This window comes from Oryctolagus cuniculus, chromosome 15 (genome assembly GCF_051225735.1).
Source record: "Oryctolagus cuniculus isolate XC-2025 breed Fujian yellow rabbit chromosome 15, ASM5122573v1, whole genome shotgun sequence".
NCBI classification, from domain to species: domain Eukaryota; kingdom Metazoa; phylum Chordata; class Mammalia; order Lagomorpha; family Leporidae; genus Oryctolagus; species Oryctolagus cuniculus.
The window spans coordinates 27,694,955-27,935,848 of record NC_142881.1 but is presented as its reverse complement, the minus strand read 5'-3'; the positions used below and the strand labels follow the sequence as shown (position 1 = coordinate 27,935,848).

The following is a 240,894-nucleotide window of genomic DNA, read 5'->3' as shown; positions in this document are numbered from 1 at the left end:
CATCAGGCCAGTTTCTCTGGACTTCTTGCTCTCTTGTTCCTTTCAGCCTCCCACTCCCTACTCCTTCAATTTTTCTGCCCTTCCATATCCTGTCACCTGCCCTGTACTGGACTCCCTGTTTTCTAGACTTGGGAAGCTACTGAAGTTTGGGGTCCCATGAGGGGCGCAGAGCGAAAGCAATGCCCTGCTGAGGCCCTCTGCTTAGGATCAGCTCCTTCTCTGAAGGCAGGGGCTGGCGCAGGCCTGGGCACCCCGATCTCAGGAATGGCTGCTGACCCAAGGCACCCAGCGCCCGTGCCTTGCCCTTCCCAGGGTGCTTTCTGGGCTCCTAGCCCACCAGCAAGGGTGGGGGATGGTGTTTGCTGAGTCTGGAGGAGTGGCCTGCTGAGGCCACAGCTTCAGCTAAAATGACCCCAGCACATTTAATCTCTTCCACTGGACTTAATTTCCAACCACTTGATTCAATCAACCAAGCAGGAATTGTGGCAGGAGCTTCCACATCAAAGAGGGACTAGCAGTGGAGGAAGAACTGTTTCTGGGAGGGAGAAAGTCCACTCCTCGCTCTGCCAGGCACCAGAAGAGTCCTCACAGTCCTGGCATAAAGGCCAGGGGCACAGACAGAGCATGGCAGCCCCTTTTGAGGACGATTTCCAGGAGAGGACGGGGACTGCAGTTTGGAGATTGGAACAGCAATGTTGAGGGTCTTGACAATGGAGGGTAAAGATTCCTCTGCTTAGTGCCCGTGCCCTTGACCTGCCCTTGCTCACCATATAGGAAAGACTGGCTGGAACCCAGAAGCAGTCAACAGGGCTGGCCAGCCCCAGCACTACCCAGCTTAGAGACAAGGGAACTCCCATCTCCCTCCTCCCACCTGGAGGGCAAGCGACGCCAGACAGCCTCTGCTGGGCCAAGACTCAGAGGAGAATCGCTAGACAGGCAGGAGTCCTCGAGCCAGATGGGACCAGTACCTGCAGATTATCCTAACTCTGTCTCTGATAAATGAGTCTGGGCAACAGAAGTTAAGGGGGAAAAAAAGACACTAAAAAGACTGTCCCACACAAATCAACTTTTAATAACTGCAACTTGCCACCAGCCCCAGATCCAGCCGCTCTGGGGTTTATCACTGGGATGCATGCCCCAAACCGAGCTATCCATCTGCAGTAGAAGTTAAGCCAGGCCATGAACCTGCTCTCTACATGGCAGCCTGTGGCTGGATTCTCTGGAACTACACACAACTGCTTGCTTAATGCTGGAGCCAGAACTCCCAGGTTCTTGGGAGGGTAAGGATCCCAAGGAGACCCGAGGCTTAAATGGACAGCAGCGGGGAGGCCCCAGAGCTGCCCTGACTGCTGGGTTCCTGCACTGCTGCCTGCCCTCGAGGGGCTTCAGAAAGCACTCTAGGAAGGGAGGATCCTGGAGTAGCAGCTATGGAGTAGGGGGGGCCTGCAGGGGTCCTGTGGAGGCTACCCGAGGGAGGACCCACAGGCCAGCTCCTCAGAGGTCGCATCTGCCTGTGGCCCCACTCAAGAGTATGGACACACGGGATGCGGGTCCCATGTAGGGTGCTCACCCGGGCCTCTTTCCGATGGAGGGCACCCTGCCTCCAGCAGGTGCTCTCCCTTCCAGGCACCAGACCACAGCAGGAACAGATTCCTCCCCAGAGGAAACGCTCAGGCAGGCTGGATGTAAACAACAGCAGGGGAGGGGGCGGGACGCGAGGAGGAGGGAGCTCAGCAGGGGCAGAAGCTCCCAGTGGAGGGGGAGGCCGAGGCAAGGGGGAAGCTTCTGGGAAGGGAACCAGCAAAGTGGGCACCTTGAGGGCTCCAGAAGACCTGTCAGTGCTGATTTCACACACACCCTAAAGACGTCTGAATCCGAGTAGAAACGAAGAGCTAAGGTTGTGAGCCTATTGTGCCGATGAGTCAATGGACTGGAAGGCAGGGAGAGCCAACAGGAACTCCTGGTGCCAAAACTGAAATTCAGAAGGCGGTGGCTGGACAGCCGAGCACCGGGCAGATTCTAATCATCAGTTTCCCAGGAGTCAACTCTGAATTTGGAACAGGAAAGGATGTACCCCGTTCCTACACGCCCCTAGGCCTGAGCTAAGGATCCTGGTGACTGCACAGCCTGGGGCAGGGGACAGCTCAGGCTCAGCTCAGCCTCAGGCCTAAACGAAACAGAAGGAGGCTCCGGCCATCTTTGAGAGTTGATCTGTTTTCAGAAGCCGAGGAAAGCAACTGGCCTCCAGGATGTTGGCATCACCCTGAGGCCTGCCCAGCTCTTGAAAATAAAGTAGCCACAACTTGAATCTCAACAGGAAATGTGAGGGAGTGTCCAGGGAGCCCTCCCTGGAAGACCCCCGTTCTTGAGGCCTCTCCCTTGCCCACCCATTCCTCCCCAAATAAGATTATCCCTGGCTTGCCCCTCTTGGCCCCTGCTGTCCAAGCTCCACTGAAGTGTGGCCTTCACCAAGAGAACTTGGTATCTGTGTTTTTCTCCAACCTTGGAGGCAGCCCCCTCTTCCCTCGTGCCCCCTCCAGCCCAGGGGCATCATGGGTAAGGGCAGTCAGTGGCTGCTCAGGTTGGTATGCTCTCAGGAGATAGTGGAGAATTCCTTGAGCAGGACTTCCTGGCTGAGTGTGTGGAAGGCCAGGTTTCTCCGGACGTTGGTGCTAATGGATCGAACCTGGGAAAAAGGAGAGAGTCAGTTACAAATAGCAGAGGGCAGGGATGGAAACAGAGGGTCAAGACTGAGTGCCAGGAGACTCTCCTTTGGCAAATGAGCCCTTAGCAGCTATTATTCCCGCAGGCACATGAGCAAGTGGTTCCCTAACAGTGAGAAGAGAGGCTGAGACAAACTCTAGCGCATAGAGAAAAGCATCTGCGTCCTGGAGAGGGAGAAGCAGACACTAGGGAAGGCGGGGGGGGGCGGGGGGGTAGTCTGGCTCCTGTCCTTGCCTCAGCCTTGCAGAAGGGCGACAGAGCTGGTCAGTGGTCTAGTGGAGGAGAACTCCTCACTCTTCTTTGGATTTCTCTACTTTTTCTGGTTGGAAGGAGAACTTAGAGGTGTGGCCCATGTCTGGCACAGATGGCAGGAGAACAACGACCAGGAGTAAGTCACAGGCTCGTGAGTTCCAGCTTGCGGGCAGCACCTAGGTCTTTTCTTTTTCCCATACATATTTTTTAAATGATCATTTTCATTTTATTTGAATGGCAGCGGGGGTGGGGAGAGTGAGAGAAGAAGAGAGAGATATCTTCCATCTGCTGGTTCACTCCTCAAATGCCTGCAATAGCCAGGGCTGGGCCAGGCCAAAGTCAGGAGCAGGGAACTCCATCCAAGGTCTCCAACGTGGGTGGCAGGGGCCCATGTACCTGAGCATCATGGCTGCCTCCCGTAGTGCACAATAACAGGAAGTTGGATTGGAAACAGAGGAACCAGGCATATCCCAAGTGGGCCAGGCTCGAACCAGGGCATAGCAAGTGGTGACCTAGCTGCTATGCCAAACACCCACCCCAGCATCTGGATTTCTAATTCCTGGTCTGGCATCCCTTCCACACCAAAGATGCCTGCTCACCTGAGAGGAAAGTCCAGGGTGCAGCCTTGCTGTATCCCTGGTGTTCAACTTATACTCTTACTACTCACAGACCAAAATCCTTGCAGAAGTGTGGTCTGTGTTGTGTGTGGCATGTGTGTGTGTGATCTGTGAGGAAGAGATCTGAGGGACAAACTCCCTACTCTGGAAGGGTTCCAAGAGGAACCAGCACACTCTGCAAGCAGATCCATCCAAGAGAAATCGGTGTGTACAGTGTACAAAAGAACAGGGGTGGGAAGCATGCGTGTCTGACCAGGGTCCCAAGTCCAGGGAGCTTTCATTCAGTTTCTGCTTTGCTACAGGAACCTTACTTAATGAAGTCATCAGGTAGGAAGCAGAAGAAAGGGCAGCATGGAAAACAGCAGGGAAGTCAAGCTCATTAGCTCCAAACTGGACCAAATCCTCTTTGCTCCCCTGAGTCTAAGGAACAAATATAAGCAGAACTCAGTAAGGCAGAGCTAAGTGCCAAAAAGTCAAAGCATAGTTCCTCTAATTGTCTCCCTCACAACATCCTCATCTCCCAATACCTATTTTCTTTGTTACTGGCTTTTGGGAATACCCCCACATCAATGCCAAGACTTCCCAGCTAGGGACAGCATTGTGGCGTAGCAGGTAAGGTCACCACCTGTGATGCCGGCATCCCATATGGGCACCAGTTCATATCCCAGCTGCTCCACTTCCGATCTAGCTCTCTGCTAATAGCCTAGGAAAAAGCAGTGGAAGATGGTCCAAATGCTTGGGCCCCTGCACTCACTAGGGAGACCTGGAAGAAGCTCCTGGCTCCTGGCTTTAGCCTGGCCCAGTGCTGGCTATCCCAGCCATCTGGGGAGTAAACCAGGGGAAGGAAGATCTTTCTGTCTTTCCTTCTCTCTCTCTCTCTCTCTAACTCTTTCAAGATAAATAAATACATCTTTAAACAAACAAGAAAACGACTTGCCAACCATCCCATAAAAATGCTGGGCTATGCTATGTCCTCCTCACGCTAATGATTTCCTTGTTCCCAACCAACTCAGCGCAGAGCCTATCATCCTTACCTGAAATCTTCAGAAATGCCATGTCAGGGTCAGGGGCAGCTGTGCTGTGGACTTGGCACAGAGAAGTAGGAAATGGCCTACTGCAAGTTCTGTCCCAGTGGAAGGAGGTTGGGGGACTTGGGAAGTGGGTACCAAGGCCTGTGCGTCCTGCTCTCAGGCCCTGACCAAGCAGGCAGGGCCATAGGGAGCCGAGCTTTTCCGGAGGCAGAACTGAGCACAGAGCAGGAAAGGGACACTGAGTAGGGATGGAGCAGTTCTGCAGCGATGCTGACTGGGCGGTGGAGGAGGCAGGGCAAATGCTCACTGGTGGGGTGGGTGGCTGAGAGCGGGGTCTGTAGGAAGCTGCCTGACTGGAAAGTGGGAGTGGGGGCAGGGAGTGAAGACCAGAGAATCAGACTAGGTGGCTACTGACTAGGAACCAGTTAGGAATTGAGGAAGAAGTGATTACGTAAGGAGGCAAAGAATCAATTACTCTCATTAGTGGCTCTGAGGACAGGACAAGGAGTAATGAGCCTGAGCTGCCACAGGGAACGCACATCAAACTCCAGGCCTAGCTGGGGCTGCGCAAGGACCGTCTCCATGGCTGCAGAGGAGCGGTGGGCACTGCTGTCTCAGGAATTGTGGGGAGCAACTGGGAGCAACTCGGACTAGACTAAGTTACTGGAATTAAGACTTATTCTATGCATCTGCTTTCCCACAATATGGCGCTGAGAAGGGAAACAGCTTCTACACAGCTGCCTCCAGTTCAACCAATAAACTGTGGGACCTGCTCCTGATTGGAGGAGAGCAGCGTACTCGGCGTGTGGGTAGCAGAGTTGGGATTGGTGGAAGAGGACTATAAAGGAGGAGAGAGACGGCATGCACCAGGAACATCTAAGGGGAACACCTGTGCAGCCCCCGAGAGAGCCGGCCGGCGGTGTGCCGCTCCCCCCGCGGAAGTGGGGAATGTGGCAGGGGGAACCGCCCTTCCACGGAGGTGGAAGGGATGGTAGCCAACCCGGGAAGGACCAGCAGCAAACCCGGGGAGGGCCGAGCAGACGAAAGAACAGCGCAGGGTCCTGTGTCGTTCCTCCACGAAGACGGGGAGCGACAAGGAATATCTTCTTCTCTCACTGCCTGGCTCGGGTCTGCTTTGGTAGAGAACTTGCATGTCTGATCCCGGAAGACTCTTTAGTAGTTTTAGCAGCCTTTGGCACACCACAGCTGCTCCCCAGATGCCCACCTGCATGGTGGAAGGCAACGGCTGGGAATGGGCCCCTGAGAGACACAGGCAGGGATGGGGCACTCACCAGCTCTTTGAAGAAAGCAGCCTCTTTGTGCTGCTCCGAGTAGCGCTCATACTGGTCCAGGCCGTCCTGCAGCTTCAGTGTAAGTGTGTCGTAGTTGGCTCGCACCACCTCCAGCACCTGAGAGAGGTCAAGGGCCAGGTGGGGCCTAGGTCATGCAAATCCCAGGCCACCCGGCCCCACACTGCTGCCCTGTTTGGTTGAATTCAGTCTGCTGCAGCCCCCTCTGGAGCGCTTGCTCCTACTTATCACCTGGAAAGAGACCTGGCCGCAGAGAACACTTCCTCAGCTCCCTCTGGGGCCGTTTTCTAATCTCTCCCATTCCTCACCTGTCCTGACAGCCCTGCTGTCCACCAAACCTGTTTACCGTGGGCACGGTTAAAAAACAACAAAAGCACACACAAGAAGAGGTGACAGCTGAGTGAGCTCAGCAGTGTCCCCGACCCCACCAGTGCTCTCAGCCCCACCCAGAGGCTTTCTCCGGCCAGGCGGTCACAGTTCCTGCGGAGGACTTTGCCAACGTCTCCTTCCTTCTCTCTTTCTGGGAGCCATATTTCTTCAGTTCTTGGATGTTCCTCAGCACCATCTGCAATCGTTTCCATCTCTCACTGCCAAGTCAGTTTTCCTACCCCAGTGTCTAGACTGAACTTTCTGGAATCCCAGCCTTGGGTTGTAGCGGCACTTTCAAGACTAAGCTACAGCCTTTTGTTCCGACTTTTGATAGATGAAGGGTTTGGACTTCCACTGATTCCAGGAGCCTTGGATATCTGTGGCTAGAGAAAGAAGTGACTGCCACAGCCAGGCCGATGGGACTTCAGCTTGTAAGACCATGAGTCAAAGGCCAGGACAGCTGGGAGACAGGCACTCCATCAAGTTAGAAGTGAGCTGGGCAGCCAGGAGAGACTGAGAGAGAGAAGGACTCTGGTAATCTGGGTGAAGTCGAACTCACTGGAAGGGAAGTCTGACACTATGGCGAGCTCCTTGCTCAGAAGGGAGCTTGGGGGAAATAAATGAGTGATGAAGGACACTTAACTTTGGCAGAAGGCAGAGGGATGAAGGGACAAAGCCAGAGCCAGGACAGCTCAGAGCAATGGAGGACAGACTCCCCAAGGGTAGAAAAGTAACTATCTGTCCCCTTCACCAGTCTAAACTTGGACCTGGGCAGATGTGGTAGCCATCACTTTACCTACCAAGAATTCCGGAGGACAGAGAAGAGTGGAAGAGCTTGGAAGGCTTGGTCCTGACGGGACAGTCTCCACATGTGAGTTCAGAGGGAAGGAACAGAGGGCAAAGGGCTGGCCCAGCTTTCTTCCCTCCAGACCCCCAGCTCCTCAAGACCGTTAGTCCTAGCTGTGCCCACAGACCCTAGTGTGGGCTGGCACCTCTGCTTCTGGTTCCATCAGCTCTGTAGGCAGGAGGACTGGAACTCAGCAATGACAGTCACCCACAGTAAACCACAAAGTAATCACGCACATGGGTTGCAGGTGTGCCTAGAGTAGCTACAGCCATGGCCTTGGCTCCAAAGTGAATAGCTCAGGTGCCAGTTCGTGTCCCGGCTACTCCTCTTCCCATCCAGCTCTCTGCTGATGGCCTGGGAAGGCAGTAGAAGATGGCCCAAGTGCTTGGGCCCCTGCACCCACATGGGAGACCAGGAGAAGCACCCGGCTCCTGGCTTCGGATCAGCGTGGTGCACCGGCCGCAGCGGCCATTGGGGGGTGAACCAATGGAAAAAAGGAAGACCTTTCTCTCTCTCTCTCACTGTCCACTCTGCCTGTCCAAAAAAAAAAAAAAAAAAAAAAAGTGTCAGGTACCAAAAGATAGAAACTATCCTAAAGCCAACGTCTGAGAAAAAGGCACAGCAGCTGAAGAGTTGGCTGTACCTTCTTCTGCTTCTTTTTAGGATTTATTTATTTGAAAGAGTTACAGTTACAGAGAGAGAGACAGACAGACAGACACAGATCCATCTGCTGGTTCACTCCCAAGATGTCCGCAATGGCCAGGGCCAGATGGAAGCCAGGAGCCAGGAGCTTCATCTGGGTCTCCCACATGGATGGCAGGGGCCCAAACACTTGGCCCATCTTCCACTGCTTTCCTAGCCCACTAGTAGGTCAGAAGTGGAGCAGCAGGGACAAGAACTGGCACCCATACGGGATGCTGGTGCTGTGGGCAGCAGCTTTACCCTCCACGGCACAGCGCTGGCCTCAGCTGCACCTTTTGCCCGTATCTAGAGAGCCTCAGGCTTCAGGAAAGTCTGCTTTGATCACCTGGGCTCTCTGCTCTTGCCACAGTAAAGTGGAAAGTCTAAGGTCTTGCTGAGAATGCAGATTTTTCCTTTCCCAGTAAAGTTTGCTTTGGCCAGGATAGCCCAGCTTCATTTGCCACAGGGAGGTGAAAGCAGAGAAGGCCCCCTGGAAGGAAACCAGGGGCCAGGGCTGAATCATGTACTTAAGAGAGAGCATGACCTCTGCTCTCCTCTTGTCCAGATACTGCCCATTGCCATTTCTGCCTCCTTGGCCTTTCCTTGCAGGTTAACCTCCTTTCCTCTTGTGCCCGGAGGAAAGTTGCTTGACAGTTCATTGAGCATCTGCTGTCTCCTGCCCTCATCACTTCTCTCTTACTCCCATGGGAAGAAAACCTTCTAAGCTCAGGTCTGGGCCCCAGCCCATTCTGGACTTCAGAGCACTATGGGTACTTGCCGGGTCTGGTACTTGACTTTGACCTCTGTAGCTTCAGACATTAAGAAAATGTCCTATTTGAGCCTCAACATAGGCCTTGTGCTTTTTACCTCAATTTGCAGCCTTGGTATCTTGTTTCCTGGAACTCCAACTCCCCTGCACTCCATTGAGATCCCTTTCCAATCCACCAGGTAGAATGTTCCCCGAGCACAAGGCCACCTGCTTTCACTTGGGCTTGTGGGCTTCCTATGCCTACCTGAGGTCAATGTAGCTTCAAAATCAGTAAAGCGTCTAAAGTCACAGGCTCTTTAAAGAATCCTTCCATGTCTACCCACGACCTCAGAAAGCAGGTCCTGGCAAGAGCCTGGCATACAGAACTCCAGTAGGAGCTCCGTTCCTTGTTACAGGACTTCACACCACTCCTGCAACTTCTTTGAGCCTCAGCCCTTCTCTACAAAATGGAACTTGAATTCGTTTTCCTAAAATGATACATGAATAAAAGCTTTGAGCTTTTCTTAAGAGCTGATGAATCCTAATGGCTAGAGTAACCTGCACAGCTCTTAGGACCCATCAGTGACTACCTTCATGGTACAAGAAAGACTCGCCTACTTCAAACTGTCCCAAATATCCTATGTGCATAAATTATTCTTTACCACAGGGGAGTATTTTTTGGATTTAAGTGGATGGCAGGGAGTATACAAATGGCCTCAGTCTCAAGGAGCTCATGCTCTTTTCTTTGCCTTAAAACACTTTGCTGAAGCTGGCACTGTGGTACAGTAGTAAAGCCACCACTAGTGATTCTGGCATCTGATATCAGAGTGCCAGTTGGAGTCCCAGCTGCTCTGCTCCAGAACCACCTCCCTGTTAATGTGCCTGGAAAAGCTGCAAAAGATGGTTCAAGTATGTGGGCCCCTGCCACTCACAAAGGAGATCGAGATGGAGTTCCAGTCTCCAGGCTTTGGCCTGGACCAACCTTGGCCATTGTGGCCATTCGGGGAGTGAATAGGCAGAGAAAGATATCTGTCTCTCCCCCTCTTTCTCTGGGTTTCAAATAAAGAAATAAAAAATCTTAAGAAAAAAAATACCACTTTACTTCAACTTAGGTGAGGGAAAAGCAAACTGAATGGAGCAGTGGGGGGGTGGGGCATGAAAATGTCACCAGAGGGTCAGAACCACAGACATAATCATTCTGGAAACAACCTCTGAAACCACCTACTCACTTCATGACCTTCATTTCACAGACAAGAAAACAGAAGCCCAGAAAGATTATCAACTGCCCAAAGCCATAAACCCGGGATTAGACACAAGAATTTTTTTCACTCCTAATCTAATGCTCTTCCCGTACTGCATGCTAGTTTAACCTGGTGCATGTTCTTGGGTTTACAGGCCAAACTTGTCTTCAGAGACCAAAGTTTCAAGGAATTCAAACTAACTTCTCCTGAGAAGTGAGCAGCCTGACGTGAGGAACCGGGGAGGAGACCTGCTGAAGGGCGGCTCTCGTTGTCTGAGCCTCCGTGACCGCCAGGCTCCGCAGGGCTCCAGGGCTGCCGATCCCCACAGCAGCAGGGGAGGCCTGGCTCAACCCTGCTGACAGTTGGTACAAACCACCTTGACTCTGCAGACCACTCCAAACTCACCGTCAGCAAATCTGTTTCTGGCTGCTATTCTGATTGCTAAGAACTCACTGAAGAAGCTTGAATTCAAAGGTCGTTAGTCTTCAGTCAGGCTTTTTAGGCCTCAGCCAGCCTGCGGTCCACAGGCAGAGAGACGGATGCCTGTGCACAATAAATGCACACAGAGCAAGGCCAATCTTCCACTTTTCCCAAGAAACTAATCATCCTGTTCCACTTCCATATATGCTTCTGTTTTAACCCTAACAAGCCCTGATGATAGAAAAATTAATCTCTGGATGGTCTGAAGCAGTTTATAGGAGTTAAAAGGGAATCAGAAGAGAAAAAGGCTTTTTTAGAGGACTGGAATGATCATCTCCATCTATCTCTTCCACTGAACTTTGACCATTTTTTTTTAAAGATTTATTTATTTATTTGAAAGTCAGAGTTACATAGAAAGAAGGAGAGAGGCAGAGACAGAGAGAGAGGTCTTCCATCCACTGGTTCACTCCCCAGATGACTGCAACAGCCAGAGCTGTGCCAGTCTGAAGCCAGGAGCCAGGAGCTTCTTCTGGCTCTTCCACGCAGGTGCAGGGGCCCAAGTATTTGGGCCATCTTCTACTGCTTTCCCAGACCATAGCAGAGAGATGGATCAGAAGTGGAGCAGCCAGGACTTGAACTGGCGTCCATATGGGATGCCAGCACTGCAGGCGGTGGCTTCACCCACTATGCCATAGCGCCACCCCCTGACCATTTGTTCTATTTCAGGTATTTACTCACTAGAGAATAGGGATTTATTTATTTATCTATCTATTATTTTTACCTCATTCATTTATCAGGCAGGAAAGGACAGTCTGAGGAACCAAGTTCTGAAACCCCAAACCCCACCACCAGGCCTGTGTCTGGATGCTGCCCTTGCTTTTCTTTTCCATCAGGGGTACCTGAGCACGTACTACATATTTACTTATTTATTCCTTCCTTTCTTCCTTCCTCCTCTCTCTCTTTCTTTTTAAGATTTTTATTTATTTATTTGAGAGGTAGAGTTACAGACAGAGAGAGGGAGAGACAGAGATCGAGATCTTCCATCCATTGGTTCACTCCCCAAATGGCCACAACAGTCGGAGCTGGGCCAGTCCAAAGCCAGGAGCCAGGAGCTTCTTCTGGGTCTTCATGCAGGTGCAGGGGCTCAAACATGTGCGCCATCTTCCACTGCTTTCCCAGGCCACAGCAAAGAGCTGGATTAGAAGAGGAACAGCTGGGACATGAACTGGTGTCCATATGGGATGCTGGCACCTCAGGCATAGGCTTAACCCACTGTGCCACGGCGCTGGTCCCTTTTTTTGTTTTTAAGATTTATTTATTTATTTGAAAGGCAGAGTTACAGACAAAGAGAGGGAGAGACAGAAAGACAGAGAGAGGTCTTCCATCTGCTGGTTCACTCCTTTGGCCACAACGGCCAGAGCTGGGCCAGGCTGAAGCCAGGAACCTAGAACTTCTTCTGGGTCTCCTCCATGGGTGCAGGGAACCAAGCACTTGGGCCATCCTCCACTGCTCTCCCATGCATTAGCAGGGGGTTAAATCAGAAGTGGAACAGCTGGGATTCGAATCAGTGCCCAAATGGGATGCCAGCATTGCAGGTGGAGGCTTAATGCGTTAACACAACACCAGCCCCAGGTACTACTTATTCTAAAAGCTGATGACGGAGGAAGAATGAACTCATGACAAAATGAGTAAGAGTTCATCCCTCACAATAGCTTAGGGACATGCTTCTCCTGGTGCCCCAAGAACCAAGAAGGTCTGAATAATAAGGCTTGCTCCCTGGTCCACATCTCTAAACTACTCACTGCCTCACTTTACTGGTCTGAGCATGTCCTATCCCTGAAAGAAACAGTGCTGGGCACACGTAGGCTTTCAGAAATGGTCAGTGGCAAATGAACTGCTGAGTAAAAGAGAAGGTCCAAGGGGTTGTAGGCAGCTTTTATGGTAAATAAGACCGAGGTCTCCCTCTCATAATCCAGGCAGGATGACATGACAAGTCAAATATACTATTTCTCAGGCACGGAGGCTGAAGCCTTTTCCCTCCTAATACCAATACACGTCCCTGCACTCAAAGGGAGATACTCAGGGCCTTGCTAACTCCCTCTTCTGGATTTGCTGCAGGGCTGAAATGCTCTTCTCTGTGAAAGGACCTAATCCAGCCTCCCACCCTTCCTGTACCTTCCTAAAACCAGATCTTTCCTAGGACTGGCTATGTGTCTCCCAATGAAGAACATCAGCCACAAGCACTAGATGTCTATCTCTAACTTTGCAATTTCACCAGGCTACGGACATCCTCTCAGTGGTATTCTCATATTAAGTGGAAGTCAAGTGTTGGTCAACTTGGAAGAGGAATTCTGATGAGAGAAAAGCAAAAAGTCAATTCTTCCACCACATCCACACTCATTCTTCCAAATTCAGGGTTAATTCAAGACAAACAAGAAGCATTACAAAGATGTTCTCTTAAGTACAGACTCCGGAGGGTCACCGTCGGGCCAGCTGCACCTGGGTACCGAAACAGTTTCAACCAATCTGAGTCATTTGTAAGCCAGCACAGTGCTTAAGAGTACGGCTCTCGAGTCAGCCTGCCTGGACTCGTACCCCAGCTTTAGTCGTTATATTCAGGGTAGAGGTGGGGGAACCTCAGCTTTCTCATCTTTAAAAATGGGATTAATAATAATTGTATCATTTAGGGCTTACTCTGAAGACTAAATAAAGCAGCATATATGTAAGTGCCAGGCATAGTGCTTGACAGATAGAAAGTGGTAATAAGTGTAGCTGTCATTATTATTTATTGCACCCTGCTAGGACCTGTTAACTGTTTAATGACCTGAAATTGGGAAAACTGACCTATTTCCATAGCTTTCCTTCCAACCTCTGCCATCAACAAGAAAATTCCCCCAGTTCGCCAACCTTTCTGGAAGATATCTGTATTCCACAGGCTTTCCAGTGAGGCATTTCCTGGGGAGGGGGGAATATAACTGCTTTAGGGATTGAGCATTAGCAGGTACAGGCAGGCAGAGTGGCAGGTCCTCTCCTGGAGAAGCAAACATGCTGCTATTACTGACTTCCAAACCGAACTGTCAGAGCTTGAAGCTCAGTACCCAGAAGGAAGGGACCCAATGTCCCATCAGGATCTTTCACAAAGCCAAACACAGTCCTAGAAACAGTCAACACTCAACATGCTTGTGCACTAATTTAGTGACATAGGCCCACCCAAAAAGGAAAGGAATCTCTCACCAAGGTCACATGGTAAGATTAGCGTTAGATCCTGACAGTCCCCTCTGCATTGTTCTTAACACTCTGACAAGCTTCTAAAGCCCTCAGAGCCAAGTCCTGCCTTCATGGAACTAAGAGACAAACTGGGGAATCAAGACCAACCAGCACAGACATGCACACCTCCAGATGGAAGCGCATACGGGGGTCAAGCCGTTAGCATGAAATGTGCAGTCAGCAACATAACTGACTAGTGGCTGCTTGGCTGAGATAGTGCCACAACTTTTAAGAAAAAGATAATTAGGGGCCAGTGCTGTGGCATACTGGGTAAGGCCACCGCCTGCAGTGCCCGCATCCATACGGGTGCCTGTTCGAGTCCTGGCTGCTCCACTTCTGATCCAGCTCCCTGCTAATATGCCTGGGAAAGCAGTGGAAGATGATCCAAGTGCTTGTGTCCCTGCTCCCACGTGGGAGACCCAGAAGAAGCTCCTGGCTCCTGGCCTTGGATCGGCTCAGCTAAGCTCCAGCTGTTGAGGCCATTTGCAGAGTGAGCCAGTGGATGGAGGACCTCCCCTGCCTCCCCTCTCTGTAACTCTGCGTTTCAAATAAATAAATAAATCTTTTTTTTTTTTTTTTTTTTTTTTTAAGAAAAGGATACTTAAAGAATCTAGGGTCTTGGCCGGTGCCACGGCTCAACAGACTAATCCGCCTTGCGGCGCCGGCACACCGGGTTCTAGTCCCGGTCGGGGCACCGGATTCTGTCCCGGTTGCCCCTCTTCCAGGCCAGCTCTCTGCTGTGGCCCAGGAGTACAGTGGAGGATGGCTCAAGTGTTGGGCCCTGCACCCCATGGGAGACCAGGAGAAGCACCTGGCTCTTGCCTTTGGATCAGCGTGGTGTGCTGGCCGCAGCGCGCCGGCCACAGCAGCCATTGGAGGGTGAACCAACAGCAAAGGAAGACCTTTCTCTCTGTCTCTCTCTCTCACTGTCCACTCTGCCTGTCAAAAAAAAAAAAAACTAGGGTCTCTTCTTTTTTATCACTTCTACTTAAAAAAAATTTATTTAGGCTGAATCACACAGAGAGAGAGAGAGAGAGAGAGAGAGAGAGAGAGAGGCACAGAGATCCTCTACCCACTGGTTCACTCCTTAAATGCCTACAACAGCCAGGGCTGGGTCTCCATGTGGGCAGCAGGGGCCCAAGCACTTGAGCCATCATTTACTGCCTCCCGGATGTGTTAGTAGGGAGTTGGATTGGAAGTGGAGTAGCTGGGACTCAAACTGATACTCTACACAGGCACCCTGAGAAGCAGCTTAACCTGCTGTGTCCAAGCACTGGCCCTCACCTCCTCCATTTTATATCACTGTGGTAGTTAATTCTGAGTGCAGCTGCAGGAAAGACCGTTAGCTTGCACAGGTCTGGGAGTCTGGCCTGACAGCTAGGCTCCAGCAGGGGAGTCACTGAATGGCAGACTGCTTAGGCTCAGCTCTGACACTGGGAAATAAGTCCGGTACCAAGAACGAGCAAAGATGGAAAAGGTCAAAAAGAACGTCATTTTTACCCCTAAAGCACACAAAACTAGAGTTTCAGCTTCTCAGAAATCAGCTTTGATCCATTCTGAAATGCCTTCAGAGATGTGTTCAATTTAGCAACAAATTTCAGCTGCAAATATTCAGCTCAACTGTGCGGTGTACTCATTAGATAACTGTCCAAAACAATCTGAGTAGCCACACACAGTGATCTTTGAGCAGCCAGGTTCAAAATCTTGCTGAGCTATTTTTAGTACCTGCTTACATACAGCATCCAAAAGATTCACATCTCAGAAGACAAGGAGAGAAGACAATTAGACTCATGAGCTCCAAGGCCAACTAGCATGCAGAGGACTACTAGCCCCCGCGATGCTGCTGCTCACGCTTCTCTCAGGACAAAGCCTGACCTGATGACACGGCCCAGGAGAAGCAGAGGGACCAAGCAGACAGCTAGAAAGTACAAAAATGTCTGAAACCCAACAGCTTGACTTTTCAATTCCCCTTTAAGCCTTTGTAAGTGATCAATGTTAGGCCTGGCACCTGGGCACAACAACAGAATGGAAAAATGGGGGAAAGGAAGAGGTAACTTTAGTGAATCACCTTTAAATAAATAAAAACAATATAAAAACGCTCATTATATATGAGTATGCCATTTCCAACATCCATTCAAGACCTTCCACTGCAGTAACTGAAGACGGAGGAAAGAAGAGAGAGAATGAAGTAGGACAACACAATATATATGAACGGGGAAGGTTCTCTGAAAAAGTGTACAACATTTTAAAATTTCAGCTGGCTAACTCAGGGTATATTACAATATTTTAATGTAGTTCAGGACTTCCACATGCAGTCATGACTGAATAACTAGGAACTGGGAAGGAAACAATTTATTTCAGGCATTGGACTATAGGCAGCGTAGGACAGGAATCCTGATAAAAGGAAGACACCGTGAACATGGAAGTTTTATTGTACTAAGGAGACCAATTGGATTTGGGGAGGCAGGAGTAGCTGGAATTTATGAGGCGATATCCAGAGAGGAGGGAGGCAGGCAAAGGACATTCAGGAAGCTGCACAGTGTTCCACTGATTGTAAGGATTACAACCAGGCCAGACAAAAAAACAAACAAACAAACAAACAAACAAACCTGATGGAAAATCTGTAAGCTGAACAATTCTCATAGTTCACCTGAGACTGGGAGGTGTCTGAAGAGAGTACTTGCTGAACACATGGACATTCAAGAGGAACACCAGAACAGTCACGCCTTAGTAGTGGCTCTAAACTACATGGAGATTTGTAAGAAGTTTCAAAGGGATCAGACATAACTTAACTGCCTTCCTAAATATCTTTCCAACACTATTTGAAGACAATAAAATTAAGCACTCAACCACATGACAATCACAATGCCCAGTATCCAATCAAAAAATTGAGAAACGTGTCAAGAAACAGAAAAATCTGGTCCATAACCAAGAGAAATATCAGCCAATAGAAAAAGACCCCTAACTGGGAGAGGTGATGGAATTAGAAGAGATATTTAAAGAGCTATCATAAACGTGTTTAAGTATTTAAAGAAGTCTATTAACATAATAAATAGCAAAATGATAGATACAAAGTACTTTATAATAAAATCACTGCAAACCAGTGGTAAGAGACTATTAAAAATTGAAAAAAGACACATTAAGTACAGAGGAACAAGAAATTAACATTACTTGTCAGAAACCATGCAAACCAGAAGACAAAGGAATGATATCTGTGCTGACAGAAAAAAAAAATACTGTTAACCTAGAATTCTAGATCCAGCAAAAAAAATCCTTCAGAAATGAAGGTGAAATAAAGAAACAGTCTGAGAGAATGTGTTGCTAACAGTCCTGCATGACAAGATATTAAAAGTTTTCTGACAGAAGGAAAATTACATCACCTGAATCTATAAATAGGAATGAAAACCACTGACTAGGAAAGGTAAATATATAAATAAACAGAAATTGCTCTTTTACATACATTTTAAAATGAGGAAACAGGTAAGACTTTTCAAACAAGAAATAAGAACAATATATTCTGAAATTTAAAACAATCCTTGAAGAAAATAAATGTATGGGGGCCGGCAATGTGGCGTGCTGGGTAAAGCCACTGCCTGCAGTGCTGGCATCCAATATGGGCACCAGTTGGAGTCCCGGCTGCTCCACTTCAGATCCAGCTCTGTGCTGTGGCCTGGGAAAGCAGCAGAAGATGGCCCAAGTCTTTGGGCCCCTGCACCTGCATAGGAGACCCAGAAAAGGCTCCTGGCTTCGGATGAGTTCAACTTCGGCCATTGCAGCCATTTGGGGAGTGAACCAGCGGATGGAAGACCTCTCTCTCTCTCTCTGCCTCTGCCTCTCTGTAACCCTGCCTTTCAAATAAATAAATAAATCTTTAAAAAAGAGAAAAAAAATGTATGACAACAAAAAGACAGGAGGAGACAAATGGAGATACTCTTTTTTTTTTTTTACAGATTGAAACTGTGGTGTCTTTTATTCATATAGATCTCTGCTCATCTACTTTGTAAGAAAAAAGAAAAGCTGTTTCATCCCTTTAAAAGATCATCTTTTCCCTGAGAATATTCCTTCATGTAACAGTGGAATGATTGGGGAAAAAACCATCACATTGTCTTTTACCACAAATGGCCATTTTCTACCTGGTCACTGGGCAGAATTCGCACTGAAGCTGTCCGCCTGCATACCATCGCCCGTTAAACAGAGACAGGGCTGCTTGGCATTCTTCTTCTGACTGATACTGAACATACACATTGCCCTTCAGATGAGGTTCCAAGTTTCAGCTGACCTTAAACTGAACCACTTTGCCCACATTCTTGAACTCAGGGAGCACATCATCATAGAACTCTAGGAACTGTTGGTAGGTTTCTTCCTCGCTGTACTTGAGGCTTACATCAGGGTCACAGTCATTCCTCCTGCACTGCTCTATTTCAAATGTGGTAAACATGCTTTTAATCAGAAGGGTAGGACTAGACGCTGGGAAATTATGCTTACGTGAACACCTACTCCAAATCTGCAAGCTCCTGTTTTATTGTAGAGTGGACAGTTAGCTTGATCTTTCTCCATTATTCTTAAATCCATGGGTGGAGTTTCTGACTCTTGGTTTGACCTGCAGAGTTAACTAGCAGATGGAATATATCTCTGTCCCTGCCACCTTTTCTCTGTTACTCTGCTTCTAAAACAAGGAAATAATTTTTAAAAATTTATTTATTTTATTTGAAAGGCAGAGTTAGAGGTGGGGGGGAACACACACACAGAGAGAGAGAGAGAGAGAGAGAGAGAGAGAGAGAGATCTTCCATTTGCTGGCTTACTCCCCAAATGGCCTCAACAGTTAGGTCTTGGGCAGGGCTGAAGCCAAGAACAGGATCTCCATCCTGTTTTCTCACATGAGTGGCAGAGGCCCAAGCACTTGGGCCATCCTCTGCTGCCCTCCCAGACACACCAGCAGGGAGCTGGAGTGGAAGCAGAGCAGCTGGGACCTTTTTTTTTTTTTTTTTTTTTGGTGACAGGCAGAGTGGACAGTGAGAGAGAGAGACAGAGAGAAAGGTCTTCCTTTTGCCGTTGGCTCACCCTCCAATGGCTGCCAAGGCTGGCGCGCTGCGGCTGGCGCACCTCGCTGATCCGATGGCAGGAGCCAGGTACTTATCCTGGTCTCCCATGGGGTGCAGGGCCCAAGCACTTGGGCCATCCTCCACTGCACTCCCTGGCCACAGCAGAGAGCTGGCCTGGAAAAGGGGCAACCGGGACAGAATCTGGCGCCCCGACTGGGACTAGAACCCGGTATGCCGGAGCCGCAAGGCGGAGGATTAGCCTAGTGAGCCGCGGCGCCGGCCTGCAGCTAGGACTTGAACCAATACTCTGATACATGATGCTGGCATCCCAGGCAGGGGCCTAATCCACTGCACCACAACACTGGCCCCCCCTGCCTTTTAAGTAAATAAAAATTTAAAAAGAAAATAAGAAAGCTCTAAAATTAATGACCTAAGTTTCTACCTTTAGAAATTTGAAAATGAGCAAATTAAATCAAAGTGAGCAGAAGGAAGGAAATTATAAAGATAACTATGTAAGGAGTGATGAAATAGAAAAACAGGGCCGCCGCCGCAGCTCACTAGGCTAATCCTCTGCCTGCGGCGCCGGCATCCCGGGTTCTAGTCCTGGTTGGGGCGCCAGATTCTGTCCCGATGGCTCCTCTTCCAGTCCAGCTCTCTGCTGTGACCCGGGAGTGCAGTGGAGGATGGCCCAGGTCCTTGGGCCTTGCACCCACATGGGAGACCAGGAGGAAGCGCCTGGCTCCAGGCTTTGGATTGGTGCAGCACACTGGCTGCAACGCACCGGCCTTAGTTGCCACTTGGGAGGTGAACCAACGGAAAAGGAAAACCTTTCTCTCTGTCTCTCTCTTTCTCACTGTCTAACTCTGTCAAAAAAAAAAAAAAAAAAAAAAAAAAGAAAAACAGAAGATCAATGAGACTAAAAGCTGATTAACAAACTGATAAAATGAGAGAGACCAATAAGGAACAAGAAAAAAGGCACACACTGCCCATGTAATAGGAGACATCACACTAAATCCTACATGCATTTCAAGAAAAATAAAGACTATTTTTATCATAATAAAATTTATTTTATTTATTTATAAAGCAATTTATCATAATAGTATCAATAACCTATACAAATGAATAACTTTCTTGAAGACATAAACTATTAAAACTGGCTCAAGAATATGTAGAAACTATACCTAATGGTCCCTAAATCTATTAAATAAACTGAACTAATAATCAAAATGCTTCCCCAAAAGTATACTAATACGTGCAAGTTACTTTGAAATGTATAAAAAAATAAGATGATGTGATGGGTGGGGCTCCATCCTGTAGCCTAGATATGTGATAAAGCAAGTACAGTAAAGTGTAAATGGCAGAATCTCCTAAGAGCTGTATTGATACTCACTATACAATTTTATTTTTCAACTTTATTGTATGTTTGAAAAGCTTTCCTAACAAAATACTGGGTATAAAATTTTGTCCTACAAAGAAAGTTCCAAGCCCAGATGGCATCACGGGTGAAGTCTACTTAACATTAAGCAAGAAATAAGGCCAACTCTACATAAATTCTAAAACCAGAGAAGAAATATTCTCCACCTCAAAAGGCCAGCATTGGGGCCGGCGCTGTGGCGTAGCGGGTAAAGCCGCCGCCTGCAATGCCGCCATCCCATATAGGCGCCGCTTTGAGACCCGGCTGTTCCACTTCAGATCCAGCTCTCTGCTATGGCCTGGGAAAGCAGTAGAAGTTGGCCCAAGTCCTTAGGCCCCTGCACCCACGTGGGAGACCCGGAAGAAGCTCCTGGCTCCTGGCTGTGGACTGGCGCAGCTCTGGCCATTGCGGCCATCTGAGGAGTGAACCAGAGGATTCTCCTTCTTTCTCTGTGTAACTTTTCAAGTAAATAAATAAATCTTTTTTAAAAAAAGCTATGAACTAATATCCCTCAAAAACACTGAAATAAAAATAATTAACAAATATTAGCAGCTCCAATTCAATAAAATATAAATATGATACCACGAGGGATTTAGCCCAGAAACTTAAGGCTGGCTTAATATTAAAAAAATCACACACTTTATAAAGGAGGAAATCCATATGATCATCCAAAAATGCAGAAAGGACATTTACAAGGTATAATTTTTATTTATAATAAAACCTCTCAGCAAATTCAGAATAGAAGGGAACCTCAATGAAATAAAAGGACTTTAAGAAGATCTACAGCTTACTTATTAATGGTGAACGACCAAATGCTTTCCCCTTAAGAAATGGCAAGGATGTCATCTTGCCATTTCAGTATTTTTTAAAATATTGACTTATTTATTTGAAAGGCAGAGCTGGTTCGAGTCCAGGCTGCTTCACTTTTGATCCAGTTCCCTGTTGATGGCCTGGGAAGGCAGCAGAAGATGGCCCAAGTCCTTGGGCCCCTGTACCCTCATGGGAGACCTAGAAGAAGCTCCTGGCTCCTGGCTTTGCATCAGCTCAGATCTGGCCATTGCAGCTATTTGGGGAGTGAAACAGCAGATGGAAGAACTTTCTATGTCTCTGCCTCTCAAATAAATAAATTAAAAAAAAAAAGATTTATATGCCACACCACCATCCCCCCACTTCAATGTTGTATTGGTGGGGGCTGACATTGTGATCTAGAGGGTAAAACTACCATCTGTGATGCCAGTATTCTACCCGGGCTCCAATTCAAGTTCCAGCTGCTCCACTTCTTATCCAGCTCTCTGCAAATGTGCCTGGGAAAGCAGCAGAAGATGACCTAAATCCCCGGGACCCTGCCACCCACGTGGGAGATGCAGAAGAAGTTCTTGGCTTTGGCCTGGCCCAACCTGTCATTGCAGCCATTTGGAGAATGATGCAGCTGATAGAAAATCTCTGTCTCTCGTTCTAAGTCAGCCTTTCAAATAAATTAAAATATATATATATTTTATTGGCAGTCCCAGTCAGTGCAATAAGGCAAAGAAATCAAGGGCATAGGCCGGCGCCGCGGCTCACTAGGTTAATCCTCCGCCTAGCGGCACCGGCACACCGGGTTCTAGTCCCGGTCGGGGCGCCGGATTCTGTCCTGGCTGCCCCCCTTCCAGGCCAGCTCTCTGCTGTGGCCAGGGAGTGCAGTGGAGGATGGCCCAAGTGCTTGGGTCCTGCACCCCATGGGAGACCAGGAGAAGCACCTGGCTCCTGCCTAAGGATCAGTGTGGTGCGCCGGCCGCAGCGCGCTGGCCGCGGCGGCCACTGGAGGGTGAACCAACGGCAAAAAGGAAGACCTTTCTCTCTGTCTCTCTCTCTCTCTCTCTCTTTTTTTGACAGGCAGAGTGGACAGTGAGAGAGAGAGAGTCTTCCTTTGCCGTTGGTTCACCCTCCAATGGCCGCTGTGGCCGGCGCGCTGCAGCCGGTGCACCGCGCTGATCCAATGGCAGGAGCCAGGAGCCAGGTGCTTTTCCTGGTCTCCCATGGGGTGCAGGGCCCAAGCACTTGGGCCATCCTCCACTGCCTTCCCGGGCCATAGCAGAGAGCTGGCCTGGAAGAGGGGCAACCAGGACAGAAGCCGGTGCCCTGACCGGGACTAGAACCCGGTGTGCCGGTGCCGCAGGTGAAGGATTAGCCTATTGAGTCGTGGCGCTGGCCATAATCTAGGTCTCTCACATGGATGGCAGGAACCCAATTACTTCAGCTATCACCACTGTCTACCCTGGTCTGCAGTGGCAAGAGAGGGATTCAGGAGCCTGAACTAGGAAATCAAACCCAGGCGGTCCAATGTGGGATGTGGGCATTTAAACCCTATGCTAAACTAACTACTCCCACTGTATCCTTTTTTTAACCGCTACATAATATTTCATTGTATATATGGATTAACTGTTTATTCATTAAGTTGTTGATGGGCATTTAGGTTGCCTCTAGTTTTTGCTATCATGAATAATGCTGCTATGAACATTTGTGTTCAAGTATGTGGATGGACATGGACATGTATTTTCATTTCTCTTGGATAAATACCTAGTAGTATCACACATATATGAATTTCACAAAGGAGCCAGACACAAAGGAGCACATAGTACATAAGTTTATTTATATGAAATTCTATAAAAGGCAAACTGAATATATAGAAATCATTTCAGTGCTTGCCTAGTGCCCAAATTCAGGTTGAAGATCGACTACAGGGTAGTAATAAGAGAGGTGTTTTTTTTTTTTTTTTTTTTTTTTTGGATGATGGAAATGTTCTACCTCTTGATTGTGGTAGTTGTTACATAAATATTTAATAATATATTTATGATATATGCTAATCATAATACAAAATTATAATTAAAAATAAGTACAATAAATCATGACTAGTCAAAGAAGAGGTGTATGGCAGTGGACAGTAAGCTTATGTCTTTTTTGGTTTTATTATTATTCTATCTTGTGTTGGGCTAGAATGATTCAGGCTGACACATCAGCTGGCTCAAGACTAGGAATTCTTAGCTATTTCAACAGTACCAAAGATTCATCTATTGTACTCTTCTCCTCAACCTGTGCACAGCTCCACACTCCTTTCTGACAAATTAAATGGACTCCCAGTGGCAATGAATAATGTTTAGAATAATTTTCAGCTGGGCATAAGCCACTTAAGGGTTTTTGCTTCTTCTTCTTTTTTAAGATTTATTTATTTATTTGAAAGTTGGAGTTACACAGAGAGAGAAGGAGAGGCACAGAGAGAAAGAGAGAAACAGGACTTCCATTCCACTGGTTCACTCCCCAATTGGCCGCAACAGCCAGAGCTGGGCCAATCCAAATCCAGGAGCCTGGAGCTTCTTCCAGGTTTCCCATGTGGGTGCAGGGGCTCAAGGACTTGGGCCATCTTCTACTGCTTTCCCAGGCCATAGCAGAGAGCTGGATTGGAAGTGGCGCAGCCAGGACTCAAACCAGTGCCCATATGGGATGTCAGCACTTCAGGCAGCGGCTTTACCCACGTACACCACAGCACCAGCCCCAACTTGTGTTTTTTAGGGTGTGTACTTACAAACTCAATCAATCCCCAGCTCAGGGACTTACAAGGTCCTCCTGCCTTTATTAATTTATTTATTTTGAAGTTTAGATCTAACTTAATCCCCAATTTACTTGCTTAAAAAAAATCTTAATTCCACCAAACTGAATCAACCCTTGATGTACCAGTTGGTTCCTTTCAAAAGCCTGGCTCCAGAATGCTTAGCTGGAGACAGTCCAAACGAATGCTGTTGTACTGAGATGACAGAAGGCGTGTTCGGAGTTTCTGGGACATATGGTAAACCCCGGGGCCCTGAGGAAGAGGAGCCCGAGGGGAGCCTGTGCATCAGGATGAAAGGCGGGTGAAGATGGTGCAGGGGATGCAAGAAAGTATGAGTTTCACCAGTTAATGATGGAGACATCTCAAAGGAAACCCCAGCATCAGTAGGATAGGGCACCCCTCTTGCCTTATCAAAGACACCTAATAAGGGTTCTGCTTTTGCACTGGGGAAAAAAAACTATTCAAGAGGCAGAGAGAGAGAGAGAGAGAGAGACAGAGACAGACAGACAGACAGACACACACACACACACACACAGAGAGAGAGAGAGAGAGAGAGAGAGAGAGAGAGAAGACGAACACGAGTGTACCAGCTCCCTCTCTGATTCACTCCCCAGATGCCCACAGTAGCCAGGCCTGAGCCAAAGCTGGGGGCCAGGAACTCAATTCAGGTCTCCCAAATGGATGGCAAGGACCCCAACCCCTTGAACATTACTTGCTGGCAGGAAGCTGGAATCAGGAACAGAGCCAGAAGTCAACCCAGGCACTCAATGTGGGATGTAGGCATCCCAACTGGTGTTGTAACTGCTAGGCCAAAGGCCCACCTCTGCTTTTGCCTTTTCCATGGAACTGAGGCAAGGATGAAAGGGATTCGATGATAATGACTCTTTGGAAACGCATTCATATACAGGTCACCAGTCAACTGTGTATAGATTTGTAATGAGACAGTAATTCACAGAGTGGTGGGCTGAAGAACAGGGTCCTTTTCAGGGTTATAAAAGACCAGACAGGGCTGCTACAAGCACTCTAATTTATTTTATTTATTTATTTATTTGACAGGTAGAGTTATAGACAGTGAGAGAGAGACAGAGAGAAAGGTCTTTCTTCTGTTGGTTCACTCCCCAAATGGCCGCTACAGCCGGTGCTGCGCCAATCTGAAGCCAGGAGCCAGGTGCTTCTTCTTGGTCTCCCATGTGGGTGCAAGGGCCCAAGCACTTGGACCATCCTCCACTGCCCTCCTGGGCCACAGCAGAGAGCTGGACTGAAGAGGGGCAGATGGGACTAGAACCCGGCACTCATATGGGATGATGGCGCCGCAGACGGAGGATTAACCAAGTGAGCCGCGGCGCCGGCCCCCACAACCACTCTAAATATGTCAGCTGAGAGATGTCTACATTAAATATGTACAAAGAAAGTAGTGCTCTTGATTCTTATACTGTTAAGTCCTCAAGGGCGTTTTACTGCCTCTAGTTCAGCACAGAGAAGAAATCTGGAGAATTTAGCCAGAGCTCCCATTCCCTATCTTATGGCACTGAGGACACTCAGAATCAAGAGAATTCTTAGATCAAATCAGGTCCTTAGAGCTTCCTTTAGAGGCAAAAATTGATTCTTTTTCAGAACACTTTAGCTCAAAGTGGCTGAAAGCAGAATAAAACAGCCAATAGCATAGAAACTAGAACAAACAGCAACCAGAAACAAAACCACAGACCCACTGAGAGAGCATCATTCCTTCCACTGGTTGCTATACTATAGTGACTTTCCAAGCAGGATAATCAGAATCTCTCGCTAGGGCACAATCACCTAACATAATGGTCTGGATGTTCCACAAGGTAGACACAAATCTCTTACACTACGGAGAAAGGACTTGCCTTTTATAAGGTCTCATCTATACCGCCACCCTGTACATGCAGAAGTTTATCTCTCACTGCCTCCCACCTCTCCCTGTACCGCCCCCCTGCCTCGCCTTTCTATTTTCATTTCCTATACTACAGGACCAAACCCAATTTCAGTACCAATTTGAGCTGGCCAGTTCTCCCAGTCCATCCATGCCTTCGAAGGCTACTACCAAAGGTCTCTCTCCTGCCTGGAGATTTATTGATCTGACAGGCTGGCTCTGCCCTTCGGTACGATGGACCAGATAATGAACCTCACAGTGGGTGATTAGTAAGGGGCCATCAGTCAGTTAAAGGAGCAGTGACAGCGACTTCCTTTAATTTCCCTGGGCAGTCACCCAGACCTCCCTGACTTTATTTGACTGGAGCCCTAGACACTCCTTGTGAAGCTTTTCTTTGCACTAATTACAGATCCAACAAACCCAAGGTATTACCCTGCACAAGCAAGGCATCCAATCACACCAAGAAGCAGCCAGTGTAATGAGGGTGGGGGACGCAATACCCTGGTATCACATCAGGCCTTCACCTTTTCCACAGCTGAGAGCAGGTGGGACACTCTGCCCGGCTCCAACCAAGAGGCAGATGTCTCTGCACTCCTCATCTGATGTTTCTCTCCTTGGAAATTTATCACAGTTCCAGGAGAGAGACAGAAAACACTGTCTCTCCTCTTAACTCACTGGCAATTCAACATGGGGTCTGTTTCCTCACCAGGACTCATTTACCTCATTGACAGAATTCTTTAAAGGAAATCCCATTTGTGGCCTAATACACAGCTTCCTTTCCAGCTGGGTGGATCATTTTTAAGACTGTAACATCCTTTGAGTAAGATGATTGTGAGGGGCCAGTGCTGTGGCACAGCGGAGTAAGCTGCCGCCTGCAGCACTGGCATCCTATTTGGGTGCTGGTTCAAGATCCGGCTGCTCCACTTCTGATCCAGCTCCCTGCTAATGTATCTGGAAAGCAGTGGAAGATGACTCAGGTGCTTGGGCCTCTGTTCCCGTGTGGGAGACATCTGGAAGAATCTCCTGGCTCCTGCCTTTGGGCTGGCCCAGCTCCAGCTGTCGCAGCCATTTGGGGAGTGAACCAATGGATGAAGATCTCTTTCTCTCTGCCTCTCCTTCTGTGTCTATCTTTCAAGTGAATAAATAAATCTTAAGAAAAAATTCACAATGAAAAGTCAAACTCCTGTTAAAGTAACTGGCAAAAAAATTCCAATTAATACAGCTTATAACAGAGAAAAAAGTTTGCATAGTGATACTTCTAGCCTCTGATATAAGAGGGTGCAGTGGAAACAAAATCTCCAAAAGATCTACTATAAGGAAGGAGGTGCCTAAACAACAAACTGAACAGAGAAGTCTTACCTGAATACTCTCATTTAACCAGGATAAAGGATCCTTCTTAGATTACCATGAAGGCAAGGACTGTCTCCTATAACCCCTTCAAAAGCTGACAACTACGCGCTGTAATTCCTACAAGCTCCAACACTGTTTCTACTAATGAAGTTTCACAGTTGCCTGAAGAAAACCAGAAATCCATGTGATGGGGCTGGCACTGTGGTATAGCAGATAAAGCCACTGCCTACAGTGCTAGCATTCTAAATGGGCACTGGTCTGAGTCCCGACCGCTCCACTTCCTATCCAGCTCTCTGCTGTGGCTTAGAAAAGCAGCAGAAGATGGCCCAACTGCTTGTGTCCCTGCACCAGTGTTGGAAACCTGGAAAAAGTTTCAGGTTCCTGGCTTTGGATCGGCCCAGCTCCGGCTGTTGCAGCCATTTGGGGAGTAAAACAATGAATTGAAGATCTCTCTCTCACTCTCGCTCTCTCTCTCTGCCTCTGCAACTCTGCCTTTCAAATAAAAATAAATAAATCTTTTTTTAAAAAGAAAGAAATCTATGTGATGGTCCTTTCAAAATTGATACCTAATTGCAGAAAATGCTCACAGTGGCAGAGATGGATAATACATTGAGCTTTCCACAAATCTGCTGTGGGACATTAATTTTGAGTCTCTATTTAAAGGTTTGTTTATTTATCTATTTGAAAGGCAGAGCATCAGAGAGAAAAGGAGAGAGAGACAGAGATCTTTTGTCTATTTGTTCACTCTCCAAATGGCCATAATAGCCAGTGCTGGCCTAGCCTGTAACCAGGAACTTCAAAAAACGTGGTTTCATACATGGACATCAGGGACCCAGGTACTCAGGCCACCTTCCGCTACTTTCCCAGGTGCATTAGCAGGGAGCTGGGACTGGAAGGGTAGCAGCCGGTGCTCTAATGTGGGATGTAGGCATTGCTAGCAGAGGCTTGACCCATTATGCCAGAACACCAGCCTCTCTCTCTTTTCTAAAATGAAGTGAAACTACTACTTTAAAAACATTTAAGAGGTCAGCTGCTCTGCTTCCAATCCAACTCTCTGGTAATGTGCCTGGGGAAGCAGCAGAAGATGGTCAAAGTGTTTGGGCCTCTGCCACCTATGTGGGAGACCTAGATGGAGTTCCTGAACCAGCAGATGGAAGATCTCTCTCTCTCTCTCTCTCTCTAGCATGCGCGTGCGCACTTGGTTTTGCCCTCCCTCTCTCTCTGTAACTGATTTTTCAAATAAACCTTAAACAGTGTCAGCTCAATAGCTACTAATTATTTCTTTCCTTTTCTCTATTTGTCTCTTTCATATCTAAAACACTTTCTCCCCTAACCTAGGTCCCTGGTGATTTTGCTTACCTTTGGTCCTAGTAAGACAGCAGTCATCCCAGCTGAACATAATCAATCAGCTTATCCTCCTATGTGGACCTCCTCGAGATGCCCTCCCTATACAACATGCTATTGGGCATTGAGGACAGGAGTTTGTAGAAAACCCTCTGCCTCTGTCTTTCCTGCCTTAGTGACACCACTGAACAAACAGCTCACACCAAACCACTTTCCTGCCAAACAGGTCAAATGAAATGTCAGAACATAAATACAGGCCACGAGGAAGACAGGTCAAATGGCCAGGGCTTGTGTCACATGCTTGCTCAGTAAGAGTCCCCACAGCAACCATCCCTCATGGCTAGAGGCAGTGCAAGACCACAAGCTGTTGTAGAAATACACCATGCCAAGTACAGGAAACTCAGTTACGGCTCTCATGGGAGCCTTAAATCTCAGCTGTCAGCACATGCCTCTGCCCATGCTGCCTTGCAGGTGCTTAGCCCGTGTTCTGGGACGGGGTTCTCAGAGGGGGCTGTCCACAGGCCTCAACTGCCCTTCTCGAGATCCAGGGTTGCCCTGGGGAGAACTTTTATATGGTTGCTCCCACAGGAAAATGAACCACGATTATCTCCTGTTCAGAAACCTGTCATAAAACTGTCAAAGGTAGGTCATGTAATACACAAGATTATATAGACCTCCTTGGAATCCAAAATCCTACAGAAAGCAGAAACTGAAATAATAAGTGAGCCTCCTCAAAAATTCCCAATATAAAAAACTTGGGAATTAGATTACACTGTACTATGGTCCCACGACACATGGGGGTGGGGGTGGGGTGTACCTGCAGAACCTTTCTTATCTTCACAGAAAATCCGTAATTGTAAGTAGAGAAATTTTTAGCAAGCTCCTAAGCCACTTGTTTGAAAGACAGGTTTGCCCACTCTTAGAAATATAAAGTAGAGGGGCTGGTGCTGTGGTGTAGCAGGTACAGCCGCCACCTGCAGTGCTGGCATCCATATGTGTGCCGGTTCGAGTTCAGGCTGCTCCACTTCCAATACAGCTCTCTGCTATGGCCTGGGATAGCAGTAGAAGATGGCCCAAGTCCTTGGGCCACTGCACCCACGTGGGAGACCCAGAAGAAGCTCCAGGCTCCTGGCTTTGGATCAGCACAGCTCCACCATTGCTGCCAACTGGGGAGTGAACCAGTGGATGGAAGACCTCTCTCTCTCTCCCTGCCCCTCCTTCTCTCTCTGTGTAACTCTGGCTTTCAAATAAATAGGTAAATCTTTAAAAAAAGAAATATGAAGTAAAATGATGGCTGCTGGGGCAGCGGTGGGGGGAGGGACACAGAGCTATTACACAGTGAAGGTAGAGTTTCAACACAGAAAAATTCTAGAGATTTTGTGGCACAACAATATGCATATTGTGAAATACTCTGTACTGTTTACCTAAAAATGGCTAAAGCGATGTGTTTTTTAAAAATTTTTTTTATTTATTTAATTTTATTTTTTGACAGGCAGAGTTAGACAGTGAGAGAGAGAGAGAAAGAGAGAAAGGTCTTCCTTCCACTGGTTCACCCCCCAAATGCCCGCCATGGCCAGCACTACGCCGATCCAAAGCCAGGAGCCAGGCGCTTCCTCCTATTCTCCCACGTGGGTGCAGGGCCCAAGCACTTGGGCCATCCTCCACTGCCTTCCCGGGCCACAGCAGAGAGCTGGACTGGAAGAGGAGCAACCGGGACAGAATCTGGCGCCCCAACCGGGACTAGAACCCAGAGTATTGGCGCTGCAGGCGGAGGTTTAGCCTAGTGAGCCGCAGTGCCGGCCCATGTTTTTTTTTTAATACCATAACTGGAATAAAAAAGATAGGTTCCCTATTAGGCCTCACCACATGCCTAACACTGAGGTTGGTTCACACTAGGCCCTTAATAAACGTTTCTGAACTGAATCAAAGGTAGCACAGTTAAAACAGCGGTGAGAGTTAGTGCATCAGGGATCATGGAGGCTGACTCGTATTTCTAAATCATCAGCCTCTGGGTGTTCTATGACCCAAGCACGTGACTGGCAGGAACTCTGGAATCATCCTCCGTTCTTTCTGTCCTTTTCAGGTCCTGGTTTTGAATAGATTTTACAATTTGTGTTTCTTCTTTTATCTGTACTATCCTTCCTCTTTCAAGGCCAAACCTGATTATTTTCTCCTCCAAACAGCCTTTTCTGAGCACTACAACCTGCTAAACTATGACAGCCAGATGAAGGCCGAAGAAACAAGAGTGGGCCAGTAATTTAGTTGCTTTCCAGTGGGATATTTCAAAGGCACAAAACTGGTCATGAGTGTGACTAAAAGTTAAAAAGAATCAGGTGCTCAAAGAAGGTTCTGCTACTGTACACTCTAGATATGCAGGGCTCTGAAGAGCCTTCTGTCTGCTAAGAAGCCCTCTCCCACCTATAAGGATATAACAGCTGATATAAATCAATGTCACTACATTTGTAAACCAAATCAAATAGTGATATCCTAAAAGGAACTCAGACCTTCAATGAGCATCTTTAAAGGTCTGATGGCTTTGGAGCAAAGGAAGTATGAGGTACCATTCAGAGCAGCTAAGCTGGTGATTGTTAAAATGCTGGAGGGGGAGTCAAAGACTCACTGAAAATCTTAGAAAAGATGGACCCTCTTGAAGGAATAGAAAAGGACATATGCATAACTTTGTACATAATTTAGGGTGTGCACTAATGTTCTATAACCTATCTATTCTCAGAGGTTAAGAAGGATCTATGAGTTAATATTATTCTAGGAAATTTCATGGTACACCTCTTGTGTGTGAACTCATCTCTAGGACAATGAAGCCAATGAAAACAAAAAGTCTTCCTCCTAATTGGGAGAGCCAGAAGAAAAGTGTCTAGGAGTTTCAGGTAGGCCAGGGTAGGGGGGAGCGCCTCCCCAGATGGCTGTTCCAGCTCAGCATACTTCCGCGAAGGCAGCCTCGCCTCATCGAGAGAGGTTGTCCTCAAACATCTGAATCCAAGATTTAGCTGAGCGTCAAGAGTTTCTCTTAAGCACCTTCCACCCACCTTTATTCAGGACTGACAAAATGACTGTTGAGATTTACCTATGAAACTGGGCTGTGTGCCTCAACTATCCTCCTAGCAGAATGTAAAGCAAGGTAAAATGGGAGACTAGGATTGGGAAGGCTTACAAAAGTGAGGTGCTGAGTTTGTGCTATTTGTGGTCCCCACCAAAGAGGACAGAGCTGGAGGGGATGAACACAACTGGAGACAGAGAGAAAGTAGTCCTGGTAAGGAAGAGGATCAAGGTAGTCTCAAGGCTCCTTCAGGCTAACTGCATTCTAAATCTCCCAGTCTGGCTCTTTGGCTTCAATTTTTAAGAATCCTTATTCCTTGATGATCAAGTTTGCTGGGGCCTATTCAAATGGATGTTTAACAACAAGCCATCCTGGGGATGTAAAGAAGCAAAATCTCAGTTGAGGGTGGGCAAGAGTCTTGAAGAACTTTTTTTTTTTTTTTTAAGATTTTATTTATTTATTTGAGAGGCAGAGTTACTGACAGAGGGAGAGAGAGATAGGGAGAAAGGTCTTTCATCCACTGGTGCACTCCCCAAATGCCCTTAATGGCAGAGCTGGGCTGATCTGAAGCCAGGAGCTTCTTCCAGGTTTCCTATGTGGGTGCAGGGGGCTAAGAACTTGGGCTATCTTTCACGGCTTTCCCAGGCCATGGTAGAGAGCTGGATTGGAAGAGGAACAGCTGGGACATGAACCGTCACCAACATGGGATGCCGGTGCCACAGGTGAAGGCTTAGCCTACTGTCGTTCCTCCGCGAATAGGGGAGCGACATAATGGTGCCGTGACTCGGATAGGAAACCTAGGAGGGAAGAAGCGAGAAGAAGTGGGAAAATACCGGAGAGAGAGACTAGGGAAGAGCCTAGGGAAAAGCTGGACGGAAAAAGTGCTGAAAGAAATTTAAGATTGAAAGTGAAAGCTAGAAGAAACTTACACTCGGATACGGACTGTGGGGAGAAGCCAGGAGAAATGAGAGAGAAATATTGTTGGAAGAAGAGTTAGGAAACATACCGGGTAGAGAAAAATATGTTAGGGAAAGTGAAGCTGCGGGGGCAGGCTGAAGCAGAGACGTAAGCTAGGTTGGAATTCGTCAAGTCAGCCTGGGGAGCAAAAGGCGAAAAACTAAAACCAGAAGCGGAGATGTAAGCTAGGTTGGAATCCGTCAGATTAGCCCGGGGAGCAAAAGACGGGAAGCCAAACCGAAAAGCGGAGACGTAAGCTAGGTTGGATTTTGTCAGGTTAGCCCGGGGGACTGAAAACTAAACCAACCGATGGCGGAAACGTGAGCTAGGCTGTGATTCGCGGAAGCCGCGGAGCGCAGAGAAAGCACGCGGGGCACAAGCGGAGAGAGCGCACGGGGCGCGAGTAGATAGGAAGTGCCGGGCTGGCGCGGAGACCGCGGAGCGCGCGTGAAGCCAGGAAGCCGCACAGATGAGAGAAGCGCGGGCTGAAGCCGCGCAGAGCCGGGAAGCCGCCGCGGGGCGAGGCGCCAAGAAGCCGCCTCGGGGCGGGCGCCGGGAAGCCGCAGGGGTAAGAGAAACAGAAGTTTAGAAGTAAAATGAGAGAAATAGGAATGCTGGCAGATAGAAGTAAAATAGGAGAGATAGGAATGCCCGGAGATAGAGAAATAGAGAAAAATAAGGCCTCCCCACAACACGGCAATGAGAGGGCTTGGATTCGGTCTGCCTGATTAAGACGATAAGCACTTGCAGGCAGCTCGAGCAGAGCATGCACTGCAGGGCACCGAACACAAGCACACATCAGCGCCTAAAAACCTCCTCACAACATGGTGAAGAGAGGACCCGGATTCAGTTTGCCTGATTGGTAGGGCTTGTAAGCACCTGTGGGCAACTCTAGCAAGCAGAGCAGAGTGTGCACCGCGGGGCACCGAAGACAGGCGCGTATCAACGCCAAAGAATAAAAAGAAAGGGGGAATTGTGGGGAGCAATTCGGACTAGACTAAGTTACTGGAATTAAGACTTATTCTATGCATCTGCTTTCCCACAATATGGCACTGGGAGAGGAGTAAACAACTTCTACACAGCTGCCTCCAGTTCGACCAATAACCTGCAGGAGCTGATCCTGCTCCTGATTGGAGGAGAACAGCATACTCGGCGTGTGGGTAGCAGAGTTGGGATTGGTGGAAGAGGACTATAAAGGAGGAGAGAGACAACATGCACCAGGAACATCTAAGGGGAACATCCGGATAACATCTGAGCAGCCCCCAAGAGAGCCGGCCGGCGGTGTGCTGCTCCCCCGTGGAAGTGGGGAAAGTGGCAGGGGGAGCCGCCCTTCCACGGAGGTGGAGGATCCGCAGCCAACCCAGGAAGGACCAGCAGCAAACCCGGGAAGGGCCGAGCAGACGAAAGAACAGCGCAGGGTTTAGTGTCGTTCCTCCATGAAGAGGGGGAGCGACAGCCTACTATGCTACAGCACCGGCCCCGAACCAATTTTTTTTTTCTTTTTAAAGATTTATTTATTTAATTGAAAGGCAGAGTTACAGAAAGAGAAGGAGAGACAGAGAGAGATGTTCCATCTGTTGGTTTGCTCCCCAAATGGCTTCAACATCCAGGGTTAGGCCAGGATGAAGCCAGAAGCCAGGAGCTTCTTTGGTCTCCCACATGGGTTGCAGGGGTTCAAGCACATGGGGGCCTGTCATCTACTCCCTTCCTAGATGCAACAGCAGGAGGCTGGTTTGCAAGTAGAGCAGCATGAAACCAAACCCGTACTCTGATATGGGATACAAATGTCACGAGTAGCAGCTTAATCCACTGTGCCCTTCTCCCTAATCTTTATTCATAAAGGTACATCAAGTATAAAAGAGGTCAAATGGCCTTATCTAATATCATGTATACAAATTAACTCAAAATGGATTAAATATCTAAACATAAGAGCTGAAACTAACTTCTTAGAAGAAAACATGGGGTAAAGCTTCATAGACATTGGATTTGGCAATGAATTTTAGATATGATACCAAAAGCAAAGTCCACAAAAGAAAAAAAGACAAGCTGGGTTTCATCAAAATTTAAGTTTTGTGCATAAAGGACTCTATTAACAGAGTAAAAAAGTAACCCACAAATGAAATAAAATATTTGTAATGTACATAGCTAATGAGGAATTAATATTCAGAATATATAAAGAGTTCATGAAACTCAAAAACAAATAAACAAACCACTCAATTTAGAACTGGGCAATGGGTTTGAATAGATAATTTGGCAAAGAAGAAATATAAATGGCCAATAAGCAATGAAATGATGCTTAACATATTAGGGAAATGCAAATCAGTATCACACAAGGTATCACTTCATATCCATTAGGATGAGAACAGATGAAAACAAATGTTGGTAAGGAAAGGAGGCAACAATGGGAAGTAAAATTGTACAGCCACCTTTAGAAAAATCCAGCAGCTCCTCAAAAAAAATTTTTTTAGCTTTTATTTATTTGAAAGGCAGAGAGATAGATAGACAGAGAGACATGGACAAAGAGATCTTTCATCTGCTGGTTTACTCCCTCAAATACCCACAATAGCCAGAGCCGGGCTGGGCTGAAGCCAGGAGCCTGGAACCTAATCTGGGTCTCCCACATTGGTGGCAGGGGCCCAAGCACATGAGCTATCCCTGTTTCCTCCCAGGGTGCACATCAGCAGGAAGCTGTAACAGAGAATGGAGTCACAGCTCTAACTCAGGCACTCCAATGCAACATGCGGGTGTCTGTCCCAAGCAGCAGCTTAACTATTGCACCAAAAGCCCACCCTCCTCAAAATGTTAAACACAGGATTATCATAAGAAACAGCAATTCATTTCTGGGTCTACACGCAAAAGAATGGAAAGCAAAGTCTCAAATACTTATCTGTACACCAATGTTCACAGCAGCTTTTTTTTTTTTTTTGGACAGGCAGAGAGAGAGAGAGAGAGAGAAAGGTGTTCCTTCCATTGGTTCACCCCCTAAATGGCCACTACGGCCGTCACGCTGCACCGATCCGAAGCCAGGAGCCAGGTGCTTCCTCCTGGTCTCCCACACAGGTGCAGGGCCCAAGCACTTGGGCCCTCCAACTGTCTTCCCAGGCATTTTTTTTTTAACAGCCAATAGGTGCAAACAACATAAAAGGCCTATCAATGTATGAAAGGATACACAAAATGTGGTATACCTATACAATGGAATATTAATCCTTATTATTAGACAGACACCTGCATGTTGCACTGGAGTGCCTAAGTTAGAGTCATGGCTCCATTCTCTGTTACAGTTTCCTGCTGATGTACACCCTGGGAGGAAACAAGTGATAGTTCATTAATATTAATAATGTCATCCTTAAGGAATGACATTTTGACACATGCTACAACATGGGTGAACCCTGAATACCTTACACTAAATTAAATGAGCCAGTCACAAAAGTCTATGAGTCCACTAAGGCACCTAGAGAAGCTCAATTCATAGAGACAGAGAGTAGAAGAGCGATTAGCAGGGGTTGAGAGCAAGGGAAATGAGGAGCTATTGCTTAATGTGTTCAGAACCTCAATATGGAATGATGAAAAAGTTCTGGAGAGGGGCCAGAGCAGTTGTATAGTGGGTAAGGCTGCTACCTGTGAAACCTACATCCCAAAAGGGCATTGATTCCTGTCCTGGCTGCTCTACTTCTGAACCTGCTCCCTGTTAGTGTGCCTGGGAAAGCAACAGAGGATGGCCCAGGTACTTGGGCCCCTGTACCCATGTGGGAAACCCAGAAGCACCTCTGGGCTCCTGGCTTCGGCCTGGCCCAGCCCTGGCCGTTGTGGCCATTTGTGCAGTGAACTAGCAGATGGAGGACCTGTCTCTTCTCCCCTCCATCTTCCCCTGCCCTGTGTAACTCTGCCTTTCAAAAAATAAATAAATCTTAAAAAGAAAAAGAAAAAAAAAAAGTTCTGGGCCGGTGCTGTGGTGCACTGGGTTAAAGCCCTGGCCCGCAGGGCCAGCATCCATATGGGTGCTGTTCGAGTCCCAGCTACTCCACTTCTGATCCCGCTCCCTGGATGCACCTGGGGAAGCAGTGGAGGATGGCCCAAGTGCGTGGGCCCTGCACCCATGTGGAAGATCCAGAAGAAGCTCCTGTTCCTGGCTTCAGACTTGCTCAGCTCTGGTCATTGCAGCCATTTGGGAAGTGAACCAGCAGATGAAGACTCCTCTCTCTCTGTCCCTACCTCTTTCTCTAACTCTTTCAAATAAATAAAATAAATCTTTTTTTTAATTTTTATTTTTATTTATTCGAAAGTCATAGAGTTACACAGAGAGAAGAGAGGCAGAGAGAGAGAGGTCTTCCATCCGCTGGCTCACTCCCCAATTGGCCGCAACGGCCAGAGCTGCGCTGATCAGGAGCCAGGAGCCAGGAGCCAGGAGCCAGGAGCCAGGAGCTTCCTCCAGGTCTCCCATGTGGGTGCAGGGGCCCAAGGACTTGGGCCATCTTGTACTGCTTTCCCAGGCCACAGCAGAGAGCTGGATCGGAAAAGGAGCAGCCAGGACTAGAACTGACACCCATATGGGATGTCGGCACTTCAGGCCAGGGCATTAACCTGCTGCGCCATAGTGCCGGCCTCATAAAATAAATCTTTAAAAAAAAAAAAAAAGTTCTAGAGATGGATGGTGGTGGTGATGGTTACACAAAATGTGACTTAATGCCACTGAACTATACATGTAAAAATGATTAAATGGTAAATTTTATATCATATATATTTTACCACACACACAAAGTGAAAATGAATAAGCTTCACAATTAACTTCAGATACAACACCTGCATATACATTATAAAAATGCAATCAGTTTCTTAATCTAGAAAAATGTATGACCACTCAATCATGCTGAGGGTTATTAACTGATTAAAAAGCTTTGCCTTCCATGAAGCTAATGAGAATTAATAGAAAAATGTCATCTATTTTCTGGATGTCTCAAAAGAAATTCCAGTGTAAGAAACTGGTCTTTGTTGAAAGAGTAAAATGCATCACCTTGAAATGCCTCAAATAGAGCAGACATATATATGTGGGTTGTCAGAATTCAAGAATTTACAAATCTATTGCCAGAAAAAAATGGCAGGCTGGGCAGGCAGATCGAGCAAAAAGCTCTGTCTGTCTGCTGACTTACTATGTGCTGTAAATCCCAGTTAACGCCTAGCAGTGGTCTTCACATTTTATTTTAGGAGTACTTCAGAATCTGCTGAGGATTAAGTTGCTGCTGTTTTTTTTTTTTTTTTCCCCTACTCAGTCTACTGCTAACAACTGTAGGGCTCTACTGCATCCCAAAGCCAGCTCTCTGGGAGGCTGTGAATACCCTTAACATTAAGTGACATTAGCATTAGTGTTCATAAGTGAAGGGAGAGAAGTGCTCCAACACATGCAGGAGATTAGCAAGGCAGTCAGACACCTCTAATCTGATAGCGCTGAGGATACAACCAAGTGCACTGTAATGCCATCATTTGGCACCCCTCCAGGTCAGTAAGGGAAGAGAGGCAATGACTATTTTGAGGGTGGTTTTGAAAAGGGTCCCAGAACAGCATCACCCTCCCCAAACCGCGGAGTGACAAGGATTAAGAGAGAAGTAATGAGTACACAAAATCTTATGACAGCAACAGCTGGGATTATTCACTGACCCCCACTGCAGCACCACCTCTGGGGTTACAGCAGGGTTCTAACTACTTACTGACTAGGTTGACAACTGCTTGAGAGTTGCTGCCCCTTCCCCATTTCTCCCTCTCTGTGGAAATCGCCTCATCTCTGGCTCGTGGACTCTCTGAGAAGCACTTTCATCATTTCATTTAACTTTGAGAGGAGTTGGAGGAGGCTGAGGACACGTGCCTGCTCATCATCCTTGCCCAGGCTGCCTCATGCCAGAATGGGTTCCTATTATTGGTCTGTGGCTGCCACTGCTCGAGAAAGATTTCAGCCTGACCTTCCCGAGCTGCTGGGGGCTGAGCACTGCACATGCTGACAGTGAAAATGTGTCATCTTTTTTTTTTTTTTTTTTTTAAGCTTTTTGACTAAACAGAGCTCACTGTGGTTGGAAAGTCACCTCTTCTCTCATTGCACAAAACTCAAGATGCTGGGTTCTTCTGAATAAAACTTATATAGTAAAATTGATCTGAACTGGTCCAACAGGAATAAGGCGGCACCACAAAGCACTCACAGAGAGCCCCACCATCAAAGAATAGGACTCAGGACTGCTCCACAGGCAGAGAGGAAAAAAAGAATGAAAGTCTTTTATAAACGCAGTTTTAAATGTGCGAATGGATTCTCACAGCTGGCCTCACAAAAGAGAACAAATATGTCAAAGGGAACAACTGACAGACTAATAGAGTCCTATCCATCTGGCGGAGGGAAGAGCCACTGGGGGGAATACTGAGAAGCTTCACTGTTAGGGAAATGCTTGCTTGGTAGCCCACTGGGTGGACTGAATAGCTGTTAGGGAAGGGGAACACACAGTCATACCATAGCTGGCTGGCTGGCCCTACCAGAAAGAAGCTCAGGGAAGGGTCACCATGCTGCACTGGCCAAAAGAGGGACAGCAGAGAACATGTGGGCTCCTGACTGGTTTGGAGTCCATATCCTGGCCCCTTCAAGTGGAAAACAGCATGGGAAGGAAGGAAACCATGGGAATAGGATGCCTTATTTTATGCTCTTAAAAATGGCACTTGAGTCTCAGCTTGAAACCTCAAGTTCAACCCCACGCCATGCTAAAGGCCCATCTGTACTTTTATGTAATGCAGTGCTGAGTGCAGGCGCTCTGGGAGAAAGGAAAATCAGGCCAGCCTCGAGGAAAACAAACTTGAGGCTATCTGCATCTCCAGCTCAGTCCATACCGCACAGACACTTGCTCCGGCAGAACTGCTCAAGGCAAAGGGAGCTCAGTCACTAAGGAAAATGCGTCGCCATGAGGGCTCATGCTTTAACGAGCCAAGCAGGTTCAAATTAAGCTGAACTCACGGTTTTAATAACTGGCATTTTCACCCATTTCAGAACCCTCAGTTTTTATTTCCAAAAATCAAAGTGGCTCTCTGACTAATGTTTAAAAAAGAAACATCTTACCACTCATTTTACACAATTCACCGAAGTTTCACCTAGGCATCTTCTAATCTATACAAGTAGGCAAACCCTTCAGATGGCACAAATGTGGACAGCATTGCTCTCTATTTAAAGGATGCATGCTAATTCCTCTCAGCAGCTTGGTTCTTGCCACCCCCGCTTAAAGCTCAGGCACAAGCTATCCCTGCCATCAGAGAAGAAGCAACTGCTTGATCCTTGGCATCACCTGGTCACTCTGGAGAGAGTGGAAGCTTACCTGCTCCTCTGACAGTTGGGATATGTGATTCACAGCAGCGTATGACTCAATTTTGGGGTTAAAGTGGTTGATGATGGCTCTGAAACAAAGAATTAACATTAATATAGAATCAGTTGGAAGAAGATGATAAATCAGTTCAAAGTAAAGATCGAGTACCCTCTAGGTTAGAGTAGAGGAGCATGGGGTGATTGTCGGAGGGGAAATGTCCTCTTACTGAACACAAAGGGGTCATGAATTGATCACTATGAAATGAGAGGGGCTTAAGAATTCTTTACAGAAGACAGTCAACCACCTCCGCTCTGCACATGAACTAAGGAGGAAATACCACAACCAAGGCAAATAAATAAAGGAATGAATAATTAAAAAATCCCGAGTCCTTCAGACAAGAAACAGGCCACAGGAACAAGTATTTGGCCTAGTGATTAGGACACCCACATCCCATATTAGTGTCTGGGTTGGATGTCCAGCTCCCGAGGCAGCAGGTGATGGCTCAAGTAATTGGGTCCCTGCCACCAACATGAGACCGTGATTGAATTTTTAGGTCCCACCTTTGGCTTGGCCTAGATTCGGCTGTCATGGGCATTTGGAGAGTGAATGGGAACTCTCACTCTCTTTCTGTCTCTGCCTCTTATCTCTCTAATAAAAAAGTAAAATAGGACGATGTGTGTGTGGAGGGGTGGCTGTCCACTAGGGGGCCCTAGTGTTCCAATCAGAAAGAAAAGTCTCTGACTTGGAAGAACAGGGAGGGCACTCAGGAAAGCTGGGCCAACATGTGGACTGAACAGTCTGAAGCACCTCAGCCTCATCAAGCCTAGAAGCAATCATCCTGTTTAGTAGTAGTTTTATGATGAAATTTTATTTCCAGACTTTCATACCAAAATCTGTGTCCTATTCAAACACTCCCTCTCACTCATTCCCATCCAAGGTCACTGTATCTTATCAACTCTACTCTTAAAAAAATCTCTAACATTTGGTCTAGTGCTTAAGACAACCAGCATCCCATATTAGAGTACCTGGGTTCAAGTCCTTCCTCTGCTACTGATTCCAGCTCCCTGCTAATGAGCTTGGGAGGCAGCAGGCAATGGCTTAAGTACTTGGGTCCAGCCACCCACCTGGGGGGCCCAGATTGAGTTCCTGGCTCCTAGTTATGGTCCTGCCCAGCCCTGGCTGTTACAGGCACTCGGAAAATGAATCAGAGGATGAGATCTCTCTCTCCTAATAAATACATACATAAATAAAATCTTTAAAAATAAGAAAAAACTTACAAAAAAAATCTCTGAAATCTGAAATCAACAAATTCCCCTGAAATCAGCATCTTGTTACAGGTCTTTGTCATTTCCTGCCTAGTATAGCAGAAAGAGTACAGGCCCTAGATAAGGTGCTCATGTAAATCCATACCAATACAAATAAATGATTCAATAAATGGGAAGAAGAGAAAAGGTTTTCTTTTTTAAAAAAGATTTATTTATTTATTTGCAAGTCAGAATTACATAGAGAGAGAGGAGAGAGAGAGAGGTCTTCTATCCGCTGGTTCACTCCCCAACTGGCTGCAACTGTCAGAGCTGTGCCAATCCGGAGCTAGGAGCCAGGAGATTTTTCTGGGTCTCCCACGTGGTGCAGGGGCCCAAGGACTTGGGCCATCTTCCACTGCTTTCCCAGGCCATAGCAGAGAGCTGGATTGGAAGTGGAGCAGCAGGGACTTGAATCGGCACCCATACAGGATGCTGGCATTGCAGGAGGCAATAGTTTTACCAGCTACACCACAGTGCCAGTCCCAAAAAACTTTTCTTATAAAACAACTTCAAATATGTGTGGGGAGAAGGGGTTTAATTCCTGCCCTTATTGAAAGTGGGCTAGATTTAGTGCCTTATTTAGAGTCAAAAAAGGAAAAAAACAGTACCTACAGTAAAAAAAAACCTGTCATACTCTATCACACCTGAGTAATTAAGATTAGTATCACCAGTACTGTCATGTGGATACCATGTAATTCCTAGAATAATCTGATGAGAAGGGCACTTCACCTCTGTTGTATTTTTCCAAAAACTATATCCCCAGTCTAATATAAGAAAACTATTGGATGGGGACAGGCATTGTGTTGCAGTGTTACAATTGGTTAACCTGCAGCTTGGGATGCCAGCATCCCCATATCTGAGTGCCTGGGATCAAGCCCTATCTCAGCTTCTGATCCAGCTTCTTGCTAATGCTCCTGGGAGGCAGCAGATAATGGTTCAAGTACTTGGGGTCTTGATACCCACATGGGAGACCCAGATGGAATTCTTGGCTCCTGGCTTCAATCTGAACCAGGCTTGGCTATTGCAGGCATTTGGAGAGTGAACCAGGGGATAAAAGATCTTTCTCCTTTCTCTGTCATTCTGCCTTTCAAATAAATAAATCTTAAAAAAGAAAAATATCAGATCACCTGAGGCTACGAACATTCTACAGCATACCTAGACAAGATTCCTTAAGACTGTAAAGAGCATAAAAAACAAGACAAGATCACAACAGATCAGAGGACGCTGGGGAGACATGACAATTAAATACAGTATGGTACTCTGTATTGGATCCTGAACAGAAGAAGACATTAACAGGGAGCTGGCACTGTGGCATAGCAGGTTAAGCTACCACCTGAGACATGGCATCCCATATGGGCACTGGTTTGAGTCCTGGCTGCTTCACTTCCGATCCAATTCTCTGCTAATATGCCTGGGAAAGCAGAGGAAGATGGCCCAAGTACTTGGGCTCCTATACCCACATAGTAGACCCAGATGAAGCTCCAGGTGCCTGACTTTGGCCCGGCCCAGCCCTGGCTATTGCAACTACTTGGGGAATAAATTGGCAGATAGAAGGCCTCTCTCTGTAACTCTGCTTTTCAAATGAACAAATAAATCTTCAATAAATAAATAGAACATTAGGGACCAGAGTTGTGCTACAATAGGTTACGCCTCTGCCTACAGTGCCAGAATCCCATTTGGGCAACAGTTTGAGTCCTGGCAAAACAGTGCATGATGGCCCTAGTGCTTGGGCCCCTGCACCCACATGGGAGACGCAGAAGCTCCTGGCTGTTGGCTTTGGATTGGCCCAGCTCTGGCCATTGAGGCCATTTGGGGAGTGAACCAGCGGATGGGAAGATCTTTCTCTGTCTCTCCCTCTCTGTCTGTAATTCTACTTCTCAAATAAATGATCTTTTTTTTTTTTTTAAAGAAGACATTAACAAACAAACTGGTGAAATCTAAATTAAATACAGAATTTGGTTTGTAATAACCTATCAGTGTCTTCGTGTCGATGAATGTACCATGTAAATGTCCAAAGGGGAAGACTAGGCCAAGGATACAGGAGCTCTTTGTATTACCTTTGTACTATTTCTGTATGTCTAAAATCATTCCAAAATAAAAAGCTCATTCAAATATGTGTGTATAACACAGCATTACAGAAATCAGTTTTATTTTAATATAGCTCACTGACAGGATGGTACAGTAGCATTATTTAATCTAAACCAAGCAATAAAAACATACACTAGAAACTTAAAAAAGAAAATACTGTTTTAGAATCCTCATTTGACTACTTGTTGTTCTGACTTGCTTTGGTAAGCTATGTATCTCCTTAGAGAAAAAGTAATACCTACTTTAGCACTTAGCACGGTACCTGGGAACACTACATTAAGGTACAGAATAATTTTTTTTTTTTTTTTGACAGGCAGAGTGGACAGTGAGAGAGAGAGACAGAGAAAGGTCTTCCTTTTGCTGTTGGTTCACCCTCCAATGGCCGCCGCGGCCTGCGTGCTGCGGCCGGTGCACCGCGCTGATCCAATGGCAGGAGCCAGGTGCTTTTCCTGGTCTCCCATGGGGTGCAGGGCCCAAGCACCTGGGCCATCCTCCACTGCACTCCCTGGCCACAGCAGAGAGCTGGCCTGGAAGAGGGGCAACCGGGACAGAATCCGGCGCCCCGACCGGGACTAGAACCCGGTGTGCTGGCGCCGCAAGGCGGAGGATTAGCCTAGTGAGCCGTGGCGCCAGCCAGAATAAATATTAAAAGAATAACTAAATCTTGGGGCTGGTGATGTGGCATAGTAGGTAAAGCCACCACCTGCAGTGCTGGCATTCTTATGTGCACCAGTTCAGGTCCCGGCTGCTCCACTTCCAATCCAGCTCTCTGCTATAGCCTGGGAAAGCAGAAGAAGATGGCTCAAGTGCTTGGGTCCCTGCACTCATGTGGGAGATCCAGAAGGAGCTCCTGGCTCCTGGCTCCTGGCTTCAGATCAGCCCAGCTCTGGCCACTGCAGGCATCTGGAGAGTGAGCCAGCTGATGGAAGACCTCTCTCTCTCTCTCTCTCTCTGCCTCTGCCTCTGCCTCTCTGTAACTCGGCCTTTCAAATAAATAAATCTTAAAAAATATAAAGAATAACTTAATCTCAGAAATTTCTTACAAATTTATACAACTTATATAATATCAATACATAGATTTATATAAATACTATATATATATTAAATAATAAAATTCTGGAAAAGCAATGTCAAACATCCAGAAGAATGCTTTGTACACACTTGGTACTCAATAAATATTCAATGAATTAATAAATCAAAGAGGATAGAATTGAGAGCAAGGGGAGGGTTCTGATAACATTTTTCCACACATTACCCAGAGGGGTACAGATAATATCTGCAAGTTAAGGTCGTGGCTTGGTCTAAATCCAAAGTCGGAAAGAATTTGTGGCCAAGTAGAGGTCAAATATTTTTCTCACTCAGAGGGTAAAGTTCAAGAATATTGGCAGGGATGACCACAGTGCAGAAACAGAAAAGAAAAATCCAGTATGTTAGCAAAAGCAGGTGTAGAGAGGAACTGAGAACCCCATCAAGCCAAACAGCAGTACCAACCTAGAGCTAACTCAGGGTAGAATCTGAGTCATAGCGACTAGCATTCAAGAGCCACAGAACTGAAGGGAATCATGGCTGCCAAATCAATCTACTTCAAAATCTGCACTCTGTAAAGGCATCTGCTTCATGGTTTTATGGTTTTTGTTTTCAAAGTTTCCTTAAATTTCTTAGTAAAAGTGTTTTTGGGGGAAATCCTGGCTGAAGTGAAGTAGGGCTTGAAGTTTTGGCCTAGATTTGGAAAACAGAGGTTTAAGAATCCTAGTGTTTGCCAGGGTGCAATGGAAGCAGCTACTGGGATCCAGACGGAGACACAAGGGTGCTGCTGAAACAATCCCTGGGAATGGAAGAGCTGGGGATGTTGTAGTTTTGTTCTCTTTTCACCCGAGTAATCCTTCCACAGGGAAAGAGAGCAAGAAAGAAAGAAAAGGGAGAGAAAGGACAAAGGGAGAAGCTGGAAGGGAGCAAGGGAGAGACAGAGAGGAAGTAAACCCGGGAAGGGATGCTTCAAAAGGTACTTATTTCTGTCCCTTCTCATCATTATGCTTCATCAAGTGTAGGCTGGACCCATAGATGATGTGTTGTTGAATGCACTCAGGGAATACACGCTGAGACTTTCTGGGCAATCTCAAGCGGAGGATAAGACAGACTTGCCACTCTGGGGAGACATAGTTGGAATGACGATAAAATCATCTTCCAGCTGCCCTGTGACATTCTCACTTCAGAGCTTCAGATCTGAGCAGGGCTGGTTAAGGTTTCCCTCCAGGCAGGCTGAGGGATTGTTTAGAAACCTGAGGAAAGTGGAACACTCTAAATCCAGTTAGTAGTCTATAACTCAGTACTTATAAAGACAGTACAATACCTCTGGCCTTATTTTTCTGGTTCTTTCTGTGGGAGAGTATTTACCAAATCTGAGTACTAACCTGATGTACTAGAGAGGACAGGTACTAAAAGCCAGAAGCTTTCATGCTAGAGTAATCTGAGAAAGGAGATTTGAAAGAAAAGGAGGAATAAGAAGAGGAGGAAGGGTTGAGTGAAAAATGAATGAGAAAACACAGACATTATAAAAAGAAGGCTTTCCTTCGACAAAGGTGACAAGGCAATTAAATGGGAGAAAGAACAGTCTTCAACAGCAGCCGGTGCTGGGGCATAGCAGGTTAAGCCACAGTCTGCAGTGCTGGAGGCTCCTATGAGTGCCGGTTTGAGTCCTGGCTGCTCCACTTCTGATCCAGCTCCCTTATAATGCATCTGGGAAAGCAGCAGAAGATGGCCAAGTGCTTGGGCCCCTGCCACCCATGTTGGAGACCTGGATGGAGTTCCAGCTGCTGGCTTCCACCTGGCTCTGTGGCAGAGGCCTTTATCTTTTAATTAAACTTGTTTCTAATTGACATGATTAAGGTTGTGGTAGAGGTCTCCCCAAGGTCAGAAGAAGAAAAAGGGAGGACTCTCCTGGGAATGAAATGTAGTTGTTAGCTACTTGCCTATGTAAAGTAACCATTTCAGGTTCTGCTTGTTAGTACAGAGCAATGATGTTAACCCTTGCCAGACAGCTTACACCTCAGTATATAAGAAACAAACAAAAACAAACAAAGAAAAAACCCATCTTCAGTAACTGTATCAATCCTGTGGCCGCCATGTAACATTAGAATATGCAGGTAACTATATAAGGAAGACAAAGAGGCTAAAACCATATATTTCTTTGTTCAGGGTTGAGGATTTTGGTTAAGAAATTCCACCTAGGCCTTATGCCGGCATAATAAAAGACTACTTCCTGTTAAGAAGCCTTGGTGTCTTGTCTCGGTACGTAAATCCTGCTACAGCTCAACCCCTGCCATTGCAGCCATTTGTAGAGTGAACCAGCAAATGAAAGATCTCTGTCTCTCCCACTTTATCTGTAATTCTGACTTTCAAATAAGTAAATAAATAATTTTTTTAAAAAAGAATAATAAATAAATCTTTTAAAAAAGAATAAATACTTAAAAAAACAGTCTTCAACAAATCTTCCTGGGGGAAGGGAAAGAGCACATGCAGAAGAATGAAGTTGAAGCTCCCGTCCTCACATGATACACAAGAGTTAACTCAAATGGATCACGGTTCTAAATGTAAGACTTAAAAACTATGAAAATTCTTAGAAGATACAGGAGATAAATCTTCAGAACTGGGTGAGGCAATGATATATTTTTTTAAAGATTTATTTACTGAGGCTGGCGCTGCAGTGCCAGCATCCTATATGGGTGCCAGTTCACTGCTCCACTTCTGATCCAGCTTTCTGCTACTTTGGCCTGGGAAAGCAGTAGAAGATGGCCCAAGTCCTTGGGTTCCTGCTGTGGCAGTTGCAGCCATTTGGGGAGTGATCCAGTGGATGGAAGACCTCTCTCTTTCTGCCTCTATTTATTTGAAAGGCAGAGTTATAGAGAGACAGACAGAGACAGAGACAGAGATCTTCCACCCACTGGTTTGTTCCCCAAATGGCTGCAATGGCAGGGCTTGAACCAAGTCAAAGCCAGGAGCCTAGAGTTCCATCTGGATCTCCTATGTGGGTGCAGGGGCCCAAGCACTTATGCCACTTTCCATTGCTTTCCCAGGTGCATTAGTAGAGAGCTGAATTGGAGGTTGAGCAGCCGGGACTGGAACCAGCACTCACATGGGATGTTGGCATCATAGGTGGCGGCGTAACCTGCTGCATCACATTGCTAGCCCCAAGGCAATAGTTTCTTAGATATGACACTATAAGCATAAATGACAAAAGAAAAAGAATATCAATTTGGACTTCCTTCATGTTTTAAAACTTTTATGCTATCAACAGTACCATGAAAAAAAAGAAGACAGTCTGCAGAAAGGGTGAAAATATTTGCAAAACATATATCTGATAAATAACTCATATCTACAATATGTAAAGAACTCTTACAATTCAACAATAGAAATAAAACCCAATTTTGCAGCTGGTGCCACGGCTCAATAGGCTAATCCTCAGCCTGCGACGCCGGCACACTGGGTTCTAGTCCTAGTCCTGGTCGGGGCGCCGGATTCTGTCCCCGTTGCTCCTCTTCCTGTCCAGTTCTCTGCTGTGGCCCAGGAAGGCAGTGGAGGATGGCCCAAGTCCTTGGGTCCTGCACCCACATGAGAGACCAGGAGAAGCACCTGTCTCCTGGCTTCGGATCAGCACGGTGTGCCGGTCGCAGCACACCGGCCGCAGTGGTCATTGGAGGGTAAACCAATGGAAAAAAGGAAGACCTTTCTCTCTCTGTCTCTCTCTCTCACTGTCCACTCTGCCTGTCAAAAAAAAAAAATTAAAAAAAAAAATTTTGAAAAGAGCAAAGGAATGGAACAGAAATAAGATGTTGAACAGCATTAGTAGTAAGGTAAATCCAACCAAAACTACAATAGATACTACTTCACACCCACCAGGACTCCAATAATCAGAAAGACAGTAATAAATGTTTTGACAAAGATGTGGAGAAACTAGAACCCTCACATATTGCTGGTGAGATTATAAAATGGTTCAGCTAGTTTGGCAAGTGGCTTGACAGTTCCACAAATGTTAAACACAGAGTTACATGACCCAGAAATGCTTCTCTTAGGTATATACCCAAAAGAATAAAAACATATGCCCACATAAAAACTTAAATGTGAGTGTCTTCAGGAACATAATCACATGATGGCAAAATGTAGAAACCACCTAAATGTTCACATTCACTGAGGAATAGATAAACAAAATGTGCAACAGTTGTAAGGGAGCATTTTCAGCATACTAAGGAATGATGTACCAACACATGTTACAACATGAATGGACCTTGAAAACATTATGTTAACTGAAAGAAGCCAGATTTAATAAGCCATATATTGGATCAGGATTTGTGGCACAGTGGGTTAAGCTGCCGCTTGAGATGTCCACATCGCATTTCAAAGTGCCCATTTGAGTCCCAGTTACTCTGCTTCCAATCTAGCTTCCTGCTAATCCATCAGGGAAAGCGTGGATGATGCCCCAAGTATATGGGCCCCTGCCATCCATGTGGAAGACCTGGATGAAGTTCTAGGCTCCTAGCCTCAGTCTGGCCCAGCTCTGGCTGTTGTGGGCATTGGGAAGTGAACCAGGACATGCAAGACATCTTGTCCTCTCCCTTTTCCTTTCCCTCTTGTTTTCACTCCCCCTCTCCCTCTCTGTCTCTCCCTTGCTCTGTCACTCTGCCTTTCAAATAAATAAATACATGGCCATATATTGTATGACTCCACTTATAGGAAAGGTCCACAATAGGCAAGTTTTTAGAGATATAAAGTGGATTAGTGATTGCCTGGGGCTAGAAGGAGGGCTAGGGAAGAACGGGAGTGCTAGGGAGTACAGTGTTGTGTTTTTTTTTTCCCCCAGAAAGGGCAAAACATTGTAAAAATAGGTTGCAGTGATGGTTGCATAACCTGCGATTACACTAGAAAACAATGAATTGCATATTTTAAATGGGTGAACTGTGTCACATATGAATGATTAAGGCCTTCTTGATCCCAGCAGTTCTTGGGCAGGCTGTTTACCCCAACTGACTCCCCATGGAATTCACAAATCCTAGAATGATTCACTCACCAAGAGAACTTTCCTGGGGCCAGCATTGTGTAACAGGGGGTTAACCTGCTGCCTGCAATGCTGGCATCCCATTTCAGAGTGCTGGTTTGGGTCCCAGCTGCTCTGCTTTTGATCCAAATCCCTTCTGATGTGCCTAGGAAGGCAGCAGAGTGTGGCTCCCACCCAAGTGGGAGACCCAGATGGAGTTCCTGATTCCTGACTTCAGCACAGCCTGGCTGTTGTGGCCATTTGAGGAGTGCATCAGTGGATAGAAGATCTCCCTCCTAGCCCTCTACTGTCACTACTTTTCAAATAAATACATAAATCTTTAAAAAGAGAGGCAGGGGAGAAAGAGGGAGAAAGAGAGAGAGAGAGAACTTTCCTAAAGCTTGTGTATGTTAGCGATGCTGGTAGCAGGAAGAAAAGGGCTCACTGAGCCACTGTTTTGTAAATTACAACAGATGGTGTTTCGGAAGCTTCTGGGAAGAGGGATGCATGGTGGAACAGCACAACAGGTAGTACAGATACGAGTGAGACTGGCCCCAAAAGGCACATGTGCCAACCTTATCCACAGGTGACAAGCATCAACTCCTGGAAATTTGTAGGATATCTTTAACACTCCTGCATTCTGGGAACAGAATATTGAGGGTAGTGCTGGTGGGTGAGAAAGAAGTTTCTCTTATTCTCAACATCCTTGACCTTTTTTTTTTGGAGTGATGGTTTAGCTGCCCACACCATTCAGAGTCAATCATCCATCATTCAAGAAAAGGGAAAGGAGAAAAGGTGGAAAATGGGAATGTAATTTTAAAAAAGAGATTTATTTATTTGAAAGGCAGAGTCACACACACACACACACAGAGAGAGAGAGAGAGAGAGAGAGAGAGAGAGAGAGAGATCCTTTATCTGCTGGTTTACTCTCCAAATGTCTGCAATGACTGGTCCTGGGCCAGACTGAAGCCAAGAGCTCAGAACTCTATCCAGATCTCCCACATGGGCAGGAGTCCAAGTACTTGGGTCATAACCTGCTTTCCCAGGCATGTTAGCAGGGAGCTGGACTGGAATCAGAGTAGCTAGGACTCAAACTGGCACTCTGATATGGGATGTCAGCATCACAAGTGGCAGTTTAACCTGCTGTACCACAACGCTGTCCCCGGTCAGCTTTCCAAAACCTGAGACTAAAAGCTCCATGAGCAAATTTATTTTGCTCACCAGTATATTCCCAGACCTTTAGCAAAACACTTGGTCCATTGAGAGATTTGATTTTAAACACTGAATGAATGAATGGTTTCCTTCTGGATATCCATGGTTAACAGCTAGTCTCCCAAAGTATGAAAGTAACAGAGGCCAGTGCTGTGGTGTAGCAAGGTAAAGAGCCACCTGCAGTGCCGACATCCCATATGGGCACCAGTTCAAGTCCCAGTTGTTCCACTTCAGATCCAGCTCTCTGCTATGGCCTGGGAAAGCAGTAGAAGATGGCCCAAGTCCTTGGACCCCTGCATCCGCATCAGAGACCCAGAAGGGGCTCCTGGGTCCTGGCTTTGGATAGGCACAGCTCCGGCCACTGTGGCCATCTAGGGAGTGAACCAGAGGATGGAAGACCTCTCTTTCTGTCTCTGCCTCTGCCCCTTCATAGCTCTGCTTTTCAAATAAATAAATATTAAAAAAAAAAAGGAAAGTAACAATAAAAATGCTTTATCGCCATCCCAGGAGAAAAGGTGGCTCAGATAGGAATGGCTGTCCTCCAAAGAAGGAACAAAGGTTGTCATTAAAGACAGTAGAACTTTTTCATTTTCTTAAATCATAATGGGGGCTAGAAGAACACGTTATGATTTTATTTTTATTTATTTTATTTATCTGAAAGGCAGAGAGGCAGAGGAGATAGACAGATTGATTTCCCATCTGCTGGTTCAAGCCCCAAATACTGCAACAGCTGGGACTGGGCTAGGCTAAAGCCAGGAGCCAGAAACTCAATCCAGGTCTCCCAGGTGGGTAACAGGGACCCAACTACTTGAGCCATCACCTGCTGCCTCCCAGAATGCACATCGGCAGGAAGCTGGATTCGGGAGTAATGCCAGGACTTGAACTCCGGTACTCTGATACAGGATGTGGGCGTCCCGAGCAGCGTCTTAACTGCTGCGCTAAATGCTCCTGCCTGTCATTTCTTATTAATCTGATCCCTTCTGAAAATAAGCCTAGATGTTTGTTTGTTTGGAAGAATGATAAGGTGAGGAATAGGTGCATGTGTTATATACTGGTACTGGGCCTCCTAATGCTACTTAATTAGAAAGCTTCAAAGGGGAAGGAAAAAGAAACAATGTCACAGTACAAGGAAACTGCTGAAGCCAGCCACAGTGAGGAACAGCTCTGGGCCCAACACATCTTTAAGGACAGGAATCTGGGACACCCTCCAATGCAACTGCCAACTTCTGACTACTGAAGCCAGGGGTCACTTATACACGCTGAAGTAAAATGGAGTGGACAGACGGAACAGCAAGGCTGAGCAGCAAATTGGCTGGGGATTTCTTGGTCCATTTTTAACTTACTCTCTCTGACTCATGACTTTGTAAAGCAGCTCTCTTTTCCCAAGTGCTGAGTGATTGATGACTGAGACACATAGTTAATGCTCAACTCACCACCCAAGATATGCATAGAAATGTTACCTTGAAAACATAGAAGGGGGCCAGTATTGTGGCACAATGGGTTAAGCTGCCACTTAGGACTCTCACCTCTCATAGAGTGCTGGTTCAAGTCCTGGCTGCTCCAATTCCTATCAAGCTCCCAGTGAATGTACCTGAGAAAACAGCAGAGGATGGCCCAATTGCTTGTGCCCCTGCACTCACGTGGGAGACGTGGCTCCTGGCTTCAGCCTGACCTACCCCTGACTATTGCAGCCATCTGGGGAGTAAACCAGAGGATGGAAGTTCTCTTTCTCCCTCTTTCTCTGTCACTCAGCCTTTCAAATAAATAATCTTTTTTCTTTTTCATCTAGAAGGCCAGAGTTGTAGCATAGCGGGTTAAGCCACTGCTTGTAATGCCAGCATCTCATAATGGAGTGTCTGCTTGAGTCCCAGCTGCTCCAAATGCTTGGCCCTCTGCCACACACGTGGGGAACCAGCGCACAGGTTCTGGCTCCTGGTTTCAGCTTGCCCTAGACCCGGATGCTGCGGCCATCTGGGGAGTGAACTAGTAGATGGATGACTTCTCTGTCTCTTCCTCTCTTCTCTGTGACTCTGCTTTTCAAGTAAATAAATAAATGTCTTCTCCTTCCCCCAAATGTAGGCAATACAATTTAAGAGAAAATATAGATTCTTGCTCATGCCTAGTATTAATCTGCAAAATGCACCCTCCCAGAATTTCAACTGTCTCCATGAAAAGGGGCATCTAAGGGATTTTTATGGAACAATAAATACACTTGATCTTAGCCAGAAGGCCGAGAAGCGATGGAACAATAAATAAATAATATTTTCATCTAGAAGCTCAGAACATGGTGACTGTTACATTACTGAGATACCTGGAGGAAGCAGGCTGTCACTAAAAGATGTTATGTAAATCTTTCATGCAGAAAGGGAGAAGAGGGGCTGGTGCTGTGGTGTAGCAGGTAAAGCGCCGACTGCAGTGCCGGCATCCCATATGTGCACTGGCTTGAGTCTTGGCAGCCCCACTTCCAATCACTTCTCTGCTATGGCCTGGGAAAGCAACAGAAGATGGCCCAAGTCCTTGGGCCTCTGCACCCATGGAGGAGATCTAGAAGTGAAGAAGCTCCTGGATTCTGGCTTCAGATTGGCTCAGCTCCAGCCATTGTGGAGTGAACCAGCAGATGGAAGACCCCTCTCTGCCTCTGCCTCTCCGTAACTCTGCCTCTCAAATAAATAAATAAATCTTTTTTTTAAAAAAAGGGGAGAAGAAAACCAAGAATGTTTCCAGAAAAGTTCCTGTAGCTCTCATTTCAAGTAAGGAGGAAACACAACTGGCATATTAAACATGGTATACACTGGGAATAGCCTTCCAAGTTTCACCCTAAATTCACTCCTACAAGATTTACATTATGGGGCCAGCACTGTGGCGAGGTGGGTAAAGCTACCAACTGCAGTGTTGGCATCCCATATAGGCACCGGTTCCAGTCCCAGCTGCTCTACTTCCAGTCTAGCTCTTTGCTAAGGCCTGGGAAAGCAGTAAAGGATGGTCCAAGTCCTTGGGCCCCTGCACCCATGTGGGAGAAGAAGCTCCAGGCTCGTGGCTTTGGATTGGCCCAGTGCTGGCATTGCGGCCATTTGGGGAGTGAACAATGGAGGGAAGATTTCTCTCTCTCTGCCTCTCTGTAACTCTGTCTTGCAAATAAATAAATCTTTTAAGGATTTACATTAAAGAGTTTGATTATGGGTGAGTATCCGAAGCTAAGTAGAAAGTGTGGATTTTTTTTTTTCTTTTTTTGGCAGGCAGAGTTAGACAGTGAGAGAGAGAGAGAGAGAAAGGTATTCCTTTCCATTGGTTCACCCTCCAAATGGCTACTACGGCTGGTGCGCTGCGTCACTCCGAAGCCAGGAGCCAGGCACTTCCTTCTGGTCTCCCATGCGGGTGCAGGGCCCAAGCACTTGGGCCATCCTCCACTGCACTCTCGGGCCACAGCAGAGAGCTGGACTGGAAGAGGAGCAACCGGGACAGAATTCGGCACCCCAACTGGGACTAGAACCCAGGGTGCCGGTGCCGCAGGTGGAGGATTAGCCAAGTGAGCCGCGGCACCAGCTGAAAATGTGGATCTTAAGCTCTGTGATAGGTGACTGAAAAGTTTAAATTGTCTACAAGGTGTAGCACACCTGAATGGTTATAGACTATAGGTTATTTTGTTTTGTTGTTTTAAAAGCAAGGCCTTTTCTTCATAAAAATAAATGTTGGGGGGGCCAGCGCTGTGGTGTAGCGGGTAAAAGCACTGCCTGCAGTGCCAGCATCCTATATGGGCACCAGTTCGAGTCCCGGCTGCTCCACTTCCCATCCAGCTCTCTGCTATGGCCTGGGAAAGCAGTGGAAGATGGCCCAAATTCTTGGGCCCCTGCACCCATGTGGGAGGACCCGGAGGAAGCTCCTGGCTCCTGGCTTCGGATCAGTGCAGCTTTGACCTTGAGTTGTGCTCAACTGGAGAGTGAACCAGCAGATGGAAGACCTCTCTCTCTCTCCTTCTCCCTCTCCTTCTCTCTCTGTGTTAACTCTGACTTTCAAACAAATAAATAAATCTTTAAAAAAATAAATAAATGTTTGTTTGTAACAGGCCTATTTCTGGCTTCTGTACCTCTGCTTGCTTGATAACGGCCAAGGCCACCAGGTTATTGTTCCTTCTGCCGTCTCCCAGCTGCAGTCATAGGATAACACAGGTGGAACCAAGGTCAGTGACACCACGCCTGACCCTGACTGGAAACAACTGAATAGTTACATTTTTCAAAGAAAAAATGTTTAAAAAAAAACTGGCTGAATGGCTAACCACTTCTCACTTCTGTATGCATGCTTTCTGCTTGCACAAGCCCACACACGTGATTAAATGACTGATAAGAGGGTTTGCCTTTATCTTATTTATTTTTTTATTTTTATTTTTTTTGACAGGCAGAGTGGACAGTGAGAGAGACAGAGAGAAAGGTCTTCCTTTTTCCGTTGGTTCACACCTCAATGGCCGCTGCGGCTGGTATGCTGCAGCCAGTGCACCGAGCTGATCCAAAGCCAGGAGCGTTTAACCCCCTGCTCCTGCCACTGCAACTCGACGCTGTCTTCTCTGGACTTGCTCTGTGAGAAGCAGTCACCAGCTGGCTAATACAGACTCCTAATTTGACCTCAAAAGTCTTGCTGGGGGCTGGCGCCGTGGCTCACTAGGCTAATCCTCTACCTGCGGCACCGGTACCCCAGGTTCTAGTTCCAGTCGGGGCGCCAGATTCTGTCCCCGTTGCTCCTCTTTCAGTCCAGCTCTCTGATGTGGCCCGGGAGTGCAGTGGAAGATGGCCCAAGTGCTTGGGCCCTGCACCCGTATGGGAGACCAGGAGGAAGCACCTGGCTCCTGGCTTCAGATAAGCGCAGTGTGCTGGCCGCAGCGCGTTACCCACAGCGGCCATTGTGGGGTGAACCAACGGAAGGAAGACTTTATGTCTCTCTCTCTCACTGCCTAACTCTGCCTGTCCAAAAAAAAAAAAAAAAAAAAGTCTTGCTGTGCTTTTAATCTGTGCATCCCAGAACAGCTCCAAATTCACAAAAGCTATAGCCCTGTATTTTCAAACACATTGGGATGTCTTGCTTTTGTTTACCTGGTTTCCTTCTCATGGAATACCATTCCTTTTCACCACTAAAAAGTCTAAATATCAGGAGCCGGTGCCGTGGCTCACTTGGTTAATCCTCCTCCTGCGGCACCGGCATCCCATATGGGCACCAGGTTCCAGTCCCAGTTGCTCCTCTTCCAGTCCAGCTCTCTGCTATGGCCTGAGAAGGCAGTGGAGGATGGCCCAAGTGCTTGGGCTCCTACACGCGCATGGGAGACCAGGAGGAAGCACCTGGCTCTTGGCTTCGGATTGGCGCAGTGCCACTGTAGCAGCCATTTGGGGAGTGAACCAACAGAAGGAAGACCTTTCTCTCTGTCTCTCTGTCTATAGCTCTGTCAAAAAAAAAAGTCTAAATCTTATTTTTCCATGAAGGTCCAGTTAAAATAGCACTGCTTCCCTGAACAACATGGTATATATAATGGAAAAAAATCAAGACTTCAGACCTGAGTTAAAAATCCCAATTCCTCCACTTAGTAGCTGTGTAACTTAGGGTAATAGATCAACTTTTCCAAGTATCAGTTTCTTTAACTGGTTGAATTGTCTTTCTAAAACTTTCAACTTTCCTTTGTTTGTTTCTTTCTTTCTTTCTTTCTTTTTTTCTTTTTCAGGCAAAGTTAGACGGTGAGAGAGAGAGAGACAGAGAGAAAAGTCTTCCTTCCGTTGGTTCACCCCCCAGTGGCCGCTATGGTCGGTGTGCGGTGGCCAACGCACTGCTCCAATCCAAAGCCAGGAGCCAGGTGCTTCTCCTGGTCTCCCATGGGGTGCAGGGCCCAAGCACTTGGGCCATCCTCCACTGCACTCTCGGGCCACAGCAGAGAGCTGAACTGGAAGAGGAGCAATGGGGACAGAATCTGGCGCCCCAACTGGGACTAGAACCCAGTGTGCTGGCGCCGCAGGCAGAGGATTAGCCTAGTGAGCCACGGTGCCAGCTCTGTGTTTTCTTATATACTATTTAACTTGCCTTAAAAGAGATCTTAAATTACTTATTTATTTAAGAAGCTGAGAGAGCAAGAGCGAGAGAGAAATAAAGAGAGAGAGAGAAACCTTGAATCTGCTGGTTCACCCCCAAAATGTCTGTGATAGCCAGGGCTGAGGCCAAAGTTGAATCCAAAGCTGAGAGCTGAGAACTCAACCCAGGCCTCCCGTTAAGTGGCAGGAACCCAATTACTTGACCCATCACCACTGCTTCCCAGGGTCTGCATTTGCAGGAAACTGGAGTCAGGAGTCAGAACTGGGTTTTGAACCCAGGTACTCCAATGTGAGACACATCTTAACCACTAAGATAAACACCTGCCCTGAGTATATATATATATATATATATATTTTTTTTTAAGTAACTTCCTTTTTCCTACACCAGTATAGTGATAAACAACATAGTACAGTACCAAGTATTCTCTCTGTTATCTGGGGATCAAAGACAAGAAAACCTTCATAGCTATAAATGCATTTACCTAGGAAACTTTAAACCTGCTGGCATCTGAGAAGGAGTGAAAGTATAATGGGGTGATATGTGGCAGTGGTAAAAATGGTTCATCTGAGATTTGAGCTTTTAACTTTACACCAGCATTTCTTTTTTACCTTCAGAACTGTTTCACATACTCCCATTTTATGCAGTAATAAGCTTTCTTCTTCATGGAGTCAATGAATCTTCAGCCCATCCAATTCAACAACAACCACAACAACAAAAAAGCAATTTCCCTTGATGCCTGTTAACAGCAGTGCATTACAAGCCTCAAAGACTCTGCTGATTAACATTAAACAAAATAAGATAAGAATTCCTTCTAACCTTTTTCACTTTGAAACTATCTAATTAAAACTTCAGTAAATGACGTGTTAGGTTATCCCTCTAACTGTCTCCTTGAGTACCAGGTCTTAATGCTTTCATGCCAATTATCCCCCTCCTTATGCTATTTACTGCCCTGTGGTCATTCTTTTCAAGACCAAAGACACAAAAATGGAACCCATTATAGGAGGCATCATGACAACCAGCAGGAAGGATGGGCTACTGACCAGTGCACTGAATTGATGTAGCCAATGCATAAGTCTGCCTTACCTAATGATTCAATTATGTTAACAAACTAAGTCATTAATAAAGAGAACTTGATTTATTGTGCACCTAAGTATATTGGTTGAAGACCGTGAAACAATGTATATCACTCACTGACTATACCTTCATAGCCTTCATATTCATATTTTAACCTGAGTTAAAATGAAGCAGTCTAAAAATCACTTTGAAAGAAAAATTATTGGTTGGTGCTGCGGCTCACTAGGTTAATCCTCCGCCTGCAACGCCAGCACACCGGGTTCTAGTCCCGGTCGGGGCGCCAGATTCTGTCCCGGTTGCCCCTCTTCCAGGCCAGCTCTCTGCTGTGGCCCAGGAGTGCAGTGGAGGATGGCCCAGGTCCTTGGGCACTGCACCTCATGGGAGACCAGGAGAAGCACCTGGCTCCTGCCTTTGGACCAGCGCAGTGTGCCGGCTGCAGTGCGCCGGCCGTGGCGGCCATTGGAGGGTGAACCAACGGCAAAAGGAAGACCTTTCTCTCTCTCTCTCTGTCTACTCTGCCTGAAAAAAAAATAAAAATAAAAAAAAAAAAAAGAAAGAAAGAAAGAAAGAAAAGAAAAATTATTAGAGAGAGATGGGGTGGGAGAGACAGACAGTGAGAGTGTGTTCCCATTTGCTGGCTCAATCCCTAAATGTTGGCTGGAACTAAAACAGAAAGTCAGGAACTTGATCTAGGTCTCCCATGTGGGTGGCAGGGACCCAAGTCCTTTAGCCATCACTTACTGCCTCGCACTGTGTGCATTAGCAGGAAGTTGAAATTGGGATTAGAGCCAGGACTCAAATGCAGGCATCCCACCTAGTGTCTTAACCACTTTACCAAAGGCCTGCCACTGATTTTTTTTTAAATTTTAAAATTTATTTGAAAGGCAGAAACAGAGAGACAAACTGACAGATCTCTTATCCACTGGTTCACTCCCCAAGTGCTAGCAATAGCTCAGGACTGACCAGGCCAAAGCCAGGAACTAGGAAGTCAATCGGTCTCCCATGTCGGTAGCAGGGACCCAATCTACTTGAACAATCAATCACCTACTGCTTCCCAGGATGCACACTGGTAGGAAACAAAGCAGGCGCAGAGCCAGGATTTGAAACCAGGTACTCCAGTATGGGCTGCAGGTGTCCCTCCCTCTCCTTTCTCTCTTTCTCTCTTTCTCTCTTTCTCTCTTTCTCTCTTTCTCTCTTTCTCTCTTTCTCTCTTTCTCTCTCTCTCTCTCTCCTAAGATTTATTTACTTATTTGAAGGGCAGAGTTACAGAAAAAGAGACAGGGAGAGAGATCTTCTATCTGCTTGTTCACTCACCAAATGGCTGCAACAGCCAGAGCTGGGTCAATCCGAAGTCAGGGGCCAGGAGTTTCTTCACTTCTGGGTCTCCCACGTGGCTGCAGGGGCCCGAGCACGTGGCCATCCTCTGCTGCTTTCCCAGGGCTTTCCCAGGGAGCTGGGAGTCGAACTGGCATCCATATGGGATACCAGTGCTGCAGCGGATGGCTTTACTGGCTATTCCAGGGCACTGGCCCCTCACCTACTGATATTTTTATCCAGACACTGCATTAAGCAGATAAAGGTTAACAATGCATTATACTGGAGGGAAACTAGAGAGAGTAATGTGCTTTTCTGAAGCTTCGTGCAGGACTACCCATTTTTGGCTTTCTACTTAGATGCATGACTTTACCCAAGTAAGTTTCCAGGTCATCACCTGCTGAAATTAAGCAATCCCTTATAACTAATTTGCTTGAAAAATCACCTAATTTCTAGTTACTATGGCTCCAAACTACAGATGTAAGCCAAGTAAGATGCCAGGGGCTTCACACTTTGGCCAAATTATCTACTCTAGCACCACCATAACAGAGGAATGAAATTTCTTCCTACTTTAGACACTAGCTTGATATTTTTTCATTGTTTCCACTATTACAAAGAATGTAAATGGAAAAGAATGAGCTGCAGGAGCTGAAAGCAGCACAAGTCAAACAGACCATCTACATTTCCATAAAAAGCATCCCTTAATCAATTCCCCTCAGAATGATCTGCTTTACATTCAATCTCAATAAATGAACAGAAGTTGTAGAACTGTCCCAAACAAAACACACAGAGAGGTGACACAGAAAGTTAAGCCACAGCCTGCAGAGCTGGCGTCCCACATGGCTGCTGCTCTGAGTCCTGGCTGCTCCTCTTCTGATCCAGCTCCCTGATGATGGCCTTGGGCCCCTGCACCCACGTGGAAGACCTGGAAGAAGCTCCTGGTTCCTGGCTTCGGCCAGGCCCAGCCCAGGGGCTGTGGCCATTGGAGGAGTGAATCAGCAGACAGATAACTCACTGTCTCTCATTCTCTCTCTCCTTTCAAATAAATAAATACTAAAGAAAAAAAAGGGAGAGAGAAAACACCAGAACATTAGCCTCTCCCTGCTCAGATTCCTTCATTCTGTCTCTATTGGCAGGTCAGGAGTTGCTGACAGAGTTATTAACACTTTTAATAACTGTTAGAGTTGGTTTGGCCCTGGGTTTCCTATGTCCACAAATAAGGCCCCTCTCTACACTCTCAGAAACACCTAATGAATAAAAGAGAACAAAATGTCACGTGAAAATGTGTATTAGATTTTATGTCTCTTCAGGACATGAGAGACCCCCACTGCTTCTACTTGGGAGCAATTCCACAGCAGTAGAGACCAGCTCAAAACCCCAGGAGGTGATCTAATTGTAATTAATGAGGGACACAATAGTCCCTTGAATATCATCTGAGAATCTGTTAAAAAAAAATAAAACTGACATGAGACAAAAAAAAACCCTGAAATATTTTAATTATACCTCATTCTCATTAGCCTAATTAATCAATTTTATTGTAAGATTTAATTTTTAAGCGTGGGGACGGGAGGAGGGATGAAAAATGAGACACTAACTTGGGCTTCTTTTCATGTCACTTTAAAAGCAGAGAGAAATTATCTCAGCAGATCACATGCTAGATTGGAGTGAAAGGGATGTATTCTGCAGATCCCATGCCACTTAGAGAAAAGGAGGCATAAAAAACTGAATTAGAAGAGCTGTAGCTCCACCTCAGTGGTGAAGAAGCAGGAGCAAGGATCTCAGGTGCACAGAGCAGGAAGAAGGCTGTGAAGATGGTGCCACACTAGCAGGAGTGGTCCTGTCACTCATGACAGGACACACAGGATGGTGGGACAGGGGGATCATGTTTCCAAGTACTCTAAGGAAGGAGTGAAATTAAGACAGGGAAAGAGGTTTATGCTCCATCCCAAGGGGACCTTTGAGAATTCCTCAGGAAAGGCAATCAGCAAGTCTGCCAAAGTAATTAAGCAAGCGAACACTTACTATAAAGCCCACATCAGTTAAGCGAGCGGAGATGAATCTTATTACACCCACTGCCAGCTCTGAACCTGCAGGTGCTGGCCACTGAGATGGGGTGTTCCTCGACCCTGGCTGACCACCCACACACTGAGACAGAGTTCTGCCCTTGCCGTCAGCTCGGGAAAGGCAGGCCGCTACCACCTGCTCTGAAGTTAGTTACGCTGCCTGCAGAGAGATCCTGGCAAGTACTTTTCTTCTAAGAAGCCTGGGAGGAGGTCTTGGGGGCAGGTCGTGGGGCTGCTGGAAAAGAATCCTTGAGCTGCAGAGACAATGGGTGTGGGAAGGAGCATGGTTCTGTTAGTGAGGTAAAGAGAATTGTGTAATTTTGAACACCAAGGTGGAAATAAAGAGTCAATAAGCGGGGCCGGCACTGTGGCACAGCGGGTTAAAGCCCTGGCCTGAAGCACTGGGATCCCATATGGGTGCCAGTTCTAGTCCTGGCTGCTCCACTTCCAATCCAGCTCTCCGCTATGGCCTGGGAAAGCAGTAGAAGATGGCCCAAGTCCTTGGGCCCCTGCGCCACGTGGGAGACCCAGAAGAAGCTCCTGGCTTCGGATCGGTGCAGCTCCGGCCGTTGCAGCCATCTGGGGAGTGAACCAGTGGATGGAAGACCTCTCTCTCTCTCTCTCTCTCTCTGTAACTTTGTCTTTCCAATAAATAAAATAAATCTTAAAAAAAAAAAAAAAAGGTCAATAAGCTGCCCAAAGCACTGAACCATTCTGCCTAAGTGAAGCTGATGGTCTTTCTCTCTCTGAAAAGGGGAAAACATTAAAACTTCATTGCAATATAATTTCTCTTCAGGGAAAAATAAGTATTACTGAGGAATGTTTGTTGCCTTTCCAATGTTAATGGCAGCCTCAGGATCAGCTTTATTAATGAGTTAGCACCAAAGCTAAGGGGTCAGACAGATTTTTGTTTTTAACCTGAAATAATTCAAATGATACTTGAATCGTTTTCAGTGGGACATCTGCTTTAAACTACAATATATCTCCAAGTACAAAATCCCTTCTCTCCCACCCCCCAACCAACCAAAACCCAAAACCCACAACTAAGCTTCAAATAAGTATGGGAAAAATGAGGCTCTGAATACTTACAGGGCAAGAAGTAAACCACAAACTACTTACAAAAATACCTAAGCCTCTATGCATTAACAATTTATACCAGTTCACAAAAATATTAAAATATAAAAATTTTTTAGGGGCCTGCACCGTGGCTCACTTGGCTAATCCTCCACCTGCAGCGCCAGCATCCCATATGGGCGCCTGGTTCTAGTCCTGGTTGCTCCTCTTCCAGTCCAGCTTTCTGCTGTGGCCTGGGAAGGTAGTGGAGGATGGCCCAGGTCCTTGGGCCCCTGCACCCGTATGGGAGACCAGGAGGAAGCACCTGGCTCCTGGCTTTGGATTGGTATAGCTCCGGCTGTATCGGCCATTTGGGGGGTGAACCAACGGAAAAGGAAGACCTTTCTCTCTGTCTCTCTCTCTCTCACTGTCTAACTCTGTCAAAACAATTTTTTTTTTTAAAGATTTACTTATTTGAAAGGCAGAGTTAGAAAGAGGGAGAGACAGAGAGAGCTTCCATCTGCTGGTTCATTCCCTAAATGACTGAAACAGCTGGAGCCATGCAGATCCAAAGCCAGAAGTCACAAGATTCTTTTCTGGGTCTCCCATGTGGGCTCAACCTATTACACCACAGGCAGTGGTTTTACCCAGTATGCTATAGCACCAGCCCCAAAACTATATAAATTAAAGTTAAGAACTCAAAAGTATGATCTAAGACTTGAAAAATCAGGTTTTGCTGTCTCGGAATCTAAACTGTAAAACAACCATTCATATTTTTTGAACATTAACAGTGCTTATCAGAAAAGGAATAAAGACCCTCTGTGCACACTGACACTGCTTGCACACGTTACAATGCACCATGCCTGACATTTATGTAATAAACCGTACTGCAAATCACATGCCTCTGGGGGTCAGATTTTCTTAACAACAGAATCAGTGTGTATTTAACAAAATCCACCATGTTTGCTAGAGGACATGGGTATTCATCGAGTATCCTAACATTTAAAATGACACTTGGAGCACCTTTATGGCTCTATTTCTACAACTTTTTGAGAGTCAGGATAAAAGTCCCAAACTGACTAAATGCCAACCTACAAAGTCAGAGACACATAGAGCTTAACTCAACAGAAACTCCCACTAGGAGCAAGTTGTAAGAGCAGCAGTGGAGGAGAATTCAAAATCATGTAACTCATTTTGAAAACTCATCAGGAGGGAGGAGAAAACTTCCACTTTGACTACGACCTTGTCTAAATATGACCAAAGTTGGTGAACTCAAAAGGCTTCCATAGCCTTGGCAACTCATGACAAGAGCCTAGGGTGATTACTGATGCCATAGACAAGAGTGTCAATTTGTTAAGTCAACAACAGGAGTCACTGTGCACTTACTCCTCATGTAGGATCTATGTCCTTAAAGTGCTGTACATTGAGATTTAATGCTATAATGAGTACTCAAACAGTATTTTTCACTTTGTGTTTCTATGTGGGTGCAAACTATTGAAATCTTTACTTAATGTATGCTAAACTGATCTTCTGTATATAAAGAGAATTGAAAATGAATCTTTTTTTTTTTTTTTTTTTTTTTGACAGGCAGAGTGGACAGTCAGAGAGAGAGACAGAGAGAAAGGTCTTCCTTTTGCCGTTGGCTCACCCTCCAATGGCCGCCGCAGCCGGCACACTGCAGCTGGTGCACCGCGCTGATCCGATGGCAGGAACCAGGTACTTATCCTGGTCTCCCATGGGGTGCAGGGCCCAAGCACTTGGGCCATCCTCCACTGCACTCCCTGGCCACAGCAGAGAGCTGGCCTGGAAGAGGGGCAACCGGGACAGAATCTGGTGCCCCGACCAGGACTAGAACACGGTGTGCCAGCGCCGCAAGGCAGAGGATTAGCCTAGTTAGCCATGGCGCTGGCAGAAAATGAATCTTGATGTGAATGGAAGGGGGGAGGGAGAGGGAAAGGGGAGGGTTGCGGGTGGGAGGGAAGTTATGGGGGGGGGACATTGTAATCCATAAGCTGTACTTTGGAAATTTATATTCATTAAATAAAAGTTAAAAAAAAAACAAAAACAGGTACACAGTAAACATTAAAAAAAAAAGAAAAAGAAAAAAGAAAACTCATCAGGACCAGCGCTGTGGCTTGGGGGTTAAAGTCCCAGCCTGCAGCACTGGCATCCGATATGGGCACCGGTTACGGTCCCAGCTGCTCCATTTCCAATCCAGCTCTCTGCTATGGCCTGGGAAAGCAGTAAACGGTCCAACTCCTTGGGCCCCTGCACCCACATGGGAGACCCGGAAGAAGCGCCTGGCTCCTGGCTTCAGGTTGGCACTGCTCTAGCTGTTGCGGCCATCTAGGGAGTGAACTAGTGGATTGAAGACCTCGCTCTCTCTCTGTCTCTACCTCTCTCTGTAGCTCTTTCAAATGAATAAAAATAAATCTTAAAAAAAAAAATTAAACTTGTCAAAGAACATAGGTCTACCACTGAGAGGGGGGAAGGGGGTGATAAAACAGACAGAAGCAGGTAAGGCCCCTGTTTCAAGACACCAAAACCTCTCCAACTCATTCTAGAAATGCTGCGCAGGATGCTGCTGGCAGACAGACAGGGGCAGCCAAGTGAAGCAACACCACGGCCCAGGCCTGACTGGAAACAGAGGCTGGAGGTCTCATTGCACACGCAACGGCTGGTGCTCCCTCTCCACAGAGAACACAGCAAACAGAGCCATGGTACAAAGTGATTAGCAGCCATCCTTTCCACCACGGCTCTTTCTCTGTAACAGGATCTGTGGTTTCCTACATTTGAAGGCAGCAGGAGGCGGGAAAGATGTAGAAACTCCATGACTGCCACCCAAAAGCCAGCAGTGCTGCCTGGGAGAGGACTTAATGAGAGGATAAATTTGGGGCTTGATTCTTTGACAGCACCTCCAATAATAGCTAGAAAAGCAGGGCGTGAGAGCTGGCTCCACACATTCATCATAATAGTGCAACAAGATGAAGGTCTTTGGGGGAGAGTCTCTGAAATTCCAGAGTAAGAAAATGAAGCCCACGTGGAGGGCGAGTGTAGGCTCTGGCAGATTGTCTCTGCGGGAGGCTGGGTATAATTGTTTTATGCTCACAAAGAGGCTATTAGCTGCTCTCTCTCCAGCACAACACAAGAGTGGTTAAGTTTTTTCCCCTCCTGAAAAGGTAATGTTACCAAAAAAACAGTCACTTTTAAAGGACTTAGCTTAACCTATAACCACTATTTTAGAAAGAAAGAACTCTGTTTCTTCTCTTTTACTCTGCAGACTGCTTTCTCATATAGCCAAGGAAGAAAAGTTCTATTGTATCTGAAGCTAAAGGTTTGCCAGCACTGCCTATGGCTCTTCAAATTCAGTTTGTCCAACAAGCATCCAAGCATCCATGATGTATAAACATTATGCTAGGTAATGGAAGAGGTAAATAAAATACTTGAAATAGCGAGGGGCTTTCCGATTAGTGGAAAAGACACACACCACAGAAAATTTCATTACAGTGCGATAAAGCCTGAGACAGACTAACCATAGATAACAAAGAGTATTGAGGGAGCACCAAGGAAGGGCTTAGGAAAAACACTCTGAAGGAGGTGGTATTGGAGTTCTGAAATGTGATTTAATTTCATCAGCCATGGAAAGGTGAGGATGTGCAGGCATATCTTCTCATACAGATGGAAGTTAATACCCAAATTTTACTATCAGACAAAAGAAATCTGACTAGTTAAAGTAGGTTCATGCATTCAATAAATAGCTAAAATCTTCCTATAAACCAAAGAGAAAAGTCACAGCTTCCCTTCTCAGTGTCTCATTTTAAATCTTTCCAGCTAATGGGGGTGCAGGGCAACCTGTGTGAAAGCAATGAGACCTCAGCCCATCATAGTCCTGTCTGGATTGTTTCCTTAGTGCTGATTCAAAGATGCTCATGGTAGGGCAAGTGTTATAGCACAGCAGTTAAGCTGCTGCTTGGGACACCTACATCCCATGTTAGAGTGCCTGGCTCTGCTTCCGATTCCAACCTCCTGCTAATGCGCACTGTGGAAGGCAGCAGGTGATGGCCCAAGTACCTGTGTCCCTGCTACCCACATGGAATACCCAGATGGAGTTGTGGGTCCTGGTTTCAGCCTGACCCAGCCCTAACAATTGCAGGCATTTAGGGAGTGAGTCAGTGGATGGAAGAGTTCTCTGGGAAGGAAAGAAGGAAAGAAGGAAAGAAGGAAAGAAGGAAAGAAGGAAAGAAGGAAGGAAGGAAGGAAGGAAGGAAGGAAGGAAGGAAGGAAGGAAGGAAGGAAGGAGGGAAAGATACTCTTGGAAAGAAAGAGGGGCTAAGGCAAGGTCCTCAGTGAGAAACAAACAAACAAACAAAAAATCTTTAATCCCATGAGCCTGAGCAAACACCTTATCACCCAAAGCAGAAAGACATCTAAATATCTATACCAGTGGCACATATAACTGCATCAGAACACAAGTGCCTTCAGCAGGGCCTGTAGTTAATGTAAATGACAGCAACCCAGCACTCAACCAATGAGAAGGTTTTTTTAAGGTATCCTTAAAAATCACTTTGAATTCAGTGAATCCGCAGATAAAAATATCATTAGTTGCCTTGTTACTTAAAAAAAAACAAATACATAATGCTATCAATAATTCACTTCAAAGTGTCTTCAGTTGTCTCAAAGTCCAATTTTGGATAATTAAAACATTCCAGCCATCCTCTTGTTACTCTGGAGGGAATTACAAGGAAGTCAATTCTACTGTGTTGGGATAAACACTTCAGTTCAACACTGAAAAAGGGAACTCTCTGCTAACAATTCCGAAGCTTAATTTCTGGTGTACTAGGTTGATCCAGGAGCTGCTGAGACTGTATTTCCTTTACGATTTAAAACAGACCAGGTGGGAGTTTAGCGCAGTACTTGGATGCCTCTTGGGACACCAACATCCCAAATCAGAGTGTCCGGAATCCAGTCCCAGCTTCATTTCTGATTCCCGCTTTCTGCTAATGCACAGCCTCAGAGGCAGCAGTTGATGGCTCATATAGTTGGGTCCCTACCACCCAAGATGGAGACTTGGTTCCTAGATCCTGGCTTTGGCCTGGCCCACCACCAGCTGTTGCAGGCATCCGGGGAGTGAACCAGTGGATGGATCTCCTACTCTTTCTAACTCTCCTCTAACCCTCATCTCTCTGCCTTTCAAATAAATAAAAGTAAATAATAATTTTTTAAAGATTCATTTATTTATTTGAAAGGAAAAGTTATAGAGAAAGGGAGAGATACAGAGAGAGAGAGAAAGATCTTCTAGTCACTCCTTAAATGGCCATTATGGCAGGTGCTGGGCCAGGCTGAAGCCAGGAGGCAGGGCTTCTTCCAAGTCTCCTATGTGGGTGCCGGGCACAGGTACTTGGTTCATCTTTTACAGCTCTCCCAGGCACATTAGCAGGTAACTGGATCAGAAGTGGATCAGCTGGGATATGAACCAGTGATCATATGAGATGCACGTGGCAGTTAACCTGCTATGCTACGATACTGGCCTCCAAAGAGATTATTTTATTTTTGAAAGACTTATTTATTTGAAAGGCAGAGATACAGAGAGAGAAGGGGAGGGGGGAAGGGAGGGAGTGAGAAAGAGAGAAAGAGTAGCGGTCTTTTTTTATTCCTACTTGTTCCATCTTAAGTGGAAGGCTTTAGTCTAGAAAAATTCAGATACAGAAATAGTTCAAGGGGAAGGTACCTTGTACCATGGGGCATATAGCTGAGTCTTTTTTCTGGACTAGAGAGACTACTGTTAACTGGTAGAAAGTGTTGTTCTCTTTATTTTGTTCTTAACTGTTCAGAGCCTATTTATCTGATTCTTTGTAGCTCCCTATATGAATAAGCTTTGCAAGTTTTACTAACAGTGAGGCCCTGCTTCTTGAACTTCATACCCTATGCATACCTCAAACTTGACATTCTGAAGAATATGTTTAATGCCCCTCTCCCCTTGCCAACACACACAGTTTGCTGTCTTGGTTAATGGTGTCATCATGTGTTCAGTTGCCTAAAGTAGAAACCTTTTTCTGGAAGATTTATTCATTTATTTGAATGGCAGAGTTACGGAGAGAGGAGAGACAGAGAGAGAAAGAGAATGAGAGATCTTCCATTAACTGGTTCACTCTCCAAACGGCTGCAAGGGTTGGGACTGGGCCAGGCCGAAGCCAGGAGCCTGGAATCCCATCTGGGTCTAACACATGGGTGGCAAGAGACCAAGTACCTGGGCCATCTTCTTCTGCTTTCCCACATGCATTAGCAGTGAGCTGGATTGTAAGTGAAGCAGCTGGGACACACACCTGTGCCCATATAGGATTCTGGTGTTGCATCCTGCAGCTTAACCTGCTGTGCCACAGGTTGTTTCTACTGCTGGCCCAAGTAGAAACTTTTTTATTTGTTTTTAAAGATTTATTTATTTATTTGAAAGGCAGAGTTACAGAGACATGGAGGCAGAAAGAGAGAAAGGTCTTCCATCCACTGGTTCAGTCCCCAGATGGCTATAATGGCCAGAGCCACACTGATCCAAAGCCAGGAGCCTGGAGCTTCTTCCAGGTCTCCCACATGGGTGCAGGGGCCCAAGGACCTGGGCCATCTTCCACTGCTCTCCCAGGCCACAGCAGAGAGCTGGATTGGAAGTAGAGCAGCCAAGACTTGAATCAGCGACTATGTGGGAATGTCAGCACTGCAGGTGGTAGCTTTATCCACTATACCACAGCACCAGCTCCCCCAAGTAGAAATCTTAAAGTTGCTTTAGATCTTTCTCTCTCCCTCTCCTAGTCAGTAGGTTCTTCAGTTCTACCTTCTCAATATTACTCAATTCTTCTGGATTCCTACAGCCACTATTTTAGTTCAAGGCCTCATAACGTCTCACATTGTAAGAGTCCTTAACTGTACTTTTTCCTTTAAACTTTCCATTATAACAATTACTTTTCAGTTTATTCAATCATTGGCACTGGCTTTCAGAAGTTTAGGTCTTTAGGAGTATACATTAGGCACATAATTTTAATGGCAGTTTGGCAATATCTAGTGAAGTCAAAATTGCCCAAACCTTATGACCCGTTAATTTCATTCTGAGACATATTTGCTTAAGAAACTTTCCAAAACAAGGATGTATAAAGAAGAACATTTAGCGCAGTATTCTTGCTAATACCAAAAAAAAAAAAAAAAAAAAAAAAAGTGGAAACCACCTGCACACCTGCATTTATTCCAACAGGAATATCTACTGCAGTACAGTTTCAAAGTAGAATACTATTTATCACTGAAAATGAACTAGAAGTATGTAAATCTCATAAGTACATTGTAGAAAATGATAACTTGAAGATATGATACCATGCATAAAATTTAAAAACACAGAAAATGATATGTATGTTATTTAGAGACATATTCATATTTACTTAAGGAACAAAGCTGTGCAATGATAAATACTAAATTCAGAACATGAATGAGAGGGCAGATAAGCAATTAAAAGGGGTGCATGGGAAGTTTGAAAGGTGGTTGTAATGCTTTCTCTTTTTTAAACTTATGTATTTACTTGAGAGGGAGAGAGAGCAAGAGAGAGGCAGTGGGAGGGATGGGAGATCTCCTATCTGCTGGTTCACCCCCAAAATGCCCATAACAGCCAGGACTGGGGTAGGATGAAGCCAGGAGACAGGAACTCAATTCAGTTCCACATTCGTGACAGGAGCTCAGTTAGTTGAGCCATCACTACTGTTTCTAAGGTTTGCATTAGCAAGAAGCTGGATTTCAGGAGCCAGAGCCAGAGCCAGAGCTGGATACCACGGTTACATACAACAAGAGACACAGGCATCTTAATGCCCATCCCATAATGTGTTTTTCACTTGGATATACGTAATCATTCAACATTTTGTATTCTGCACATTTTTGTACATCTGAAATATTTTATTAGAAAAACTGCAGATTTTAAATCTTGGTTGATTCCCCATTGTTGAGAGAAATCGGATAATGACCAAACTTTTTCATCTTGAACCAAGGCTGCCTTGGATGGACGATCTTTCCCTGTCTCTGTCTCTCTGCCTTTCAAATAAAAACAAAACAATAAAATATTAAAAAAAGAGTTCCAAAGCAGACTTTATAATGCATCTCTACAGACACACTTGGAGAACATAGAGCAGGATTTCTACAAGCACTTTTTCTTCTTCTTTTTTTAATATTTATTTATTGTCGTTCTATTTATTTATTTGTTGTTCTTTTTGTTAAGACTTATTTATTTATTTGTTGTCATTCTCCTCTCTCTCTTTTTTTTTTTTTTTTTTGACAGGCAGAGTGGACAGTGAGAGAGAGAGACAGAGAGAAAGGTCATCCTTTGCCGTTGGTTCACCCCCCAGTTGGCTGCTATGACCGGTGTGCTTCAGCTGGCGCACTGCGCCGATCCAGAGCCAGGAGCCAGATGCTTCCTCCTGGTCTCCCATGCGGGTGCAGGGCCCAAGCACTTGTGCCTTCCTGGGCCACAGCAGAGAGCTGGACTGGAAGAAGAGCAACCGGGACAGAATCTGGCGCCCCAACCGGGACTAGAACACGGGGTGCCGGCATTGCAGGCAAAGGATTAGCTTAGTGAGCCGTGGCGCCGGCCTCAAATTTCATACTTTTATGCACATGCTTTTTTTTTCTTAAAGATTTTTAAAAACTTTATTTGAAAGGCAGAGTAACAGAGAGGGAGAGAGAAAGAGAGATCTTTCATCAGCTGGTTCACTCCCTAAATGGCCACAATGGCCAGAGCTGGGCCAATCCAATGCCAGGAGCCAGGAGCTTCCTCTGGGTCTCCAACATTGGTGCAGGGGCCCAAATACTTGGGCCATCTTCCACTGCTTTCCCAAGAGCATTAGCAGAAAGCTAGACCAGAAGTGGTGCAACTGGGATCTGAACTAGCACCTATATGGGATGCTGGTGCTGCAGACAGTGGCTTACCCGCAACGCCATAGCGCTGGTCCTATGCACATACTTTTACCTGGAGTGTCTTCTCATTTTTTTTTTTTTTTCGTTTGATGAAATTCTATTTATGCCTCAAAATCCAGCTCAGGTGTCCCCTTTCTAGAAAGCATCATCAATTCATTGAGGTAGAATATTTCACTGCTTCAGAACTTTGTACATTTCTCTCCCACCATTCATCACTTTGTAGTGTGGTTCTTCATGGCTGTCCAATACTAAATGGTGAGCTCCTAAGGACTGTTTTTGAGTTCTGCAATCTCTGACCCTGCTGAGCATGGTGCAGTGTAGTACAATATATACTGACTGAATGAATGGATAGTTCAGAGAATAGTTTCTCCTTCAAAGGCCTTCACTTTGCCATCACTGTCATCGTAATCATCATCTAGGGGCCGGCGCTGTGGAGTAGCAGGTAAAGCTGCTGCCTGCAATGCCAGTGTCCCATATGGGTGCTGGTTCCAGTCCTGGCTGGCCCTCTTCTGATCCAGCTCTCTGCTATGGCCTAGGAAAGCAGTAGAAGATGGCCCAATCCTTGGGGCCCTGTACCCACATGGGAGACCTGGAAGAAGCTCCAGGCTCCTGGATTGATATTGGCCCAGATCCAACCATGGCGGCCATTTGAAGAATGAATCAGTGAATGGAAGATGTGATGTCTTGTCTCGTCTTGTCTCGTCTCTTCTGTCTGTCTCTCTCTCTCTCTCTCTGCCTCTCTGTAACTCTGTCTTTCAAATTTTTTTAAATCATCATCTGACCTGAGGCACTAAGCTAGAGAAGTAGATCTTCTTGTTTGTTCAATAAACATATATTAATTCCGGCAGGCGCTGGCGTTGTGATGCAGTGGGTTAAGCTGACATTTTTATGCTGGCATCCCATATGAGAGTGTGACCTAGGAACTGAATTAATTAATTTAAATTTTTAAAGCTGGGGCAGGCATCTGGTGTTCTAACACATTGGTTAGGATAACTGCATCCCACACTGGACTGCTTGGTTCAGAGTCCAGACTCTGGCTCCTACTCCAGGTTCCTGTTAATGCCTGGGAGGCAGCAGTGATGGCTCAAGTGACTGGGTCCCTGTTGCTCACATGGGAGACCTGGACTGAATGCCTAGCTTCCGGGCATTGGGGAGTGAGCCAACCAGTGGATGGGAATGCTCTCTCTTCTGTCTAACAAAATAATAATTTTTTAAAGTCTTTAAAAAATAATAAAATTGAAAAAAGGAAAAGCAGTACAACTGCAATTGCAGTTTGCTTCAGCAGGGCAAAATCAAAAGGCTATTTGTTATATAAAAAAGGTTTCAAGATAACAATAAAGTGAACAATAAGGAGAAGCATTTAGTCCATTAAATACAACTGCATTATTTTGGCAGAACTACATTTCACTTTAACCACTACATGGTATAAGATATTATAGCCTTTTTTTTTTTTTTTTTTTGACAGGCAGAGTTAGACAGTGAGAGAGAGAGAGACAGAGAGAAAGGTCTTCCTTTTCTGTTGGTTCACCCCCCAGTTGGCTGCTATGGCCAGTATGCTTCAGCTGGCGCGCTGTGCCGATCCAGAACCAGGAGCCAGGTGCTTCCTCCTGGTCTCCCATGTGGGTACAGGGCCCAAGGACCTAGGTCATCCTCCACTGCACTTCCGGGCCACAGCAGAGAGTTGGACTGGAGGAGGAACAACTGGGACAGAATCCAGCGCCCCAACCGGGACTGGAACCCAGGGTGCCGGCACCGCAGGCGGAGGATTAGTCTAGTAAGCCATGGCGCTGGCCAAACTTTTAATACAGTCTATGTGTTAGGCATGTGTGTTATCTCTAGCACTATATATAAACACATCAACAATCTAGTTGATGCCAATGGATTGAACCAGTTCAAATGACTTGTTTGTTTGTTTAAAAATTTATTTATTTGAAAGTCAGAGTTACACAGAGAGAGAAGGACAGGCAGAGAGAGAGAGAGAGGTCTTCCATTCACTGGTTCACTACCCAGATGGCTGTAACTTTTGCGTCAATCCGAAGCCAGGAGCCAGGAGCTTCTTCCAGGTCTCCTAGGCGGGTGCAGGGGCCCAAGGACTTGTGCCATCTTCTTTCTTTCTTCTTTCTTTCTTTTGACAGGCAGAGTGGACAGTGAGAGAGAGAGAGAGAGAGAGAGAGAGAGAGAGAGAGAAAGGTCTTCCTTTTGCCGTTGGTTCACCCTCCAATGGCCGCCTGATCAGAATTCAGGAGCCAGGTGCCTCTCCTGGTCTCCCATGCAGGTGCAGGGCCCAAGCACTTGGGCCATCCTCCACTGCACTCCCTGGCCACAGCAGAGAACTGGCCTGGAAGAGGGGCAAGCGGGACAGAATCCGGCGCCCCAACTGGGACTAGAACCCAGGGTGCCGGCACCGCAGGCGGAAGATTAGCCTATTGAACAGCGGCGCCGGATGTGCCATCTTCTAATGCTTTCCCGGGCCATAGCAGAGAGTGGGATCGGAAGTGGAGAAGCCGGGACTTGAACCGGTGCCCATATGAGATGCCAGCACTGCAGATGCCACAGCACCACTCCCCAAACGACTTTCTAAATATGAAATTTTTTTTTGACAGGCAGAGTTAGACAGTGAGAGAGAGAGACAGAGAGAAAGGTTTTCCTTTTCCGTTGATTCACCCCCCAAATGGCCGCTACAGCCAGCGCTGCACCGATCTGAAGCCAGGAGCCAGGTGCTTCCTCCTGGTCTCCCATGCGGGTGCAGGGCCCAAGCACTTGGGCCATCCTCCACTGCACTCCCAGGCCACAGCAGAGAGCTGGACTGGAAGAGGAGCAACAAGGACAGAATCTGGTGCCCCAACTGGGACTAGAACCTGGGGTTTCAGTGCCGCAGGCAGAAGATTAGCCTAGTCAGCCCTGTTGTCGGCCTAAATATGAATTTAACAATGTTTATTTAATGTTTTATGCACTAGGATGAATTATGGCAAGGTTTCTTAACCTCAGTACTACTGACATTTGGGGCAATATCATTAGTTGTTGAGGCCTGTCCTGAGCACTGTAGAATATTCAGCAGCATCCCTGGCCTCTACCCACGAGATGCCAATAGTACATTCTCTACCCTGCAAGCTGTGACAACTGAAACATGTCAGTGTTCCCTGGAGAAGAAACCACATCAGCTGAGTGCCACTGAGTTACAGTGATCATAACTGGTACCATAACTGGTAATTAAAATACAAATGCTTATTATTTTCATTATAATTAAATTCTGTTTCTAGTTTAAGAATATTTAATTATTTATTTTTTAAAGATTTATAAGATTTATTTTATTTATTTGAAAGACAGAATTATAGAGAGGTCTTCCTTCCTCTGGTTCACTCTCCAAATGGCCTCAAAGGCTGGAGCTTTGATCTGATCTGAAGCCCAGAGCCAGGAGCTTCTTCCAAGTCTCCCACATGAGTGCAGGGGCCCAAGGACTTGGGTCATCTGCTGCTTTCCCAGGCACATTAGCAAGGAGCCAGATCAGAAGTGGAGCAGCTGGGACTCAGGCAGTGCCCATACAGGATGCTGGGGCTGCAGGTAGCAGCTTTAACGGATACACAGAATGCTGGCCTCTGTTTCTTTTCTTAAAGAGACTGTTCCTTTTTATTTTTTAAAGATTTGTTTTATTTATTTGAAAGTCAGAGTTACACACAGAGAGAAGAAAAGGCAGAGAAAGAGACAGAGAGAGAGAGGTCTTCCATCCACTGGTTCACTTCCCAGGTTGCTGCAACGGTCAGAGCTGAGCTGATCTGAAGCCAGGAGCCAGGAGCTTCTTCCGGGTCTTCCCACGCGAGTACAGGGCCCAAGGACTTGGGCCATCTTCCACTGATTTCCCAGGCCACAGCAGAGAGCTGGATTGGAAGTGGAACAGCCAGGACTCGAACCGGCGCCCATATAGGATGCTGGCACCACAGGTGGAGGCCTAGCCTACTATGTCACAGCACCGGCCCCTGGCCTATTTCTACTTTAAAAAGTAACCATAGAGGGACTGGCGCTGTGGTGTAGTAGATTAAGCATCTGCCTGCCGCACTGGCAATCCATATAGGTGCCGGTTCGAGTCCTGGCTGCTCCACTTCTGATACAGCTCCCTGCTGATGGCCTGGGAAAGCAGTAGAAGATAGTCTAAGTGCTTGGGCCCTGTACCCATGTGGGAGGTCCAGAAGAAGCTCCTGGCTTCTGATTAGCTCAGCTCTGGCCATTGTGGCCATCTGAGGCGTGAACCAGTGGATGGAAGACCTCTCTCTCTGTCACTAACTCTGCCTCTCAAATAAATAATAAATCTTTTTTTTTTTCTTAAGTAAGCACAGAGTGGCAGGTGTTTGGCTTAGCGGTTAGGATGCCAGTGGGAGTGCCTAGGATTTGAGTCCCAGCTCTACTCAGCAAGTGATGGCTCAGTTGGGGTCCCTGCTACCACACAGGAGATCTGGAGTGAGTTCCACCTCCCAGCCTTGGCCTGGCCTGGTTGAGCCCTAGCATTTGTGTGCATTTGGAGAGTGAACCAGTGAATGGAAGCTCCCTCTGTCTGCCCATCTCTAATTAAAAAAATGTTTTTAAAGTAAGTATAAAAAGACTTTTAAGTTCAAAAGTAAGATATATTACTGATGCAGAATTACTGATGAAGAAGATAATATTAGATCCAAAACAGTAAAGGAAAAAAAAAAAGACTTGGAAGAATATAGGTTGCAAGTTTCATGACTAATGGGAATTGCAATTTGTTTCAACAAATAAACAATAAAATAAAATAAACAAATAAAAAGGTTTTGAGATAACAAAAAAGTGAATAATATTGAGAAATATTTTCAGCATATAGAAAATGAATTTAATAAGAAGTTTCTTTTTTTTAATTGATTTGTTTAAAGGGGCCAGCATGATGGCATAGTGGGTAAAGCCACTGCCTGTGAAGCTAGCATCCCATACAAACACCAGCTCAAGTTCCAGTTGCTCTACTTCCAATCCAGCTTCCTGCTAACACACCTGAGAAAAACAGTGAAAGATAGCCCAAGTGTTTGGGCCCCTGCCCCATGTGGGAGACTTGGACGAAGTTCCTGGCTCCTGGCTTTGGCCTGTCCCAGACCTGGCCATTGCAGCCATTTGGGGAGTAAACCAACAGACAGATTTTTCTTTCTCTCTCTCCCCCATCCCCCTTCTCTCTTTCCTCCCTCACCTACCCTGATCTCAAAGTTAAGTACAAGAGGGATGATTTTCCTTGCCATTCAAGTGAAGCCAAACCTATATATACATATACACATATTCACACATAATAAGACAATGGTTCTGTTTCTGGATAATGCATGAGAATCTGATCAAACTTATAGATCAAGTCCTCAGATAATGAGTGTTTGCATACTGCTGTGTATAATCTCAGAGGATTCATTGACACTCTGAAGGCTATCTATGGGTAATAAGCTAGAAGCCTCTGCTCTGCTGTTAAAAACAATGAAACTTTCCAAGTAAAATGAACCAGGGCTCTGAGAAGAAATGGTTGGTTACAAGGCTGGAGCAGTGACAAAGAACAGGAAGGCTAACAAAGACTCCTGGAATCTTGTCAAGAAGACAAGCACTCTAGCAGGAATGTTCACCCATGAACGTCCACAGAGGATAATTTGAACAACACACTATGACAAACCGAAATACATTAAATACATATAAGACTACCAGTTCATAATGGTAATAAAAAATAGTAAAATTCACTAGACACAATTTCTAATTATTCATCATAAGTACTTATATATACAAATACAACTGATTCATGCATACTGCACTTGTAATCCTACAACCTTACTAAATTTATTTTTCTAGCACTTTTCTGTAGAGAGTTCAGCAGGTTTCCTACATGAAAAATCATCCTGTCTGCAAGTGAAGACACCTTTCTTTCCAATCTAGACAACTTTGATTTCTTGTTCTTGCCTGATTGCATTGTTTAGAACCTCCAGGATAATAATGACCAGAGATGTTGCGAGCAGACATCCATCTTGCTCTTAATCTTAGGGAAACACACTCACTCTTTTACCATTTAATATGGTAGTTTATAGGTTTTTCATAAATACCCTATAACAGGTTAAGGAGTTTCTCTTCTATTTCTAGTATGCTGCAAATTTTTATCAGGAATAGGTGTTTGAGTTTGCATTTATGAAATGACTTATAAAGAAAACCTCTTGGGCTGGCACTATGACACAGTGAGTTAAGCCACTGCCTGTGACCCCGGCATCCCATATTAGAGTACCAATTACTCCACTTCCAGATCCAGTTCCCTGCTAATGCACCTGGGAAAGCAGTGGAAGATGGCCCAAACAGTTGGGCCTCTGCTATTCATGTTAGAAACCCACATGGGGTTCTAGGCTCCTGGCTTCAGCCTGCCCCAGCCCCAGCCATTGCAGCCATTTGGAGAGTGAACCAGCAGATGGAAGATCTCTCTCTCTCTCTTTCTATCCCTCCATCTCTCTCTGTCATTCTGCCTTTCAAATAAAATGGATCTTAAAAAAAATCAATCAAAACACACTTCCATAGGTATCTATTTCCTCTAGAAGAAATCCAAATGAGAAGGAAAAACAAAAAGTTTTTGCTTTAGGAGAAAGCTTGTGCAGACTTTGGTGAGCAAATGGCCTCAGCGATCTGTTGGGTTAGTGCTTAAAGTGGCCTCCTCCTTCCAGAAGCTGCCAGGACTGCACAGGAGGCAGAGACAATTCAGAAACTCTCCAGGCACAAACAGTGGGTGGTAAGCAGTAGTCCATCATCTCCTAGAGCTTTCCAAAGGAGCTATAGTGGGAGCACAGCTGTCCTAGTCACAGTCTATCTGGGGTACGGCAGGATTGTACTTTGGCCTTCAGCTGTTCCTCCAAAGTCTTAATTACAGTGGCACTATACCATATGAATTCTGTCATGTGGTACTTATCATTGCAGGTCAGAAGCTAAGGACACAGAGTTGGGTACACAAAAAATGCACAATAAGTATTTAATAACTAATTAAGAGTTAGCCAAGATAGGCCTTCATTTCCCAGCTGGATGAAATGCTGTGTGCCTACTATGAATAGTCAGTAAATTGTACTTTAATTCCCTTTGGGTTGAAGGGGCATATAAACAAAGGATTAAGATATGATACACTGCTAACTTAAGCTTTTATATCACAGTGTTTTATTATCACCTATTTATCCAGTCAGAAATTTAAAATGTCATCTTATAATTTCTTTCCCTACTAAAACTTATCATTTTCCCAAGGTTAATTACAGCTTTTTAATTACTGCTTGCTAGATCCTGCAAGTATTGGTGACCACGCTAAGTCAAGATAAGAAACCCACTTAAAATATGCAGCTATTTGAGAAAGTCCAAGTTCTGATTCAATTGGCTTAGTTTAACTGAGTGAAAGTATTACAGTTCTGCTTTAATAGCAGACTTCATCTAGTGCATCTGCATTATTTATCATCCTAGACGGCAACGACAGGTACAATTTTTATAAAAAGGGATACAACTCACTATGAGGTTTTAACAGGTGGGGTCCTGGTTGGGGTCCACAGAGGTCTTTTCAGGTCTAGTGCAGATAATCATTCAGCTGAAAACACTGAAAGACCCAGGGACACTTGCTCAGCAAGTCACTCAGGGAATCAGTGCCCTGCTGAATGTAAGCCACCTGGTTTGGGCCAGAATGATGGTCACACATCTGCTCAGGGAGTCAGCTGTTAGCACACTAAGATGCTGCCACAGAGCTACAGTCAACATTATTGCTATAATCAAACTACCACCTTAGGACTCCCTTGGCTATGTGTAAAGAATCAATAGTTTGGCCTTCGAGGAGGTGCTTCAGGTAGGACGTGAGACGTGAGCACTATGCACGCACACAGTTCAGATAACCAGAGATGAGAGAAAGGAAGGAAGCAGACACAGCAGCTATCACCACTGGCTTAGCATTTGTGGTTCACCAGTCCCTGGGTCCCTTACAAGCCCACAGCATTATGAAGCTTTCTGTTCCAGTCCAAGTGCTCAGGGGTGGAAGTTGTCTCTGAGGTTAGTTCTCGGACAGAAATAACCCTTGGCACTATCCCAGGTCTAAAAAAAAAAAAAAGAAAAGAAAAGAAAAAAGACAGACAGACTTCAGCAATAAGAGGGCCCAGACAGAGAAAATAATGTTTTAAATCAAACACTAAACACACAGAACCCAAATATGGATTCAATCCATAAATTTGGGAACTGATCCTTTTGTCTGTATCTGATGGCTATCAACAAGGTCCAAGAGGTCCTTACCTGAGCTTTCCATTTCAGAACTTCTCAGGACACAGGTTTGTTTATAAAGTGCTGACACCTGAGGAAAATCAGCAGCCCACCCTCCCATCCTTGCTCCCACTGAAAAGCAGAGAAGATGAAGGAATTTGGAAGAAACATGAAGAAAAGCCAAATCCTCAAATTCTAACTCTTGTCACTGAGATTATTTCCAAAAGGTTGCCACATATAAAATGTGGAAGTGATGGTCAGAAGTTGATATCCCTACAGTTCCCTGTGAAGATCTGTCTTTTCCATAAATTTATAAATTAAGGCATAATTTTCATTCAGTAAAATTTACCCTTTTTAGAGTTGTGATGGTAAATTTTATGTGTAGACTTAACTGGTAAAGTATGATTTCTAAGTGTGTCTGCAAGGTGTTTCCAGAAGAGAGATTAGCACCTGAATTCACAAGACCAATAAACAACTTCCACACTCACAATGAGCATCGTCTAGGCTTCTGAGAGCCTGAATAGAACAAGCAGCAGCAGAATGGCAAATTCTCTCCTGAGCTAGCGCTTCCAGCTTATCCTGCCCTTGAACTTCAGATATCAGGAACTTCTGGTTCTCTGGCCTTTAAATTCCAGTAATTAATACCCCCACCCCAGCCCCACGTCCCCATGCAGATTCTCAGTCCTTCAGACTTGGCGTAGAAGCTATATGGTCAGCTCCCCTGGTTCTCAGGGCTTTGATTACAGAGTGAATGACACCACTGGCTTTCCTGGTCGGCTTGCAGATGGCATGAGTGGGATGTCTCAGGTGCCATTATCATGTGAGTCAATTCCTGTAAAACACTTCCTCTTGGAAATCTACATCTGTATCTTTTATTTTTTTTAAGATTTATTTATTTATTTGAAAGGAAGTTATGGAGAGAGAGAGCGAGTGAGTGAGAGAGCTCTTCCATCCACTGGTTCACTTCCCAAAAGGCTGCAACAGTCGGAGATGGGCCAATCTGAAGCCAGGAGCCAGGAGCTTTTTCCGGGTCTCCCACATGGGTGCAGGAGCCCAAGGACTTGGACCATCTTCCACTGTTTTCCCAGGCCATAGCAGAGAGCTGGATTGGAAGTGGAGCAACCAGGAACTGATGCCCATATGGGATGCCAGCACTGCAGGCGGCAGCTTTACCTGCTACATACACCATAGCACCAGTCCCTACATCTTTAATTGGTCTGTTTCTTTGGAGAACCTTTGCTAATACAAGTGTACAGTTCCTCAAATTTTGAAAAATGCATATGTAAAACCCTACCACAATCAAGCTACAAAATAGTTTCATTATCCCAGTAGTTGCCTTGTGCCCATCTACAGTCAATCACCCCTCTTGACCCCACTCCAACAGCAACCGATCTAACTCCTATCCCTACAGTTTTGCCATTTCCAACACATCATATAAATGGAATCACACAGCACATAGCTTTTTGTGCCTGGATTCTTTCATATTATCTAATGCAAATGAATTTATCCATATTGTTGCATGTATCAGTAGTCCATTCCTTTCTACTGATGAGTGGGATTTCCAGACTATGTACCATAATTTGACTATCCACTCCTCAGTTGAGAGACACCTGGGTTGTCTCCAGTTTGACATGGTATGTATAAAGTCACTGTATGCATTTGTGTAAGTCAAGTTTTCATATCACTCACACTACTCAGAGATTTACTGTGCAAAGCATTTGCCTGACTCTATGTTATTTCTACAAAGCAGATATGCACTTCCCTAAGGGAAGGGCTGAGCTGTTTTTTTGACACATCTTTTTCTACTTCATCTATATCATTTCTCTGCCCTCCTGGGTATAGGAAACATCTCCAAATCAGTATCACTTACAAACTTCATTAATATTTTGTTTACTTTTAGCCCTAGATCATTAATAAAAATGCTAAATATGCCTGACTTTCTCATCAGCACCCTGCAGCACACTAGGAAACAGCATTCTCTCGCTGCCCCTACACACTCTACCATATAGCTTTACAGTCTTTTTATAGGACATTTTGAACCAACAGCTTCTCTTCTATAATTTTAAAAGATTTACTTATTTATTTGAAAGGCAGAGAGAGAGACAGAGAGATCTTCTATCTGCTGGCTCATTTCTCAAATGGCTGCAAAAGCCAAGGCTGGCCAGGCTAAAGCCAGGAGCCACCAACTCCATCTGTGTCTCTCATGTGGGTGGCAGGAGTGCAAGCACTTGGGCCATCATATGCAGCCTTCCCAGGTGTATTAGCAGGAAGCCGGATTAGAAGAAGAGTAGCTGGTACTTTGATTCGGGATGCTTGTGTTGCAGGCAGCTGCTTGATCAGCTGTGCCTCAATTCACTGCACAACACCAGCCCCGCTTTTCTATACTTTTAATTAAGCCAAGAATCTTCAGTATATTATCTTTTTTTTTAACTTTTTTTTAAATTTTTTTGACAGGCAGAGTGACAGTGATAGAGACAGAGAGAAAGGTCTTCCTTTTGCCGTTGGTTCACCCTCCAATGGCCGCCGCGGCAGGCGGCTGCACCTGGCGCACCGCACTGATCCAATGGCAGGAGCCAGGTACTTCATCCTGGTCTCCCATGGGGTGCAGGGCCCAAGCACTTGGGCCATCCTCCACTGCACTCCCGGGCCATAGCAGAGAGCTGGCCTGGAAGAGGGGCAACCGGGACAGAATTCGGCACCCCAACCGGGACTGGAACCCGGTGTGCCGGCACCACAAGACGGAGGATTAGCCTAGTGAGCCGCGGCGCTGGCTTCAGTATATTATCTTTAATAACAATAGGAACACCAAAGAGAACTCTTCCCAATTCATTCATTGTTAGTGTACTTTTTGTAAATTATGGATACTGACAAGGACTAATATAGAATATACTCCGAAAATCTGAAGTGTCACTCCCTAACACAAGCCTAGAAACAACACTGGGCTTTGTTATCCCTACAACAGACAGTATCCTGTCCTAAAAACAGTCTTTTAAATAAACGCTGTATTAATTAAGCTAGAGAGCAGGAAAAAAAAAAGTCAGCATAATTAACATACAAGCAACAGTATGGCCTAATTAATCACCATGAAGAGCAATCGAATAAAATACTATGCATTTTTATAGCGCAATTTAATCTGGCAAGTAATTAATCACAGAAACACTAACCAAAACAAATGGATTTCCCTTAAAGGAAGTCACATTTATCATCTGTAATGTATCCCAAACTGTAATTTGTTATCCCAACTCAAAATTGTCTAGGAGACAATGAACTGTCAGGCTTAGTAGAACACTGATTTCTGAAGAATAGTGAACTTTTCAAATCAAGCTACAGTCCCAGAGCCCTCCAAGAGCTTAGGGTTACAGGGTAGAGGTATGTGGCAAAAGGCACAGAGATCTTAACCTCTCAAGAGTTCTAAATTTAGGTCAGTTTAGTGAAATCCATAGATAATTGTTAAATGACTCATGAAAATGCTTAGTATTAGGAGTGACAATTATAGGTCACAGAAAATACCAAAACCCCAAAGTGAGGACAATCAGCAGAGGGAAACAGAGATTTTAATTTTCACTACAAGCAAAAGGGGAGAGGGAACATATTAATGTAGTGAGATTTAATGAAAAGAAAGTCCTTCCTCCCTCCCTTCCCTCCTTCTTATCTTAAACAATGACCCACTTCCCTGAGCCCCAACAGCCTTAACAGTTTGAAGAACATCAACAAGTTGATTGCTTGAATGGCCTCAATTTTCAAAGACACAGTGACACCACGTCAGCTGAGAAAGTACAAGAGGCTATCTTCTTACTTCCTTCTTCCCAGTCACCCTCTCTAAGACTAGATGAACTGCCCTTTGTCTGACAAGGAAGCTCATGGAACTTATAAGCCTTTCCATTAATATTTCCATCTTCTGCTGACTTTGTTTTCTCTCTCCATGAACTGGTCTCAAAGGGCTTTGCTTCTCTTTTTAGCACAACCCTCTAGATCGAAGGACCTGGCAAAGTCCAGGAATCTGTTGGCTGAAACCACAGGGGCTTTTCTCTTAACTGGATCCTACCAAACATTCAAAACTTCCTGAACTGTACAGGGAAACTTGTGCTCTGCACACTTCTACCTTACCTGTGCTCACAATTTGAGAAAAGCTGTTGCAGATATCCCATTTGTTCCAGGGCATTTTCACTGAGATTTTAACCTTTACCATTTCCTTCAAACTGTTTTTTGGCTTGAGTATCCCTGGCATGGAGCATGAGCTTGACATCAATTCTTCTATGTTGCTGGACCACCAACCCTTTTTGTTTTGGGGAAAGAGTCTGCTTGGCATTTCTGTTCAGTATTTCTGTGAGCTACTACCTCTGAATTGCCCATATGGGTACCCTTCATCAGTGCAATAACTGAAGTACCATTGCTCCCAGGCCATCCCAGGTCAGGCCTAGCCAGTATCATGTATTTCCACTCATCTAAAAGACAGGATCTCGGCCAGCGCCACGGCTCACTAGGCTAATCCTCTGTGAGGCACTGGTGCCGGACTCCGGGTTCTAGTCCCGGTTGGGGCGCCGGTTCTGCCCCGGTTGCTCCTCTTCTAGTCCAGCTGTCTGCTGTGGCCCAGGAAGGCAGTGGAGGATGGCCCAAGTCCCTGGGCCCTGCACCCGCATGGGAGAACAGGAGGAAGCACCTGGCTCCTGGCTTTGGATCGGCACAGTGCCAGCCGTAATAGCCATTTAGGGGGTGGACCAACGGAAGGAATACCTTTCTCTCTGTCTCTTTCTCTCTAACTCTGCCTGTCAAAAATAAAATAAAATAAAATAAAAGACAGGATCTCTGTTGATCTATATTCAGTTACTTAACACAGGCACCAGGTTAAGTATAACATGGATGCTGCAGGCCTTCAAAGAGCTCAGAGCCTAGTAAAGGAGACAACAGATAAGAAGGCAGTTAAAGCCAGCGCCGTGGCTCAATAGGCTAATCCTCCACCTTGCGGCGCCGGCACACTGGGTTCTAGTCCCGGTCGGGGCACCAGATTCTGTCCCGGTTGCCCCTCTTCCAGTCCAGCTCTCTGCTGTGGCCCAGGAGTGCAGTGGAGGATGGCCCAAGTGCTTTGGGTCCTGCATCCGCATGGGAGACCAGGAGAAGCACCTGGCTCCTGGCTTCAGATCAGCGTGGTGCGCTGGCCACCGCGGCCATTGGAGGGTGAACCAACGGCAAAAGGAAGACCTTTCTCTCTGTCTCTCTCTCTCACTGTCCACTCTGCCTGTCAAAAATAAAAAATAAATAAAAAAAAAGAAGGCAGTTAATACTTGCAGTATGGGGCTGGCACCATGGCGCAGTAGGTTTATCCTCTGCCTGCAGTGCCAGCATCCCATATGGGTGCTGGTTCTAGTCCTAGCTGCTCTTCTTCTGAGCCAGCTCTTTTCTGTGGCCTGGGAAAGCAGTAGAAGATGGCCCAAATGCCTGGGCCCCTGCACCCACGTGGGCCTCAAAGGATGAAGTGATGCTGAAGATATACTACGAGGGTACTTCAAAAAGTCTGTGGAGGGGCTGGCACTGTGGCACAGCATGAAGCTGTGAAACTACTGCCTGAAGCGCTGGCATCCCACATGGGCACAGGTTCAAGTCCCAGCTGTTGTACTTCTGATCCAGCTCTCTGCTAATGGCCTGGGAACGCAGTGGAAGATGGCCCAAGTGCTTGGGTCCCTGCAACCACATAGGTTCTAGAAGAAGCTCCTGGCTCCTGGTTTCAGCCTGGCCCAGCCCTGGTCATTGTGGCCATTTGTGGATAAAAGATAATCTCTCTCTCTCTCTCTCTCTTTCTGCTTTTCAAATAAAATAAATAAATCATTTTTTTTTAAAAAAAAAAGGTCTGTAGAAAATGGAATTAAACATAAATTAAAAGATTTATTGGTTAATAGCCAGTGTTCCATATCTGAGTACCTGAGTTCAATGCACAGCTCTAACACCTGACTCCAGCTCTCTGCTAAGGAGGGGCAATGGTGATAGCTCAATTAATTGGAGCCCTGCCACCCATATGGGAGACATGGATTAAGTTTTCAGTTCCTAGCTTTGGTCCAGTCCAGTCCTAGCCACTAAAGGCATTTGTAAATGAACTAGCAAATGGGAACTCTCTACCTAATAAATAAATTCTAAAATTTTAAAAAGATTTTGGTACAAAATTTTTTTGAAATCCATGATAGTCTTTTATTTCACAGTACAAATATTCCATGGTCTTTTTGAAAATCTGTACATATGGATTTCTAATTTTTTTTGTATCAACATCAACTTATTTATTTATTTATTTTTTGACAGGCAGAGTGGACAGTGAGAGAGAGAGACAGAGAGAAAGGTCTTCCTTTGCCATTGGTTCACCCTCCAATGGCCGGCGCACCACGCTGATCAGATGGCAGGAGCCAGGTACTTATCCTGGTCTCCCATGGGGTGCAGGGCCCAAGCACTTGGGCCATCCTCCACTGCACTCCCTGGCCACAGCAGAGAGCTGGCCTGGAAGAGGGGCAACCGGGACAGAATCTGGCGCCCCGACCAGGACTAGAACCCGGTGTGCCGGTGCCGAAAGCAGAGGATTAGCCTAATGAGCCGCGGCGCCGGCCTCAACTTTTCTTTTAATTCCATCGTTTCATGAGCTTTTTGAAGTACTTGGTGTTTCATGAGCACGTTTGGGGAAGGACACTCCAGGCAGGGAGGACTGATATATACAAAGGACCAGGAGTAAAAACAGCTTGTCCAGAGAACTCCAGGTGGCCTGGCACAGCTGCAGTAACATGATAGATAAGGGCAGAGATGCTAGCAAGCATACTAATGGCTCTGCATGCTATACTTCAGAGCTTACACTGAATTCTGCAAATAATGAGTGGGTGGCCAGTGGAGGGGACAAGTAGACAGTGATAGTGTGAGAAATGATTAAAGGCTTAGAGAATCCAACTGAAAAGGAAAGAGAATAAACAAACGAATGGTGGTGATGTTTATGCAATAATAAAATATTGCTCAACAATGAAAAGGAATTAATTACTAGATACTTGCACATCCATGCATCATTATTCACAAAAGCCAAACGGGGAAAGCAATCCAAGTGTTCATCAACAATGAATGGCTGAACAAAATGCAGTATATATATAAAATGAAAGATGATTCAACCTTAAAAAGGGTGGAAATTCTGATGCATGGTACGACACAAATGAACCTTGTGCACATTCTGTTAAGTGAAATAAGCCAGTCATAAAAAGATATATACTGCAGAGCTGACACTGTGACATAACAGGTCATGCTGCTGCCTGCAACACCAGCATCTCCTATAGGCGCCAGTTTGAGTCCCAGTAGCTCCACTTCTAATCCAGCTCTCTGCTAATGAGCCTGGGAAAGCAGGGGAAGATGGCCCAAATGGTTGGGGCCCTGTACCTATGTGAGAGACCTGGCTGAAGCTCCTGGCTCCTGGCTTTGGTCTGGCCCAGCCCAGTCCTGGCCATTGCAGCCACTCGAGGAGTGAACCAGGGGATGGAAGGTATCTCCCTCTCTCTCTCCCGCTCTGTAACTCTGCCTTCCAAATTAAAAAAAAAATATATATATATATATACACACACACACACACACACACACATACTGTATGTTTAAGGGGCTGGGGGTGGCAGAAATAAGGAGTTATTTAATGTGTACAGAGTTTCAGTTTCACAAGATGAAAAAGTTTCAGGGAGTTACTGCACAAAAATGTGAATATACTTCAGATTACTGAACGCATACTCTGAAATGGTTAAGATAGTAAATTTATGAGAAGGAGAGAACAATCCAACATGGGAAGCAGGATACACAGAAGATTCATTGAATGGCAGATGCCCTAAATAGCACTCTGGCCTTGGAATCAGCCCTTAAGGCATTCGATCTGGCTAAAGAGCCCATGAGAGTATTTTAGGCATGGAAAGCCAAGACACTATGAAAAACAAACAAACAAAAATGCCTAAATCAAAGACCTCTGTGAGTGAGATCCCAGTGGAAAGAAAGGGACATCAAAGAAGGAGGTACCTTTCTCTGAAGGGAGGAGAGAACTTCCACTTTGACTATGACCTCATTTAAATAAGATCTGAGTCGGCGAACTCAAAAGGCTTCCATAGACTTGGCAACTCATGACAAGAGCCGAGGGTGATTACTGACACCATAAACAAGAGTGTCAAATTGTTAAGTCAACAACAGGAGTCACTGTGCACTTACTCCTCATGTGGGATCTCTATCCTTAATGTGTTGTACAACGTGAATTAATGCTATAACTAGTACTCAAACAGTATTTTACACTTTGTGTAAACTGTGTGGGTGCAAACTGTTGAAATCTTTACTTAATATATACTAAATCGATCTTCTGTATATAAAGAGAATTGAAAATGAATCTTGATGCGAATGGAATGGGAGAGGGAGCGGGAGATGGGAGGGTTGCAGGTGGGAGGGAAGTTATCGGGAGGAAAAAGCCATTGTAATCCATAAACTGTACTTTAGAAATTTATATTTATTAAATAAAAGTTTAAAAAAGAGATAGTAAATTTATTATTAGATGCTTCTTGTCACAATTCAAAATCTTTTTTAAAAAAAGATTGTATTTATTTGAAAGGCAGAGTAATAGAATGAGATATTCCATCTGTTGGTTCACTCCCTAAATGGCTCCAAGGGCCAGAGCTGGGCCAAGCCTAAGCCAAAAGCCTGGAACTCCATCTGGGTCTCCCACGTGGGTGGCAGGAACACAGGCACTTGGGCCATCTTCTACTGTTTTCTCAGGATGAGGCTGATAACAGATGGCAGTGTCACAGCAGAAGCCTAACCTGTTATGCCACAATTTCAGCCCCACAATTAAAAATCTTAAAATTTATTCTTTAAAAAAAAAGGAATGAGAGTAGGCATTTGGCCTAGTGATTAAGACACCAGTTGGGACGCCCACATCCCATATGGAGTACCTAGATTCAAGTCCTAGCTCTGCTCCTGATTCCAGTTTCCTATAAATGTACATCCTAGAAGGCAGCAAATGAAGGCTCAAGTACTTGAGTCTCAGGCTTGGAGGGTTCTTGGCTGGCAGTCTGGGTCTGGCTCAGCCCTTGGCAACTGAGGACATCTGGGAAATGAACCAGTAGATGGGAGCTTCTTCACTCTTTCTCAAGTAAATATAATAAACTCTTTTACAAAAATGAACTACTAATATACAGCATAAAATGGATGACTCTTAAAAACCTTACATTGAGTGAAAAAAAGCCAATCAAAAGAGGATGTACTGCATGGTTCTGCTTATATGAGGTTAATGGGGAAAACTCATTTATGGTGACAGAGTCAGAAAAGGGCACATTTCTGGGGCAAGGAACTAATGGCTAAAAAAGGAAGGCTAGGAGGGAATGTCTGGGTTGGGAAAGATGCTCTAGGCTCTTGATCTGGACGGTGACTTACACAGGGGATATACCAGTGTAGAAGGTCGTTCAGTTACACGCCTAAGAAGAGAGGACCTGGTAGACTCCAAACACTCAAAAAAGGAAATGGAAAGGCTGGTTGCCTGGTTTGACTGGTTTATGCTGTGTATAAGTTGAACTGTAACCCATAAAAATGTATAACTAGTATGTGTTAATAAAAAAACTGTAATAAAGTAATTTTTAAACAGAAAAGGCTTCAAGTGATGCAGTAACATTCTGATTTTCAAGATGCATGGTTCACATATGTTCATTTTTGATCAAGTTTTATTACACATATTCATTAATGTAATACTCTTTAGAATTTATCAAATAGTTCATATTTTTGCATAAGTGGGAAATTATTTCAAATGTAATGGCAAAAGGAAGAGATTTTCATCCATTTCTGTGAATCCCATCCAGTAAATTATTTTGCAAGTAAATGGAGGAACAGACAAAACCCTGGTCAGGAACTACTCGCCCTCTGCTACCCAGAATGAGTTCTAACTACGGATGGCTGCTCATGCTGCCTTTTCAGATGTGTCGCCAGGCCATCAGGAATCAACTGTCTCCAGAGACTCTGTGAGACTGAGGATTTTCATTGTATGAAAATGGTATCAAATGAGAGAGAAATTAAATGTTGTTTGGGGCACAGAGTAGTGAAAATGCATTAGCATACCCTGTGTTTGACATCCAACTTGTATGTCACTGGTTTTAAAAGAAATTATATAGGAACCAATTAGAACAGAAAAAAACTCATTAAATCTCTTACAGGAGCCCACTTTGCCACAGTATGCACAAGATTTGGGCTCCAGGGAGAAATATATAATCTAGGTAAAATTAATCAAAACCTACATAAAAAGAAAAGCAAGAGACAATTTAAGAAGAAAATCATTCCTCAGAGTTAAAAATTCCCCAAGTCTGATCACTGACTGCATAATTCTGTTTATTATCTTCTACTATATAATACTATATTTATAATTAGGCTGATATCACAATAAAATGACAGCAAAATGCAGACACAATTCATTTAACAATTAATCTACTGGAGCTAAAAATTCTTACCATGTCATTAAATTGCCTGCTTCAAATACTGACTCAGTTTCAGCTTCAGATTACCAGAAACCTCCTTGAAAAACCCAGGGGAAATGCAATGTGCAAGGCCAGGCTTGTTTAGGAAAGAACTAGCAAGCAGCAGTGAATTCCACACTTCTCCACCAAGGATCCCAGCTCAGAAGAGCCTCTACTGTGACCAGCAAGCTTCCTGCTCATCAAGAGAAAACAGCTACAGATATCTTCCTCCTCAGTAAAAGCTCTCCCACCCACCCTTCCCTCAAAGCTGACCATTTAATGCCCTTTTCTTGTAGATTCCCTCTCACTTCTCAATGTAAGAAACAGTGCTTGCTACACCTACACCATCACCACCCCCACTCCATACCTCCCAAGCCCAACCCCGCCCAGCCTGCCTTTTTTTTTTTTTTTTTTAAATTCTTCCATAGGTGAATCCCTGTGCTGGAGTTTTGGGAGAGTAGAAGGCTAGCGGAAGATCTGAACTACTCTATTGAAGGCTATTCTCCCAATTTTCTATAAAAGGATCTTATTTTTCAAGTCTGGCCCTGGCTGATGATTCCCCACCTACAATTTTTTCTTCACAAATTCATTCTTCACAAAGAGCTTTGCAGTTGCTTCCTAAGGAATTTTTCCAGTGTTCAGGGCCATTTTATATAACAGCAGCAAGCCAAAGCCCAGAAAAGGGAGAGATTAGTCCCAAATCATCCACCAAATCAGTAACAGAGTCAGGAATAGATCAAAGCATCTGGACAAGGATTTAGAAGGCATATTTACCAAATGTGCTGATGATACAAAGCTGCAAGACAACCAATACATAGAATGACATAATCAGGATTCAAAAAGTACCCGGATTAGCTAGAATGATGGGCTCACACCAACAAGATATATTTAACAAGGATAAAGAATTGCAGATAGTTTAGTTTAAAAAGGAAAACAAACAAACAAAAAATAGATGTTCAGGAGACTCACCAAAACAGTAAGAGTAGCTATCTTGAAGGGTGAGATTTTAGATTATTTTACTTCACTTTGCACTTTTCTGTAAGGCTTAATTTTTTTATAACAATCAATCAGATGGTATTAAAAAATAAAACATAGGGGCCAGCACTGTGGCATAGCAGGTAAAGCTGATACCTGCAGTGCCGGCATCCCATATTGGCACTGGTTCGAGTTCTGGCTGCTCCACTTCCGATCCAGCTCTCTGCTATGGCCTGGAAAAACAGTGGAAGATGGCCCAAATGCTTGGGCCCCTGCACCTATGTGGGAGACCTGGAGGAAGCTCCTGGCTCCTAGCTTCAGATCGGCACAGCTCCAGCTGTTGCGGCCAATTGGGGAGTGAACCAATGGATAGAAGCCCTCCCCCTCACTTCTCCTTCTCTTTCTGTGTAACTCTGACTTTCAAATAAAATAAATAAATCTTAAAAAAATTAAAAAAACATAGCACAACAAAACAAAACAAAACATCACGACCATTTCACAAGTATAGTATGGGAGAAAGCTGGCTTGAGACAGGTCATTTTTCAGATCAGACAGTTTCAATTGGATCCAAGGTTGCTATGAACCAATAATGTGATTTAGCTGTTATATCATCCATGGAGGCTGCAAATAAGATATGTCTGTATCACAGACCTAACAATCGCTTTGTAAACTTAGTTACATCTCCATATCCAGCTCTAGGTGTCATTCAATCTAGTAAACATCTACTGAATATGTATTTATTTGGTGCAAGGACACTCTAACACCATACTTTAGGAGGTAAATTTAAGAGTATGTGCAAAGGATAGTCACAGCATATCTGAGTTTCATTTCTTTTTCTTCCTTCCTCCCCCACCCCCTTTTTTTTTTTAATTTGAGAGGCAGAGACATGCAGACAGAGTGCTCCACTCATTGGTTCACTCCCCAAAATGGTCCCAGGGAAGGGACAGAAGCCAGTAACTCAATCCAGGTCTCCCACAGGAGTAACAGGAACCCAATATCTTAAACCATCCCCACTGCTTCCCAGGATCTGTATTAGCAGGAAGCTGAAGTCAGGAACACAGTAAGCATTTAACCCAGGCAGCAATATGCAATACAAGCATCTATTTTTTTTTCTTTTAAAGGTTTATTGATTTATTGGAAAGGCAGAGTTACACAGAGAAACGGAAACATAGGGAGAGAGTCTTTCCGATGGTTCACTTCCCAAATGGCCACAACACCTGGGCTGGACCAGGCCAAAGCCAGGAGCCAGGCGTATCATCTAGGTCTCCCATGTGGGTGGCAGTGGCCCAAACACTTGAGACATATTCTGCTGTTTTTCCCAGGCTAACAGGAGGGAGCTGGATCAGAAGAGGAGCAGCTGGGACATGAACCAGTGCACATATGAGACACCAGCCTCATAAGCGGTGGCCTAACTCATTATGCAACAATACTAGCCCCAACATAAGCACCTTAACCCACTTCTCAAGTGCTAGGCCAAATGCCCACCCACACCACAGATTTTGAAACCATTCAATATGAAAAACAAGTTAGGGAAGAATGTCATACATGTAAAAGGATAGTCAGATGTTAACATTTACAAGACAGAGTAAATTTGTGTTGCATATGAGAATAGAAATAGAATTCAACAGGTTCAGGTTATAAAGAAGAAGATTCTATCATAAGGAAGAAATTCCCATCAGTTAAAAAATTAGAAAGTCTGAAGGCTGAAGTATTAAGCACTGTGTAACCAAGTATTCAAGCAGACTGGATGTATCACTAACAAATGACATCTATGCTTTGGGAAGGGGACTGGGATAAGGATGGCCTCTTAGGTTCTTTCGGCGATTCAGTCCCTGCTAACCTGCAAGGTCAAAGTCTAACAGAAATAAGGCGCTGCATCAACCATTCTGATATAAATCTGAGAGTTTAGAGTGATTAAACTCTCAATGGAGCCCAGGACACGTATCATATTGTTTGCAGTAGTTCAAGGAAAATCAGAGTTTCATCCACTGAAGAGATGTCTGGGTTGGCTCCTAAGTTAATATATTGCTACCCACACTCTGGCCTTGGAATCAGCCCTTAAGGCATTCAATCTGGCTGAAGAGCCCATGAGAGTATTTTAGGCATGGAAAGGAAGACACTCTGACCCCAAAAAAAAAAAAAAAAAAAAAAAAGACCTAAATGAAAGATCTCTGTGAGTGAGATCCCAGTAGAAAGAACGGGGCCATCAAAGAAGGAGGTACCTTTCTCTGAAAGGAGGAGAGAACTTCCACTTTGACTATGACCTCATTTAAATAAGATCTGAGTTGGCGAACTCAAAAGGCTTCCATAGCCTTGGCAACTCATGACAAGAGCCGAGGGTGATTACTGACACCATAAACAAGAGTGTCAAATTGTTAAGTCAACAACAGGAGTCACTGTGTACTTACTCCTCATGTGGGATCTCTGTCCTTAATGTGTTGTCCAACGTGAATTAATGCTATAACTAGTACTGAAACAGTATTTTACACTTTATGTTCTGTGTGGGTGCAAACTGATGAAATCTTTACTTAATATATACTAAATCGATCTTCTGTATATAAAGAGAATTGAAAATGAATCTTGATGTGAATGGAATGGGAAAGGGAGCAGGAAATGGGAGGGTTGTGAGTGGGAGGGAAGTTATGGGGGGGGGCATTGTAATCCATAAACTGTACTTCGGAAATTTATATTTACTAAATAAAAGTTTAAAAAATTAAAAAAAAATATTGCTACCCAATAGCAATAGATTCTTTTTCTAATTAGCAGATTGACAACCTACTGTTCAATATGGTTAGAGTATCTGAGTTACATGACCAGAGTTTCACTCTGACTTTTGGGAAAGGTAAGCAGAGACCAGGAAAAAATAATAAATCAGATGAAGAACCACCCACAGTCTAACAAGAACTTTTTTTCAAAATAATCCTAGATGTAGGATGGAAAAGGAAAGGAGTCAGGGATCTGTTTATCCTTTTTGTGGCTAGACTTTATGTAAGTTATTATGAGGAGGCAATATTTCATAAACTAAACCATTAATTTTTTAAAAAATTTATTTGAAAGTTATATGGAGAGAGGGAGAGAGGAAGAAGGAGGAGAGAGACAGACAGGGAGAGAGAGAATGAATGTCTTCCATTTGCTGGTCCATTCCCTAGATGACTGTAACAGCCAGGGCTCAGCCAAGCTGAACTCAGGATTCAAGGGCTTCTTCTGGGTCTCCCACATGGGTGCAGGGGCCCAAGCACTTAGGCTATCTTCCACTGTTTTCCCAGGCCATTAGCAGGGAGCTGGATCAGAAGTGGAGCAGCAGGGACTTGAACTGGTGCCCATATGGCATGCCAGCACCGCAGGTGGAGGTTTAACCTACTACACCACACCACCGGCCCCACTAAGCCATTATTAAATGTCTATTTTCCTTAATAAGTGCTCCTTTGGAAAACAAAGAAAAAAGAAAAATCAACCTTTACTCAGGACAAACAATTTTTTTTTTCCTTGGGATCAATAACATTTAGAGAGCAAGACTTCCCCCAAAGGACCAGGGATAGTTGTGCTGGCAAAACAATTCATCTCCAGAAAGCCAGAGGGAGAGAAGAGCTGGCTGGCAAAGGGCAGAAGCCAGGAAGGGCAGGGTTTGGATCCACAAACTCTAGCCCCAACCTACCTTTATGAGCCCGTTAGATAATGAGTCTACTGAAAACACCTTTCTTCCTGAGCTCCTATGACACACTAGCAGTTTTAGGTCACCTTGACTGTCCCTCTGGCTCTCAATTTCTAGTTGTCAGAAGGAACTGTAAAGATAAGGAAACAGTGGCAGAAACAGAACAAAGGAATGCTCCTCCAACCACAGGCTTCTAAAGAAAGGATCCTACCTATTTCACACAAACACATCACACTGCCCCTCATTCATTCTTTACTCTCAATCCTTCTCATCCCAACATTTTGATGCCTACAGAAACCGGAAATAGCATATGGTAGGTCCTGCTGATTAGCAGAATAAAGGATGTACATTAAATAGCTCATCTCAGATACCCATAAAAAGTTAACACTAAATTTAAAAATTAATTTGCCACACCATAAAAGTATAGGTAGGAAATCCTATAGGCTACTAGTGGAACAAGTACAAACAAGATGCCTGTGCTGTGCAAACATATGCCTACAGAAATAAGGAACAGAGTGAAACTGTGGACCTAGACAGACAAAATAATGGGTTCTCCTGTCATGGTGTGTGAGGGTGGGGGAGCGGGCGCTGAACCACACACCTGGAACTAAGGGCTAGAACATTCTGGAGCAAACTGCCAATCATCCAGTGACTGACTGCTCTAGTAAATTTCATCTGCAACTGTTTGCTCCTAACACAGCCTTTTCAATTCACCTCCAGGCCCAGGGCTCTTAGTTAGCTCCAGTTACTGGGAAGCAACTACTCTATTATCATTGGCTCAGTCACAAAGGCAGTTCTTCCCAGTCATCTACAAAAAGCTCAGGATATATCTGACATAATTCATTAAGAAAGAGAAAATGTCAGTGTAATTAACAAGCAAAAAAGACTGTCCAATTATTTGCCAAAACAACATTCAATATAAGGTCACCAGATACTTAGAGTATCTCTCCCAATGAATAGACAATTATAATAAAATGCTTTTACAAGGTTCCTCAAGTTGGCTATTCACATTTTTTATTAAACCCTAGACTTCACAAAGGGTAAGGCCCCAAATGTAGGAGGCTTCAGCTGGCACTCTCAAAACATGGACTTGAACACCACTAAGACTATCCTTTTATTTCACAGCCCAGTAGGCTTAACTCAAGACAGAGGCTGAGCTCAAGGTTTACTCCTCTTCTCCTGGGACCAATACTCCAGAAATAGCCCCTGATCTGACCCAATAAACACTGGCCACAATCAGGAGCCCCTACCTCACTGGGAGAAAATAAGGTGCAAGAGACAGGACACAGGCCAAAAATAACCTTCCACAAAACAACCCTCATGCCATAAATAAAAGAACACACCCAACAACCCCTTCAACCACCTCACATCCAAATATTGTGTCCTCTCAAAATTATATACCCTCAAAACTACTATTCACCAATTAGTCCTGTCACTTTTGTACTTATATTTTTTCTTTCTTATAACGCTCAACATGCAGGCATTAAGAGCCAATGAGCTCTGACTGCTCACGTTTTGAGCACAGAAAAAGAAGTAACTGTGGGCTATTAGTTTCCCCAAGGAACAGAGCAGGATCTGAAGTGCTGCACTTGATACCTACAAGTAAGAAAATCCCCTATAAAGCAGATGTATGTATCTAAAATCCAAATATAGACTTTCCCCCACACTATCATATAGTCCTAGCTCCAGATATGATCCAGTAAACAGAATTATATATCTTGGTTCTAACAAGTCGTCACTTTCTCAGGAAACATACGGAATTCCTCTGTGTGTGGTGTGTGTGTGTGTTCCAAATAAAGTTTACTGAAATGGGTATTGGTGTATAAATCTGAAGTCAATTCTTAAAATGTGTATGATGAGCAACAGAACAATCACCAAGAAAATAATCTTTAAAATAGTGAAAAAGATCAATAAAGAAATAAAAATGCTAGATTAGAAGATAATAATACTCAATGTAAAAGAAAGCAATAAAGAGGAACAGAGAAACACAAAAGATATGACATATAAAACAAGAAGTTCAGTGGCAAATGTAAATCCAACTATATCAATAACATTAAATGTGAATGGCATAAACAATCTAATCAAAAAGTAGAGATTTTTCAGAAAAAAAATAAAGAAAGCAATACTCAGGAGCCAACACTGTGGTACAGTGGGTGAAGCAGCTGTCCACAGTGCCAGGCTCCCATATGGGTACCAGTTTGGCTCTTGGCTGACCTACTTCCGATCCAGCTCCCTGCTAATGTGCCCAGGAAAGCAGCAGAGGATGGCCCAAGTCCTTGGGCCCCTGCACCCATGTGAGAGGTCTGGATGAAGTTCCTGGTTCCTGGCTTCAGCCTGGCCTAGCCCCAGCTGTTGTGGCCATTTGAGGAGTGAACCAGCAGATAGAAGACCTCTCTCCTTCTTTCTGTCTCTACCTCTCTCTTTCTCTGTAATTCTTCACAAGCTTTCCAAAATACAGAAGGACTACTTCCCAACTTCTTTATTTAGAGATTTATTTATTTATTTGAAAAGCAGAGTGACAGAGATCGAGGGAAAGACAGAAAAAGAAAAAAAGAGACAGAGACAGCCTCACAGCCTCCCATGTGGCAGGAACCAAAGTACTTGGGCCATAACCCGCTACATCCCCAGTCACGTTAGCAGAAAGCTGGATGGCAAGTGGAAGATCAGCGCTCCGATATGGAATGCTAGAATCCCAAGCAGTAACTTAACCCGCTGTACCACACGTCTGCCCCTAAGCCCAATCTCTTAAAGCGCCCACCATCTCCTAACACTACCAATTGCAGACCAAGCTTCCAGCAAATATGGACCTTTAAGGGGTATACTCAAACCATATCCAACAGAATTCTTTTTTAACAGACATTTCTCCAAAGAAGATGTAAAAAAGGCCAATAAGCCTAAGAAAGATGCTCAACATCACTAGTTGTTAGAGAAATGCAAAATAAAATCACAATGAAATAATAGTTCATAAACATTAGAACTACACCCAAAAATAAACAATGAAAAGAAACCCCCAAAACATCAGACATGGCAAGACTGTGGAGAAACTGGTATATAAAGAGTATGCCACTCTGAGTCACAGTCTGGTAGTTACTCAAAATGATATTCACAGAATTATCATATAATCCAGTAATTTCAATTCTGGTTATAGACCCCTTAGAAAAGAAAAGAGGATCTCACAGAAATTTATGTACACTCACACTGATAGTAGCATTATTCACAATAGCTAAAAGGTAGAAGCAACCCGAAGGTCCATCAATATGACAATGGGGAGATACAATGTGGCACATAACATAAAAAATAGTATTCAGTTTTAAAAAGGAAATTCTAGGGACTATACTATATATATATATATATATATATACACTATATATACTATAGATATGTAGTATATATAGTGTGTATACTATATATATACTAAATGCGATAGGCTAGCCACAAAGGAATTTGACCCAGAGTGGTCAAATTCATAGAAACAGAAAACAGAATGGTGTTGGCCAGAGGGTGGGAGGAGGAGGGAATGGAAAGCTAGTCTTTAATGAGGACAGAGTTTTAGCTGAAGAAAAAGTTCAAGAGGTGTATGATGGTGATAGTTGCACAAAATTGTGACTGTTCATAACACTACTGAACTATATATTTAAAAATAATTAAAATGGTAAGTTTGTGTTTTATATGTTTTACCACAAGTGAAAAAAAGTGGTGAAGGCAAAGCAGAAAAAGAATCCAGGGGTGTTTCGGGATAGATTTAACAGGGGTTTCATATGCCAAAGTCACACTCACCTAAAACCATAGCTGAGGGGCGAGTGCTTGGCCTAGCAGTTAAGGTGCCCAAGTACCATATCAGAGTACCTGGGGTTGATTCCTGGCTCCGATTCCTGATTCAGCTTCTTGCTAATGCAGTGGTGATGGCTCAAGGGATTTGGTTCCTACTATCAACCAGGGAGATCTGGATTAAGTTCTTGGCTTCAGCAGCAGAAGATGGCCAGGCCCTTGGGCCCCTGCACCCATGTGGGAAACCTGGAGGAAGTTCCTGGCTCCTGGCTTCAGATCATTGCAGCTCTGCCCACTGCGGCCATTTGGGGAGTGAACCAGTGGATAGAAGACCTTTCTCTCTGTCTCTCCCTCTCATTGTCTATAACTCTACCTCTCAAACAAATCTTAAAAAAAAAAAAAAAAAAAAGTTCCTGGCTTCTGGCTTAAGTTCTGGCACAACCCCAAAGACTGTGGGCATCTGGAAAGTGAAACATCAGATGGGAGCACTCTTGCTCTATTTCTCTTTCCCTCTCTCTTTCAAATAAACAAATACACCAAAAATCTAAAATAAATTCACAGCTTAATCTTATTATTTCATTACAATATCTGAGTCTCCTAAATCACAGATTTTTTTCTTTTAATATTTATTTATTTATTATTTGAAAGACAGAGTTACCGGGGGTGGGGGTGGGGGGGGGGAGGTGTCTTCCTTCCATTGGCTCACTCCCCAGGTGGCTGCAATGGTTGGAGCTGCGCTGATCCAAAGCCAGGAGCCAGGAGCTTTCTTCGGGTCTCCCATGTGGGTGCAGGGGCCCAAGGACTTGGGCCATCTTCTACTACTTTCCCAGGCCATAGCAGAGAGCTGGATTGGAAGTGGAGCAGCTGAGACTCAAATTGGCGCCCATATGGGATACCGGCACTGCAGGAAGCGGTTTTACCAGCTATGCCACAGCGCCGGCCCCAGTCGCAGATTCTTTATTGCGCTGCAGTTCACTAAGCCCAGCTATGACATAATACAAAACTTCACTTTGCAGCAAAGCAAGCTAGGGCAAAACAGATGATTAACCACATGGGATTTGGTATTTGGATTTTCGTTTCTAGCCGAAGTCTTAAAAGATCAGGGAACAGTGACTATTAGAATAATATGTAATGCTCCCAGTCCCTGGGCAAACAATATTATAGCAGCTTCATTTGATGCTTTGTATTTGCATAACACTTTTAATTCCCTCTAATGGGAGATCAGCAGGGCCTGATTAATGAAGAAGGGTCATTATTGATGAGCTCTAACTCAGGGGGTAATCTGAGCCTATCTGCCACCTTAGAGCAAACAAGCAGAACAGGAAGTTATGTGCACATACTTCTGGTATTCAATATTCATCAGCCAACACCTCTACTCCTATCACTAATCATTTTAGTTCATATTTACTTTTCATTAGGCTAAGTTGCAGCCCTCAGCTGAAGCGCCTGGGCATCAAACCACTCCTTCTCTCAACAATTAGTTTTGGTAGGAGAACTGTGGCTATGAGACAAATATCGTGGCCCAAACAGGTGTGTGGGGCAAGGGGAGCTGTGGAGACCTAGGTTGGCTTACCTCACATTCCCTTCCCAACCCTAACTTTGCTGCCATCAACAATGATTATGGTCTAAGGGCTTACTTTTTGTGTGATATTCAGAATTCTACACTCAGCCTTTCCTAAAAGGTGTTATGCTCAAGGAACCTCATTATCTAGAGGCTCCTGAGAGGCTGTTCCTCAACCTTCTCAGAAGCGTACACTTAGAGATTTTTTTCCTTTTGTTTTGTTTCTGGAGGGAGAGACGATGTTTAGAGTAAAGGAAAACAGCTACATAAGCACAGAAGCAGGAAGAATGAGGGAGACCGCCTCAGCACTGGACAAAAAGGCCAGGCCATGAACAGGAGCACTGGAGGCAAACTTCCAGATGAATAACTGAGAGACTTAAAAACGCACTAAATCCTCTTTCCAAACCCCGAGCTTATAACTAACAATAGCAGCATCTAAAAGTCAATTTCAAAGAAAAAGTAAACTTCAGCTTAATATAGTCCAAATGAAGAAAAAAACTAGTACACTAATCACAGAGTTAAAACTTTATCTATCTGAAGAAAATTACAGATCAGGAAAAACACCTATTCACAGTGATTCAGCCACTATTTCTTTCTGTGAGCAATTAGAGAATAGGATTTTGAACCTGGTGCTAATAAAATGCTCATTAAGTGAAAAGCACTAAGATATTAACTTGAAGAGATTCATTAAGGGCTTCGAATTACTTACCTTGAAAGTTGTTTGGTTAGATGAAGGTCAGATTTTAGTCTAACATTTTTCTTCTCTTTCAACTAATTAAGTTAACAGTCAACAGACATCCTCCTAAAGTGCAAGCTCTCACAGGAGAGCCAGCTGAGTGGTGGCAGGAAATATTTAACACAGAAGTCTCTAAGCAAAACTTCCCAAATATCTTCCTTCAAGTCCGACGCATGACCCTTCAAAACAGTCTTTTGTGGACCTTTGCTCTGTGGAGGCAGCTAAAGTAATAATTACACTGAAAAGCAGAATCTTAGAGGTGGAGGAATATATTTTATTCTTCTTATGGCAAAGCAATAAAACAACTCTTCTCTGGGGAGGAACAACCATAGGGCCCTGTTTGTTGGTGACATCAGGTGTTCCAATAAAAATAGCAGTTTCTAAGCAGCTGCATTTTAAGAATCTCACTGAAAGATCAAACAGGAAGAAAGAGACAATTTGTTTAAACACAATTAACTTTGACAATTAAAGAACTAGCATGACTAAGCCATGAAAGACAAGTGAAAAGCAAGGAGACTGACACTTGAGCAAATTTAAGCCTTCAAGTGCAGGAAGTACTTCTAATCTTCACTTGTCACAATCTAAACTCCCAACAACAGGAACGCCTGAGGCCCTTCTGCTGCCTCTCACCGGCAGGGTGGTCGTCAGATGCTCTGCATTCCAAGACATCCCAAAGACATCATTCGGAGTCCTCATCAAAAGGCAAAACAGTCTGGGAGGTGGCCCAGCTGTAAGGTGTCTGAACATCTCAGACACAACCTAATCCTTTCCAATAACTGTCAAAAACAAAAAAAATCCTACAGGAGAGACGGCTAAGAGTATGTTCATTCTGCCTTAGAAATCCTTTCCATGAGTGGGATGAGAAAAGAAAAAAAAGCCTTTATAAATAGAAGTGAATGAATTATGCACACCCTCACAATTTTACTGCTAAATCTTTCCATAGTCTATTCTTGATAATCAACCTGGTGACCAGTAGTTAAATGCCCCACAGTATTCCTGGGAGACCTACAGCTCGGAATTCCTTGTTCTCTCAACTATAACAGCGTCATGGATGCACGGCACAAGCTGTCAGAGAACAGCAAAGGGCGCAAAGGAGCACTCATCACACTGTCTTAGTGGAGCACAGGCTTCTGAGAAGAAAGGCATACCCTGTTTTTGCCCTCAGCTAAGAGAATTCTAACCCAGTAGAGAACATTCCTTGGACCACCTTCATCCAAGCCATCAAGGTCCACCTACAAAGACAAGCAAGACATCCTTCAAAGTTAAGATAACCCCTTAATGTTTAAAAAAAGAAAAAAGGTGAAGCAATTCCAGTGTCCACCAACAGATGAATGAATAAACAAAATGTGGTGTGTACATAATGCAGCAGAGTATAGTCTAAAAAGAAAATTCTGACACATGCTACAACACAGATAACCCTTGAAGGCACTAAGCTAAATGAAATGGCCAGTTTTATAGTTTACTAAAGAATTTTCAATGAGGCCGGCACTGTGGCATATCAGGTAAAGCTGCTACCTACAGTGCTGGCATCCCATATGGGTACTGGTTCGGGTCCTGGCTGCTCCACTTCTGATTCAACTCTCTGCTAATGGCCTGGGAAAAAAGCAGTGGAAGGTGGTCCAAATGCCTGGGCCCCTGCACCCACATGGGAGACCCGCAAGAAGCTCCCGGCTCCTGGCTTTAGACTGAAGCAGCTTCAGCCATTGTGGCCAACTAGGGAGTGAACCAAAGGATGAAGACTTTTCTCTTTCTCTTTCTCTCTCTCTCTCTCTCTCTCTCTCTCTCCCCCTGCCTCTCTGTAACTTTGCCTTTCAAGTAAATAAACAAATCTTTAAAAAAAAAAGAATTTTCACATACAGCATTTTTACAACCACTACCCTGTGAAAAAGCTGCTATCGCCAGCATTCCCATTTTATAGATGGTAGAATGAGATCCAGTGGCTTGCTCACGGACACACAGTAACCTTATACTAAGATTTCTGTTTGCCTCTATGGCAGCCTTTGATGTAACTGTATAGAAGGAGGCATTACAGTATGGAAGAAAGAGTCCTAGACCTAGGCTTAAGAATTAGATGACCTGTGATTAATTTTCAGCTTTGCCAACAAATTGTGGGACCTTCCAGAGTTTAGAATACCTTTAATGGCTCTGTTCCCTTACTAGTGAAAAGTATATTTTAAGACACATATAATATACTCTATAGAATTTGAAGATTAAGGAAGAGAGTATACAAAAGAGCAGCACAAAGTCTGGCATTTAGCAAGCGAAAACAGAATAGAATAAAAAGTGGAAAAAGGCAAACCTGTGCCTAATCCCAGCAGTATTTTTCCTTGAACTGGACTTAGCGTGGTAAGATTCAAACACGTCTTTCCAATGACCTCTCGAGAAAATGCAATGGGTCTTTGCTACTTTATGGATATACTTCTGAGACTTGCTAATTAGCAACAGTGGAAATATGAGATAATTCTCTGCAGTGAGTTCATCAGGTAAGTTTGGGAAATGAAAATGAAGGTATAGGTCTGACAGACTCATGCAAAGAGAAGAAAGGTCATAGTTACAGGCATCCTTTCAAGTCCAGTACTTCCCTGGCTATTCAAAAAAAGAAGAGGCCAAAAGCTTAAATTAGCTGCTTGATGGCCTTTAGGAAGAATAAGGACAGCAGCCAAGCCAGAAACCACTGAGAGGAAAGCAACAAAGCTGGAGATAAAGCAAGCATAAAGACATGTGACCGAGGAAAACAGGCCCCAGATAAACAGGAGCTGCCCGAAAAGCCTATGTAAATACATGAGCAAACAAAACATAAACTGTGCCCAAATGCACTTCATACTGGAGCCCAGACCTGGTGCTTCACTCAAACATGCACACGTGTCACCCTGCCCTCTGGTCACAAAGGGATAGCTAGGAGAAGGCAGTTTGTATCTCCTGATCCTTACAGAAAATCTCCTCTACCAGAAGACCTCCCCATAGTACCTAAGATTATTTGCTAAGTGTAGACATGCACATATTTGTGAGATTTATAAAGCTATGTTTGTTGTAAAATGTCTCCAGGGCCAGGTAAGACAGAGCAACCTTCACTGTGCAATCTTGTTAGCACATCTCTCCCCATGCACCCTCATCCCAGCCCCCCAGCACACACATTTCACACTTTTCCTTTTATTCCTGGATGCGCCAAACACCATACTAAATCATTGCAGGGAAAGGACATTTTACCTTTAGAAAAAAAGAAAGATCCATAAACAAACATCACATCCCAGCTCTGTCACACATTAAAATCTATACCAAGTTGTAAATATGTGCATTACTATTACAGGAATGTCTGGCAAGGCTTACATCTGGAGCTAAATCAAGTTCTCCATCTGTTGGGTTTGCCTCTTTACTCAATGTTAATTTCTCAATTGTTTGCAAAAACAATTTAATAACTGTTGAGAAAATGGAAAAATCCCAGGCACAAAGAAAGCAAGGAATGGAAGAAAACATGAAACTGAAAGCACTTTCTCCTGTCGATTGACTGACAGCTCACTCCTGTGAGTGAGTGGTGCTTCTGCAAGATCCAGACCAACCCTGCATCTGATGTAATTTTATCCAACACATACTTATGGCACCCCTTAATTGTCCTGCTGTTTTAAGGAACCTAAAATGACTTAGCACCATGGATTCCATTTGCTTCTATTCACCACAAATAGCAATAGCCACATATCATAAAATGTCAAAGTTCCAGATCCCTGTGAGTCACTCACTGAAGTCATACAGAACCCTAGGAAACAATCTTCGGAGAAAAGCTTTCAGATGGCCTACATGCAAAAAATCACTTTGGCAACTAAGATGCCTGAAAAGGGCTTGCTACTATCTCCGGGTAGAAAATTCATAGAACAGCCAGCACTTCAATCTGTTTCAATACGACAAAATGAAAGTCTGTGTATTCCTGCTTTTCTTGATCAAGTATGACAATTTCTTCCACTCCTACAGACACCATGGCTTAAAATAACTGTTGTTCCATGCATTGCACTTAGAAAGGTACAATAAACCTCAGGATGAGCCAAGGAGCTCAAAGAGATAAATTCTCATTCCTTACCTGATGTTAACCAGCGCGTGGGTGACCTTGCTAGCTGCTTCCTTCCACTGGCCTGCATTGGTAGAAAGCCTCAGAACTGTGAAGAAGGAAAGGACACCGATCTGTCAAACTCCGGCTATCAGACACAAACATGAGAAATGAAGACACATCTCAGAATAGCACTATTGGAATAACCAAACAAAGCCTGTGCCAATCTTCTGTTAAACACATCCTCAGCCTACAGAAAAATATAAGAGCTGTTAGAATTCTCTCAACTATTTTCACTGGTAAGTTTTTCTCTACCTTCTTTTCAGTTTCTCTCAAAATGCTCTATTCCTTCTCAGCCTTGCGTTTTCCCTGCCTGCTTTAACAGGGTTCTACCAATTTTTGTATCCATTTAAAATCTACACTGGAGCAGTGACATGAAGGCAAGCTGGCTGCCACATTTACTGTTCCCCTCACGGCCAGGGCTGATTTAGTGAACACAGCTGTCTGAGCGAGTGTCCCCTCCTGCTTCACATATATCTTTCGGAACTCAGTCGAACACAACAAATAACCTCTCCAGATAGAGGATGGTTATGTTTCAATCAAGGAGTAACCTGTTTCTGCTCCTCTTACTTAATTGTGTGAACTGCAAAAAGAGGCAAAAGGAATACTCTTCCCTTATCTGACCAAATTCTCTCTCTTCTCCAAACTCACCCACTGGAGAGGTGACTGAAACACAAAGCTGACACAACGTCTATGAGCTATGATCTTTAGGGTCACACTTTAAAGCAGCTGTGCAAGCACACGCTAGGCACGCCAATCATGTGTTTTTAATGAATGGCTAATTAATAAGAGCTAAGTATGTGGACACTTTACTGTGTCGCAGGCACTGGACAAAGGTAGGTCACAGTGATATGGCTCACAGATGAGGAAACTGAGACTCTGAGGAGACAAATGACTGAGATCATTTGCACAAGTACTAAGCGATGAAGATGGAATTTGAACTCGGAGCGAATAAGCCCAGAGCTGGAATTTCGTAAAGAAGTGAGTAAAGAGTATGATCGCTGATACCAGTTGTCAGGGTCCAAGCCGGCTCCCACCACCTTCTAGAGAGTAACAGCAACACTGACACGAAAGGAAGGATTGCTGTGAGAATGTGAAGAGTCCACAGACAGACAGCTTTAAGATTAATGGTCACCACAGAGTAAATGCTATGTAAGTTTTAGCTATTATTAGTTTCAAGAGACTGCTTCCCAAATGAACAAGACTTTTCTCAGGGAGAGGAGAATGAGTCCCAACTAACATTAAGAGACATGTGAGGCCGGCGCCGTGGCTCAATAGGCTAATCCTCCGTCTTGCGGCGCCAGCACACCGGGTTCTAGTTCCGGTCGGGGCGCCGGATTCTGTCCCGGTTGCCCCTCTTCCAGGCCAGCTCTCTGCTGTGGCCAGGGAGTGCAGTGGAGGATGGCCCAAGTCCTTGGGCCCTGCACCCCATGGGAGACCAGGAAAAGCACCTGGCTCCTGCCATCAGATCAGTGCGGTGCACTGGCCGCAGCGCACCGGCCGTGGCGGCCATTGGAGGGTGAACCAACGGCAAAAAGGAAGACCTTTCTCTCTGTCTCTCTCTCTCTCACTGTCCACTCTGCCTGTAAAAAAAAAAAAAAAAAAAAAAAGAGAGAGAGAGAGAGAGAGAGAGACATGTGACCCTTGGGGCCAGCACTGTGGAAGAAGTTAAAGGTTAAAGGTTCAGGTTAAAGCCCTGACCTGAAGCGCCGACATCCCATATGGGCGCTGGTTCTAGTCCCAGCTGCTCCACTTCCGATCTAGCTCTCTGCTATGGCCTGGGAAAGCAGTAGAGGATGTACCAAGTCCTTGGGCCCCTCCACCCATGTAGGAAACTCGGAAGAAGCTCCTGGCTCCTGGCTTCGGATCAGCGCAGCTCCGGTCGCTGCGGCCATCTGGGGAGTAAATCATCGGATGGAAGACCTCTCTCTCTCTCTGCCCCTCCCTGTAACTCTGTCTCTCAAATAAAAATAAATAAATAAATAAATCTTTAAAAGGGGGGTGTGTGTGTGTGTCTCATTTGAAAGAAACTACACATCTGAGCGCCATCACAAACTGCTCCTGATCCAGGATCCCTGTGCAGAAAGAGCAGCAGAAGCAGCTCTGTCGGAGGCAGGGCCCATGGCTGCAACTGGGGAAAGGAAAACTTATCTGGCTGCTCTGCCTCTGCTCCAGCAATGCCTCATTTTTATAAATACAGGCAATTTTACAAAACAGAGAAGATGGAAGCCTTATTAAAAATATTATCAGACTGTTACTTTTCTAATTCACAAGATTTAGTGCAGAGGAACTCGGTACAAGTCCAAGTTAGAGCTCTACGGTCTGAACTCAGGTTTCACCATGTGCATGTGCAAATTTATTCAGGTAATGAACAAAATTATTTCAGCAGGTTAGATATGCCTTTTTTCAATTCAATTGTGAAGTTTATTTAGGTGTACTGGTTTTTCACTAGATCCTCCACGAGATCATAAGTTTTCTGATGACAAGGGACTAAACATTTAGGGAACTGAGCTGAATTTTCCCCTCTTTCCACTTTCAGAGAGGCCCACAGATTACTTCTCAGTAACATCCTGTCATCCCTGTGCCTTAGTGAACAGGCAGCCAGATGACCTCATTACCGCATTTCCTTTGGAAATGCCATCAGATTTCTATTCTTTCTAAGCTACCAAATTTAAACACAAAATTATTTCAAAATGCCCTAAATACTTCAAACTAGTCATTTATATAGCAAATTACGGTATACAAAAATAACATACTATGCAACCTCTAAAAATGCATTTGGCACAGCAGTTAAGATATTGCTTGATGGGCTGGTGTTGTGGCGCAGTTGATTGAGTTGCTGCCTGTGATGCTAGCATCCCATACGGGCAACTGGTTTGAATCTTGGCTGTTCCACTTCCAATCCAGCTTTCTACTAATGGTCTGAGAAAAGCAGCATAAGACGACCCAAAACCTTGAGCCCCTGTACCCATCTCAGGGACCCAGAAGGAGTTCTAGGCTCCTGGCTTTAGCCTGCCCTAGCCCCAGATTTGGGGAGTAAACCAGCCAATGGAAGATATTTCTATCTCTATCACTCTCCCCTCCTCTTTGTAACTCTAACTTTCAAATAAATAAATAAATCTTTAAAAAAAAAAAAAGACATTGCTAGAGACAGAATCTCATATGAAGTGCCTGGTTCAAGTTCTGATTCCTCTGCTTCCAATCCAGCTTCCTGCTAATGACTTTAAGCATTTGAATTCCTGTAACCTGCATGGGAGACAGAGACTGAATTCCAAGCTCCTGACTTCAGCATGGCACAGCCCTGGATGTTCCAGGTATTTGGGGAGTGAACCGGCCAACAGAGATCTCTCGTCTCTTTTCTCTTCTCTCTCTCAAATAAGGAAATAAAATAGAATAAAATAAATAAATAAATATATAGATATAGATATATAGATATAGAGAGAACAAGAGACTTATGATTTCATTTAGCTTAACAGTTAAGCCACCACTTAAAAGATACTCACATCCCATATCAGAGTCCTTGGGTTTGAGTTCTGGCTCTACTCTCAATTCTAGCTTCCTGCTTAATGCACACACTGGGAGGCAGCAGCTCAAATAGTTGGATCCCTGACATTCACATGGGAGACTAGACTGAGTTTCTGGTTTGAGTCCTGGTTGCGCCACTTCTGATCCAGTTCCCTGCTAGAGCATGTGAGAAAGATACAGAACATGGCGCAAATGCTTGGGTCCCTGGACCTGTGTGGGAGCCCTAGATGGAGCACCTGGCCCCTGGCTTTAGTGTGGCCCAGCTCCGACCATTGCAGCCATCTAGGGAGAGAACCAGCAGATGGAAGCTCTCTCTCTCTCTCTCTCGCTCTCGCTCTCTCTCTAACTCTGCCTTTCAAATAAATAAATAAATCTTTAAAAAAAATTGTGGTGCCTACGATGGGCTCCAGAAAGAAAATATTTTTATTTCCAGACCTACTACTAATACATGGGGCTATCAGGTGATCTCTACAGATAGGTACTGTATTAGTAATGGGGCCAAAGTCATCTAAAATTAAAAACTGCTCTTGGGGATGGCGCTGTGGCATAGCAGGTAAAGTCGTCGCCGACGGTGACAACATCCCTATGGGCACCGGTTCAAGTCACAGCTGCTCCACTTCCAATCACCTCTCTGCCATGGCCTAGGAAAGCAGTGGAAGATGACTCAAGTCCTTGGGCCCCTGCACCCATGTGAAAGACCTGGGAGAAGTTCCAGGCTCCTTACTTCGGATTGGCCCAGCTCCGGCCATTGTGGCCATTTGGGGAGCGAGCCAGCGGATAGAAAGACCTTTCCTTCTCTTTCTGCCTCTGTAACTCTGCCTTTCAAAATAAATGAATAAATTTTTTGTTTTTTTAAAAAAAAGGTTGCTCTTGACTTGCACTCAATTTTAAAAGCAAACCTCGAAAGAATCATATTTCTATATTATACAACCACATTCCAGAAAAAAGTTCAACATGCAAAGAAACTTAGTAACATCCAGCATCCACACCACAAAGATCACAATGCCTAGGACCTGCAAGCAGGAGAAAAATCAATCAATAAAAACAGATCAGGGATGGGGCTGGCGCTGTGGCATAGTGGATTAAAGTCCTGGCCTGAAGTGCCAGCATCCCATATGGGTGCCAGTTCAAGATCTGGCTGCTCCACTTCTGATCCAGCTCTCTGCTATGGTCTGGGAAAGCAGTGGAGGATGGCCCAAGTCTTTGGGCCTCTGCCCCTGCATGGGAGACCCAGAGGAAACTCCTGGTTCCTGGCTTCAGATTGGCGCGGCTCCAGCTGTTGCAGCCAGCTGGGGAGTGAACCATCGGATGGAAGACTCTCTCACTCTCTCTCTCTCTCTGCCTCCCCTCTCTGTGTAACTCTGACTTTCAAGTAAAATAAAATAAATCTTTAAGAAAAAAAAAAACAGATCAGGGGCCGGCACTGTGGCGTAGCGGGTAAAGCCTCGCCTGCAGTGCTAGCATCCCATATATGGGTGCCGGTTTGAGACCCAGCTGCTCCACTTCTGATCCAGCTCTCTGCTATGGCCTGGGAAAGCAGTAGAAGATGGCCCAAGTCTTTGGGCCCCTGCACTCCTGTGGGAGACCCAGAAGCTCCTGGCTTCGGATCGGCGCAGCTCTGGCCATTGCGGCAAGTTGGGGAGTGAACCATCAGATGGAAGACCTCTCTTTCTCTCTCTGCCTCTCCTTCTCTCTCTGTGTAACTCTGCCTTTCAAATAAATAAATTAATTAAAAAAAAAAAAAAACAGATCAGTGATTGCTAGGCAGAAGGTAGGTAGAGGAGCTAACCTCACAGAAGTACAGGGGAAATTTTTTGGATGATGAAACTCTTCTACTTGTATATCTTGATTTTTGTGATAATTATACTATTATACACATTTATCAAAACTCAGAACTATATACATTAAAACATTAATTTTATGGTATATGTAAATTACGCCTAAAATTTTTAATTAAAAAATTTTTCTTTCTATCAGAATGTTCATATTTTATATAGAATAGAGAGCACTGAAACACACTATCTGCTACTATTTGTGTGTTTCAATGAGTGAAATTGTTCACCTTATTTCTGCTCTCCTGGTGAACATTTTCATTCCCTTGGCAGATCTGGGCATTCACAGGTACCCTTCCGTATCCTGCCACTGTAGCTACAAGGGAACAAGTCCTTTGACATAGGTAATGGCTCACTGAGCAGGTATGTCAGGCTTTTTAAAATATGTTCCCTACTCCAACTCTCTTCCCTTTCCTCCTTGAAACACATCTTTATTTATCCATAAACAAGCACTAAAGCCTCTGGGCACTGCTGGAAAACTCCCCATTCCCAGCAAACACAGATGCAGAAGCAGGCAGTACAAATCATACCCGGGACACAGAGCACATCTGGCCAGGAGAACTGTGCTAGGGAGTTTTTTTTAGATTTTTATGAGAGGCTGAGAGACAGAAAGAGCACACTCCCATCTACTGGTTCACTCTCCAAATGCACACAATGCCAGAAGCTCAACCCAGATCTACACCATCTACGCCATCACCACCACTTTCCAGGGTCTGTAACAGAAGGAAGCTGGAATCAGGAGCTAGAACCAGGAATTGAATCCTGGTACTCCAATTTGAGACACAGGTATCCAAACCAGCATATAAACCACCAGGCAAAACACCTGCCTGTTAGAAGGTTCTCAGGGAATTTTTCTTGGCTCCTTAGTAAAGAGACAGTGTCACCTGGAATTTGCTGCTATAAAGTGAAAAGATCTGACACTAAAACTATTATATTGAAAATTGTAGAGTAGAGAAACAGAAAAAATTTGGGTACTTGCAAATATTGTTGAGCAAATGACCACACCATTCCAGAATTGCCATTCCTTAGAGTTCTTTAAAAGTGATAATTTGCTATACTCTAAGATAGTTTAGGGGCCAGTACTGTGGCAAAATGGGTTAACTCACAACCCACAATGCCAACATCCCATGTCAGAGCACTGGTTCAAGACCCCACTGCTCTGCTTCTCATCCAGCTTCCTGCTAATGCACCTGAGAAAGCAAAAGATGGCCCAAGTACTAGGACCCCTGCCACCTTCCTGGGAGAACCGCAAAATGAGTTCTTAGCTCCTGGTTTCAGAACCCTGGCCCAGTCTCAGCCATTGCAGGCATTTGGATAGTCAATTAGTGGACAGAAACTCATTCACTCTCTATCTGTGCCTCTCAAATAAATAAATAATTTTTTTAAAAAGTCTGTAGTGCAGGTATTTGAACTAGCAGTTAAGATGTCCATTGGAATGCATGCATCCCATATTGGAGTGCCTGGGTTTGAGTCTTGGCTGTACTCCTGAATCCAGTTTCTGCTAGAGCATATCCTAGGAGGCACTAGGTAATGACTCAAGTGCTTGAATCCTTGACACCCATATAGAACACCTAGATTTAGTTTCTGGCTTCCAGCTTCAGCCTGACCCAGCCAAGGCTGTTGAAATTACTGGAGCTTAAACCAGCAGATTGGATCTCTCTGCCCTTCTCTCTGCCTCTCAAAAATTTTTAAAAGATTTATTTATTAGGCTGGCGCCGTGGCTCACTAGGCTAATCCTCCGCCTTTCGGCACCAGCACACAGGGTTCTAGTCCCGGTCGGGGCGCCGGATTCTGTCCCGGTTGCCCCTCTTCCAGGCCAGCTCTCTGCTGTGGCCAGGGAGTACAGTGGAGGATGGTCCAAGTGCTTGGGCCCTGCACCCCATGGGAGACCAGGAGAAGCACCTGGCTCCTGCCATCAGATCAGCGCAGTGCGCTGGCCACAGCGCGCCGGCCACGGCGGCCATTGGAGGGTGAACCAACGGCAAAGGAAGAACTTTCTCTCTGTCTCTCTCTCTCTCACTGTCCACTCTGCCTGTCAAAAAAAAAAAAAAAAAGATTTATTTATTATAAAGGTAAAGTTACAGAGAGAGAGAGAGAGAAGCAGAGAGAGAGAGAGAGAGAGAGAGAGATCGTCCATCCACGGTTCACTCCCCAAATGGCCTCAATGACCAATGCTGGCCCAGGCTTAACCTACCACACCACAGCAACAGCCCTTCCAATAAATTTTTTAAAAAATTTATTTGAGCTTTGGCATAGTGGGTAAAGGCGCCACCTGCAGTGCCAGCAATCCATATGGGCGCCAGTTCAAGTCCCAGCTGCTGCACTTCTGATCCAGCTCTCTGCTATGGTCTGGGAACACAGTAGAAGATGGCTCAAGTCCTTGGGTACCTGCACCCACATGGGAGACCCGGAAGAACTCCAGGCTCCTGGCTTCAGATAGGCCCAGCTCTGGCCATTTCGGACATTTGGGGAGTTAATCAGTGAATGGAAGACTTTTCTCTCTCTCTCTGCCTCTGCCTCTCTGTAACTCTGCCTTTCAAGTATATAAATAAATCTTTAAAAAACAAAACCAAACCTTATTTGAAGTTTGTAGGATATGCATTACTGTACAGCAGGTTAAGCCACTGCCTGGCATGTCTACATCCCAAATGGAATTCCAGTTCAAGTCCTGGCTACTCCACTTCTGAGCCAGCTTCCTGTTAATGTGCCTGGGCGTCAGTGGATAATGGCTCAGGTACTTGGGTTCCTTTCACCTGCATGGGAGACCTCCCAGTTCCTAGTTATTGTAACCATTTGGGAAGTGAACCAGGAGATGGACAATCTCTCTCTTCTCTATTTCTCCCTCTCTCTCTGTCACTCTGCCTTTCAAATATAAATAAAAATTGTTAAAAGATTTATCTATTTATTTGAAAGGCAGAGTGATAGAGAGGGAGAGACAGAGAAAGAGAGATCCTCTATCCCCTGGTTCACTCCCTAAATGGCCACAATAGCTGGAACTGAGCCGATCCAAAGCCAGGAGCCAGGAGCTTCTTCTGGGTCTCCCACGTTGGTGTAGGGGCCCAAAGGCTTGGGCCATCTTCCACTGCTTCCCCAGGCCATAGCAGAGAGCTGGTTCGAAAGTGGAGCAGCTGGGACTTGAACCGACCCCATATAGGATACTAGCGCTGCAGACAGAAGCTTTATCTGCTATACTACCACGTTGACCCCAAATAAACATCTTAAAAGATGCCACAATTTACTTGTAAAGCAAAATTTTAAAAATGTTTGCTTCCACAGTTCTAAAAAAGAAAGCCTATTAGAAAAGTTAAAAAAAAAAAAATTTCCTGGGGCCGGCACTGTGATACAGCAGGTAAAGCTTCCGCCTGCAGTGACATCCCATATGGCTTCTGGTTCGAGTCCCAATTACTCCACTTCAGATCCAGCTCCCTGCCAATGCCTGGGAAAGCAGTGGAAGATGGCCCAAGTCCTTGGGTTCCTGCACCCTCGTGGGAGACCCAAAGAAGCTCCAGGCTCCTGGCTTCAAATCAGTCCAGTTCCAACCATTGCAGCCATTTGGGAAGTGAACCAGTGGATGGAAGATCTCTCTCCCTTTCTGCCTCTGCCTCTCAAATAAATAAGTAAATCTCAAAAAAAAGAAAGAAAAAGAAAGAAAGAAAGAAAGAAAGAAAAGAAAATTTTAATAAAATAAAGTTAAAATAATTTTTTCCCCAGGCAATCCTTTTCTACTGTTTGCTTTTACTACTTCTCTTGGTACTTATTCCAAATCCCCTCTACTTTTCGCATGATATAGTAGTCTTGAGCAGAGGCTGGGGTTTTCACAAACAGTGTCATCACAGAGGATAAAGCAAACTAATCTACAGTGACAGAAAGCAGATCAGTGGTTGTACATGGATAGGGCATTGCTGGTGGGGACAGGGGAGGGGTTGAAGATAGAGAAAGGGATGTGAGAGAAGATTCCAAAGTGATACAAGTTAATTTTGGGGAGATGATGAATATACTCATTCTCTGGATTGTTGTGACAGTTTTTAGATGCATATGAAACATATGTCTGTATGTCAAAACATATCAAAACTTGTATATTTTAAATGTGTGCATTTTATTATATGTCAATTATATCTGAATAAAGCTATCATGTTAGTGTTTGTTTTAAAAGAAAAAAAAAGCACAGTTTTACTGAGTGGCTTTCTGCTTCTGTTTACCTTTCAAACACCAGGTAGGACCACTGGGCCCTCTCCCCAAACATTCAAGCAAATGTGAGCTCTTTCAGAAGTAAGGTATACTCTGTGTATGGCTGCAGAGTAAATTTTCAGCAAGCCAATCACCAAAATTTACAAGAAGGACTTTTACCTAATGCCCACTTCCTCTCGTAAGCTATGCTAAAAATATGTAGGTACACTAAGTCTCCTTAAAATCCTGTACCTTCTCAAATCACACAGTGTTCCTGCGGGTCCAAGCTCTTTCACTTGCTGTAGTCAAGTCCCACCTACCCCTGCACCCCCAGCTCACTGGCACTCACCGAATGTACAAGCTTCCCTGCTTCTTTTTCACAAGCAACAAAGGGCTGCTAACCAGCTTTCCACTGAGATAAAATCTTTTGCCTCCAGGCAAAAGGCCCACCTATAGCTTTCTGTTGCCTGAGAAGAGGACACTACTATATTTCTATTCCATAGCTGTAGAGGAATCTTTTCAAGTTTTTCCTCTTATTTGCCAAAAAACAGACAGCTGATGGACAGAGAAGAGTAAAAAGATATCTTACCCATGGAGTAGAGGTTGTCAAAGCTCTGGTGCATGCGGATAATCTCATAATAAAGTTCATCATAGCTGCTGGGGGTTGGCAGGAATGTGTCGCCGTATGTGATAAACATATTAAATAGGTTCACAATCTAAAAAACAAAGCAAAAGCCCATATACAGGCAACGGGTTATGAAGACCAGAAATGTATTCTAATGGCAAAGTGTAGCCAGCTCTCGCTGGCTTATAAAGATTGTTTAATTCTGTTAAATTGTTAGGAATTTTGTAAGTCAGTTAAACACAGCTATTATTAAACTTCACTTGTACAAACATAATTAAATAAATTATTAAAAATTATAATAAATACTCAAGCCTTATCACTTCTGAATTATTTTCTGTCTTTTCCTGCTCTTGACACTCCTGGGATTACGCGACATCTGTTCCATCTATGGAATGGAATACTACATAAAGCTGTGCTACTATATACCTCCTCCCACCCCTGCTTGACTCCGATGTCACACTGACAGCTTGAAACTGACCATGCTGGCTATAGTTATACAATGGAAATCAGTTCCAAACCAAGAGTTTCTCCCACTAAATGAATGTTGAACATTTACGAACACATTGGGTAATGTCCTAAGAAGATGGCCCAAAGGCACAATGGCCTCCTTATAACCCAAAGAACTAGCCAGATAAACAAACATCTGTGATATCCCTCAGAAACCAAGTGCAACCATGATGCAATCACTCACATTCTAGAAGCACTGCTATATGCCAACACAGAGACTGTAGTAGTATGGTACAGGCAGTCTCAGCTGGGACCAAGGCTCACCATTCACACACAGAAATCTGACCTATACGTGGCCCTGCCACACAACACACTCTCATGACAAGAAAAGAGTCCTGGCTTGCCAAAGACACCGGTGAGAATGGAGAATTCTGTACAAAAGCAAAAATATAGCCTGCTTCCCTCTATAACTTAGTTCCCAAACCACCAGCTCCAATTTTTAAATCAATCCATTTCTACCTTAGCAAGAGGCTTCAGAAAAAGAAATATTTGTTTTGTTACTCACCATAAGAGCTAATGTAAAAATGTTGTGTTTGGCCAAAAGTACAGTCTCATTTGACATAAGGAACTTCAGCAAATTTATCAAGGCTTTAAGAAAAAAAAAAAAAAAAGGTATCAACAAGCTATTCAAACTATAATCAATAAAGTTAAAGAAAAACAGGCTATCTCTACAGCTAGAATGAGTAAGTCTCAGCTCCCGAGGTCTTTCAATAAGCAAAGAAAGGGGCATACTTAAGGAAAGCACTAACCTTACCAGGCATGTCTGTTTATTTGCCCACGGATGATTTTTTTTAAATCTACTTTTTACCACTTCTTAAATAGCAATTAAGCTCAGAAATGTGACTATAAAACTGACATCTTGGTGTTCTAAATTTACTACCACACGGTGATCTCCTCATGAAATCTGCGCAATTTACAGGTCAAAACGAGGGCCCCCCTTTCATTCTAGGCTGCTAGCATCTACTGTCACCAGTCTTAGCCAACATCACTGCTAAGAGGAACATGTTATCAATCCCAACTGGTCCCCAGATGCAATAGGTATATGATAACCTACAGCTCAGCTTCAGCTCTGGGTGGGAAGAGTTTACAAAGAGAGGAAAAGCCTGTAACTGTTCCAGCTATTCAAACAAAGAGCAGCCTCCTGCCTTCCCTTGACAATGACAACATTCACCAAAAGGCTCCCTCTCTGCCCAGCAATCCTTACTGAGGAATGGCTGAAACCCAAGCGATCTCAGTGAAGAGGCTGACTGCCCAGTCTCCACATCAACACCGTAGCTTAAAAGACATTTTACAAATACTAAGCATTAAAAAAAACTCTCAGCTGCTTTGCACTCATTCACCTAGGATATCTGTCCATGAACAAATTCTGCTTCATGCCCACTGTGAATAATGCTCCGTACATAGCTCCCTTATTTGAAAGGAAGCCATAAAAAGGGGGTTCAGCATCTGCAACAGCCTGTGATCCTCCTGTTCTCCCCTTTGAAACTCCCCCCATAAAAGGCTGACCTCCCCTTTCTATGATCATTTCTGCTTCTTTGCCAGCAAAGAAGTCCACTCTGCCAGGGCTGCTGTCTGAGCTTTGTATGAAGTTAACTGCCCTTGGAGATGGGATGTGAGCTTTGATTTGGAACAGCAGGGAATAGTTAAGTAGGATTGGGACTCTCCAGACCTTTGCCGCCTCTCACAAACACCCTCACTCTCAAACCACTTGAAAGCACAGGTACACTACAGAAACAGAAGCCAGGTAAGGATAAGAGCCCGGTTTCACCTACATTCTACTTCTAAAGCCTCATTCTTCCCCTCAAATAGCAAAATGGCCTTCTAGAAATGAAGGGGGTAGGCTCCTCATTCATGAAATCTTTACCCCTTCCCCAGCTGAAGTCCTCTGGGGCTTCACAATGGAAACAAATGACAGGTATCTGGCCCTTCAGATGGTGTCCATTAAGAAGCGATCTGTTGAACTAGACAAAAAATAATTTTTTTAAAGCTCCATGGAAACCCATTTTAGATCACACAACCTGCTTAGCTCCTACCAAGAACTTAGGGAATGAAAGGGGCTAGCTAAAATCCACATAAAAATAAGTAATATCAGCCTAAAAACAACTCTCCCTAACAAAGTTCACTTTGCTGAGCTATTTAGGGCTGCCTACCTAATGGCCTAATCCGAAAGGTTAAACAAGCCCTGTTAATGGATAAAACATCTGACAATCAGACTCTGAATTCTCAGGAGACAAGAGAAAGGGATGAGAAGCACGCAACTGTTAAAGAAAGACAAAGCAGCTTTTGCACACGTCCAATCAGCAGGGGCTTTTGTCCCCAGCACACACAGTATAAAGATGCAGCTTCAGCAGTGGCTACCTGGTAATTAAGAAGCAGGAAATCTAGAAGAAAGGAAGTGGGAACAATGATTTATGGCTCCTCTGCTGGACTACAGCAACTCTTGATCTCTGGCATTCAGTCAATGATGACAAAGTGATAAATACAAGGAGAGGAAGAAAGTGATTTTGGCACAGGTCAAGAGACAACCTGTGTCCCAACTGCCACAGACCCTAGCAGAGCCCAGCAGTACTGAGAAGGAGAGTAGTAGTATCTTAAGTAAAAAAGAGAAAATGAAAAAAGAAAGCACATAACAATCAACTAAAACTGTTTCTAATTCCTTTACTTAAGGTTGTCCCCTTCAAAATTATGTCCTGCATAGAACACGACTGGAAAATGACTTTAAAAGGAGCCCAGATCTCCCTTGTTTATACAAAATCAGAACCAAAACAAAAGAACATGGGTATTTACAATTAATACCAAGCTTACTACTAAGTTATTATGGTTTAAAGCTTTGCACAGGGTTTAGACAGCAGGCCAAAAAGAGTACTCTGTTTCAGGGGCAGTTTCAAGGACAGGAAAGAATAGAGATGAGACACTTAGGAAGTCAGTGCCAACACACAAGCAGCCCAGAGCTCAAGCTGGCCACCTCCTGGTTCACCCTCCTCCACCCACACACGCATTTTTAGAAAACTGCCCTTGATCCACGTGTCCACTTGATGCCATCTGGGCTCACGACCAACAAACTGTTCCAAGGACAGTCACACAAGTAGCAGTACATAGAGGGAAGAGGGAAGATAACCACAAAAGATAAGAAGTTGATAGAATAAACATAGTATTATTAATTAGTCATATGTCTTTAAGAGTTTGCTATCAAGTATAGTACATGTAGTCATTGTGAAGATATGAGGGGCAAGATGTACTTCTTTTTCCCTCTTTCACCCTTCAGTTTACCATGCTTCTCATTGGTAAACAAGAGTTTTAAAAAGGAAGCAAGGTATAAAGGGCTTACACCAAAAGGCCTCTTGCTCAACAAAGGCCTGACTCCAGGACTAATTCCTGTAGGAACTCAAAACTGTGTCGGCAGTTTTACCCAGGAGGTGAGTAAGGACTACTCATTCCCTGAAGGGAATGGCACAGCTCATGAAGAGAATATCCTTTTAGGTTAGAAGAAGTTTGGTAAGCAAGACTTCCCAAGCCTTAAGACACAATACCCTTAAGTCCCATATTCCACAGCCCAGAAAACACCAACACCAGACATGTCACAGATGAATGCCATTCCTCCCAAAGAGTGACAACTACATTGATACCTGTGCTAGAAGTCTGCACAGAGCACCTCAAACCCTCCTCTCCTCTAATGCCCTCACCCTTAAAAAGAAACACCTAACTACAGAAACCACCTCCCCAGCTGAATTCATCTCTTTCAAAGTCAGAAAAATCATGGTCATAAATGGTAAGGATGGCAACAAATTTATTAGGTACCTGCTGGGTGCTAAGTATTATATAAAGCACTCAAAGTACATCACTCTCATTGAATCCTCTTAATTATCCAAATAAAGAGGTATTACTGTTTGCATTTTACAGATGAACAAACTGAAACTCAGAAACTTTTAAGTTACCCAGAATCACGGAGCTGGATGAAGCTGAATTACAACAAGAGTGGCAGCCCAGGAAGATCCATGAGCTTCCCCCACAACCCCCACCGCCACTGAGGTCTATAAAACTACTGCTTCCACCTAAACTTCAATTTTAAAACTCTGGGTGGGGCAGGTGTTTGACACGGTAGTTAAGACACCACTTGGGACACCAGTATCCCATATCAGAGTGCCTAGGATTGAGTCCCAGCTCCATTTGATTCCAGCTTCCTACTAACGCACATCCTAGGAGGCAGCAGATAATGGGTCAAGTACTTGGGTTCTCTGCCACCCATGTGGAAGATATGGATGGAGTTCCTGGTTCCTGGCTTTGGTCTGGCCCAGGCCCAGCTGTTGGAGGCATTTGGAAAATGAACCAGTGGATGGACGATCTCTCTCTCTCTTTGTGCCTTTCAAATAAAATGAAAACTTTTTTAAAAAATGAAAACATCTGTTGGGGGTAGGGGGTGCTTGCTATCTAGGGCCAATACCTATACTCGTCACACACACACACACACACACACACACACACTATAATTGCCCCTTACAGATCAAAGTGGACAAAGGAAAATTCCTATCAGATCAGAGTCCATCTCTCCTCTAAGTATCTCAGAACTTCACTCCACTGCCCTGGGACACTTTAACTTGCACACACTCAAATAGAAGAGGTTGAAAAAGGGACTCAAACAGATACACATGTACCCATGTTTATAGCAACACTATATCGAACAACCAAAAGGTAGAAGCAACCCAGTGTCCATCAATAGGTGAATAAATAAAATATAGTGCACACATACAATTAATTATTTTTCAGCCTTAAAAAGGAAGGGATTTCCAACACATACTACAACATGGATGAACCCTGAAGACATTATGTTAAGTGAAATAAGCCAGTCACAAAAGGACAAACACTGGGAAAAAGGTACTGTGGCACAACGGACTGAGCTGCCATTCCTGACACTGACATCCCATAGCAGAGTGCCATTTCAAGTCCCAGCTGCTCTGCTTTTGATCCAGCTGCCTGCTAATGTGCATGGGAAAGCAGCAGAGAATAGCCCAAGAACTTCAGGTCACTGACTCCAATATGGGAAACCTGATGGACTCTGGGATCCTGGCTTTGATCTGGACAAGCTCCAGTCAATGCAGCCATCTGGTGTGTGCAGCACAGATGAACGATCTCTCTCACTCTCTCTGTGTCACAGTGCCTTTCAAACAAATAAATATGTTTTAAAACTGACAAATACTGTCTGATTCTACTTATATGAGCACAGTTAACCCACAGAGTCAGGAAGTAGCAAAGTGGTTGCCAAGGGCTGGTAGAATGGTAGATTGAGGAGAATGAGGGGTTAGTGATTAATGAGTTCTTAATTTCAGTTTGGGAAGAGGAAAACAGTCCTGGAGACAGACCGTGGTGAGGATAGCACAGCAATGTGAATATACTTATTAACATCAGAAAATATATACTTAAAAAGTCACAATGGCAAGTCTATGCTATGTGTATTTTATTACAAATAAAAAACAAGACTAAGAGGTCCATGTCTTTCCTTCTCGAGAGTTCCATGAGTCTTACCCACACCCCAACCCCCAGCTTTCTGCAACCCCTGCCTGTTGACATTCTCATCATGGGACCCCATACTGAGCACAGGGTCACAGAGATGAAGATGCTTCCTCACTGACGGGGAAAAGGAAGAAGCCAAATACATACTGAAGAAGCAGAGGGTGCATGGACACTTGGGCAAAAGAGCAAACTGAAAATAAACCCTGAGCAGCTTCAAGGCAACACTGTGGCAATCATCAAAGTAATAATTAAAGGCAACTACCAGTCTCCTACCTAGTTTCAACCAACCCTTGGTGAAGAACCTTAAAAATCAAACCAAGATGGAGTGACCTAAGCCAATACCATTAAAACAAGAAGTTACCTTTGCCCCAAATAAAATTAAAGTTTAAAAATTATAGCCCTAAACTTTTTCCCCCAAAGCTAAAATTAGGTGCAGCTATAAAAATAAGGGACCCTATGCTTAGCTAGCTGCGACACTTGTGCCTGGCTGTGCTAAGACCTAACCCAGTTTGTATGCCTCCTAATACTCAAATAATGGTGTGGGAAGCGGGACACCGCTCTCCCACCAGGGGAACAATGGGAGTGAGGTGTCGTCCCCCTCAGGGTGAACAAGATGGCGCTGGCAGGAAAAGGAACTACTAAAGAAGTAAACAACAAAATGGCAACGAGGTGCATGCCTCCCATGTGATCCCGTAGCTGATTGGATAGAAGACGCATGCCCTTCACATGATCAGCTCACGGATTGGACTGCTGTGTGCATGGCCTCCCATGTGATCCTGTAGCTGATTGGATAGAAGACGCATGCCCTTCACATGATCAGCTCACGGATTGGACTGCTGTGTGCATGGCCTCCCATGTGGTCCCATAGCTGATTGGATAGAAGACGCATGCCCTTCACATGATCAGCTCCCGGACTGGACTGCTGTGTGCATGGACTCTATAGTGCTTTTGATTGGTCGCTACAGGTATATAAACCGTGTGGCTTTGTGCTGGGGGCACTCTCTGGACTCCTGAGTTCAGGAGGCCCATCTGCACAGACGCCAAATAAATCCTCTTGCTTTTGCATCAGCTGGTCTGGACTCTGAGTCTTTGGGGTGTGCCTCTCGACGTGTTAGCATCCTCACTCCGAGGGTCTAACATTGGGAGCCTGGTGTTTCACAATTGGTGAAACAGCATGACAGCAGTAAGTTAGGGGTTCTGACTTTCCTGCATGTAGATGCAGGTGGAACAAAGAACAGCACACAGGCTCTTAGGAAGCTGAGTCAGGGCTGTGTACCTTAATGGTTCCACCATCCACCTGGGAATCCTGTCGTCTTACACAGGCTCCTGTCACCCAACACGCACCCTTGTTTATAGGGTGATTCCTAGCATTAACTTTCCCACACAATAAGGACGTCCCAGATTTTTTTCTATCTGCTTTCATTTCAGGGGATAGGAAAGACATAGCAGCAAATCGTGTTGCCATGTAGAAGTACAATGAATGATGGATATGGGAACTTCTCCAGAACTGAAACTTGTCCCCTACATTGAGGTAAACCAGGTGCAGAGAGGAACAAGCCAACCACAGGAAGACACAATTAAGTGGTAGCTCAGACTCCTGCCTTGGAGAAGCAGAGGGGAGACTTAATTACAAAACCAAGTGAATGACATTTAAATAAGATTAAAAACAGGAAGGAGACAGAGAGCCTCCAGCAGAGCAAAAATAAATGTCTCCAAAGAATCAGGTCAGAGAGAGCTATTTGAGCAGCTTTCATAAACTAAGAAGTGAAAGAGAAAGCAAAAACAAGACTCAGCCAGATTCTATTTTGTAGCCTGGCATGGAGCTAGGATAAGGTGCCACAGAACCCAATTCAAAACCTGCTTATTATTGGAAATGGATAATTTCACAGTGACTGATAAAAAGAGAAATATTAGCATCTCCCTTGCTTATAAGAGAAGTCAAAGAATTCAAAGGACAGGCTGGAAACAGCACTAGTGTAACAAGCTAATGCCACCAAAACCCCAGAGGCACTAAAACTCCAGCCAATTCCAGCATCTCTGGACAAAAATCACCAATTACCCAGGGACATTGCCAACAATCAGCAGGCTCACTGTCAATCAGCAGAGTGGTACAGAAGGATTTAAAAGCCAACACCTGCCAGTAGAATAATTTAAAAATACACTAGGTGGCTTCTCAGAATCAGGCATCTGTCTGGCTGCAAACCTAAGCATCTCACTCACACAGGCCTATGAATCAAACAAAATAATGAAATGGCTTTGGTTGTGTGCTATGAGCCTCTCCAGGTGAATGGAGCACACAAGTCAGTATGTCAACAGCTGCATAGCCAAAAGGTTCCCCACCCCTCTAACTGACCCAAAACAGAATTCCTTTCTGTCTTTCCTATTTCCCTTGCTGTAGATGGATACCTGCTAAATGGGAAAATAAGGTTCTCAACTATGTCATGTTCTCATTTATGTAGGGACAATGCAATTCTCACAGTTACCACTCATCCTCTTCTTTATCGTGACAATGAACTTCTAAAAAATATTTATTTATTTTAAAGTCAGAGAGAGAGAGATAGACCTCCCATCCACTGGTTTACTCCTCAGATTTTATACAATGGCCAGAGCCGAGCCAGGCTGAAGACAGGAGATTCATCCAGGTCTCCTCCCACATGGATGGCAAGAGTCCAAGTACTTGGGCCATCTTCTGCTACCTTTCCTAGGCTATTAGCAGGGAGCTGGATTGGAAGTGGAGCAGCCAGGACTTGAACCATATGGGATGCTGGTGTTGCAGGTGGCTCTACCTGCTATGCCAAAACATGGGCACTGACAATGAGCTTTTAATGAAGGTTCCCAGATCTTAGACTTTGAGAAATGCAAGATTACTGTGCAGCTGACTGTCAACAACCTTGGGGAGACATTGCAGGCCCCATGCCACCTGCTTTATTTTCCTCCCAGCATTGCCTAACTGAGTGACAGGGTTAAGTCAACCTTCAAGAAAACTAATAGTCAATCAGACCTCATCTCAGAGAAACCACCTGGTGTAGAACCAAGAACTTTAATTTCTTCCAAAACAAGGGAAGAGCAGTAACAGACCTGCCTGCTCACTCCAGATCCAGGAAAGGATGAACCCAAACCATGTGCCCTTTACCACAGGAAAAACAACCAAAGCACAGCTCCTCTTTCCCGCCCCTCTGACTTGACAAAAAGCGATGGGCCTCAGAGCAGTCGCTTATCTAGACAGGAAGTGACTCCATGTGTGGAGAAAAGAACAGCAAAGATGGATTTCTCACTCAGTTAGGGGCTTTTACATGGAAATCATCTTCTCCCTCTAGCAGGCTGAGCCTATTACAGAATCTTTTGCTTCTGCCAAGTTTCTGAGAGGATGAGAAAAAGATTCAAAACTGTAAATTTTGTATTTAGCCAAATGTTGAAAGGAAAAAGGCTTCTTGGCTTTCTTTTCCAGTCCTTGAGCTCTCTACACTACTGAACAGACGTCTCTCGTAACTACAGAACCAGAGATACCTTTTAATGCCCTCCGATTATAACATTCTAACTTTAAAGAAACTGATTATCCACACAAGAAAAAAGGCACTCCTTTTGCACGCGGAAGCCAGAGCAATCTTAATTAGGCACATCAAGCTTAGACTATATTTTGTGACATATTTGCCTAAATCAGAGAAAATTAAGGGGAATGAGGAAGAATAACTTAAAAAGTAATTTTAAAAACAAGATAGCAACAGCAGCTGCCAAAATTCCTCTTCCCATCTACTCTAGCTTTATACTGCTGTGTGCTTTCCCACCTAGATACCTTCTTCAAAACTAAAAGCACCAACAATGCAGAGTTACATAAGATGTTAGTTATCATTGGAAAAAGCTAGGTGAGAGGTACATGAAACTCTACATACTATTTTTGTAACTTCCTATAAGTTTATAATTACATCAAAATTAAAAATTTAATAAAGAAACTAAAAGAAGGAGACAAAAGTTTACCCACATCTCATATCAGAGTGCCTGGTTTTAGGTCCTGGCTCCTGACCCCGACTCTAGTTTCCTGCTGATGTGCACCCTGGGAGGCAGAGGGTGATGGCTTGAGTGGCTGGGTCCCTGCTACCCATGTTGGTGCATCTGGGCTGAATCCCTGGCTCCAAGGCATTTGAGGAGTGAATCAGCAGAGGAGAGCTCTCTACCTCCATATCTCTGCCTCTCAAATAAATAAATAAATAAAAAACAAACAAAAAAAAAATCAAAGGATAGTTTCTCAAAACCAGGAGGAGTGCCAAACTGCCAAAGCTATACTTACACAAGAACTACCAAATAATCCATGGCTCAAAGTCAATCTGTCGCTCACAAAATTTCAGTACTATATTGACAACACCTATAGGATAACAAGCTTCCAACGAAAGGTTCTCAATTCTTGGTCTCAAGGTGTACCTGACCATGAAATCATAGGCTTCCTCCAGTGCTGGGTGTGACAGCTGGATCCAGAAAGCTGTGACACTCTAGAGATTTTCCATTTTTCCCAATAGGTGTCTAAAAGGTCAGGCTACATACAATTTCTCTCTTTTTCACAAAGCTGTGAATTCTATTTAGCACAGTGAAGCTGAACAGATTGTTTTGGGGGCTTCGAGGCCTTTCTTCCTGCAGAGAGGCACATGTTGCCTGGTGATCTGCTTCTGAGCAGAGGAGTCAGGAACTCTAAGTTCTAATCATGACTCTGTTTAGATCTGGTTCCATGATCCTTAGCAAGTCATTTAACCCTTCCTTCTATATCTCCACTCTCTTCCCCAACAAATGGGAATAAGAATAATGACATCACGCAGGATATGGAAGAATGAAAGGGTAAGAAGGACTGTGATCCACAGACAAATGTCAAGTGTAAAATGCCAGCATAAATCCGCCTTTCATTCAACTCGTGTTCTCAGACTGTGGAAAGTCACACGATTTGAATGCAAGCTGTGTCCCCAGTGCCCCTATTGCCTGTGGTGGAAGTAAAATAAGCTGACTCTGTGAGGTTCTGTTCAAGTATTTTCTTCTCCAATAACAACATGCTTCTCTCTAAAGATTCTGCTCATTCTTTGGTTAATGACTTAGAAACCATCAAAGTTTCCATTTTTACTTGGTTAAAAGCAATCCACACATCTGTGGTTAAGGAAGAAAGAGCCAAAGGAAAAAGAAATTACCTACCACTCCCTTTCCCAACAACTGCAACAAAACTAAGTTGGATGGCCTATGAAAGGTGAAGCTAGCTCATGAAAAACCTGGCAACACACATCCTACCGGGTTCTAGTATCATTATGATTGAGATTTAAACACCACAGTTGCTGCTTTAAGAGAATGCTGGTTCATCATTAATAGAAGTTCTACATATTCATTAATCCACTTACTTATTCATTTGAATGCTTTCTGAGTCCCTATAAAATGTCAAGTAGTCTGCTGGGGATAAAACAATGATTAAAACACAGACTTTACCCTCCAGGAAGTTTTTTTGAAAGGCAGATACAAGAATCTAAACCAATCAATGCGCAAACAGCAAAAGCAACATGATAAACTAGAATAGAGACCCAAAGTGCTACAGAAACACACAGGAAATGAGACATAGTAAACAAAATAGTTTATGGCTTTAAGTAGTTCAGAGAGGAAATTGCTAAAGTCCCCAGTAGGAATGCAGCATGACTAGTGAGTAAAGAAAAAATATTTTACCAAATACAAAAATGTTCTATGAGAACAGAATTAATTAGGAAGCAGTGAAACATAAAATTAAGACAAGAATTTTTCACATGGGATGGGGGGAGCAGAAGAGGCTTCAGGATGGTTCAAAACTCTCTGAAATCACAAAGATTTATGCGTAAATGGACATTTTTCTGGACATGTTATCAGCCTAGTCTAAAAGGTAAAGAGCTACATTACTAGGATCTTAACCCAAAACCCAGTTTTCTGTCTCCATCAAGGGAGAATTTTAAGACCTAAGCTTTCACACACTAAGACTTCTGGGTAGCCTAGAGGAAAAAGAAGAGCTCTTGGGGCCAGCGCTGTGGCACAGTGGGTTAATGCCCTAGCCTAAAGTGCCAGCATCCCATATGGGCACCAGTTCGAGACACGGCTGCTCCACTTCCTATCCAGCTCTCTGTTATGGCCTGGAAAAGCAGTAGAAGATGGCCCAAGTCCTTGGGCCCCTGCACCCATGTGGGAGACCGGGAAGAATCCTGGCTCCTGGCTTCGGATCGGCACAGCTCCGGCTATTGCGGACATCTGGGGGAGTAAACCAGCGGATGGAAGACCTCTCTCTCTCTCTCTCTCTTTCTCTCTCTGTCTCTCTGCCTTTCCTCTCTCTGTGTAACTCTGACTTTCAAATTAAAAAAAAAAAAAAAGATTAAAAAAAAGAAGAAGAAGAGCTCTCAAACTTCCTTAACTTGGTAAAAAATAATGATTGCTGAAAAAGAGGATAACACCAACAGCTAGGACTTCTTTCTTTGCACATACCGGCTAAAGTTGGCCTAAATATGTTTCCTCAGATACCATGGTGACAGGCATCACAGAGATCAAGTGGCGACAAGCAAGAAGTCAAGACTTGGATCTGTGAAGCCAAGAGTAGGAAAAGCCTACCAAATAGGCCTGAACCCTCACCTAATACAGTTGGCTCCTACTTGTCCATAAGTCCACACCTGGGAATTCCTTACAGAGGACCTTTGGCCATCCATCTCCCCGATAATAAAGGGCTACCATAGCCAAATAGCAACAACAAAAATCAGCACTCAAAGTAGAGTGATACTAAACACCCACAATCCAAACAACAAGACATTTGGACCCCAGCCAATTGCTAGATACCCAGGGGCTTCTATCCTTCTAACACACGACTTATCAGTCTTATTGTAAGTAAAATTCAATTACATTCTGCAGCACACGTATGGGTAAGCGTAATCCACATAAACATATTTGCCATGATGCATTTCACACACCTCCCTCAAATCCATAAGTCTCAGAGGCAAAGAAAGAATGAAACCATGGGCATTCCAACATTAGAGAGGTAGTGCCAGCCAAGTAGTAGGTGGATCCACCCTAGCCACACTTGTATTCACTGAATGCAGTATTATATACTACTATGGGCTCTGACTACATCACATGTAGCACTGTACTTCGCAGCTTTCCTTAACACCTGCTGCTCTGCATCTCACTGTACACTCCATGTAGGAACACATGCAGCCAGGGTTCCAGGAGGGCTCACCCAGTCGACAAAGGAAAAGGATCTAGTCTCACTTGGCAGAAAATAGCAGTACAAATGTCTATGTCTTAGAAACAAGAAGTCATCCATGCCTCAACAATGAAACTCTTTTATACCTCCTTTCAACCCATTAAGGCCCATAGACTGCCTGAGATTGCACACAATTACAAACAGAGCTGAACACAATAGAAAAGTCTCAAAGACACAGAGATCAACTGACCAACAAAGGAGAAAGAACAGTCTCCTTCTTCACAACTTCCTAGCCAGAATGGCAAAATGCTGTGAGTCAGAAAAGATAACTATAAATGACATTTTTAACTTCTTTAAAAAATAATTGCTAGGGCTGGCACTATGGCTCACTTAGTTAATCCTCCGCCTGCGGTGCTGGCATCCCATATGGGCACTGGGTTCTAGTCCCCATTGCTCCTCTCCCAGTCCAGCTCTCTGCTGTGGCCCGGGAGGGCAGTGGAGGATGGCCCAAGAGCTTAGGCCCTTACACCCGCATGGGAGACTAGAAAGAAACACCTGGCTCCTGGCTTCAGACTGGCGCAGCCCGCCGGCCGAGGCAGCCATTTGGGGAGGGAATCAATGGAAGGAAGACCTTTCTCTCTGTCTCTGTCTATAACTCTACTTGTCAAAAAAAAAAAAATTGCCTGTTTAAGCAAAAATGATAGCAATGGATTCAGGGATTTATGATGTACATAAAAGTAAAGTAAACATGTAAGTAAAAGTAAGATGTACAACAGCACAAAGCAGAGCATTCACAATAATAAGAGTCAATTCATCCAGAAGATGGGGATACAAGATGGAAACAGGGGCTGGCGCCGCAGCTCAATAGGCCAATCCTCTGCCTTGCGGCGCCGGCACACTGGGTTCTAGTCCCGGTCGGGGAGCCAGATTCTGTCCCGGTTGCCCCTCTTCCAGGCCAGCTCTCTGCTGTGGCCAGGGAGTGCAGTGGAGGATGGCCCAAGTCCTTGGGCCCTACACCCGCATGGGAGACCAGGAGAAGCACCTGGCTCCTGGCTTTGGATCAGCACGGTGCGCCGGCTGCAGTGCGCCGGCCGCAGTGTCCATTGGAGGGTGAACAAACGGCAAAGGAAGACCTTTCTCTCTGTCTCTCTTTCTCACTGTCCACTCTGCCTGTCAAAAAATAAAAATAAAAAAAAAATAAAAAGATGGATACAGAAGAGTAATTGGAAGCCTCAGGACCTCAGGTAATCAGACAAGGGCAACACTGCAGGCAATGTGGATAAGGCAATGGAACAGGGCAATGAGGATGAGGATATCAACAAGGAGGATGGGAGAAAAGCCAGAGATCACGGGGGGCCAGAGACAGGACAGCCAGGAGAGAAAGGAAAGGGAACAGAATAAAATAGAATATGAAACCAGAAAAGAATCAGAAGAAGCAGGCAGAAACAACTACTGTGCCAGTTGTTTAGAATTATAGTATCTAGGGGCTGGTGTTGTGATGTAGCAGGTAAAGCCACTGTCTGTGACACTGGCATCCCATATGGCTGCTGATTCAAGTCCCAGCTGCTCTACCTCTGATCCAGCTCCATGTTAATGTGCCTGGTAAAGCAGCAAAGATAGCCCAAGTACTTGGGTCCCTGCACCCACCTGAGAGACCCAAATGAAGCTCCTAGGTCCTACTTTGGCTTGGCCCAGCACTGACTACTGTAGCCATTTAGGGAGTGAACCAGCAGACAGAAGATCTGTCTCTCTTTCAAATAAACAAACAAATCTTTTTTTTTTAATCTTTAAAAAAAAAAGATTTGTTTATTTGAAAGGTAGAGTTAGAAAGAGAGGCAGAGGGAAAGCAGCAGAAGAAGGCCTAAGTGCCTGGGACCCTGCATCCGCATGGGAGACCCGGAGGAGGCTCCTAGCTTCAGATTCGCACAGCTCCGGCTGTTGTGGCCATTTCGGGAGTGAACCACCGAATGGAAGACTTTTCTCTCTGTCTCTCCCTTTCACTGAATGTAACTCTATCTCAAATAAATAAATAAAATCTTTAAAAAAAAAAATAGAGAGGCAGAGATAGATCTCCCTATAATTTCTCTAATAAAGAAATTCTACTAACTTTGGTCATTTCAAATTTTTTTGTCTTTCTTTAGCTCTTCCAATATCCCCTCAGTCCCATACTCACACAATCATAGTCTTCTCTCCTAAAATTCCAAAATGCCACCATTGCCATTTATTCGTATTCTCCTACTCCTCCTTTACCACCATAGGCAGTAACTGCAAAGAACTTGCTAATCCATTAATTAAAGATCTCTACTTCCCATTATGGAGAACTAAATTTAGAAAGCCAAATTGGGTTGGGAGGAAACCATGTGTCACAACAAGAGAGATGAATTCCTTGGGAGGGGACGGGTTATGGGCCTGTTTCTTAAACAGCCTTGACACTAACATACCCTCCTCTGCTGAGAACAGAGAAGCTCTCCCCACCGTGGGGCAACCATTCATCGCTGGTATCATCTAGAGGAGATTTTATTGTACCATCAGGTCACAAAAGCCACAGGACCTATCAACAAGCGGCTGTCTGGGGAATATGTCTCCTCTGCTTTCTTGAAACCTGCAATTTAGCTGCAGAAAAGAAAAGGGTGGCAAGCCAGCATTAATTATACCCTTAGTGAGAACGCCACTTCCCGCCTGCAGGGCGGCAGTGACTTTACCCAACGACCAAATGGATACAGAGACAAAAGTAAACACTGTAATTTGCTGTTTTGTCTCTGGCACAGGGGGAGTGGTACAACCAACACTGTCTGTAAACAGTAATAATGCCAGATGTAACACAAAGAACAGGACTCCCCCATCTTCCCACCCCCAGTCCTCCTGAGACTACTCATCTTAAGGAAACCCAGAAGCCTCCCTATCGTCCATATGTTGCGACCAAGTGGAACAGAGCGAGCATCTGAGTCTGTACTGACTCCTCCTACCTCACTGTTACACAAAGAAGAATCACTGGAACACAAGAAATAGTCGATTATTTCTACTACCTGACAAAAAGCACAGAGAAAAGGGACAGGAGAGAGCGCATAGAACATGTGACATGCCCAGGTCTGGGGAAGAAAAAAGCTGCAATGTCCAAAAAAAAAAAAAAAAAAAAAAAAAAAAAGCATACATGAAACTAGAAGCATCCTAAAGAACCACCAGGTTAAAAAGAATCCAGCTAGGGGCTCATAAAAGGTACAAAAAGAAAGAAGATTCAAGAGAGTAAGATACCTGACCAGAGTTCCCGCCAGGTATAATGCAGGCGCACTCGACACTTCTTCTGGTAGCAAAGCAGTTTATGTACTACCTGTATGCAGCGTCTGTAACAGAAGAAAAAACCAGGGTAAGCCCAAAAGTCATGCAGCTCACCACAGATACCTTTTTTTTTCAGTGAAGTCAGCTTTGCTAAGATCTCTAATGATACTGGGTATGAATGTGTATACATGCAGAACAGCACTTACACATTCCACTATTCTGGTGGATAAATCACGCACACACACAAGCCTGCGCTACCCATTTCCCATATCAATGGGAATAGGGACTGTGACCATTTGTAACTCAAGAGTCAATTAGGAGGCCGGCACTGTGGTGCAGCGGGTTAAAGCCCTGGCCTGAAGCGCCAGAATCCCATATGGGTGCCGGTTCTAATTCCGGCTGCTCCTCTTTCAATCCAGCTCTCTGCTACGGCCTGGGAAAGCAGCAGAGGATGGCCCAACTCCTTGGGCCCCTGTACCCGCATGGGAGACCCAGAAGAAGCTCCTGGCTCCTGGCTTCGGATCAACGCAGCTCCAGCCATTGCAGTCATCTGGGGAGTGAACCAGCGGATGGAAGACCTCTCTGTCTCTACCTTTCTCTGTAACTCTTTCAAATAAATAAAATAAATCTTAAAAAAAAAAAAAAAAAGAGTCAATTGGGGGACCAACACTGTAGCGTAGTGGGATAAAGCCCTTGTCTGCAGTGTCAGGATCCCATATGGATGCCAGTTCAAGTCCTGGCTGCTCCACTTCAGATCTAGCTCTCTGCTATGGCCTGAGAAAGCAATAGAGGACAGTCCAAGTCCTTGGGCCCCTGCACCATGTGGGAGACCTGGAAGAAGGTGCTGGCTCCTAGCTTTGGATTGCTGCAGCTCTGGCCATTCCAGCCATTTGAGGAGTGAACCAGCAGTTAGAAGATCTCTTTCTCTCTGTCTCTACCTTTCTGTAACTATCTTTCAAATAAATAAAATAAATCTTAAAAAAAAAAAAAAAAGGTCCATTAGGGGGCCAGTATTGTAACGTAGCAAGTTAAGCTGCTGTCTGCAATGCTGGCATCCCATCTGAGTGCCAGTTCAAGTTCCAGCTGCTCCATTTCCAATCCAGCTGCCCGCTAATGTACCTGGGAAAGCAGCAGAGAATAGGCCCAAGTGCTTGGGTCCCTGCACCCACACTGGAGACCTGGACGGAGTTCCAGGTTCCTTGTTGTGGTCTGGCCCAGCTCCAGCTATCGCAGCCATGTAAGCAGTGAACCAGCAGATAGAGGGTGTGTGTGTGTGTGTGTATGCACAAACATACGTGTAATTATGCCTTTCAAATAAACAACTTTAAAAAAAAAAAAAGTCAAGCAGGTTAAGCTGCCCCCTGCAGTGCTGGCATCCCATATGGGCACCAGCTGGATTCCCTGCTGCTCAACTTCTGATACAGCTCCCTGCTAATACTCCTGGGAAGACAGTGGAAGATGGCGCAAGTGTTTGGGTGCCTGTCATCCACGTGGGAGTTCTTGAAGAAGCTAATGGTTCCTGGCTTTGGCCTGGCCCAACCCTGACCAGTGTGGCCATCTGGGGAGTGAACTAGGAGATGAAAGATCTCTCTCTCTCTCTCTCTCTGTAACTCTACTTTTCAAATAAAATAAATAAATATTAAAAAAAATTATAAATCTAGCAAAAATACTTGCTTCATCTCTGAGAGGATTTTGAAAGCTTAAAATTATATACAAAAACCATCACTTTGTACCCCATAAATATATAAAGTGTAATTTTTCAATATATAATTTTTAAAATAAAGTTTAGAAAGCCATGATTGAAATTACAAAGGAAGGGGCTGACGCTGTGATGCAGCAGGTTGAAGCCCTGGCCTGAAGTGCCGGCATCCCATATGGGTGCTGGTTCTTGTCCCAGTTGCTCCTCTTCCTATCCAGCTCTCTGCTATGGCCTGGGATGGCAGTAGAAGATGGCCCAAGTTCTTGGGCCCCTGCACCCACGTGGGAGACCCGGAAGAAGCTCCTGGCTCTTGGCTTCGGATCGGTGCAGCTCCAGCCATTGTGGCCATCTAGGGAGTGAACCAGCAGATGGAAGACCTTTCTCTCTGTCTCTACCTCGCTGTGTAACTCTTTTAAATAAATCTTAAAAAAAAAAAAAAAAAAAGAGGAAAATGCTGATGAAATCTGCTTCCTAAAAATACAAATCATAGAGTGGGTGCTGTGGCACAGTGAAGAAAGCCACCATATTGGAGTGCCTGGTTTGAGTCCTGGCTTCTCTGCTTCTGATCTTCCTTCTTGTTAATGCACACACCGGGAGGCAGATGGAGTTCTGAGCTCCTGGCTTCTACCTGGCCTAGTCCTGGTTGGTACAGACATTTGGGGAGCCAGAAGATGGTTGATCTCTTTCTTTCCCTCTCTCCCTTTTTCTGTAACTCTGTGTTTGAAATAAATAAAAACAAAACTTAAAAAATTAATTGGGTTGCTTGTTTTAAAAAATATAAATCTTTTATTTGATAAAAGGTATTTATTAAAATTAAAATAAAATATTTAAAAAATGCAAGAAAAAAATTTTAAATAACCATTATGCTAACCCATTATGCTAACTTCCATCATTTATATTAGCTTCCTGGTATTTGAATTTTATATAAATGGAATCTTGTGGTAGGTGTATGTACTTTATTGTGCTTGGCTTCTTTCACTCAGTATTATGGTAGTGGAATTTGTATATTTTGTCATGCACAAAAGTAGTTAGATCTTTCTATTCTTATACAGTACTCTCTTGTGTGAATATACCACAATTTTTTATCCATTCTGCTGTTAATAGGTATTTAGATTTTTTCCAGTTTTTGGTCTACTACACATAATGCTGCTAGAGGCTTACTATTTGTCCTTTGGAGAACAAAGAGATGCATACACCTTATTTGAATAAACAGTAAGAACTGGGGCCAGCACTGTGGCATAGTGGGTAAGGCTGCCCCCTGCAGTGCTGGCATCCCATATGGGTGCCAGTTCAAGTCCCGGCTGCTCCACTTCTGATCCAGCTCTCTACTATGGCCTGGGAAAGCAGTAGAAGATGGCCCAAGTCCTTGGGCCCCTGCACCCATGTGGGAGACCCGAAAGAAGTTCTTGCCTCCTGGCTTCAGATCAGTGCAGCTCCAGCCATTGTGTTCAATTGAAGAGTGAACCAGCGGCTGGAAGACTTCTCTCTCTCTGCCTCTCCTTCACTCTCTGTGTAACTCTGACTTTCAAATAAATATTGAAAAAAACAAAACAAAACAAAAAAACAGGGGCTGGCACTGTGGCGTAGCAGGTAAAGCTGCCACCTGCAGCGCAGCATCCCATATGGGTGCCCGTTCAAGTTCTGGCTGCTCCACTTCCAATCCAGCTCTCTGGAAGATGGCCCAAGTCCTTGGGCCCCTGCACCCCCCTGGGAGACCCGCAGGAAGCTCCTGATTCCTGGCTTCGGATCGGCGCAACTCCAGCTGTTGCGGCCATCTGGAGAGTGAACCAGCGAATGGAAGACTTCTCTCTCTCTCCCTCTCTCTCTCTCTCTCTGCCTTTCCTTCTCTCTCTGTGTAACTCTGACTTTCAAGTAAATAAATAAATCTTTCAAAAAAAAAAAAAAACAGTAAGAACTGAAATTGCTGAATGAAAAATCGAATGCACAACCTAGTACACTTCCATTCAGTTTTCTAAGCCTTTTTACATCCTCCCCAGCAATGTATTAGATTTCCAGTTGTTCATCATCCTCACTACCACTTGGTATTGCCAGGCTTTTGAATTTTAACAATATTGTTAAACGCACAATGGTATCTCATTACAGTTTTTTGTTTTGTTTTGTTTTGTTTTGTTTTTGACAGGCAGAGTGGACAGTGAGAAAGAGAGACAGAGAGAAAGGTCTTCCTTTGCTGTTGGTTCACCCTCCAATGGCCACCGCGGCCGGCGCGCTGCGGCCAGTGCACCGCGCTGATCCGATGGCAGGAGCCAGGTACTTCTCCTGGTCTCCCATGGGGTGCAGGGCCCAAGCACTTGGGCCATCCTCCACTGCACTCCCGGGCCACAGCAAAGAGCTGGCCTGGAAGAGGGGCAACCGGGAAAGAATCCGGCACCCCGACCGGAACTAGAACCCGGTGTGCCGGCGCCGCTAGGCGGAGGATTAGCCTAGTGAGCCGCGGCGCCGGCCCTCATTGCAGTTCTAAGTTGTCTTTTTCTGATGTGTAATGAGGTTGTATCTTATGTCTGTTGGACACTGACTATCCTTTTTTGTGAAATGTTGGTTCAGTCTTTTGCTCATTAAAGAACGGAAAAAAGAAAACACTTTTGTGACCCAGGTTTTCCAAATTGTCAGGAAATGTAAGTTACAGTTTTCATAGCAGTGTTAATTTAATACATTAATCTGAGCTAGGTATGGTAAGATTCCTACAAAACCACTAAATGTCCACTTCAATAGTCAGTTCATATTATGTTGATAAATCCCTGTTTTTCATTTTAAGTTCAAAGATTCAATGTTAACAATTAACCAGGATCTCAGCCATAGGAATCACTAGTGCTTGGAGGTCTCTAAATTGCCTAACATGCAAAAGCTTAATTAACTGCAGGTTTGAAATCTCACTTTATCACATCCTCCATGCCCTACATGAGCTTAAATTAGGTCAGTGGGAGGAGCGCTTGGTTACTGAGGGCTGGGAACATACCCCTCCATAGCTCAAGGTTCACCACCTAAGTCCAAAGGTTCCTAAGAAACTGCCAGTCCTGTCTTTTTCACTCATTTCTTCAACAGATACTGGGGCTGGCACTGTGGTGCTGCAGGTTAAGCTGCTGCTTCTGACAGCCAGTATCCCACTTTGGATCGCTGGTTCAAGCCCCAGCTGGTTTACTTCCATTCCAGCTCCCTGTTAATGTGCCTGGGAAGGCAGAAGATGATGGCCCAAGTACTTGGACCCCTGCATCCACATGAGAGACACAGATGGAGTTCTGGTTTCCTGGTTTCAGTCTGGCCCAGCACCAGCCACTGCGGTGATTTGGGGAGTGAACCAAATCTTTCTCTGTCTCCCCCACTCTGTCACTCTGCCTTTCAAATAAATAACAATATGCAAAAACAAAAGTTTATTTCAAAAAACCAACATTGACTGTATAATAACTAAATGCTACTGCTTAAGTCTTATTATAACTGAGCTGTAAAGTTCCTAGAAAACTGAACCCAGAAACCTATAGTTTCAAGCAAATCAAAGAGGCTCTGCCTCTTGAAACTGCTCTGACACGAAAGGATGATGCAGAGGGGGCAAAAATAGAAGAGACAAAATAAGTATGCCAAAAGGAAGTTGGGAAAAGTGGCTTTGCTGCTTTTTGATTTATGTAACTTTTCTAGTACACCCTAATTGCAATCCAGCTGAAGGACAGCTTCAAGTAAAGAACACTTTCTGAGTGGGAACTGAGACTGGGGATCTAAGGTTTCAATCTGAGACACAGTATCCTGAGACCCTACTAACTTAACAGACACTACATTAATCTATCAGTGTCAATCAGACAGTTCATACAATCAGCTACAATTAGGAGTAGTTATTTTCTTGGGCCTCATAGCAGAGGAGAAAAGTGGGCAGAAAAAAAAAAACAGTATTAAACCTCCCTCTGTGGGGTCAAAGCCAAAGGCACCAACCAATGGAATTCAAATACCTAAAGGAGCCGGCACCGCGGCTCACTAGGCTAATCCTCCGCCTTGCGGCACCAGCACACGGAGTTCTAGTTCTGGTCGGGGCGCCGGATTCTGTCCCGGTTGCCCCTCTTCCAGCCCAGATCTCTGCTGTAGCCAGGGAGTGCAGTGGAGGATGGCCCAAGTGCTTGGGCCCTGCACCCCATGGGAGACCAGGAGAAGTACCTGGCTCCTGCCATCGGATCAGTGCGGTGCGCCGGCTGCAGCGCGCCGGCCGCAGCGGCCATTGGAGGGTGAACCAATGGCAAAGGAAGACCTTTCTCTCTGTCTCTCTTTCTCACTGTCCACTCTGCCTGTCAAAAAAAAAAAAAAAAAAAAAAAACTAAAGGAGGGTGCGGCAGGGGGTTGGTACAGTGGTTAAGATGTAAGATGCAGGGCCGGCGCCATGGCTCAGTTGATTAATCCCCTGCCTGCAGCGCTGGCATCCCATATGGGTGCAGGATTCTAGTCCCCGTTGTTCCTCTTCCAGTCCAGCTCTCTGCTGTGGCTTGGGAGGGCAGTGGAGGATGGCCCAAGTGCTTGGGCCCCTGTACCCGATATGGGAGACCAGGAGGAAGCACCTGGCTCCTGGCTCCTGGCTTCGGATCGGCGCAGCGCATCAGCGTAGTGGCCATCTGGGGGTGAACCAACAGAAGGAAGACCTCTCTCTCTCTCTCTCTCTCACTGTCTAACTCTATCTGTTTAAAAAAAAAAAAAAAAAAGATGTAAGATGCTTTTTGGGACACCTGCATCCCATCTGGGAGTGCCTGGGTTTGAATCCCAGCTCCACCCCTAATTCCAGTGTCCTGCTAACGTGCACTCTGGAGAGGTGGCAGGTCAAGCAGCTGTGGGAGACCCAGGTTGAGTTCCCATTCCCAGGCATTTGAGGAGTCAATCAGCAGATGGGAGGTCTCAGGCTCTCTCTGCCTCTCAATACATTTTTTAAAAATTAAGTGCCTAACAGCACATTAAAGACATAAATGAATGGAATATTTAAGTTAAAATCCTAAAGTTACTCTTCTCTGGAAGATTTAAGAATAGTGCCAATAATAAACTTGTACTGCTACCTTATTAGCCTAATCTACTTGCCCCATTATTCACATCTCTGTTCTCCCTCTAAGCTCTAAATGGTCTTGCAGGAGCCTCAGACTGGATTTAATGAGAAGGCTATGTAAACTGATCCTTCATAAGAGACTTCAAAATCTCCAGCAGTGATATTAAAATATTTTACAAAACAGAAATATAAAATAGTATAAAAATTACATACTTTTTTTAAAAAAAAATCAAACAATTCCCCAGGTCAGCGCTGTGGTGTAGTGGGCTTTAACCTTCATCTGCAGCACCAGCAGCCCACTGTGGGCACTGATTTGAGTCCCGGCTGCTTCTCTTCTCACCCAGCTCTCTGCTTATGAGTTAAGAAAGTAATGGAAGATGGCCCAAGTGCTTGGGCCCTTGCACCCACATGGGAGACCTGGAAGAAGTTCCTGGCTCCTTGTTTTGGATCGGATCAGATCCAGCCACTGCGGCCATATGGGGAGTGAACCAGCATATTCTGTCTTACCCTTTCTCCATCTGTAACTTTACCTCTCAAATAAATGAAATCTTTTTGAAAAAATTAAACAATTCCCTTTCATTCTCTAAATGAAATAATCTGTATTAAAACTGCTTATATAGTGCTATAAATTTCAGTGTAAATCATTCTGATAGTTTCCAAATGATCTAATTGAAGTGATATCCTGTATGACAGACCTGTCACTAAACAGTGCCCTTGCCTGAGCCACAATTTGCCTTAGTAAACTATAAACTTTTCTATCAACTGCCCCATGAATTGACAATCATTAGGCCCCTGTTGCTAAAAGCTTCGCTGCACCCAGCAAGGGTTGCCAGATGCTGCCCATGCATGATCACCCATGTCTGCTACATTCCTGGATGCCACTCATGCAGCCCGGTTCCGCAGAGGCTCTGTGTAGTTCAATTCCTGGAGCCAACAGCATCCCATCAACACTTAGCCACTCCAGAGCAGTGGTGATTTACTACCTACATTCTCAGTCCATGTGCCATTCCTCTCTGATTCACTCAAAAGCTGTCTATATCCACTCCAGCATCGCTCCTAAGTTACTCTGTTGCTGTCTCCTCAGTCACTCAACAGATGAGACCATTACCTTTGTGAATTCACTAACTTATACTATCTATAAAGCTGAATGAAAAAATTTTTTATTTATTTTAAATATTTATTTATTTGAAAGTCAGAGTTAAAGAATGAAAGGGAGTGATAGAGAGAGATCTTCCATCTGCTGATTCACTCCCCAGGTGGCTGCAATGCCCAGGGCTGGACAAGGCCAAGGCCAGGAGCCAGGTGCCAGGAGCTTCTTCTGCGTCTCTCACATGGGTACAGGGACCCAAGCACTTGGGCCATCTTCTGCTGCTTTTCCCAGGCCATTATCAGGGAGCTGGATCCAAAGTGGAAGAGTCAGGACATGAACCAGCACTCATATGGGATGCTGGCATTCCAAGAGGAAGTTTTTACCTGCTATGCCACAATGCCACCCCCCAAATGGAAATTTTAACAACTGTTATTGCCTTAAAAATATATACAGGAGCTGGCAAAGTGGCACAGGGGTTTTAGCCACTGCTTGCAGCATCGGCATTCTCTATCAGAGTGCAGGTTCAAGTCCCAGCTGCTCTGCCCCTGACCCAGCTCCCTGTTAATGCACCTGGAAAGGCAGCAGATGATGTCCCTGTAATTCAAAGGAGTTCTTGGCTCCTGGCTTTGGCTTGGCCCAGTCCTAGCTGTTGTAGGCACTTGGAGAGTGAACCAGCAGATGGAGATCTGTCTTTCCATATCTCTCTGTCCCTCTGCCTTTTTTTTTTTTTTTTTTTTTTTGACAGGCAGAAGGTCTTCCTTTGCCATTGGTTCACCCTCCAACGGCCACCACAGCTGGCGCGCTGCGGCTGGCGCACCGCGCCTATCCAAAGGCAGGAGCCAGGTGCTTATCCTGGTCTCCCATGGGGTACAGGGCCCAAGGACTTGGGCCATCCTCCACTGTACTCCCGGGCTACAGCAGAGAGCTGGCCTGGAAGAGGGGCAACCAGGACAGAATCTGGTGCCCCGACCGGGACTAGAACCGGGTGTGCCGGCGCCGCAAGGCGGAGGATTAGCCTACTGAGCCTCGGCGCTGGCCCCTCTGCCTTTCAAATATACCTTTTGTACTTGTGTGAGGCAGACATTTGGCACAGAGGTTAAATCATCATTTGGGAGGCCGGCACCCCACATTGGATTGCCTGGTTTGAGTTACAGCTCCTCTGCTTCTGATCCAGCTTCCTACTAACACACACCATGGAAGGCTACAGATGATGCTTCAAGTACTTGGGTCCCTGCCACCCATGTGGTAGATCTGAATAGAGATCCAGGCTCCTGGCTTAAGCCTGGCCTAGCCTGGGTTGTGGCAAGCATTTAAGGAGTAAACCAGTGGATGGAAGATCTGTCTTGTCTCTCTGCCTTTCAAATAAAAAATGAAAACACATTTATTTTATATATTTTTATATATGTAACATATAAATATATGCATGAAAAATGATTCCAAGTTTGGTGCTTTGGGAGGTGGGGACAGAGTTTCTCTTATGCCTGTGTGGTTTCCTATTTTAACACAAGATGCTTCCATTTTCTCCTGAAATCTTCTTATAGGACCCACTGAAGTCTATACCTTTCTTCTGGCGACTGGTTTGAGAACATCTAATTTAAGAAAAGTCCAAGTTTTCCATGTAAGAGCAACAATGGAGAGTTTATTCTCCCCATTCTCAAATCCTGTGGCAGCAGCCAAGGTGGAAACAAGAATCAAGGAGTTGAGAACAGACACTGTGATGCAGCAGGTTAACACACCACTTGGACACCTGCATCCCATATTGGATTGTTGGTTTCAGTCTCAGCTGCTCCATTTCCAATCCAGCTTCTTGCTAATGTGCCTGGGAAGGCAGTGGATAATGACCCTTATTAGGTTTCTGCCACTCACACAGTAGACTTGGATGGAGATCCTGGCTCCTGGCTTCAACTTGGCCAGCCCCAGTTGTACACACATTTGGGGACAGAACCAGTGTTTGGCTGGAAGATCTCCCTGTCTCTACTTGTTTGTCTCTCTCTTCCTCTCTCTCTCACTTTAACTCCTCAAATTGCTGCAACAGCCAGGACTGGACCAGGCTGAAGCCTAGAGCCAGGAACTACATCCTGGTCTCCCATGTGGGTGGCAGGGACCCAAAGAGTTAGGCCATCATTGTTGCTTTCCCAAACTCATTAGCAGGGAGATGGATCAGAAACAGAGAAGTTGGGACTTGAACTGGCACTCCAATAGGGGATGCCTGCATCATGGGCGGCAGCTTAGCCTGCTGCACCAGAATGCCAGCCACTAAATAAATCTCTATAAAAAAAAAAAAAAAGCATCAAGGAGTACAATCAGAAGTGGAAATTAATTAGCTGGGTTTTCCTACCTCTTACTACTCGAGGCAAGACTTTTCCTTCTCACTCTCTCTCTGTCTTTTGTATGAGAATTTTCTCCCATCATTACTTTACCTACAGTATTCATACACAGATATGAAATTGTTTCATTTCTGACCTAGATTCTGGCTTTGACTATTAAGTTTTCCATACTCCCTATTCTTTCATATTTTATCAGTAGGTTTATAAACTTATCTGAAATGGTAAAAATTCATTTTGCTTTCAATTTCTCATTCTGCTGTAAGCTGCTAAAAAGCTGTACATAATGAGAAGTGAGAGCAGCAATCTGGCCTGATGCCCAGTTGGGAGCAGCTAAGTTCACCTAAAAAGGACTTGATGCTCCAAATACTTGGGGGTAGGGGGAGAAAGGGAGTTGGCAGTGGGGGAAGGGAGATCTGGAAATATGCCCATAGGTAGTAATAAAGAAAGCAAATTCAGCCTCAGGCTGGGACCTTCTGCCCAGCCTCTGTCAACTTGATGGCTCATTATCCTCTCTATCTTCCCTGACCTCAGGACATTCAGTTAGGAAGCAGCAGGAAGAAAAAGCACCTAAGAAAGCGAGGCAAGAGACCAGCGTTGTGGTGCAGAGGGTTAAGCTGCTGCCCACAATGCCAGCATTCTACATGGGGCACCAGTTCAAGTCCCAGCTGCTACACAATTCAGCTCCCAGCTAATGTGCCAGGGAAAGAAGCAGAAAATGGCCCAAGTCCTTGGGCCCCTGCACCCCTGTGGAGACCTGGATGGAGTTCCGGGTCTGGGTTTTGGCCTGGCCCAGCCTAGCTCCTGTCATTGCAGCCATTTCTGAAGTGAACCAGTGGATGGAAGATCTCTGTGTCTCTCTTCTCTGTAACTATGCCTTTCAAAAAAAAAAAAAAAAAAGGCAATACAAAAACTCTTTTTGAGTGAACCAGTGGATGGGGAGATCTCCCTCTCTCCCGCCTCTCTCTCTCTCTGCCTCTCCTCTGTAACTCTGCTTGTCAATAAAACATTAGGGGTCAGCGTTGTGGCATGGCATCCCATATGGGCACAGGTCTGAAACCTGGCTGCTCCACCGCCAATCCAGTTCTGGAAAGTAGCAGAAGACAGCTCAAGTGCTTGGGCCCCCGCACCCACATCGGAGACCCAGAAGAAATTCCTAGCTTCCAGCTTCAGTCTGGCCCAGCCCTGGCTGTTGCAGCCATTTGGGGAGTGAACCAGTAGATGGAAAATCTGTTTCTTCCTCTCTTTCTGTAACTCTGGCTTTCAAATAAATAAATAAATCTTAGGAAGAAAGAAGGGAGGGAGGGAGGGAGGAAATCAGGCAGACAGTACAAAATCTCGTTTGAGGGTAATGTTAGAAACTAAGCGAAGCTGAGGATTAGAAACTAGCACAGGCCAGTTTTACTGGCTGGTAATGTGAGGGTTTGGACAGACAGATCTGTACCTGTAACTCCACAGAATGAACATACAATCAGAACCTTAGCCCCACCTTCAGCTGCTTCTCATCATATGCTTAATTTCAGGCCACCTTTTTTCCTACTCTCTTACTCCCCTCCATGCACACTACATTCTAGCCATCCTGAATTCTTTCTTTGTTCCAAATATACCACACTTTCAACTTTCTAAGGCCCTGCACATACTTGTCCCTACCTCATATCCTCCTAGTGTTTCTTCACAACTCAGGTCAAAAGTAACCTTTTCTGTTATCTTCGCTGATGCCCCAGTAAGTATAATCACTCTATACAAAGCTTTCCTTTGTCACTTACAGCCTCTGAGTCAGAGACACATGACTGAATTTGGTTATGCAACTTACCAGCTGTTCAACTGTGGTATCAGCCTGCAAAATGGCCTCCAGGGGCTGGTGCTGTGGCGTAGAGGGTTAAGCTGCCGCCTGCAGCACCGGCATCCCACGTGAGCGCCGGATATAGTCTGGGAAAGCAGCAAAAGATGGCCTGGACCCCTGCACCCACGTTAGGAGACCCAGACGAAGCTCCTGGTTACTGGCTTTGGCCTGACCCAGCCCCAGCCATTGCAACCATTTGGGGATTGAACCAGTGAATGGATGACTTTCTCTCTCTCTCTCTCTCTCTCCCTCCCTCCCTCCAACTTCGCTTTTCAAATAAATAAATCTTTTAAACAAAACAAAAAAGATGGCCTTCAATAATCCCTAGCTTCTAGTAGCCGTATTCTGTCTTACTATGTTTTATATTGCTATAACAATGCCACAGACTGAATAATTCCTAAAGAAGAGAAATTAATTTCTCACAGTTCTGGATGCTGAGAAATCCATTATCAAGGTGGCAACATCTGATGAGGGTCTTCTTGCTGCATCATCCCATGGTGGAAGGCAGAAGGTTGCGGACAAGGATGAGAGGGGAAGAGCAGGGAGAGAACAAAAGGGAGAGTGGAGGGAAAGAACTTGCACGACCTGGATTCAGCCTCTAGTTCTTTTAAAACAGGCATTAATTCATTCATGAGGGCAGATAGAGCCTTCATCGCCATTAAGCCCCAGCTCCCTTCACTGCTGCACTGGGAATTAAGTTTCCAACATAGGGGCCGGCATTGCGGTGCAGGACTTGAGACACAGCTTGTGATGCCACCATCTCATACTGGAGGGCCAGTTCTAGTCTTGGCTCCTCCACTGCTGATCCAGCTTCCTACCAATGCGCCTGGTAAGGCAGTGAAATATGGCCCAAGCACTTGGGCCCCTGCCACTCATGTGGGAGACCAGGACAGAGTTCCTGGCTTCTGGCTTCAGCCTGGCCCAGATTTGGCTGTTCTGCCATTTGGGGAGTAAATAAGCATACAGAGGATCTCACCCTGTCTCTCCTCTCTGTTGCTCTTTCAAATAAATAAATCTACTTTTTTAAAAAAAGTTTCCAACACATATGTTTTAGGGGACATATTCAAGCCACAGAACCCCTGGTACAATATGTTTCCACACATCAGAGTCAGTCTGTGTGACTGTTAACAAAAATGATCTATCACCAGGAGATCAGGTTATAACGGATGCAGTGGCTTCCATCTTGGGTTCTCATGTTCCTTCTCTCTCTTAGATGACTTGTTTTGGGGAAAGCCAGCTGCCACGCTGAGCAACCCTATGGAGAGTCCAGGAGGCAAAGAACACAGGCTTGACAATAACCATTAAGTGAGCCTAAAGCAGACTGTCCAGCCCCAGCAGAACCTCAGATGCCTGCATCCCCAGTTAACACTTTGATTGCAGCCTTCTCAGAGACCCTATGCCAAAACTATCCAGCTAAGCTTCTCTTGGATTCCTGATCCACAGAAGTGAGATGGTAAGCATTCCTTTGAAACCACTAGGTTCTGGGATAGCCTGTTACACAACAACAGATAACTAATGTACCTGAGAAGGGATGGTAACAGCCCCAGATTTATAGTAAGAAAAGCTGGGTTCACGTCTAGGAAATGAATCTTACTAACAGAACACGCTTGGGCAAAGCATTTCATTTCCTGAGCTTTAGTTCCTCATTTATGAGAAAACTGAGAGGGACAACAGCAACATACTACAAAGTAAACAGCACACCCTGAAACTGGAACAAAAGGTGACCACACCAGAAATGCAGTCTAAAACGAAAACAAATCTGATCCCTAAAGTACTGAGGTTGAGAGACTCTAAAATAAGCACAAAATTCACCTAGTGAGGGTTATTATGAGCAACTTTTCATGGTCCTTGAATTACGGATCAGACTTATTTATAGCATCCCAAAATTATGGGAAAATGTAAAGTGTAACTTTCTTACATTATACACATTTTTCAGATCTAAGAAATGGAAACTATATAGTCTACAAGCAATCTAAAAAGCTGCAGTCTACTCTTTTTACAGTGAAATCCTTTATACCTCCCAAGGTTCCAGGCCTGGCATTGGAATGAAGCACACTGTACTGTACTTGCTGTGCACCAAATTTCTCTCTCACCCAAACCAATATGGTCAGACTCAGTTCAGATACTTTTTAAGGAATAAATATATACATACTTGGGATCACACTAATGTGGCACAGCTGTTCTCAGATATTAACTATAATAATACAAAAGAGGCAAAGGAGAAAGAAAATCTAAAGGCTTACATTGTGTGGCAATATGATGACTTTCAGCTGCCTGCAGCTGGCCACACCTTAAAGAATTGTGAGGAGGGGCTAGAACTGTGGCATAGCTGGTAAAACCGCCACCTGCAGCGCCGGCATCCCATATGGGCACCAGTTTGAGTCTTGGCTGCTCCTCTTCCAATCCAGCTCTCTGCTATGGCCTGGGAAAGCAGTAGAAGATGGCCCAAGTCTTGGGCCCCTGCACCAGGATGGCAGGCCCAGAAGAACCTCCTGGTTGATCAGCGCAGCGCTGGCCGGCTGTTGCAACCATCTGGGTAGTGAACCAGCGGATGGAAGACCTCTCTCTTTCTCTCTCTCTCTCTGCCTCTCTGTAACTCCAACTTTCAAATTAAAAAAAAAAAAAAAAAATCGTTTAAAAAAAAAAAAAAAAAAAAAAGAATTGTGAGGAACAGTCTGACATCCTGAGCAGGCAGGACTCTCCCAGCCAAGCCTCTGGAGACATAATCTGCCTAGCTACCAGGGCTCCAGCAAGGCTGTCGAGACAATACTCAGTGAGAATGGAGAGAAAAAAGCTCCATCTCTCTGACTTGCTCCTGCCTTCTAACTACTACTGACTGCTGTGATGCCACAGTCCAGAGACAAATGAGTGGTCATTGCACCTCTTCAGATTATAGCAGCCCCCAACAACACTTCAGCCCAGCTCCTCGTGAGTGTGCCAAAACAGTGACAAGGAATGTGTGTTGAATCCAAAGTGCAGTTTGTACTGTTCCCCGCTCTGAAAAGATGGACAAATCCAGGCCAAAAAATGTACCCTGACACTACTCCACACAAAATGTGTTTTTCTTAATGTAAAGTATATACAAGCTATACAGCTTCTATCACTTGATTCTTTCGTTGTTGTTGTTGTTAAAGATTTATTTATTTATTTGAAAGTCAGAGTTACACAGAGAGAGGAGAGGCAGAGAGAGAGAGAGAGGTCTTCCAACCACTGGTTCACTCCCCAATTGGCCGCAATGGCTGGAGCTGCGCTGATCCAAAGCCAGGAGCCAGGAGCTTCTTCCATGTCTCCCATGCAGGTGCAGGGGTCTAAGGACTTGGGCCATCTTCTACTGCTTTCCCAGGCCATAGCAGAGGTCCTGATGGGAAGTGGAACAGCTGGGACTAGAACCGGCGCCCATATGGGATGCTAGTGCTTCAGGCCAGGGTGTTAACCCACTGTACCACAGCGCTGGCTTACTTGATTCTTTAAAATAGAGATGTACTCATAAAGCAAATCACAGGACTTACACATAGAGATCCATAGGAAACTCCTTCATCATGTGTGTTACAATAAACTCCACCATCAGGTCTGAAAGAAGAAAGGTGAAAAATTTGATCAATTAGAAGATTTACTGCTTGCTTTTGAGTTGGAAAAAAAGCTTCTGAATATACCCTCACTCTTGCTGAACGTCATCCTTTAACTACATCAGTACTCTCATTCATTTAAATTTACTATATATAAGGTTCTTCTTACACCACCTGCCACTTGTAACAAGAAAATTAGTTCACTCCCTTATTTCCAAAAGGATACCTTAATTCTAGACAAGGAAGATTTCATTGTGTAGATGTTTCATACCATGGCACTAGCACAAAATGCCAGAGGGAAATCATATTCTGACACTGGAGCAATGAGGCAAGCAGAGGAGAAATTATAGATCACATCTGTGTAATCAGAGCTCAGCTCTAAATCTATGTCAGCTTACCTCATCTCACTATCCTGCTCAGTTTGACAGATACTGACTGAAATGGTCTGTGGGGGCTTGAGTCAATAGAAGCTTATTATACAGTCTTAATTACTGTTTCTAAAACCAAGTAGATTTAGAAACTGGGGTTAAGTATTCAAGATAAAAGGGATTAAAAGTTCAGTTAGTTCCCCTGACAAAAATGCAGAATTCTGGGAAGACAAAATCACCCACAATACAGCTCCATACAGGCAGTTCTATCAGCCTCTCACCCACCTTAATTTACTCAGAGTGGGGAGCAGCTGTTTATCCACCTATTTATTTATCTATTAGCTAAGATGCCCATGTTCCACATCTTAATATCTGGAATCTACACCTGGATCTGGCTCCTGACTCCAGCTTCCTGTTAATGCAGACCCTAGGAGACAACACTGATGGTTCATAAAACTGGGTCCTGCCCACCTACATGGGAGACAGAATGAGTGCCCAGCTCCCAGATAAAGCAGTCATTTGGTGAGTGAGCCAGAGGGTGGGAGCTCTTTGCCTCTCTGCCTCTCAAATAAATCAATGCATTTTTTTGTTTTTATTTGACAGGCAGAGTTAGACAGTGAGAGAGAGACAGAGAGAAAGGTCTTCCTTCCGTTGGTTCACCCCTCAAATGGCCACCACGGCCAGTGCGCTGCGCCGATCCGAAGCCAGGAGCCAGGTGCTTCTTCCTGGTCTCCCATGCGGGTGCAGGCGCCCAAGCACTTGGGCCATCCTCCACTGCCTTCCCGGGCCACAGCAGAGAGCCGGACTGGAAGAGGAGCAACTAGGACTAGAACCCAGCACCCATATGGGATGCCGGTGCTGCAGGCAGAGGATTAACCAAGTGAGCCACAGCGCCGGCCCCAAATGCAAATTTTTTTAATAAGTTACTCTGAGGAAGTTCTGTATGTCTGAACTCAGAACTTCAAGCCCCTGGCCAACTGACACAGCGATCTGGATGAAGAAAGGGAGAATTTGAAATCTTGAACAAGAGTAAGATATTTTACAAATTTAAATCATGTTTCAAGTTTAGACAAAGCCTCCTGCCTCTCCCTGGAAAAATTTTTCCTTTGAATGAGAACACTCTCTTTTACTGAGCATAATATTCATTAACAGTATTTTACCAAACGCAATAATAAACACGGTTTCTAAGGCCAGGAAAGAAACGTAACTAGCAACTTCTTCTCTGAGGAAATAACACACTTCTCCTAACCACAAGCTCCTATTACTGCCCTGAAAAAAAAAATGCCAATCTCAATGATACTCACTCACCCAGTACTGCACAGACTAGAGGACGGCAGGGAAGGTTCTTATCTGCTGCCTTCTTCCTGTGTCTCATAGGCTTCACACACATACAAAACAGAAGAAGAAAGGAAGTTAGCAGCCACCTGAAGTGAGATGCACTGGCTCATCATCACATTTCTCACGCAAGTACAATCACCACTAGAGATGTGACCTTCTCTTTCTCTAGCGGTAGGGTAGGATAGAGGCAGGGCAGGGAGGATTTGTAAATGCTTCTCAGTTGTCAGTGCAGCCCTGTGACAAAAATACAACTAATGGCAAGTCAACAGTCCCAAAGGGCACTGGGGCATACAACAGGAAAGCCACTGTTTTCACTCTGATTTCATCTGTATTGTACAAGAGGGCATTACTGGCAACAGAAAAGGTACTTTTTGGTATTTTCATTGGATAGTAAAGTAATAAAAAGAAGAGGCTGCAACCATAGCAGTTACAAAAAGTGAAAGTAAGTTTCAAATCTATATCTCTAAATAAATAAATCTGTATGTCATGGTATCTTTTAACGCTTCCAAGCTTCAGGAATCCCCAATCCTACATGTTCCATTTCCCCACTTCTCAGATGAATAAATCAAAGCAACATCTCATTTCAGTCAATCAAAAATATTAATACATTTTGAGAATAAAAGGCTTAGCCTCATCTCCTTATTGAAATTAAAATTTGAAAGGCAGAGAGACAAAGAGTGTGGGACAGAAATAATGAGAGAGATTTTCCATTTGCTGGTTCACTTCCCAAATGCCCACAATAGCTGCAGCTGGGACAGGTCAAAGCCAGGAACCAGGGGCTGGCATTATGGTGTAGAAGCTAAAGCTGCAAAGCTGGGATCTCATACAGGCCCTGGTTCATGTCTTGGCTGCTCCACTTTTGATCCAGCTCCCTGCTAATGGTCTGGGAAAAGCAGCGCAGGATGGCCCAAGTGTCTGGACCCCTGCCATCCACATGGGAGTCCTCGATGAAAGTCCTGGCTCCTGGTTTCAGCCTGGCCCAGCACTAACTGTTGCTGACATCTGGGGAGTGAACCAGTAGATGGAAAATCTCTCTCTCTCTCTCTAACTCTTTCAAAATAAAGATATAAGTTTTTTTTAAAAAAACCTAGAACCCAGAACTCCCTCTGGGTCTCCCACATAGGTGGCAGGGACCCAAGTACTTGAGCCATCCATCACCTGCTGCCTCCTAGGGTACACATTAGCAAAAAACTGGAATCAGCAGTAGAGTCAGGAACTTGAACCCAGGCACTCCAATATGGAATGTAGGTGTCCCAAATGGCACCTTAACCTCTGTGCCACAACACCCACTCTGAAATCTATGTTATTAATGGGTAGCTTGGCCTTGCTCTTAAGACACCCACATCTCATACTGGAAATCTTCGGTTCAATACCCACCTCCTGCTATTGACTCCAGCTTCCTCATATTGCCATGGAAGCAGCAGTGATACCTCAAGTAACTGGGTTCCTGCCACCTATGTGGAAGCCTCAATAGTGTTCCTGGCTCCTAGCTTTGGCCTAGCCTAGTCCTAGCTGTTGCAGGCATTTGGAGAGTGAACCAGCAGATGGGAGATCTGTCTATCTGTATGTCTCCATCTCGCTCTGTCTTTATTACTTTTTCTGGCTCTCAAATTCTTTAAAAAGAGAAAACAAATCTATGTTACCGATATATTCCAATATTATTGCCATGGACACATGGTTATGGATCTTTCTATGCTGTTTTAAGATATAGCTCATGGGGGGCCGGTGCTGTGGCGCGGCGGGTTAACACCATGGCCTGAAGCGCCGGCATCCAATATGGGTGCCAGTTCTGGTCCCAGTTGTTCCACTTCCAATCCAGCTCTCTGCTGTGGCCTGGGAAAGCAGTGGAAGATGGCCCAAATCCTTGACCCCTGCACCAGCATGGGAGACCTGGAAGAAGCTCCTGGCTCCTGGCTTTGGATCAGCGCAGCTCCAGCCATTGTGGCCAATTGGGGAGTGAACCATCGGATGGAAGACCTCTCTCTCTCTCTCTCTCTGCCTCTCTGTGTAACTCTGACTTTCAAATAAATAAATAAATCTTAAAATATATATATATGTATATATGTATATGTGTATACACACACATAGTATGTATATATATGCATACATATATACACATATATGTATACACACACATAGATCATGGGGCCAGCATTGTGACACAGCAGGTTAGAGCCCCAGACTGCAGCACAACCATCCCATATGGGCGCAGGTTCAAGTCCCAGTTGCTCCTGGGAAAGCAATGGAGGATGGCCCAAATGTTTGGGCTGCTGCACCCACATGGGAGACCCAAAGGAAGCTTCTGGCTCCTGGCTTCGTATCGGCTCAGCTCCAACAGTTGCAGCCACAGGGGGAGTGAACCAGCAGGTAGAAAACCTCTCTTTCTCTCTCTCTCTCTCTCTCTCTTTCTCTCTCTGAGTCTCTGTCTCTGCCTCTCTCTGTAACTCTTTCAAATAAATGAAATAAACTTTTTTTTTACAAAATGGATACTGCTAGGTTTGGAGCTTCTAAAAAAAAATCAAAACCCCCCCCAAAAAAGATATAGCTCATGACACACACAAAAACACCAACAACAGGCACAGGTCTGTTGAACACCAGTAATCCAAAAGCCCTTTGGCACAATTTTCCACTCACATTTCTTCTAGCAAATCAATTTCATCCCAATTCTACCAACACACAAAAAATTTCCTCTAAGAAAAACCAAGAAGCAAAAGTTACACCTACCATTCTGTGCAAGTTTACTCGAAAATTCATGTTGTCATCATGCAAAAATGCATTGGCATACTGATCCTAACAAAAACATAGAGAAAAAAGAGTGAGAGCTATATTTAAGAAACTCAATTTGTAATAACGCTTCCTACAAATCCTTGGACTTTAAGAACTACTTTCAAGTAACAGCTGGAAAACTAATGGGATAAGCTCTTGCCTTTATGTCAAACCCTACTTAAGACCTGAGACTTGACTTGGATATAATTTCCCAGTGTGTCTCTAACTGGTCAAAAATCTCTAGGCAAATTAAAAACAGCAAGTATGAAGACACAAGGACTTGAGGCAAATGCTGGGAGGAATCTGTTTTCCTATTTCCTCTTCCTTCCCATCTGCCCAAGCAGCCAGCTCTGTGTGGAACAGCTTGGAGGTTTTCCTAAGGGCTGCAGGTCGCTGTGCAGGCTCCCCCTGAGGTTCTAGAGTAAGAGGAAAGGTCTGTGCTCTGCTGGAAATGTACTCAGCAGAGAGGAGAAAGCTGTTACACAGGCAGTGTGAAAGCAAGCAAGACCCTGTCTGTCCTTGGCTTTGCTAAAGACAGAGAGAAAATCAAACACCTCTCACCATGAATTGGGAATAATATCCCTTGGCCCTTTCCCAATGCCTTTTCTGAAGATTTGACATGCCTACAGACTCCAATTACCAAGAACTGCTACAATTTGTGAAAAACAACTCCTTTAAAGATTTTCTTAGAAAGATTTTCTAAAGCAATTACACGAGGCCCACTGGTAATAAGCAGCTCTTCTATAACCAGTTACCCCTAACCTCTTACAAAGCACCAACCCACAGAGAACATGAAAAGGGAAAGACTATGAAAGATCTGTACGCCATGTGGACCACCTTCACTATTTTTCTTGAGAGAAAAGAGCAGAGTAAGGAACAGTGAAGGGGGAGGGTGAAGCTATAAATTTCATTCCAAACTAACTCAAGTTCTGCCATACCTGTGTGTCATCAGGCTCCACGCTGAGGTCAGTGAGGTCGAGCCTGAGTGACCCAAGCAAGAGCACCGCCTTGCTCCTCTCAGGTCTTGTTATTCACCAAACTGCAACCAGCCAGCTTTCCCTACCACCGTTTTACCCACAGGAAACCTGAGCTCCACTTTTATTTTGTTAAATGGGCAAAATACACAATATGAGCAGCTTCAAGTTAAAAGGTATCAAGTCTCTGGTCTAAAACTCTTAAGAGCCAGAATCTTCCAGCTCTCGATTACAGCAGTTATCGTCTCACAATTCTTTATTAATTCATCCATTTAATGCTAATAGTGTCTCTACTTCAAGCCAGACACTGAAAACATAGCGATGAAGGAAAACAGTGTCCTAGCTGTCAGAGCTGACATTCCTGTGGGCAGACAGACAAGACAAAGTAGCAAGATTTTCTCTCCCAAGTTTAAAGATCCTAAAAGTCAGAAGATAAGAACTACATTGGGAAGGTTGTGGGAAGACAGGAAGAAACAGCACTTTGTAAGAGATTAACTGATACCAGAAGGCTGATGAGACCTACCTCTGCAATACATGTAAGGATAATCAGACAGAGTTTCCCACTGTGCAGCCTGTGTTCATCTGAAACAAAAAAATTAACTCTTGTCTGTATATCATCCAGACCACGTTTCAGTAAGGAATGAAGCTAGATCATGAAAAGGAACACTCATACTCTCCCCACAAAATTAACAAGTGGAAATTACCATAGTACTACTACAGTAATTCCTGCACCCTTCCCAGACAAAAGAATTCCCTGGAAGACTTTCTTCTTAAATCTCCAGGTAGTCTGTTAAATAGCTGACCACCTTCCTGAAAGCCACTTCACAACATAATGGTTCCCAATTTCATGGTCCAATTTAGAGCCATGCCCTTTGCTTCTGAACTGTCGGGATCATTTCATTTCCCACCCCTCATCCACCAGTTATAAGCACCACCATCTATACCACCTATCACAATATCTAGAAAAGTTTTGTGACTGTTCATTGCAAACTGACAAAGAAATTAACTAGAGACCACATAGGGTCCAGCCTACCTTCCTGCACTGGACATATTACTTATGACCAAGGAGACCATGAACTCTTGATCACTTTTCATCTTGCCAAAACTGTTCACTCAGCAAACATTTACTTAGCACCTAACTCTGTGGCAGGCACTGTTCCAGGCATTAGAGACACAGCACTGAACTAAACATATGAAGCTGGGGCCGGCACCATGGTGCACTAGGTTGGTCCTCCGCCTGTGGCGCCAGCATCCCATATTGGAGCACCAATTCAAATCTAAGCTCTTCTGCTTCAAATCCAGCTTCCTGCTAATGTGCCTGCAGAGGCAGTGGAAGATGGCCCAAGTCCTGGGGTCCTTGCCACCCATGTGGGAGACCCAGATGGAGTTCCTGGCTCCAGCAAATGCAAGAATTCTCTCTCCTTCCTTTACTCTGCCTTTCAACCCAAAGCCAGGAGCCAGGAACTAAGTCTAGGTCTCCCATTTGGGTGGTAGGAACCCACATACTTGAGCTGTCATCTGCTGCCTCCCAGGTGCATTAGCAGAGCGCTAGATCTGAGATGTGAAATGGCTGGAACTCAAACCAGATACTCTGACACAGGAAGCATGCAACTCAAGGAGCAGCTTAACAGCTGCACCACACTGTCCATCCCTGAGGGAATCTTAAAACTAGGATATATTTCATTTACATGAAATACCTAGAATAGCCAAATCCATAGAGACAGAATGTAAAATGGTGATTGCCAGAGAATGGAAGGAAATAGAATGAGGTATAAGCGTTTAACAGATCCACTGTTTTGTGAGATGAGTTCTGGAAATGAATGGTAGTGAATGAATGGTAGGTACATGAACGTATGGTAAATGTTATATATATACTACAATAATAAATAAAAATTGCAAGCACTCACATAAATCTAGCATAAATAAAAAGACAAAATTGGGACATGTAGTAGACAGAATTTGCTAAGTGCCCTAACAATCCTTTCTCACTCCTAGCCCAACTAGTCCACTAACTTCCCAACAATTAAAAGGCCATAGTAAAATCATAAACGAGGAAGACCAAAATTTAACAGGAAAAAAAATTCAAACTTTCCTAATACCCACTCCTCTCCCACTGGCTTCTAAACACAGGCACTGACACGTCCACGTTAAGTGTTAAGGAACACTGTGTCCCTCTGAATCTCACCTCCTCCTACTGTGTGCTGTACGACAGTCCTAATTCTCACCACAAGCTGATGCTTTCAGTTCTTATTCTTATTCTCAAGAGGGAATTCCCTGAAGCGTGCTAATCCCCCCTACTTCCCACACATAAGTGTCTGCATCTACTTACCAAGATATGCTAAGACTTGCTGGTTTTGGAGAGACCAGTTTTTTTCCTGTTCTATTTTTGAGCACTCCCCTCCAGCTTCAGGTTTTCCCAACACCACCTAATTGCCTTCTAGCAGTGTGAAATTCCTGCTTTCCAGCAATCAAGACCATCACCCTGCACAGGGAGGTTCATCTTGTAAAAGCTTCAAAATATGAATCCAACTCTTTGATTCTCACTTCATGCCACACTTCCCACTTCCTGAGCCCCTAAAGTAGTATTCCTTACCTTTGGTGTCCTGCATGACAATGGAGCTATACTTTAGGAAGGTTATCAGTAGATTACTGGTCTGTACATCTGCATCCAGTGGGAGTTCCACAGAGCTTATAACTGGAATAGAACAGATAAAGTGCGCTTAGACTATAATATGTTCTACCCAACACTTCTACCCACATAGCCCATTTACCAGTAGGCACAAAAATGACTAAATCAGCTTTTTCCACAACAGAGGGAGGATCAAGTGCTTATCACAAAACTTTTCTTCCTAGTCCTCTAGAGCCTTTCCTAATCCCAAAATTGAGCCCAATGACCTTCTCTCCCATTTAGAGCCAGTCTCTAGGAACATGGCTTTTCTCCCAACATCCTAGGAGGGGTTATATTGATTCCAGTTCCATCCCCAAGGAAGCCAAAAGAGGTCAAGACCTTTTCAAAGGCACTGTGATGTCTACTTAGAGGAAAGATCTGTGTTGAATATAAATGAGACTTGCTTTAATGAGTCTCTTGCTTAAAATAAATGAAAATTCCTTCCTAATAAGGAGAAATTGTGCTCAAGTTTTGGGAACAAGCCTTTAAGCAGAAAGGATCCAAGATGGAGGGAGAAAAAGTTAAGGGAGAACTATGTTCAAATTCTACCCATAAACCCTACTCCCTAAGAGGGAACTGGGAAAGGAATATACACTGAAAACAAGTGAACAACATTGATTGGGATAGGCTTGTAACTAAGTTTTACATATCCTGCTGCTGCTTCCAAGAGAAATCTCCTTTTCCATTCTCTGAGCTATAGTCCCAACAAACAATGAGGGACCGACCACACCAGGACTAACCCACACAGAACAGTTTTGAAACAGACCACCCAGGATCCTAAGACTTCAAATTAGATTTAATTGTCTTATTAAGTGCTTTTACAGTGTCCAAGACATAATGTATAAACAGGAGGAGGCTCACAATGGCCCAGATAAGCTAGAGAATCTATAGCTTTCTGCTGTACTTTCAGCCATGAAGACGCAGCTGAGTATGGAACGTTACTCATAATATGTATTCACAACCTTAATGGCTCCCTCTGCAGTTATTACAATGCATGCAGATAGCACTTATTAACAGTGGGAAACATTTGCATATTTCAGTTCTATAATATACAGCAAGCACAACAAAAAACCTTAAGAGAAGACATGAGCGTGCCCAGCCCTTGGCTGTGCTCCCACAGTTCAATCCTCAAGAACTAACAAAAAACAAGTATATTTTTATGCTGAAATACTAAAAGGTCTTAATTCATGTTATGGGTTAATGACCTGAGACTGTCATTTCAAACCATAGCCTATTGTGAAGCTCAGAGTCCACAATCACCCCTTTTCCCAATATAAAGAGGTGTCTAACTGGTAAGTGGGACTTTGTTCCCCACTCACACACAGAGATAACTAGAATACTATCTTATATAATATGCAGAAATATAGAAGCACATGTATTTTTAGTTTACCAGAAAGTCCTCTCATGCCAAGGCTGAATTGTCAAATGTCAAGTTTGATCTGAGAACAAATGCTACAATAAAACTGCTGGCTTTTCAAAACAATGGCTCCAGGGACACACCTTTTCATATAACTGGGCTACCAAGCACTACTATAATTAAAAACCAAAAATTAAAAAGAAGGTTATAATACTTAGGACCCCTACAGAAAGTAAATGAGTTAGAAGGGAGGAAAAAGAACAACTAGAACTGAGACAGAATAAAATCCCTCACAAATTAAAATCTCTCATTCCTTGATCTTTGGCTTCACCATTCTTTGCAGCAGCTTTTGTCAAGAAAGACAAGCATTTGAAAGTGGGCTGACTTGATCTTCCCACTAGAAAAAATAAAAGCTCACTGGTTGTAGGTAAGTAAGCACAAATCCTGCTATTGCATAATCAAGTGTGTGGGAGGAAGTGTTCACAATGAACAGTCTGAAAGGCAATTCTCTGAAGCATCCAAACCCTAACCTCACATGGAACTCTCATATATGTGTGCGTGTGTGTGTATATATGGCTTTTGATATCCATGGTAACCAGGCAGGCTTCATCCTTAAAGAGAAAATACAGTATTTCCATTGGATGATTCAGTGACCTGAATAAACACAGACAAGTAGGCAATCCTCACTACTTGCTCCTTCTCATTAAGATATTTTGGAATTTGGCTTTCAATTCTAAACAGATCCAATTCACTACCACAAACCTAGTTATCACAGTACCCCCCTCCACCATGCTTCTGTACTGCCTATATTGCCTAGAAATGCTACTGTCAAAGAGAGTGTATGAAAACAGAGGGAAAGCAGAACAAAGGAAGTCACTTCACATAGAAACAGTAGGTAGACACAAACAAAGGGTCAAAGTTGGATTTCCTGTACTTCTTTGTCTACAATGAAGTTAACATCTAAGGTACAACATCAACTATTAAAGTAGGTTAGTTTTAGGCAACGGTATTCCATCAAAAACACTCAGCCTGGCCGGCGCCGCGGCTCACTAGGCTAATCCTCCGCCTAGCGGCGCCGGCACACCGGGTTCTAGTCCCGGTCGGGGCGCCGGATTCTGTGCCGGTTGCCCCTCTTCCAGGCCAGTTCTCTGCTGTGGCCAGGGAGTGCAGTGGAGGATGGCCCAAGTGCTTGGGCCCTGCACCCCATGGGAGACCAGGAAAAGCACCTGGCTCCTGGCTCCTGCCATCGGATCAGCACGGTGCACCGGCTGCAGCGCGCCGGCCACGGCGGCCATTGGAGGGTGAACCAATGGCAAAGGAAGACCTTTCTCTCTGTCTCTCTTTCTCACTGTCCACTCTGCCTGTCAAAAAAAAAAAAAAAAAAAAAAACACTCAGCCTACCATAATTGGTTAATTCAGATAGCATGGAATTTCGGGAAGCTAAATTGATAATTTATTTTCTGCTACCTTTTTCTAAAATCCTAACCATAATATTTATAAGGAGGAATTTTTTGTTGCTATTACTGCTTTTAGAGGACAAAATCTTTTTTTCCCATACATATACACATTTTATTCAATAGGTCCAAGTATATGAAGTTTCCAATATTCAAAATTTACTTGGGTCCTTGGTTCCAGAAAGATAAAGAAGGAACAATGGCCAGGCTAAAAAGGGCTGTGGCCTTGTGCACCCTATTTGCTGCACTAACTGCACTTGTGTGTCCAAGGACAAGGCCATTAAGAAGTTCGTCCTTCAAAACATGGTGGAGGTCACAGCCCTCAGGGACATCTCCAAAGCAGTTGCTTTCAATGCCCATGTGCTGTATGTGATGTTGCACCATTCACAGCAAAGTGGTCAGAAATCCATCTCATGAAGCCCACAAAGGCCAGACACCACTGCCCTGACTTACACCTGCTGCTAGTGCCCCACGACCTCCACCAAACCCCATGCAAGGAGCATTATCTTTAAGGGCTGAAGAAAAATTATTCTCCGGAAAAAATAAAGTAGAAATTTATGCTTTAAAAAAATTTCCTACAAAAATTGCAATTTCACTGAGTTTGACTCGATTCTAGACTTTTTGAAGGCAAGTTACTATGTCACGCAAGTTTTTCTTCTGTTTTGTTTTTGGTGCAAAGTTATTGACACAAGCTATAGAGACAGTAGTTTAAGTGGTTCTCTTTTTTTCTTTTTTTTTTTTAATTTCTCTTTTTTTCTTACTACCACCCCCTTCTTCTCTCCCTTCCTTCTGTTTTCTCCTTCCTTCCTTCTGTTTTTCTTTTGTTTTTGAGATAACATACTTTAAATTTACACATTACAGTAAAAAGGCTTAATACTACACGAGTAAAAAGAAAAAGAAGGGGGCAAAATCTTAAATACTCACTGAATTCCCAAATATAATCAGAAGAGGAGCAGCAGAGACTAGAACTGGCGCCCATATGGGATGCCGGCACCATAGGTAGAGGCTTGGCCTGTTATGCCACAGTGCTGGCTTCCAGATATATTTCTTAACTGAAAGAATTAATAACTGTGTTTTTTGTTCAGCACAGCTATACTCACTCTTAAAGATCCACAATCACATCAATCAAGAACACCTAAGAGGTGGTGAGTTTACCATCAGAAGAGGGTGGAGTGGTACCAAGTGGTGTGACTGGGGTTGTTGGAGCAGGACTGACAGGAGTCGTCACCAAGCCCATTTCTGGATGACTCTGAAAGAATTAAGAAAAACAGAAAATCCAGTTCTTCCTAAGTATCCTCTGCATAAAAGCCTTACTAGTATTTCCGACCCCCAATCAGACAGCTCACTGAGGAGGGTCGTCTTGTACATCTAGGTCCCATCAACATCTGAGTACTAACGATGCTTGCAAACTAACAAGAAGCTCTGTGGCTAGTTTTCTTTAAGCACCTAGGTTTTCATTACATAAATTTTTCTGTAGAGCCATATGAATAAATAATTGAAATACACAAATCCACAGAATTATTCTACAAAAGGAAGGCATTCACAGTCCTCTGCAGATGTGGAAAGGGACTACTCTCATTAGATCACCTAACATACATCTATAAGCTGTTCTGATGACCAGAACTGACTGTTAGATGTAGGTGAACCAAGGGGATTCCAGGTACTGTGAAAAGAGTTATGGAAATGGCAGCATTCCTGTTCCCCACAAACAAGAACGTGTGGGGTAGGGACATGGAGACACTGGCACACACCAGGTAAGCACCAAAACAGATGACTCCTCTGTCCTTGCCCTTCCCCAGTCTACCTGCCACGTTAGCTCTGGAGAAGCAAGCAGTGACGGCTGTTTCTAACCTCACTTCTCTTTCCCAACACCTTCACCAGTTCTTTACCTTCCTTACCTCCTTCTAAGAAAAGAATGGAGTGAAAATGGTGGAGAAGCCTCTTACTGCATCAGTCACAAAAACCAGCAACTGTCCTATGAAGCAGACCCCAAACCAGCAGAGTTTTAAGTATGACATCTTTCCATTAAAATTCAAATCGGCAGATTCCATACAAATCTTACCTTTGAGGAAAAAGCACAAGCAAACTTTTCTCCAAAAGAAACCTACATACATATTTTAAACTACGGCTTCAAGGTAAAAATACTATCAATTTTTTAAGACAGCTTTCCTGAACTTGAGATCTCGGCCTATTTTAGTTCCTTCTCTGCCAGTTACTAGGGAGAACCCTCAAGCATGTGACCCTCATGAATTCCATGGCTTCCTGCTTTCAATGTTTGCAGATCATTTTGTCTGTTAAAAGCTAACCTTATGCTAGACAGCATATTTTTTACTTTTCTTCTCTGGAAATTGGTGAGATAATGAGATAAGTGCCTTGGCCTATTTTACTTCCAATTGTAATCCCAAAGTGACTTATAAAGCAGAAACCCTGATATAAAAATCCATATGGGGGGCGGCACTGCAGCTCAATAGGCTAATCCTCCGCCTTGCTGCGCCAGCACACCGGGTTCTAGTCCTGGTCGGGGCACCGGATACTGTCCCGGTTGCCCCTCTTCCAGTCCAGCTCTCTGCTGTGGCCCGGGAGTGCAGTGGAGGATGGCCCAAGTGCTTGGGTCCTGCACCCCATGGGAGACCAGAAGAAGCACCTGGCTCCTGCCTTCGGATCAGCATGGTGCGCCGGCCACAGCGCGCCGGCCACAGCAGCCATTGGAGGGTGAACCAACGGCAAAGGAAGACCTTTCTCTCTGTTTCTCTCTCCCCCTGTCCACTCTGCCTGTCAAAACAAAACAAAACAAAACAAAAAAAATCCATATGGAAAATAATGCCAGGGGATTTCTGGGGAGAAAAATGAAGCAATCGCAACTTATTTGGGTTAACAAGATTAGCAAAACAGTCAAAACCATTAACCTGGCCAGTCGTGAGACCCACATTAGCACTAGACAGACACACGCACATTCAAGGACAGCACGGGCACTGATGTTAGTACCACCCGACAATGCAAAGCAGTGTTAGACAATACAGCCACAAAGGCTTCTTTTCCCCCTATAAATAAATTCATTCTAAATAGCAGCCCAATTAGATTTTTTTAATCAAAACTTGGTACTACAGGATCATTTCCTGCATTCTTCACAAATATGAGAAAGTCCACAGGGCTCCATCTCATCATCAGTTACTAGATGAAATTGTACCTTCTCATATCCATCTTCCAGAAAAGCAGAATCCAGAACAAAATCACATCTCCAACAACACAGAAGATTGGCAAGAGGGGCTGGCCAGCCTCCACACATTTTTAGTTTTAGTAGCATAGATATTTCATCAGCAAACCCCTATTTCCATTTCTAACACTTACCTGTTTGGCAAGATCATTTAAATTAATCTATCATGAAAAACTGTCACCAACCAAAAGCTTTTTTTTTTATCCTTAAAAAGTAAGTTCTTACTATATGCTCCTTTCAAATGTTCGCTATAAGGCATAATTTCTTCTATTGTAAACATTCAGAATGCTCAAAGACCTCCATGCAGATGGCCAAGGCATTAAGCCACCATTTCAGACAGCCCACAACTCAGTGCCTCTCATATGCCAAACAGAAACTCCCAGACAGGGAGTTTCTTTTCAAAGAAGTAAATCTATTTGAAATTCAGGGAGAGAAGGGATGAGGCATATTAAGGTAACCAACCTGAGCCAGTACTGTGATGAAGTTGCGATTTAAATGAACCGCTTCATAAAGTGCCAGAAGAATGGCCTCATTGGTTCTAAACAAGAAGAGAACAAATTGGAGTGATTTATAGTAGAACAATGAAAACAGGACAAACATCAGGATATGATTTTACCACAGTTCCTTATTATCTGGCCCTTTGAGTTTCTAATGTTCCATATGCAAAAGTGTATGTGCCCTCCCCCATCCCCGTGCACTTTGGTGTAGCAGGTAAGGCCGCTGCCTGCAGTGCCAACATCCCATATGGGCACTGGTTCAAGTCTCGGCTGCTTCACTTCCAATCCAGCTCCCTGCTAACATGCCTGGGAAAGTAACAGAAGATGGCCCAAGGATTTGGGCCCTTGCACAATGTGACAGACCGTGAAGAAGCTCCTGGAAACTGGCTCTATATCAGCACAGCTCCAGCCAATGTGGTCATTTGGGGAGTGAACCACAGGATGGAAGATCTCATGTGCATTCTCATATTCTCTCTCTCTCTCTCTCTCTCTCTAACTCTGCCTTTCAAGTAGATAAATAAATCGTAAAAAAAGAAAAAAAGTATATGAAAGTATATGGAGGGGGCACTGGCATCGTGGCATAGCGGGTAAAGCTGCCGCCTGTGACACTGGCATCCCATATGCACATCAGTTTGTGACCCAGCTGCCCCACTTGTATTCTAGCTCCCTGCTAATGGCCTGGGCAAATCAGAATAAGATGGCCCAAGTGTTTGGACCCCTGTCACCCACATGGGAGACCTGGAAGAAGATCCTGGCTCCTGGCTTCAGCTAGGCTCAGCCTCTACCACGACCATCTGGGGAATTAACCAGTATATGGAAGACCAACCTCTGTCTCTCTCTCTCTCTCTCTCTCTCTCTCTCTGTCTCTGTCTCTGTCTCTCTCTCCACAGCTTTGACTTTCAAATAAATAAAGAAATCTTAAGGGGGGGTGGGGGATTGGCATTGTGGCATAGCAGGTAAAATTACTGCCTATAACACCAGCATCCCATATGGGCGCCAGTTTGTGTCCAGTTGCTCCATTTTCAATGCAGCTCCCTGCTAATGGCTTGGGAAAAGCAGACGATGGCTAAGAGTTTGGGACCCTGCACCCACATGGGAGACACAGATGAAGCTCCTGGCTCCTGGCTCCTGGCTTCAGCAGGGCCCCGCACTGGCTGTTGTGGCCATCTGAGTGAAGTAGCAGATGGAGGATCTGTTTCTCTCTGTCTCTCCCTCTCTGTAACTCTTTCCAATACATAAATAAATCTCTTTTTAAAAAGTATATAGGGGAGGAGTTGGGGCCTTCACTTTAACTCTAGATGGCAGTTCTTATCTGCATCACTCACTACATCCCCTCTCACTTTTCCACCCCAATGCAGTTACATCCTCAACTGCTTTAGATACTCAGCCCTCTTTTGTTTCATTCCAGAGATAGCTCTAACAGTTTTTCAGCTTCTTGAGCAGTAGATATGAGACAAAGCAGAGATTTCTAAAGGTTCAGAATTGTGTAAAGCCCAAGAAACATTTGACAAATAGCAAAAAAAAAAAAAAAGGCAGCAAGAGGTAATATTTCAAACTCCCATATCCAGGGGTTCGGCCCACAATCAGGTCCAGTTCACACACAAGAACGCCAGGTACTTACTGCACTGAGATTTTCTCATGGGCGTCTGCTATGAACATGCTGCCCACCTGTGGAAAAAAGGGAGCACTGCAGACTTACAGTGCGAGGAGTCAGAGGAGCTCGGTGCCTATGACGCCTTCAGCAGTGAAAACTCCTAACTCTGCCCCACCAGCCACACACCAAAGCCACCCTGTGAAGCTCTTAAAAGACCCATAAAGTAATAAAGAAGATAATGAGAACCCTACTGACTCATCTTGCCTTAAAGGACCTTAAAAAGAAAAGTCCCAGTATTTTTGGTCCAGCTTTCGGTTCAGTGCGGAAGTTTCGCAGCCCTGACAGGAAGCAAAGGTTAGCCACTACACCCTCACTGTTCTGCATTCTTCCCCAGATGCTGCTTACCTGGGGTCGGTAGCTGACTCAGGAAGAAAATCACAGAGAGCAGACTGACATCAATCAACATAGGGCTACATGCAGGGGAATGTTTGGGTCTCAGACCACAGAAGTCTACTGAGACCGTTCTCCACCCTTCAGATCCTAGTATCTTTAGTTTGTGTCCTAGTCCAGGTAGACAAGTAAGAAATGGAGTAGGCTGCTCTAAGACGTTTGATATCAGAAGAACCAAGAAAGATGTCCACCCCCTAAAAATACCTTTTTCTCCTGCTCATTGATGCCCAAGGCTATGCAGCTGACGCTTTACTGATCTGATACAAAATCTTTCCTTCCTGGCTAAAAGACAAAGACCCCTGAGAGCAATGTAATTCCAATACATTTACTCGAGCGTCAGTACAAAACTCATACTTCTGTAGTCTCAAAAAAATTCACTGATTTATGGTTCACAGCGATACTGAATAAGGTCCTTTTCTGAGAGTGAGCTCTGGAACAGAATAATGTATAGGACTAAAGAAAAAAAGTGTGTGGAGGGGGAGTTAACTGTTTCTTGTAATAAACTCAAAAACTACCTTGACTTAACGCTGATAATTTGGACACTAATCCCGCCCCCCCCCAAAAAAAAAAAAACCTTAGATTTTTCTGTCTGGATTCTAAGACCACCAGCCACCCACATTTCTTTCTTAACAATTAGTCCCACAGCATCAGGCCCAAAATGCCAAAACTGCCAAGGCTGAGACCCCTTGCCCTGGATTCTTGTGAACTGAACCAGTAACTTTCCTAAACCTAGGCTCTCTCAGCCCAGACCCCAAGCCTTTAGAGGAATGGCTCAGACCCACCGAACAAGCCCTGCACCCCAAGAACTATGAGGGATCAAATGACCATAGCTGACAGCAAAGAAGTCCTCAGGAGAGGACTCAAGCTTAACCCCTCCCAATCCAGGTTCCACAGGGTCAGCGCTTTAGGAAGCAAAAGCCTGACTTAATGTGTAACTTTTCTTTAGAGAAACAAAATCAGTCCCAGAGGAATCAAAGCTCTCCTTTCCCTCATCTCATTTGGTTTTGGAATTTAAAATCTACTCTGAGCAGCCTTTCTCCCCTCATCCTTCTACCACCTCCAACTTCTAGAACTTCTGAGCCCCAGATTTGCCTATCCCTGTAGACCTCACACGTTTCTGACAAGGAGAAAAAAAAATAGGTGGGACTTACCATATTTGTTAAAGCAGAGAAAAAACCGCTCTGGTGTTCTTCCTCCTTATCTTTATACTGCCTGAACGAAAAGAACTAAATTCAACTTCAGCATTATTTATCAAGTCTGTCTGGGTAATCCAAGCAGAAGTGTCTGACCCCAGAAAACTAAAGCATATGACAATGCAACCACTGTGGATTCCCCTGCACGCTAAGAGGCACCCATCTGCTCCTGAGGAAGTGTGTACCACAATGCCTGGCTACTTTGCAAGAGACTTAGAAAGCAAGCTACGGAAGTGTGAAACTGCTCTAACATATGGCTGATCCAGTTATTTCCCAAACAGACTATTACTTGAAAGTGTGACAGGGAAATCACTTTAAGGCTGCAACAGTGAAAATCTTGTTTGTTTTTGAAGGAGAAGAAGAAAAATCTGAGAGCTAAAACATTCATAGAGATAGGACAGATTCGAAGTTCCAGCATCGAATTGTGAGTGAAGAAAGTCTACATTTGCCAGGATTAGAGACACTTCTAGTTTCCATTCACTGAAAACCAGATCATTCCCCATCCACAGCAAGAAGGAATGCAAGCTGCAAGGAAGAGAGCCCGCAGGATATACAGGGACTCTGGGAAACTGAGGCTGCTTCCTAAGTGGGGAAAAAAAAATAACTCTCAAACTAGAGCTAACTCAATATACTTATTCTATTCTTTTCAAGAATAAAAAAAGCAGTACTTCACATGATTTTTTCACAGAAAATTATATTTGTATGATACACTAGACTAACTGAAAGAGCCTGCTGATAGCTGGAAAACTGGTTTAAATGTTCTGCAATATCTGCAGTAAAATACCTACCAGAATGCACCTAATTGCTTAAACTAAAGATGGACACTAACCTGGTGGTTCTGGTCCCCTGGTGTTTAAAACAATCTCTACTAGGGGCCGGCGCCATGGTGCAGTAGGTTAATCCTCCACCTGTGGCACCAGCATCCCATATGGGCACCGGTTCTAGTCCCGGATGCTCCACTTCCAATCCAGCTCTCTGCTGTGGCCTGAGAAAGCAGTAGAGGATGGCCCAAGTCCTTGGGCCCCTGCACCCATGTGGGAGACCTGGAAGAAGCTCCAGGCTCCTGTCTTCAGCTCGGCCAAGCTCCAACCATTGCAGCCAATTGGGGAGTGAACCAATACCTCTAAGACTCTTTCAGAATGGGTAAGAGAACTTCACCCAACTCCAACAAATCAGTTCCCTAGTCTACTGATTCAACTGAAAATTAAACTCTCCCCTTCTGGAAAGGCGCACTTACCTGTTGTACTCAGATAAAGCCTGAGCAATCACAAGCCCCATTCCCTGGAATAGAAAAGGCAGCACAGGTCAAACAAGCAAGCAGGTTTGGGGGAGTGGTGGCAATTCTGTGCCTGGGCCACAGAGGAAACCAATTACACTCCCACAGTCCAAGTCCAAGAAGTTCTGCCTGGAAGCTGGCAACAAGGACAGAAAGTCTGAGAGGCATGGTCAAAGCATCAAAAGGAACTTCAGAAAAGAATTTTCTAATCTAATTATCATATTTAATGGCCCCAGATACAATTATAATATAGTAACAAGGAGTGAGAGACAAACCCAAATGAAGACAATTTCACTGGGATCATTTTCATCTCAAAAGAAAAGGCTGAGGGGCCGAGGCTGTGGCATAGAAGGTAAAGCAGTGCCAGCATCCCATATGGGCGCCGGTTTGAGTCCCGGCTGCTCCACTTCTGATCCAGCTCTCTGCTATGACCTGGGAAAGCAGTAGAAGATGGCCCAAGTTCTTGGGCCCCTGCACCCACATGGGAGACCCAGAAGAAGCTCCTGGCTTCGGATCGGCCCAGCTCTGGCCATTCTGGCCATTTGAGGAGTGAACCAGTGAATGGAAGACGCCCCACCCTCTGCCTCTCTGTAGCTCTGCCTTTCAAATAAATAAACAAATCAAGGAAGGAAGGAGGCAGGGAGGAGGGGAAGGTAGGAACGAAAGGCTGAGTTGGAATCTTGACAAAAAAAAACCCTCTTCTGTTTCCAAATCAGCCACAAAAAAAGTTGACAAATCCCATGCAAAATGAAGGCACAAAGAGGCCACAAGAAAACAGGAAGTGTAAAAGTGAAGAAGCATCAATACATGTTAAACTGATTAATCAACACTCCCCCAAAACCTGGGAAGCACACAGCACAAAGATCAATGAAGGCCACAAGGATAAACAATGCATGTGTTTTCTTCAAAAGGGAAATCAGAAGAAATAAAAAGTGTGGGGCTGGCACTGCAGTGGGTTAAGGCAACACCTGCCATGCCAGCATCCCATATGGTTGCAGGTTCAAGTTCTGGCTGCTCTACTTCTGATCCAGCTCCTTGCTGATATACTTGGGAAAGCAGCAGAAGATGGCCCAAGTCCTTGGGTCCCTGCACTCCCATGGGAGACTCAGAAGAAGGTCTTGGCTTCCACCAGGCCCAGCCTTGGCCATTGTGGCCATTTGGGGAGTGAACCAGTGAATGGAAGATATCTCTCCCCCCTACACTCTATAATTCTGCCTTTCAAATAAATAAATAAAATATTTTAAAAAAGAAAAAAAATGAAATGAAGAGGGTAGAATATAAAGGAAAAAAGTAAGATGGCTGGCTATCTTCTTCCTCCTTATATCCAGAGATCAGAAGTTACATCCCAAACATTCAAGGAAACATACAGCAGAAGTATAGCATCCTATTATGTTTCAGCATCACCAAGCAGCTCTAAATACCTAGCTAGTTCTATAAGGACATTCTAGTAATTTAGTCATCCCAGCTTCCTTATTCTTGGACATGGAACTTAGTGACTCTGTAGGATAATCAAACTCAGCAGACTACAACATGAAATATCACCAACGGCTTCCATGATTCGTGAGCAAATGTCCCCTCAAACTTCCCTAGACTGACAGTTAGAATTCAGTAAGACAAATGCACTGATGCTCTTTAAAAGAAGTATCAACTCCCTCTGTATTCCAGGTAAAATCAACACCCATAGCTCTTTGCTCTCGGTTCTGTGTCCACTGAAATTAAAGCCATTGAATGTAGGTAAGTACAGCAACTACACAAGGATCCAGATACTCACATTGAGTGTGGCCTCATCATCCACAATAGACAGCTTCACAATATAAGGATTCACAGACTGTTAAAAAAGAGAAGAGACTCAAAGTGAATGTGACCCTACATAAGAAAGCCCAGGAGCTATTTAACAAAGTATTAACAGACATGCCTCTGTGAGGCTCTTTGTACAGCAAGGCTCCTGAGATCCAGAGGCAATGCCTCTTGACTGCTCCCTATCTCGCCCCTCTATTTCTAGTAAATCTCTCAATGTGCATGGGCACTCACCAAATGCACACCACACATCACACCTCCGTAACAGTTCTACTTGCATCTCCTTGAGGCTGAATTAGCTCAAGCCAACATCTACTAGTTTTCCCATCTTTCCCTCTTACTTGTTTCTAAAAAGTAAGTGAACACTCCATAAAGCTCACTTTGTCCTACCCTACCAAGTCCATGGGGATGACTATCTTTTGGGAGACATACTGGCTGCTTTGCCATCAGGCACATATTTATAAGTTTCTAACTTACATTCTCATCCCAAAGGTACCCTAACCGTTTCACAAACTATATGCAAAGACTTATTCACCCATCTGTAAAACAAAGCCACCTTGGGGGTAGAAAGAGGCAGCTGCTTAACAGCCAGAGAGGCCATTTATGGGGATCTCATACCCAAAGTAACACTGCAGGGGGAATGGGAAAAAAGGATGTAATTACCCAAACAACAATCTGGTCAGGACACTGGGATTTAATGATTGTCCCATCTCCTATAGCAGTAGAAGATTTCTTGAATTTTTCCAGACCCAATCTCAGCTGGTAGCATATGGAAATGGACATATATTTAATCTCATTAAACAACTCTTCTATCTTTTACAAGTGGGATGAGAACCAATGACCTACTACTCACCTTGAAAACATCACACCCATAGGATGTGAGGAAAGACACCATATGAGAGCAGGCACCAATTCTAACCCAAGGGAGGGAAGAAACAATAGTTCTCAAATTGGCAGTTTTTACAGCTACCAAGAAAACTCATTACTAAGAAACTTGAAAACTTAACTGAAAGGCTAACCCCCCATGTAGACTTTATTTAACCAACTTTCTGAGGACCTCTTTTGCATGTCAATTGAGAACAGAAAAAGAGATGGATTTGCTTTTTTTTTTGCTTTTTAGACTTGCTTTCTTAATGGCCCAAATGTGTAAAATTTATACACACAACTCAAGGCAATAGAACCCACTCCACTTGTTCCTTGATCTGTCAGAGGGAAGGCTCTCAACATATCTTCCTACAACCAAGAGTCAAATTCTGCTGATGCTACAGGCTTCAGACAAGATCCAATGAAATAGATCCTTGGAAAAGAACATCAGCAGTTGGTTGACCTAGAGATGTCACCATAATGAGAGCAACACTACAAAAAGACCACAGTTTCTTGGCACAATTTTTGAAAGTCACTCATCATCCCAAAAGTAGACAGTTTCCAGTAATGATAAGGATCACTGATGACTCAGGCCAGCAAATGCTTTGGCAGTAAATTAGAAAAAGGCAAGGTGGCTAAAAGCAGAGGTTTGAGCTATTGTGTTATTGAGTTATTGTGACAAGTGAGGCACATTAATGAAAACAAGCTTCAATTTCCATATCTGTAAAATGGGGATATTTTCTTCCATGGGGTTGCTATAAAGCTGAAATGAAATGAAACAAGTAAAATCCTGAGCACCTGATAAGGGTTCACTAACTGGTAACTATGTATTTTTTTCCTTTCACATTATCATATTCAAAGGGAAGTTATTTGGGGAAAAGTTGAGGGGCAATAACAACTTGCAAGTAGATACAATAAACAGTTTTGTAATTTCTCAGAGATATTAGGTTCCAGGCAGCAGCTGGGGCTCTGAGTCATTTTATCTCGAGATTTGATCAGCCTAGAAGGTCAGATCTTGCTGCTGTGAAAATTTCTATTCTGCTGGATACTGGACAACTTTACACAACTGCTGTGCTGGCCACTTTTTAAAACTGAAGGCAGGAGCTGGCGCTGTGGCATAGTGGGTAAAGCCGCGCCTGCGGTGCCAGCATCCCATATGGGCACCAGTTCCTGTTCCGGCTGCTCCACTTCCAATCCAGCTCTCTGCTATGGCCTGGGAAAGTAGAAGAGGATGGCCCAAATCCTTGGGCCCCTGCACCTGCGTGGGAGACCGGGAAGAAGCTCCTGGCTCCTGGCTTCAGATTGGCACAGCCCTGGCCAATGTGGCCATCTGGGAAGAGAACCAGCGGATGGAAGACCTCTCTCTCTGCCTCTCTGTAACTCTGCCTTTCAAATAAATAAAATTTTTTTTAAAAATCTTTAAAAAAAAAAAACCTGAAAGCAATCTACTTTGTATCCACAAGACAGAATTATGATATCTTTTCTATCACTTCTGTTCCTTAACTTCAATACTTCAGTTGCCTGCTTTGTGCTTAGCTGGGTATCCACCCTCTCTGGAAAGGCTGCTATTTTCCCCACTGGTCACAGAGTGAGTATGGAAGTAGTTAGCCCCAGCACATCTTCCATACTAGTTTGCATAAAATTTCACCAGCTTTTGGTTTTGTTATACTCATCTGAAACTCCTCATGTTCCTATCAGAAACCTTCCTACTCATGGTCACTAGGCTTCCTTAATGTTTTCTGGTGAATGACTTATATCAAAAGCTGCAAAGCCCAGATAAATTATGCCTGCCAGCTCACCCTTGCCCACTATATTAATTCTTCTGGGGCTCCTGACAGACTAGAGATGCATACCTCACTCCAGAAATATGATTTTCTCTAGTTCCTTGGCCATGTTCAATTTTTCAGGCTGACATTTCAGAGAGCCCTACTGGGCTAAACCAGGGTTCAATTCACATTTACAGAGGCTAAGCCATTGCCTCAGAGTGGCCCGCATCCAGCAGAATGCTCTGAAAATATTCATTACTGATGATGGTGCGTTCCTGTCACATATAACTCAACTCTCTTTAACTATCCTCAGCATTTTTCCTCAGCTATTTTTCTTGCTGTTGTAATAAGGCCCCAGAGGCTATTACACATGACAGATCATAATGGCTACCACGCCAGCCTCCTCCAAATCCCCAGTAAAACAGGTGTTGGTGATAAATTACATATTTATTAGTAGCTCTGCACACCATTCATCAGTTCCTCCAAGACAATGAAAGTGATCAACTCCAGGGATTTGTAACACATTAACATTGCTCTACATATTCCAGTCCCTCCTTAAGTATCCCTTTCTCACAGTCTTTCCTTCTTCCATCTCTCTCCTTATAGAAAACTCTAGATTTTGTGTCACTCATCACCTTCATCCTGGCCAAATGAGGCTTAACTAAGAACTATATCAAAAATCACTAAGTGAAGATCCAGAAGCTCAGAAAAGAAAATCCTTTGCCTAGCTAGCCCACTTCTCATAGCAGCAACACATTAAGCAAAGAAAGTCAGGTTGCCTCAATGCAATACCTGCCCTCTGGGTTCAATAAAGTATTCCTTAGTATCCAGAATTCAGTGCCACATGTTTCCCATGCCTTGAAAGCAATCTCCCAATTAGGGTCATGGTCTTCCCTGACTGGCCCCTTCCTTCTCAACCTTTGGAGGAGAATCAAGCACATGTGCCAACTCAAGTATAAACCTCTGGGTTCTGATCTTCATTTCAAAACCTATGAATATGTATATAATTAATTCAGGGGCAAAGAGAGCTGCAGAATTTATATAGATAAGGCCCTATCTTCAATTTTTCATTAAATGATACTTATGCAAACAGACTACATTAAGGAAATCTGATACACAAAACACTATATCTAAAAACAGATGCCCTAGGTCAATGGTTACCAATTCTAACTAATCATTAGGCCAGTGCTGTGGCATAGTAGATAAAGCCGCCACCTGCAGTGCCAGCATTCCATATGGGCACCAGTGCAAGTCCCTGCTGTTCCACTTCCAATCCAGCTCTCTGCTATGGCCTGGGAAAAAAGTAGAAGATGGCCGAAGTCTTTGGACCCCTGCATCCACATGGGAGACCCAGAGGAAGCTCCTGGTTCCTGGCTTCGGATCAGTACAACTCCGGCTGCTGCAGCCATCTGGGGAGTGAACCAGCAGTTGGAACCTCTCTCTCTCTCTCTCTGCCTTCCAAATAATAAATAAATAAATCTTAAAAAAAAAAATAATAACAACAAAACAAGGGCAGGTATTTGGCTCAGTTCCCATACCAAAAGTATCTGGTTTCAGTCCCAGTTCCACTTCTGATCCAGCTTCTTGCTAACAAGAATCCTGAGAAGCAATAGGTGATGGTTCAAGTACTTGGGGTTCCTGCTACCCACGTGGGAAATCCAGGTTGAGTTCCAAGTTCTTGGCTTTAGACTGGCTTTAGACTGGTTACTGTAGCATTTGGGAAGTGAAACACCAGATGGAAGATCAATCTTATATATGTATGTCTGTGCGTGTATGTGTGTGTGTGTGTGTGTTTCTCTGCCTTTCAAATAAAATGAAAGAAATATTTAATTTTAATTTTAAAATTATAAAAAAAAAAAAACATATTCCTAGCAGTCACTCTATCCCTACCCCTACCAAAAGATTCTGATTCAGTATGGAGTATCCAGAGTAAAGCTCACACATTTTTTTTCCCTTTCAACATTTATTTATTTGAAAGGCAGAGAAACAGAGACAGACAGACTGACAGAGATCCCCCATCCACTGCTTCACTCCCCAGAAGCCTAAAACAGCCTGGGCTGGTCCAGGCTAAAACCAGGAGCTTTGAATCCAATCTGAGTCTCCTATGTGGGTCCAGGGACCCAGCTACTTGAGCTATCATCTGTTGCCTTGCATTATCAGGAAACTGGAATTGGGAGCAGCGCTGGGACTTAAACACAAGCATCCCAATATTGGATGCAGACATCCCAAGCAGCATCTTAACTGCTGTGCTAAATGTTTACCCCAGAAATTTCTTCTTTGTAAGAAATTTCGCGATTTTTTAAACACTGCACAATTTCTTTCTTTTTTTAAGATTTATTTTTATTTATTTGAATGACAGAGTTACAAAGAGAGGTAGAGACAGAGAGAGAGGTTTTCCATCCACTGGTTTACTGCCCAATTAGCCGCAGTGACCAGAGCTGCGCCAATCCAAAGCCAGGAGCTTCTTCTGGGTCTCCCAAGCAGGTGCAGGGGACCAAGGACTTGGGCCATCTTCTACTGCTATCCCAGGCCATAGCAGAGAGCTGGATCAGAAGAGGAACAGCCGGGACTAGAACCGGCACCCATACAGGATGCCAGCACTGCAGGCCAGGGCTTTAACCTGCTCACCACAGTGCTGGCCCTGAAATTTCTTAATTTTATTAAGTTTGGTTTGAGAACCATGATACTAATGGTCATGATACTACTTACTCTTTTTACTATAATCTGTACTATAGGATTCCTTTAAACAAAACTATACCCTCTGCCCTATGCATTTAGTAGACTTTAATAATTTATAAAAGTTATTATACCATTTACCAAGAACATGTCTTTTACATTAAGCAAAGCCCTTTAGGAATACCCATATGTGGGAAGATTATATAAAGGTAACAACAGTCCACTGAAGAGCTTACTTACCTCATATTTTCTATAATTCACCAGCAAAGCCAAGAGGACAACAGCGTCATACCCATGCTCTCTACGACTTGGAGGGTGGGAGAGAATCTGTAACAAAAACCAGAAATCCATGAGTGCTAATTCCTGGTTCCTGGGAAAACAGACAAAGAAAATTTAAGGAGGTAATTTATCTACAAGAGAAAGAGTTAACAAGGAAATTGCCCTACCTGTAAAATTGCTTCAAATATGCTGTTGATCATTACATATTCCAAGATAGTGTTCTGGCTGATGTTATCTGTCACCTGAATAAAATAAAAGGGTTTTTAAAGTCTGTACTGAGGCACTCTCATATCTCACATATATCTCTTCCCCTCGCATCTAAGAAAAACAGAAATATCAACAACATTCTCCCAGACACTTGTGAAACTTTCACAAGTACCCCAAAGCAACCAGACCTTGAGTAGACACATACAATAAGGGTAGGAAATCAGCAAATTCAAACTTCCTAAGGGGAGAATCCTGGCCTAGAGGTTAAGACACGGCTTGGGATACCAGCATCTCATATCAGAAAGCTTGGGGTTGGGGTCCTGGCCCCACCCATGATTCTAGTTTCCTACTAATGCACACCATGGGAGGCAGCAGCAGTGGCTCAGGTCCCTGCCACCACCAAGGGAGACTTGGATTGACTTCATGGTTCCTGGCTTCCAGCTCCAGCCTGGCCCAGCTGTTGTGAGCATTTGGAATAAACCAGCAGATGGTAGATTGGTATCTCTCTCACACACACATACTTACCTACTTTCTTTTATTTCTTTCTCCCTCTCTTTCTCTCTCACCTCCCCCCTTCCCTTGCTCTCAAATAAATTAAACCAATATATTTTTTAAAAATTAAAAAAAAAGAAACAACCTAAATCTTTGAACTCTCTATTTCTCTCATACCTTCAAACAAGCATTTGTTTTGCAATTTCTTGGGTTCCATTCCTCAAATGCACAGGTAGATATTTCTAAATCCAGAAGTCTTCAAACAGTTATAGGGTAAAGGAACCACCAGAAATAAATGAACAATACCCTACCCTCCTTCCACTAGGAAGTACGGGTCAGCCTCTAGTCAAAAAAGCAAAACCAGAACAAATAAAAATATTCACAAGCAAAGAATATAAAACTGTTTCCAAATGAGACCAATGAGAAGGACAAATCTGATAACCCTGAAGACAATTCTGGCAGGGTCCTGAACTGAAAACAGCTCATGGCCTGCAGGCTGAAAATACCAGTAGTCACTCTCAGGAGCCACTCGCAGGATGCAGAAGCCCACACAACTTCCTTATATATGTTCAGAAACAAGAGAGTGATGCAACACCCTAGTGGAGACCTTTTTTTCTCTTTTCCTTTCTAACTTGAGCCTCAAGTATTTCAGTAAGCTCACCACTGCTGTCAGTTAATGTCCTTGGCAAACATACAGAGGGGTCACTTACAGTTACTAAGCAAAGGAGGAGTTTCAGACATAAACTCTTCAGACTTTCAGAACCTTCTGCACAAAGCAATGAATCCAAACTCTCCATCAAGTTCTGAGAAAGAGAATTGTTAAGCATTAAACCATACCAGTAATATCTACATCCCCATCTTTGTCCAACTCTGGGTTATGTTACAAAAGATAATGTAAATCACACAAGGAGGCAATCACACCATTCCTTTGGGAGTAAGTCGTGCAAGATTAGACAAAGAAGAAGACTTCAAAGTCTAGCTGTTTCAGAAAAAATCATTTAGAACAGTGCACAGAACAATAAAGCATTCACTATTCCACCAAATGAATGTCTGCAGCCTGTCATCCACATAGAAACCTTTATAGATTAGAATGAAGGAAAATTTTTTAACTTTTTAAAAAAGATTATTTGAAAGGCAGAGTTAAAGAGACAGAGACAGAGAGCTCTTCCATCTGCTGGTTCACTCTCCAGATGGCCACAACGGCCAGAGCTATACCAGCCTGAAGCCAGAAGCCAGGAGCTTCTTTCAGGTCTCCCACATGGACACAGGAGCCCAAGCACTTGGGCCATCCACCACTGCTCTCCCAGGCTCATTAGCAGAGAGCTGGATCTGAAGTGGAACAGCCGGGTCTCAAACTGGCGACCGCATGGGATGCCAGCACCACAGGCAACGGCTTTACCTACTATGCCACAGCACCAGCCATGATAATGAAGGAAATTATTTAAAAACCTGATGACTAAATAACTGTATAAAAGTGACATTATTTGATAAAGAAAGGATGTCATTTGATGCTTGGCACAATTAACAAATAGAGTCAAGATCACTGTTCGCCCAATTGCTTGGGCCCCTGTCACCCATGTACAAGACTTAGATAGAGTTCCTGGCTCCTAGCTTCAGATTGGCCCAGCTCCAGCCATTGCAGCTACTTGAGGAGTAAACCAATGAATGAAAGATCTTTCTCTGTCCTCCCTATCACTCTACCTTTCAAATAAAAAAATCTTAAAAAAAAAAAAAAAAGGCTGAAGAGGCAGGCATTCGTCATATCCCATATCCTAGGAACTAGTTCCAGCTATACTTCCAATCCAGCTTCCTGCTAATGTGCAACTTGGGAGGCAGCAGGTTATGGTTCAAGTACTTGGGTCACTACTACCCATATGGGAGACCCAGATTGAGTTCTTGGATCCTGGCTTCAGCCTGACCCAACCTGGGCTATTGCAGGCATTTGGGGACTAACCCAGTAGATGGGAGATCTATGTCTGTCTCTGTCTCTCCATATTTTACATAAATAAATATTTATTTTTTAAAAGCTGATAGACTCAGGCCGGCGCCGCGGCTCAATAGGCTAATCCTCCACCTGCGGCGCCAGCACACCGGGTTCTAGTCCCAGTCAGGGCGCCAGACTCTGTCCCGGTTGCTCCTCTTCCAGTCCAGCTCTCTGCTGTGGCCAGGGAGTGCAGTGGAGGATGGCCCAGATGCTTGAGCCCTGCACCCGCATGGGAGACCAGGAGAGGCACCTGGCTCCTGGCTTCAGATCGACGCGGTGCGCCGGCCGTGGCAGCCATTGTGGGGTGAACCAACGGAAAAGGAAGACCTTTCTCTGTCTCTCTCTCTCTCACTGTCCACTCTGCCTGTCAAAAAATAAAAATAAATTTAAAAAAAAAAGCTGATAGATTCAAACTAATCTAAAGATGAAACCTCTATATATAAAACAAATGGAAGAGAGAAATATTCTACATTAAATGAAGGAAGAAAGTGGCTGGAGGATAAAGATATAGCTGCAAGTTCAAGCTGAAGGTTCAAAATAAACTGCTTTAGTTCAACTGAATAAATATGTATCTACTGTATGCTAAACAGTATGCTTTTAAATGTAAGAATAAGACTATGACCCCCATTCTCAAGGTGGTTTTAGTATAATGGGAAGAAAAATAAACAGCTTTATTTTTTTTTAAAGATTTATTTATTTGTTTGAAAGTCAGAGTTACAGAGAGAGGAGAGGCAGAGAGAGAGAGAGAGGTCTTCCATCCAATGGTTTACTGCCCAATTGGCCGCAATGGCCGGAGCTGCACTGATCCGAAGCCAGGGACCAGGAGCTTCTTCTGGGTCTCCCATGTGGGTGCAGGTGCCCAAGCACTTGGGCCATCTTCTACTGCTTTCCCAGGCCATAGCAGAGAGCTGGATTGGAAGTGGAGCAGCTGGGTCTGGAATCGGTGACATGCCAGCGCTTCAGGCAAAGAGTGTTAACCCGCTACGCCACAGCACTGGCCCAAATAACCAGCTTTTTTTTTTTTTTTTTTTTTTTTTTTTTTTTTTTTGACAGGCAGAGTTAGACAGTGAGAGAGAGAGAAAGGTCTTCCTTCCATTGGTTCACCCCCCAAAATGGCCACTACGTCCAGCGCGCTGCAGCCGATCCAAAGCCAGGAGCCAGGTGCTTCCTCCTGGTCTCCCATGCAGGTGCAGGGCCCAAGCACTTGGGCCATCTTCCACTGCCTTCCCAGGCCACAGCAGAGAGCTGGACTGGAAGATGAGCAACTAGGACAGAATCCAGCGCCCCAACCGGGACTAGAACCCGGGGTGCCGGTGCCGCAGCTGGAGGATTAACTAAGTGATCCGCGGCACCGGCCCAATAAGCAGCTTTAATTTAGTGATTACTATGATACATATATACACGGAAGAAGACAATCAGTGTAAAAGCCATCTATTTCAGGACCCCTCAGGGGTGAGTTATATTTTGAAAAATCAGTAGGAATAAAACTTGAGGAGGTAGGGAGGACAATTAGCCTAGCAGTTAAGATGTGGGATATGCCTGCATCCCACACTGGCAGGTCTGGGATGATCCCCTGGCTTTGATTCCTTGGCTCCAGCTCCTAATTCCAGCTTCCTCCTGGTAAAGACTCTGGGAGGCAGTGGTGATAGCTCCTGGGGCTGGGTTCCTGCCACACACATAGGGGTCCTGGACTGAGTTCCCAGCTCCAGCTTTGGTCCCTCACTGTTGCACGCATCTGAGGACTAGGCCAGCAGATCAGGGCACTTTCTCTGTGTGTGTGTATCTGTCTGTCTCAGCATCCCATTTTTTTTTTTTTTTTAAGATTTATTTATGATGAGCAGTACCACCTGGAGCCCACCAGCGATGGTCTCCAGCGCCAGTGACAACACTGCCGCTGTCACTATGGCCCATTACAAAGCCAACGACTTGACGCAGGAGCAGTTCCAGAGGTAGCTGGAGAAGTCGGGAGTGCTGGACACACTGACCAAGGTGTTGGCAGCCTTACATGAAGAACCAGAGAAACCTAATAGTGCTTTGAACTTGTTGTTATTTATTATTATTTGACAGAGTTAGTGAGAGAGAGACAGAGAGAAAGGTCTTCCTTCCGTTGCTTCACCCCCAAAATGGCCACTACAGCCAGAGCTACGCCAATCCGAAGCCAGGAGCCAGGTGCTTCCTCCTGGTCTCCCATGCAGGTGCAGGGGCCCAAGCACTTGGGCCATCCTCTACTGCACTCCTGGGCCACAGTAGAGAGCTGGACTGGAAGAGGAGCAATGGGGACTAGAACCCGGCAGCCATATGGGTGCCGCAGGCGGAGGATTAACCAATTGAGCCACAGTGCCGACCCCATGCTTTGGACTTTTTAAAGCATCACTTAGGAGCTGCTACTGCAGAAAATCCAGAAACAGATCTGCCTTGCCTAAAATTGGCAGAAATGAAAGAAAAATATGAAGCTATTGTAGAAGAAAATAAAAAACTGAAAACAAAGCTTGCTCAGTATGAACCACCTCAGGAGAAGCGTCCTGAATACGATTCTTCTCAGTCGAAAAGACACTGAAAAATGGTTCTGCATGACTTAAATAGTTTGTATAGTATATAATCTTTCCTGAACAGATGCTATAGAACACTTTTAATATGTTAATTCAGCTATTATACTTTAACTGTTAAAAGCACACACATTAAGAGAATCACTAATAAAAACTCAGTATGACTTTCTTTGGGTCTTACAGCAGGAGAATCCAAAGTAAATCCTGAAAACAAAACAAAAACCACCAAATACAGCCCTCTAATCCATTACCTAAAAGACATTCTGTTTATAAATCTGATGAGGAGTGATGGTACAGGGTGTATTTAGCCAAGGGAGGTTAGCATGGGGCAATTACTTGGTTTAGTTCAGGATATGAGCACAGCTACAGTCATTCTTTAAAATGAAGATGACACTGTCATTTATATTGCTGTAGGAAACTAAAGAAATTTGAGACTTAAAATGCTTTTCAGCCGGTTCCCCTGAATCTTCTGCTCTTGTTTCTGTGAAGTGGAACAAGCGGCTCTTCTTTGCCACGACTCTGCCTTAGAGAACTCTGTGTGCAAGTCTGAACTCTGACACTGTTTTCCTTCTATGCGATAGTGCTCTATCTGACACTTCTGCCTTGCTTTGCTCTGTGCCTCAGTGAGTCCTAGCTGCACACTGGCCTTTCTGTGTGGTGCTTTCCAATTTGCTTAAGAATAGCAGTTACCATGATTATAATTTTTATGACTTTAAACAGGACCACACTTTTTCCTGCCTTACTGCATTGCTTAACTGAACATAAGAACAAAGGCACTGGAAAAGTCGGGGTTCATGCACAAGCTGGGATGCAAAGGGGAAATGAGCGATATATTATGGGAAATTAGAGTTCATAGGTATAATTACACAGTAGTTTTTTTCTTAAAGTATTTTTTGTAAACTTGAATTCATTTTATCTCCATTATCCCTGTGAAGTAGGTAGGGCAAGTATGAGAGTAGATTGGGTGCTGAATTGTTAGACTGATGATGTTAACACAAATTGTGCGCTCACTGTAGAACTTGGGCACATTGATTTAGTGTTCTGAAATACTTTCCTCATCTGTTAAATGAGAAGAATATCTGTGCTGCCTACCTCACAGGGTTGTTGTAAGGATCAAATGAAAATGTATGTGAAAGATCTGTAAATGATAAGACACCAAAAAAAAAAATTACAGAAAGGCAGAGGCACAGAGAGACAGAGGTCTTCCATCTGCCAGTCGACTCCCTAGATGGTTGCGTCGGCCGGAGCTGCACCGATCCAAAGCCAGGAGCCAGGAATTTCCACCAGGTGCCCCAGGTGGGTGCAGGGGCCCAAGCACTTGGGCCATCTTCTATTGCTTTCCCAGGCCATAGCAGAGGGCTGGATCGGAAGTGGAGCAGCTGGGACTCAAATCAGCACCATATGGGATGCCGGTACTACAGGCAGCAGCTTTACCCAGTATGCCACAGCACCAGCCCCCAAAATTTTTAAAATGAAAAAATAAATTTTAAAAATTTGAGAAGGATGGGGCTGGCGCTGTGGCGCAGTGGGTTAAAGCCCCGGCCGAAGCGCTGGCATCCCATATGAGTGCCGGTTCTAGTCCCGGCTGCTCCACTTCCGATCCAGCTCTCTGCTGTGGCCTGGGAAAGCAGTAGAAGATGGCCCAAGTCCTTGGATCCCTGCACCCACACGGGAGACCCAAAAGAAGCTCCTGGCTTCGGATCGGCACAGCTCCGGCTGTTGTGGCCAACTGGGGAGTGAACCAACGGATGGAAGACCTCTCTCTGCCTCTCTTCTCTCTGTGTAACTCTGACTTTAAAATAAATCTTTAAAAAAAAAAAAAATTTTGAGAAGGAAAGCAATTTCACACAGGTTTTTGTTTTTGTTTTTGTTTTTGTTTTTTTACATGATCAAAGACAGATGAGGGAGTCTAACGTTGTGGAATAGCAGGTAAAGCTGATGCCTGCAACACTGGCATCCCACAGGGACACCAGTTTGTGTTGTAGCTGCTCTACTTCTGATCCAGCTCCCTGCTAACAATCCAGCACCTGAAGAGGGCCCAAATGCTCAGGCCCTGCTACCCATATGAGAGACCTGGAAGAAGCTCCTGGCTTCAGCCTTGCTCAGCCCTGGCTGTAGAGGACATCTGGGGAGGGAACCAGTGGGTGGAAGATAGATAGATAGATAGATAGATAGATAGATAGATAGATCGATCGATCGATCTCCCCTCCCCAACTTTGACTTTCAAATAAATAAATAAATCTTTAAGAAAAAAAAAGACATATGAGGAATGAAATGGTCCTGGGTATAAGGATGGAAGACAAGTAGTTTGTTATCATGGGAGTATAAAGAATGAGGCATGGCAGTGAGAAACTGCAGAAGTAACTAGAGGGCAGATTATGAAAGTTGTATAAGGCTAACTAGGGAGTCAGGTCTTTATCTTATCTGTAACAGACTAACAAAGGGTTGTAAGCAGGTAAGAGTTGAGTGTATTACACATCAATCTGTCGGAGTGGATGACAGATTTAAAGACTGCAAGTGAAGAGGGAGGGAGACCAATCAGGATATTAGGTCAATTTCCTGAGAATCACCATGTCTCATTTGCCTCTGTGGCCCCAGTGCCTAGCACAGTGCCTGGTACACAAGAGCCCAATACGCGTTTGTTCAAAGGAAGAAGGAGGGGTGTTGGCACTGTGATGCAGCAGGTTAAGCCACGGCTTAGGATGACAGCAGTACACACTGAAGTGCCTGGTTTGAGTCCCCATGTCAAATTCAGCTTCCCACTAATGCACCCGGGAGACGGTAGATAATGGCCAAGCACTTGGGTCCCTGCCATCTAGGTAAGAGATCTGAATGGAATTCCTGGCTCTTAGCTTTGGCCTGGACCGAACTGTGTGGGCATTTGGGGAGTGAAAGAGAGAATGGAAGATTTCTCTGTTACTCTGCTTTTCAAACAAATAAATAAATAAAAAGAAAGAAAGAGAAGGGAAGGAGGGAGGGAAGGAGAGAGGGAGGAAATAGTTCAGATAAAGAGATAACAGGGCTGGCGCTGCGGCTCACTAGGCTAATCCTCCGCCTGCGGCGCCGGCACACGGGGTTCTAGTCCCGGTCGGGGCGCCCCATTCTGTCCCAGTGGCTCCTCTTCCAGGCCAGCTCTCTGCTGTGGCCCGGGAGTGCAGTGGAGGATGGCCCAAGTGCTTGGGCCCTGCACCCCATGGGAGACCAGGATAAGCACCTGGCTCCTGCCTTCAGATCAGCGTGGTGCACCAGCTGCAAAACCAACGGCAAAAAGAAGACCTTTCTCTGTCTCTCTCTTTCACTGTCCACTCCGCCTGAAAAAAAAAAAAAAAAAAGAGAGAGAGAGAGAGAGAGATAATAGGTTCCGAAGTAACAGGAGTGAAAAGACAGGAATGAGAAATAAGCAAATAAGCTGAGGGGCTGGTGCTGTGGTGCAGCAGGTAAAGCCACCGCCTGCAGTGCCAGCATCCCATATGGGCACCAGTTCGAGACCCGGCTGCTCCACTTCCAATCTAGCTCTCTGCTATGGCCTGGGAAAACAGAAGATGGCCCAAGTCTTGGGCCCCTGCACCTGCATGGAAGACTGGGAAGAACTCCTGGCTCCTGGCTTCAAATCGGTGCAGCTCTGGCTTTGCAGCCAATTGGGGAGTGAACCAGCAGATGAAGATCTCTCTCTCTCTCTCTCTCTTTTTTTTTCTCTCTCTCTCTGCCACTGCTTCTCTCTCTGTGTAACTCTGACTTCCAAATAAATAATAAAATAAATAAATAAATAAATCTTTTTAAAAAAGAAAGAAGCTGAGGTAAAATTAGCTGAACTTGATGATAACCTGGAGATAAAAGATGAGGGAGAAGAATGAAGGATGACTGAGTTTTCTGGTGCAGGAGAAGACAGGTGCCCCATTCTGAAAGGGAATCAATGAGAAAAGAACAGATACAGGAGAACAACGAGTTCCACGTCGGACATGTCCAGCATCCAGCATGAGGTACTTATGGCTTGCAAAGGTGAGTGTACTCAGGAAGTGCTTACAGAGCATACAGCTGGCTCTTGGGCTCTCAAGGAACATTACCTCAGTAGTAATCAAAATGAAGGCAGGACTTAGAACTCTGAGAATGAAGGTGCTATCTGGAATTTGATCATGACAAACATGTAGAAGGCTGGAATTCCGTACACTAGGTACAAAATCCTTGTGCATACGTAACTGCATATTCATAACTTCTTTCTTGTAACCTAACTACAATAAGGATTTGTTAATATATCAATTTCTTTATTTTAAATTTAGTGACAAGGCCGGCGCCACGGCTCACTAGGCTAATCCTCCGCCTGTGGCGCCAGCACCCTGGGTTCTAGTCCCAGTTGGGGCGCCGGTTCTGTCCCTGTTGCTCCTCTTCCAGTCCAGCTCTCTGCTGTGACCCGGGAGGGTAGTGGAGGATGGCCCAGGTGCTTCGGCCCTGCACCCGAATAGGAGACCGGGAGGAAGCAACTGGCTCTTGGCTTCAGATTGGCACAGCGCACCAGCCATTGTGGCCATTTTGGGGGGGACCAATGGAAGGAGGACCTCTCTCTCTCCCTCTCTTACTGTCTAACTCTGTCTTTAAAAAAAAAAATTTAGTGACAGAAGGGGGCTGGCACCATGGCTCAGTAGGTTAATCCTCTGCCTGCGACACCGACACCCCACATGGGCGCCAGGTTCCAGTCCCGGTTGCTCCTCTTCCAGTCCAGCTCTCTGCTGTGGCCCGGGAGTGCAGTGGAGGATGGCCCAAGTGCTTGGGCCCCTGCACCCCATGGGAGACCAGGATAAGCACCTGGCTCCTGGCTTCAGATTGGCACAGCGTCAGTCATAGCGGCCATTTGGGGGGTGAACCAACGGAAGGAAGACCTTTCTCTCCGACTCTCTCTCTCACTGTCTATAATTCTACTTGTCAAATAAATAAATAGAAAAAAAGATACTATCAAACACTACAAATTATATATCTGATTAGGGCCTTGTATTCAGAATATGTAATGAACTCTTACAACTCAACAATAAAAGACAATCCAATCTAGAAATGAGTAAAGGATATGAATAAAGTTTCTCAAAAGAAAGAAGAGGCTGGCGCCGCAGCTCACTAGGCTAATCCTCTGCTTGCGGCGCCAGCACACCCGGTTCTAGTCCCGGTCGGGGCGCCGGATTCTTTCCCGGTTGCCCCTCTTCCAGGCCAGCTCTCTGCTGTGGCCAGGGAGTGCAGTGGAGGATGGCCCAAGTGCTTGGGCCCTGCACCCCATGGGAGACCAGGAGGAAACACCTGGCTCCTGGCTTCAGATCAGCACGGTGCGCCGGCTCAGCACGCTGGCCGCGGCGGCCATTGGAGGGTGAACCAACGGCAAAGGAAGACCTTTCTCTCTGTCTCTCTATCTCACTGTCCACTCTGCCTGTCAAAGGAAAAAAAAAAGAAAAAGAAAGAAGAAAAGACAGACAAAAACAACTGTTTATTCATATGATGTAAATTACCTGGAATCCTTAGGCTGGCATTGTGGTAGACCGGGTTAAGCTGTGGCTTGCTATGCAATGCCATCCTATATCAGAGCACCAGTAAAAGTCCCATCTGTTCTGCTTCCAAACTAGCTTCCTAATAATGCATCTGAGAAAGCTGCTGACAATGCCTTAGCTACTTGGGCTCCTGCCACCCATGTGAAAGACCACGATGGAGCTCCTGGCTCCTGGCTTCAAGCTGGCAAAGACCTGGCAGTTTTAGCCACTGAGCAGTGAAACAACAAATGAAAGATCTCTCTCTCTCTCTCTCTCTCTCTCTCTCTATCCCTCTCTCTCTCTCTCTCTCTGTATTTCAAAGATAGAAATAAATCTTTAAAAAAAAAAATTGGGGGCCAGCATTGTATAATAGCAGGTTAAGCTTCCACCTGTTAAGTTGGCATCCCACATGGGTGCCAGTTCAAGACCCGATTGCTCCACTTCCAATCCAGCTCCCTGCTATTGCACCTGGGAAATCAGCAGAAGATGGCCCAAGAGCTTGGGCCCCTGAACCCATGTGGGAGACAGGAAGAAGCGCCTGGCTCCTGGCTTCAGCCTGGCCCAGCCCTGCTGTTGTTGCCATTTGGGGAGTGCACCAGCTGATAGAAGATCTCTCTATATACATCTTTTTTTTTTTTTTTTTTAAGATTTATTTATTTATTTGAAAGGCAGAGTTACACAGAGGCAGAGAGAGAAAGACAGAGAGAGAATGAGAGAGAAGGGTCTTCCACCTACTGGTTCACTCCCCTTTCTATCTTTCCTCCTCTCTAACTCTGCCCTTCAAATAAATAAAAAACAAATTCAAAAATAAAAATGGAATCCTCATACATACATTGCTGGTGAATTGTAAAATGGAACAGCTACCATGATTTGACAGTTCCTCAAATGTTAAATTCAGAGTTACCACATGACTCAATAATTTTATTCCCAGGTAACTGTCCAAAATAATTGAAAACATATAACATACATCCAAACACTTATACATGGCTGTTCAAAGCAACATTATTCATAATAGCAAATTTTCAAACAATCCAAATGTCCATCAGCCAAGAAATGGAATATCAAAATGAGGTATATCCAACCAAGGGAAAATTATTTGGCAGTAAAAAGAATGAAATATGGGGCCGGCACTGTGACACAGCGGGTTAACACCCTGGCCTGAAGCGCAGGCATCCCATATGGGTGCTGGTTCGAGTCCTGGCTGCTCCTCTTCCAATCCAGCTCTCTGCTATGGCCTAGGAAAGCAGCAGAAAATGGCCCAAGCCCTTGGGCCCCTGCACCCATGTGGGAGACCGGGAAGAAGCTCCTGGCTTCGGATCAGCGCAACTCCAGCTGTTGCGGCCATCTGGGGAGTGAACTACCAGATGGAAGACCTCTCTCTCTCTCTCTGCCTCTCCTCTCTTTGTGTAACTCTGACTTTCAAATAAATAAATAAATCTTTAAAAAAGTAAGAAAAGAGGCCAGCGTCGCGGCTCACTAGGCTAATCCTCCGCCTTGCGGCGCCAGCACACCAGGTTCTAGTCCCAGTCGGGGCGCCGGATTCTGTCCTGGCTGCCCCTCTTCCAGGCCAGCTCTCTGCTGTGGCCAGGGAGTGCAGTGGAGGATGGCCCAAGTCCTTGGGCCCTGCACCCCATGGGAGACCAGGATAAGTACCTGGCTCCTGCCTTCGGATCAGTGCGGTGCGCCGGTCACAGCGCACCGGCCGCGGCGGCCATTGGAGGGTGAACCAACAGCAAAGGAAGACCTTTCTCTCTGTCTCTCTCTCTCACTGTCCACTCTGCCTGTCAAAAAAAAAAAAAAAAAAAAAAAAAGAGGTTTCTTTAAAAAAAAAAATGAAATATGAGACATTTTATATGGATGAACTCTGAAAACATCACACTAAGTGAACGCCAGACACTAAAGGCCACATACGATATAATTCTGTTGTCTGAGGTGTCCAAAACAGATAAACTCATATAGACATAAGATAGATTAATGCTGCCAGAGAGGAATGGAAAATGACCCTGATTGTACAACTCTGTGAAAATACTGACACACTCTCGACTGTACATTTTAAAAGGGTAAATAGTATCATATGCAAATTATAAAGCTATCACTAACAAAAGATAGTGTCAACAGCACAAATAAAGATTGGAATAAAATTGGAGCTGGCGTTGTGGTATGGGTGTCAGTTCCAGTACTGGCTGCTCTACTTCCTTTTTTTTTTTTTTTTTTTTGACAGGCAGAGTGGACAGTGAGAGAGAGAGACAGAGAGTAAGGTCTTCCTTTGCCATTGGTTCACCCTCCAATGGCCGCCACAGCCGGCCATGCTGATCTGAAGGCAGGAGCCAGGTGCTTCTCCTGGTCTCCCATGGGGTGCAGGGCCCAAGCACCTGGGCCATCCTCCACTGCACTCCCGGGCCACAGCAGAGAGCTGGACAGGAAGAGGGGCAACCAGGACAGAATCCGGCGCCCCGACCGGGACTAGAACCCGGTGTACCGGCGCCGCAGGCAGAGGATTAGCCTATAATCTGACTCCCTGCTAATGCATCTGGGCTCCTGTACCCACATGGGAGACCTGGAAGAAGCTCCTGGCTCCTGGCTCCTGGCTCCTGCCTGGCACAGCCCCAGCTGTTGCAGCCATTTGGGAATGAATCAGTGGGTAGAATATCTCTCTCCCTCTCTCTTTATAATTCTGCCTTTCAAATAAATAAATAATTTTTTTAAACTGTGATAAAAGCAAAGTCTCTGTTAAATTAGAAAGCTTAAATTTCAGCTAAAGTTGCTATTATGCATTACCTTGCTATAAGTTACGTTCATAAATGTTCTTTAAAACATATGACTGTATGATATAAATAAAAGAAACTGTTCAGGGACCAGCACTGTGACACAGTGGGTTAACGCCCTGGCCTGAAGCCTGGCATCCCATATGGGCGCCGGTTTGAGACCCAGCTGCTCCACTTTCCATCCAGCTCTTGGCTGTGGCCTGGGATAGTAGTAGAAGATGGCCCAAGTCCTTGGGCCCCTGCACCCATGTGGGAGACCCAGAGGAGGCTCCTGGCTCCTGGCTTCAGATCAGCACAGCTCTGGCCATTGCGGCCAATTAGGCAGTGAACCATCGGATGGAAGACCTCTCTCTCTCTCTCTCTCTCTCTGCCTCTCCTCTCTCTGTGTAACTCTGACTTCCAAATAAATAAATAAATCTTTAAAAAAAAAAAAAGAAACTGTTCAGTCTTTATCCTTCAAGAAAAGGATGCCTTAATTCAAATTTGAACATAAAATAAAATGTTCTTTTTCTCAGATAAACCAAATGTGTTAAATAAAAATATCCAACTTCAAGGTTAAATACAACATTAATATCTGAATCCAAATCTACAGATGGTATCCACAGACAGCTGTCAGAAGCAGCCATGCTCAGGCACATCTGCAGCTCAGGCCTCACCTTCATGCACAGCTCCGCCTTGTCAAAGCCCATCAGCATGTTGATAATGTCAAACCCGGAAGTAGATTTATTCTTTTGATGGACTCCTCGAATGAGTGCACACAAGGTCTGCAGAGATGAGAGAAAGAATTCTTTCTAGAGAGGAAATCTCAAAACCAGCAGGGCGCTGGGTCTGCAGCCTTGCACTGCAACCTCAAACCCCTTACTTATACAGCTGACCTCCAATCTCTGTCGCTCTGAGCTGCAAAACACAGTCTAAGCCTCAATATGTGCAAAATCTAGAAATTCAAAGAGGAACAACAACTGAAACTGCTATCATCCTCATGTTTTTTCCCCACCCTCTTTTTTTGTTGTTTTTTTGGCCATCTTCTTAAAAACTGCACTACTGACAAAGAATGGAAGGTGATACACAAAAACAAAAACAAGAGAGGCAATTTAGCCTAGTGGTTAAGACACTGGCATCCCACATCAGAATGTCTGGATTCAACCCCAGCTCTGGCTCTTAACTCTGGCTTCCTGCCAATGCAGATCCTGGGAGGCATAGGTCATGACCCAAGCAACTGGGTTCCTGCCACCCACATGGGAGACCTGTGTGTTCCCAGCTCCTGGCTCTAGCCCTGGCTATTTCAAGGATTTGGGGAGTGAACCAACAGATGGGAACTCTGTCAGCTTGTCTCTCAAATAAATCACAGTTCTAGTTTTCCTTTCTATGAAATCAATTGCAGGGGCCAGTACTGGGGCACAAGTTAAGCCACCGCCTGCAGCAACTGCACTGAGTCCTAGATGCTCCATTCCAATACAGCTCCTTGCTAATGCACCTGGAAAAGCAGAAGACAGCCCAAGCCCTTGGGAACCTGCTAGCCATGTGGGAGACCCACATGAAGCTCCGGGCTCCTGGCTTTGTTGTGGCCCAGTCCTGGCCATTGCAGTCATTTGGGAAGTGAACTAGGGGATGGAAGTTATCTCATATCAGAGTTCCTGGGTTCGATTTCCCAGCTCCAGATCCTGAAACCAGGTTCTTGCTTATGCAGACTCTAGAGGGAGCAATCAATGTCTCAAGCAGTTGAGTCTCTGCCACCTACATGTGATGGGAACTACTATGTACTCTCTTTTTCTTTTTCTACTAAGTTCTTAAAAATCTAACATTTACATCATAAATTACAAGCTTTAATGTTTTTCTTTTTTAAAACATGAGAGGCAGACAGAGAGAGCCAGCTAGAGAGAAATAGGGGCCAGTGCTGTGGCATAGCAGGTAAGGCCACCACCTGCAGTGCCGGCATCCCATGTAGACACTAGTTCAGGTCCTGGCTGCTCCACTTCTGATCCAGCTCTCTGCTATGCCCTAGGAAAGCAGTAGCAGATGGCCCAAGTCCCTGGGCCCCTGCACCTGTGTGGGAGACCAGCAGGAAGCTCCTGGCTCCTGGCTTTGGATCAGTGCAGCTCAGGCCGTTGCGGCCAATTGAGAAGTGAACCAGCAGATGGAAGACCCCCCCCCCCAATCTCTCAATCTCTCCATCTCTCAATCTCTCTCTCTGCCTCTCCTTCTCTGTAACTCTGACTTTCAAGTAAAATAAGTAAATCTTTAAAAAAAGAAAGAAATAGAACTCCTAAACACTGCTACACTACCCCAAATGCCTGCAATGGCCCCTGGGGCCAAAGCCAGGAGCCAGGGACTCAATTTGAGTCTCCCACTGGGTGACAAGGATCCAATTACTTGAGCCATCACTACTACCTCCCAGGGTCTGCATCAGCGGGAAGCTGAAATCAGGAGGCAGAAGCAGGTACTGAACACAAGCACTGCAACAGGGGATGCAGCACCTTAACCTCTAGGCCAAACACCTACCCCTCAGTAAACAGTTTTAGTAATCTTTTTAAGATTTTATTTATTTGAAAGGCAGAATGACACAGAGAGGGAGAAACAGAGAGAAAGAGATCTTCTATTCAATGGTTCACTCCCCAAATGCAACGACCAGGGTGGGACCAGGCCAAAGCCAGGAGCCAGGAATTCCATCCTGGTCTCCCACGTGTGGATGCCAGGAGCCCAAGTACTTGGGCCATCTTTTACTGCCTTCCCAGGCACATTAGCAGGAAGGTAGATGGGAAGAAGACCAGCCAGGATTCATAGCCACACTCTAATATGGGATGCCATTGCTGCAGGCAGTAGCTTAGCCCACTGCACCACAATGCCAGACTTAGTAATTATTTTTAATAACTACAACAGTGAAATCCCTGATTGGTAAGACCCAACTGCTTTAAATCTTAAATTCATTATCATTCCCATCCACCACTTACTAGCTGTGAGAACCCAGACAGATTAATTGCTCAGTGGCTCAATTTTCCCATCTATAAAACAGGAATGAGGGGGCCAGCACTGTGCCACAGTGAGTAAAGCCACCACCTGCAGTGCCGGCATCCCATATGGGCGCCAGTTTGAGTCCCCACTGCTCCACTTCCGATCCAGCTCTGCTGTGGCCTGGGAAAAGCAGTAGAAGATGGCCCAAGTCCTTGGACCCCTGCACCTGCATAAGAGACCCAGAAGAAGCTCCTAGCTCCTGGCTTCAGATCAATGCAGCTCCAGCCATTGTGGCCATCTAGGGAGTGAACCAGTAGATTTATGACTTCTCTCTCTCTCTCTCTCTGCCTTTCAAATAAATAAATCAATCTCAAAAAAAAAAAAAAAAAAAAAACAGGAGTGAGATAAAAGTATTATCATACAATGATGCTGTGAGGCTTATGCAAATTATACCATAAAGCACCTAGACAGTACTTGGAACTTTGTTAAAACACCAAAAATAGTCCCTAGAACTTTGTAAAAGCTCTGTAAGTATTCGTTATATTTAATCATGCAAAATATTTTTATGGGTCACCAAGGGGCTTAATGTCAACTTACTTCTACTGGAATAAAAGTTTACAATTCAAGCCTTCACAGTGAGTCTTGTAATTACTGGAAATACAATTTCCAACTTTAATTGAGTTCCCACCCTACAACTCAAACCATGGAACGGGGACAATCATTTGTTAGAGCAGTTAGGATGCCACTTGGAAGCTCGCATCCCATATCGGGTGCCCAGGTTCAAGTCTTGGCTCTGCTACTGATTCCATCTTTCTGGTAATATTAGTGCACAATGGGAGGCATCAGTGACAGCACAAGTAATTGGGTCCCTGCCACCCACATGGAAGACCTGGACAGAGCTTCTGGCTCTGGGTTTTTGCCTGACCCAGCCCCAAATGCTATGGGCATTTGGAGAATAAACCAATGGACAGAAAATATCTCTCTCTTTCTCTCTCTCTCTCTTTTTCTCTCTTGTTCTGCCTGTTAAATGAATAAAAATAAAATAAAGAAGAAATTTAAACCCAATCTACCAATGATTCTAATAATAACCTTTATTTCATGATGGAACTTACATATTCTAAGTTTGACAGTAACTGTCCTAAGCACTCCCAATCAAGGCTATACTGGACCTACTAGAACATGAACTTTGAAACTTTAGAACACCATTCATAGTAATTTACCTCTACAGTGCTGCATATTTTCTAAGCACTGTTCTATGTACTAGGAACAAAGTACTGAGTGAAAGTATCAAAGTCTCTCAAGAAACCCACAATGAATCCCTACCAAATGTCTGGCACGCAATACTAATTCAAAAAATAGTCATTGAATGAATCTTCTTCATGATCTTAGCATAAAGATTTATTTATTTATTTGAAAGGCAAAGTTAGAGAGAGAGATAACTCCCATCCGTTTCATTCCCCAGATGGCTGCAACAGCCGGGGCTGGGTTAAACGCCGACATTACAGGCAGTGGCTTTACCTGCAATGCCACAACTCTGGCCCTAAAAACAGGGATTCTGATGTTTTCTCTGAGGTTCTGATAAAACCCTTCTCTCCAGAAAAAAATGTGCATATGCACATGAAATATTACCTATGATTTCAGTGATTCAAGGACCTCCTGAAACCTCAAATTAAAAATCCCTGATCTGGGGCCAGCATTGTGGTGTAGCAGGTTAAGCTTCCAGCTGTTATGTTGGCATCCCATATGAGTGCTGGTTCAAGACCCATCCACTCCACTTTCTTTACTTTTCTTTTTTTTTGAAAGGTAGAGTTATAGACAGTGAGAGAGAGACAGAGAGAAAGGTCTTCCTTCCGTTGGTTCACTCCCCAAATGGCCGCCCACTCCACTTTCAATCTACCTCCCTGCTAATGTTCCTGCGAAAGCAACAGAAGATGGCCCAAGTGCTTGGGCTCCTGCATCCACATGGCAGATCAGGAAGAAGCTCCTGGTTCCCGGCTTAGACCTGGCCCAGCCCCAGCCATTGTGGCCATTTGGTGAGTGAACTAGTGGACAGAAGATCTCTTTCGCTCTCATCCTCTCTAACTCTGCCTGTGAAATAAACAAAATAATTTTTTAAAGATTTTATTTATTTATCTGACAGGCCTAATTACAGACAGAAAGAGGGATACACAAAGAGAAAGGTCTTCCATTGCTGGTTTACTCCCCAAATGGCCACAATGGCCAGAGCTGGGCCAATCTGAAGCCAGGAGCCAGGATCAGAAGCTTCTTCTGGGTCTCCCACGTGGATGCAGGGGCCCAAGCACTTGGGCCATCTTCTACTTCTTTCCCAGGCTATAGCAGAGAGCTGGATTGGAAGAGGAGCAACCAGGACACAAACTGGCACCCAAATGGGAAGCCAGCACCACAGGCAAGAGGGTCAACCCCAAAAATAAATCTTAAAAAAAAAAAAAGAACCCTGATCTGGAGCCAGCACTGTGGCACAGCAGGTTAAGCTGCCACCTGTGACACCCACATCCCAAACCCAAGCATCAGTTCAACTCCCAGCTGCTCCACTTTCAATCCAGCTCCCTGCTAATGCACCTTGGAAAGCAGCAGATGATGGCCCAAGTGCTGGGCCCCTGTCACGTACAAGGGAGACCCAGATGGAGTTTCCAGGCTCCTTGCTTCAGCCTAGACCAGTCCCAGCTATTGCAGCCATTTAGTGAGTGAGCCAACAGATGGAAGATACCTTTCTCTCATCTGTCAGTCTGCTTTTCAAATAAATAAATCTTAAAAAAATAAAATAAAACCTCCTGCCCTAATGAGAAAATACTGTACTAGAATCTCTTCTGATTTTTGCAATAGACTAATTATCTTTCCCCCAGTTTCCTCTCTTCCTTTCCTTAAGTAACAAGAGTTCTATTGCACAATCTGCCTTGGAATTACATCAGATTGTACAAATGGACAAGATTACTACTGTAAGCGTCAATTAATTTACACAGGAAGATGGCTCAGGTACCTCATATTTCAACAGATCTAATTTTTTCTCCTGTTAAACAAGACCCCCAGTCTCCCAGCCTTGTACCTGCAATGCATTGACAACTCGAATTGGATGCTCTTCTCCCAGAGCCTGGATGCAGTGCTGAAATAAGCAATTGATATTGTCCTTGATCTTCATTAACTCCTCACCATCAAGAGACTCCAGCTTGCCTTCTAGGTACTCTAAGTTCACCTGCCAAGGAAACAATAAGGGTCTGGGTGCATTTTTAGTTCAGCACCGAGGACACATGAGAAGGCTGCTTAATTACCAAGGGACCGCACAGAGGCCACCAAGACCCACCTTCATGAGGAAGAGCTCCTCCCAAAACCGAGGACTGCACTGGCCGGGGTCCTCCATCTGAAAGCAGAAGACAAGCACCTCAGCTTCCCCAGCTCTCACTAAAAGCACGAAGAACACTACCCAGGGTTAACTTTGCCTTTTTTGTTTTGTTTTGTTTTCTCAACTTTTATTTAATAAATATAAATTTCCAAAGTACAACTTTTGAATTATAGCAGCTTTTCCCCTCCATAACCTCCCTCCCACCCCCAACCATCACATCTCCCAAACTTCACCTTTCAATACTAACACTGGAAGCGCCGAGTTCAGTGACTTACCAGTGCAGGAGCCAGAACCCAGACACCTGAGTAACGCTGCAGAGGTTCTCACACTATCCCGTACGGACGACTTCTCCTTGCCCCTCCATCTGCCCTCCCTTTCAGGCCACTGCACAGAGGGTTTTTTGCTTTTTTGTTTATAGGTTTATGTTTTTAAACAGCTTTTAGTATGCTCTGTTCTTCATTCAAATTAGTGAAAAAAGCAAAATTATGGTGCTAAACATTTCTCAGCAGTAATTTTCAAAAAGAAAGTTTAGGAACTAAAAGGTCTCTGGTTAACGGGTAAAATATAAAAAAAAGAATCTCTGCTTCACAGGAAGACAATGACATAACAAAATCAGCAGGTCAATAACCCACTATCACCTAACCTTAAGTATACCCTTGAAAATTACTACCAAGACTAACATCTTCATTATTTAAGAACTCCTGATCTAATAAAATATATAAGAATCTCTTCAAGGGGCCAGCATTGTGGCATAGCCAGTTAAACCATCGCATACAATGCCAGCACTCCATATGAACACCTATTCAAGTTACGGCTGCTCCACTTCTGCACCAGTTCCTGTTAAAGCGCCTAAGAAAGCAGTGGAAGGTGGTCCAAGTACTTGGCCTCCTGCCATCCAAGTGGGAGACCTGTATGGAGTTTTAGCTCCTGGCTTTGGCCTGGCCCAGACCTGACTATTGCAGCCATTTGAGGAGTGAAACAGCAGATTTAAGACCTCCCTGTCTACCTCCATTTCACCCAATCCCATTTTTAGTACATATGCTGCCAAATAAAGTTTCTCACTCTCTCTGTAACTCTGCCTTTCAAACAAATACAAATCTTTAAAAAATGAGGTGTGGAGGATGCAGCACCAGTACTGTGACATAGTGGGTTAAGCCATCTGCACTGCCAGCATCCTGTATGGGTACCAATTCAAACCCCAGCTGCTCCACTTCTAGTCCAACTCCCTGCTAATGTGCCTGGGAAAGCAGCAAAGGATGGCTCAACTTCCTGGGCCCCACACCCATATGGGAAACCTAGATGGGGTTCCCAGCTCCTAGCTTCAGCTCAGCCCAGCCCTGATCTTTGCAGCTATTTGGGGAGCAAACCAGTAGACAGAAGACAGAAGATGCATATCTCTCACTATGTAACTGCCTGTCAAGTAAATAAACAAATCTTTGCAGAGGGAAAAAACAATCTCTTCTAGATGTTTAACTGAGAATGGAACAGAGAAGTAACAACATTTCTGGCCTTCTTATATGGTCCTCATTTTACTGAATTCTATCACTTTCTTTCAAATCCTGCACCCCAGCAGGGGCCACACTGTGACCCTCACATATCTGTAATGTCATTTTGTTGTCTACAAATGAAACAGAGAACTCAAGGAGCTGGTACTTCCCAACCCCAAAGCTCACTCAAGCAGTTATTGTCTGTGTACCAAGCCTACTTAACAGGGGAGAAGCCCTAAAGGATCCTAGTACCTACTCATCTTCCCTGTAGAGCACCTGTATTGACCTGGGCAATTCTGTATTAATTTTCTGCATGGCTGTTTTCAAGGCTTGCCAACTACTGTGGTTTGGACATGGTTTGAGTATGTCTCCTAGAGGTTCATGATTTGGAAGCATGATCCCAAGTATGGTGATGTTAAGAGATAGGACCTCGTGGTAGGTCATTAGGACACTGTGGGAGGGCACTTAGAAGGCATCAAAGTAGTGCACCTAGGACTTTGCTTTAGTTTCTGGTCTTGTGATGTGATCTCTCCATCTCAAACACATTCCCACCACTGTGACATCACCCTCAGTGAGTCAACAGAACTGAGGCCTCTTGCAAAACCAGCACCATGGGACTGGCACTGTGGCACAGTAAGCTAAGCCTTCACCTGCAGCACCAGCATCCGATATGGGACGTCATGTCCCAGCTGCTCCTCTTCCGATCCAGCTCTCTGCTTATGGCCTGGGAAAGCAGCAAAAGATGGCCCAAGTGCTTGGGCTCCCGCATCCACATGGGAGATCCAGTAAAAGGTCCTGGCTCCTGGCTTCAGATCAGCCAAGCTCCAGCCACTGTGGCCATTTGGGGAGTGGACCAGCAAATGGAAAACCTCTCTCTCTCTCTCTCTCTCTCTCTTGCTCTGCCTCGCAAATAAATAAATAAATCTAAAAAAAAAAAAAAAAAAAAAAAAAAAAAAGAATTCTCTAAGAACAACAACAAAAAAAGAACAAATGTATTTAGTAACAAATTTAGAATAATCTAGATACAAGTAAGAATTCAATATATGACAACTCCTTTTGGAAGTATTATCCTACTTTACCTGTACTACTTAGTACTACTTATAATAAGAACCTCAGAAGGCATATAATGCTACAGGGTAGGGGCCGGCACTGTGGCGTAGCTGGTAAAGCCACTGCCTGCAGTACTGGCATCCCATATGGGCACCGGTTCAAGTCTTGGCTGCTTCACTTCCAGTCCAGCTCTCTGCAATGGCCTGGGAAAGCCATAGAAGATGGCCCAAGTCCTTGAGCCCCTGCACTCGCATGGGAGACCCAGAAGAAGCTCCTGGTTTCTGACTTTGGATCAGCACAGCTCTGGCCACTGTGGCCAACTGGGGAGTGAACCAGGGGGTGGAAGACCTCTCTCTCAATCTCTCTCTCTGCATCTCCTTCTCTGTGTAACTCTTTCAAGTAAATAAATAAATCTTTAAAAAAAAAAAAAAGCTACAGGGTATCCAATTACTCTATTTGCTGATAGCTGGTATTTATTTATTTATTTATTAAAGAGTTATTTATTTATTTGAAAAGCAGAGTCAGAGAGAGACAGAGGGAGAGAAAGAGACATTTTCCATTCATTGGTTTGCTTCCAAAATGGCCGCAATGGCCAGAGCTGGGCCAATCCAAAGCCAGGAACCAGGAGCTTCTTCTGAGTCTCCCACATGGGTGCAGGGGCCCAAGTGCTTGAGCCATCTTTTGCTGCTTTCCCAAGCACATTAGCAGGGAGCTGGATCAGAAGTGGAGCAGTCAGGACACAAACCAGCTGCCCATATGAGATGCCAGCGCCACAGGTGGCAGCTTTACCACCGTGCCACAGTGCCAGCCCCAGTATCCTATATTTAATAACACAAGCAGGCTGGCGCCGCGGCTCACTAGGCTAATCCTCTGTCTGCAGTGCCGGCACCCCGGGGTTCTAGTCCCGGTTGGGGTGCCAGATTCTGTCCCGGTTGCTCCTCTTCCATTCCAGCTCTCTGCTGTGGCCCAGGAAGGCAGTGGAGAATGGCCCAAGTGCTGGGGCCCTGCACCCGCATGGGAGACCAGGAGGAAGCGCCTGGCTCCTGGCTTCAGATTGGCCCAGCGCACCAGCCACAGCGCAGACCATAGCAGCCATTTGTGGGGTGAACCAACGGAAGGAAGATCTTTCTCTCTGTCTCTCTCTCTCAATGTCTAACTCTGCCTGTCAAAAAAAAATAAAATAAAATAACACAAGCATGGACCACGGTCAATCAGCAGTACTGAAGACCTAATCTTCAATCCAATTGCTTATAACTCCTGTCATCCAAAATAGTTGGTGTTAGGAAAATGGCACAGTTTTATCCATGGCGCAATCTACACTCTGACACCATCCTAGGCTCTAGCCCACGCCGCCATTGCTGAAAACCAGGTGGCCACATGGACCAACTGCCAGTGTCAAGCTCCACCCCCACCCTAATGGGATTCGCTGCTCCTGCTTCCCTGCCCGCCCTCCGGGGCAAATTTTTTTTTTTTTTTTTTGGACAGGCAGAGTGGACAATGAGAGAGACAGAGAGAAAGGTCTTCCTTTTTCCATTGATTCACCCCCTAGTGGCCACTGCGGCTGGCGCGCTGTAGCTGGAGCACCACGCTGATCCACAGCCAGGAGCCAGGTGCTTCTCCTGGCCTCCCATGCGGGTGCAGGGCCCAAGCACTTGGGCCATCCTCCACAGCACTCCCGGGCCACAGCAGAGAGTTGGACAGGAAGAGGAGCAACCAGGACAGAATCCGGCACCCCAACCGGGACTAGAACCCGGTGTGCTGGCGCCGCAGGCAGAGGATTAGCCTATTGAGCTACGGTGCCAGCCCGGGGCAAAATTTTTAAAAGGACCTGTTCCTAACATATGGCTCTCTTTCTCTCTTCTCTGTGCTCTCTGCTCTTCCCCCCTCCCCTTCTCGTCTCTCTTCTCTCTGCTCTCTCTCTTCTCTCCTCGCTAGCTCCTCTCCTCTCTGTCTCTCTCTCTTATACTCTCCTTCTCTCTCTTTTTCCCTCTTTGCCCTTCCCTCTGGCCTGCTGGGTTTTCCCCAATAAACCCTTTCCCTTACTCCGGTGTTTGGTGTGTTTTGTAACGGCCTAACAGCTGGGAAAAGGAGACAATCTGACCAAACAATTGTTTTGTCTACAAACAACTTGAAATAGAATATAATACCTCTTTTGAAAATATCTGAATTAGCAGCCAGCGCTGTGGTGTAGTGAGTAAAGCAGCCACCTGCAGTGCCCATATCCCATATGGGTGCCAGTTCAAGACCCGGCTGCTCCACTTCCCATCAGGCTCTCTGCTGTGGCCTGGGAAAGCAGTAGAAGATGGCCCAAGTCCTTGGGCCCCTGCACCCACGTGGGAGACCCGGGAAGAAGCTCCTGGCTCCTGGCTCTGGCTTTGGATCGGCGCAGCTCTGGCCGTTGTGGCTAATTGGGGAGTGAACCAGCAGATGGAAGACCTCTCTCTCTCTCTCCTGTGTAACTCTGACTTTCAAATAAATAAATAAAAATCTTTTAAAGAAAGAGCAGCCGGGACTCAAACCGGCACCCACATGGGATGCCAGTGCTTCAGGCCAGGGTGTTAACACACCGTGCCACGGTGCCAGCCCCTAAATAAATAAATCCTTTAAAAAAAAAAAAAAAGAAAGAAAGAAAGCAAGCAAGCAAGCAAGCCGGCGCTGCGGCTCAATAGGCTAATCCTCCACCTTGCGGCGCCGGCACACCGGGTTCTAGTCCTGGTTGGAGCACCAGTTTCTGTCCCGGTTGCTCCTCTTCCTGTCCAGCTCTCTGCTGTGGCCCGGGAGTGCTGTGGAGGATGGCCCAAGTGCTTGGGCCCTGCACCCGCATGGGAGGCCAGGAGAAGCACCTGGCTCCTGCCTTCGGATCAGTGCGGTGCGGCAGCCACAGTGGCCATTGTGGGGTGAAGCAATGGAAAAGGAAGACCTTTCTCTCTGTCTCTCTCTCTCTCTCACTGTCCACTCTGCCTGTCAAAAATTAAGAAAGAAAAGAAAAGAAAAGAAAGAAAGGAAAAAGAAGAGAAGAGAAGAGAAGAGAAGAGAAGAGAAGAGAAGAGAAGAGAAGAGAAGAGAAGAGAAGAGAAGAGAAGAGAAGAGATCTGAATTACAGAATTCTAGAGTCAAAGAGCACTTCACAGGACCTCTAGGACAGAAGTGCCTTTATGTCACATCATAAGAAAAACAAGTCTTGGGGCCAGCACTGTGGCTTAGCGGGTAAGGCCACCGACTGTAGTGCCAGCATCCCATATGGGCACTGGTTTGAGTACTGGCTGCTCTGCTTCTTATCCAGCTCTCTGCTATGGTCTGGGAAAGCAGCAGCAGAAGGCCCAAGTCCTTGGTCCCCTGCACCTGCATGGGAGATCCAGAAGAATCTCCTGGCTCCAGATCAGCCCGGCTCTGGCCGCTGTGACCATTTGTGGAATGAACCAGTGAATTGAAGCCTTCCTTTCTCTCTTTCTCTCTTCTCAACTCTGCCTCTCTGAGGCTCTTTCAAAATAAATAAATAAATCTTAAAAGAAAATGTGCCAGCACTGTGGCACAGTGGGTTAAAGCCCTGGCCTGAAGCGCCAGCATCCTATATGGGCACTGGTTCTAGTCCCGGCTGCTCCTCTTCCAATCCAGCTCTCTGCTATGGCCTGGGAAAGCAGTGGAGGATGGCCCAAGTCCTTGGGCCCCTAAACCCACGTGCGAGACCCAGAAGAAGCTCCTGGCTTCTGCCTTCAAATCGGCACTGCTCTGGCCATTGCGGCCACGTGGGGAGAGAACCATCGGATGGAAGATCTCCCTCTCTGTTTCTATCTCTCTCTGTAACTCTTTCAAATGAAAATAAAATAAATCTTTAAAAAAAAAAAAGCCTTGATTAAAGATATTCACAAAGGAATCCTCCCCAGCCTCCCTCCTTCCTTTCAATTGTTTTTGCCAGCTCGTGACACCAATTAATACGAACATAATAATCTATATTTATTAATACATGATCAGAATCTCTACTATAGGAAAGCTCACTCTTATCTTGAGTGCTCACTCTCTAACAATTTCACTCTCCCTGTAGAAGCTGAAGGTGGCAGGCAGAGGAAGGTTACTTTTCATCTGGGATGAGGAAACTAAGGAGTTGAGCTGTGCAGATGGACAGGGCCCAGGCCTTACCATGAAGATCTCATCATACATCAGCACTACTTTTTCCTTCAGTGGTTTTTTGGATGCTGAAGATTTCCGGAGCAAACCTCCCCGTTTCTCCACCTGTGCCATGGTCAGAGAATCTGTGTGGGAGGGGGAAAGGCACACTTTAGGGCAGTGAAGATAGTCTGATACGATACAGTAAAGATAGATACATATGTATTTGCCCAAACCCACATAATATACAATACCAGGAGTGAACCCTAATGTCAACCATGAACTCTGGGTATACGTAAATACAGGCTTGTCAATCCTAACAAACACCACTCTGGTGGGGGATGCTGTTCATGGGTGAGGTTACAGATATGTACACACAGGGGGCATGTGAGATTTCTCTGTATATTCCTCTCAATTTTGCTGTAAACCTAAAACAGTTCCAAAAAAAATTCAGTCTTTAAGAAGAAAAGAAAGCCACAGTCAGTGTCAGAATGCCCTCCCAGGTGCGGGGGAGTCAACTCAAATACTTCTCAATGGAAAATTTTTTAGGATGGAGAAATGATAAAGAATCATGCAGATCTTGTACATTTGCCAAGATCCTCTCCCTTGACCAGTTAATATCAAAGTTTAAATCATTACCTGGCCAACAGGAAAAAAAACATTTTACATCCTTAAAAAATGTGCCAGTGGTCAAGGCTTAAAGCAGATCCAAAACCAAACAGGAAAATGTAACTAGCTTCATTGGTAATGGGTCTGGCCATATATTTGAGGTTGATAGAACCAAGGCTGCAAAGCACACACTGCCCACAGACTGATAGTGAAGTTAAATTTCAAATATTGATCGAGCTTAGGACCATTAAGGCAGGAAGTGTGCTGCAGACTGATGTGCTCCATTGATTTCCCCAAAGTAAGTAGGTCCTCGTCACCACAAAGTACTTGGCCTTCACTGCCTCATAAATCACACTGCACTTGACTGTCTTCAGACATTCCTCTGGAAAGAGGCCCAAGGCAGAAAATAATGGTCAAGAGCCCAAAAATTAAATTTTATTTCAAAATAACTGAAAATACTATACTACTTTCAAATATAATTGTATATATTTGTAACACTATTGCAGATCAACCTCAGTGTATTTTTCAATTCTGTATAGAAGCAAGTCCATGAATCATGCCCAAATTTTCATAGCAAGGAATTTTAGAATTTTATTTTAACTTTAAATCCCACAGGTCTCCATTGCAAATTTGCATGTATTTCCTGACCTCCCAGATTCTTTCTACTGTTAAAAAGTTTCTCTCTCTTATATTCTGGGCTCTAACTGTGAAATTTAATTGATCCTCCCACCCACCCCAGCACTGTGATGCAGCAGGTTAAGCCACAGCCTGTGATGCCATCATCCAATATGGGAACCAGTTTGAGTCCTGCTGCTCCATTTCCAATCCAGCACCCTGAGAAAGCAGTGGAAGATGGCCCAAGTACTTGGGGCCTCTCCCATCCACCTGAATGGAGTTCCAGGTTCCTGGCTTCAGCCTGGCTGGCCCCCAAACCATTGCAGCCATTTATGGAGTGAACCAACGGGATGGAAGATTCTCTCTCTCCCTCTGCCTTTCCCTCTTTCTATAACTCTTTCAAATAAATTAAATAAATCTTAAAAAAAAAAAAAAAGATAAGAATGGGGCTAGGGTAAAGCTTGATTTTACTTCTAGAGAAATCCAAAACAAGAAGACTAATTTTGTTCAATGACTTTTGGAAAATATGTGCTATCATTCAAATCAAAATTTTGTTAAAGGAAGAGATGTACCCAACAGCACAAAAGACAACTGCATTGCCTCCTCTAATGTACAGCCAAAGAACATTCATGTTTGAGTATACATCAAAGCACAGAAAATCTCTTCTACTAGGTATCAACCATCTTTAGCACACACAGTACGTCTTACACTTTTTCTATAAGCATGTGGTTCATGGTAAACGCTCAGCATTTGCTATGTATTGGCTGATTCTGAAATAAGGAGGCAAGGAGGGAAATACCTGAATAGTCCTAAGTCTGACCTAAAATTTTAGGTAAGACCTATCTCTCAAATTCTATGACAGTCTAAAGAAAACTGAAACAATAACAACAAAAAGAGAAGACTCCTTTGGGCAATTTACATTATATTGATCATGGCTTTGCCTTGAAGCATGAAATACAGCCTCCACTCAAAATATTCCTGTGTCTCTTAAATAAGTTGTCAAGAGGAAGATGTTCTTATCCAAGGAAAATATATTAGAAATCAAGAAGACCTTATTAAAATAAATCAGAAGCAATGCAATTCTAAGCTTAGGGGATATAGATCTTGCATGTGTTCAGTTTCAAGTAGTTGGTAGAAATAGCAGGAACCTTCCAAGATGTGAAAAGCACATGTTTACAAATATTCCCCCTCTGAGGATTTACAATTGGGTTACAGTTAAACAATGTCCACCCCAAATCTCATAAATATGTCTTATCTACTTTAGAATTAATACTTTCTAATAAGCAAAAGAGAGTAAGAAATGAGATGAAAACAATTCCAAACAAACTACTAAACTTTTTTTTTTTTTTTTTTTGACAGGCAGAGTGGACAGTGAGAGAGAGAGAGAGACAGAGAGAAAGGTCTTCCTTTGCCGTTGGTTCACCCTCCAATGGCCGCCGCGGCCGGCGTGCTGCGGCCGGCGCACCGCGCTGATCCGATGGCAGGAGCCAGGAGCCAGGTGCTTTTCCTGGTCTCCCATGGGGTGCAGGGCCCAAGCACCTGGGCCATCCTCCACTGCACTCCCTGGCCACAGCAGAGAGCTGGCCTGGAAGAGGGGCAACTGGGACAGAATCTGGCGCCCCAACCGGGACTAGAACCCGGTGTGCCGGCGCCGCTAAGCCTAGTGAGCCGCGGCGCCGGCTCAAACTACTAAACTTTTATTAAATTCTTTTCAATGCTCTCCTTCCATGTGGAATAAGGCGAATTTCAGGCAAGGGCCTCAACTCATTACTTTTAGTCATCATAATCTACAACTGGAAATTACCACCCAAGCACCTTAAATACAACTGGAAACTGACATCAAGTCTCTTCCTCCTGCAAGGCTCCTACCCATCAGTATATCAAAGAGTTTCAAAGGGGCTGTGGAAGGGGAGAAATGTTATAAATGTTACAAATGTTCTCCTTTGGAACTCAGTAATTAAGCCTGTGTTCCTAAGTTTTAAAGTATCTGTGCAGGCATCCTGTATCTGACTGCCTGGTTTGAATCCTAGCTCCTCTTATGATCCAGCTTCCTATTAATGGGCACCTTGGAAGGGGGTAGGTGATAGTTCAAGTAACTGGGCCCCTGCCATCCACATGGTATATCAGATTTGAAGTCATTTCTAAGCTTGATACAGGTGAAATTAGCATTGAAAATTTGCCTTAGGGGCTGCTGCTGTGGCATACAGGGTTAAGCTGCTGCATACAGTGCCAGCATTCCATGTAGGTGCTGATTGAAGTCCCGGTTGCTCAGCTTCCAATCCAGAACCCTGCTGATGGCCTGGGAAAACAGCAGATGTTCCAAGTCCTTGGGCCCCTGCACCCACATGGGAGACCTGGAAGAAACTCCTGGCTCCTGGCTCCTGGCTGGCCCAGCTCCGGCTGATGCGGCCATTTGGGGAGTAAACCAGCAGATGGAAGATCTCTCTCTTTCTAACTCTGCCTTTCAAATAAAATAAATAAATCTAGAAAGAAAGAAAGAAAGAAAGAAAGAAAGAAAGAAAGAAAGAAAGAAAGAGAGAGAGAGAGAGAGAGAGAGAGAGGGAGGGAGGGAGGGAGGGAGGGAGGGAGGGAGGGAGGGGAAGGAAGGAAGGAAGGAAGGAAGGAAGGAAGGAAGGAAGGAAGGAAGGAAGACGGAAGGAAGGAAGGAAGGAAGGAAAAAATTTGCCTTATATAATAGTCTAATCCAAACCTCTAGTTTTATTTCTGAAGAAACTGAGAAACAAAGTGACTTAGCATCACCTGGGTGGTTAGGAGACCTACGTACTAGCCTCAGCTCTGCTGGTGGTTGTTCCATTTATGCCTAGCAGCTCCTTAGCTCCATTTATGCCTGGTACACTATAATGAGGAGGGTTAAGGAAAAGGAAAACTGCCCTGGCAGGATGTAAACAGATATTTACTCATGTACTGATGTGTGGCAATTTATGCTCTGTCAATCAGACACTTTAATTTCCTTTTAAAATAATCTTCATTTTATTTGAAAGGCAGATACAAATAGAGAGAAATAGAGAGGCAGAAGTCTTCCATTTGCTGATTCACTGTCCAAATGTCTGCAACAGCCAGGAACTCCATCTGGGTCTCCCATGTGAGTGGCAGGGGCCCAAGTACTTGAGCTGCCTCCCAGGATATATATTAACAGAAAGCTGGATAGGAAGCAGAGTAGCCACGACTAGAACCAGGCACTCCGAAAAGGACAGAGGCATCCCAAGCACAGCTTAACCTGCTGTGCCACAATGCCTGCTCCATCATAAGACTTCTGAAGATGCGTATCTTAATTACCATAGCTTTCAAGTACGCTTTGAAGTCAGGTATTATGATGCCTGCAGCTTGATTTTTCTCATTCAGGATCGCTTTGGCTCTTCCGGACCTTTTGTGATCCATGAGTTTTAGGAGTGCCTTTTCTAGACCTTATAAAGAATATATTGGTATTCTGTCAGGGATTGCATTGAATCTGAAGATTGCTTTAGATAATATATACATTTTAATGATACTCATTCTTCCAGGAGCAAGAAATCTTTCCATATTTTTTGTATCCTTAATTATTTCTCTTTTTTTTTTAAAGATTTATTTATTTATTTATTTGAGAGATAGAGTTACAGACAGTGAGAGGAAGAGACAGAGAGAAAGGTCTTCCTTCTGTTGGTTCACTCCCCAAATGGCCGCAACAGCCAGAGCTGCGGCGAACCGAAGTCAGGAGCCAGGAGCTTCTTCCCGGTCTCCAACATAGGTGCAGGATCCCAAGGACTCGGGCCATCTTCTACTGCTTTCCCCGGCCATAGCAGAGAGCTGGATTGGAAGTGGAGCAGCCAGGACTCGAACCAGCGCTGCAGGCGGAGAATTAATCTACTGCACCATGGCGCCAGCCCCTTGATTATTTCTTTTATCAATATTTGATAATTTTATTGTAGAGATCTTTCACTTCTTTGATTAAATTTATTCCTAAATATTTGATTTTTTGGTGGCTATTGTGAATCAGATTTATTGATTTCTCAGTGTTATCACTAGCATACAAAAGAGCTACTGTTTTTTCTGTTTATTTTAAAACCTGCAACTTTACTGAATTTGTTCATCAACGCAAACAGCTTTTTGGTGGAGTGTTTAGGTTTTTCAATGTACAACGTCACGTCATCTGCAAACATGGATAATGTGACTTCCTCTTTTCCAATTTTGATGCCCTTTATTTAAAACAGCTTGGTACTGGCATAAAAATTGATACATACATCAATGGAACAGAACAGAGAACACAGAAATTAATCCATATATTTACAGCAAACTGATTTTTTTTTTTTTTTTTTTTTTGGACAGGCAGAGTGGACAGTGAAAGAGAGAGAGAGACAGAGAGAAAGGTCTTCCTTTTCCATTGGTTCACCCCCCAATGGCAACTGTGGCCAGCATGCTTTGGCCAGCACACCATGCTGATCTGAAGCCAGGAGCCAGGTGCTTCCTCCTGGTCTCCCATGCAGGTGCAGGGCCCAAGCACTTGGGCCATCCTCCACTGCACTCCCGGGCCACAGCAGAGAGCTGGACTGGAAGAGGAGCAACCAAGACTAGAAACCAGCGCCCCAACCAGGACTAGAACCCAGTGTGCCAGCACCACAGGCGGAGGATTAGCCTATTGAGCTGCGACGCCAGCCCAAATGATTTTTTAAAATTTATTTATCTAGCCAGCGCCGCGGCTCACTAGGCTAATCCTCCGCCTTGCGGCGCCGGCACACCGGGTTCTAGTCCCGGTCGGGGCGCCGGATTCTGTCCCGGTTGCCCCTCTTCCAGGCCAGCCCTCTGCTGTGGCCAGGGAGTGCAGTGGAGGATGGCCCAGGTGCTTGGGCCCTGCACCCCATGGGAGACCAGGAAAAGCACCTGGCTCCTGCCTTCGGATCAGCCGCGGCGGCCATTGGAGGGTGAACCAACGGCAAAGGAAGACCTTTCTCTCTGTCTCTCTCTCTCTCTCACTGTCCACTCTGCCTGTCAAAAAAATAAATAAAATAAAATAAAAATAAAAATAAAAGAAAGATTTCAAAAAAAAATTTATTTATCTGAAGGGCAGAATTACAGAAAGAAAAGGAGACACAGAGGGAGAGATCTTCCATCTTCTGGTTCACTCCCTCAAATGGCCATAATGGGCATAGTTGTGCCAGGCTGAAGCTACTTCCAGGTCTCCCATGTGGGTGCAGGGGTCCAAGCATCTGGGCCATCTTCTGCTACTTTCCCAGGCACATTGGCAGGGAGCTGGATTGGAAGTAGAGCAGCCAAGACTCAACCGGCACCCATATAGGATGCTGACTGCAGGTGGCAGCTTTACCCACTGGCCCCCAGCCAACTGAATTTTTTTTTTTTTTTTTTTTTGACAGGCAGAGTGGACAGTGAGAGAGAGAGAGACAGAGAGAAAGGTCTTCCGTTGCCATTGGTTCACCCTCCAATGGCTGCCGCGGCCGGCGCGCTGCAACCGGTGCACCGCGCTGATCCGAAGGCAGGAGCCAGGTGCTTCTCCTGGCCTCCCATGGGGTGCAGGGCCCAAGCACTTGGGCCATCCTCCATTGCACTCCCGGGCCACAGCAGAGAGCTGGCCTGGAAGAGGGGCAACCGGGACAGAATCCGGCGCCCCGACCGGGACCAGAACCCGGTGTGCCGGCACCACAAGGCAGAGGATTAGCTTAGTGAGCCGCGGCGCCGGCTCAGCCAACTGATTTTTGACAAAAGTGCTCAGACCATACAGTGGAGTAAGGATATTCAACAAATGGTGCTGGCAAAACTGTATTTGTATATGTAGAAGAATGAAATTAGATCCACACCTCTCACCATATAAAAAAAATCAACTCAAGATGGATCAACAGACAGGCGCCGTGGCTCACTAGGCTGATCCTCTGCCTGCGGCGCCAGCACACCGGGTTCTAGTCCCGGTCGGGGCTCCAGATTCTGTCCCGGTCGCCCTTCTTCCAGGCCAGCTCTCTGCTGTGGCCAGGGAGTGCAGTGGAGGATGGCCCAAGTGCTTGGGCCCTGCACCCCATGGGAGACCAGGAGAAGCACCTGGCTCCTGCCATTGGATCAGCGCAGCATGCCGACCGCGGCGGCCATTGGAGGGTGAACCAACAGCAAAAGGAAGACCTTTCTTTCTGTCTCTCTCTCACTGTCCACTCTGCCTGTCAAAAAAAAAAAAAAAAAAAAAAAAAAAAAAAAAAAAAAGATGGATCAACAGAGCTAAATTTAAGACCTGAGACTATGGAGTTGCTGCAAGAAAATGTAGGGGAGGCCTGGTGCTGTGGTACCACCTGCAGTGCCACCATCCCATACAGGCCCCAGTTCGAGTCCCAGCTGCTCCACTTCTGATCCAGCTCTCTGCTATGGCCTGGGAAAACAGTAGAAGATGGTCCAAATGCTTGGGCCACTGCACCTGCGTGAGAGATCCAGAAGAAGCTCCTGGCTCCGGATCGGCGCAGCTCCAGCCATTGTGGCCAACTGGGGAGTGAACTAGCGGATGGAAGACCTCTCTGTCTAACTCTGACTTTCAAATAAATAAATACTCAAGAAAAAAAAAAAAAAGTAGAGTAACGAACAGAAGTAGGGTAACCTACACAAACAAAGCTGAGGTCCTGCAAACAAACAGTGAAGAAGTTCCAGGTGAGTGAGGAAGAACTATATTCTCACTGACCTCATTGAACAGACTGTGGAGTGTCCAGGCATCGAGTTTCGTCACTCTAGTTTGTCAGTGGGTGAAGGTATCACAGCAGAAAGCAGAAGGTAACTGCCTGATGTATGCATCTGTATATGAATATAGATGATGGCCAAATGAAACACAGAGGGATAGACAAGGGCATGGATTGGTTAAAAGAAAAAAATGTGGAAACAGAAGAATCTGACTGTGACATTGATAGATGTATCCAATACGTAATCGGGGTGGGGGGGGACTATAACACATTAAAATCCACTACAGGAGGCCGGCGCCGCGGCTCACTAGGCTAATCCTCCGCCTAGCGGCGCCGGCACACCGGGTTCTAGTCCCGGTCGGGGCACCGGATTCTGTCCCGGTTGCCCCTCTTCCAGGCCAGCCCTCTGCTGTGGCCAGGGAGTGCAGTGGAGGATGGCCCAAGTGCTTGGGCCCTGCACCCCATGGGAGACCAGGATAAGTACCTGGCTCCTGCCATCGGATCAGCGCGGTGCGCCGGCCGCAGCGCGCCGGCCGCGGCGGCCATTGGAGGGTGAACCAACGGCAAAAGGAAGACCTTTCTCTCTGTCTCTCTCTCTCACTGTCCACTCTGCCTGTAAAACAATAAAAAAAAAAAAATAAATAAATAAATAAAAAAATAAAATCCACTACAGGATTTAATTGGTACTTTATTTAATAGAATTTAATTGCCAGTATGTTGATGCTAAGTACATTCTTTTCTTAAGATTTAATTTATTTATTTGAGAGGTAAAGACAGAGAGAGGGAAAGACAAAGAGAGAGGTCTTCCACCTGCTGGTTCACTCCCCAAATAGCCAAAATGGCCAGAGCTGGGCCGATCCAAAGCCAGGAGCCTCTTCTGGGTCTCCCAGGCAAGTGCAGGGGCCCAAGCACTTGGGTCACCTTCTACTGCTTTTCTAGGCCATGAACAGATAGCTGGATTAGAAGAGAAGCAGCCAGGACTTGATCTGGTGCCCATATGGGATGCTGGCACCATGGGTGAGTGGAAGCTTAGCCCATTACCCACAGCGCCAGTCCCGATAGTATTTTTTTAAAGATTTATTTATTTATTTGAAAGTCAGAGTTACACAGAGAGAGAAGGAGAGGCAGAGAGAGAGAGGTCTTCTATCTGCTGGTTCATTCCCCAGATGGACACAATGGCTAGAGCTGTGCCCATCCAGAGCCAGGAGCCAGGAGCTTCCTCTGGCTTATAGGTACTCTGAGAGCAACTCCACACCAAAACCTGATAATGAACAGAAAGAAATTGTGAAACAGAACAAAAATATGAAATGGAGAACAAGTATGAGGCCACACGGCTCTCAGCTTAGGAGAAACTGCTTTAGCACTGCAAAGTTTCGATCACTTGTTTCAGAATCTCCTGGGTATCTCGTAAATATGTAGACTCCTAGGCCTCCAACCCCACAACTGAATCAGACTTTTCAGAAAAAGGACTAGAGCTCTACTTTTTTTTTTTTTTTTTTTTTTTTTTTACAGGCAGAGTGGACAGTGAGAGAGAGAGACAGAGAGAAAGGTCTTCCTTTGCCGTTGGTTCACCCTCCAATGGCCGCCGCGGCCGGCGCGCTGCAGCCGGCGCACCGTGCTGATGCGATGGCAGGAGCCAGGTGCTTCTCCTGGTCTCCCATGGGGTGCAGAGCCCAAGTACTTGGGCCATCCTCCACTGCACTCCCTGGCCACAGCAGAGAGCTGGCCTGGAAGAGGGGCAACCGGGACAGAATCCGGAGCCCGACAGGGACTAGAACCCGGTGTGCCGGCGCTGCAAGGCTAAGGATTAGCCTAGTGAGCCGCGGCACCGGCCTAGAGCTCTACATTTTCAACAATCATCCCAGGGGCCAGCACTGTGGCATAGTGGCAGCATCCCATATGGGTGCCAGTTCAAGTCCTGGCTGCTCCACTTCCAATCCGCTCTCTGCTCTATGGCCTGGGAAAGCTGTGGAATATGGCCAGAGTCCTTGGGCCTCCACACCCACATGGGAGACCTGGAAGAAGCTCCTGGCCCCTGGCTTCTGATCGGCGAAGTTCCAGCCATCGGGGTCATCTGGGGAGTGAACCAGTGGATGGAAGACCTGTCTCTCCCTCAGCCTCTGCCTTTGCCTCTCTGTAACTCTGCCTTTCAAATAAATAAATCTTAAAAATAAATAAATAAATAAAACCTCACTCATCCCAGGTCAGTGTTCTCTACTGGGGCTGTCCTACCTCCCAGGGGACATTTATCAGAAGTTCTGGCACCTACTGAGTACAGGCAAGGGATGTTGCTCAACACCCTAGACAGCCTCCCACAACAAAGAACTAGCCAGGCGAACTTGCCAGCAGTGAAGGGTTTGAAAAACCCCAGCCCAAGTCATTCTAGCACCCACTAAAGTTTGAGAAATACTAATGCAAGTCTAAACCAGGCTTTGAAAGGAAAGAAGTATCTGGACAGAAAAGAATATGGAAAGGATGAACGGAATTTTGGTGGACTTTACAAAAGGCACCAGAGCAACTCTCACTTTCCCGAATCGCACGCTCTCCATGTTAACTTGTCACTGGCATCCCCTCCCTTTGGGACCTGAGTGCCCCATGTGCCCATCTGTGAAAGAAGATCAGCGCAAGACACACTGACTATACTAATCCTCAATGCTTAGTGAAAGAGATGAGGATCTTATACAGTCATCTGCTTAGGAGTTTGGCTGAGTTAAATATTGCATTTGGCCATAAGCCACTCACCCAGTACCCAAATGAGGCAACATGTTTCTATCAAGCCAGAAAGAGCCTCCTCCTCTGACTCTCCAAAAAGTCTCCTGTCCTAACTCTCCTAAAAGTTCCCCAGATACAAAGGTTTTAGAAACAAAAATCTTTAGGCAGAAGTCATCTGTTCCCTAAATACTTTTACCAACCCTCCCACACTCACTACAGATAAACACTAGCACTGTACATGCTTACAAAATGCAGGTTTTTCCTACCTCTAAGCTCCAACAATTCATTTCTTAAGCTAATGCGCCACTGTTTCTTCCAGTGATAAATGCGAACATGACTCTCCCTTCCTTTCAGAAAGCTCACTTGGTGATCATATCCTACTGCTCCACATGGAAGCTTGACAGAGTCCCCCAGTTCTACCCCACAGACCAGCACGAAACCAGGCGTACAGCCCCTATCCACTTCAACGCATTTTCATTGCTAGTCACTGCGAGTCTTGTATTATCTCCACTACAAAAACAGAACGTGGCCTGCATCCCTAAAGTCTCCTTTCAGGATCCCCTTCGTGGAGAGCTCCAGAACAGGCCACCACGCCCGTGTTCTATCTCCTTTCTTAACTCCTGCAGATGGGATTCATCAGTCATTCCTCTGTATTTTCAGAGCACAGCCTCCCACCAGGAGTAATAAATAATATGTAACGCTACTGAGCGCTTATTATATACTTGGCACTGTTCTCAGTGCTTTAAATATGCTAATTCAACCCTACAATAAGCAGATGAAACAGATACTACTACCCTAATTTTACAACAGCGATTTTAGTTTGACCAAAGAAACACAGCTAGTAAGTGGCAGCCACTCAATTTTTTCCTCTGATAGCGCTTCTCCCTGTCAGAATGTCCTGGTACCGAAAAACTCTCAGGTGCCAGCTAGCAGAGCATTAAAAACCAGACTTGAGGGCAGGCACTTAGCCCAGTAATTAAAACTCCCATATCCCACATCAGAGTTCTGGGTTCTGCTCTAGCTCTTGAATCCAACTTCCTGACAGTGAAGACCATGAGAGAGGCAGCAGCAGCAACGTCTCAAGTAACTGGGTTCCTACCATCCACGTGGCAGACCTATACTGAGTTTCCTGCTCTGGGTTTCAGTTTCTACCCAATCCTAGCTGCAGGCATTTAGGGAATAAACCAACAAATGCCAGTTTGTGTTCTGTCCTTCTGCTCTCAAATAATAAAAATGTTTAAAATGAAAGTAACAGGTTCAGCTACAGTTACAATTCTTTGGAAATTCCAACTGATATTCATAATATCAACACTCTTATTCTATCAAGATCATTCCTGTTTGTTTTTTTTTTTTTTTAAGATTTATTTATTTGAATGCAAAGTAACAGAGAGAAAGAGAGTGAGCTCTTCCATCTGCCAGTCTACTCCCCAGATGGCTGCAATGGCCCAGGGCAAGGACAGGCCAAATCCAGGAGCCCAAAACTCCATCCTGGTCTCCACCATGGGTGGCAGGGACCCAAGCGCTTGAGCCATCTTCCACTGCCTTCACAGACACATTAGCAGGCAGCAGGATCAGAATAAAGCAGCCAGGACTTGAACCAGTGCTCAGATATTGGGTGCTGGCGTCCCAGTAACTCACTGCAACACAATGCCTGGCCCCCAACCATGTGTTCTAAGCACCAGGGCAGAACCAGACTCATTAAGCAAGCACATGAAGCTCTATAGGCCAGGGTCTACATCTTGTGTGTGCTCTGGGCAGCATTCACATTGGAGTGGGTTTGGGCTATACTTTTTATTTTTTCTTAAATCTTTATTTTTATTTTATTTTATTTTAAAGGCAGAGTGGCCGGCGCCGCGGCTCACTAGGCTAATCCTCCGCCTTGCGGCGCCGGCACACCGGGGTCTAGTCCCAGTCGGGGCGCCGCATTCTGTCCCAGTTGCCCCTCTTCCAGGCCAGCTCTCTGCTGTGGCCAGGGAGTGCAGTGGAGGATGGCCCAAGTCCTTGGGCCTTGCACCCCATGGGAGACCAGGGTAAGTACCTGGCTCCTGCCATCGGATCAGCGTGGTGCGCTGGCCGCAGCGCGCCAGCCGCAGCGGCCACTGGAGGGTGAACCAACGGCAAAGGAAGACCTTTCTCTCTGTCTCTCTCTCTCACTGTCCACTCTGCCTGTCAAAAAAATAAATAAATAAAAATAAATTAAAAAAAAAAAGACTGAGAGACAGAAAAAGTTATCTTCCATCTGCTGGTTCACTTCTCAAATGACCACAACAGCTGCAGCTAGGCCAGCCCAAAGCCAGCACTCAGTCAGGGTCTCCCATGCGGGTGGCAGGGACCCAAGTCCTTGAGCCATCACTGCTGCCTCCCAGGGTTACACACCAGCAGAAAGCCAGGGCTAGCAGCAGGGCCAGCACTGGAACACAGGCCCTCCAGCAGGTAACGCAGGCACCCCAAGTGGCATCCTGAGCACTGCACCAATGCCGACGCCGAGCCTATACTTGAAAGTGGAAGTAACTTACGGATTGTCCCAAGACTAGCAGCGACTGGCTGCTCCACTTCCGATCCAGCACCCTCTTTATGTGCCTGGGAAAGCAGCAGCAGATGACCCAAGTCCTTGGGCCCCTGCACCCACGTGAGAGACCCGATGAAGCTCCTGGCCTCAGCCTCGCCCAGCTCCACCATTGCGGCCATTTGGGGAGTGAACCAGCAGATGGAAGAGTCATTTTTTCTCTCTCTCTCTCCCCCCCCTCTCTATTTCTGCCTTTCAAACAAATAAATAAATCTTAAAAAGAAATTTAAAAAGTATCTCCTCCCTGCTAAAACTTACCTGAGTCTCTCAGGCATGTTCCCATCACACTGTACAACTGGGATTATACGGACATGTAACACACCACACTACACAGTTTCACCCAAATATTGCCCTCTGATGTCCTGGAGGAGGGATATTCCTGTTTCTAACCTCAGTGCCAGCTACACAGCAAGTGCTCAATGACAGTGTGTTGAATAAACAGTTCGCCTTCACATATCCTGACTCAGTGTGTTATTTGCCCATTTGCCCAAATTCTTATGTATTCCTAAACTATGCTCTACGTGAAATTGCAAATGTTGACAACTGCTTTGGGGTTTTCAAAGTTTGCTTACCTTTAATTATAAAAACATTGAACAAGTGAATAAACAATGTCTGAAATCCCAGTAGGAAAACACCTTAAAGATTTCCCTGCTCACTAAGAACCAAGAACTGTCCCTGCAAGGAGGAGGCATCCACCACCCTTCCCCGGGCTCTGATTTACCTGATATTCACACAAATCCGAATGCAGACACACGCAAAATAATTCCAATTAATCGGTGCTACAAGCAAGAATACAAATCCTACTCTCTGGTTTACAGAGTGGCTGAGAACTCAGGACAGCAGAGTCAGCTCTCACAAAAGCTGCAAACTTTTTCCCGAGAGGAAGAACTGGGAAGGATCTGAGGATCTCTAAACGTTTTTTCGGGTCCACTCAAGTTCCCAGCGCCCCTGGGCCAGAGACGACAGCCCTCCGCAGCCTCTCAGAGCTCTCCTTCCCCAGGGAATGGGTCTCTCTCCTCCGGTTTCTTCCCCACGACTGCCGGGGAACCACAACCTCAAAACACGGTCGACTGAAGCCCCGAGGCTGAAGTGGCCACGGGATGGGGGCCCTCCGCGGACTCCTGCGGACTCCGGACAGCCCCGCCTTCCTCCGGTCCTCACGCCCTCACTCCAGGGCGAGGAACCACCAGTGAGAAGATGCTCCCGGAGGCAGTCAGAGGGGTCGAAGTCAACCCCGTGCTGCGGTCAAAGGTCAATGCCTCGGCTGCCCAGAGGCCCCAGGAGGGGCAGGGAGGAGGAAGGATGAGGCCGGCGCCGGGTGGCCCAAGGAGGCGGCGGCTGGAGGAGCGAGGCCACCTCTCTCTGGACTCGACCGCGCCGGGGCCCAGCCCTCCCCGCCGCACGCAGCCGCCCTCCCTCGTCACCCCCGTCACCCCCGTCGTCCCTCCGCGAGCACAGGCCCCGCCCCCAGAGCCGCCTCGGAGCTAAGGCCTAGTATGGCAGGACCTGGCGGGTGGGCCAGGTTCAAGGACTGGTAGGGGCCAGTGCCGCTTACCGAGCCCCGGACTCCTCCACTACGCGCACTGCTCCCGGGCCGCTCGCTCCCGATGCCACCGGCGCCGCCGCTGCTCCGGGTTCACGAGCGCGCTCCCGACCTCCCCGACCCTTCCCCGGTGCGCCGTTCCCCGCCGGGTCCTAAAACCCGCCTCGTCCACGCCCGCTTCCTGAAACTGCCTCAAACTGCAATTCCCAGAAACCATTGCAAAGCCTACAATTCCCGAAAGGCATCGCGAGAAAGACATTAGCAGAAGAATCGTCTGTTGAGAGCCTACTGAGTACAGGTGGCAATAGCATTTCTTTGCAATATGGCGGACTCTTTTGAACTCGGCAATTCCTCTTCTAGGAATAAATGTATTCTCTAGAAACACTGGCAAAGTTTGGAAAAATGTATCTTCCCAGATGTTTTTTGCAACTTTGTGACTGAAAGATGGGCTACAAGCTTTATGTGTGTGCCTACTGAGTGCAAATCGCTGTGTGAAGTTGTGTTAACTTGGCAAGTCAACCCTCAGGTCTCAGTTTTCTCATACACAAATGGAAGATTACACAAGATGTGCAACACCATGTATGTGCCTGGGTGTTTCATTCCTTGTTACGGTTTTATGAAGTAGGTGGTCACAATTGAGACAACAAAGGTTCTGAGAAGTTAAATAATTTGCCTAATGCTCTAGAGTTGATAACACATGGAAAGGAGTTTGAAACCAGAACTATCAGGAAAGAACTCAACCCAGAAGCTCAAGTTCATAGTAGATTTATTTTTACTTTTTATTTTCATTTTATTTCAAGGAAAGACAGAGAGACAAATCTTCCATCTGCTGGTTCATTTCCCAAATGCCTGCAACAGCTGGTTGGTTCCTGTGGCACACATGGAAGATCCTGGAGTTCCTGGCTTTGAATTTGTTCTGGCCCAGCCTGACATTTGGGAAGTAAATTAGTGGGTGGATGAGCTATAACTCTTTCTCTCTCTCTCTCTCTCTCTGTGTGTATATATATATATATATATATATATATATATATATATCAGCCTTTCAAATAAATAATATATGCATATAATTTTTAATTTAAAAAATTAAAATGAGAGACAGCCATTGTGGTATAATGGGTTAAGCCGCCACATGCAACACCCACATTCCATATTGGAGTGCTGATTTGAGTCCCAGCTGCTCTGCTTCTGATCCAGTTTCCCACTAATGTATCTGGGAAGGCAGCAGAGGATGGCCCAAGTCCTTTGTTCCTGCTACCCACACGTTCCTGGCTACTACTCACTTTGGCCTGGCCCAGCCCCAGCCATTTCGGGCATGAACCAGTAGATGGTTCATGGGAAGTGAATCAACAGATGGACGATACCTATTTCTCTCTCTCTCTCTCTCTCTCTCTCTCTCTCTCTCATTCTGTTTCTCTCTGTCATTCTGCCTTTAAAATAAAAATAAATCTTTTCTCAAAAAGTTAAAATGAACATAGGAGGCGGCGCCGCAGCTCAGTAGGCTAATCCTCCGCCTGCGGCGCTGGCACCCCAGGTTCTAGTGCCAGTTGGGGCACCGGATTCTGTCCCGGGTGCTCCTCTTCTAGTCCAGCTCTCTGCTGTGGCCCGGGAAGGCAGTGGAGGATGGCCCAGGTCCTTGGACCCCTGAACCCGCATGGGCGACCAGGAGGAAGCACCTGGCTCCTGGCTTCAGATCAGCGCAACGTGGCGGCCGTTGGTGGGTGAACCAACAGAAGGAAGACCTTTCTCTCTGTCTCTCTCTCTCTCTCACTGTCTAACTCTGCCTGTCAAAAAAAAAAATTAACATAGGATACAAAGAAATCCTATGGCAACTAGGAGCAACATGCGGAAGAACAATTTGTGGCAGAAAGGTGATGTTTAGAACACACTGAGATTGACTGTTAGCCATCCAGGTAGACACAGTTGCTTGTAGACATTTGAACACCCTCTTTTGGAACTCAGCAGAGATATCTGTGCTGTAGATAAATTTTTCTGACCCACTGTCTTAGGGGTAATGGTTCAAGCCTAGGAGAAGGTAGCCTAGGAACAGGGTAAAAGAAAAGGCCCAAGATGGAATTGGGGTATAGGAGAAGGAATGCCAACATTTAAAGGATAGTGGAAAGAGATAAGACAATGGGAAACAAAATTCTAAAGATAATGGCATCCTTAAAACAAGAAACCCAGAAGAGAAAGATGCAGTGGAGACAGCTGGAGGTTGTCAAATGTCTCAGAGAAAACAGGAAATAAAATGACCCTGGAAGACCTCAGCACAGGCTACTTTGGGAAAGTGGTGGCTTGAGGAGTGAACAGGAGAGAAAGCAGCACAGGATGCAAGTGCAGAGGACCTCTGCAAGAAATGCCTGAGGGGCTTGCACTGTGGCACAGTGGGTTAAGCTACCGTTGCCTGTCCCGGCTGCTCCACTTCAGATCCAGCTTCCTGCTAATGCGCTTGGGAAAGCAGTGGAAGATGGCCCAAGTACTTGGGTGCCAGCACCCACATGGGAGACCCAGAAGAAGCTCTTGGCTCCTGGCTTCCACCTGGCCCAGCCCTGGCCATTGCAGCCATTTGGGGAGTGAATCATCAGATGGAAGATCTCTCTCTCTCTCTCTCTGCCTCATCCTCTCTCTCTGTAACTCTGACTTTCAAATAAATAAATAACTTGAAAGAAAGGAAGAAAGAAGGGTCGAAAGAAACAACTGAGAAAGGAAAGAAAGTGGGAGTGATGGGCTGGAGGGTATAAAGATGAGGAGGAAAGAATGCATTTCTAGACAGGACAGGTAGGAGCGTGTTTCTGTGCTGTCAGCGAGAGGAGAGAATGAGGCTGATGAAGCAGGAATGGATGCAGGGCCAGGACTCCTGGAGAGGGAACAGCATGCCAGGGAGAAGGCTATCCAGGGTGGGAGGGTCCCTGCACGTAGGGTGTAGGAGGGATAACACAGAGACTCCATGCATCCAGAGTATGCTGTCTTTTTTTTCCTTCCCTTCCCAAACTGACTTGTTGATATGGTAAGGTAGTTCGGTGCACTGACCCTGGAGCCAGGTTGCTGTGGTTGGAACCCTAACTCCCACACTGAGTACCTGCGTGATCTTGGCCAAGTTAATTAATCTCTCTGCTTCATCTTCCTTGTCTGTAAAAGGGCCGGGGAGGAGGGGAGAGCTGTCCCTTAGTAAATGCTAGGGAGGTGTTGCTGTTAGGACTTTCCGCTAGCCTGCTACCCCCATGACAGTGAGGTCTTCCGTGTTGTTCCAGGCTGTCTACTCAGAACCTGGCACACTGTAGGTGTTCAATACAAAATGTTGACTCAGTGAGCAAGGCGAGGTGAGAGCGAGGCCAGGCGGGCAGCAGTTTGGGGCGGGGATCCCGACTCCTGGATCCAGCCCTGGGCCACTTGGCCCCACGGGCGAGGTCCCGGGCGCCGAGACCCTTGGGTGCGGCCAAGGCCCCTCCCTCGCGGGCGTGTCGCGAACCCGGCAATCCCCGAGCTCGCCGGGGCGTGGCGCGGCGGGGCGGAGCCGGCCTCGGCCCACCTCATCCGCGGGGGACGGAAGTCTCTCCGGCCGACTCTCGACCCCTCCTTGGGCTCCGCGGACCGAGCGCCGAGCCTCGCCCCACGGGGGCTGGCGGCACCATGAAGCGCGTGGGGACTCTGCGCCTGCTTTCGGACCTGAGCGACTTTAGCGGCGCCGCCCGGCTCCGCGAGTTGCTGGCTGGGGACCCCGCGGTCCGAGTGCGCTGCAGCCCGGACGGCCGCCACCTGCTGCTGCTGCGACCCCCGGGGGCACCGGCGCCGCAGCTGCTGGTGGCCGTGCGTGGAGCCGGCGCGGAGCTGGAGCGGGCCTGGTCCGCGGGCCAGCCCTCTCCGCTGGACGCCTTCTTCCTGCCGTGGCCCGCTGGACCGGCGCTGGTCCTGGTGTGGGAGAGCGGCCTCGCCGAGGTGTGGGGCGCGGGAGTGGGGCCAGGCTGGCGCCTGCTGCAGAGCACCGAGCTGTGTCCGGCCGGCGGGGCCCGCGTGGTGGCCGTGGCGGTGGCCCGTGGCCGCCTGGTGTGGTGCGAGCAGCGTCTGCCCGGCGCTGAGGACCGGTGCAGGCCGCCCACAGCCGCTTTCAGCCACTGCGTGTGCGTGCGGACCCTGGAGCCCAGCGGCGAGGCCGGCACCAGTCTGGGCCGCACACACGTCCTGCTGCACCACTGCCCCTCCTTTGGGCTGTTGGCCTCCCGCAAGGACCTCTTCCTGGTGCCCACTGCTTCCACCTGGCCTGGCGTGGCCCACGTTCTGCTCATCTGGAGCCCAGGCAAGGGCAAGGTGAAAGTGGCTTCCCCGCATCTTGGCCTCTCACACAGTAAGAGCCTGAATCCCGGACGAGGGGACACATGGGACTTCCGGAGCCTACTCCGAGGCCTGCCTGGGTTGCTGTCTCCCAGGGAGCCCCTGGCTGTGCACACGTGGGCTCCTGCCCCCCAGGGCCTACTGTTGCTGGACCTCAAGGGCACTGTGAGCCTGGTGCAGTCCCATGGTGGAACCCGGGCCGTGGGCACCCTGCAGGAGGCCCCTGGAGGCCTCAGGGGGTCTGCAGCCCTGGGAACCTTCCCTGGAACCCTGGCCTGTGTGCTGGGCTCTGCCTTGGAGCTGCTGGATCTGAGCAGTGGGCAGCTCCTGGAGAGGAAGGTCCTAAGTACAGACAGGGTGCACCTGCTGGAACCCCCAGTCCCTGGCATGGAGGAAGAGGAAGAGCTGGAGACGCGAGGGGGTCTTCGTTTGCTTTCTGCCTTGGGTCTGTTCTGTGTGGGCTGGAAAGCCCCCCCGGGCCTCGAGGTGCCTTCGGCCAAAGACCTGGTGTTCGAGGAGGCCTGTGGGTACTACCAGCGGCGGAGTCTGCGAGGGGCCCTGCTCACACCAGAGGAACTGAGACACAACAGCATGTTCCGGGCACCTCAGGCCCTGGCCTCCATCCTCCAAGGCCACCTGCCCCCGTCTACACTGCTGACCATGCTGAGGACGGAGCTCCGGGACTACCGGGGTTTAGAGCAGCTCAAGGCCCAGCTGGTGGCTGGGGATGAGGAGGAGGCTGGCTGGACTGAGCTGGCAGAGCAGGAGGTGATGCGCCTGCTGAGAACCGACTTGGTGGGAGACCAGCTGGCACAGCTCAACACTGTTTTCCAAGCCCTCCCTACAGCCGCCTGGGGTGCCACCCTCAGGGCCCTGCAGCTCCAGCTCGATGGCAGTGGCAGGCTGAGGTCCCAAGCTCCTCCTGATGTGTGGAAGAAGGTTCTAGGGGGTACAACGGCTGGAAAGGAACCCCCCAATGGCATACTGCCCCCCTTTGAACTCCTATGCCAGTGCCTGTGCCGACTGGAGCCTCGATGGCTGCCGCTGTTTGTGGAGCTGGCACAGCAGCAGGGGGGGCCTGGCTGGGGGGCCGGATGCCCAGGGCTGCCCCTGTATCGCCGAGCCCTGGCAGTGCTTGGCGAGGAGGGCAGCAGACCTGAGGCACTGGAGCTGGAACTGCTCTTGGGCAGTGGGCGGCCCAAAGCTGTGCTCCAAGCCGTGGGGCAGCTGGTGCAGAAGGAGCAGTGGGAGCGGGCCCTGGAGGCCGGCCTGGCCCTCGGCCCCTCCAGCCCCCTGCTCCGAAGTGAGATATTCAAACTGCTGCTGGCCGAGTTTGCCAGGCACCGCCGGCTCGATGCTCACCTCCCCCTCCTCTGCCGCCTGTGCCCACCAGAACTGACTCCATCCGAGCTCCTCCTGCTAATCCGGGCACACCTCCCAGATGACGTGGGACCCCCCACCCCATTCCCTGAGCCCGGGGCAGAGCCCCCTCTCACTGTGGGTTTGCTCCGGGTCCTGCTGGAGCAGACGGGGGCGCAAGGACAGCCCTCGGGCCCAGTTCTAAGCCTCTATGAGGACATCCTATGGGACCCAGGCACTCCGCCTCCCACCCCACCTCGAGGACCCATGACTGCCCTCCAGACATCGGAGCCCTCAGGCCTGGACACCTGGTTACCATCTGGACAGAACCTCTGTGTGACTGACACAGGGAATCATTTCTAGGACATGCTGATCAGGGAGGGGTATCTAAGAGATGGAGGAGGCCAGGGTGGGACCAGTGTGTGCAATACTCTTCTCTGTTTTGGAGCAATTTGTTATATGTGTGTGTGTGTGAAATACACACACCATTTTTGTGTTTTGGAACAGTTTGAGGGTCTGAGAGGGTTGTGAGTTATAGAGGGAGGGCCTGAATATGGATCTGCTGGCTGGAGGGGCCATTTCCAGTCATTTATGAGCATTTAATATGTGCCAGGGTGTTTGGTACAGCAAATGAGGCCACTGCTTAAGACACCTGCATCCCACACCCGAGTCCTTGGGTTCATGTTCCAGCTCCACTCCTGATTCTATTCCTGCTCATGCACATCCTGGGAGGTAGCAGCTGTTGGCTCAAGTGCCTGAGTCCCTGCCGCGCCACCCAGGTGAGAATCCTGGATTGAGCTCCTGCCCTGGCTGTAACCTGGCCCAGCCCTGACTACAGCAAGTTGTTGGGGAATGAACCAACAGACAGGTGATCTTGATTCTCTCTCTCTCTCTCTCTCTCCCTCTCCCTTTCCCTCTCCCTCTCTCTCTCTCTGCTTTCAAATAAACTAAATAAATTTTTAGAAAATATGCTCCAGACTTTCGCTGGTCTTTACATAATCCACCACTTGATATTTCCCATAACCCTGTGCAGAAAGCACTACTGTTATCCCCCATTTTATAGGAAAGGAAAGATTTCAGAGGTTTAGAAAGATTAAATGACTAGACCGAAGTCAGTGGGCTAGAGATAGCAGCTCTAAGATTTGAGCCATCTTCAGCCCAGGTACGCCTATGGGCTTGGGCTGGCGTGCACCCCTCACCCTGGGCTGCACACCGGCTTCCCCAGCCTGTTGTGAGGACGGGGCTCTGCAAAGCTACGCCCTTCCTTACCCCAGGACTGGTTGTGCTCTTCAGAAGGCAGTGGTGCACCCCATGCCCGTTGGCCAGCGTCTCCTGCAGCAGCCCCTGGATAAGCAGAAAACGTACCGCAGATGAGAGAGCCGCCCGCAGAGTTCTCTGGCTTAGCAACAAGAGTCACTGGGAGCACAGCTACCTGAAGGACCTCACATTCCTTTTCTAAATCAGAAGCGAGAACATGCGCAGCCAAGATTTCCTCTTTCTGGATTTGTCCTCCAGGACCACCTCTGAGTAGGGTCTGCCTGAGTGACCCTTCAGCATGTTTCTAGCTTATGAGACCCCGGATGCTGCTTGTTAGCACGTCCTGGGCCACAGCTAGCTCTGCCCAGGGCTGGGACCAAGGTAAGGACCACTGCTCAGTCTTGGCCAAGGCCGGGACCTGCAGCTTGCTTTCTACTCGGCCACATCCTGCTCTTAAAGTGCATTCATGGGTTAATGTGGTACTAGGGATGGTTCCTTCCTCAATCTCCCAGGGGAGTGGAATGCCCCCCCGCCCCCACCATACTCTTCTTTAAAGCTACTGTTAGCTTCTGGGACTCATGGAGGTCCTGAGGTGGCTCGTGTGCATGGCCAAGTCCTAGGAGGGCTGTTTGGCTTCATGAAATCTGGTGACAGCTGGCCCTCACCGGAGCCCAGGGCTAGGAACAGGTCCTCCTTCAGCCTCCACCTTAACCTCTGCCGGTCTGGGAGGAGGGGTTCCTCCTCGTCCTGGTCTTGAGGCTGCGCCCATTATGGCTCCTCAGAGGGAAGCTTGGGATTTGGCTTGCACTTCCTTCTGTGTCCAGAGAAGGAGTTATGCTCAGCGAACCCCTGAGGTCATCAGCAAGGGAAGAGAGTCAGGTTTTTCCTTAGAGTTTGTGTGGTCCACGGGAGTTCCTCCCACACTGATAGAACTTTTCCATGGAGGCCACCTAGCCTGGCAGCTCTGAGAGCAGCAGGTGGCATTAGATGGTCACTGCCACCTGCCCTGACAGGCTGGGCACTTGCATGCACTTGTTCTTGCTTATCTCCCACCTACAAGATGAGGGTGCAAGGGAAAACTCAGGGACTGAGGAGCAGCTCAGCGAGGCAGGATCACCACGCAGCTGGGTTTTGGTGGAGCAGTGTATGAGGGAGCTCAGAGAGAGGGCCCAGTGCAGTCTTCCCAAGATCTGTGGATAGGTAGGTGGAGATCCCAAGTCGGAGGTTCTTGGTTTGTGGGAATGGTCCCTGGACAAGCTGTTGGGACCCGGAGAAAGTGGGAGATCCAGGAGCCGTGGTCTTTGACCTCGGGTGCCTGAGAAAAGGGAGACGTTCCAGGCCTGAAGAGTTTGCGTAGTGGACAAGGGCTCAGGCTCAAGGTCCCTGGGCAGGAGGAGGCTGTAGGAGAGTCTGAATGAGACAGAGGATCCTAGGCCATTGCACGGGAGTGTTTCCATAGGTGTGCCTCACCCCCGGAGCTCTCAGGCTCACATAGCAGTGGCCTCTGGAAAAGCTGAAGGTAAAGATGAAGTGAGGCAAGAGGAGCGCCGGGCAGGGGTGCCTGCCAAGCCAGCAAGCATGCGGGGCAAAGGAGAGGAGCAAAGCCAAAGGCTCCTCCCCTGCCCACATGGCCCTGGAGGCACATCCTCCATTTTCCATCACCCTACTTGCTCCCGCCCACGTTCCCGGCCTTGCCAACCCCAGCTCTGCACCTGCTTTTCCTCACCAAGTGACCCACTAGTGGAACACAGACTGCAGTCTCCATGCCGCCAATGACCGGAAGACCACAGGGCTACCGCCAACTAAGCCTTCTCCAACCCGCAACGGTCAGAGGCCAGAGCCCCCGTCCTTCTCCGTGTGACCTGTGGGAAACTGGATGTGGTGGCCAGAGTGGGCCCCTGTCCAAGCACTGTTCTCGCATACCTTCATTCTGCCTTCCACCTGGCCCTGGCCACCTGTCCTTAAGAACGTTGTAGTGGCTTTCCAGTTGGAGTCCTTGTCTCCTCAAATCTAACCTTTTACCCAGAGTACTATAACAAGCAAATCCAATCAGGTTCAATACCTACTTCAATATTCAGGATAAAGGCCAAGCTTCTACAGCCCTTCCTCCTTGTCTGGCCCTGCTTCTCTTCAGTCTCCTCTCCAGTCTCTCTTTTGCGTTGTGATTGTCTAGTTATTTGTGTCTCTGATTAGTATATGAATTCCCTGAGGGCAGAGACCGTGGTTAGTTGTATTTCTGTATCCTCAGCATGTATCATAGTGCCCGGCTCATAGTAGGTCCCATTATTGTTGTGGCTGCAGGAACTGACTATCCTTATGGCCTAGGTAAGAAGAAGGGATTAGGGGCCAGCGCTGTGGCTCAGCAGGTTAACGCCCTGCCTGAAGCACCAGCATCCCATATGGGCGCCAGTTCAAGACCTGGCTGCTCCACTTCCAATCCAGCTCTCTGCTGTGGCCTGGGAAAGCAGTAGAGGATGGCTCAAGTCCTTGGCCCCTGCACCTGCATGGGAGACCTGGAAGAAGCTCCTGGCTCCTGGCTTCGGATCGGCGCAGCTCTGGCCGTTGCGGCCAGTTGGAAAGTGAACCATCGGATGGAAGACTTTCTCTCTCTCTCTCTCTCCCTCTCTCTCTGTAACTCTGACTTTCAAATAAATAAATAAATCTTAAAAAAAAAAAAAAAAGGAGGAGAAGGAGGAGGAGAAGGAGAAGAAGGAGAAAGGATTAGGCTCTGGGCTATGAAAATTCGCTGGCTTTCTTCTCTTTTTCTCATAGGCCAGACTCCCTCATTGATCCAGACCTGATATTGGAAGTAAGTCATGTTCATCTGAAGGAGGGAACCAGGAGACCTGGAGACAGCATTGGGGATGGAAAAGAGCTGATCTGGGTCCATCTTAGCAGTTAGAGTTGGCGTGGAAGGAATGGACATAACTGGTACCACAAAAAGCTCCTGACCCCCACCCCCAAGCCAGGAAATGAGGAGGGGTGGGAAAGCCTGAGTCAGTGGGGTTCCAGGAGATGGATGGGTGGGGCAGCAGCCAGTGGCTGTTGTGGACGGAGGTCAAAACACTGGAAATTGATCCCCACATTAAGTATGACCATGGGGGAGTGAGCTTTAGGAAATGTTTGCCACTGTGCTGGTGCACCAGAGATTGGTTCACACTGGCAAGTGTAACGAGGAAAAGAGAGAATCAGAGTGAATAGCTTTAGACTCCCAGCTCCATTTGGGGGCACCCTAGGCCGGGATGCTTGGCACCTTTGCTGCCAGGGAGAAGAAAAATTGCAGATAGCGCCTCTAGACGTCCACACTCGCCTCTTCTTAGACACAGGCTCCCCCTGGTGGCTACTCTTGTCATTGCTAGAACCACCCACAGCCCTCCAAACTACACACACTGGCCAGTTTTTCAACTAAGTAGTGAGGAAGCCTCTGGAGGTGGTAAATCAAGGTTCTTCAAGGGCAGTGGAGGAGAAGAGCTCAGGAGAGAATTCAGGGAGCAGAATCATAGGGTGCAGAGTGGTCCTGGACTTGTACGAGGACAATATCCTCCGTGAGAAAGGTGGTGCGAGCTGCAGGAATTCTCATCTCCGGGATTGGAACTGTGCTCCAGCTACCAGCCCAGCTCGAATAGCTTGATCCAACATGGGAGAAAGTTGAGAACACAGTAGGATTTCCTGGGAGGACAATTTATATGAATTTGAAATGTAAGAATAAGACATTGGCTGCTATTCACAATCAATATAGTCTCACTTTATGCCCCAAATGTGAAAGGGACATGAATCCCCTTTGAATAAAAAAATTTAAGGATTTATTTGAAAGTCAGAATGACAGAGACAGAGAGAGATCTTTCATTCAATTATTTACTGCCCAAATGGCTACAACAGCCAGGGCAGAGCCAGGCTGAAGCCAAGAACAAGGAGCCAGGAACTTCCCTGGGTCTCCCACGTGGGTGGCAGAAATCCAAGGGGACCATATTCTGCTGCATTCCCAGGTGTATTAGCAGGACTTTGGTCAGAAGCTGAGCATCCAGGACTCTACCTGACACTCTAATATGGAATTCATGCGAGTAGCAGCTTAACCCACTATGCCACAACACAGCCCCTGAATAAAAATTTGTCAGGAGTGGGTATTTGGCACAGTGGTTAAGAAGCCACTTGGCATACTCCTAAATCAAAGCATCTGGTGTCAAGACCCAGTCTGCTTTCCAGTCTGGCTTCCTGCTAATGCACCTGCTAGGAGGCAATATTAATGGCTCAAGTAGTCAGGTCCCTGCCACCATGTGAGACACTAGGATGGAGTTGCTGGATCCTGGCTTCAGCCTGGCCCAGCACTGGCTGTTGCAACATTTGGGGAGGTCTCACATGTGGGTGACAGGAACCCAGGGACTTGGAACATCATCTGCTGCCTCCCTGGCCCATTGGCAGGAAGCTGGATGGGAAACAAAGACTAGACTCAATCCGAGGCACTCTGATACAGGATGCAAGCATCCCTAGCTGTAGCTTAACCTGGCAAACCACAACACCTACCTTTCTTATATATGTAACTTTAATAGCAGACAGACAGAGAAAGATACACACAAAGAGACACAGATTTCCCATCCCCTCACTCATTCTCCCAAATGCCTCTCAACAGCCAGGGCTGGGTCAAGCCAAAGCAAGGAGTGAGGAATTTAATCTAGTGCTCCCAAGTGGGTGGCAGGAACCTAACTACTTGAGCCATCACATGCTTCCCCCAGAAGTGCACACCAGCAGGAAGCTGGTAGTGGAGACAGAGCCAAGCCATGAACCCAGGTTCTCTGACATGGGTTACAGCACCGTCCCCATAACTTGGTAATCTTATGTCCCCAGAATAATCAACTGTAAAACCCTTGAAGCCGGCGCCACGGCTCACTTGGCTAATCCTCCACCTGCGGCGCCGGCACCCTGCGTTCTAGTCCCAGTTGGGGCGCTGGATTCTGTCCCGGTTGCTCCTCTTCCAGTCCAGCTCTCTGCTGTGGCCTGGGAGGGCAGTGGAGGATGGCCTGGGTCCTTGGGCCCTGCACCCGCATGGGAGACCAGGAGGAAGCACCTGGCTCCTGGCTTCGGATCGGTGCAGCGCGCCGGCCGTAGCGGCCATTTGGGGGGTAAACCAATGGAAAAGGAAGACCTTTATCTCTGTCTCTGTCTCCCTCTCTCTCCTATCCAGGAAAAAAAAAAGCCTTGAGAGGAGAAGATACCACACAATTGTGTTGTGGGGGACCTGGACAGCGGGGGGCACGGAAGCACAGTGAGAGCTGGGGAAGTGGTGCCCCTTCGCCATCCAGTCTGGAGGGGTGAGAAGCCCAAGACTGGGTGGAGGGACAGTAAGGAGGCTGGGGCCCTCGCCCCCAGTAGGAAGGAAAGAGGGGGATATGAGGGATGATCAACTGGGACGCCTACAGGGGTCCCGGGTCAGGAAGACTGCCTGAGTGGAAAGGAAGGGAACCCAACTGAATGGCTATGCCCTTGCAAGACAGGAGGAAAGCAGCTTATGACTTGGATTGGAAAAAGGAGCCGTTTGAGGTTTAACCCTGTTGGATTCCTCATCCATATCAGGACATCTCTCATCCCAGCGACAGCCCCACTTTGCTGGGAGTTCATGAGGGTTAAAATGAGATCAGCTCATTCATGTCGGTGAGCTGAGCAAAGTGCAGAGGGTGAGTCACGTGGGAGACCCAGATGGAAACCAGTGGATGGAAGTTATTTCTCTCTCTTTCTCTCTCTCTCTGTCACTCCGCCTCTCAAATAAGCAAATAAATCTTTGGAAATAAATTTTTAAACATTGTTTTAAAGATTAAAAAAAAAAAAGATGAAGGGCCAGCACTGTGGCATAGTGGGTAAAGCTGCCACCTGCAGTGCCGGCGTCCCTATGGGCGCCAGTTCGAATCCTGGCTGCTCCACTTGTGATCCAGCTCTCTGCTATGGCCTGGGAAAGCAGTAGAAGATGACCCAACTCCTTGGGCCCCTGCACCCACATGGGAGACCTGGAAGAAGCTCCTGGCTCCTGGCTTTGGATCAGCCCAGCTCTGACCCTTGTGGCCAACTGGGGAGTGAACCAGCAGATGGAAGACCTCTGTCTCTCTCTTTGTCTCTTTCTCTACCTTTCTGTAACCTTTCAATAAATAAATAAATGCTAAAAAAAAAAAAAGAGCCCTAAATTCAATGACTGTCCCCACAAGACACAAGAGAGAGAGAGAGAACCACATGAAGACAGAGGCAGAGACTAGAGCGAGGGGATGCCATGGATGCTGGAAGCCACTGGAAGCCAGGAAAGAAGTAGGGATGACGCCTTCCTGAGAGCCTTGAGAACAAAGCAGCCCCACTGACACCTTGGTGCTGGACTTCTGGCCCCAGGCCTGTGGAATAAACTTCTGTTGTTGTAAGTTTGTGGTGATTTGTTATAGCAACCCTAGGAAACTAAAGCACTGAACCAGAATGGGAAGTCTCTGTCTTTAGACTGTAGTTTCCCAAGGATGGTGTATGTCTTGGGTAGAAGCTATCTCTTCTTTATAGATAGATGGATGGATGGATGGATAGAAAGATAGATAGATAAAGAGTTGTTTGAGATTCAGAGTGTCAGAGAGAAAAGGAGAGAGGGGAAGAGGAGGAGAGCGAGAGAGAGCACAAGCTTCCATCTGCTGGTTCACTCCACAAAGAGCTGAAGCAACTGGAGGCTGGGCCAAGCTGAAGCCAGGAGCCAAGCTCTCCCTCCTGGTCTCCCATGTGTATGGCAGGGGCCCAAGTACTTGGGTAATTTTCTGCCGCTTTTCCTGGCACATTTGCAGGGAGCTAGATTAGAAGTGGAGCAGCTGGGACTCAAACCAGTGCTCTGCCAATATGGGATGCTAGTGTTACCTGCTGCACCACAATGCCGGCCCTGAGGCTGTCTTTTCTAGGCCACGTTAGATTGGTAGTGAGACTCTAAAGGTCTCAGAAGGTCCCTCACCAGGCTCAGGCTGAGGCGGGGTTTTGGGCTGTGAACTTGAACTTGCTGGCATAGCTTCCTGCACTTGCCCAGGGTGGTCTGGATGCTACTGCCCAGGACTGGAAGTTCCTGTTCAGCTGGTCCCTGTCCCTAGGGAGCTGAGGTGCAAGGTCCCAGTGCTCTGCAGAACCTTCTTTGAGGCCTTGGTCACTAGGAGAGGAGTCGAGCACAATAAACTGAACCCGGGTTCTAGCGTTGACAAGGGGAAGAGGACTTTGACCCCAGAGCAGGAAAGTACTGCTCCACCAGGTCAAGCCAGGGCCACAATCTCAGGGATTCCTGGGCTGATTCTCACCTTCCTCCCTCCAGAACCTACACCGCAGAGCATTTTACACCCCCAAGCATCTCCCTGTCAGACCTTCCATCTGAGCCTCCTGCCCTCGGATGCACGCAGGGCAGGGGTTGTGATGTTCACACTACAGAAACGGGCCAGCTGGCTCCTCGACTAGCAGGTGACAGATGCGACTAGAGAGCAGACAGGTCTGTGAGCTTTAGACCAGCACCTTCCACCTTTCCCCATGGACCTCCCACGTGGCTGCACTCCCATAGCTGCAGGATTTTACTCTGGACTTGAGGAAGGCAGGTGTGTGATCAAAAGGCTGATCATGTTATAGGTTACAAACCAGAGGCCAGCACTGTAGCATAGCTAGCTAAGCCACCCACCACCTGCAGCGCCCCTATTCCAAATGGGTGCCAGCCAGTTCGAGTCCTGGTTGCTCCACTTCCCATCCAGCTCCCTGCTAATGGGCCTGGGAAAGCAGTGAAAAGTGTACCAAGTGCTTGGGACCCTGCACCCACTTGGAAGACCTGATTGAAGCTCTGGGCTCCTTGTTTCAACCTTGTCCAGCCCTGTCTGTTGCGACTACTTGGGGAGTGAACCAGCAGATGGAAGACCTCTATCTCTCCTCCTCTCTCTGTAACTCTTCCTTTCAAATAAATATATAATTAATTAAAAAAGAAATAAAGGGGCCAGCGCTGTGGTACAGTAGGTTAATTCTCCGCCTGTGGCGCGGGCATCCCATACAGGGAGTGAACCAGCGGATGGAAGACCTCTCTGTCTCTACCTCTCTCTGTAACTCTATCTTTCAAATAAATAAAAATAAATCTTTAAAAAAAAGATTTATTTCTTTATTTTGAAGATCAGGCAGGGAGAGAGAGAGAGATTGATCTTATATCTGATGGTTCATTCCCTAGATGGCTGCAACAGCCAGACTGGGCCAGGCCAAAGTTAGGAACCAGGAGCTTCATCCAGGTCCCCACATGGATGTCAGGGGCCCAAGTACTTGGGTCATTCTCTGCTGCTTTCCTAGGCCATTAGCAAGGAGCTGTATCAGAAGTGGAGCAGCCAGGACATAACCAGCACCCCCATACAGGATGTCGGAATCTCAGTTGGTGGTTTTACCAGCTATGCTACAACATTGGCCCCAAAATTCCTAAAAATTTAATCCTGCCTTCACCTCCTATTGCTGTGTGACCTTGAGTAACTTTCTCAACCTCTCTGATCCTTAATTTCCTCAACCATCAGAAAAAGGAAAAGATAATAGAACAGTGTTGAGGATTAAGGGAGTGAATGTGGAGGAAATTACTTGTAAACTGTGATTCCTTCTATGTTTCTTGTAGGGCTCTCAAAGGAACTTCAAGGATTTCCAAGGTCAGTTTCTTTGTTTTATATAAGAAGAAACAAACAACCAAGAAACAGTCATCAAGTATGGCAGAGTTATATTGTATAGAGATTATGTTCTAAAGTCAATGCAGGGGTCAAAGCTGTGGCATGGGGGCCAAGCCACATCCCATATGGTCACCGGTTCAAGTCCAGGCTATTCCACTTCAATCCAGCTCCCTGTTACTGTGCCTGGGAAAACAGCAGAAGATGGCCTAACTGCTTGGACTCTTGCACTCACATGGGAGACCCAGAAGAAGCTCCTGGCTCCTGGCTTCAGCCTGGCCCAGCTCCGGCCATTGTGACTATTTGGGGAGTAAACCAGCAGATGGAAGATCTCTCTAACTCTGTCTTTCAAATAAATAAATAAATAAATAGCTCATTAATTAAAAAAAAAATAAAGTCAGGGGCCGGCGCTGTGAGTAGCAGGTTAAAGCCCCAGCCTTCAGTGCTGGCATCCTATATGAGCACTAGTTTGAGTCCCGGTTGCTCCACTTCCAATCCAGCTCTCTGCTGTGGCCTGGGAAAGCAGTGGAAGATGGCCCAAGTCCTTGGGCCCCTGCACCTGTGTGGGAAGACCCGGAGGAAGCTGCTGGCTTCTGGCTTCAGATTGGTGCAGCTCCGGCCGTTGTGGTCATTTGGGGAGTGAACCAGCAGAATGGAAGACCTCTCTTTCTCTCTCTCTCTCTCTCTCTCTTTCTGTCTCTCTCTCTGGCTCTACTTCTCTCTGTAACTCTTTCAAATAAATAAAATAATAATAAAAAATAAAAATACGGCCGGCGCCGCAGCTCACTAGGCTAATCCTCCGCCTTGCGGTGCCGGCACACCGGGTTCTAGTCCCGGTCGGGATGCCGGATTCTGTTCTGATTGCCCCTCTTCCAGGCCAGCTCTCTGCTGTGGCCAGGGAGTGCAGTGGAGGATGGCCCAAGTGCTTGGGCCCTGCACCCCATGGGAGACCAGGATAAGTACCTGGCTCCTGCCATCGGATCAGCGCAGTGCGCCGGCCGCAGCGCACCGGCCCTGGCGGCCACTGGAGGGTGAACCAACGGCAAAAAGGAAGACCTTTCTCTCTGTCTCTCTCTCTCTCTCACTGTCCACTCTGCCTGTCAAAAAATAAATAAATAAATAAATAAATAATAATAAAGTCAATGCATAGGTCAAAAATGGAAAATTGTCAAAGACCAACCATGATAATGCCTTAACTGATTAATTAAATGCAGCAGAGCCAGCCTCTCACTGAGCCCAATTCAGCTGTTTCTCCTCCATCCCTGGAACCAAGTGCCATGTCAATAGCTAAGCCCGAGTCCAGGAAGCTGGTTGGCTTTTAGAGTGCATGTGCTGTGATATACTAGTGTCGCCTTCCTTCTTCCCTACAATGGAATTGCTGTTTGCTGAGTGCACATAGAAGTATTGGCTCTAAATTAAAAGGACTCATCATGGGGCTCCCTTTTGGTTGAAGGGAGATTTGGAGATTCAAACTTAATAGCTGTGCCTCTGAGAGGGTCCTGATTGTATCAGAATGAGCTTCAAACTGCTTCCTTCCCCCCTCCCTTATAAATGTTTATCTTCATCTACTTGTGAGAACTATATACACACACACACACACACAGAAAGAGAGAAACAGAGAAAGCAATCTTTCACCCGCTGGTTCACTCCCCAGATGCCCTTGACATCCAGGGTGTGCATTAGCAGGAAGCAGAGGTAGGACTCAAACCCAGGCACTCTAATATGGGACGTGGGGGTCCCAGGCAGCAGCCTAACCTGCTGTGCCTTAACTCCCACCCTGCAAACCTGCTTTGTGTTAGCCACCAAACCCACCCTTAGTTGCTCCCCAAACCAGTCCTGGTGGAGTCCAGGCTGTTCTTGACTGCTCATTGCCTGTCCACTCAGACAAGGATCCCTCCATAGAGGATGGTCCACTTGTGGATGCCCAGTGATGAGACAGGATGACAATGAACCACAGACAGCTGCACCCCTCCCAGTCCATAGCAGGCTGCTTCCACCTCACCCAGCAGGTTGGATTGGATTTTTCTGATGGGCTCCCATCCACAGATAGTGTTTATGTTCCAGGAGTCAAGGAGAGTTAGAGGGAAGGAGGCTTCCAGGCCAGAAATGATCCCTAGGGAGCAGGGACAAAGACTTGAGATTAGGTAGGTTGGGGTCCCCTGTCTGGGATCCTGTTGCCTGGAATCTGACACTCCCATGGGTGTGAATCAGTCTCACAGGGAGGTTGGGATTTTGGAGTGGGGAGGGATTGGAGATACAGGCATGGAAGGAAATTCCTAGGGGTAGAGGAACAGTTAAGTTCCCTCTGTGCCTGGAAGATGGACTTGAAGAAGAGGTGCAGGTTGGGCACGCTGTTCCTGAGGGAGGAGCCGCTGCAGGAAACGCCCACCCAGCTGCTCACAGATGGATGTCCCCCCAGGGAGCCGAGGGAAGGTGGGAGGAGAGAACCAATGCCAGGACAGAGCCAGGGGCAGGGTAGAGGTCAGGGAAGGCTAATGGGACAGGGGGAGGGGGAGGTATGGAAGTTGGGGGGGGATGATAGAGGGAGGGTAACAAGGATGAGAGAGGAAAATGGAAGAAGGGTAGGGCAGATGAGTGTGCAGCAGGGCTTGGGTTTGGGGACCTCTGGGTAATGAAAGCAGATGGTTGTGAAACACATAAGATAAAGAGAGCCCAAGTGGCTGGCGCTATAGCATAGCTGGTAAAGCCCCAGCCTGCAGTGCCAGCATCCCATATGGGCGGCGGTTTGAGTCCTGGCTGTTCCACTTCCGATCCAGCTCTCTGCTATGGCCTGGGAAAGCAGTAGAGGATGGCCCAAGTCCTTGGGCCCCTGTACCCACTTGGGAGATCCAGAATAAGCTCCTGGCTCCTTGCTTCAGATCAGCCCAGTTCTGGCTCTTGCAGCCAACTGGGGAGTGAACCATCGTATGGAAGACCTCTCTTTCTCTCTCTGCCTCTCCTTCTCTCTGTGTGTAACTCTGACTTTCAAATAAATAAATAAATCTTAAAAACAAAACAAAACAGGCTGGCGCCTCGGCTCACTAGGCTAATCCTCCGCCTTGCGGCGCCGGCACACCGGGTTCTAGTCCTGGTCGGGGCGCCAGATTCTGTCCCGGTTGCCCCTCTTCCAGGCCAGCTCTCTGCTGTGGCCAGGGAGTGCAGTGGAGGATGGCCCAAGTGCTTGGGCCCTGCACCCCATGGGAGACCAGGATAAGTACCTGGCTCCTGCCATCGGATCAGCCGCAGCGGCCATTGGAGGGTGAACCAACGGCAAAGGAAGACCTTTCTCTCTGTCTCTCTCTCTCACTGTCCACTCTGCCTGTCAAAAAATAAATAAATAAAATAAAATAAACAAAACAAAAAATGAGAGGCCAAGTGGAGTGCAAGGTGCACAAGGCATAGAGGAGTCTCAGGTTAGGATGGGGTCTCCCTGAGGCGATCAGAGGTGGCCCCGGGGTGAAGGCTCAGCTTTCAGAGAAGGGGTGAGCGCTGGGTAGGGTCACACACAGGAGTGGTCATGGCCCACGGGAAGCAGATGGGCAGAGGGTGCTGGCACTAGACCGCTAGAACCACAGCCCTGCAGGACCCACGTAGGTGGCCACTGGACAGCATGAGGACAGCATGAGGCCAGAAGGGAAGAACAGCTGGGCAAAGATGGAGAGCGACACCAGGCACGTTCTGGAGCCAACCTCGCCGGAGGGAGTGTGGCCCGAGGCTTCAGCTGGACGTCTTGGAGGCTGCTCCCAGGTCCTACCCAATGTATTGACGTCAGAGGCTGGGGAAGGCAGGAGCAGCCCCTGGAGGCTGGGCCTGCACACAGAGCTCCCTGTCTTCCAGAAGCCACCTCGCTGGCTGCCCTTTTTGCTTTCAAGCTCTCCGCAGGTCCAGGTCCGAGGGAACAGGACACAGGTTGGACTCAAAGAGTTGGTGCCCATGGCGAGAGACACAGTGCCTCTGGGACCCCTCCTTCCACAGCCAGAAAGCATCCTGATTCACTGACCTGGGACGGGAGGGCTCCCTGCTTTCCTGCCAGCCTGGCCTACTTGCAAGTTACTTCCCAACCCTCCCCATTCCCCCATGTCCCGGTTCAGGGTCCCATCCATCTCTGCTCCGGTGGGCTTCACAGCCTCCCCTGGGGCCTCCCTCCTGGCAGTGAGCTGCCTGAGGGAGAGGAGGTGGAGGAGTTATTTTTGGTCTGACAGGTGGTTGGGAACAGAGAAATGCTAACCCCTGGTCTCCCAAAGCTCTTGGGTATATGACAATAGCAATTTTATTTGAAGTTTTTCCTGTGCCAGGCACTTTGTTAACTTTCCATATCAATCATTCTCTTAACAATCCTATAAGATAATGGGACCGGCGCCATGTTGCAGTAGGTTAATCTTCCACCTGCGGCACTGGCATCCCATATGGGTGCCGGGTTCTAGTCCCGGCTGCTCCTCTTCTAATCCAGCTCTCTGCTGTAGCCTGGGAAAGCAGTAGAGGATGGCCCAAGTCCTTGGGCCCTGCACCCGTGTAGGAGACCCAGAAGAGACTCCTGGCTCCTGGCTTCAGGTCAGTGCAGCTCTGGCCATTTTGGCTATCTGGGGAGTGAACCAACGGAAGGAAGACCTCTCTGTCTCCCTCTCACTGTCTGTAACTCTACCTCTCAAATAAATAAAATAATATCTTTAAAAGAAAAATCCTATAAGATAAATGCTTTTATTATCACCATCTTGGAGATGAGGAAACGCACACCAAGAGGTTAAATAATTTGCCCAGGGTTACCTGCCTTTAGTGGTTGGGCCAGGATTCAAATCAGGGGTATCTATTGGAGGAGCTCATGCTCTGAACCCCTGTAACGCGATTCTCCCAGAGGTCCACATGTGAGTTCACAGCATCAGGGTCCCCTCCTGAAGCCAGCACTGCCTCCCACTCCCCACCCACAATGCCAAGTTGCATCCTCTCTCCGGCCCCGCTCCACAGTTCCAGAACAAATGTCCTAATTCTAGGACTAGAATCCATGGACATCCTTTCTCTCTTTCATGGTTGGTATGAGTTGTTACAAAGGTAGCATGAGCACATTAAAGGATATCTGAAAAAAGGTAAAGTAGAAAAGCATCTACCTCCGATCCAGTCACTATCACTGTACTTTTCTCATCAACACCCTCAAATTATAAATGCTTTAACATAACTGCAACCACTATATATGATGTTATCCTATTTCTTCAGTTAACATTTAAGATAGCTTTTTTTCATATTTTTATTGGTAAATATTTAATTTTTTAAACATTTATTTGAAAGGCAGAGCCCCAAATACCCACAATGGCCAGGGCTGGTCCAGGGTCAGAGCCAGGAGCCCAGGAATGCAGGCCAGGTCTCCCACATGGGTGGCAGGAGCCCAGTTACTTAAGCCACCACTGGTTCCTCCCAGAAATTCTGCATTGGTGGGAAGCTAGAGACAGGATCTGGACCTGGGAATTGAACCCAGGTACTGCTATGTAGGATGCAAACGTCAACCAGTGGTCCATCATCCACTCCTAGGTAAACATTATTTTGATGACTGTGAAATGTTCTATTGTTAGGCTATTGCACAGTTTACCAAACCACTCTCCCATTCATTTCTTTCTGGAATTTTCAGATTTTCTACATTGTAAGTAATGCTGCCATACTCAGAAATGAAGTTACTGGGTCAAAGGTCACTTATAATTACAAATTGTTTTCTGAGACATTGGCTTACTCGAAGTTTATGAGACTGAGACTGTAGTCTTTTCACATCCTAGCATCTAGTAGGATCATTGGAAATCTTTGCCTCTTTAGTATAATTCCAAAGACTTCAAAAACAGGCAAAACCAATGATGGTATTAAAAGTCAGGACAGTGGTCCCCCTTGAGGGCAGTGTAATGGGGAAGGGCACAAAAAGGAATTCTGGGTTCAGTGAAATTCTGCTTCTTTTTTTTTTTTAATTAATTAATTTATTTGAAAGTTAGAATTATACAGAGAGAGAGAGAGAGAGACAGAGAGAGCTATCTTCCATCTACTGGTTCACTCCCCAAATGACCACAACTGCTGGGGCTGAGCCAGGCTCAAAAAGCCAGGAGTCAAGAGCCTCCTCCAGATCTCCCATGTGCGTGCAGGAGCAGAAGGACTTGGGTCATCTTCCACTGCTTCCCAGGCCATTAGTAGGGAAGGGAGCTGGATCAGAAGTAGAGCAGCTGGGTTTCTAACCAGCTCCCATGTGGGATGCCGGTGTCTCTGGTGGTGGCCTTACCTGCTACACCACAACGCCAGCCCCTGCTTCTTCTTCTTCTTCTTTTTTTTTTTTTTTTAATTTATTTATTTGAAGGGCACAGTTACAGAGAGAAAGAGAAAATCTTCCATCTGCTGGTTCACTCCCTAAATAATCGCGTTGGAGTTGTAGACTCCTGGCTTTGGCCTGGCCCACCTTCAGCCACTGCAGCCAAAGATAACTTCTCTCTGTCTCTCCCTCTCTCTCTCTCTCTCTCTCTCTATATATATATATATATATATATTTATAAATATGCCTTTAAATAATAAATAAATCTTTTTTAAAAATGGGGAAAGGTTCTAAACAGCAAGTTTTGCAAATAAAATATACAGATGTCCAATAAGGGCATAAAAAGAAGCTCAACATCATTGGTCACCAGGGAAATGCAAATGAAAATCACAATGAGATACCATTTCAAACACTGTAGGACAGCTATAATCAAAAGGACAGACAATAACAGGTGTTGCTGAGCATATAGGGAAATTAGAGCCTTCATATATTGCTGAGAGGACTATAAAGTGATGCAGAGCCGCTTTGGAAAACAATCGGGCAGTTTCTCAGAAGGTTAAATACAGAGTTACCATATGACCATTCCTAAGTATATACCCAAGAGAAATTAAAACGTGTGTTCACACAAATACGAGTGTATGCACACGAACGGTCAGAGCAGTGTATTTCCTAGTAGGCAAAAAGTGGAAATGACCCAAATGTCAGTCAAATGACAAATGGGTAAACAAAAGACGATATATCCATGAAGTGCAATGCTATTGTCAATAAAAAGAAATGAAATACTGGTATATGGGTCAGTCCTGAAAAAAATTACACTAGGTGATAGAGGCCAGCCACAAAAGGTCAAATATAGTATGATTCTATTTGCATGAAAAATCCAGGATAGATAAAAGTATAGATACATGAAGGAGATCAGTGGTTGTCCAAGGCTGCAAGAGGGGAAACGTGGAGGGCCTGTTAATGGATACAGGTTTATTTTAGGGGTAAGGAAAATGTTTTAAAATCAAATTGTGGTGATGGCTGCACAACATTGTGAATATATGAAAGGTCATTGGATTATATACTTTAAATGGGTGATTTATATGGTTTGTGAATTATATCTCAATAAATGGAATGAAAAAATCTTTGCTGGTTGAATAGACCAAAGAAAATCACAGTTTTTTTTTTTTTTTAAGATTTATTTATTTATTTGCAAGGCTGAGTTACAGAGAGGCATAGACAGAGAGGTCTTCCATCTGCTGCTTCACTCCCCAATTGGCTACAACAGCCAGAGCTGGGCTGATCCAAAGCCAGGAGCCAGGAGCTTCTTCCTGTTCTCCCACATAGGTGCAGGGGCCCCAAGGACTTAGGCCATCTTCTACTGCTTTCCCAGGCCATAGCAGAGAGCTGGATTAGAAGCGGAGCAGCTGGGACTGGAACTGGCGCCCATATGGCTTTACCCACCTCACCATAGTGCCGGCCCAGTCACATTATTTTTTTTCCAGTCACATTATTTTAATAGGCATTTATGTGGTTACCATATTTCCATATGGTTTGTTTTCATCTTAGTACTTACTCCTCTGAAATTGTCCTTTACCCATTTATTTATGGAGAGATCTTTTTTTAAAATCCCATTTTGCATGAATTAGTTATACAAAAAGAATTTAACTCCTTATTGTATTTGCTGGAAATAGCCACTTGTTTTGTTTTGGGATTTAATTTAAAGTTTTTATTCATACACATAAATACCAAAGTTGTACATTTGAATATAGTCAAGTTGAATATTTTTTAAACATTATTTATGTATTTGAAAGAGGTTGCAGGAGAGAGAGAGAGCTTCTATCCACAGGTTCACTCCCCAAATACCCATGGGTAGCTGGAACAGGGCTAGGCTGAAGCTGGCAGTACAGAACTCAATGCAGGTGTCTCCCATGGGTGACAGGAATTCAATTACTTAAGCCATCACTGCTACCTCCCAAGGTGTGCATTAGCAGGAAGCTAGCATCAGGAGCCAGAGGCAGGTACCAAACCAAGGTACTCTGATAAGGAATGCAGGCATCGACTGCCAGGCCAAGACATTATCCACCCCCCTTTTCTTTTCCATTTCTACTATGGTATTTAAGCTTGCCAGTCTATCATCCCTACACATACCCCTAGAAGTTGATGAGTTCCACTTAATTTTATTTTCTTCTAATTTTATTTGCTTACATTTAATTCTTTAATCTTGCAGTTGTTTTATGATAGGACCTTTAGGTTGCTTTGGTCTGGTTTTCTAGATTGCTAGTAGCATGGTCCTCATGGCCTCCTAATTGGTTGCCTCTCTCCAGTCCTTTACATCATAACAAACAAGTTTTCCTAAAGAACAGATCGAATTAGGTCACTTGTTATTGGAGTGCTGGGTTTGAGTCCGGCTCCTCCACTTCCAACCCAATCTCCTGCTGATGGATGCTGGGAAGCAGCAGATGGTGCTTGGGTTTCTGTCACCCACATAGGAGACCCAGACTGAATACCTGGTTCCTGGGTTCAGCCTGGCCCAGCCCTGCTGTTGTCAGCGTTTGGGGGGAGAACCAGCAGATGAAAGATCTCTGTCTTTCTCTCTCTCTCTGCCTTTCAAATAAACTTTATAAAAAAAACTTTCTGTGCCTTTCCACTCTCTGAAAGACTAAGTCTGAACTTCTCAGTCTTGTCATTAAACGTCTCTATAATTTAGGAAGATTGTAGAGGACGCTTGCTGGTTCCTTCTCTCCCAGTCAGCAAGCTTGCCCACCATTTCTTCCTGCTGTGCGTCCCTGTGGTGCACCCTTTGCTGCCACAGTAACTCTCACCTGTTCAGTTGTCTCTTCATCCGGGACTCTCCTGCTTCGGTACCTTCCTGGAAGCTCACCCTCTGCTGGGAACATCTGTGTGTCATTGCCAAAAATCACCTACCACAGATTCTCTGCCCCTCAACAACCACAGGCAATTTCAGGAAGAAACCTGCCCAGATCTTTTTGGTTAAAACAAAACTCTCTCCCTGTACTTCCATATATCTCTATCTATCATCTATATATTCCTTTACGTTCATTTTACTTGAAAAGCAGACACACACGGAGATCTTCCATTCACTGATCCACTCCCACAAGAGCTGGGGCAGAGGGGCCAGGTCATAGCGAATAGACTGCATCTCAGTCCAGATCGCCCATGTGGTGACGGGAACTCAAGTACCTGACCCACTACCTGCTGCCTCCCAGGGTACGTCCTGGCAGGAAGCTGGGCGGAAGCTCTGTAGCCTGGACTGGAACCGGGCACTCCAATAGGGACAAAGGCATCCCAAAGCGCGACTGTAACCCTGCACAAATGCCCACCACACACTGCAGCTTTCCAACCTCCACTCTTGAAGTGTTTTTACTCACATGAAGCTCAGGTCTGTTCCTCTGCTCTGGGACTTCTGGAAGGGAGAGAGTAGGTCTTAATCATGACCTGCCTTAGGTCCTTTAGCGGCAGGCATTATGTACAGGTGAAATTCAAACTCCTTGCTTGCTCTGTCTCTTGGATGCGTTATTTGGCCTCTCTGACCTTTACTTTCCTCCTGTGTCCTACATCACAGGGTTCTGGTCAGCATTTTTTTCTAATGTTTATTTATTTTCACTGACTTGAAAGGCAGAGCTAGAGAGAGAGACATAAACAGATCTTCCATTCACTGGTTCACACCTCAAATGGTCACAACATTGAGCCATCCCCCATCGTCTTCCCAGGCACAGAAGCAGAGAAGTCGGGATTTGAACCAGCACTCTGATGTGGGATGGGGTGTTGCTGGCAGTGGCTTACCTTGTAGCACCACAACATGAGCCCCTAGGGTCAATTTTTTTTTTAAGATTTATTTTTTTTGAAAGGAAGAGTTACAGGCCGGCGCCGCGGCTCACTAGGCTAATCCTCCGCCTAGCGGCGCCGGCACACCGGGTTCTAGTCCCGGTCGGGGCGCCGGATTCTGTCCCGGTTGCCCCTCTTCCAGGCCAGCCCTCTGCTGTGGCCAGGGAGTGCAGTGGAGGATGGCCCAGGTGCTTGGGCCCTGCACCCCATGGGAGACCAGGAAAAGCACCTGGCTCCTGGCTCCTGCCATCGGATCAGCGCGGTGCACCGGCCGCAGCGCGCCGGCCGCGGCGGCCATTGGAGGGTGAACCAACGGCAAAGGAAGACCTTTCTCTCTGTCTCTCTCTCTCACTGTCCACTCTGCCTGTCAAAAAAAAAAAAAAAAAAAAGAAAGGAAGAGTTACAGAGAGGATGAAAGACAGTGAGAGAGAGAGAAATAAAGAGATATGGTCAGCTTTTAATAAGATAATTGACGGGAGTGGCTTCTCACAGAAATACCAAGTACAGAATGAATATTATTATTATTATTTTAAAGATTTATTTTATTATTTATATGAAAGTCAGAGTTACACAGAGAAAGGAGAGGCAGAGAGAGAGAGAGAGGTCTTCCATCCGCTGGTTCACTCCCCAGTTGACCGCAATGACCAGAGCTGCACCCATCTGAAGCCAGGAGCCAGGAGCTTCTTCCAGGTCTCCCACGTGGATGCAGGGGCCCAAGGACTTGGGCTACCTTCTACTGCTTTCCCAGGCCATAGCAGAGAGCTGGATCACAAGTGGAGCAGCTGGGACTTGAACCGGCGCTCATGTGGGAGGCCTGTACTGTGGGTGAGGCTTTACCCACTATGCCACAGCGCCAGGCTCAGTATTATGTTTTTGTTGTTGTTGTTGTTGTTGTTTGCTTTTAAATGGGGGCCAGCACTGCGATGTAGCGAGTTAGGCTGCCGAATGCTCCTGGCTTCAGCCTGGCCCAGCCCTGGCCGTTGTGGCCATCTGGGGAGTGAATCAGTGGATGGAAGACCTCTCTCTCTGTCTCTACCTCTCTGTAACTCTGTCTTTCAAATAAATAAATAAATCTTAAAAAAAAAAATAAGTGTGCTGTGCATAGAGCAGTGATGAGAATGTGCCACAAACCAGTTTTCTAATTAATCTGACTTGTGAACCTTTAGTCCCTTTAAAGGGGAGAAATTGTGCCTACCTCCTCCAGGAAGCCTTACTTGCTGGAGACAATCCTTTTCCCCAAATCCCTGCTG

General features: G+C 45.7%; 2 protein-coding genes and 4 pseudogenes across 13 annotated transcripts; 3 read left to right on the top strand and 3 right to left on the bottom strand.

The window, feature by feature from the left end:
* Positions 1-1,046: 1,046 nt before the first annotated feature.
* Positions 1,047-214,131, bottom strand: ARMH3 (armadillo like helical domain containing 3). Of its 12 annotated transcripts, none has more exons than XM_008270392.5 (27): positions 213,950-214,126; positions 207,122-207,231; positions 199,267-199,379; positions 192,554-192,610; positions 192,299-192,445; positions 186,942-187,049; positions 174,197-174,289; positions 172,955-173,029; positions 172,749-172,835; positions 167,177-167,233; positions 165,367-165,410; positions 164,088-164,148; positions 162,514-162,560; positions 160,858-160,933; positions 158,337-158,430; positions 154,296-154,397; positions 152,226-152,284; positions 150,687-150,752; positions 147,933-148,002; positions 146,200-146,260; positions 130,688-130,776; positions 115,259-115,341; positions 114,211-114,337; positions 104,071-104,146; positions 39,485-39,563; positions 5,917-6,033; positions 1,047-2,686 (listed from the first exon to the last, which is right to left on the bottom strand). In XM_008270392.5, exons 3-27 carry the CDS (start codon positions 199,366-199,368, stop codon positions 2,594-2,596), a joined length of 2,070 nt encoding a protein of 689 aa, XP_008268614.1. In that variant the 5' UTR covers positions 199,369-199,379; positions 207,122-207,231; positions 213,950-214,126; the 3' UTR covers positions 1,047-2,593. The 12 variants fall into 12 exon arrangements, 10 of the variants coding, with proteins under 10 accessions (XP_008268614.1, XP_051679478.1, XP_002718723.1 ...); XM_051823518.3 differs by lacking the exon at positions 213,950-214,126 and adding an exon at positions 213,116-213,780; XM_002718677.6 differs by lacking the exon at positions 207,122-207,231 and having other exon boundaries at positions 213,950-214,131.
* LOC149121940 (U2 small nuclear ribonucleoprotein auxiliary factor 35 kDa subunit-related protein 1 pseudogene) lies at positions 17,571-25,594 on the bottom strand (annotated as a pseudogene).
* On the top strand, positions 157,371-157,921 carry LOC108178437 (small ribosomal subunit protein eS26 pseudogene; annotated as a pseudogene).
* LOC149121939 (prolyl-tRNA synthetase associated domain-containing protein 1 pseudogene) lies at positions 160,141-160,725 on the bottom strand (annotated as a pseudogene).
* Positions 177,191-178,122, top strand: LOC149121938 (c-Myc-binding protein-like; annotated as a pseudogene).
* Positions 214,132-217,434: 3,303 nt separating the features above from the next.
* Positions 217,435-220,591, top strand: HPS6 (HPS6 biogenesis of lysosomal organelles complex 2 subunit 3). The gene has a single exon (XM_051824131.3). The coding sequence runs from the start codon at positions 217,565-217,567 to the stop codon at positions 219,983-219,985; it is 2,421 nt and encodes an 806-aa protein (XP_051680091.1). The 5' UTR covers positions 217,435-217,564; the 3' UTR covers positions 219,986-220,591.
* The last annotated feature ends 20,303 nt before the right edge of the window (positions 220,592-240,894 follow it).

Bases quoted from the DNA above. Each gene is read 5' to 3' on its own strand.
- ARMH3 (XM_002718677.6), bottom strand. From the start codon at position 199,368: ATGGCACAGGTGGAGAAACGGGGAGGTTTGCTCCGGAAATCTTCAGCA. The intron at 187,050-192,298 runs GTACAAGGCTGG...TCATCTCTGCAG, and splicing joins GAGTTGTCAATGCATTGCAG to ACCTTGTGTGCACTCATTCG. The intron at 115,342-130,687 runs GTATCTTACTCT...TTTTTCTTAAAG, and splicing joins CTGGCGGGAACTCTGGTCAG to CCTTGATAAATTTGCTGAAG.
- HPS6 (XM_051824131.3), top strand. From the start codon at position 217,565: ATGAAGCGCGTGGGGACTCTGCGCCTGCTTTCGGACCTGAGCGACTTT.